Consider the following 241669-nt stretch of genomic DNA (forward strand, 5'->3'; position numbering starts at 1 on the left):
CTTGCAGACAACTTCATTGTCCAGAAAGTGGGAGAAGCAACAAGAGGATCAGCCATTTTAGATCTGGTCCTAACCAATAGTGATGACTTGGTTAGTGGGGTAGAAGTGGCAGGATCATTAGGTGGGAGTGACCATGCTCTTCTGGAGTTTATTATCCAGCGGAAAGGAGCAACCAAGCATACTAAGGTCCAAATTCTAGACTTTAAGAAAGCCGACTTCAGAAAACTTAGGGAAACGCTGGGTGAAATCCCATGGACAGTAATACTAAAAGGGAAGGGAGTTCATGATGGTTGGGAGTTTGTTAAAAGGGAGATATTAAAAGCACAACTTCAGGCAATACCAATGAGACGGAAACATGGAAGGTGCCTAAAGAAGCCAGGCTGGCTATCTAAAGAACTTTTGACTGAGTTAAGATTTAAAAGGGATATGTACAAAAAATGGAAAAGGGGGGAAATCTCCAGAGAGGAATTCAAACATATAGCCAGCACGTGTAGAGACAAAGTCAGAAAAGCTAAAGCACAGAATGAACTCAGGCTCGCCAGAGAGGTTAAAAGCAACAAAAAGGGCTTTTATGGGTATGTCCGTAGCAAAAGGAAAAACAAGGAAACAGTGGGGTCACTCAGAGGAGAAGATGGTGAAATGCAAACAGGGGACAGAGAAAGGGCAGAACTCCTCAATGCCTTCTTTGCCTCTGTCTTCTCCAAGAAAGAAAACAACGCCCGACCTGAAGAATATGGAGCAGATGATTCAGCAGGGGAAACACAGCCCAGAATAAGTAAGGAGGTAGTACAAGAATACTTGGCTAGTTTAGATGTATTCAAGTCTCCAGGGCCAGATGAACTACATCCAAGAGTATTAAAAGAACTGGCAGAGGTGATTTCAGAACCACTGGCAATAATCTTTGAAAATTCCTGGAGAACAGGCGAAGTTCCAGCAGACTGGAGGAGGGCAAATGTTGTCCCTATTTTCAAAAAGGGGAAAAGAGAGGACCCAAACAATTACCGCCCAGTCAGCCTGACATCAATACCAGGAAAGATTCTAGAGCAGATCATTAAGCAAACAGTCTGTGAGCACCTAGAAAGAAACTCTGTGATCACTAAAAGTCAGCATGGGTTCCTGAAAAATAAGTCATGTCAGACTAATCTGATCTCATTTTTTGACAGAATTACAAGCCTGGTAGATGAAGGGAACGCTGTGGATGTAGCCTATCTTGATTTCAGCAAGGCCTTTGACAAGGTGCCCCATGATATTCTTGTAAAGAAGCTGGTAAAATGTGGGCTAGACAATGCTACCATTCAGTGGATTTGTAGCTGGATTACTGACCGAACCCAAAGGGTGCTCATCAATGGCTCCTCCTCATCCTGGAGAGTAGTGACTAGTGGGGTGCCACAGGGTTCTGTCTTGGGCCCAGTCTTGTTCAACATCTTTATCAATGACTTGGATGATGGGCTTGAGGGAATCCTGAGCAAGTTTGCAGATGACACCAAGTTGGGAGGGGTGGCTAACACCCCAGAGGACAGGATCACACTTCAGAATGACCTTAACAGATTAGACAACTGGGCCAAAGCAAACAAGATGAATTTTAACAAGGAGAAATGTAAAGTACTACATTTGGGCAAAAAAAATGAAAGGCACAAATACAGGATGGGAGACACCTGGCTTGAGAGCAGTACATGTGAAAAGGATCTAGGAGTTTTGGTTGACCACAAACTTGACATGAGTCAGCAGTGTGATGCAGCAGCTAAAAAAGCCAATGCAATTCTGGGCTGCATCAATAGGAGTATAGCATCTAGATCAAGGGAAGTAATAGTACCACTGTATTCTGCTCTGGTCAGACCTCACCTGGAGTATTGTGTCCAGTTCTGGGCACCACAGTTCAAGAAGGATACTGATAAGCTGGAACGTGTCCAGAAGAGGGCAACCAAAATGGTCAAAGGCCTGGAAACGATGCCTTATGAGGAACGGCTTAGGGAGCTGGGTATGTTTAGCCTGGAGAAGAGAAGGTTAAGGGGTGATATGATAACCATGTTCAAATATATAAAAGGATGTCATATAAAGGAGGGAGAAAGGTTGTTTTCTGCTGCTCCAGAGAAGCGGACACGGAGCAACGGATTCAAACTACAAGAAAGAAGATTCCACCTAAACATTAGGAAGAACTTCCTGACAGTAAGAGCTGTTCGGCAGTGGAATTTGCTGCCAAGGAGTGTGGTGGAGTCTCCTTCTTTGGAGGTCTTTAAGCAGAAGCTTGACAGCCATCTGTCAGGAATGCTTTGATGGTGTTTCCTGCTTGGCAGGGGGTTGGACTGGATGGCCCTTGTGGTCTCTTCCAACTCTATGATTCTATGATTCTATGATTCTATGATTCTATCTTGTCCTCTGTCGTCCCCTTCTCCTTGTGCCCTCCATCTTTCCCAATGTCAGGGTCTTTTTCAGGGAGTCTTCTCTTCTCATGAGGTGGCCAAAGTATTGGAGCCTCAGCTTCAGGATCTGTCCTTCCAGTGAGCACTCAGGGCAGATTTCCTTCAGAATGGATAGGTTTGATCTTCTTGCAGTCCATGGGACTCTCAAGAGTCTCCTCCAGCACCATAATTCAAAAGCATCAATTCTTTGGCGATCAGCCTTCTTTATGGTCCAGCTCTCACTTCCATACATCACTACTGGGAAAACCATAGCTTTAACTATACTGTATGGACCTTTGTCGGCAAGGTGATGTCTCTGCTTTTTAAGATGCTGTCTTGGTTTGTCATTGCTTTTCTCCCAAGAAGCAGGCGTCTTTTAATTTCATGGCTGCTGTCACCATCTGCAGTGATCAAGGAGCCCAAGAAAGTAAAATCTCTCACTGCCTCCATTTCTTCCCCTTCTATTTTCCAGGAAGTGATGGGACCAGTGGCCATGATCTTAGTCTTTTTTGATGTTGAGCTTCAGACCATATTTTGTGCTCTCCTCTTTCACCCTCATTAAAAGGTTCTTTCAGACGGGTAGAGTATAAATAATAAAATTATCATCATCATCATCTAGTACATCCCTACTAGATTCTTAAAGAAGAGACAAGCCCATTTTTCAGTTTCACCCACTAGGGTATCTCAAGCCCATCCCCTGGGCATACCTCTTCTCGGGTGAATATAATTTGGGGGTAGTTTTAGTAATATTATTTTATCTAGACTAGAGAAAAGTCTGTCGTCTTCCCTCTGAAACACTTTTGCGTACCTCCTGGGGGTACTCCTGGCATGCCACACTGTGGGAAACAGTGCCCTAGGGGAACCCTTCAGACTCCTCATGGACTCATGAGGGAATTATATTCATTCATTCTAGTCTATAACTATTTAGAACTGCTAACTGGCCTTGCAAATGATTCTATGTACGTATATGTATTGCAAGGTCTTCTCTCAGTGCTATTCCCCCCCCCCCAGAATAAGAGGTGCCAGAACTCACCAGGAGCACCTCCCTCTCTTAGAATTCCAACGGTGCCCCCCTGAATGGTGCTGGAACTGAGTTCCAATGAGTTTTCTTCTCCTGAGGGGGGGGGAACACCTTTTTGAATCTGAAATTTATTTATTTGATGGTGACCCTCTAGGAGAGCTAACAGGCCCTCCAGCTGTTGCCTGTGGAAACGTTTCCCTGGCCCTTTAAACCTCGAGGGGACAGCATCAGCTCTCTAAAGAGAAATGTTTTTGATATTCTGGCACTTTAAAGTGAACAAGGTTTTCCCATCACATTTATACAGGGAAGAGAAGTTAGATATTATTATTGCTATTACAGTCATACCTCGGTTTAAGTACGCTTCGGTTTGATTACTTTCAGTTTAAGTACTCTGCGGACCCGCCTGGAACGGATTAATCCACTTTCCATTACTTTCAATGGGAAAGTTCGCTTCAGGTTAAGTACTCTTCAGTTTATGTACTCCTCAGACCATCTGGAACCGATTAATCCACTTTCCATTACTTTCAATGGGAAAGTTTGCTTCAGGTTAAGTACGCTTCAGTTTAAGAACTCCGTGGACCATCTGGAATGGATTAATCCACTTTCCATTACTTTCAATGGGAAAGTTAAGTACGTTTCAGGTTAAGTATAGACTTCCAGAACCAGTTGTGTACTTAAACTGAGGTACCACTGTACTATTATTATTGCTAGTTACAGGTAGGTAGTCGTGTTGGTCGAAACATAATTTTAAAAAATCCCTCCAGTAGCACCTTAGAGACCAACTAAGTTTGTTATTGGTTTGAGCTTTCATGTGCATGCATTGGTGTCTGAAGAAGTGTGCATACACACGAAAGCTCATACCAATAACAAACTTAGTAATAGTAATAATAATAGCACCTTAGAGACCAACTATCACCATTATTATTAGTTATATACTACTTAATGCCAACATAGGCTTCTAAGCGGTTTAAACATTCAGTTACCAGTTGACTTAAAAAAAAGTAGAGCTTTTCTTTCTAATTAACTCTACTCTCCTGAAAGAGTCTAGAGGACATGTGCCAGTTGGTTCTTCATGTAATGACAAAGTCCTCATGAGTCATCCCTTGCAGGGTTTTAGTCCCATCACAGAAGTAGGGGGAAATGGCCAAAAACGGTCCTAAAATTGCACAGAAAGGTTAAAAGAAAAAAGGCATGAAAACAGTCTCTAGCAATTCCACAAGCCTTTGGAAGTGCAATTCTAAGAGTCCTTGTAGGCCTGTGGAGAGTTGGCGTTTGAATAAGGAGGTTGGGAGCGAGCGATTGTGTTAAGAGTTTGTTTGGCAGTTTGGCATCTAGTAAGTGCTGCTGGTTTTTCAAGGGTTTCCAGAGGTTTAGAGGGTTTTTGCTGGCTTTCTCAATGGGCGTTTCAGTTATATGTGATTTCATGTATGCGTGCAGTACCTCAGAACGTAACCCCCCCACATAAATTGGAAGTTGCCTCTCTCTGAGTATAGATATAGATATAAGGGGCAGGGAGTGTCCATCTGCCTGAGTTTTTTTAGGAAGAAAAAAAATACAGTGTTCTTTAAACGGATAGTGTAATTTGTGAGTTTGGACCCATCAGGCCTAAATAACGGGTGAAATCATGCCAAAGTAACATTTCGGCTTGCCATCTTGATTCAAAATGGCGCCCAGCATCCAAACATTGGCAAAAATGCCCTCGCCCTCACCTCAGGAACCCTCATGCCAGGTCATGATTCATTCTTGAATCAAAATGGCACCAGTATCCAAACGTTCATGAAGACTGCCACCTCCGCCTCAGGAACCCTTGTGCTGAGTTTAGCAACAGCGTTTTGAGAGGTGTCTAAATGCACGGACCACAGACAGACGAGTTCCTGTAAAGAATCCTGAGAATAAAGGTAAAGGGACCCCTGACCATTAGGTCCAGTCGTGACCGACTCTGGGGTTGCGGTGCTCATCTCGCGTTTTTGGCCGAGGGAGCCGGCGTACAGCTTCCAGGTTATGTGGCCAGCATGACAAAGCTGCTTCTGGCGAACCAGAGCAGCACACGGAAATGCCGTTTACCTTCCTGCTAGAGCGGTACCTATTTATCTACTTGCACTTTGATGTCCTTTCGAACTGCTATCCTGGGAATTGTAGTTTGTTAAAGGGTGTTTGACGAAACTGCGGGAGGCAGTGCAAGACAGGAGTGCCTGGCGTGCTATGGTCCATGGGGTCACGAAGAGTCGGACACGACTAAACGACTAAACAACAACAACAAAAAGGGTGTTGGGAATACTAGCAAACTTTTGTTTTCAAATTATGTATCTTTAGGTCGCAGTAGCAAGGACCCTTTTCAAAGAAGTATTTCTGGTGACCTCTGAGAAAAGGCAAAAGGTATTCAACTGAAACTCCCCCCCCCCAAAAAAAACACCTGCTGCCACATTTTGGCTACCTTTTTAGTTGATTGAAAAGTTCTCTTTATTTAAAAAATGCAAAAAAGTAGCTGCAAAAGAATAGAATGTGTTTTCTATATATGTAAGCATGAAATATAAATAAAATATTATAATGTATTCATGTACAAAAAGCCAATTATGGTTCAAAGAGCTTTGCATAAATGTATTAGGTGACCTTGATTTCTATCACATTTTAAGCAAAATGTCAAATTTGATGAGTGAAAATACGGTAATCCATAAGACTGGTCGTTGTATTGGAATTGTCTTGACCAAATGCGGTTTTAAGCAATTAATCTAACCAGCCAATCAGTTAAATGTCACCACCCTCTTATTTATTCTGCTCTCTTTCTCTCTCCGTCTCCCTCATGGCTTCTTTAGGAATGAACGCACTGAATATTGATGTGTCCAGCTGTTCTTGGCGGCTGGGAGGAAAAAAAGGCTGATTAAGAAAAAAAGAAACGAAAGAAAGGTAAACAAACACACACAAGAGACAGTGTTGTGCAGTGGTTAGAGCTTTTGTGCTAGCAGGCATTGCACTCTCCACGCAGCTGCCACTCCGCTCGACCTGCCTTGCAGGGGTGTTGTGTGGAAAAACCCGGCCCCATCGCCCTTTTGAGGAAGCGGTAGCATTAAAACGCAAATAAACCTTTAAGAAATAGCTCGTAAAACCATTTAAAACGCTATAAATCTTTTAAAGGGAGAGACCTTTTAACCCGTCTTGCAGGGCTGGTGCAAAAGATTGGGTGGTTAGGTGGGCGGCAAAGCCACGTCCGCTGCCCTTTCGAAGAAAAAGGTAGCATAAAACAATGCAATACACTTTTAAAAGAAAAAGTGTGTGGAGGAGCAGGGGAAGAGAGAGAGAGGGAAATTCTAGAGCTGCCATTTCTGCCAACCCACCCAGAGGGGGCCCAAATCCAGTTGCAATTCGGAGGGAGAGGGGAAAGAGGGCAAGGCAGGGCGCGGGGCGCTTTAAGCGCTCCTTTGGCGAGCTGAACCAACTTCCCGCAGGCGGAAGGATATACAGGCAGAGGCCGCACTGCAACCTAGCTTGCATGTTTGCAAGGAGGAGGAGGAGGAGGAGGAGGGGTGTGTGTGTATAGAGATGTGCGTGTATGTATGCATATATATGTAATTTTGGGGCCTGGTTGGCCCCGCCCTTCCTTTCTCTGGGCCCTATGATTGGACCCCGGTCGCCATCTGCTTTGCTTCCTCTTAGCCCCCCCTCCTTTTCCAATACTTGGGTTGCACACACACACATACATGCATACACACAATCTCTCGCTGGCAACGTTGTAGCCTTTCCGCCCCCCCCCCCGGTTGTGCAATGTAGTTGCCTTGTTATTAATTTATTATTTTTTTAAAAAGAATTGTCGCTAGGAAGGAAGGGGAGAAAGAGAAGCGCGAGAAGAGGAGAGAGAGAGGCAGAGCGAAGAAAGAAAGAGGAAGAGGAGGAGGGGAAATAATATTAAAAAATCAAACAAGGACGCAGGATTGCAAAGAATCGGCGGCGGCTCCAAGGAGGACGAACTTTAAAGCTGAGGGGGACTGAGATTGGCATCTGGGCTGTACGCTGAGAATGTGCTTGTCCTCCTTTTAGGGGGAGGGAGGTTGCCTGGTTTTTCTCCCCCTCCCCGCCGCCTTTTTGTTGTTGTTGTTCGAGAGAGGCCCTTGAGCCAGCCAGCCTCTTCTTGGGAGATCAGCTGTCTTTGGAGGCGCTCCGAGGAGCCAAAGGCAGAGAGAGAAGAAGGTAAGTGAAACTCACACGCGTTGTGTCAGTTTTCTTGGGGGTGGTGGTGTTCTTGTGTCCTCCAACCCCACCCCCGTCTCCTTTCGGGGTGCAAAGCAGGATCTTTCTTGAATTGGGTGGGGGAGACTAGATCCCCCCCTTCCTGGGGCCTTGGGTTTTTTTTTTGGAGAGGAAGACGTCAGGAGGGTCAGCAGAAAAATAAGACACGGACTCCTCCAAGCTCATTTCCTCATGACATTTCTGTTTCCACCCCCCCCACCCCACCCCGCAAACAAACAAACAAACCAGCAAAATGGTACAGAACTGTAAAGCGAGGAAGCGGGGAGGAGATGTACCAAGGAGAGGCAGGGCAGAAGTGGTTGCTTTCGTAAGTGGGGGGAGATATGTGTGTGAGTGTTTTTAGGGGTCACCGATGGGGAGGGGAAGATGAGGGAGAAAGTGGACATGGACAGCTTCCAGTGGAAAAAGCTAGAGAATTGATCCGTGTGCGTTTGGGTGGGGGTGGCAGGGTGTAAAAAGAGAGGCAGAGAAGGGAGCAAGCACTTGAGATGGATGTGGAGAGTTGGGGTGTGAAATCTCATGTTGCTGGAAAATAGGAATAAAATGAGGTGAAAGGGAGAGCTGTGGGTGAAAGTGTGCAGGTAATGGGATGCATAGTGCTTGGCTGCCTCTTCAGAGGTGGGAGGGAGAGATACAGGGAACTTTAAAATAGAAGATGGATAGGGAAATTGTCCCAGTATAATGTATCTTGAGGTTATCCTGAAATGCAGGTTTCTTTATGGTGTGTGTAGTCAAAGGTTTGGGGCAAAAAGTGCATTGGAAGAAAAATTCTAAGTGTGAGTTGTGTTTTTTTTAAAGAGAATGATGAGAACTGAGGGAGAAATATTGGGGTGCCTAGATTCTGATGTTATGAGATGGCATTTGTAGAGAGGAGGGGAGGAATACACCCCCCCCGCCCCACTGACTTGGGAAGAGTGAATGGTTAGAAAGGAAAGAGGAAGGATAATAAGGAAATATGATGGGTACAAATGATGCAGTCTGGCTGAAGAATATAAGGGAAAGAATCATGCAAAACTGGAGGGATGGTTTCTTGAGATGTGGAAGGAACTGGTGGAAAGCAATTCTGCAGGAAGTGAAAGGGCTTGTGTGTGTGTGTGTGTAGGGGGGAGAGGGTTATAGGGAGAGCATCTTGGAGCAAAAAAGCCAACTATTATTTTATGTAACTGGTGCTCTTTAAAATGTGCTAGCCTCTCTAGATCTTGACATCCTGTCCAGTTAACAGTGTTCCCATTTGACAAATGGAGGACTGAGGCCCGGAGAGACCAGCAGTGCAGGCATATGTGCATACCCAGAAATAAACCCCATTTAGTTTGATGGCACTTACTCAGAATTAAGCACATAAAGTATTTCAGCCTAAGTTTGCTTAAAAGCCACCAATGAAGATGAGAGTCCACCACCTTCCAAGGAAGGCTGTTCCTAAGTCAGTATGCTTGATGTTTAGTAAAAAAACAACCCTGTCTTGTCATTTAAATCCATCGGTTCTAGAGCAACAGCAAAGAAATCTGCTCTATCATTCGTGGGACAGCCCTTCTCAGGACCTTTTATGTTGGTCCTCAGTTGCTGTCCCAAATTGAAAACTGTGTCTCTGTGTGCAGAGATTAATTGGCAGCTCGCTGTCCTTATCAACACCAGGACAAAACAACAGAGCAGCCCCGCAGCATTTGTGGGTTGTCCTGTGTGTTGTGTGTAGGACTGTGAGGAATTGCTTTATTCCCCTACGAGGTGTCCTTCGCAAGCCTAGGACTCTCCAGAAGTTTTGGGCTACAACTCTCAGTTGTGCTGCCTGGGCTTATGGGACTTGTAGTCTAAAACATCTGGAAGGGGGCAGGTTTGTGAAGGCTGGCTTGGAGGCTTAAGATTCACAGAGGCATTTTATTTTAAAGCATCACAAAGTCTCTGAGATGTTTGCTGTTGCTGGTTTAAGAGTATGAGCCAAGAATTCTCGGGTTCAGATATTACCTCTGCCATGACCTCCCCAGATACCCTTTGCCAAGTCCTCAGCACACACACCTTGCCCCAATATGTCCTGATCAAAGCAAATAATTATAACTACTAGCCATGGCGAGCCAAATAGAGCCTCCAAAATTGGAGACAGGCTACCTCTGACCGCTGGATTCTGAAGAAAGGGCTGTTGCCTCAGTGCCCTATATATGGCCTTCCTGGGAGCATTTGCTTGGCAACCTAGGTGGTCCCACCTTGACTTGACCCAGCAAGGCAATTACTGAGTTCATAATACTGGCCTTCTTGCCAGCCCCGTTGCAAGAATTACCATCACAGGGCATGTAAAGAGTTTTGAGAGCTTAAGGGAAAGAGATTTATGGCAGTAATATTAGATTTGCTATGCTACCCCAAACCTCCAAACAGACATTTATATGACAAACTATTTATGACCTCATTGGCCTCAGAAGTAATTCGGAGCTCGAATTAGGCCAAGTGCCATCTTCCAGTGGGACTGATTCTCTTGGAACACAGCTGTGCAAGCCTTTGTATTACACAGAATTCTCTGCTGGACAGAATGAAGAGCTGTGTGTAACCTGAAGCCTTCCAGATTCTCACACCAGTATGTGTTGTTTTTAAAACATTTCCCAATACTGTACCCTTTTATATGTGTGTCAATGTTAATAGCAGTTTTGTTTGGATATGCTATGTGGATGGGGCCTGGTAGTTATATTTAGCAAACTGTCTCTTCCCCAAATCCAGAATTGCAAATAGGCAAGGGTTATGGGAGTTGTAGTCCAGCAGCATCAGGTTCCCCCACCGCTGACCTACTTTGTTTCTGTTCTGATGGGTGATGATTCTGCTGCTGCTGGCATTTAGTGCAACCATTGCAAGCTGGTGTCCTCCACTCAGATGTTTTGGACTACAACTCCCATCAGCTGGCTGGGGCTGATGGGAGATGTAGTCCAAAACATCTGAGTGGAGGACACCAGCTTGCAAAGGCTGCACTAGTGAGATATTAGTGTGCGTATGTGTGCAAGCAATAGTTACACTGGTGCCTGTGTTTGGAGAGGGCAAACAGCTGAAGGAGTGAAGTGCATTGGACTAGCAAAGGCAGATGATCTTGATAAGCAGAAATTGTGGGCTTTGCTGACCTTCTACTTTTTGGAGGCTGCCAGCTCTGGTTGTTTGGATCCTGTTAAAATCCTAGAAAAAGCTGGTTGTGTGGACTTCTTCAGCCATTTCCCAGACAGGCTCCATGGGGGGAAAAGAGGAGAGATGATGGTGGCTCTCAGAGGGATGTCGGAAGAGGGCGCCGGGGCATCTGCAGCAGCTGTGCTAAGTGTCAAGTTGTTCTTGACATGTTTTTGGGTGTTTGCGTCTCTCCGGACACCCTTTTGGGAAGGGAAGGCTGTCACTTCTGGGCTGATCCACTGGAAGCTAGTACCTTTTCAGGCAGCAGGGAAGATGGGGTATTTTGAATTTTGCCAGGAGTGAAAGCAGAATCCTTGTGATGTGCCGGGTGATGGTGGGGACTGGATTTTTTATAAAAAGGATGAGCCATTGTCTAGATGGCTTGCCAGCCAAGGGGTGGAAACAAGTCACTTCTCCCAACCTGGCTTATAGCCAATCCATATTCATCTGCATACCACACACCCTCCGTTTCTTGCCCACCCCCTCTTTCTGTTTGCCGTCTTAGTTGTGCTCTTGCACAAACATTACACACACTTCAGCACTACCTTTGATGTACTTTGTTGTTCTTGTTTTCATAGATGTTTCCCTTGTGGTACAAGTGTGTTTGTCACTCGGTTGGACCCTTTCCTCCTTATATTGCTTGTCTGCTTGTGACTGACTCTTGTGTGCATTTACACACATTTTTCTCAGCTTGCCGAAGTCAGCCTCTGATATCCAGTGTTTGCATGGTGTTTATTCTCTTTTTCTCTGTCTTTGAAACAGAGGCCCATCTCTGTCTGCCCCTGCCTTCCAAAATGAGACGGGTAATGTCTACAGCGAGGGCCTTTTTGGTGATGGTGCCCTGCTTATGAAACACCCTTCCTCAGACCCACCACCCACACTTTGGAACTCCCTGCCTTTTGACACCAGGCAAGCACCTTCACTCTACTCTTTTCAGGGCCTGCTAAAAACTATGTGGTTTAGACAAGCCTTCCTAGATATAAAGAACGTGGATGTGTCCTTTAATCTTTTTTTTAGTTTATCATTCGGTTTAATTATTTTGAATGTTTTAAATAGCTGTTTTTAAACTGTTTTTACTAATAATTTCATTGTTTTATTCTTTTGTAAACTGCTTTGAGCTGTCTTGTTTTTTTTGTTTTTTTGTTTCAAGCAGTATATAGATTTTATGATGTGAATGAAATAAATAAAATAAATACACAGGTGCCAGTTCAGGGCCTGTGCTTGATCTGTTTGTTTGACATTCGAATGGCTAATTGGTTTAAAAAAATAATAATTCCTTGCATATCCCCATTTCAACACTTTGAGGTCTTTGCATGTATGATTTATCCTCATCCCTGTTGCAGAAGATTATAAATGGACAGAACAGGATCTGTATCTATCTGTGTCATATAAACCGTTGCTGGTGCTGCCTGTTTGAGCAGTTGAGGGGATGGCAGAATGGAGAGCCTGGGGCTTGAAGCCGTCAGCCCGTTGCCCCAGGATGTTAACTGGCTCACCTGCCCTTTAATCTAGGCCTGGCTGAGTTCAGCTCCAGAGGGATAATCTGTGGTAATGAAGCTGGCTGCTTTTCACCGGTTTGTGCGCACTCTTATTGCCTCCTGTTGTTTTTGCTGGTTTCTATGGTTATTGTTATAATTTGTCACTTTTATGAATGTTGTTGTTGAGCCGTTTTGCAGGCTGGGATGTGGCCCAGCAGCATAAACCAGCAGTGCTCACATTCACCCCACCCTCACTCAAGTAAATATAGGCTCACTTCTTTCTGTAAGGAGAGGTGCACGGTATTGGTTGCTGTTAAGAGTCCCTCTCTCCATATCCAAACTGTATGCAGGTGTGAGAAAGGGGAGCTCCACAACCTTCAGGAGCTCCATTTCTGCCCTGCCTCTCCTTGGTACATTGCACTCCATTTCTGCTTTGATGTGCCCTCTGCAGGGATGTTGGCCTCTGTTATTATGTAAAATTCATACCCCAAGTTTGGATGGCTAGATATAAAAATATCCTAGTTCTAGACATTCCTCTCCATAAATATGTATTAGGATACTTGTATTATTATTATTATTATTACTACTACTACTACTATTGCATTTATATCTTGTCTTTCCTCCAAGGAGCTCAAGATGGCAACATGGTTCTTCCTCTCCTCATTTTACCCTCACAACAACCTTGTGAGGTAGGTCAGGGTGAGAAGTAGTGACTGAGCTCAATGTCACCCTGTGAGCTTCATGTCTGAGTGGGGATTTGAACCCTGGTTCCCTAGGTCATTGTCTAGCACAGGCATTCCCAAACTTCGGCCTCCAGATGTTTTGGACTACAATTCCCATCTCCCCCAACCACTGGTCCTGTTAGCTAGGGATCATGGGAGTTGTAGGCCAAAACATCTGGAGGGCCGCAGTTTGGGGGTGCCTGGTCTAGCATCTGAACCACTATACCACACTTGCTCTCAGATTTCAGGTTTCTTCATGGCCTAGAAACTTCTTAAGTCAGCCTTCCCCAAATGTGGTGCCAGCTGGGGCTGAGGCCTGAGGGGGAACTGTAGTCCAAAACATCTGGATGTCAAGGCACCAGGTTGGGAAAGGCAGTATTAAGGTGGCGTGTTTATAGATGTCTTGGTGGACAGTGTTGCTTGTACAGTACAAGGTTTGTTGGGTTCCTCTTAGGACTAGTCCATCTGGCCTCTGTTCCTGATAGAGATGGACTTTACCAAGAGAGCACACTTTTATTTATATAGTAAGATAATTTATATCCTGTCTTTCACAACATGCTGTTGGGGCAGGTTACATTGCATCACAAATGCTACTCAGCAATGCAAACACTTTACACCTATGAAAATATTGTTGTGCAGTTCCTTTATTTGGTGGCACAATAAATAAATCCCTCCTGCCGGTCAGAGGAAGAATGAAAAAGCAGCATTTTTACCTGGTGTTGAAACGTGCCCGCCATGGGTACCTGTCTAATAAGAAAGCGGAGAGTCCTCTGGGTATGGGGTGCCATTCCCAAGAAGGCTCTGTTCTGTTTTTCTGGACAATCAGATCTTTGCTAATGGTGCTGCTACCAATAGAGCCTTGCTAGCTGGTTTCCACTTAGAGGCACTTTGGAGAGGGGCCCAAGCCGTTCAGGGCTTCATATTCCAGAATCAACACCTTGAATTGCTCATCTGTGTGGGCTGCCAAACTCATAGCCATTTTCAAGGGTCACCCACAAAACACCCAGATTTGGTTTTAACACATGACCTTAGGGGAAATGGGGTTCCTGAGTGTTTGAGTCTTGTTTGGCTGCCCAGTGTGTCTCTAGCAGGTGACTCTGTTTTTCTGCCTTCATTCTCAAGTTTTATTTTATTCCTCCCTCCCTCCCTTTTCTTCCTTCCTTCCACCAGCTGGTTCAACTGCCTGCCTGTGGCCATGTCTCTAACGCTGTGCGGTGGGGCTTATTGCTCTTTCCCCTTCCTGTTTCCTTCCTCCCCCCACTTTATCATCAGCATCAAAGAACCTGTTGTAAAAAAAAAAACAACATATTAAGATGATAGTTGACAGTCTTTGGGTTCTGTACCGCTGTCTGGAGCTGATAATGATAACTGATCTGAGACTGAATCCAGACAAGACAGAAGAGGGTCTTGGTTCCATAGGAACGGTCAATCTAGTGATAGGAGTTGGGTCCATGGGCACATTTGCAAATGGGAAAAATTGTGGTGGGCATCTCTCTCTCTCTCTCTCTGAGACACACACACACACACGGGTTGCCTGCTCAGACCCTGCGATTTCAGGGCCCAACCCTGAGATCTAGGGGTGATCTTATTAAGCGTGACACATTAAGCATTAACCACAGTCACTGAGAGCATGTCATTAGAATAAAAAAGTATTACAAGTGAGCCAATATGTTGCTGGTTGGAATTTAAGATCGAAATCTTAGCTAAAGCAGAAGTAAGGGGACCGTTCCTTCTCACCTGCTTAGGGAGCCTAGGTAGGGAATATTTAATCAAAAAGGAGAGAGTGAAGGAGGACAGAGGACTTCAGAGAGGCTATGCAGTAATTTGTAGTTGGCTCCTGCCAGGCTAAAGCTTGTGAACTGCATGCACAGTCTTCTTAATCGGCACCACCGATTACATCTCAACCTCTTACACTGGCTACAACAGGATGCTTCTTTCAAGCCTAATCGCAGTGTGGAGGAGACCCTGTGGGTGCCAGGAACAGACAGTCTCTGAAGGTGCATGTGCACCCATGGGTGCCATGTTGGCAACTCCTGATCTAGCGATGGGGTCCAGTTCTATTTGGATGAGTTTGCATTTCCCCTGAAAAATCATTAATTTTTTTTATTAAAAAAATGTGTGATGCCAACTTGACTACCTCATAGCCCATTCCTTGACCAGAGTCTGAGGTATGACCATTATCCTTAAAGCCCTAAATGACTTGGCAGTAGGAAGACACACAAAGGTTGGTTTCCTCCTGGCTACCAAGGTCACTGGAAATTGTCACCATCAGAGGTACAGTTGGTGAGCGTATGTGAAGATGCTTCATCAGTTGTACCCTCCAGGATCGAGGCTTCCTTGCCCCTGGGATGTCCCTTTCAGCCTTTTCTTGGAGTCTTTAGGCCTGACTCTTCTCTCCTCCTTGCAGCTTTCTTGTTGCATTTTGCTTTTCAAAATATTTTATTGAGCGTATTGTTCTTCATAGTGTTAGCTGCCTTGAGAGCTTTGTTCTGAAGGAGGAAGGTGGGATGAAAGTCTGATGGGGGGCATGCCCTGTGCAAACCATTGGAGATGGCAGTGCAGATAGCTGGCACTATTCTGCTAATCAGCTTTGTAATATGTCAGGCGGACATACACAGTTACCCTTACACCTACCCTGTGAGGTAGGTTATGTTGGGGGAGAGTAGCTCAATTCCGACATGGGGCTGTGCTATGGTTAAGGAAACTTAACTCTGAATTGTGACTTCTGGGATTGTAAACCTTGGTTATAATTCTGTTTCCATCACTAGGGACTGGTGCACCAGGGAGGCATGAGTGAAATTAAGAAGCATGGGTGTTAGAGGATACTGGCAGGCCGCTGTTTGAAAAATTAAACTATGGATTTGGCAGCATAAACGATCGGTTTGCGCAAAACATTATTTGACCGTCCTTCCCCTCCTCTACCATGCCATCTATTGCCAACTCATTGCACCCCAGAAGTTTTGGGTGACAACTCCCGCTGGTTTGTGTTTTGAAATGATTTCATATTTGATTGTTACTGTAATGATGTGTCAACGCGGCATTTTTGTTGTTTTGTGTGAGCTGCTTTGTGTGCATTTATATTGAAAAGCAGCATACAGCTTTTAAAAAATACAGCTCTGTGCTCGTGAGATGTGATGGGAGTTGTACAATGGTTTCGGTTTACAAACAGTCCCGTTTATGAACGCCTCCGTTTACGAACGCTGTGGACCTGGAAGTGTTTACACCCGGGTTCCACGGCATCGGATGCACAGACGCGATCTGCGCAGCACGTGCGTGCGCAGAAGCACTCTATCGGCACTATGCGCAGAAGTGTGCCTTCAGGGAGCAAATGCCTCCGTTTACGAAAGCCTCCGTGGAACGGATCGCGTTTGTAAACTGAGGTTCCACTGTATTCCAAAATGTCCAGAGGGCACCAGGTTGGCAAAGGGTTGTTCTGTTCAGCTATTGGCCAATGACACTGTTGAGAAATCTGTGGTGGAGGAGAAAATCTGCAAGTAATCTGGGGAAATTGGCCACGACAATAGCAAATTTGGGATGTGGTTTGATAAAACATCAGGAGGATTTGAAAACCCCCATAGTGTTCCCTTTTTGTCTTCTTTTGCAATATTTTTTTATTTAAAAAAAATTGGGATTACTAATTTTTATGTGTTGTCAACAGTTTAAGTATGCGTGAGGATCTGTTTTGATTTACATTGCGAAATAGGATTCAAAGGTTTTTAAAAAGATTGCAAAACCACAGTGAGGAAGCCCATCGGCTGGAATATCAAGCAGTTCATACCAGTTTTTTTGAGGGGGAAGGGAAGTTAATTTCCCCCCTCCTCCTCTTCCTTCTTGACAGTGAGTTGAAGAGTGGGACACATTGAGTGAAGGCTTGGGCCTACCACTATTGAGGGTTGCTGGGTCTTGGGGACACCCCAAACCCTCTTACAGAGTAGGACTTCCACCTGCTCAAACTACAGTCATACCTCGGTTTAAGTACGCCTCGGTTTGAGTATTTTCAGTTTAAGTACTCTGCGGACCTGTCTGGAACGGATTAATCCACTTTCCATTACTTTCAATGGGAAAGTTTGCCTCAGGTTAAGTACAGACTTCCAGAACCAATTGTGTTTGTAAACCGAGGTACCACTGTATTTTGCAATGGTTGTGACCTGGATTTTAGATACTGTACCTCATCCTTGATCAATGCCTGCCCTGATCTTCTCTCTCTCTCTATATATACTGCTTTTCAACACTGTTCCCACAGCCAATTAAAACCAATATCAACAATTAAAACGTCTTTAAAATATTAATATAAAAAGACTGCAGAGTACATAAAATCAAGTTTGTGTTTTTCTGAATAAGTGGGTCTTGTAATCTAAATAAATGAAACAATCTATTGATTCAATTATCAATAGGTGAATGAAATACAGTGGTGCCTCGCTTAACGAATGCCCTGCTTAACGAAATTTCCGCTTAACGAAAGGATTTTTCGAGCGGAGGTTGCCTCGCTAGACGAATTTGTTTTACGATAAATTCGTCTAGCGAATCACGGTTTCCCATAGGAATGCATTGAAATTCAATTAATGTGTTCCTATGGGCAAAAAAAAAAATTTCAATGCATTCCTATGGGATTCGCTAGACGAATTTTTTGTTATAAGAAAAGACCCGTGGAACGAATTGAATTCGTCTAGCGAGGCACCACTGTACTTGGTTAGTGTGTATTGCTAGATTTCCCCTTCTTTGTAACAGAAGAGCACCACTACTGGATCAGGCCTCCTAGTCCAGTATCCTGTTTCTATGCCCAAATCTCCAGGAAGTCAGCAGACAGGTGCCACAGGTGTCCTACTGTTGTTAAAGCTCTCATTATTTTAATCTGTATGCTATCTTTCTACAGTACACGAGTGTGTCCATTGGTTTCCAACACGAGGAATGCAAGAACAAGAGCAGCAATACATATCAAAGCATCATCACAACGGTCTATTGTTTAACCAATCAATTTCAAAACAGAATACAGCAGTCCAAATAAAACTGCACCTCATTTCAGTCATAATTGCAGCTTTGTAACATTTTAAATTCATTACAAATAGACAGTGTCAATCATTAAAGCACCGTATCAGTTCCTGTTCTTTATCCGTTGTTAAAATAAGCTGCAAGCCCCCTGGAGTCAAGTATGATAAAATGGTTCCAATTTTGATATTAATAAGACAGCCTTTGCTAACCTGGTGCCCTCCAGATGTTTTGGACTCCAACACCCATCAGCCCCAGCCAGCACAAGTTGTAGTCCAAAACATCTGAAGGCAACAATCTCAACCTGAAGGTTGAGAAAGGCTACAACAAAATTGGTTTCAAAAAAAGCAAGATCATGGCCACTGGTCCCATCACCTCCTGGCAAATAGAAGGGGAAGAAATGGAGGCAGTAAGAGATTTCACCTTCTTGGGCTCCTTGATCACTGCAGATGGTGACAGCAGTCACGAAATTAAAAGACGCCTGCTTCTTGGGAGAAAAGCAATGACAAACCTAGACAGCATCTTAAAAAGCAGAGACATCACCTTGCCGACAAAGGTCCGTATAGTTAAAGCTATGGTTTTCCCAGTAGTGATGTATGGAAGTGAGAGCTGGACCATAAAGAAGGCTGATCACCGAAGAATTGATGCTTTTGAATTGTGGTGCTGGAGGAGACTCTTGAGAGTCCCATGGACTGCAAGAAGATCAAACCTATCCATTCTTAAGGAAATCAGCCCTGAGTGCTCCCTGGAAGGACAGATCGTGAAGCTGAGGCTCCAGTACTTTGGCCACCTCATGAGAAGAGAAGAATCCTTGGAAAAGACCCTGATGTTGGGAAAGATTGAGGGCACTAGGAGAAGGGGACGTCAGAGGACAAGATGGTTGGACAGTGTTCTCGAAGCTACGAACATGAGTTTGACCAAACTGCGGGAGGCAGTGCAAGACAGGAGTGCCTGGCGTGCTATGGTCCATGGGGTCACGAAGAGTCGGACACGACTAAACGACTAAACAACAACAACAAAATTATGCCCGGCATAAGTATATACAGTACAACCATGCTAGCTAAGCAGAATATCAAGGTTCTGCTTAGCTAGCATGGTCAGTAGCCATCGGTAGGCCTATATAATATTGTGCAGGCAACTCCCCATTTATGCAGGGGTTACATTTGAAGGCACCACACATTTAAGTGAAATTGCGTATATTTGGGACACCATTGAAAAAGCCTGCAAACACCCTCCAAACCTCCTTGCTCAAACTCTAACTCTCCACAGGCCTCAAAGGTCGGTGCAAGGGCTCCTGGGATTGCATTTGCAAAGGCTTGTGTGAGATTGCTAGACACTGTTTATGTGCTATTTTTGCCGTTTTCACACTCTTTTAGGGCCATTTTTACCCCTTTGCGTGCTACTTCCAGGTTCATGGCGATGCGTGTGCTCATGTGTCTTAAATGTGTGTAAACTGGGAGTTGCCTATACTATGCTTGTGGGTTTGAAGTCCCAATGGAGATTGGCTGAGCTGTTGTGGTAGCACAGAATGTTTGGGACTTGTTTTGGAAACTGAGGGAAGGGACAGTTGTCAGCTTGCCTGGGATTGGAATGGCACATGAGGTTAAGAGGAGGATTGGTAAGTAGGGTAGGTAGATGACAGGGGGCCTAAAGGAAGAATACAGAGCATATTTCAAAAGGTAAAACCAGGACACCCCAAAAAGCTCATTTTGTTATGCAATTTTTCTATTGACTGGCCTAAGATCCAGGACAAAGGAAATCCCTGCCCCCCAGATGTCAATTCTGCCTTTGAAATCCCGTTAATGTCTGGGGAAAATCTGGACATATGGCAGCCCTATTTGTGGCTCCCAACTATGGAACTCCCTACCACCAGAGGCAAGTCTGTCGCCTTCACGAGGTGTTTCTGCCATCTGTTCAAGAAAAACTTACTCCGTTTGGCTGTTGGGGACTGACGAGATGGTCTCCTTTCTGTTCACTGTGAATGATGTAATTGGGGCTGATTTTTGAGTGTGATGATTGTATGGCTTTATTGTTGATTTTTTCTAGGTCTTTTACTATATTTCCTATGCACCATCTTGGGATGCTGAGATGAAGGGTGGTCTAAAAAATATCACCAGTAATAATAAAGTAACAATATTTAATTGAAAGGACAAATACTGTCTTTGCTTTTCAATCGGTTCAAAGCAATGAGGTCCAGCAAGACTTAATTTTTCTCTTGGCTGAGACTTCCTTAGGATGTAGAGCCTTAACTAAACATGTTGACAAGTTGAACTGCTCCAATTAATGGTTAGTCATTTACTTAGCACTTGTAGCGTTTGGTTTACAAGCCTGGTGCCATCCGTCTTTCCAGCCCTTGCAAAGTAGGCCATAATAATGTTCCCATTTTGTGGATGAGACACTGAAGTAAACTAGTCAGGGGGAGTGTGAGCTGGAATCTGCAGTCCACTCAAGGTGTATTTGGTGGGGTTTACTCCCAAGTAAGAGTAAATGGGATTGCAGTAATATTAAGGTCTTTTCAAGTCAACTGCTTCTCTCTGAAGTGTTTATGTTGAAGATGCTGCTGAAGAAGCTATAAAAGGAGGACCAGTCACACCTTTTATTACTGGCATACTGTAGATGATATAATTATTTTGGGATGAGGTTAATAGAAGGAGTTTGGGGGTCAAAGCAAATGCCTTAATGCTTAAGCCATTGTTGTAAGAACACCAGTGAGTGACCTTTCAGGCAGTCAATAGCAACTGCTTGGCTTTTTAAAAGAAATTGATTATAAATTGCCTCCTAAATGATTGATTTTAGCTCTTTCTATAAGCTGTAAAATACTCTTGGAACCCAGCATCTTGTGGCCACATCTCCAAGCAAATAAAATAAATTTGTACCATACAAAAGTGAGAGTTTTTTTTAAGGGAGGGCTTTGAATCCCAATCAAATCATATGCTTATTTTTTTATTACTAGACAGCCTTTGCCAACCTGGTACCCTTCTCCAGATGTTATAGGACTCCAACTCCTATCAGTCCCCAGCCAGCACAGCCATTTTGGACTCCCAACTGTGGCTGATGGGAGTTGTAGTCCAAATCATCTGCAGAGCACCAGTTTGGTTGAACGAACAGCAGAAGCACCCATTTGGGTCAGATCAGGCTGGGTCCATCTGGTCCAGTCTTCTGTTTCCAGCTGTGGCCAGGCAGGTGCCTTTGGAAAAGCCCTCAAGAGGAAGTAAGGCTGAGTAGGGATTTGAACCTAGGTCTTCCCCTGGTTCCCCCAGCAAGCCCTGGTCAACAACTAAGCTGCTATCAGGGCAATCAGTATTTGAATGCAGGTTCCAGGGCTGCCCCCGCCCCCCATGAGGCAAGGTGAGATAGCCACCTCAGGTGGCAGGATCCACTTTGCACAAAATCTGGGAGGGTGCAAGAAGTTTAGTGGTGGAATTGAGCATGTGTGTTGTGTGTGTGGGGGGGAACATCTGCCTTGTTTGGACTTTCAGCAGCTCTGCTGGTTATTTGAAAACAGAGGAAAGGGACAGAATCTGATGAGTAACTTGATTGGGATTAAGAAAATAAGTCTGTTTGGGGCCCTACCAGAGGTGGCCAGTGGCCACGGATGCTGGTGGGTAGTGGGCACTGAACACCTACTTCAGCTTCCTAAGAATCCTCATTTCTGTTTTGGCTTTTAAAAAGTAAGTCTCTAGTCCTTATGGTTATGAAGATATGCTTGGATTGTGCAGGGACAATTTCCATGGAAGAATTCAGGGGCTGAGCACCATCGCTGAAATACCTGTGTTCTACAGTCCCCTGCTCTCTCTGTGTGTCTAATCGACAGCGACATTGTTTCATTACTTTTGTTCCCTCTTGCTTTTGGTCAACTCTTGAAGCACCATGCATATTATTAAATTCTCTGTGCCAGTTCGACTCAAGATCTGGCCTCCAGCCGGGCAGTGAAACCCGCCTCCTGATTTCCTGGAAAATGTCTGGGACCTGTTTTATTCTTTTAAATACCAGTTGTTCCTGACTTGCTGAGATGCAAGGCAGAGGGAAATGAAATTTTATTTGGCAAGGAAGAGGGAGAGTTCCAAGGGGTAGGATGCATCTCTTATTTGCCAGTTCCCCCTTCCTTTCTCTCCTGTGAGAAAACGGGAATAACCTGGCCAGAAGTGGTCACGTTGGATCAGAGGTCTAGAATGAGTTGCAATTGCAGCCCAGGCTACTGTCCGAGAAACAGTTCCTTTGCGGGCCGAGTTTTGGCACAGCTTTTGCCTTTAAAATTATGACTTTGCTTATGATGTTGCTAAATTTGGGGCTGGCACACACAAAAAGATTTGCTGGCATTTGAGACACACACTGAGAATCTTGGTTTTCCCAAGGGTGGCGATTTCTCTGGTTATGTTTCAGAGGGCCAAATTTCATTGTTAAGTTTTCCCTGTAGGAGAGAGAGAGAGAGAGAGAGAAATTTTGGGTGGTGAGAGAAATCTCTTATGTCAAAGATGATTCTGAACAAGAAAGAAGCTTAAAAATTTGTGGTTTCTAAAGCTATCTCAGGAGTTTTATGAAAATCTGAGGCCAGCTCTTTCAGGATTAATTAGAAGAGCCAGTGTGGTGTAGTGGTTATAGAGTTTTGGGCTAGGTCCTGAGAGACAGGGGTCAAATCCCCACTTGGTAATGAAGCTCACTGGATGATCTTGGGTCAATCAATCACTCAGGCTAACCAACCTCACAGGTTTGTTGTGAGAATAAAATGAAGAGGGGGAGAGTTATGTACACCACCTTGAGGTCCTTGGAGGAAAAGGTGAGATAGAAATGCAATAAATAAAACTAATTTCCAAACTTAGATTTTTTTTTTTGCAGGACTGTGTGGTCAACAGTGATAACTTTGCACTCATAGATCTGATCACAGTGTGGATTATTGAACAGGCACTGAAAAATCCCCCAGTAATAATGATAGTTTTAAAGACAACAACAAAACAGTGCTGGGTGGGGCTTTGTAGTACCAAACATCTGGTGCCAGTAGGTTGGAGAAGTCTGGTCCAGAGAGATGTTCTTGCAACAGTGTTTTCCAGGTTGACCATGGCCTCTTCCGCTAATAATAAGGCATTTGTGCCTTCCTAGATCCAGCTAGATGGTATTCTTCCACTGGATGTTAAGAGCCAAGAGAGACAAGGCTTTGGCACTGGCACCCTAATGGCAACACTTCTCACATGTTGCGCTTGTTGGAGATCTTAGACTTCCATGTATATTAAAGTTGGCTTGTGTAGCTCTGCTGTATCGTAGCTATAAATGTTGCCTCTCGCCAACCCCGTTTACTGGAAATTGTGACGTATTCAGTCTCTAATTTACATTAAGAGCGGAATCCCCTGTAAATTCCCAGGCTGTCTTGAAGGGAGCAAAAGCAATAGGCCAGGAAGGTGTCAGCAAGTTCAGTGTCATGTCAGGAAACGGCAACCTTTGTCTCCTTTGAAAACCAGCACCTGCCCTCTTACGCAGCCAACCCCTGTCTCTTCTCCCCGCTGCCCCAATTTTCGATCAGTATGCAGACAAACATACATGAACCTCTGAAGCAATCTGTTTCAATTTCATTTTGTGTACCCTGATTTTAAATGTCTCCCCTTCTTTCCTGTTTTAAAATGCATAAACAGAGCCTCCTCCCCATGATGGTACAACCTTAATCTGACACATCTAGACAGCTGGGAAAAGCAAACTCACAATTGGATAGGAAGGACATGGGAGGGGGGTGGGGAGCAGAAATATTTCTGGCTCTGTCAAGGCCTGACGCTGCTGAGTCACTGGATCTAGGTGGGGACCCACCAGGGAGTATTTATTGGAGTGGGAGAGGGTGGATGTTGCTTGCTAGGCCTCTTCGCTGAGAGACTAAGCAACACAGAAGAATCTTGCTTCTGCGGTGAACCTGCTAGGTGGCTCTGAATGCTGTCATTTCTCTCTGCCTTGGCCTGTCTGTCTTCAGTCCCTTTGAGGGATCATTCTACCTTACAAAGCTGTTGTAAGGATTAGGAGAAGTGCTTTAAAGGCTCTAGAGCAGGCCCAAACTGCGGCCCTCCATATGTTTTGGCCTACAACTCCCATGATCCCTAGCTGACAGGACCAGTGGTCGGGGAAGATGGGAATTGTAGTCCAAAACATCTGGAGGGCCGAAGTTTGGGGATGCCTGCTCTAGAGCATTAGGCCAACAGGGTGCCCTGGTTGGAGCTGGTGGGAGACTGGGAGTTGCATCAAAAACATCTGGAGGGCTCCAGGTTGGAGGTAGCTGTGCTAGGTGGTGATCAGCTAGACAGCGGTCACTATTCCCCTGCCCCTCTCTGCAGTGTTATTTAATGTTTGTGTTTATATCTCACCTTTTTCTCCAAAGAGCTCAAGGTGGTGAATATGGTTTCATTCCCACAGCAACCCATTGAGTTTCATAGCAGAGTAGGGATTCAAACCCTGCCATAGGAGCCAACTCCTTGGGGACGAGGTCCCTTTCCCTCCCCCAATAAAATATTTGAGGTAGCTCGACCCCTCTAAAGTTAATGGGCAACGCCATTCAGATGGCATGTGGATGCTGCGTCATGTGATTGATTTATGTGGAGCGGAGCTAATTCCCCCCCCCCCCGAATATGTCATTCAAGTTGACACCCCTGAACCCTGATCTCCTGGGCCCTAGTTTGACGCTCTAACCACTACATGGCACTGGTTCTCATTTATACAATGTCACCAGTGTACAAAGTCAAAATGCTCTCAAGTAGGTCACAGTATCCTCAAAATCCATATGCAACCTTATATTTTATCAATGGGCTTTTTTCTGAGGTGTTGTGCAGTTTTAAATTCTGCCTTTCTGCTGCTTAGTGTAATTATTAAATGTATTTATTGTTTCATTCCTGTGCCATTTTTAATGATGCGTAGAGTTTGGTATTTCTTATTTTAGTTTAGTTTTATTAGTTTTAGTACTGTAAACCCCTCTGGAATTTTTTAAACGAAGAGCGAGCAGTAAATAAAAGGAGTACCGGTAATAATGCTTGTGGTCATGGTTTATTTATACATTGCTTTTTGGCCCAAAGGCCCCCAAAAGCAGCGAGCAGAATATTAATATGAAAGAAAAAATAAGAAAACAGTACAATAAAGAGTGGCAGTGTGCTATAGGGGTAGAGCAGGCATCCCCAAACTGCGGCCCTCCAGATGTTTTGGCCTACAACTCCCATGATCCCTAGCTAACAGGACCAGTGGTTGGGGAAGATGGGAATTGTAGTCCAAAACATCTGGAGGGCTGAAGTTTTGGGGTAGAGTATTGGGCTAGGAAGGGTTCTAGTACTCAATCATCCATGAAGCGCACTGGGTCACCCAGTTACTCTCTCAGCCTAACCTACACCACAGGGTTGTTGCAATGAGAAATTGGGGAGAAAGAGAACCATGTTTGCCACCCTGAGCTCTTTGGAGGAAAGGCAGGATAGGAACATAATAAATAAAAAAATAAAAAAATAAATTCAGTTACAGCAATAGAAATGGAGATGTTGGAGATGTTTTTCTGGAGATGTTGACAAAAAGAAAAGAAAAGAAGGCTCAACAACTTTGTCCAGATTTTCACCTTTGGGATTACGACAACCCTATCTTTTTTTTTTTTAAAGATATTTTATTAAAATTTTCTTAGTTTACAAAGGTATGCACAATGTTTCTTTTTTCAAGTTACATTTTCCATAGGTCAGTTTCATTTGTTGAGACATTAGGGTTACATTAGGAAGAAAAAGGGGGGGAAGAGGTGGAGGGGGCACAACCCTATCTAAAACATCTGGAGGGCATGAGGTTGATGGAGACTGGTGTAGGTGCTCAAAGAGTGAACTGCAAGGGAGAATGGGCTGAGGCATTAATGGGAATGGGAGACCTTTGGCTTCCTGTATGATCTTTGCTGAACACGCCGGGCAGTTTTCTTTGCAAGGGGTTTTTTGTGCGTATCTTCTTAATTTTCCCCCTGCCCTTTCACAGTTCAGGGGTGCATTTGGGATGATAGCCCAGCTGTGCTTGAATGGAACTGTACATGAGCATAGCTGCAAAGTCTCCCGCTGAAAAATGTGGGATCAGCAGCAGTGTGGCACCGGAAGTCACTTCGACGCATGCCTGGACATGCGTAGAAGCAACTTCCGGTGCCGGCGCCACCCGATTTCCGGTGCCCAGGCATGGGCGGAGTGGCACCGGAAGTCGCTTCTATGCATGTCCGGACATGCGTAGAAGCGACTTCCGGTGCCGCCCTACCCATGTCTGGGCACCGGGAATTGGCCGGCGCCGGCACCCAAAATGGAGCCTCCCTGGCAGGTAGGAAATCTGGGGGATTTACGGGATTTTTTCCAATCCGGGCTGCCAGCGGGAAACGGTTTAAAATACGGGGATTTCCCGCGAAAAACGGGAGACTTGGCAGCTATGTACATGAGTTGGAGGAGGGGGCTGTATTGTGGAACTCTGTCATAGTGTTTTCCAGTGTTCATGCAGCTCTTGGGTTTCTGAATGGATCTTGAAGGAAAAGCCTTTCTTATGCTCGAAGAGCTTTTGGGGTTTGGCATGAGGGCACCTAATGAGTTGTAACAGGGAATGTCTTCTTGGGGCAGACAATTTGGCTGCTAAGCCACCTACCTCTCATGTAGAAGGCCCCAGGTTCAAATCCCAGTGTCATTTCCAGGCCCCCTGCCTGAAACCCTGGAGAGCAGCTGCCAGTCAGTGTAGACAGTCTTGAGCTAAGGAACCACCAGTCTGACTTGGTATAAATTGGTTTTCTATGTTTCTAATTAAGAATCTAAGAAGCTGGAGTCAACAGGAATGTCTTTACTTGGTGCCGGAATGATGACGATGTACCTGCAAGGGGAGATTATTTCACAAACAGGTTTCCATTTAGTAAATTATGCCACTAACTTACTTCTCATGAGCATGGTAGCATATCTCCTTGGGGCAGGCAATTTAGATATTACAGCTTTGGAAAGTGTACATCCGACTTGCAGAGATTGTTTTTGAAAGTGACAAAACGCAGTAGACTTTGGTGCTGGTGTGTGTTGCTCCTAAATTGAAAGCCTTTGCCACTTACTCATTGATTATTAGATTTATATCCCTCATCTCCTCAGAAGAGCTCAAGGTGGGCTCCCTGTTGTATCCTCGCAACAAACCTGCGAGGTAGGTTTGGCTGAAAAAACGGTGACTGACTGAGCTCAAGGTCATCCACGGAGCTTCACTGCTGCATGTGGATTTGAATCCAGGTCTCTTAGGTGCTAGCCCAAAGCTAGAATTCCTGCACGAAACTTGGCCACCTCCACAGGTCTGGTAAAGAGCATGAGCAGCTACCCCCCTCCAATTTGAGCAAGGAGCTCCACTGTAGGACCCAGAGGGCATCCGGGGAGATCTGACCTCTTAAGATGAAGCAGAGCACTCTCTCCAAAGGGCCCTGGGGTGGTGTGGCTACCCTGGCCTGACCTTGCCTCCTTTCAGAGCTGCTTGCACCCTCAAGTATACATCATAAATAATAGGTAATGCTCGCTCGCTCACTCACTTACGTAAGGCTTTTTAGTCAAGGACCCCGGAGCACTTTAAGGAAAGAAGGTCAGTGCCATGATGATGGTGCATGTAGAGAGAGCTTGTAAACTGAGGCAGTGAGGAAGCAGCAGGTGACCTTGGCTAAGGTCACCCTTCAAATTGCTTTCCCCCAGCCTGGAGTCTGAATCCCAAGGAAGCTACAGCCGCGGCTTGCTGAAGCGAAGCCAGCCTTGCTTCAGAGATGAGAGCAGATGACTCTCCCTCCCCTCCCCTCCACCTTGCCAGCCCCTTTGCAAGCAGTCATACAGACTGCAATGGCGTTTCCCTGCCGTTTCAAAACCCGTAACAGCCGTTGACTTTCTCTTTTTGATACTTTGGTAATTTAATTTCCTTTTCCTTTTCCTAGATCCTCTACCCTGGTTCATCCTCCCTCCTCGTTCCCATCCTCTTCCTGCCCTAGAATAGCTGGTGCTGATTCTGTAGCATCCTGCTGGTTCCCATGGCAACCCTCTTTAAAGGCAGGCATCCAGACAAGTCATGGCATTATGTTTTCATTGTGGGGGGATCAGGCAGTAAAGGTGTGAAGAAGGGAGCTAGAGAATAGGATGGGTTTTCTCCCTTCTCTTGTCTTTCAGAATTCTAAATGCTGCACTTTGCAAACAGGCAGAAAATGCAAAGCGATATAGGGGTGAAAGTAATATTGCCTCATTGCATGCCAGGGACACTTTTAGATACTAAGAAATGGATTCTTCCGCCCAACAGCATGCCAGCCAGGAAGATGCTATGCCAGCCTTTGTCAACCTGGTTCCCTCCAGATGTTAAGCATAAGAAGAGCCTACTGGATCAGGCCAATGGCCCATCTAGTTCAACATCCTGTTCTTACAGTGGCCAACCAGATAGATGTCTGTGGGGAAAACTGCGAGCAGGGCCTGAGCACAAGAGAGAACCCTATCCCCTCCTGTGGTTTCCAGCAACTGGAAATGCTGGGGGTTGAACCTGGAACATTCTGTGACCAAAGCAGGTGTTCTGCTAGGGAGCTAAGACCCTTCCTCTAATTCAGAGGTAGCCATCGTGGGACCCTTTCAGATGTTCTTGGGTCTTGTTCTCGCTTGAAACTGGCACTGTAACATAGCACTGCCATGGTGGAAGTTGTGCTCCAAAACATTTGGAGGGTACCAGGTTGAAGAAGTGCTAATGTGCTGCACTTTTAGAGTGTTGGGCTAGATACAGGGGTCAGCAAACTTTTTCAGCAGGGGGCCGGTCCACTGTCCCTTGTGGGGGGCCGGACTCTATTTTGAAGAAAAAAAAAGAACAAACTCCTATGCCCCACAAATAACCCAGAGATGCATTTTAAATAAAAGCACACATTCTACTCATGTAAAAACACTGATTCCTGAACCGTCCGCAGGCCAGATTTAGAAGGGGATTGGGCTAGATCCGGCCCCCGGGCCTTAGTTTGCCTAGGACGTGGGAGAGACCAGGGTTCTAATCCCACTTGGCTATAAGACTCACTGGGTGACCTGGGGCCGGTCACTGCCACTCAGCCTCACCTACCTCACAGGGTGGTTGTGGGGATGAAATGAGGAGATTGGGGAGAACCATGTTTGCCACACCTTGAGCTCATTGGAGAAAAAGGTGGGATGTAAATGCAATCAGTCGATGATACTAAACTAGGTGAACATAGAGCTTTCTGCCTTCTGAAGTCCCAGAGTCCCTGGCATCACCTTGTATGTCTGAACAGACCCTTTTATATATTTGGAATCTATCTCTCTCTCTTCCCACTGCCAGCCCCCAGTGCAGCCTCGGTTCTGCTTTAGCACTGCATGTGTTAAGGCAGCATATTTTGGGTTGCCACTGTGGTTTAGGCACTGCTGTGTCCACCCCCCCTCCACCCCACAAATAAACACACTGTTGTTGTTTTTCTCCACACCCCCAGAGCTTCTGTTGTGGGTGGCAAAGTGCCCAACTCTCTTGCTCTCCTTCCCTTCCAAAAGTTACTCACAGCAGCTAGGTTTGGCCACAGGGGAAATAAAATGGGAGGGAAACTTTTTTGTTGGGCTTTTATTTATTTATTTAGGATATTTATTTTTAGAGGAATTTTTTCCTCCCCCTCCAGGAAATGGCTGGACAATCTAACCTCTGCAGTAGATTTCCATCCTATGTATATGCCATGGGTTGTTGGGTTGGTAACGTGAACGCTGGAATACTGTGGTTGGGGTTTGTTTTTGCAGATGCAGCACTCGTACAAGAACAAGCTGTGTACAAATGCTAAGTGCTCGGGGCCCTTCATGTATGTTCAGCACATAAGAGCCTTGTTGGATCAGGCCAGTGGCCTTTCTAGTCCAGCATCCTTTTCTCACGGGCCAACCAGATGCCACTGGGAAACTAGCTACCAGGAAATGGAGCACAATTTGTATTGAGAAGCATCTCTGCCTCTGACCATGGAGACAGAGCATAGCCATTGTGGTTGCATGGGAAAGGTCCCAGATTGAATCCCCGGCACCTCCAGGTGAGGCTGGGAAAGACTCCTGCCCGAAATCCTATAAAGCTGCTGCCAGTCAGTGTAAGCAAGGCAGAGCTGGATGCACCCCCATGGTCGGTGACAAAGGCAGCTTCCTGCATTCCTAATAAAAGTGTGGCTGGGCTGAGTTTTCAACTGGGAACCTTGTGCATCATGTTCTTAACTATGATGCTACACTGGGAGTGCTTGAAAAAAGAAAAGAGTGATGCTTGGTCTCTTAGTAATTGCCAGTGTATAAGCATGTCACGTAGCTAAGGAAAGTCTGCCAACCCAGCTAGGGTTCTGTTGGCCAGATCAGAAGTTTATCACGGTTCAGTTTCTGAGTTTGGAGGTTGTGGTTCTGCCAGTGTGGCCGTGCACCCCCTCTTCCGTTCTGTCTAATTCCCCCTTTTTGTTGTGAAAGGTTAGTCATTGGAATCTGGAAGCACAGCCCATAGACTTCCCCAGCCTGGTGCCCTCTAGATATTTTTGGCTACAACTTCCCACCAGCCTCTATGACCTAGTAACCAAATGGGACCTGCTAGTAGTCCTGCCGCCTGGGGTTGCCTGGTTGGTGCTGACTAATGGCATGCTGTGGTTCCCCTGTTGTGGAATGCCCTCCCTAGTGGAGCTGTATCCATCAATGCTTACTTTCAGAAGGAACTTGAACACATTCCACTTTCCTATTTATTCAGACGTTTGGTGGCTGAATAAAGCTGTTCTAGACAACCCAACGGCCATTGGATGGAAGAATGTTTTCATTTTTTTTAACGGCTTTTAGAATGTTTCGAACTGTAACTGGTTTCAGATGTTTCAAATTATAATTGTTTATTGAAAGTTTGCTTTGTTTTTCTTTCAAATGTCTGTTTGCTACCCTGGGCTCCTTGGGGAGGAAGGGCAGGATGTAAATAATAATAATAATAATAATAATAATAATAATAATAATAATAATAATACTGTACTACTACATTTGTGCTGTCTGGGGCTGATGGGTATTGTAGTCCAAATCACCAGGAGGGCTGGACTAAGGAAACCCAATTTCAAAGCTCCCACTCAGCCATGAAGCTTGCAGGATGGGCAATGGAAAAGCCAGTCACTCTGTCTCCCAGCCTAACCTACCTTGCAGGGTGGGTGTGAAGGTAAAATGGAGAGGGATCATGCATGAAGCCTTGAGATCCCTTGGATGAAGAATGGGATATTAACGTAGCATTGAAGCAAATGTTCTGTGTTTATAAGCACACTGAGGGTTGAGTTATTTTTGGCTTGGGGTTTTATATCCCGAATTACTTAAGGGCATGGGACAGCAAATAACAACAGTAAATCAAGCAGGACCCGAGCACAAGAGCCCTCTCCCCTCCTTTGGCTTCCAGCAACGTATTCAGAAGCATTACTGCCTCCAACTGTGGAAGGAAAGTGTAGCCATTGTGGCTCACGTTGGGCTGTGGATGGAAGGGCCGGTCCACAGCCTGTTCGGTCGAGGATGCTGGCAGGGATGGTGGCGGCAGCGGGGGGGCAGTAATTAGGTGTCCAAGTATGGAGCAGTGTGTCTGTTTGCCTGTGGTCACAGGGCCTGTTTTGTGCCCCCTAAGCCAGCTTACTGCCTTCAAGTAAGAGGGATGATGGTCCCATTGTGAGTTTGCTTGCCCATTGCAAAAAAGGAATAGGGTCTGCTTCCCCCCCCCCAAAGAGGATGCACATTTGCAAGTACTGATTTCTGCATATAGATGCAAATTTAAAACAAATTACTCTCACTTAAATAGAAATGTGTCTTGCCGCTGTGGAGAGGGCCTTGACATATGCTATACGTTTAAGGCCTGCCCCTTGTACATTTAAAGCACATGACTTCCCTCCAAGAGCAGTGGGAACGGTAGTTTCCCCATCACAGTTCCCAGCATCCTTATCAAACAGCAGTGCTCAGGATTTTGGGGTAGACGTTGTGTGCTTTAATCGTGGGTTGAATATTCTTTAAATGTGTGGGGTGGATCACCCAGCACCTTGCAGGCTGAGTCCAATGCAGCTTGTTTTTTTCAACATCGCAGTATATTGTCAGATTGCGATGTTTGGCTGGTGATATACCCCAATGTTGAAAAGCTGATATCTCCCAACCCTAGCACAGAGCGGTAGAATGCTGTAGCTTTCAAGAGAGCCCTTAAACTAGCTTTCTATCATGTGCAGGGGTCAAGGAGGTTGCTTGTTGTTGTTGTTGTTGTTTAGTCGTTTAGTCGTGTCCGACTCTTCGTGACCCCATGGACCATAGCACGCCAGGCACTCCTGTCTTGCACTGCCTCCCGCAGTTTGGTCAAACTCATGTTTGTAGCTTCGAGAACAGGAGGTTGGAGGTTGCTAAGGCCCCCAAATCTTTTTCTGGCTGCCCCAAGAGTTTTTGGGATGGTCATGAACCGGGGTGGGGGGGAGAGAGTTGAGAGGCTTATCCTGGTTACCGAGTAGGGTATCAATTTGGTGGTAGAGGGAAAAAACAACTTGAGATGATTTGAGAATAATGAAAGGTGGTCATTGAATGGAAAGTGAATTGATGTGGAGCAGAATTTGTTGAATGTATTGGGATAAATAGGAGCATGAAATGAGATGGGCCTGCTGGATCTGTCCACTCTGACCATCTAGCCCAGCCTGTGGTTCTCACAGTGGCCAAACAGATGCCTGTGGGAAAGCCACAATCAGGATTCAAACACAAGAGCACTCTCCACTCCTAAGATGTGGAAAAACCGAAGCATTTCTGCCTCTAAGGGTGAAAGCACAGCATAGCCAGGGGCAAAACTAGGCTTTATTTCACCAGGGTCAAGGACTCAGTTTGGCACACCTCCTCCCATGTGCTTTTGCTCAAGCGCACCCACCCACACAGAGGCTGGGAGCCTCAATGGTGCCTCTCTGGAGAACTCTCAGGCCATTTGGGTGGGAGATTAGTTGCCTTGCCTTCTGAGATGTTTAACATCTAAATGTGCTATCTACACATCTCAATTAGCGCTCGCAAATTTGCATCTCTGGATCAGTGCCTCAGCTCTTTTATCTACCTCACAACATCCCTTTGATGTGCGGAGCTGAGTTTGAACAGGTTTCTCTACTCAAGGCAGTGTGAGAATCCAGGTTTCCTGAGAATGCCTGATGGGTCATGGTGGCAACCAAGTCATTACTGTACTCTAGTAGCCATAAGGTTTTTATTGTTCCTGCCTAAGTTTAGGGCAAGCCAAGCTTAGACTGGCATTTATAGGCTTTCAGGGAAGCAATGAGTCTTCTTGTTTTCCTTTTCAGTGTAACGCCTTCATCTCCAGGGCCGACCCATCTTCCTCCTTCAGTATTCATGCCTTTTCCCCAACTGTAAAAACCCCCAAACAAAATATTTTTCTTTGTTCTGGTTGGCTACTCTTGAATAGCAACCTACTAAAAATGTGTATGAACGCGTGCACATTCTTGTGATATTGATATCCAATTGTAGTGTAGTGGTTAGAATGTCGGACTAGGACCTGGGTTCAAATACCCACTTGACCATGAAGCTAACTGGGTGACCTTGGGTCCGTCACTGCCTCTCAGCCTAACCTACCTCACAAGGTTGTTGTGAAGAGAAAACAGGGAGAAGGAGAAGCATGTATGCCAGCTTTTGCCCCTTGGAGATAAAGGTGGGATACCAATGCAATAAATATAGAAATTAAATTCTATCTTTATGTATTTTTGTGTGACACCCATATCTATCTATATTTTTGTTTGTGTGTGTCATGTATATGTTTACATATAATAATACAATAATACGTAGAAGGGAGGATAGGAGGAAGTTCTTAGAGATAAAGAATTGTATTTGATCAATATAGTATTATGCAAAGTTAAATCTGTTTTTTTTCCAAATAAATTTTATTCAATTTTCCAATTTAACAAATTAAAAAATAAAAAAACAATCTTTTATACAGAACATCTTATGTTTTCCTCTTACATCTTGCTCTGCCGAGCTGTGACTTCCCCCCCTCCCTTCATGCGGGTTTCTTGTTAACTCCATTTTTTGCAGTTCCTTTTTAACTTTTTTAGTCAGTTCGTAGGATTTATTTCAATCCTGCAAGTGTTTTTAAAGATCTACAGTTTTTCTCCATATAGTCCACATATTTACTCCAGTCCTTTTGAAATCTCGTCTCTCCTTGGTCTCGGATCTTGCAAGTCAGTCTAGCTAATTCAGCATAGTATGCAAAGTTAAATCTGGATGCTATTAATGTTCAAATGTGTTTATGATTTTGTATGCCTCTGTTTTTTCTGTTTTTATTATTGTTGTATTTTTTTCTTCTTTTTTCATTTTCTTTTTATTATATAAAATCAATAAAAAAATATTTTTTAAAATAATAATAATACAAGCTTGGCTGCTGCTCTCCCCCTACCTCTATGCCCCAATGATTTGGGTGTCTAAAATGGGGTGTAGGCCCACCAGCCAAAGACCTGGGTGCTGTTTCATGGAGGAAATCTGTTTTCTGAGCAAGGTGTAGCTTCTAAAGCCTTGGAGAGCCCTTCTGAGTCTGTTCTCAGGGTCAGATCCAGGAACAAAGTACACTAGGCTGCTGGTGTATGTTTGAGCTACGGTACTTATTACCACCCAAATCGCCCTTATGGAGAAATCCAGCCCAAATCTAGGGTTTCCCCCTCAGTTCTGAGAGAAGCTCAAATAATTAAATCAAGGCTAGTGAAATGACCTGAGAGAGGTCTTCTATTGCATCACTTGATTGCCGCTAGATTTAAACAACAACAACAACAACAACAACAACCACAACAGTTTTGATTAGGCATGGGGAATTTCTCAGACATGTCTTGCACATCTTTAAAACATCAGAAGGGAGAGAGAGACACTCTCCTAACAGTTGCAGTGAGGCATCTAAATATTTGCAGCTTTGAGCAGGGCCAGGAAGAAACCCAGTTTGCAAAGAGGGGTGTGTGTGTTCATGCTGGGTCAACGCAACCCTGTGCTAGAGAACCTTTCCTGAAAGGAGAGGGTCAACGGTCACACTTTGGCACCACTGTGAACATGTCACTTGTGGTTGTCGTCATATTTGCTGGATCCTGTGGCTACGTGGGGGCACTGCCCTTAACCTGCTGGTTCTTCCTCTCCTGCTGGATAGCTCTGTGGGCCGCAGGCCTCTCTCAGTTTGAAAGCTGGTGATGAGCATTTTGACGTGTATAGTGTGAGAGGTGGCTCCAGCTGCCCCAATTAACCGAGGGAAGTCTCCATTTTCTGGTTCCTGTCCTTGGGGGGGGGGAATCTATATTTTTGCCCTTTGGGGGAATACTTATTAATTTTTACTTGTTTATTTCATTTCAGAAAGTTTCTATGTGGCTTGTTAGTAAAAACAAACAAACCTCAAAGCAGGTTACAAAAAAAAGTGTAAAACAATAAATTCATCTGTAAAAACAGCTATTTAAGACATACAGATCATAATTAAAATCAGTGATAAGCTAAAAACTAATTAAAACACATGCCAACGTTCATTCTATTCCTCCACATTTGAAGACTGTACATGTAAATGCTTCTGAATATTGGTTGCTGGCAGGAGGGGAGAGTGCTCAAATGCTGCTTGTGGCTTTCCTAGAGGCCACTATGGGAACAGCATGCTGGGCTAGATGGGCCATTGGCCTGATCCAGCAGGCTTTTCTTATGTTTAGTGCAAAGAGGTCCCATCCTAATGGCCCCTGTCCTGTTTAGACGGGCGAGGAATACTGGAGCCTCTCAACAGACGCAGCCCACAACAGTGTGCTATTTCCCCGCTGTTTTATTCTCTCCTGTCCTCAGAGCAGTTATTGCTTTCGCCCCTTAATGCCTGTTGATTAATGAGATTAAAATCTTAAATTCCTAGTGATTGTATTTTGCATCTGGCTTTCTTAAGGTTTTTGTTTTGTTTTTGTTTTCAGTTGGTCAGTGGGAATGAGGGAGGAACAGCCTGTCCTGGATCCCGATTTGATAAGAAAGAAAAGGGTGGTTTTGCAGGGTGGGTGGGGAATTAATTCCTTCAAGATAATTGTTTCTACACCCATTTGCGTCACCAGTAAACAGCTGGACTGTCTTCAGACTTCTTCATGTCATTTGCTGCAGAGTTTTTTTGCAGCTTTTCAGTCTTCTTCCTCTCCCTTCTGTTTTGATTGCACCTGTTGTATTATGGAAACCATTGCCAACATGGTGCCCCTCAGATGTTTTGGAGGGTAACTCTTCTCAGCCCCAGCTTTGCTGGCTGATGGGAGTCCAAACTGGCAATGTGGGAGTTTGAGTCCAACACATTGGGGTGGGTGGGTTATGGACTTGAGAGTGGTGGTTTCGTGGGTTGTTTGTTTGTTTTTGCATAAGGCCACAGCTGTTAGAGATTGTGGGCATTTTTACACTCCAGTCCCATGATAGTTCTTTGTGGGTAGAAAATATATGTTACTTCAAAAGCCAAGATATTGAACTGGCCAACCTGTTTGGATTGTGTTGCATGGAAGGGATTGGAAATAAATATTCCTGCATTGCAGGGGGTTGGACTAGATGACCCCTGGTGTCCTTTCCAGTTCTACAATTCTATGATTCTATGTAGATTCTGTGAAACGATTATATACAAACCATTTGTTGTTGTTTAGTCGTTTAGTCGTGTCTGACTCTTCGTGACCCCATGGACCAGAGCACGCCAGGCACCCCTGTCTTCCACTGCCTCCTGCAGTTTGGCCAGACTCATGTTGGTAGCTTCGAGAACACTGTCCAACCATCTCATCCTCTGTCGTCCCCTTCTCCTAGTGCCCTCCATCTTTCCCAACATCAGGGTCTTTTCCAGAGAGTCTTTTCCTTTCATGACGTGGCCAAAGCATTGGAGCCTCAGTTTCAGGATCTGTCCTTCTAGTGAGCACTCAGGGCTGATTTCCTTCAGAATGGATAGGTTTGATCTTCCTGCAGTCCATGGGACTCTCAAGAGTCTCCTCCAGCACCATAATTCAAAAGCATCAATTCTTCGGCGACCAGCCTTCTTTGTGGTCCAGCTCTCACTTCCATACATCACTACTGGGAAAACCATAGCTTTAACTATACGGACCTTTGTCGGCAAGGTGATGTCTCTGCTTTTTACAAACCATACTTTAGGATAATAGGGTCTAGGTCTGCTCACCTCACCCCATCTCCAAAGAGGATCTTCTATCTAGCATTAGAGAGAGGCAGGTAGAATGATATGAAAAAGGCAGTGCAGTATAGTGGTGACACAGCTTGACCAGGACCACTGGGGGAATCTCCTCAAAGCAGAGGAGGGACCTCGCGGAGGGCAGCTTCTGGCAGAACGGGCGACCTCAAATAACCTGGTATTACACTAAGCCAGCAGCGGCAGCTCCCCCCTTTCACTGCAAGCCTCCTCAGGGTGCAGATGGTGTTATTTCAGGGACGGAGTACAGAGCTCATCTGACCACCAGGTGCCTTTATTCTTGGGGTCTACAAGGGAGCAGGGAGAAGCCAGGAGAGGACCCTGGGAGCCAGCAGGTGACCAGGAAGGGGGAGGAGCTGCCTGAGAAGATATCGTTATGATAACAGCTCCTTTTAGCACTCCTTAGGTGACTGTAGCTCACCTCTTCAAATCCTGATCTTGAATATTTCAGCTGTGAATGGAGACTCCATGATGAGACTTACTCTACCTTGAATTGCTGACTGTCAAGGGGCAAGCAGCAAGGCACAGCTATTAAATGCATTTTGTGGTTGGAAGGGGCACTGTTGCGTCCCCATTGGAATAAAATTGCCCCCTCCTCAGAGTTGAAGGCCTGGCTGCTTTTCATCTGGCTGGCTGTGTCAAAAGTGTTTGTGTCAAAAGCGTTTGGACGCAAATGGCCAGCCATTAATCTCTCCCCTGTGCTGTTTTGCTACGGTAATCCTTAATTAGCATCTTGTTGTAAGTTCGTTATCTAGTTATGAGTTCCATTTAGCAGGCGTTAGTGGAGTTGGCGGCAGGTTTTGTTCCAGGATCTAAAACCTGAGAGAGGTAATATTCCAGAAGGGAATCGAAAGGACTTCTGGTATTCTGACAGATGGAGGTAGAAACGAGTGACAGGCTCGCTTTTTCCAAAACCTGGCATTTGAGATTGGCATTATCGCGTTACACACATTTGTCTGCAACTGTTCAGTGTTTAAATGAAAAGGATAGCGCTGTGAGGCACTGTGGAGACCATCTTGTCTAACATTCTGCAGTGCGGTGGGATCTGTAATCAACTCCTGCTAAAGCAAGGGTGGAGAATTTCTGCCCGAGGGTGCAAAAGCAGCCCTCTGAAGTTCTCTTTCTGGCCCTTGCTAGGCTGGATTTTGTCTTTGAACTCTGAACATGCACCCTGCTTTCCTGAATGGAGAATAGAGAGGGGTGTATATATCTATATCTATATCTATACACACTACTGTACAAAAGGTAAGATTAACATTTGTTGCTTCGCCCGTTTTTGCCTCTGGTCCCAACTTCCACTGCAATGTGGCCCCTGGAAGCTTGCCCAGAAGGGAAGGTGGCCCTTATTCTGAAAAGGGTTCCCCATCTCTGTGCTATAGAATCTACCCAATTTACAGCTTTGCAGCTAAAGAAAGAAAAATGTTGCAATTCTCCAAAGATGTCTGTTGTGGACTGCAAAAAGGACCATCTGCAATAGTATATTGATGTTGTTACTCTCAATTTGTACTGAAAATTATTAGCTTTATATATTAGCGGTATTATTGGTGCTATGTTTTGTCCCTGCTTCCCTGGTGGTTGTCCCAGCAGGGGGGTTAGATTCAATGCAAATTTGCGATTGTAGGTCTTTGTACCATTCCCATTTTTTGTACAATAATTGCTATTGGGCCACAGACAAATAGAACCACTCACCTAATTTACATTTAACCACATGCCTCATTCAGAAACTTCCATTTTCCCCTTCTTTCCTTCTTCTAGATCTGCGGGTTTCATAGTGTTATCTATGCACTGTGTGAAGAAATACTTTTTGTGTCTGTCCTGATTCTTCCAGCATTCAGCTTCATTGGATGGCCCTGAGTTCAGGTGTTATAAGAGGGGGGGGGACCAGTGTTAGAAACTGAGGTATAAAAACTAGGTTCAAAATACCACCTTAAACCTAGGTTATGGGCGCAACAACGGAATGTTTAGGTGCACTTTTTTGTAACAAGAATACAAAGTTGGAAATGAAACAACTGCAGCTAAAATCTCATGTTCATTTTTCACATGGTCTAGTCCTTGCCTTGCCCACCCCCCTAATAGTCTTAAGAGGGTCTCTTCTTCAGTCTTAAGAGAGTACCTGGAAGTGGGGAGGCAGAAACAGGCCCTCCTTTCCTTCCACTCTGCAGTTTTAATCAGAAATCTTAGACGCTGTACTGTGCCCAGAAACTGTTCATGCTAATGAAATTCCCTGTCGCAAAATGTACAAAATGGGACTTACGAACACTGGAGAAAACCTTTTCTCCATCATTTCACACACCTCTGGATTAGTTGTATCTGACCAAGGTGGGCCTCTCTAGTCTCCCACAGGGGCCAACTGGATGTAGCTGGTAGGTCAGTCAGCAGGACAAGAAGACAACAGACACTCCCCCACTGTTGCTCCACAGCAGTTGGTATTCAGAGCTAACTCTTTCTTAGCATGGAGGTTTCACAGAACCACCTTGACTAGACAAATTCATAGAGGATAACTCAATTACAGTAGGTGTAATGGCATAATGCAACCTCCCCCAATCTAATAATAATAATAATAATAATAATAATAATAATAATAATATATTATTTATACCCCGCCCAACTGGCTGGGTTTCCCCAGCCACTCTGGGCGGCTTCCAACAAAATATAAAAATACAATCCTGTAGCGATCCCAAAAGAATGGAGTAAACACTGAAATAGCAGAAAAATTAAGAATCGTCCATAAAAATGCTTGCTAAACTCACGCAAAAAGCCACCCCCACCCCAATAAAGTAAGTTGGTCAACCTATGCTGCCCAAACAGAAATTGTTAATGGCCACAGAAGATGAAAAAAGTTACAGCGGTTCCATGGCCAGTTAAACTGCATGCCCTCAGGGGATATCTTGGTCAAAAGGGGCTTAGGAGAGACCAGGAAGCGTTTCTAGCAGACAACATGCCTGAGGGAGGTCAATGTCAGGTGGATTACCCAACCAGTACCATAAAGTTGCATTTGAAATTCTAAAGCAATAGCATTCATCTTGTGCCCTCCAGCTCCAACACCCTTGATCCCTGGCAGTTGGCCATGCTGGCTGATGGGAGCTGGGCACCCAACAGCTTCTGGAGGGCATCCGATTGTGGAAGGCTGCTCTAGGGCCACTGAAATCTATGTCCTGATTGAGCTGGAATCTGTAGCCAGAAAATCCATCACCCTGTTTACTATATATTTGAGAAGCATTGGTCACTCTTAGGATCTGGCATAATTTTGAACATTGTGAATAATAATAAGAATAATAAAATTAACCAGCTCCAGGTTTCATCCAGCAAGGCAAATACTGTGCCAGGTTGGGCATATAAATACACAAGGTGACAGCAAGTGTCATTCCCTTGTGTGATGCAGACCTGCCGGCTGGATTGAGTTTCCCAAGGGGATGGAGCTTCTCAGTTAACACATTTGGAGCTTTTAATTGTGCAAAGAGACTCCGGATTGTGGGGATGGGGGAAATATCTCTCTCCCTTCCTCTCTTCTTTGTATGCTTCTTCCTCTCCCTATAAAAGGAGCCTCATAAAAGCTGAGATCCACCACAGAAGGGTGGCAGGTAGCTTGTCAAAAGTCAGCAAATCTGAACAAAAGTATTGAGGGGGGTGTTCCCCCAAGCTGAAATGTTCTGTTTTTTTATTTTACAAATTGCTTATTTACTACTTCTTTTTTTCAAGCACATAGCTTGCTGGCCCTTTTAAAAATGAGATTATTTTCAAAGGTGCGTCTACTCTCCAATATTATAGATGAGTGTTGCAAATTGAGCCTATTTAGTTACAGGCTGGCATGCATAGTCTGGCAAGAGAGCAATGCGATTCTATTAATAGACCTTCACCTATGGCGAGAGAGAATCTTCTTGGGCGAACAGACAGGAACTTTCTGTAATTAAGGAAGAGAGTTGGTCCTTTCCCCCTCCTCATTCTTCCCTTCCCAGGCTGTTGTGGTGCAAATGATCAATATAGGTATGTATTGGCAGTTGTGCATGCATATGTTATTATTATTATTATTATTATTATTATTATTATTATCATTATCATCATCATCATCGTAGGCTAGTAAACTGGCACTGTTGGCCAGGCTGGGCTATTCTAAGATTCCTTTCAGATTGGCCTTTTCTTATAGTTTTTTTTTTAAGGGCACATATAATAATGTAAAGATTACTCCCCCACTCACCTCCTGCCAACTAGTGAGTAGAAAAGAGCAAAGGGAATGTATTTTGTTAAGGCAGGTGAGGTTGAGGATTTTGTCCCTGGGGTTTCTTATCTCGATGAAAAGCTCCACCGTGTTCTTTTCTTTCTGGCTGAGAAAGTTTTGCTACATTCCTAGGGCTGGAATGCACGCAGAAAGTCTGACCCCCTTTCCAAGACTGCAGAGTACAGAATGGCAAGGGGCCAAGTTTAATTATAGGAAAAAAGGAAGAGAGGGGTGTGTGTGTGTAAAAAATTGCCTTTGAAAGTTGTCATTGGGCACTGTGCAAAAATGCAAGTGGTACAGTTCACAGCAATTTTCCTTTCATATTGTGCCCAGTGTGCGACAGCTGTGTAAAAGGTGAATTCCATGTTAGGGATCGTTAGCAGAGTAATTGAAAATAAAACTGCCGGTGCCATAATGCCGTTATACAAATCTGTGGCTGCAGTTGGAATACTGTGTATGGTTTTGGTCACCTTACCTCAAAAAGGATATTGTAGGGTTGGAAAGGTTCAGCAAAGGGCAACTAAAATGATAAAAGAGGATGGAGCAGCTCACCTATGGAGAAAGGCTGCAGTGTTTGGGACTTTTTAGTTTAGAGAAAGGGCAAATGTGAGTTTTTTTCCTCCCTCTCTCATAACACTAGAACTGGCCAACATCCAGTGTAGCTGAATATTGGAAGACCCAGGAGAAATAAAAGGAAGCACTCCTTTATGCAACACATGGAACTCACCCTCACAGGAGGCATTGCTCGCCACCAACTCAGATGGCTTTAAAAGAAGATTAGAAAAACTTATGGAGGAGAAGGGTATTGATGGCTACTTGGCACAATCTCTGCGCTCTGCCTCCACAGTCGGAGTCATGCCTCTGAATACCAGTTGCTGGAAACCACAGGAGGGGAGAGTTGCTCTTGTGCTCAGGCCCTGCCTGCAGATTCCCACAGGCATCTGGTTTGCCACTGTGAGAACATGATGCTGGGGTAGCCGGGCCATGGCCGTGATCCAGTCCCAAACACCGCAGCTTCTCTTTATTGGCTCTTAGTTGGCTTGCAGCATTTTCATTCTCTTTCTTCTTGTGCTCTTAGAAGCCTCCATTCTGACATACACAAGCATCGACTCTAACCAAACCCCAGGATGGTGGGTAGGTGGGTGTAAACTACAGGTGGGGAAGGAGCCTGGTTGTGCAGATGGGGACTGGTTTGCTTCCTTTGAATTCTATGGGACAAAGTACGGCAGCCTGACAACTTGGGAAAGAGTTGAGAAGGGGCTTGTTCTGTTGACTCATAACGCAACTACTTTCTGGGGGAAAGCACTGGTGAGTTATAGGGTGGGGAATATATCTACCTCCTCCAAAGTTTCACCAGATGGCAACTAGCTCTTTCAGCAGAGCCCTGATGCTCATCTGAAGACCATCCCAGTTTCATCTGTGAAATTTTGGAGGGGGTGGAGGCAGGGCCGTCTTAAGCATATCCGGCACCATGGTGCAAAGATCCCTCCAGCACCCCCCCCCCCGTTTCCCAGACTTGCCGACCTTTTTTAAAGAGGACGCCGGCGACGCGCCCAGCTTTGCAGGGCTGGAGGAGACGGGCAGCGGCTGGAGGGCAGCTCCTCCGGCGGGGAAGAGGCGGAGGCTGGATGCGGTGGCTCCTGGCTCAGCTGGCCACTTTGTGTCGTGGTGGCCATGGCAGGCAGAGGCTCCGTGCGCGGCGCTGCTTCGGTGTGGCATGGTGGAGCCGGGCGAGGGCGGCGAGCTGATGCCCGGAGGCGCTGCGTCCAGCCTCCGCCTCTTCCCTGGCGCCCTCCAGAACGCCCTGGCGCCACTAGCCTCTATGGGTAAGATGCCCCGGATGGAGGCAATCCACCACCCCATCCACCTTTTCACAGGGATGGCAAACTAGTGGCCTTCCAGGTGTATGAGGGTGTTCACTCTGTTAGCTTGCTAGCAATGAGTGAACATATGAACCTGCCTTATCCGGAATCAGAATATCGGTGCATCTCTAGCCCTGTATTGCCTCTGGCTCTCTGAGGTCTCAAGGGGAGGCTGTTCCCACAAGCACATCCTAGCCTAACATTATTTTCTCTGAGAACGCTGTGGATTGGCACCTTCTGTATCCGTATAAGACTCAGGCTCTGCCACGGAGCTGTGCCCTCGCCCTTAAATGAGGCAAAATTTGTTTGCAAGCTTGATGTCATCCAGAATCTGGGGGAAATAGCTGTCCCACCTCCCTTGCAGGGCTTGAATGTGAGAAAACAGGGATAAATATAGTCATGTAGCAACAGCAGAAAAGACTGAAATAAATGACGTGGGTTGTAGTAGCTCCATTTAGGGCATTAAGAGCAATGTACATCATGGCTTGCCGATCAGAAGGTCGACGGTTCGAATCCCTGCGATGGGGTGAGCTCCCGTTGCTCGGTCCCAGCTCCTGCCAACCTAGCAGTTCGAAAGCACGTCAAAGTGCAAGTAGATAAATAGGTATAGCTACAGTGGGAAGGTAAACGGCATTTCCGTGTGCTGCTCTGGTTCGCCAGAAGCAGCTTTGTCATGCTGGCCACATGACCCGGAAGCTGTACGCTGGTTCCTTCGGCCAATAACGCAAGATGAGCGCCGCAACCCCAGAGTCGGTCACGACTGGACCTAATGGTCAGGGGTCCCTTTACCTTTACATCATGGGCATATAGGTTGATGTGATTATCATGGACTGAACAAATTGGGACTGATATACCAGCATGATGCGCTAAACTTCATTCACACCATGCCGAGATACAAGAATGAATGTCATTGGACAACATCGCTACTCCCACATCCTTTCTGCACATGCCTGCTTCTGTTCCCCCATGATTCCCCCTTGGAGATTTTAAAGCAGAGGTTGCATGGTCATCTGTCATGTTGAGATTCCTGCATTGTAGGGGGTTGGGCTAGATGACCCTTGGTGGTACCTTCAAACTCTACAATTCTCTGGAAACAGCAGGAAAGAACTATATGCTGTTGTACTGCCCCAAATTTTGCCATTTTACCCCTTCGATTTCCCAAGTTTAAGTGAGCTGCAAACAGATGCGCCCCCGCCCCCCCAGACCGAATAAACGTGCACTATATTCCATTAGTTTTCCAGAAGTGGCTTTTGTGTCATGTGAAAGCCCAAATATGGTGTGGAAATTAGCAGTTTGGGAAATGGAACAAACTGCAGTGTGAATGCAGCCCTGGAAAGTACCTGCACTTCTGAATGTAACTGCTGCACCCGGTGGTTAGGACACTTGATTTTTCCAGGCGCCAGTATATTGTGGAAGTACAGGTATGAATAGTAGGAACAGTGTTGGCACAGGTTTTGTACACAAATGGGGAGGAGGGAACCATTTAGAGTGGCCCCCGCAAATGCTAGTTGTACCAGTTCCCCCCCCCCCCATGCCAATTCCCCTCATTTCCTCCCCCTCAACTCATGACCAGCACCAAAAGACGGGGCAGGAGGTAAATGCCCCCCCCCCCCAGACAAGGAGTTTGCCCCCCATTGCTGGACTCATGGCATTAACATACAGGCGTTGACCATTTTGCGCGGGGATTCCGTTTCTGGCCCACACACGCGCCAGCAGTCACATGTTAGTTGAACGTATGCAAAATAATTGCAGTTTGTACTTGTATACTGTTACTTTAACACATGGTACACAACTCACCCACCTAGAAATATACTTTACCCTTTCTGTGCCTGCCCAAAAATTCTGGTGCCACTGTTTCAGCTCCATTTTGTGGCTTGAGCACAGCAGCAATTGCACGGCTTGGCAGGTGTGCCCTGGCAATGTGGATAGCCTGTGGTTAGAAAAGCTGTGAGGTGATTCAGAGCTGCCCAGCTCATGTTCACAGCTCCCCTCCCCAGGAATGCTAGCAGCTGCTGCCTCTCTCCTCCAAAGGCCTTTTCGCCTAACCTTTTGAAATCCTTCCTTTAAAACTAAAAGCAAATACCCCCCCCCCTCCTGGGTTAGGTGAAATGACCTCTGCATGGGGCATGTGAGGGGATGGCAGGCAGACACAAGAATGAACAACTTCACCCAGCGCATAGCTAACCTATGGAACTTCCACCCCCACGGGGCGGCTACCAACTTGGATAGTTTTACAAGGGGATTAGGCAAATTCATGGAGGAAGAGGCTATCTCTGGGTACCAGCCACATTTTCTGTGTCCTACCTCCATAGTCAAAGCCTTTGCATTTCATTTGCTGAGAATCACACCTTGGCCACATTCACACCATACATTTAAAGCACTGTGATTCCTCTGTAAACAGTACAGTAGTAGCTTCCCCCAAAGAATCCTGGGAGCTGTAGTTTGTTAAGTGTGCTGAGAGTCATTGGGAGGCCTCTAGCCCCCTCACGGAGCTATAATTCACAGAGTTCCCTTTGAAGAGGGATTGATAGTTTAAGCCACTCTAGCTCTGTATGGGGGGATAGAGAGCTCCTAGAGCAGGCATCTCCAAACTGCGGCCCTCCAGATGTTTTGGCCTACAACTCCCATGATCCCTAGCTAACAGGACCAGTGGTCGGGGAAGATGGGAATTGTAGTCCAAAACATCTGGAGGATGTTTGGGGATGCCTGTCCTAGACACCCTCAATACCTTTAATAAACTACAGTTCCCAGAATTCTTTGGGAGAAGGCATGACCGCTTCAAGTAGTATCCTAGTGCTTAAATGTAAAGTGTGTCTATAGTCCTTGGGAGAGTTGTTGTTTGGCTAATAATAATATAAATTTATATGCTGCCCATCTGACAGGGTAGCCCCAGCCACTCTGGTGCCTTTCAACAGCTATAAAACCACAGTAAAACATCAAACATAAAAAGACTTCCCTATTCAGAGCTGCCTTCTCAAAGTCAGATAGTTGTTTATTTCCTTGCCATCTGATGGGAGGGCATCCCACAGGGTGGGCGCAACTACCGAGAAGGCCCTCTATCTGGTTTCCTGTAACCACATTTTGCAAGAGGGAACTGTCAGAAGGCCCTCAGAGCTGGATCTCAGTCTCAGGGCTGAATGATGAGCTTCCCAGAAGAGGCATGTGGATTGGCTGCTGTGAGAAAAGGATGCTGTACTCAGTGGGCCTTTGGTCTGATTTAACAGGACACATTTTGTGGTCATATGATAAGTAAGCCACTTGGAGTGGCTTCCTTTTGGCTATGTCCACCCTCCTGCTGTCCCTCCAACCTCATCCAGCAGTTTGCCCCTCCTGGCAGTTTTCAAAGGCTTTGGAGGAGAGGGACGGACTTGAACTTGTGTGTTTTGCCCCCCAGGCAGGAGAGGTTCTGCTTCAAACAGTTTTTGGGGAGCTCTCTGTATGTGTGTGTTTGGTTTCCATGGGGATGATGACAGGCCCAGCTGTCACTCAACCTGGGAGCAGGGTGTTTGCGCAGGAGGCGTGGGGGCCTGCTGTCTGAAGTGTTTCTTTAAAGTTGCTGACTCATGTGAAGGGCAAGTGTTTGTGTGTAGGTGAGCAAGAGAAGGAAGGAAAGAGATGTAGCTTTATCTTTACTTCCTGGGCCCCTTTTGAGCGACTCTGGATGCTATCTCCAGTCTGCTGGGTTTCTCTCCGGCTTTGAAAGCAGCAGGGAGGGGGAGACCAGCGTCAATACAGTATACAGCTTTCCTTCCCAAAATAACATCTCCCATTTCTGGGTTTTTTTGTGGTGGTGGTGTTTGTCAGGTTTTGTTCAGTTTAACCTCTATTCCAGAGGTCCCCAAACTAAGGCCCGGGAGCCGGATGCGGCCCAATAGCCTTCTAAATCTGGCGCGTGGTCGGTCCAGGAATCAGCATGTTTTTACATTAGTAGAATGTGTCCTTTTATTTAAAATGCATCTCTGGGTTATTTGTTGGGCCTGCCTGGTGCTTTTACATGAATAGAATGTGTGCTTTTATTTAAAATGCATCTCTGGGTTATTTGTGGGGCATAGGAATTCATTCATATATTTTTTTTTTCAAAATATAGTCCAGCCCCCCACAAGGTCTGAGGGACAGTGGACCGGCCTCCTGCTGAAAAAGTTTGCTGACCCCTGCTCTATTCCTTTTATTGCAAAAGCTTCCCAGTTCAGCAGCTTGAGAATCATGCCTTTCATTTGAAAGAACCCAAGCAAGGTTCTAGCCCTCATGGATGCTGTTAGAAGTTTCAAAACCCATCTGAGCAGCACCTGCTGTGTTCTCTGAAGCCAAAGTAGGGACACTAGCATTGATAAAACGGGACGGGAGACATAATTCTTTGCTGGACCCCCTCCTATTATCAAACATGATACATGATGGAAGCTAAATAAATATCCGTAACTTGTAGTTTGCTAAATCCAACTTGTTGTGCAGAGTAAGTTAATTATTTCGATTTTGCAGCTCTGCTCTCGGGTATTTGGAAAACAAAACTTTACTTGAGGTTACCTGCTACCTCCCACACCCACCCTCTAAATGGGAGAGGGCTTCCTTCCCATGCCTTCAAACCTCCTGGGATATTTACACACACACACACACACACACACACACACACACACACACAGTTCTTGTCTGTTTGCTTGCAGTGTGTTCAGTGGCCTAAAGTGGGGGAAGAGGTTCACTCTGTGATATGTGAGAAGTGACACCTTCGCCTACGTGGGAATTGGCCATCTGTAAGGCAAGCCTGTTCCAGACCAGCAACCCAAGACCTGTAAATCCAGCGGGTGCTCAGCTCAGCTCAGCTCCCTCCTCCTAGGTGCCATTGCGTGGCAGATAACGGCAGTATTATATAACGCCGCAGCCTACCTTGGCATGCGCTTAGCCGGAGGCTTCTAAATCATTAATGCCGTTGCAATCTTTGCTGTTAAGTAGGTCAGAAATGAGATGAGAATTCGGGAGGGCAGCGCGGAGACTTGGCAGGCAGGAACGTGAGCGCAGTTGGCGAGTGAGCGAGGCTGCCTTTGCCACCTCTGATGCTGCCAGGGACAGGCTCGGGAGGTGGCAGTGGCAAGGGGGATGGTGACAACGACGTCTGTAACCAAATCTGGAGCTGGGGACGGGTGCCTTCCAGCCTAAGGTGCTTGCTGGGACTGCTGCCAGGGGACGTGAACTAGGCTTAGGTGTGATCTAGCACCTGAAGGTCAGAAGGTTGGCCTGGGAAGGGCAAAAGTGTCTGCTCCAAGTGGGGAACACACCCCAGGCCCCATCTGATGTTGCTGCTTCTGTACATGCAGGTCCTCTGTTGTTTACTAGGCTGAGGGGCGCCGCCTGCTCATCCTAAACCCAAGCCCTGGGTGAAAAAACATCCTTTTACGACCCAGTTTTCTTTCGCGGTGGGAGGTTGGGGGGGGGGGCAGAACTAGACAGTGAACTTCAGACAACAACTTTGCTGTGTGCGCCGATTTGATCAGGTATTCCCTTTTTCCAAAGGAAAGATCCCTGTTTGCCTCAGGCCTTGGTTTCTTCTTATGCTCTTCTCAGGAATGTAAAGTTGCTTGAGTTACAATCCAGGGAAGGTGGGTAGATAGCTCCTGTGTCCAGAAGATAGGCCAATGGCCTGTTCCAGGCAGGATAGCTCTACCTCTGAAGGAGGAGATATGTAGCTTGGGGGTTCTCCTGGATACATCTTTGTCTTTAGACTGTTGATGGGAGCGGACAACCGACAGCATATGACACCTCTGCAGAAATAACTGCCCATATGCTATGGGAGTAGGGACCCAGGTGGCGCTGTGGTTGAACCACTGAGCCAAGGGCTTGCTGATCAGAAGGTCGGCAGTTCGAATCCCTGTGACGGGGTGAGCTCCCGTTGCTTGGTCCCAGCTCCTGCCAACCTAGCAGTTCGAAAGCACGTCAAAATGCAAGTAGATAAATAGGAACCGCTACAGCGGGAAGGTAAACGGCGTTTCCATGTGCTGCTCTGGTTTGCCAGAAGCGGCTTTGTCATGCTGGCCACATGACCTGGAAGCTAAACGCCGGCTCCCTCGGCCAATAATGCGAGATGAGCGCGCAACCCCAGAGTCGGTCACGACTGGACCTAATGGTCAGGGGTCCCTTTACCTTTACCCTTTATGCTATGGGAGTAGGTTTGGGGTTTTTATAATGATGTAGAAAGCCACAAACAGATTGGACCTAATGGTCAGGGGTCCCTTTATCTTTTAAGTAAGCCCTTATATCCCAGCTTGATCACTGACGTCTCCTGGGGGAAGTGCTGGTAGTTGCCCCCCGCCCCATGTTTCAGGAACCCCACTAACTAGAAATTGGGCATTGAGTGTCGCCAGCCCTATGCAGAGAAAGACTCTCCTGCAGAGTTTGGGCAGGCATCTTGGCTACTAACCTGCTTCAGGTGTCTTGAAGATATTCTGTATACGCCACCCTGATATTTCACATGAGGGGCAATCCATAAATAAAAACATATTAACTACACAGGTGGTCAACTTTTGATGACCTGGGTCCAGGACTCTGACCTACAACAACAGAACGTGATTTGGTTCATTTTAACTTTTGACCAGGTCGCTTTAGTCTTTCTTGGCAAGTCCTTTCTGCCTGTGCCAGCACAGTGACCAGATGCTTCGTAGAGGATTGAGCTCCTATGCTTTTTTAATTGTGATACAGAAAGGAGGATTTTGGCTCCCCACCCCCCACATACAGTATTACAACAAGGCTCTTAAATCTATCAATAGCGCCCTGACCACTAATGTTTGTGCCACTCTGAGAGGTGTTCGTTCTCTTCAACCCACCCGCAAAGCACATACACACAAACATCGTTTTTACCTCTTGCCCTTCCAACATCCATCCATCTGTTGGTTTCACTTCTGTCTCTCCCTGTGCAAGAAGGAAGTTGATCAGTGAGACTGAAACTCGTGGTTCTAACAGTCACATTGCTCTGTGGATTGGCAGGCCTAGGGTGAGCCTGGATGCTCTTGCAACACACACACACACGAAAACACTGCTGCTGCTGCTGCTGCTGCTGCTGCGCTGTATCCTGTTCGTATTATTATGGTTGTTGCAACTACCTCTCTGCCCCTCCTGAGCTGACATCGCCTCCAAATAGGGCCACAGTTGTCCCATCCCACCCTCTTAGCATGGATTGCTGACTGAACCTTTCCGCGGCATTGCACATTGTGGAAGGCTCTCTACCACTTGCGGATCGCTACATTCATGTTTTTCTATAATTTCTTCTTCTATGGCATGTTTTTCTATAATTTCTTCTTCTATCCGGCCCAATCGCCTTCTAAATCTGGCCTGCGGACGGTTCAGAAATCAGTGTTTTTACATGAGGAGAATGCAGGGCTGCCTTAAGCATCCCTGGCGCTGTGGTGCGGCGGATCCCTCCGGCGGCCCCCCCGCCCCGTTTCACAGCGGGGCAGGCGGGCTCAGCGCGCAGCGCAGCTGCACAGGCCACTGCTGCGCGATGGACGGGTGGGCTCAGCGCGCAGCGTGGCTGCCAGGCGCTGCTATGTGGCTGCCGGGCGGGCGGGCTCAGCGTGCAACGTGGCTGCCGGGCGCTGCTGCGTGGTGGGCGGGCGGGCACAGCACGGCCGCCGGCTGTTGCTGCGTGGCAGGCGGGCGGGCTTAGCGCGCAGCACGGCTGCTGGACATGACTGCACAGCGCCCCCCCCCCCCGGCGCCCTGCGTCACCCAGCCTGGCTGTAGGGCCGGCCCTGGGAGAATGTGTCCTTCTATTTAAAATGCATCTCTGGGTTATTTGTGGGGCATAGGAATTTGTTCATTTTTTTCCCTTCAAAATATAGTCCGCCCCCCCCCCAAGGTCTGAGGAACAGTGGACCGGCCCCCTGCTGAAAAGGCTTGCTGACCCCTGTTCTATGGACTTGAAAACGAAAAGGGTGTCTTATTAAGAATGTCGTTACTATCGGCAGCATGCTTGACAGTGGCTCGAAGGTGGGAGGATTTAGGAGACAACTTGCTGTCGGAATGGTTCCTACAAACTGGGGCAATTCCATTGATGGAAAAACTGATGCAAAAGGTGAAATACAGGAACAATCTTTAAAAGAGAAAAGGAGAGTTTTGAGCGGCATGGGATCTCCTTATTAAATACGTGGCAGAAAAGGAACATCACTGGCAACCACCAGCCACTTGTGGCCTTCTGTGGAGTGACATAAGATGACACTGGAGAGAGAGAGAGAGAGAGAGAGAGAGAGAGAGAGAGAGAGAGAGAGAGAGAGAGAATGAATTCCGGTCATAAGTAAAGTAGAGCAAATGTTTTACAGTACAGTACAGTAGACTCACAACTCACATGTCATTTACTTACTTGATTGCAGCTTTGCGCTGGTGGCAAGAAAATAAATAAATGGAGGTGGGGGAGTCAGAAGGGGCAATCTGAGATCTCTTGTGACCATCCCAGAGCTCTGGATAGGTAGGGATGGTCGTGCAGGCAACAGTTCTGGGAACATCCTAGCTTTATGTGATTCTACCTTTGCATGTTAACCCTTGCATAAGTTGCAGGTCCACTCTGCATCAGAGATCTAACCGATGCTCATAACTGTATGCTGCTTATATGTTTATGAAGCTATACTTTGTTTTGTTTTTGTCACAAAAGCAACTAAAATCTATTATTTTTTAAAAAAAGAAGGAAATAGTAACTTTCAGGAAAGAGAAATGTGGTCCGTCTGGTGGTGCTAACATGATGGGTTTAGCAGCCTTTGCCCACCAGATATTTTGGCCTACAATATGTGTCACCTCACTGGAAGGACAGATCCTGAAGCTGAGGTTCCAATACTTTGGCCACCTCATGGGAAGAGAAGACTCCCTGGAAAAGACCCTGATGTTGGGAAAGATGGAGGGCACAAGGAGAAGGGGACGACAGAGGACGAGATGGTTGGACAGTGTTCTTGAAACTACAAACATGAATTTGACCAAACTGCAGGAGGCAGTGGAGGACAGGAGTGCCTGGCGTGCTCTGGTCCATGGGGTCACGAAGAGTCGGACACGACTAAACAACAACAACATGTGTCACCTCCAGTGAGCACAGCTGTCCTCCCAAAGGCCCCTAGCATCACACAGCTGTGCTGACTGGGGCTGATGGGAGTTGTAGGCTGTCACATCTAGAGGGGAGCCAGGTTGGTGAAGGCTGAGCTGTAGGACCCTCCATATCCACAGGCTTTATGCCACTGAGTGCCAGATGCTGGAGATAGCTGTTGCCTTAATGCCATGCTTGTGGGCTTCCAGGAGGCATGTGTTTGGTGGCTGTCACTGAGGAGAACAGGGTGAGGGACTAGATGGGCCTGCCTTGGTCTCATCCTAAGGAAAGAATGGCAAACTTTTGGAAAGTTCATAGAATCATAGAGTTGGAAGAGACCACAAGGGCCATCCAGTCCAACCCCCTGCCAAGCAGGAAGCACCATCAAAGCATTCCTGACATATGGCTGTCAAGCCTCTGCTTAAAGACCTCCAAAGAAGGAGACTCCACCACAAAGAAAAGTTGTCCCCTTTCTTTGTCCCTTGCACTTTTGCCAGCTTTGAATAAACATTACAGACCATGTCCCGGATCCAAAGAATTGTGAAAAACAATTTGTTGAATCCAGAAGGACTTCGGGCTTATTTTATTTGAGTGCTTCTGCTGTGTCACATAGCAAGCTGCATTTGAACCCGAGGGAGGTTGTTATAATGGTATTGTGGAGTGCAGGGGTGTCTTCCAGTTAGCCTTCCCTTCCCTTGGGCCACCACAGGCCCAGTGTGGTGTAGCAGTGAAACTGATGTGCTAGAGACCCAGGCGGAAATCTTAACAACTTTGGGTTAGCCAGTTATATATCTCAGCCTTAACCTACCTCACAGGGTTGTTGTGAGGATAAAACGGAGTGGAAGCAGGGCAGGGTGTAGGGTTGCCAGACTCAATAGAGGACAGGACTTCTGTGCCTTTAATTGCCCTGCTCTCTTTTGAGTCTGGAAACCTTAAAGAGAAACAAGCAGACCCTTTGTTTAATTTCCAAGCAAAGGGTCTGCTGGTTTCTCTTGGCTGAGAAGCCGTAAGCTCCTTGGAGGAGAGTCTGAATAGCAATGTAATCAATAAGTATTATTTGAACCCTGACGGTATATTTACAGAAATTAAATGAGACTCGTTTTTCTGTTCAGACTACTGGCTCTGAACAAAATTGCCTTTGGCTTGTAGCATCTGGCATGTTGAATTGGGGGGGGGGAGTGTCCTACTGAGGACAGTCCTCTCTTTGGAAGGGCTGAGTCTGTTCCACATTTGAATTAAATCCTAAGAAGGGAGATCGGGATGTTGAAATTGTCCATCAACAGTTTTTTTTAATGGATGTTTATATTTTTTGTGTCACACACACACACACTCACTTGTAAACCATTTGGCTCATTATGTGGCATATAAACAAATAATCATCATAATGAACACCTCCCGGACAGCAGACTGTAGTCCTGCATACAGCTCACCTGATCACTCTTTCTCCATACCATGAGATGTGTCTCTATTTAAACGAGAGCAATTATTTCTGAGGCTGCGTAGACACACTGTACTTTAAAGAGCGCATAATTTTTTGAGAGGAAAGAATGCGATTCGAATGTGCTCCAAAGGTACATTGTGTATGTACACAGCCTAAATCTGCAGCAGTGCATGATAAATTAGCCTGTGCATATTTTATGCAAATCTGTTGTGTTTGTTGGTGATGCGTGACCAGCCAAGTTAGTCCAGCATGGAAAGATGGGGATGCTGAGGAGTGGTGGTAGCGCAAGCTGCTGTCGCGGCACTGCTGCTTTAATTCACCTCCGTGCCACCCGTCGCCAGCCCTCTTCTATCCTCCACGAAGGGAACAGCTGACCTGGTGTGACCTTGGTTAGCTTGAGTGCCTTAGGCTGTGTGTGCGCACGCGTGTGTCTATTGTTTTTTTGGGGAAGGGAGAGCATACTTGTATGGTTTGCTGTTAGGCCTTTTCATTGGAACTGCTTGCTGCGAAAAGCAACCGTCTTCTCCCCACCCTAAGTTGTAAATAAAAAATAAAATAGAAGCCAAACGTGTCCTATAAACAAGGCGCACAAAAGGCCAGGCGGGGTTAATTCTTTGCCACCTTCTGTTTGACAAGTAAGATTAGGGCTGGCACTTCACCCTGGCCATGCCTTATCGATTAGCGCTAAGGAGATTACTTGGTTGTTCCAGAAGGGCCGGGGAAACTTTTGCAGCTCCTGTTGTCTGTAGGAATTGGGTGCCTCACGCTCCAGGCTCTGATGCAGGCTGATGGCAAAGGCATTTTCCATTGCTAATGCTTTCTCTTCTTTTTTGGTAATTACACACACACACACACACACACAGAGAGAGAGAGAGAGAGAGAGAGAGAGAGAGAGAGAGAGAGAGAGAGAGAGAGAGAGAGAGTTCTGCTCTGCTCAACGCCAGTTGGAAAGGGAACAAGGCAACAAAGGGTCTTCGGGCACCTGAAAGGCCAACTGATTTACTGCGCCAAGAACTTTTGCTGACAAGAGCCCACCCACTTGTGCCAGCTGCTCCCTTGCCCAAATAGAGCAGAAGCATGTCATTGACACCTTGTGGCATGCTCTACTCAGGCTGGGCCATGGTCCGGAGGCACCCACAAAGAACAGGCTTCAAAGGGAATCATCCCTTTGGAGATGGACTAAGGGTGAAGGACCAGTTCCTGGCCTGTATTTTTAGGTACGGACCTATTCCTCTTTTGAGAAGGGGCAGACGGACAAGGGACTGCAGACTGGTTCAAGTAAGGGCTGGCAAGCCCACGGGCCTCACAGAGGAGAACCATAGAACTCAAGAGGATGAGTGTCTTCATCCAGCCTTCACCAACCTGGTGCCCCCTAGCAGTTCTGAACTATAACTCTCATTGGCCTGAGGAGATCTATGCCATGAGAGAGGGAAAAGGTTTCTTGTGCTTTCACCCCCTTTTTGTAGGAGGGAAAGTTCCACCCGAGTTGTCAGCTTCTGGTTTTTCTGCAATTTAGCTCAAGCATCCAGAGCTGCCAATTCATTTTGCTAGCCCCGCTCCTATGCCGGGGTTGGGGAACTTTTATTTCAGCCCTAGGGCTGCATTCTCTTCTGGGCAACCTTCCAAGGGCCCCAGTGCGACAAAGCTGGTTGTCTTCCCCTAAATCTGCCTTTGCTAGCAGGCTAGTTTCTGCCTACATCTGCAGGCCCCTCCCTATCTTCCACCCAAGGAAGCAAGAGGCATTATCTGGAGTTCAGAGGCATGATGCAACAAGGGGGGGGGAACACTTGAGGAGGGGGTGAATCAGGTCCGGTGAGGGGTGTAGCATGGGGAAAGTTGTGAGGGCCAGATAAGGATACCTGGGGGGCACATTTGCCTCCCAAGTCTGTGCTTCCCCACTTCTGTCTTGTGCTGTTCCAGACAGCCGCTCCCCAAAATTAAGTGGGAGGAACTTGTTCTCATTGCTTCACCTCCATGCCAGGAAAAAGCCTCACCAATAGAGTCAGTGTGGGGTAGTGGTTAGAGTTTCAGGCTACGGTCAGAGAGACCAGGGTTCAAATACCCATTTGGCTGTGAAGCTCACTGGATGTGACTTGGGGCCAGTCACAGCCTCTCTGCCTAACCTACTTCACAGGGTTGGTGTGGGGATTAATTGAGGAGAGGGAGAACAATGTGTGCCACCTTGAACTCCATGTTGAAAAGGTGGGAAATAAGTGCAATAAATAAAGAAATAAAGAAACGGTGTCTCCACATCTGCTTGTTGTTACCACCACAGGAACTGAGGCAAAAGAGTGAAAGTTGGCAACCTTTTCAGTGTCTCTGGGCTTCTTTTGCTTTGCACAGAAAAGGAAAGGCAGGGTGGAGTTTGGGAGGTGGGAGGAATCTCTTTTCCCCTCCCGGTTGGGTATATAAGAGATTGTTGACCTGTTTTATTGCATATACTGCAACCCTGATGTTAATCTCGGCCTAAGCCACCCTGAGAATTTGGCTATTTGGCATACAGATGCCTGAAATAAAAATAAGAAAATTGTGCTTCCTTGGGTCAGGGGGGTGGTGAGAAGCTCCCAGGGAGCAGGACACAGGCATGGTCAGGATCTGAGGGAATTCATGTTCCCAGGCTTTTGGCCGTTAGTGGCTACTGGGAAATTCTCTCTGCCCCCTCCCTCCCTCCCACCCCACCCTCATGATCTGTCAGATACCATCACTGATGCTATCTGAGGTTCCCATCTCAGGAGACTGCCGGCCCACAACTTTAATGTTTCAGCTCCAAAACCTTGAAAATAAAGAGAATGAGACTGTTACTTCCCTGCCCAATGAGGACTGCTGATTTTGATTGTGGAAATATTGACCTCCCTGAGCAGAACCAGTGTGGGGAAAGAAGTGGCCCAGTCCAAGTAGGCAGCCTTGGTTTTTGGACCCCAGGGAAGCCCACTGGAATGTGATTTTACTGGTCAGACGGCTAACATAAACACCTTCTGAGGTAAAATAAAAAAATTCCTTCAGTAGCACCTTAAAGACCAACTAAGTTTTTATTTTGGTATGACCAACATGGCTACCTACCTGTAACCTTCTGAGGTAGGTTAGGCTGAGAGATTAATACTGGCCCATGGCTCACCCAGCAAGATTTGTGGCTGAGCTGGGAATTGGAACACTGGTCTCCAAAGTCCTGGCTCCACACTTTAACCCCTAACCCATGCTGGTTCAGCACTCCAGACTGATCCAGTCCTGATCCTGATAGGAATTGCCCATCGGCCTCTGCATGTACAGTGGTCCCTCGACTTACGAACTTAATCCGTTCCGAATGCACATTCACAGGTCGAAAAGCTCATAAGTCGAAACGCGGCTTCCCATAGGAAAAAAAATATTCGGAAAAATTCGTAAGTCGAGGAAACCACATTTAAAGCCACCAACGGTTTCTGTTCGGATGTAGAAAAATTCCTAAGCGTGCGGCCATTTGACCTGTTCATAAGTCGAAACCTATGAAAGTCGAGTCATTCGTAAGTTGAGGGGCCACTGTACTTGATTGGCTACCGTTCAGCATGGGGTGGGGGGTGCTTCCCCTTTCCCCTTTCCCCTTGCCTGATCTGATTTCTGAATCTGCCAGGTTTCTGTGATTCACTTTTATGATGACGTAAAACCCGCAAGAATCGAGCCTGCATGAATCCCACTCCTAATGTGACTTTTTGCACCATTTCCACTTTTGTATGAGAGAAATCCAGTGGTGATTTGAGAGCAAAACCCTACTGATTTTCTCCTCCTCCATGTCTCAGGGTTGCCATAAGTCCGGGGAAACCTGGACATGCCCTCTTTTGGGGGCCCACCTGGACAGATTTTTACATTTTAAAGGAAATGTCTGGGGGTTTTCAGCCTTGGGTGGCTCAGGCTGATCAGCACGCTGCAGCTACTGCCAGCCTGAGCTGGGGAAAGAGGCGTGTGGGCACGGCAGCAGCCCTGTGCACCCGCGTGCCTCTCTCCCTGGCTCGGGCTGGCAGCAGCTTGGGCTGTCCTCTCTTTTGCTCTTCAAGATATGGCAACCCTACCATATCTTATCCTCACAACAACCCTGTGAGGTAAGTCAGGCTCAGAGGCAGTGACTGTTCCCAGGTCACCCAGCAAGCTGCATAGCTGAATTGGGGCCAGGTCCTAGTCCAATACTCTAACCACTATACCATGCTGGCTCTCCAGGTTGTTCCTAAAGCTATCTTCATGACTTTCAAGAAAACTGAGGGAGTAAGGTAAAGGAGGGGCGGTGAAGTTAGAGAAATGTATGGGCACATTTTATATAAATATATATTTTCCTTCATGTTGTAATTTATATCCTTGTTTTAATGCCCTTACCGTAAATGCTAGCATCTTTTCCGTCTGTAATGAGATTTGTGGCATGCAGAGTACTGGGAAAACTATTTCTTTCTTTCTTTTTAATTTAATAAAGGTTTTTGGTTTTGTGTAATGTACATTCTGCTGTTCAGAAATCAATAGGAGGGAACATAAAATATATATACACATGAAAATGAACCCAGCGCTGCAAATGTGGGCATCTTAAGTTCATGATGGTTTTAAGACTGGGGTGGGGGGTGGGGTGTATGTGGAAGGTATTTGAGACTCGATGCATTTGAAATGCAAATTGTTCAACCAAGTCATTTTTTGTTAATGTTCGGCCTGCAAGGTCAGGAGCGAAAGCATTGATATTTTAATTTCTTGTACAATGGGGACGGTGGAACACCTGGGCTAATTTCATTCATTTTAATAACTTGTATGACGCTTAATATAACAAAATCTCTTTAAGTGGTTCGTATAATTCACAACCATAAAACCACAAGCAGAAAGTCATCGGAAAAACTGAAATTAAGCCTTCAGCCTGTAACGGCCCTTAGAACAAAAGACACAAGTGACCCATGCTCAAACCTTAAACGGTGGTTAATCTTAACCACTGTCTGCTTTAACAAGCCGACGTTTGAAGTTGGACTCCAAACTTCCATAATAACCCCCAACCATTGGCCATGCTGGCTGCTGGGAGCTGGAGTCCAGCAACATTTGGAGAACCAGAGGTTTCCCACCCCTGGAGGCAACTGGAGAGCTCTTCCTGCTCCAAGGAAATGAATGAGATGCAAATCATAGGAATGCCAGAAGCACTGAGATAACAGACATCTCTAGCCCCATTGGCTCCAGAATGGTCTGATTGGCTGGTTGTGGGTGGGGATTTTCCCAGCAGTAGCACCCGAGTTCCTTTAATGCAGGGATATGGAACTTGCTCAGCCCAAAGGCCACGTGCCAAAATATGGCTGGGGAAATGGATGTGATTCTTACCTTTACATTCCAGCCACATATAGGTCAGAGGCTTCTGCACCCACATAACATCTTTTCATCCTCCAGTGGCACCCTTTCAGGGCTGATGTGACGCATCTGATGCAGCCAGTCTCAAAGGCCTCACCACTACTTTTTGTTTTAACTTACAATTTCAGCATAGTCTTCAAGGGCAGTCCCACATTGGATATGTTGCAGTAGTCAAAGCATATTTCCAAGCATGGATACTATGGGAGGCTATCTTCATCTGGGATAGTCCATAGATGGCACACCAACCTAAGCTGCTGAAAGGTGCTTTGTGCCAACAAGGCTTGTTGTTGTTTAGTCGTTTAGTCGTGTCCGACTCTTCGTGACCCCATGGGCTACTGGGGTCTATAGAGAGAGAGTCTTAATAGCAAGTCTGGATGAAACACTTTTGAGAACATGCTGCACAGCTGTTTCCTAAATTGGACAAAGCACCTACCCACAGCATCTCCATCTTATCATGGCTGGGTTTCAGCTTATTGGCTGAGCATTGGTTCATAATTTCCAACAGCATCCCCTGAATTTGATGAAAAAGGGAACTAAGAGATGGGTGTCTTCAGTATACAGGGGTGGAGTATACAGCATTCAGTGTTGGAGGACAACACTGATCTGTGTGATATAGCCTAGCACAGACATCCTCAAACTTCGGCCCTCCAGATGTTTTGGACTACAATTCCCATCTTCCCCTACCACTGGTCCTGTTAGCTAGGGATCATGGGAGTTGTAGGCCAAAACATCTGGAGAGCCGCAGTTTGGGGGTGCCTGGCCTAACATAAATGTCATGAAGCAGAGCAATAATTCGCAAAGTACCACCACCTGGAATTTGCCAACGAGGGATGAATAGAAATGCCAAAACACAATAATGTCCCCGATCCCACATCCAATAGCCACCCCAAGAGGATTCCTTGATGTTTGGTAATGAAAGCTGCTCTCCCCCCCCCCCCGCTCCTCCATAGCCTCCCCTTTTAGATAATGGCACAGGTTATTTAAGAAAAAAACAATGCATATCCTTTTGACATACTGTGGTGTGTTTGGGTGGAATCGCAGCAGGTGTGTTGTTTAAGTGCAGCTCACCCCCCTTTCGTTTTCTGAGTGTGCATGGAGAAAGGGCATCCTTTTTTTGTAATTTCCCCCTCTCATGGCACTAGAACTGGTGGACGTCCAATGAAGCTGAATGGTGGAAGATGAAGTACAGATAAAAGAAAGAACTTCACTCAGCACATAGTTAAACTTTGGAACTCCTGCAGGAGGTGGTGATGGCCACCAACTTGAGTGGCTGTTATTAATAGATTGCTATTAATAGATAATTAATTAATAATTAATTAATTAATTAATTAATATTAACGGTTCTATTAATAGAGGTCTGGACTCATTCATTGAGGAGACGCTTCTGAATATTAGTTGCTGGAAGCCCCGCAAGCGGAGAGTGCGCTTGGTTCTGGGTCCCTGTTTGCCCCTGTGAGAACAGGATGTGAGAACAGGATGCTAGATGGACCCTTGGCCTGATCTAGCAGGGCACCCCTGATTTTGCAACGGGTTTTTCTGTGCGCTGGAATCGAAACATTCCGGCCAGGATCCATCTCTCCACGAGTCCGCCTCTCCCACCCCGCCCACCAAAATGTCAAGATCCCTTTCGGGGGGGGGGAGCCGTCCTGCCAAAGCCAGAGGGCGGCCAAATTTCCACCCGGCTCATGCACACGCGCGCGCCTTCCCTCCCTCCCTCCCCCTCCTCCTCTCGGCCACAAAGGAAGCGAGAGAGCCCCGGCTGGCTTCGGGCAGCTGCTCCAACACCCCCCCCCCCTCACGTCCTGCCCGCGTGCGCTCCTCGCCTCTCGCTCTGCGGCGCTGCAGCTGTCGCTGCCCTTCAGTCAGCCCCGGCCGGGCCATCATCCCGGGGCAGGGTCTGGGCCAAGGAAGGAGAGAGAGGCGAGGCTGGCCTTTGGAGGGAGGGCGAGAGCCGAGCGCGCCTGAGCCTTGCCCGAATTGCTCCCGCAATAGCCTCTCGGACCCGATCCAGGGCCGTCGAGGCGCAGACGTGGAAAGAAAGGCCGCCGCCACCCGCGCGTCTCCGCCCCGCGCCGTGAGTCCCGCTGCGCTTCAGTCTTTCCGCTGGAGAGCTAAAATTAGCCGCTCCTCCGCAGGGCCGGGAGGGAGGGAGGGATCCGGCGGGCTTGGCTTGAACCGCGAACCGCAGAGGTAGCCTCCCGGCCCCCCCCCCCGCCCCCTTTCCAAGCGAGGGGTAGCATTCGGGGGAAGTTCAGCCGGGACCCCCAAGCTCCCCTCTTGGCCCGGCTCTTGGGCGCGCACTCAAACCATTGTGCGCTTTTTCCTGTTCAGATCCACTTTTTCCGACGGATTTCTTTATTTATTTTTGGATCTTTTTTATTTTTGGCAATTCCCAAAATAGAGCCTGCCGAGGCGTGTGCTGCTCGTGGGGGAGGGCGCGTTCTCCTGCTGGCTGCGTGGCGGTTTGGAGACGGCTGTTTAAGGTGGTGCGGGGCCGGAGAGAACTCGGGGCCGCTTTTCTCGCAACTTTTTTGTTTTGTTTTGTTTTTGCCTGGGGTTTTTTCCTGTTGCTTCTAGGCCTAGCTGGTGGGGATCGCACACCGATCGTGTATTTTTCAGGGCGAAGGTTGATCTGGGTTTTGCTGGAAGGGTTCTGTGTGACTCCTAGGTTTCTGACTCGCAGACTGCTTGCTCTCTTTCCCCTTACTGTATTTGTTTGTATAAGAAGCAGGCTGCATATTGCATATTCATTCTGGTTTGTTTGTGGGGAGGTTATACAATGTCAAGCAAACTTCAACCCAACACTTTCAAGTGCATTTTGCCGGTGTGCAATTGAATCCTACTGGCAATTACAGCGGTGGTATGGAATTGTCTCCAGTTGTTGAGCACCCATCCTAAATTATACTGCTGAAATGAAGAAATTGGGGTAACCAGGAGTGGGTTTTCATATAGAACGACTGGAAGCTCATCTCAGTTCTTGTACACAAAACAAATTCCAGGGCTCAATATTCTATTATCATTATTATATTTGTAAGAGCACATCAAATTTCCTAAAGCACTGTACATCCTTTAAAGGCATGAGACAGCCCCTGTCCTCAGGCTCACAATCCAAAGGACATGATACAAAAGGAAAAAGTGGGGAGGGAAGAGGAAATCTTAAGTGTATGGTGTGTTGTTGGGTTTTTGCACCAGGGTGGTGGATCTCACATTTATAATATAATAATAAATCCCCCCCAAAACTGAAGTTTGCCTATCATGTAGAACTCTAAAATACTTTGCAGTTTCCATCAGAACTTTTATGGGGTTGTTTTCAACAAAGAACAGAACCCTGAGATCAAAGCTAGGCTGGGTAATGGCAACCCCAGTGGGACTCCAGCACCCTTCAACAATTTGCATTTCTTGCCACTTGGACCTGCTCTGCTTGAGGTTTTTCAAGTTGGAAGCAGAGAAGTAGGGAGTGAGGCAGAGCCCAGAACTGGGAGGCTAGTGTCTAGTTCACTGGGCAGTCCTGACTTTGCTTCATCGGTCATCTTTTTCTTCTCAAAACCTTCTGTAGCTTCGCTGAATCCTTCCAGATTTGTCCATGCCCTTTTATTGAACTGAGATGCCTGGAGCTGAACGCGGAACGCTAAATGCCTTTGGAAAAGTGTGTGTGTTTTTCGGGAATTGAATTGAAGAAAAAAATCAGCAGCATGGAGTGACTGATGTGAGCATATTCTAACTAATAGACTTAAACCGTTGCTCAGTAGAGCACCTGCAAAGGTCCCAGGTTCAGTCGCTGGCAGCATCTGAAGGGATGGAATAATAGCTGATGATGTATCAGAAAGACCCTTTCTCAGCTGGAGACATTGGAGACACGCTGCCAGTCAGAGGAGAGCAGCCTTCCCCAACCCTGGGTCCCTCCAGATGTTTGGAACTACAGCTCTCATCCCATCAGGTCCAGTCAGCACTGGCTGGGGCTGATGGCATTTGTAGTCCCGAACATCTGGATTGGAGGAGACTGGAGCTCAAAATATTAGGTTAGGTGGGTCAAAAGGCTGATTCATTGTAAGGGGGGGGGGCCAAACTAGACAATTTTGGAAGAGGAAGAAGAAGAAAAGTTGGTTGGGGGTTCTTGGTTCCTTATGTTTCTAATTTACAGTCTCCTGTTCTGCCCTTCTTGGGACAGCTTACAGGTATAACTATAACTCTCCTGATGGGACAAATACTAACCAACAATGTGTGTATTTAGATTATTGAGAGGGAGAACTGTGCAGGGAGAACGAGTTATTACCTCCTGCTCTCATACCCCTCCCGCACAGTGCTGTGTCCCTGATCCAATTCCTTCCCACCTGCATTTTGTTTCTTTTTAAAGGAAAGACCTGGAGAATTGGTCCTGGATCTCCCGTGTCTCACCTTGTTTAATCACTCATTTGCTGAAGCAGAGGCAACCAACTGCCCTGTGGCATTTGAAAGATGAACAGATTTATTGGGGTGTAAGCTGTGATGGGGCCGGAGCCAGGTTATTTTTACATGAGTAAAATAACCATTTACATGAGTAAAATAACCATTTACCAGGGACCCAGGTGGCGCTGTGGTTAAACCACTGAGCCTAGGGCTTGCCGATCAGAAGGTCGGCGGTTCGAATCCCTGTGACGGGGTGAGCTCCCGTTGCTTGGTCCCAGCTCCTGCCAACCTAGCAGTTCGAAAGCACGTCAGAATGCAAGTAGATAAATAGGAACCGCTACAGCGGGAAGGTAAACGGTGTTTCCATGTGCTGCTCTGGTTTGCCAGAAGCAGCTTTGTCATGCTGGCCACATGACCTGGAAGCTATACGCCGGCTCCCTCGGCCAATAATGCGAGATGAGCGCGCAACCCCAGAGTCGGTCACGACTGGACCTAATGGTCAGGGGTCCCTTTACCTTTACCTTAAGCTGTGATGGGGCCAGAGCCTGTTTTGTCAGATGAGTTCTATGGTAACTTTTAACAGCAAAAAGTACCTTGGGGAACCATTAACAAATTTGTTAGTTAGCCTTTAACAAATTTATTTGTTAGTCTTTAAGGTGCCACAAGACACTCTGTTGTTTTTGTTGCACAAAAGATGAGTGCAGCTACTCCCCTGGAAATAATATATTTGGTAGGTTAAAAGGTGCCACCAGATGCCTGGCAGTTTTCTCCCCCCACCCCAACTGGGAGAAGTAGCTTGTGAAGTTGCCAGATATCTGTAAATGGAGAACAACAGCACCTTTGCAAGACTAGAATTCCCAGGATTCTTTGGGCAAGGGGGACACACACACTATGCCTGCCTGACCAAAGTGGCATCAAACTAATTCAGTTTGTAGTGTGTGGACAGGGCCTTCCTACAAGAAACACCTTCTTACAAGAAACAGGGTCCGTTTTCTGGTCCCTGGCGTTATGTCAGCAAACCTTTTCAGCAGTCCACTGTCCCTCAGACCTTGTGGGGGGCCGAACTATTTTTTTGGGGGGAAATGAACGAATTCCTATGCCCCACAAATAACCCAGAGATGCATTTTAAATAAAAGCACACATTCCACTCATGTAAAAACACCAGGCAGGCCCCACAAATAACCCAGAGATGCATTTTAAATATAAGGACACATTGTACTCATGTAAAAACACGCTGATTCCCAGACCGTCTGCGGGCCGGATTTAGAAGGCGATTGGGCCGGATCCGGCCCCCGAGCCTTAGTTTGCCTACCCATGTGTTAAGCCTATAGAAGTTCAGTATATGAACTGTGGGGGGCGGAGGCAGCTTGTCTTGAGTGCATGTAGCACCTGCGTATCTCACACAGCCTGCCATTTTTCACACACTGGCAAAGTTCACCTGTGTAACTGCTAAAAGTAACTGTTGATAACAGATTGTAGAGAGTCTGTTTTCCAAATGTATCTTTAGCCAAAAGTCGTCGTCTTCTTCTTCTTCTTCTTCTTCTTCTTCTTCTTCTTCTTCTTCTTCTTCTTCTTCTTCTTCTTCTTCTTCTTCTTCTTCTTCTTGCTTTTGGAAATAGTGCTACTGCAAAGTAAATGGATACAAAAGCATATAGCAGTTGGAGCCTTCAGGAATATGAGATGATGGGGAAATTCCTTGCGGTGAGAATAAGGATGCCCAGTTTTTGGTCTGTGAAACGTTGGAAGTTATTTGTTCATTTTGCATGCGGCCTTTCTTCCACCGTGGAACCCAAAACAGTGCATGTTAATTAATTAATTAACTGATTTATTTATTTCATACATGGTTCCCAGACTGTCTCCCATCTAGGCTCCGATCAGACTGGGCCTGCTTAACTTTAGCAAAGCGGGAACCTCGTGCACCTTCAGACAATAACTTGGCCTCTTCATGTCCCTGTCAAGGGGTATGTAAGGAAGTAGCAACCTGAAAGCCCATGGTAGAGCATCTGCTTTCCACGAAGAAGGTTGCAGGTTAGGGTTGCCAGACTCAATAGAGGACAGGACTTCTGTGCCTTTAATTGCCCTGCTCTCTTTTGAGCCTGGAAACCTTAAAAGAGAAACCAGCAGACCCTTTGCTTGGAAATTAAACAAAGGGTCTGCTGGTTTCTCTCTAAGGTTTACAGACTCAAAAGAGAGCAGGGCAATTAAAGGCACAGAAGTCCTGTCCTCTATTGAGTCTGGCAACCCTATTGCAGGTTCGGTTCCTGACATCTCCAGATAAGCCTGGGAAGGTCCCCTGCCTGGAAACACTGGACAGTTGCTGTCAGTTAGCATGAGCAGCACTGAGCCAAATGGATTAGTGGTCCAGCTAAGTCTTTTCCCCATTTCCAATACTGTTGTCTAATCCGTCAGTCTTCAGCTGGGGGGGGGGATAGGAGTCCTAAACATCTGGTGTCAGGTGGGTGAAGTCTGATTTAGGTTGTCGACCATTTCTGAATGGATTCCTCTGCCCCCACACCTCACATACACCCTTAGACCCCCCCTCCTTCATTGCAACATTTGTGGCCACAGGCCTGAGATAATATGGGTGCTGCGTGCAAAACTGGGTGATGACCCTCCCCACATACATTGCAGTGTGACCCCTGCCAGTGCCTCTTCTTTGCTTGATGTGAAGTTTCACAAGCCTTGCATGTTATAAGTATTTTAGCCAGGGTTCCTTTGTGGTTCTCTCCTTGTCGTCGCCCCCCATGCCCCCCCCCAAATTGGCCTGTGTTTCATTTGTGTGGGTGGGGTGGGGTGGGGGTTGGAGAGAGGGAGCAGATGTAGAAGGAGGGCGGAGGACAGAGAACAAATATACGAACATAGTAAGATTCCTGTTGTATCAGGCCCATGGCCCATCTAGTCCAGCATCCTGTTCTCAAAGTGGCTAACCAGATACCTGTAGGAAACCCGCAAGCAGGACTCGAGCATGAGAGCCCTCTTCCTTCCTGTGGTTTACGGCAACTGATATTCAGAAGCATTTACTGCCTCCGAAAGTGGAGGCAGAGCATAGCTATTGGGGGCCAGTAGCCATTGATAGCCTTTAGCTTTCATGAATTTGTCCGGTCCTTTTTTAAATCCATGCAAGTTGATGACCATCACTGCCTCCTGTGGGAGAGAGTTCCACAGTCTACCTATGTGCTGCGTGAATAAGTAGATGACTTGATATAAGGCAGATCATGATGTTCTGAGGCTGTGTCGGGTCCCAGAAGGGTCAGGTTAAATACTTTGCCCTTCATGATTTTGTAAAGGAAAAGAGGGTCATGCTTGTAACACCCCCAGTTCTTGTACAGTGGATCACTGTCTGAGCTGCATTTATTTATGCTTTTATTACAATACAGAGGCACACACCCCTATACTGTAAATGTGTCCAAACCAGGGGTGGCACATTTTTAAGCCAACTGACCTAATTTGTACTTCCTGGACTGAGAAAAAGGACCATAATGTGATCCACTTTTCAATTTTGTGCATTTTGTATTGCAGTTCTTGTAGTAAAAGTCATAAAGTATGCATTTTATATTAAATATCTTTAGAAATGCATGTGTTGAGGTTAAAAGCATGCTTAGATGTGCATTTTGTGATGAAACACATATTTAAGTATGCATTTAAAGTATTGTGGGGAGTTTTTTAAATAAATAAATAAATAAAAAGCTATCAGATTCATGCTGCCATGGAACAGAATGGACTTATAAAATAAAGACTTGCAAAAATTGATAGAAAATTGTCTGACCCATCAATCCTTGGTCTAAAGCAGCTTACAGTAATTTAAGGGTGAGGAACATAAGTGTCCCCCAAATGTGGCCCTCCAGGCCTCTCTATTGGCCCCTTTAGATTCTCCTCAGACCATATCCCTCCATGCCTTTTGTTTTCCTGAATTGAAGATGGGGAAGTGTAGGGAGCTGACTCTTGCTTGTCAGGCTTCTGTCACATCTATTGCCACACCCACTTTTGCCTCTGGCCCCACCTACCACTGACATGTGGACCTCCAAAGCTTTGACAAGAGGGAATGAGGCCCTTGGGCTGAAAAAGGTTCCTCACCGTTACAGTAATTTTTCGTAAGATGTATTAAAACAGTACATTTGAACAATTCCTAACACCAGTTGAATTATAAGAAGAAGCACATCCACCCCAAACTGATCAGCCAAGTGGGATCTGAAGCAATGTTGGAGGCTCCTCTCCATCTTTGTCTGTTGCCTTTGTTGAATTAGCAACAGCCCAGTCAGTCTCTGCTGACAGAAAACAGTTTTCTGGGTTAAAGCTATGCAAGAAGAAACACAGTGCTCTTGAGATATGTTATCAACAGTTCAAAATATTCTCCCACCAGTTGCAGGGCGTGAAACAACAGGCTGTTTGGAACATATGCTGTAGGAGAGTGGATGCAGGATGGGGACTTTTAAGCTTCTGCATCCAGGATTGTATTGGGCATTTCCCCACCATGTGCTTGGTGCCAAGTCCAGAACTTTGAACAAGATGCCCACTGGGAAACCTGTCTTACCCTGCAAGGGGAGTGGGCAGGGGAATCATAGAATCATAGAGTTGGAAGAGACCACAAGGGCCATCCAGTCCAACCCCCTGCCAAGCAGGAAACACCATCAAAGCATTCCTGACAGATTGCCGTCAAGCCTCTGCTTAAAGACCTCCAAAGAAGGAGACTCTGCTTGGCAGCAAAATCCACAGTCGAACAGCTCTTACTGTCAGGAAGTTCTTCCTAATGTTTAGGTGGAATCTTCTTTCTTGTAGTTTGAATCCATTGCTCCGTGTCCGCTTCTCTGGAGCAGCAGAAAATAATCTTTCTCGCTCCTCTATATGGCATCCTTTAATATATTTGAACATGGCTATCATATCACCCCTTAACCATCTCTTCTCCAGGCTAAACATGCCCAGCTCCCCAAGCCGTTCCTCATAAGGCATTGTTTCCAGGCCTTTGATCATTTTGGTTGCCCTCTTCTGGACACGTTCCAGCTTGTCAGTATCCTTCTTCAACTGTGGTGCCCAGAACTGGACACAGTACTCCAGGTGAGGTCTGACCAGAGCAGAATGCAGTGGTACTATTACTTCCCTTGATCTAGATGCTATACTCCTTGTATACTCCATGCTGCAACTCATGAATCTCCTCCTGCTTTATTATTATATGCCACTTTATTATTATATGCCACTTTATTATTATATGCCACTTTTCATTTATAAATCTCAAGGAAGTTAACAAGAGCCAGTGTGGTGTAGTGATTAGGACCTGGGAGACCAGGGTTGAAACCCCCTACTTAGCCACGAAGCTTGCTGGTTAACCATGGGCCAGCCCCTGCCTCTCAGCCTAACTTACCCTGCATGGTTGTTGTGGGGGTTAAATGAGGAGGCGAAGATGCAGCACCTTGAGCTCCTAGGAGAAAAAGGTTGGGTATTAAATGAATAAATAAGAAAGAAAACCATTAAAACGAAAATATCCAGATAGCCACAACACACAATTCTAGCAACTGCAGCAGCCAGAACTATAAAAGAACTCATTAGCGATAACCAGGAAACACCAGGAAGAAAGAAAGGTCTTTAACCTTTGCAAAAGTCTTCCCTATCGTGAAAAGGTAAAGGGACCCCTGACCGTTAGGTCCAGTCGCTGACGACTCTGGGGTTGTGGCGTTCATCTCGCTTTATTGGCCAAGGGAGCTGGCGTTTGTCCGTAGACAACTTCCGGGTCATGTGGCCAGCATGACAAAGCCGCTTCTGGCGAACCAGCGCAGCGCACGGAAACTTCGTTTATCTTCCCGCCGGAGCGGTACCTATTTATCTACTTGCACTTTGATGTGCTTTCAAACTGCTAGGTTGGCAGGAGCTGGGACTGAGCAACGGGAGCTCACCCCGTCACAGGGATTCGAACCGCCGACCTTCTGATCGGCAAGCCCTAGGCTCTGTGGTTTAGCCCACAGCGCAACCTGCGTCCTTTCCCTATCGTTAGTGACAGCCTAATCTTATCAGGGAGCTCATTCCACAAAATGGAATTCCTTCCATTCCTGCTGCTTCTGATATTCTGTGCAAGGTGAGAGTGACGGGACTCTGGGTCTTTTTGCCCTCTAGGGTCAGCCCTGCTTGGACAGAAACGCCAGAGATGATTGGCTGTGCCTACACAGTATACATCAGGTCTTCCGAAGGAGGAAGTTGGAAGAGTGGCACTCTCTCCCACTTCCTCTTTCAGTTCTATTGCTTTTCAAAGCTCAGGTTAATTGCACTGGATCTGACTTTTGCCCAGACCCCTTGGAAAAGCAAAGTATGTGTGTGTGCACTTACTCCCCATCTGATTATCTTTATGGATTACGAATGAATTACAGGCTGGTGAGATGGATTTGAAGGCCCATAGCTTAGTGGCAGAGGAAAGAGGGCTGGGAATGGCCTCTACCTGAGGCCCTCCAAGCTACTGCCAGTCAGAACAGACAACACTGGCCTAGAGGGACAGAATCTGAGGCAGCTTCACATTTTTTTTTAGATTTGCTGCATATCCTTGTGTTCTAATACAAGAGAATAACTGAGGCAGGCTTGCTATATACACACAGCTTTTACTTTTTTAAAAAATGTGTTTTCGCCTGTGCAAAATCTGTTCCGTACGAGGGCTGCCACAGCTGATCAGCAGCTGTCCCGGATTATTGTGCATGTGTGTGTGTGTGTGTTTTGTTTCCAGTGAGTGACAGATTCCAGGGTATTTACAAAGAGCTTGCTTTTTCAACCCCTTCTGGTGGGGAGACATCACAGAGGACCCAAGCGTAATGCGGGAGGTAGCCTGGTTGGTGAGGGAATAATATGCTTGAATCCTGCTTGCTTCCTGCTTACCAGTTTTCCACAGGCATCTTGTTGGCCACTGTGAGAATAGGCTGCTGGACTGGATGGGCCATTGATCTGATCCAGCAGGCTCTTCTTGTGTTCTTATGTGCTCCTCGTTTTTGGTTTATTGGTTTGCTGATGAAAAACCTGGGGCTTCCGCGAAGGAGAAGACACCAGTCTATGTTTGGGACCTCTGAGATGATTGGAAGGGGGTTGCTCTTTGGAGTGTGATGCTGAGTGGTCACTCTCTGCCTTTCTGCCACGTTTGGGATGCAGCTGGGCTGGAGTGAGAGAATGGCAACAGATGGGAAGAGTTTTGGATATTGATGAATGATGTTCCCTGATTATCCAAGCCTGGTCGCCTTACAAATGTTTTGGATGATACGCTTCCTTCAGCCCAACCAACATACAGTAGCTATTTCCAACTCTCAACTCCCGTTGAACTCAAGCAGCACTGCCATTTTGGACCACAAACTCACATCATCTTGGCTGTTTTGAATGTCAGCTCCCATCATCCTTAGCCAGTACAGCTGCTTGTTGGGGTTGATGGGAATTGTAGTCCAAAACATCTGGAGGGCACTAAGCTGAGGAAGGCAGTGTTTCTGGTGGTAAATTGTGTAGCGATTTTAAAATGATGTGGTTTTTGCTATTTCTAAAGATTGACCTTGAAATCCATTGGTTTTATATACTGGCTCTTTTACAATGAACTTGAATGTCAATATAATAAAGCGGTTAGTAATAGTGTATGTGATTGTAATGTTGTGAAGTGAATTTGAGAGGAGACAGGTCCTTATGGTGTGCATTGATATGTATGTATTTTTGCAGTTATGAATTGCTGTAGAATTAACTTATTGGTTTGTTGCTCTAACAGCACATTCAACAGAATCATGGGCAGATCCACACCATCCATTTAGACTGAGCATCCAACTTCCCCCCAAAATCCTGGGAACTGTCGTTCCACCTACAATTGCCAGTAGCCTTAACAAACTACAATTCCCAGGATTCTTCTAGGGGAAGTCATGTGCTCTAAATAAGCATTGGATGTGCTTTTAAATATACAGTGTGGACCTCCCCTTTAAGTGTCAAGTCTGAAATATAATGCTGTCCATTTGCAGGTGGAGGATTGCACCTTTGACCGCTCACCCTTATTTAAAACTCCTTGCATGTGGGGGAGAAGGGGTTCCATCTTGCCCCCTTCCTGACGTGCTAGTTTTCTATCTGCTAGAAGATTATTTTTTATAATGTACACAAGCATGCATTCTCTTCCCCTCATACTGCTCACCATCTCAACATGTCCACCATCTCAACACAGTGTGAAGTGGCACAGCTCAGGAAAAAGGTTTGCCACCAGATCAGGCAGAATGTATTAACTGGCCCTTGGAGGGTCTAAGTCAGGGGTCAGCAAACTTTTTCAGCAGGGGGCCTGTCCACTGTCCCTCAGACCTTGTGGGGGGCCGGACTATATTTTGAAAAAAATATGAACGAATTCCTAGCCCCACAAATAACCCAGAGATGCATTTTAAATAAAAGGACACATTCTACTCATGTAAAAACATGCAGATTCCCAGGCCGTCCACGGGCCAGATTTAGAAGGCGATTGGGCCGCATCCGGCCCCCAGGCCTTAGTTTGGGAACCCCTGGTCTAAGTCTCGGGGACTGACCGCCGGGCGACACCTCTTGGGGAAAGATGTATAACCTAGTTGCCCTTGGTGGTGCTTCTTCTTTTGTAAAGAAGACCGTAAGCTTCTCCTACTTGGCTTATCTCTCTGATCTGCAATGCATAATTATTACAGTGTGTCCTCAAAACATGTTTGCTGGGGCAATCCTGATGACAAGTGAAAGGGTGTGTGTGGAGAGCGGCACACAGGGATGGGGAACTTCACTCCCAGGGGCTGAATGCCCTCCAAGACCCTCTTCCTGGCCCTTGGGACTCTCCCCAGGCCACACACACCCCATACCAGTTTAGCTCTGCATCCTGCTTGAGTGTTTTTGGCTGGATTAGAATGCGTACTTGAAATCTGATCATTTGTCTTGCTTGCCTGGGAGAGAGAGATGTTTGAGTGTGTATAGAGACGAGCTGCTTTTGTAGGAAGATAAAATTAACATGGGTTGCTCCGCCTACTTCCTTCTGACCCTGCGAACCCCTGGCAAGTGAGCCCTGGAGGTTTGCCTGGAAGTGAAGGGAGCTTAGATTAAAGTACGGTGAGGGAAGACTGGGTCTGGGAGGGAAGCAGCCCTGGCTCTGGAACACAAGAAGAACCTGCTGGATCAGGCCAGTGGCCCGTCTAGTCCATCATCCTGTTCTCACAGTGGCCAACCAAATGCCTGTAGGAAACCTGCAGGCATCTCTCCACCTTAGGGTTTCCAGCAACTGGTATTCAGAAGCATTGCTGCCTCTGACTTTGGAGGCAGAGCATAGCCTCCATGGCTCATAGCCTTGTCCTCCATGAATTTTTCTAATGCTCTTTTAAAGCCATGCAAGTGGTGGCCACCTCTGCCTCCTGTGAGAGTGAGGCTGACAGTCTAACTACGTGCTGCATGCAGAAGGACTTTCTTGTTCCTGTCATGAATATTCCACCATTCAACTTCACCGCAGGTCACTGAGTTCTAGTGCTAGGAAAGAGGGAGAAAACCCTTTTCTACATCCACTTTCTCCATGCCAGGCATAATTTTATTTATTTCTATATGCCACTTCTTCCTCGACTTTTCTCTAAACTAAAAGGTCCCAAGCACTGCAACCTTTCCTCATACGGGCGGTGCCTTGTCCTTGCTACCAGGCATTATGGCATTTCCATGGAGACCCAGAAGAAGAAGCGGAGGCGGCTAAGACCTTGCCTCTTTGTCCCTGAGGAGACCTGATCCAAAAAGGGAGAAAACATCACACAGCTGCCTAAAACATCATATTGTGTTTTTAGAGCAATCTGACCCGGCTGCTGCCTGCGCACCCAAACACTCTGGCTGAAAATACTTCCTGGCCTTGACCAGGTCATTTCCTGGGACACAACCAGCCTGGCCTTGCTTGTCTGGATCCTTCTAGCCGTCCCTTGTGGCCAGGGGTGCCTGGTCCATGGATCCAAGACTGGGAAGCAGGGGAGTGCGGGAGGAAAAGGGTGGTGACTGGCATATCAGAGTTTGTAGCCCAACACTCTACCCCAGGCACCCCCAAACTGCGGCCCTCCAGATGTTTTGGCCTACAACTCCCATGATCCCTAGCTTACAGGACCAGTGGTCAGGGATGATGGGAATTGTAGTCCAAAACATCTGGAGGGTTGAAGTTTGGGGGTGCCTGCTCCAACCCCTATGCCACACTGGCTCAGCCTTCCAGGATGAACCTAGGCCTGATCCTGATGGGAATTGTCCATTTTCCTCTCCATGCACTTCACTGGCTTCAGCTCGGGTTGGGGAGGGGGCTCCCCCTCTCCCCTGGCCCCTTCCAGATCTGATTTCTGCATCTGCCAGGTTCACAGAATTCACTTTCATGCTAGCCGAACACTTGTAAAAAATCCTGCTCCTGCCAATGCAACTTTTTGCACCATTTCCACTTTTGCAAAATCTGGTGGCGAATTGAGAGCAAAATCCTGCTGAGGATGATAAGGTAACCTGGAGGAGCAGAGGTTTTCATTTTTCTCTTTAGTAATTCTTTTAATGAGGACACTTCTCATCCTCCATGCTGAACCTCCTCATTATCAGGGATCTGAATTTCCACTGTGAGGCTAGTGACAGGGAGAAAATCTTTCAGCACCACCTTCTTGCAGAGAGAGATGGCAGTTGGTTATTTCATGCCCTGCAGGGTGCTGAAAGGCGTGTGGGTGGAGGCTGCAAGCTTAATGGCCCCTCGCTTCCCTCCATTTAGAGAGGAAGTTCTATTTAGTGCAGGTTGATTGAAGGACGCAAATCACCTGGCTTGTGGCTGGTACAGTGGTACCTCGGTTTATGAATACAATTGGTTCCGGAAGTCTGTTCATAAACTGAAGCGAACTTTCCCATTGAAAGTAATGGAAAGTGGATTAATCTGTTCTAGACGGGTCTGCGGAGTACTCAACCTGAAGCATACTTAACCCGAAGCATGGGTGTAATTGGTTCCGGAAGTCTGTTCATAAACTGAAGCGTTCATAAACTGAAGCGAACTTTCCCATTGAAAGTACTGTAATGGAAAATGAATTAATCCGTTCCAGATGGGTCTGCGGCGTTCATAAACCGAAAATCCGTAAACCGAGGTGTTCTTAAACCGAGGTTCCACTGTACCTTTGGACTGGTGGTGGAATGCTTCTTGGAGATGAAATACAGACATTCACCGGCAGTTGCCCAGTCTTATTTTCTTACATCGGGGTAGGCAATTTGGCACCCTCCAGATATTGTTGGACTACCAGTTGCATCATCTCTGACCATTGCCTGGGCTGCCTGGGGCTGATGGGGCATCCAATGAAGCTGAAAGTTGTTTTTTCTTTCTTACAATCTAGTGGTATATAAATTGCATGAAATTAAATAAGTATTGGACTATGTTTCAGATACACCAAAAGTGGCAGTAAGAAGGCCACAGGGTTATGGTACAAGAAATGGATCATACAAGAAATCCCTGGAAACTTTGGATTCTGTTTGAGTCAGCTGCTGCTGCTTATCCACCCTTTTTTGTTTGTCTTCAGGGCAGAAATGAAATATTTTCCCCTATTCCTTAATGTATGCTTCTATTGAGCTTTTCGGTTTTCATACCTCTTTCATCAAATGCAACAAAATGAGAAGAAGGGAAAGGAAAATGGAGAGCGGAGGAAAAGGCTTCAGCTCACAGGATAAACGAAGCAAGAATACCCATGTGGTTTGGCCCCTATCCAACTGAGTCGCACAAATATGTCCATGCAGACCAGGCTCCTTCAACTCCATATATTTTGGACTACAACTCCCATCAGCCCCAGCTAGCAGAGCCATGGTGGGAGCTGTAGCCCCAAGCGTGTGGAGAGCACCAGCATGGAGAAGGCAGATGTAGGCAGTTGTTTCAAGAGGTTTGCTGTAGGTTCAGATACAGACAGGGTGGTACAGTCTTCAGTCCACTGGTGGCTGACAATAGAAACTTCCCTTTGTTAAGTAGGAGTTGTTCTGCTACCTCCCCAATATCTGGTTTTTCTTTTTCTGAGGGAGAGCCCCCTAAGTGCAGGAATATGGTTCAGTAACCTGTGGACGTTAGGGAGTCTTGTTTAAATCTTGATTTTCTGTTGTACAAGCCGCACAAAGAGAAGAGGGCCTAAAAGTCTCAACTGTGCTGATGGTGTGGCTCTGCTTCCCTTCTTTAATTCCTTTCCCACTTGATGGGAAGGAGGGACCTGGGGCAGCTGGCTTCTCAGCAGACTTGATACAGGCCCCTTCTCTCCTTCTGTACAGGATAGTCTGTGGTTATGAACTTATCTTGGAGCTGAGAAGTTCATGGACAAGGAGAGGACTAACAGTTGGTAGACAGGATAGCTAAAGAGAACTTCCATATCCATATTCAGCAGCTGGATGCCTCTGAACAGTAGTTTCTGGGGGCCAGGGACAAGCAACAGTGAGTGCTGTTGCATTTTAGGGAGTTTCCAGAGATAGCAAAAATGTTTGAAGCAAAATGCTGGACTCGGTATGGTTTTGGACTGATCCAGCAGCTTCTCAGCTCCTTTATGGCTTAACCATGTTTTTTCCATATATTGAGTGGTGTTGTGTTGATTTGTCCCTTTTTATGTTGAAGCTGGAAAGAGGGATTGCATGGGCCAGCCATGCAATAATGCATCTTGAGCTGTTTCCTTGCTCTCTTTTTTTCCTGCTTGCCTGGGCCTGGGCCATCGCTTTGAAGACGTTTGATGATGGCCCCTGCTTCCTTGGGAAATTGCTTGTCATAATTGCTTCCAGGTCCTCCTTTGCCCTGAGACTATAAAAAAACCCTCTATTTCTCCTCCCCCCCTAACCTCTGTTCTCTCTATCCCACTCTACATTTTCCTGGGCTAATGCAGGGTGAGAAAACCGTCTCTGGCAAGCAGTCAGTAGCCTTCTTGCCAGCTGGCAGTTCCCCCTTCCACGGGGAGTGGAAGGGCAGGAATGGATGAGGAAAGGTTGCAGAACTTGGGACTTCTTAGTTTGGAGAAAAGGCGAGTAAGAGATGAGTTTATAAAATGATGCATACCACAGAGAAAGCGAATAGAACTTGTTGGAATGGAATTCAGGGCAGGTAAACGAAAGACAGCTCTTCTTCACTCAGAGGCATAGTTAACTATGGAACTCACTCCCACAGGAGGCAGTGATAGGGCCTCTCACATTTCATCAGAGAGGGCATTCTGCAGCATCACCACTGCCATCATCATTGTATTTGTACGCCGCCTTTCCGTAGCTGAAACCATGTCCGAGGTGGCTTGCAACATGAGAAGATGTACTGTACATAATTCAAACATTTCAAAAATGGTCAGAAACAATAAATAAAACGCATTAAAAAGTACACTACCAAACTGAACAATTTCCACGTCAGTCATAAGAAGATCTAAAGATAAAGATACAAAATTTAATATCAGTAACAGCAACACCCCCCCAAAATCCCACTAAACATTACCCCATCCCAAGACTGGTGCCAGCAGTGGGAAAGCCTTCGTCTGCGTTACCATCATGGCCAAAGTGTCTTGGTTCCGCTTGCTGATCTGAATGCCTTTACCTGGGCAGTAGAAGCAAAGATGGATAATCATAGAATCATAGAGTTGGAAGAGACCACAAGGGCCATCCAGTCCAACCCCCTGCCAAGCAGGAAACACCATCAAAGCATTCTTGACATATGCCTGTCAAGCCTCTGCTTAAAGACCTCCAAAGAAGGAGACTCCACCACACTCCTTGGTAGCAAATTCCACTGCCAAACAGCTCTTACTGTCAGGAAGTTCTTCCTAATGTTTAGGTGGAATCTTCTTTCTTGTAGTTTGAATCCATTGCTCCATGTCCGCTTCTCTGGAGCAGCAGAAAACAATCTTTCTCCCTCCTCTATATGACATCCTTTTATATACAGTGGTACCTCTACTTATGAATTTAATGCGTTCCGAACACACATTTGTAAGTCGAAAAAAATTGTAAGTTGAATCCCATAGGAATGCATTGGGAGAAAAAAATTCGTAAGTCGAAGCAACCCTATCTAAAAATTCGCAAGTAGAAAAAAATCCTATTTAAACCGCATCCAAGATGACGGACGGAGCTCCATTCGTAAGTAGAAACATTCGTAAGTAGAGTTATTCCTAAGTAGAGGTACCACTGTATTTGAACATGGCTATCATATCACCCCTTAACCTTCTCTTCTCCAGGCTAAACATACCCAGCTCCCTAAGCCGTTCCTCATAAGGCATCGTTTCCAGGCCTTTGACCATTTTGGTTGCCCTCCTCTGGACACGTTCCAGCTTGTCAGTATCCTTCTTGAACTGTGGTGCCCAGAACTGGACACAGTACTCCAGGTGAGGTCTGACCAGAGCAGAACCATGATGATGATGGGTTTTGTTTTATTTTCATGTTATTAGTATTATTAATTTAGTTTGCCCGAATGTATGCTGAAACAGGTGCCTGTTCTGTGTTCTGCAAAAACTTGGAAGTTCCATGGATAGACAGGCGCTTGGCTGCTGCTCTCAGCTTGTTGCTATGGTACCTGATTTCCCCCAAATATGCTTTAGTAAAATGTGCCATGATTAAACTCCCCTTCCTCCCTGCCATAAGGGCTAAGTACTGTAAATGATTAGTGATCACCTTCTTCCGTTTGAAAAAAAAAAGGGGATACAAAGACTTGCTGGCCTGTGTCTTGAGAGTGCACAGGTATACTGTGCTAGCAGTCTGAGAAACCTGGGGTCATTTCTGAACAGAGAAGAAGAAGAACCTGAGAGTTACATATTAGGAAACTCCCTGCTCCCCTCATAGAGCTATAAATTTCAGAGGGGATTAACAGTCAATCCCTCTTCCCAGGGAACCCTGGGAATTGTAGCTCTGTGAGGGAAATAGGGGGTCTCCTATTAACTCTCAGCACCCCTCACAAATTACAGCGCCCAGGATTCGGGGCGGGGGGAAGCCATGACTGTGATATTAAACTGTTTAAAATGTGTAGTGAGGATGGGGCCTAAGTGCTCGAGAAGGCTGTTACTGCAGCCTAGGTGTTTAGGGTTGCCAGACTCAATACAGGACGGGACTTTAATTTCCAAGCAAAGGGTCTGCTGGTTTCTCTTTAAGGTTTCCAGACTCAAAAGAGAGCAGGGCAATTAAATGCGCAGAAGTCCTGTCCTCTATTGAGTCTGGCAACCCTATAGGTGGTGCACTTGTAGATCTAGAGCTCAGTCTGCCAGGTTTGCAGCAGGAAAGTTCCAGGGCATGATCACCGAGTTGATCCTGAGTTGAGGCATGCACAGAACCTTCTGCATGTGCATTCCACATATGACCCAGACAGTCCAGAAGCATGTGCCATCTGCTGATTGCAGGAGTTGATGTTGCATCTCTTTTTCATTGTGCCTGGATTTTTTGCAGAGTGAGGACAGATAAAAGAAAGTGATAGTATTTTTTTCCAAAGTGAGGAAGTTCTTGTGAGAAATATGACCTGGGAGCGGGGGGGGGGGGAGAGGTGGGGGACATGCTGGGGAAAGAAGAGGGGAGCACACATTGCAGAAAAATTTCAGTGTGCAAATTATCTCTCTCCACACACACACATAGGCATAGAGGCACATTTAGAATTTAAATCTCAAAGAAGGGAAGGCAACTAATCTTCTCATCCAGTTCATCCTGCAATTAATTTGTACCCCCACCCAGATCAAATCAGTTGTGCTTTGATTCATTTACACACACCCCCAATAAATTTCCCAACTCCAAAACCTCTGAAGCCTGCGTCAGTTGCCTTTCGACCACCTTCCCATTATTTTAATGCCCCCCTAAATCATGTCTAGATGAAGTCATCTGAAATTAATGCAGTCTCGCAAATTAATACTCCACCCCCTAAATCCAGATCACCCTCCCAATTCAGTTGTCTTCTCCCTCCTCAATGTATTACCCACCTGGAAACACTTGGGGAAAATATTTTTTTGGGGGGGGGGCAATCTTCCTGTACCCACCCCTAGCCACTGCGTTTAGGGCAGAGCAGAATGAGCAGTGGCAGGAACAAAAGGGTTCTTCCTCTCGCCCCCAGCTGCCCAATTTCCCCCCTCTTGCCCCCCCTTTAAAGAGACATATTAAGGATTGCACTTCTCCCCTTCCTGCTCACCCCAACCTGCATAGTGTAGAATTTGGCAGGGGCTGTGAAGCCACAGCTGGTATCTGATATTCTCCAGGGAATGATTCAATCTGGGTCAGGAATATAACATATATATGTGTGTGTGTGTGTGTCCTCTCTCTCTCCTCTATTTCCCCTCCCTTGCTTAAATTCCTCGGGGGGGGGGGACCTGGTGGAATTTGTCCTATCATTTGAGCTTCCTGCAGGTAGAACTCGCCTGCTGGTGTTGAGTGAGGGGACTCTGGCTGTTTATCCCAGGTGGAAGGGCCTGGCTGGCAAAAAGCTTGCCCCTTGTTTCTTTTGAGCGTTCCTGTTTCTTAAGCAGAAAGGGAAACGGGATCAGCTGGGCAAGGGCTGGTCACAAAAGGATCTGGACAGGGCAGTGGAAACATGTCGATGTTCCCCTTGGGACATGTCTGGATTGTGCTCCTGGCTCAAGGTCTGGATGATGACAGGAATTGAGCTGGTGAAGGAATTTTCTCTCCTCCCTCCCTCTCTCCCTCCCCACTCCCAGTTCAGATTTCCCGGGTTGGATTCACATGGTTCCTCATGGTTAATGCTGCAATTAAAAAAAAATTCTCTCTCTCTCTCTCTCTCTCTCTCTCTCTCTCTCTCTCTCTCTCTCTCTCTCTCACACACACACACACACACACACACACACACACCAAGCACTTCTGTTGCTCACACCCTTTTTACTTTTGCAAAAGTGTATTCCAAAAGAGGGTGGGTTTTTACACACACACACAGTGGCTTCATTTAATTTTCACTCGCTTTCCACCTGCCCCCCCCCCCCGTCACTGCAGAAAGCAAACTCTTCTCCCCCTCTTCAATTTGAGGCAATTTATTGGGAGTCGGGTATGAATTACAAGGCACAGTGCTAACGAGCACCTGCTTGTATGTAATTGACTTGACTGCTAATTGCTGGGATAATCATACTTTGTGCATAATGGTTTTCACAGAGAAGGTTTGTGGTGCCGTGCACCAGGCGGCAGCTTGCTTGGCTCAGGCGCGGGTTGCTGGGGGGGGGGGCAAACCAGGCTAGTTCTTCCATTTTTGAAGCCTGCAAAAAAAAAAAAAAAACCAAACCATCTCAACCATTTCACCAGCCTTGGCAAACGTGTTGCCTGCTAAATGTTTTGGACTGCAACTCCTCTCCCTCCCCACCCCAAAACTGAGTGATTCGGCAAACTCCAGATTCTTTCAGGTTCGACCCATAACAATACCAGGTAGCACCATTTTGGGTTCAGCTCTTGATCCATGAGAGGTTCTGGCCCCCCACCCCTGGTTCATCAGATTAGCACAAGAATCCAGGAAGAGCTTTAGAGGTGGATCAGGCCTAAGGGGCCCCCATCTAATCCAGCATCCTCACAGTGGCAAACCAGGTGTCTCTTCTGGGAAGCTCACAAGTAGGATACAAATGCAACAGCCACTCTCCCCATTTGTACTTCTCAGCAACTGGGTATTCAGAGGCAGACGGAGGCTGAGACTGGAGGAAGTACACAGCCATGATGAGTAATAAGCTTTGATAGCCTCCTCCTCCGTGAATTTGTCTAACCTCCTTTCAAAGCCGTCTATGCTGGTGGCCATCACTACCTCCTGTGAAAGTGAGTCCCACAGTTTTACTTACACGCTGTGTGAAAGACTGCTTTTGTCTCGAATTTTCCAACATTCAGATTCGTTGGACATCTGTGAATTCTAATGTTACAAGAGAGGGAGAAAAACCTTTCTCTATCCACTTTCTCCACTAAATGTATAAACTTCTAGTCTGAAGTCCCTGCCTGCTTTCTTGGTTGAATTTATATCCAACAACAGCAACAGCCACCCTGGGTGGCTTCCAACAAACGATAAAAACACAATGAGATCTCAACCATTAAAAGCTTCCCTCTACAGGGCTCTTCTTCAGATGTCTTCTAAAAGTCGTATAAACATCTCCATGACATTGGAGGGGAGGGCGTACCACAAGGTGGGTGCCACTACCGAGAAGGCCCTTTCTTCCAAGGAGTTCCAGGGTGGTATACATGGTTCTCCCCTCCCCATTTAATCCCCACAACAACCCTGGGAGGTACGGTAGGTTAGGCTGAGAGTGAGTGATTCAGTGAGCTTTACGGCTGAGTGGGGATTTAAGCCCTTGTCTTTCAGGTCCTATTCCAGTGATGGGCAACCTTTTGAGCTTGGTGTGTCAGAATTCGCCAAAAAACCGAGCATAACTCAGGTGGTGTGTCACTTTGAGAGAAAAACCATAATTTCGTGATATTTATAGTTTAAATAACAAAATGTATAATTGTAATATATAACTGTATTTAATAAACCCAAAACTAATTATTTAACCAAACCAAACCAAAAACCCCTTATTTATCACAAAGTGCTCAGAGTTGTTGAGCTTTTTGGGGGGAGCCGCTGACCAAAGTTTTGGAGGTTTTTTTTGGGGGGGGGGCAAAGCTGCTGTGCTTTTTTGGGGGGAAAGAGAACAGAAATAAATGACGAATAATACCTTCGCTGGAACTAACACGCAGCACCGACATAGTCTGCCAAAGTGCCAAAAACCCCAGCACAGAATGGGTTAAAAAACGAACGCTGTTACACCCAACCATCGTCTGCCAAAGCGCAAGAAAAACAGCACAGAAAGGGTTAAAAAACCAATCTCTGGCTACCAGCAGCAACAACAACAAAAAACAGTTTTAACAGAGGAGACAAGCTACAGCATGAGGAGGAGTGGGAGAACAAATGGGGGGGAAACAACAACAACAGCGCGAATGGGCCAGTGAGGGCTCTGCGTGTCATGTCTGACACGCGTGCCATAGGTTCGCCATCACTGTCCTAGTCTAACTAACCTCTGCACCACCCTGGCTGCCCCAGTGGCCTCTTTTTGGACTCCCTCCCAACCCAAAATCAAAATACATAGTAGCAAGTTCCTGTCCTTCCAGAATCTGAGCCTGAAAGACAAGGTTGCAGTTTTGCGCTTGACTGCTTGCTCCAGTTCCTTCAAAGAATGAGTTGAGGTGGTGAAGACTCACTGACCTGTTCATGACAGAGCAATATGGCCATTGCTAACATTTGTTGCTAACACACATTGCTGCGTGCTTTAAAATTTTGCAGAGAGGTGCTACATTCTGTGTGATGTATTTATTAATGACATGCTTCGTAAGCTTTCTCTCCAGTGATCTCAAGGTGGCATACCAGGTTCTACCCTCCACCCCCTTAATCCTCACGACAACCCTGTGAGGTAGGTTAGGCAGTGACTGGCATAAAGACACCCAGTGATCTTCATTATTTACTTAATTACCCGCCCTTCACCCTAAGGTCATGGCTGAACATGGGTCTCCACAGTCCTAGTCCATCATTCTGTCCACTAGGCCACATCTACACTGCAGTAAATTTTGAGGTTGCTGTATTTTGTGGATTCCCTGATTCTTGCATTAATTTGGTGGTCTTGTTGGGTCTGACGGGCAAAATAGTTTATGAAGGGCAATGAGAAAGATTTGTGCATCTTACACAGTTTTCTGCTTGCATTGTTCAGTTACTTGGTGGTCATATCTTCTGCCTCATTGAAAGTCTTGTAATGAAGTGGCTTTTAGCCCACCCCCTCAAAAACTTGGTGCTGCCAAATCTCTGTGTTATTACCAGTACTATTATTTATTGTATTTATAACCTACCTATTCTACGAAGCAGTCCCAAGATGGCATGCATGGTTGTCCCCTTCCTCATTTAATCCCCACAACAACCCTGTGAGGGAGGTTAGGCTGAAAGGCAATGACTGGCCCATGGCGAGTGTCATGGCTGAGTGGGGATTTGAACCCTGGTCTCTCCCAGGTTCCTAATCCGATGCTCTAACCACTACACCATGCTAGTTCTATGTAGTGTGCAGAGAGGTAAGGGAATGCAGGAGGCTGAGAAAGATACCTCTAGTTACGAGCTTAATTCGTTCCGGAGGTCCGTTCTTAACCTGAAACTGTTCTTAACTAGAGGCGTGCTTTTGCTAATGGGGCCTCTTGCTGCCACTGCGCCAGCGGCACACAATTTCCATTCTTATCCTGGGGCAAAGTTCTCAACTTGAGGTAACTCTTCCAGGTTAGTGGAGTTTGTAACCTGAAGCATTTGTAACCTGAGGCGTTTGTAACTTGAGGTACCACTGTATACAGTCATACCTCGGGTTAAGTACACTTCAGGTTGAGTACTTTCAAGTTAAGTACTCCGCGGACCCGTCTGGAACGGATCAATCCACTTTCCATTACTTTCAATGGGAAAGTTCGCTTCAGGTTAAGTACGCTTCAGGTTAAGTACGGACTAACAGAACCAATTAAGTACTTAACCTGAGGTACCACTGTATATGAGAGAGAAGAATTGCTCCATGGTAATGGTTACCATGGTGACCTCTCTATCTATATCCATGCATCCCAGCTGCCTACATCTTTATTTCTCTGTTTTGCCCCTTACGTCTTTCAGCAATTTAGGGAGAGAGAGAGAGAGAGAGAGAGAGAGAGAGAAAGAGAGAGAGAGAAAGAGAGAGAGAGAGAGAGAGAAAGAAAGAAAGAAAGAAAGAAAGAAAGAAAGAAAGAAAGAAAGAAAGAAAGAAAGAAAGAGGCATTCTCCCCTGGCAGGGGTACCAGAGACTAATTGCTGGAGAAAGCCCTGCCTCCCCTCAGGTAAAGCCATGTGTGGCTCCAGATAGCATTAAGCAATTTGTTGTTGTTGTTGATGTTGTTATTTACCTGCCCTTCACCCTTAGGCTAGGTTGCAACAATTGAAACACAATGTTAAAAACAGTTTGAAGCAACTTGAAACCACAGATAGGAAATCCAGATCTCAGAGTCCAATCCTCCGCCTCTCCAGTCATCTGTAAATTTGGCTGTCTCATTGTTCATCCTTCTCTCCAGGTTGTTTTAGGGCGACTGAAAGGCACCACCAGTCCCAATACTGATCTTTAGAGTGTGAGAATTGTCCATATTTCACTGGGTGGCCTCAGGATCTAGTTTCCAGCAACTAGGAGGGCATGGATTAATGATGCTCCTGAGCTGTTTGGGCTTCTAAAAGCCACATCTTCATCCAGCCTTTCTCCTTTGGATTGCTGTGCCAATGCTTGGCATCACCAATGCCACAAAGGTGCTTAAAAAAGCAAACAAACAACTAAAAGCTTCTAGTCCTCAAGACAGCAAAGGCAGGCGCCAAGGTGTGGGCAGCAACACCATGCTGGTGAAATTTCAGAAGACGGCTGGGCCAGGGAAGGAAGCGGGGTCAGGAAGTGGAAAATCAGCATAGGAATGTGGGGGGAGAAGCAAAAAAACCATGTTTTCTGACTTTGCTTTAAAATGTATGTAGACTTGCAATAGTCTGGTGGTGGTGGTTAATAACAGTAAGTAAGTAAGTGATTTCTTCCCATCAAAAATTCATTCTTGCTAGTAGGGGGTGCGTTGGACCCTTTTAGAGGGTACCATTTTCCTGCTACAGTTTACACACTTGCACATGTTCCTTCCCACCTTCCAAAAAGCTGCCAGTTTGTGTTGTGTTGAGCCATCAATCCTGGGAAGTTGCAGAATTGTTTCATCGCAGTGCAAAGGTCCCAGTGACCGTGGTTTATCGCCAGCAAATATAAGGAAGGCTCACAGCTGCAGCGTAGAAATTATAGGCTTTGAACTCCCTGGTCAACTTCTCTTCTCTTCCCTACCCCACCCCCAACACATTGATTGAGTTGTTATGGGGCATGATCAGAGGGAAATGAAAGGCAGAGAAGTTTACAGAGATAATTATGTACTTCTTCTTTGCAGTGGTAAATCACCCAGCAGTTTTTGATGACACACCCTGTCCTGGCATCAGTAAGCCAGTTAACACATACAGTACGCTAAAAATCCTTTGTCCCAGTTCGATCCACAAGTGATAGCATCGGAACTCTTCGGCATGCTTTTCATAAAAGAAAGCCCTTCTTCACAAAGCACAGTGTTAAACTATAGAACTCACTCCCACGAGAGGCAGTGATGGCCACCAACTTGTATGGCTTTAAAAGAGGACTGGACAAATTCATGGGGGGGGGGAGGCTATCAAAGGCTACAAACCATGATGGCTCTGCTCTGCCTCCATGGCCAGAGGCAGCAACGCTTCTGAATATCAGTTGCTGGAAGGCGCAGGAGATCTCTTGACTTGGGTCCTGCTTCTGGGTTTTCCACATGCATCTGAGTGGCCACTGTGAGAACAGGGTGCTGGACTAGATGGGCCCTTGGCCGATCCAAAACATTCTTAAGTTCTTACATTTTAAAAACTTGTTTCCCTCTGGCTTACAACCCTGTCCCCCAACGATGTAGACATATACCTGAATACAGGATAATACTTCCTACACCTGATGAAGTAGACTGTAGTCTTTAAGGTGCCACAAGAGTCTTTGCTAGTTTTCATGCAAAGTGACATGTAAAAACTAGATGCCCCCCTGGAAATCCCTTGAAGTAGTTTAGGCTTAGGGGGGGTCCATGCTTAACCAGTGGGTTTTAGGGCCAAGTAGGATTTGAACTCTGATCTCCATTGTAATAACCACCATACCACATTGAGCCCACATTCACAGCATACATTTAAAGCAGCATTCTACTACTTTAAACAACCATGGCTCTCCCCCTCCCCCCCAAGGATTTGTGGGAGCCATAATTAAGGGGGCTGAATCAGGAGACACTCTCTCCCAGAGCTACAATCCCCAGATTTTCTTGGGAAGAGGGGATGGATTGTTAACCAGTCTGTGAGTTGAAGCTCTGGGAGGGGTCTCCTAACAACTCTCAATGCCTTTAGCAAACTACAGCTCCCAGAATTCTTTGGGGGAAGCAATGGCTGTTTAAAGTAGTATCATAAGGCTTTAAATGTATGCTATGAATGTGGAGTCAGGCACTGATGCTTCCCCCCTTCTTTATTTTTCTTTAAAAGAGCTGCTTTTCTCGAAGTTGCAAAAGGGGAAAATGATTCAGTTGTTTGTTATGTCTCTTTTGTCCCTGGGTCTTCCAGGTGTACAATGAGTGCTTCCTGTTTATGGCCTTGACACTTTCGGGACTTGTTCTAAGACAAAGTGTTGTGTGGAAACTTTTCCATAAGGTGTTCCCTGGGGGTGGGGAAGGGGGAGGGCTCCAGAAAAATGTGTTCCAGAACTGAGCTGTTGGGTTCTTCTGAGTTCAGTTGCTTTTAGGGCAGAACAGATTGGTGCCATTTTGCTGCCTTAAATGGTGCTGTTTTGCCATTTTTATATACATTTTAATAGTTTCTCATTTTTACGCATCGTTGTACATTTTTATGAATGTGAAATATAATTTTTTGAACTACCATACTACTGTCATGGTCAAATGGGGGTTGAAGTGGCTTTCAAATTCTACAGGTTCCTGAAGCGTTGCTGACCTTGTCTGTTGCAGCTAAATTATGCCATAATATATTATTCTTTAAAATACTACTGGTAATGTCATGGGAACACAAGGTATGTGGGGCTTTATGAAGGTACTAATCTCATTTCTAGAGAAGACCACCTGACTTCCAAGCAGCTGTTCCAACATTCCTCATAAAGCACATCCAGATGTGTTAACACTTACCCCTGTAGGTAGAAAGGCAGCATCTCAGGTTGCAGGGTTCTGATACGCTCTTCTGTCTGGCACATGCAGACCTTTGAGCCAATGTGGTGTGGTGGTAAAGAGCAGTAGACTCATAATCTGGGGAACTGGGTTCATGTCTCCGCTCCTCCACATGCAGCTGCTGGGTGACCTTGGGCTAGTCACACTTCTCTGAAGTCTCTCGGCCCCACTCACCTCACAGAGTGTTTGTTGTGGGGGAGGAGGGGAAAGGAGAATGTTAGCAGCTTTGAGACTCCTTCGGGTAGTGATAAAGCAGGATATCAAATCCAAACTCTTCTTCTTTGAACCCCTACCTTTCATTTAAAATCAGGGTCCACTGAACCCTGAAGTGTGTCTGTGATGTATGCAGATTAATCACCCCACCCCATTTTCTCAATGTAAATCTGTCCTGCAAGCTGCTGCTGACCCCAATATACTTCTGAATGTACCACATAACAAGAGAAAAAAGCAATAGTGTTAATTCTTTTTCTCCCCCTCTTTTTTTGGTAGGCTTCTTTTATTAAACCTCATCACAAATTCCCAACGCATCTGGATTTGCACAGACGAGTGGAATACCATGAACTAAAAAGCGGCAACAAACCTTTTTTTGTGCTTAGATTTTTTATTTTGTGATTTTCTACTTTTTTTGTTTTTTTAAAACGATTTTTTGGATGACAGCACTTTGAAAAACAAGGTGTTTTCCTTTTTTTTTTAATTTTTGGAAATTAAAAAATTACACCGTGAGGATCTCAGGAGAAGATGGGGAGAAAAAAGATCCAGATCCAGAGGATTACGGACGAGAGGAACCGGCAGGTCAGTTTGCATTAAATGGATAGAAATTGTACATCATAATTTTTCTCTATTTAGGTATGGGTGGTGGAGAGAATTTGCAATTTCTGCAGAGTCCCAAAGGGGATGTCACTTTCCCCTTGCTTTGAAATTGACTCTGAAATTGAACCTGTGCTTTTCAGTAGCACAGACTCTTGTGAGTGGTGCATCAATTACGGTAAGTGGTTTGGAGCTGCTTGGGATCCAGGCTGGGTTTTCAAGTCTCTTTCCTGAGCCTGGGGTGGAACAGAGGAAGGTGACTTATGTTGAGTTGGACTGTTGGCCCATCTAGCTCAGTATTGTCTACACTGATTGGGAGCAGCTCTTCAGGGTCTTCCAGGCTGGAGGCAGGGTCTTTCTCAAGCCTCCTTGAAGGCACCATTGGGATGGAACCTGGGGCCTCATACCAAGCAGATGCTCTGGATCTGAGCAGCTGTAATGGTGGATGAAGCATAGGAACTATAGAGTGTGGTCTTATAAGCCAGGGAGCAAAGGGTGGACGTTTATGTGCGCATCTGGGGAGCAGTTCACACCACAGTTTGTTGTCCCCCACAGCAAAGCAAGTTGATGCTTTCCATAGATTTCCATAGACTCTGGCTTCTCCTCAGATCGTATAAATCTTTCGCCTTTTTTCCACAGATTTCAATATGCCACAAAATTGTCTTTGGAAAGATGTGGGGTGGCCTCAAATCAGGGGCCTTGTGCGTTCTGGGATGGAACTTCCTGCCAGAAATCACTGAGGTCGCATTCACACTACACGTTTTCAGCACCCTGATTCCACTTTAAACCATCATGGCTTCCCCCAAAGAACACTGGGAGCTGTAGTTTGCTAAGGGCACTGGGAGTTGTTAGAAGACCCCCCAGTTCCCCTCCCAGAGCTTCAATTCCCAGAGTGGTTTAACGATCAATCCCTCTTCACAGGGAATTCTGGGAATGTGGCTCCGTGAGGGAGAAAGGTGTCTCCTAGCAACTCTCAGCACACTTAACAAACTACAGCTCCCAGGTTTCTTGGGGGGAAGCCATGACGGTATAAAGTGGTATCATAGTGCTTTATGTGTGTATTGCCAATGTGGCCACTATCTCCCCCGAAAAACACTCATCAGTACGTTGCCAGGTCTAGCTTCAAGCCTCAAAGCTTTATTTTTCCTTGTCAAGGTCACTGGGACATAGCTGCCAAGTCTCCCGTATTCCCCGGGAAACCCCCGTTTTTCCAGCTGTCCCCAGCCGAAAAAACAGATTTTTTTGTTTTTCCCCGGTTTATTCTGGTGCGGCGGCCATTTTGGAACTGGGCGGATCATGCTCAGAAGCGACTTTTGATGCTGCTTTGCCCAGTTCCAAAATGGCTGCAGCGCGACTTCTGGTGCGGCGGCCATTTTGGAACAGGGCAGAGCAGCATCAAAAGTCGCTTCTGAGCATGCTCCGCCCAGTTCCAAAATGGCGGCAACGCTACTTCCGGTCTGCTACTTCCGGTCCAGTCCCTTATTTCTCAGGCCGGAACTTGGCAGGTATGCACTGGGAAAGGACAGACATCTCAGAGTCATGGCCCAGAATCAAAGGTTTGTGGTGGTAGGCATGCTTGGCTTGAGGGGTTTTGCTTTCTACACCATCTCTGTCAAGCGCTGAAATAAACCATCCAGGCTCTTTCAGCCGCTTCTTCATAACCTGCACTTCTAAAATATTAGGAATGAACCCAGTAGCCAGCAATATGGCTACCACAAGTCGCAGTGGCAGCCAGCAACTAAGATGGCTTTAAAGGGGGTTGGACAGATTCATGGAGGATAAGGCCACCGGTGGCCACTAGCCTTGGTGGCTAGTGTTGTTTATCTATTTGTTTCATTTATAAATTACTTCCCTTAAAACATGTCATAGTGTTTTAGACCCCCTCCTGATGGTAAATTGTTTTAACTGATTTTAATGTCCTGCTTGTGTAGTGTGGTGCAGTGGTAAGAGTGTCGGACTACCGGTAGTACCTGGCAGGGACCAGGGTTTGAATCCCCACTTGTTGGCCATGACACGCACGGGGGGGGGGGGGGTGACCTTGGGCCAGTCAATGCCTCTCAGCCTAACCTTCCTCACAGGCTTGTTGTGGGGATTAAATAAGTGGGAGCTACTTGGTGCTCTTTAGAGGAAAGGGTAGGTTAAAAATGCTGTTAATAATAATAAGAATAGTAGTAGTAGTAGTAGTAGTAGTAGTAGTAGTAATTGTTGTTGTTGCCTTGGGGCCTTCTGCTGAAGACTGGGTAAAATATCTAATGCATAAAAACATTGGTAACGGAAACCATTTCAAGTCCAATGCAGATACAGACTGGGATAAAAACAACCTTCATTTAAAAGGCTTGCTGAAAAAAAGTGGGGAAAGAAAGGCCTACAACAGGCACTGTAAAGACAATGCAGTACAGGCTGCTCCTGTAATGACACGGCGTGCCTCTCAACACCCGTTGCTAGGATACATGAGTGGGGAGAGTACCATAGTTGTTCATGTCCTGCTTGCTGGCTTCCCAGTGGAGCATCTGGTTGGCCCCAGTGAGAACAAGATGCTGGACTAGATGGGCCCCCTTCTCCTCACAGAGCTAAAATCCCCAAAGTTCTTTAGGAAGAGGGATTGATTGTTAAAAGACTCTATGAATTGTAGCCATTAACAAATTGCAGTTCCCAGGATTCTTTGGGGGAAGCCATGACAATTTAAACTGGCAACATAGCGTTTTAAATATATGGTGTTAATGTGCCCCCACCCCCTGCGCGCGTGCCTAGGGTGGAGTCCTTGGCTACTTAAACCCTACAATTTCCTTACCTTGGAGGTCCTCCTAAGCCCCACCTTCCAGAATCAGAGCTCAGTTGATTATATATTTATTCAAGGTGGCTTTTGAGTGCCAATACAATTGCCCTAATTGGGTTTTTGTGCTTCTTAGCTCACCCTCTGTCCTTGGGGTGGAGCAGGCTATACACCAGGAGGTACAATAAAACACTGTGTCTTTATGAACTTGACATTTAGGCAATTTCTAATCTGCTTCCCACTGGCCAGGGTGGCTTGGCCTCCATCAACTCCCTTGTTTGTTAACTCTGCACCATGAGGACTTGTAACTTGCATACTTAAAAGCAAGGATAAAATCGACTACACCTAAGCAAGCAGATTCGGGGTTTTCAGAGGTGACCTGGAAATCCTGAAGGCTTTTTTAAAAAAACCAATTTCTTCTTAGCACCAAAACTCCGCACCCTGCCTCACCAGTGTCCTGCACTATGCTTGTTGAAGTGGGGTAGAGGATTGTTAACAACAACAACAACAACAACAACAACAACAACAACAACAACAAGGAATGAGGTACCTGCTGTTCCATTGCTAGCAGAGGGATTGTTCTGGCAGGCAGCAAATTTGCTGCGGCAAATACTTTCCTACCCTTCAGGGAACCACCCTCAAGGTTGTGAGGTCTTAAAATTAACCCATCGTGACAGATGGCCTAGTTCGATTTCCAGCTCCCCAGCAGGTCTGTTCTCTTGGCAACGGCCCCTTGATGCAGACTGAGGTTGTTTCAATAAACACCTGAGAGCTAGCTATGAATCCCATTTCAAGAAATTAAAACACCAGCCCTCCTTCCCCTCGACTCCACTGTTGACAAAGCCCAAGGGCAGGAGAGAGTGGTTAGCGATAAGGCTACATTCACATGTACAAAGGCAAACTCTAGTGTTAAGGACTTCTCTCGAGCTGCTTTGGGAGGGTGTAGATGAATTGTTTGAGGCCTCTTCCTTGCAGTTTCAACTCCCACCCCACAAGGCACTTGTGCAAGGTTAGGAACCACTTAGGCCTCATTCACATCAAACATTTAAAGCTCTATGATTTAACTTCAAACACTCATGGGTTCCCTCAAACTATTCTGGGAGCTGTAGTTTCTTAGCGGTGCTGAGAGCTGTTAGAAGGCCCCTGTTCCCCTCACCGAGCTATAATTCCCAGAGTGTTTTAGCAATTGATCCCTCTGTGTAGCTCTGTGTGACAGAAATGAAATACAATTAAAGCACCTCTATGATAGCAACATTCTACAGTATATGAAAATGCAAAGTCAATTAAAGGCTGACGTTAAGTTACATGTGGTTTCTAACAGCTTTGGAACACAGTTTCCAAGGGTTCTTCACCATGCATCAGAAACCTTTTAGTTTTGTAGCCATTCACGCCTGTAAGGGGAGAAAATTCCACTCATGGGGCACTACCACAGAGAAGGCCCTGCTACAGGTTCCCCATGATGGGCAGCATCAGCTACTTGGGCTGGAAGCAGCCCCCACCTCTTGATTTTTAGGCCCAACCTGGCTGATGTGGAAAGAGGTGCTCTGACTAATATCAAGGTCACAAGTTATTGAGGGCTTTATAAGTTAATGTTAGCACTTTGATGTGGGCCTGGTAACATATAGGCACCAACAGTAGATTCCATAGAATATGTGTCACATAATAAAATAAATTCTTGTGGCTGCATTCTGCACTAACTGCAGAATGGAAGAAGGAACTGAGCTGAAGGAATTGGAAACTCTGCAGCAAACTTGGCACTCTTTCAATTCCAGATTTTCATTACAGAAAAGTTTAACCAAAACTCAGAGCTGAGCAAGCCTACTGAAGAATCAAGGGAAGGAGCAGAATAAATCTCCTGGGTGGAAACCTTGCCTCCTGTGCTGGTGTCTGTCTTTTTGCTGATAATTAGGGGTGTTACTTGATAAATCAACATAGCGTGATTTTTAAAAATTTAAATAAGGTGCTACCAAACTAATCAGATAGACATTTTCCAAATTAAATTGTTTATTACTTTTAATGAAAGGACTGGCAAACCCATGATGGGCGCCCATCTTGAATGAGGCATTGTCTCCTTGCCCTCTGTTTCCCCCTTCTCTCACATACAGGAGGGAAACTGTCTTGCCTGCTGCCACAAGTGCATGTACTATCAAAAGTAAAGCTTTTTAAAAAATAAAAAATAAAATGGAGCTTTCTTCATTTGCAGCAAGGAAGCATTTTGTTCATTTGCAAGTTTATTATTGAATAAATTAATTAAAACTCACGTGATTCTTCCATTAAGATTTGTTTCAGTTGAATGGCAACCGTAATAACGATCCCATGTGGCATTCATGCAGCACTTGAGAGTGTTCAAGGAATTTTGCATGATCTAGTTCTGAGTACAACTACGCTGTGCGGTAGGGCAATGGTGTTAGGGACAAATGTAAGGTTCTGCACTTATACACAAATATAAGAAACAGATACACAAATATAAGATGGGGGACACCTGGCTTACTAGCAGTACATGTGAAAAGGATCTAGAGGTCTTGGTGGACCGCAAGCTTAATATGAGTAAATATGTGATGCAGCAGCAAAAAAAAAAGCTAATGCTATTCTAGGCTGCATCAACAGAAGTATAGTGTCCAGATCAAGGGAACTAATAGTACCACTGTATTCTGCCTTAGTCAGACCACACTTTGAATACTGTGTCCAATTCTGGGCACCACAATTTAAGAAGGATGCCGACAAACTGGAATGTGTGCAGAGGTCCAGATCAGGGATCTGGAAACCAAGCCTTACGAGGAGCGCTTGAAGGAGCTGGGTATGTTTAGCTTGGAAAAGAGGAGACTGAGAGGAGATATGATAGCCATCTTCAAATATCTTAAGGGCTGTCACATGGAGGATGAAACATGCTTGCTTTCTCCTGCTCTGGGGGGGGGGGGGTAGAACTCGAACCAATGGCTTCAAGTTGCAAGAAAGGAGATTCCGACTAAACATTTGGGAAAACTTTCTGACAGTAAGAGCTGTTCAACCATGGAACAGACTCCCCTGAGAGGTGGTGGACTCTCCTTCCTTGGAAGTTTTTAAACAGAGGTTGGAGGGCCATCTGTCACGAATGCTTTAGCTGAAATTCCTGCATTGCAGGGGGTTGGACTAGATGACCCTTGGAGTTCCTTCCAACTCTAAGATTCTGTGATTCTATTATTCCTGTCTGCCATGAGTATGAGGTTAAGGGGAAGAGGGGGCTTCCGTAGTGAGTTCCTGGCAGGGGCAAGAATGGAACTGCAGGCTTCTAGATCCCCTGCCTTAGTCCTGCATCATATTCTAGCTGTCTTCTTGGTGGGGAGTTTTGGTTTTTTTACACACCCATTTCAGTGCACTTAATTCCAAACAGAACTTTATGCTGCCCATAACAAACGATGGCAGGCAAATTCGGTTGGAGTGGTTTTCCTGTTCCCTTTGGAGCAATGGGTCTTTTGAGTTTTACTTCTTAAAAGTTTGGGGGAGCCATTTTGCCTGTAACAGTAACGTGTCACTCTGAATATGACTGACTTGTTTGAAGGATACTATGGCTTGAAAACAGAGACTCTGTATGTACTGTTGTTACCCAAGAAAATATTTTAATAAAAGTGTATTTAAAAACAAAACAAAAAAATGGTGGAGGAAGGGGTGATTGAGGAGGAGAAGAAATTGTGAAAGCATCCCAGTTGTTCAAAGCATTTTGTTTGGTTTGGTTCTTGTAAGGCTAGCAGGAAACTTCCTATTAGCAATTATTAAGAAAGCTGCTGGAACTTTTTATTGGAGTGGTCATGCTTTGCAACAGAGGGAAGGCCAGCGCTAGGTGCCAAGGACAAGCTGGATGTATGTCTTTCCATGGTTATTTGAAGCAGTAAAAGTGAATGGAAAATACTTTCCAGTTCTTTGGGGGCTTTGATTGAGTCCAGGTTCCACAATCCCGTCAGAAAGGAGGGGAAGCATCCTGTGTCAGAGTGCAGGGCCAAATCGATTGCCTGTTTCTCATCTCTTTCCATTGAGCTGCTGTTTGTGCAGCTAAGCTTTGCGGGAGAGAGCTGTTGAATGAAAATGTGTTAGAGAGGCTTCTTCAGGTTAGCAGGTTAAAGGGCCTGGCTTATTATTTATTTTGTTACATTCGTCTGCAGCTGTTCTTCAGTCACGGAACCCAAAGTGGTGTGCATGTGATCCCCAAGCGGTCACCCATTCAGGCACTGGCCAGACCTGCTTAATTTCCGCAAGGTGCTCGACTCGCATACCTGGTGGCCTGCTTTTACTGCAGTGTCTTCAGAGCCAGAAATGCTCCCATGGGAGACATTGCATGTGGCTGGTTCTCAGTGAGTACTGAAAGCATTCTAAAGGTTGCTGGAAAACCTCATAACAGCCACCTTGCAGTGTGTTTTCACTCACACAAACCATCAGAATCTGAGGTTGGGCAGGTATATTTATGTGCCTTCAATGTACTCCTTTATTCTGCCGTAGCCCATTTTGCACAGATGTAGGACAATGGTGCAGAACCAGCACAAACTCCACAAAGTGTACTGAAAGCATGCAGATTTTTTCCTAGTGTACCTTACCAGTGGCACAAAATGAACCATGAAAATAATGGACAGGGCTAACTTAGTTCTACTCTGAGTTTAACTTTATTGGATCCAACCCTGTGCCTTAGATCTCCTATATGTGGGTTACCCTGGGCCTGGGGTATCTGCACATCTGTCAAGAGATTTAACTTCTAGAGCAGGCATCCCCAAGCTTCGGCCCTCCAGATGTTTTGGACTACAATTCCCATCTTCCCTGACCACTGGTCCTGTTAGCGAGGGATCATGGGAGTTGTAGACCAAAATATCTGGAGGGCCGCCGTTTGGGGATGCCTGTTCTACAGACTTGGGGATGGCAGGGGGACAAGTTAAGGCAGAAGGACAGAGGCTTTCGGAGTCTGTGTTTTCTAAAAGCATCCACATCATCTCCACAAATCAAGATATAAGACAGTGGTGCTTATCTGCAAGAGATCCCAGAAATTCAGGGCTGTCCCTGGTCAAGAGGGGTCATTTAGATGATGTCCTGTTCCAGCACTGGATTTGCCCCTCCTGCACGGGACATGAGCGGGTGGTTTTTCACCGGGCTGGGAGAGTTGGCAGAAGCCAAAGGCAAGGATGCCGAGCCTGTAATAGCCCCTAATGACATTACAGGGATTTGCAGAGGGGATTTGCCATTGCAGATCAGTCCACTGGTCCTCAGGGCCTGGCCGACCGGCTGGAGAAGCGGCTGGTACCTTGATGCGCTGGGAGGGAGACAGAAATCCTCCTTCAGTTATGCCAGCCTGGACGGTCCAGTAATTCCTTCCACAGTCCTTGGTGCACACGGCTTACACCCTGGAGAAGGAGATTTGATTACCCTCTTCATCTTAAAAGGTTAATGCCGCCAGATGAGGGTGAAGAGGCCTGACTAAATCCTATCTTAGCCCCAAACTGAGTGAAAGCCTTTTATCATTGTTCTGCCTTGCCCTCCCCTCTTCCTTTCCCTCCCACCCCTTAAGAGTTGGCTGTGTTGCTGCAGATGTGAGGTTAGTGCAGCCTTGGCCAACCTGGTGGCTTCCAGGTGTTTTGACAGGCTGTTTTGGACTCCAATCACCAGCTAGCACAGCCCTTTTGAACCACAGATCCCATCAGCCCTAGTCAAGACAGCTCTCATCAGCCCCAGCCATTGCTTCTGCATATCGATCAGCCCCTAACTTCACCACTACTGAAAAAACAGTGAAGAAAGAAGTTGCTGGTTGGGGAAGTCTGTTCAGCAGCAAACTAATATATGAATGTGACGTATGCATAGATAGGATGGACCTCCATTGCACTATTCTAGCTGTTAAGAACATACTTTTTATTTTATTTATGGTGTTTATCTTTCTCCTTTTTCTACAAGGAGCTGAATATGGTATACAATTGGTCGTCGTCGTCCCCCCCTTTAATCCCCACAACAAACCTGTGAGGCACATTAGACTGTGGCTGACCTAAATTTACACCTGGAGAGCTTCCTGACTGAGTGGGGAATTGAATCCTGGTCTCTCCCAGGTCCTAGCATGACACTCTAACCACTACACCACCACTTGTTCTCTGCAGCTTAGCAAGAGCCTGGTTGCCCCATCAGACCAAGGTGGCTTCATTGAGTTCAGCATCCTGTTTCCTGCAGTGGCCAACCAAGCCATTGTTTTATTTGGGGGGGAAGGGCCATAGCTCAGTGGTGGAGCATCCTCTCTGCATGGAGAAGTTCCCAGGTTCAAACCCTGGGATCTTCAAGTACCGCTAGGGCTGGAAAAGACTCTGTCTGAAATGTTAGGAAATGCTGCCAGTCTGTGTGCACAATACTAAGTCAGATTGACCCAATGGCCTGACTTGAATTAAGACAGCATCCTAGGTTCCTAGCTGTTATCTGGAGACATGCTGCCTCTAAAAGTGGAAGGTCTGCTTAGGGGTGATGTTGGCATGGTAATGAGATCCCCTAAACTAGTGGCTTTGGAGGAGTTCAGTATCTGTTCTAAGGTTGCACTCTCAGAAGAATAGATCAGGATTTCATGACATCTGTGGCAAATGATGAGTCTATTTCAGGCCCTGCCTGGTATCAGGACCTGTGCTGGATCTGTGTGTGTTTGTTCTGGATGGAAAGATGGTGATCTGGGTAGACACTTTGCTACCTGGTGAGGTTTAGGCTTATTGAAGTTCTTAATCTCTTCTGGGGTAGGTGAGGAAGGTGTCTGTCTTTGGATGTGATGGATCTAGAAAACACTCTAGAGAGGTCCGATCTGGCCACAGTGATGTCTCAAATGGGATCAGGCATCTTTTTCCAATCTTGTACCCCCCTGGTGTTGTTGGATTACAACTCCCACCATTCTTGATCACTGGCCCTTCTTGGCACCCAGCTGTGAAAGGTTGGATTACTGCAATGTGCTCTCTGTAAAAGATAAAGGACCTCTGGACCTGGACCGTTAAGTGACTATGGGGTGCGGCACTCATCTTGGCATTTGTCCACAGACAGCTTTTCTGCATCATGTGGCCAGCATGACTAAACTGCTACTGGCGCATGGAGGATCATAACGAGTGCCAGAGCGCACGGAAACACTGTTTATCTTCCCACCGCAGCAGTGCCTATTTATCTACTTGCACCGGTATGCCTTCGAACTGCTAGGTTGGCAGAAGCTGGGACAGAGCAACGGGAGCTCACCACCGTTGTGCGGATTTGAACCACCAACCTAACGATTGGCAAGCCCAAGAGCAGGGGTCAGCAACCTTTTTCAGCCGTGGGCCGGTCCACCGTCCCTCAGACCATGTGGTGGGCCAGACTATATTTTGAGGGGAGAAATGGAACGAATTCCTACGCCCCACAAATAACCCAGAGATGCATTTTAAATAAAAGCACACATTCTACTCATGTAAAAACACGCTGATTCCCGAACCGTCTCTGGGCCGGATTGAGAAGCCCTTAGGTTGCCTACCCCTGCCCAAGAGGTTTAGACCACAGCACCACCTGTGTTTTACCTGCTTGCTGTAGGGCTGCCCCTGAAAAGTGTCTGGAAACTTTGGCTGGTCCAGAATGCAGCAACTAGAAGTGTTCCGGGGCCAGCAATGCTTTAGAATACCGGAATGCTGGAAACGGCAGGTCCTGCTTGCCAGTGTCCCACAGGCATCTCGTTGGCCACTGTGAGGACAGGCTGCTGGACTAGATGGGCCATTGGCCTTATCCTCTTAGTGAATGTGCAGTCAATAGCTGGTGCCACCTAACCTCCTTAGCGAACACGTTTGGATGAATGCTCAATAAACATGTTGTCTAGAAGTGACAAGGGCTTGAATTACTTCTTATAATAAATTTCATAATGAATGACAGGAGAAAAGGGCTCTTTGGGTTAGGAGTTCCACACTGCCAACTGGAGACCCCCTTTTCTTTCTCCCTGTCTTCAAGAGGGAGTGTGCGGTTGCTTGTGGTCTGAACAGGTGAAGGGGTTGTGTGCCAGCTGCCTTTTGACAGCTGAAGAAATGAAACTGGAGGAAGCCTGTGGTTAATGGGGGAAGGGAGAGATGAACCCTAGGAGGGGCGGGGGGGCGGGGTGCAGAATAGAAAAGAACCATAATTACCTCTGTGCCAAGAAACTTCGCAAACAATGGCAGCATAAGGAGTTTGGAAGCCTGACAAGCTCGGTGTTTCCATAGCATCCTGGCAGTGAAGAGGCTGAGTTGTGAATCAGGAGGTCCCTGTTTCAAATCTTGCCTCTGCCAGGAACTTGCATGGAGGGTGGCTTTGTTAAGCCGTTCTCCCTCAGCGCTCCCCTGCCCACAATATGGGAGACTGACACACCCCTATTTCATGGGGTTGTTGTGAGGATGTCAAAAATTCATCACTGAGTTTTTTATTTATTTTCTATTGCTTCTGACAAGGTTTTAGTCTTCTGGGTGGCCAGCCTGTAGCAATCTTGCTTGGGGGGGGGGGAATTAGCCAGTAGTTTTCACATTCCTTTGGTGGAGTCAAATGTGCCTCTGCTGTGCCGAGTTAATATAATAGCTATTGTTTTTTTTTATTAAAATATTTATATACCACTGTATCATAAAAATATATCACAGCAGTTTACAAAAATATAAAAGCAAACAAATAGCAACATAAAAAGTTAAAAAACAAGTTAAAGGCAAAAAGAAATTTAAAAGGCCCTTGCGGGGGGGGGGGTGTACTCCTAAGCACCTGCAAAAGCCCGGAGGAATAGAAAACTTTTCAGCAGGCATTTAAAAGTTGGCATTTAAAAGTTTGTTATTTTTGGAAAATTAATAAAATATTATTAAAAAATAATTTTAAAAAGTTGGTGCCGTGAGTGTTCCACAGCACTGGGCCAGTAACATTAAAGGCTCATTGTTGTCCAATGAGCCCCACCAACACAGGAAGAGCCTGCTGGATCAGGTCAATGGCTCTTCTAGTCCTGCATCCTGTTCTCACAGTGGCCAACCAGGTGCCCGTGGGAAACCCGCAAGCAGGACCTGAGCACAAGAGCCACCTCTCCTCCTGTGGTTTCCAGCAAATGGAAGCATTCTTGCCTCTGACCCAGGAAGCAGAGCATAGCAATCATGGCTAGTAGCCATTGATATTCTCTTCCATAAGCTTGTCCAGTCCTTTCACAAAGCCATCCAAGTCTGTGACTATCACTGCTTCCTGTGGGAGCAAGTTCCATGCGCTGCATGAAGAAATATGTTCCGTTATCTGTCCTGAATCCCGAGTTGCAGGGAGGGGAGGAGAGAACTCCTCTATCCATTCCCTTCTGCTCTTGCAGTGATGGAGAGTTTTGAGATATTCCTGGTTGGGATGGTTTTTTCAGGGTTTATCTGTGCAAATGTGTGCACATGAACCCTGCAGAAGAAGGCGGGAATGAACTGAAAGAAAAGAAGGCTGTGTTGAAAAGCTCCCAAGTGGTGCTCAGGGCAAATATGGGGAAGGGAGAACACAATTGATTTTTTTAAATTAAATTTATTCAAATAAACAGCACAGTACCATGTGTGTATGAAATATTGATACAAATACTGTATTAAATATTGATAGAAATACATAGATGTATAAATTGCATGAATAAATACACCATCATTAAATATTGATAGAAATGAAAAGCTGTTGGGTTGTATCCAGCTCAGACAGACTCAGAGGTGACCTATTGAAATCAATGGACTTGAGTTATTCATGATTGACTTAAGTCCATTGGATGTCAACAGGCCTGCTCTTAACACTCCCCATTATTTATAACAAGGATAAACTACTCTATTGAGCAGTATCTAAATTATTTCTAAAATATCAAAGGATTTTGGGGCACCTTAAAAAAAGGCTAGAAAATTTTATCGTGGCCAAAGCCAGCCTTCACCATCCTGGCACCCTCTAGATATTTGGACTACAACTCCCAACATCTGGGGCTGGAAGGGACTTGTAGTCCAAAATATCTGGAGGGCACCAGGTTGCCTAAGGCTGGCATAAGATTTTGTAGATTAGAGTGGACTAGTGCCTTAATAAAATCTTACATATGGCGCAAGATCCTTTGCAGCAACAAACCAAACAGTACGCTGCCTCTTTAGAATGTATAGAAGTCTGGGTGTAGTCTTCAGAACAACAATAAATGGAAGTCAGTCATTCTTAACCTTTTTGTTTGCTTTTGCCTTCAGTCTCTCAGCTGTATAAATGCTGTCCCGTCCCCCCCATCTGAGCCAACTACTCTCAGTTTAAGTAGGGCTGGAGAGAGACCCGTCTACTTCCAAGCCACCAGAGTACCGTAGTTTTAACAGGCAATCCCTCATCACCGGGAACTCTGGGCATTGTGGCTCTGAGGGGGGGAATAAGGGGTCTCAGCTCCTTTGACAAACTACAACTCCCAGGATTCTTTGGGGGAAGTCACGACTGTTTAAAATGGTATGAAACTGCTTTAAACGTGTAGTGCAGATGGGGCCTAAAGCAGCTGCTTTGTACGAAAGGGTTGGGTGGGCCCCCATGAGTGAATGAGAACGCTACCAATTTGCCTTAAGGTGAATGCTGCCAAGGCATGTGCAGATCTACAGACAGCAACTCGGATTGGTCATGGAGAGAAACCAGAACACAGGAACAGTTGGAGCCTATGGAGAAGATAGTTGATTTTGCATGCAGATAAGACCCTGAGTAATGGAGAATCGCCATCTCTTGTTTTTAAAATATTTCTCTCATGCTGGTCAAAGTACTTCTCCAAAGGGAGATGTGAGTTTTTGTTTTCTAGCAAAAGGTCTTCAGAGCAATGCAGACTACGTCGTCCAGCTCCTCTCTGTTGGAAGGGGTGGCGACAGACTGACGGACGGAGTGCCTCTGAGCATGTATAAAGTGCCCCTTCCTTACCATTAGGCAGTGAGGTGCTTTCTTGTGAGGAGGGGGTAGAATAATTTTTATTTCATTTTATAACATATATAAAACATAGACAGCAGTTACAGCAGCAGTTGAAAATTAAAAGATGAAAAACAAAACTATAAAATAATCACATGGAATACATACAGTTAGTTGCACATGGGTTAAAAATAACAAAGTCCAAGTAAAGAATATCAGCGTTATCTGATCATCAAGTATAGTTCCAGATTTGCCAGGCTTGTGACGAGGGTTGCATTGAAAATGATGGTTCCATTGTATATATGACAGTGAGGCCATGAAAGGGCAGCAAATTGTTGTTTATGTAATTTATTGCATTTTTACTCCTGGGGAGAGGCACTTGTGGGAGTTTCTGCCCTGAGTGCCAAGATATATTGGCCAGCCTTGAGTATTACGCACCTTGACTTGGCAGGGGCGGGGAGACGGCACACGGGATATTTGGTTGGGGGCACCAAATATCTTGCTCTAGTCTTGCCCCTGTCTGAAGGAGCAGCAACTTTTAGCCAAGATAAATGAATAGTACTTCCATGTACTGAAGAAGTATATCCTGAATACCAGGCATGGAGGTAAGCAGAGAAATGGCATTCAGAGGTTCACAAAGGACTGAACAGATTTTAGGTCAGGGAGGTCTCTCTCCATGGCAGTTTGCTCCCTTTAAGTGGAACATCCAGAATTAGGACCAGTGTACCTCAAGATGTCAGGGACAAACACAAGGGATTCTCACTTCCCTGTCCTCCTGGAAGTACCTGTGTGGAGTGGGTTGCTAGAAAAGATGAACCTGTCCCAACATAACAGAGGCTTTGTACAGAGACAGGCCATTGGTCCATCTAGCTCAGTATTGTTTACACTGACTGGCAGTGTCTCTCCAGGGTTTCAGACAGAGAGTCTTTCCCAGCCTCACTTGGACATGCCAAGAATTGAACCTGGGACCTGGTGCATGCAAAGCACATGCTCTAATACTCAGCTACAGCTCTTCTCCAGAGGCTGCTCTTATTAAGGGTTCAATGTTTTGCATTAACCAAACTCCTAAAGAGAGGATTTCCCAAAAAGTTCATTTTTATTTTCCATTCTTTTTTGCTAGTAACTGCTAGGAAAGATGGGCTGGTAACATTCCAGCAGTTTGGCATCTCTGAAGCAGGCAGCTTATAGATGGACAGGAAAGGTCCAGAAGGGAGAGACAGGAAAAGGCAGGCAAGAGAGATTTGATGTGCGGCATTAACTAGTCTGCAGCAAAGCCTTCCAGATGTTTTGGGCTACAACTCCCATTGCCCGCAGCTTAAAGGGAGTTGTTGTCCAAAACATCTGGAGGAGCATTAGGTTATATAAGAGCACAAGAAGAGCCAGCTGGGTCAGGCCAATGACCTATCTAGTCCAGCATCCTTTTCTCACGGTGGCCACCTAGATGATGCCCACGGGAGACCCCAAGCAGGACCCAAACACATCAGCCCTATCCCATGTGCTTTCCAGCAACTGGTGTTCAGAAGCATTGCTGCCTCCTACTGTGGAGGCAGAGCATAGCCATTGTGGCTGGTAGTCACTGACAGCCTCCATGAGTCAGGCTCTTCTGATGTTGGATGAGATAAGCAAGAGAGACATAAGCAAGGCAGGTGAAGTAGTGCGTGTCACTCTGGTGCCCTTTGGACTGAGAAGCACCTCACCTCCACCCCCTGGTTCTCTGTGGAACCACTTGGCAACTACAGTGGAACCTCTCTTGCCAGGGAGCCAGATGGGCAAATAGCAAGAGGCCACTCGGCTTAACGGGCAGCCTACAGTCTGCAGCCGAAACCTCCTTCATAACGCCGCCTGCCTAAGCAGCCTTGCCTGTCTGTCGGCACAGGCTGGCGAAAGAGGAGGAGGAGGTCAGAGCCGGCCGCTGACCCTTGCCTTGATTCTGAAATGAAGTGATTCGCTTGACGCGGAGCAGGCCAGAGACCCTGGCAACGTGACTGCTGCTGGCTCTGAGGCAGCGAGCCCAGAAGACAAAGTATGGGGCGGCTTAGCCACCTCACGTGGCGGGGAACAGCTGTGTCGTGTGCCATCTTTGCGCTCTGAAGGGGTGAGGCGATTAGAGCCCAATCTTGTTAGGAGAGAGAAGGGAGGGAGGTGGGGCCTGGGCTGCTTCTGGCAGAATGCAGAAAGAGAAGCATTCGCAGACCTGGGCCCTGCTTTCCTAGCTTGCCCCCTCCCTTGCAAAAAAACCAACAAACCAACAACCAGCCTGTTATTTTTGCCCGTGGGATTGTGGTGAACCTCCTAAGGGCTCGGCCTCTTTTGCAAAGCTGCTTCATGCTCCAGCTTTAATAGCATCTCTGAAAAACAATGTACACCACCTTGAGCTCCTTGGAGAAAATGGCAGGGTATCCAGCATTAGAAACTCAGATACAGTATATAAGCTAGGCGACAAATGGCTCCTCAAACCAGGGTTACAGTCAGCAAAACGGGATGCCATTTTTGCATCAGACGGCTTGGAAGTCGCATTTTTCAATACGACTTTTTGACTCCCTGAAATTCATTCTGATTGTGCAGATAAAATGTAACGGGTAGAATTCTACAGGATGTGTTGCTAGTGTGTGAAAACAGTCAAGATCCAAGGATCCCCAGGCATGCACCTCCATATGGCAGAGACGTCAGGCACTATCTTGGCGCCCGGGTGTCTTCACTAGGTCGCAAGCAGCCGATAGCCAGGTGCAAAATGTGCCTGGCGAATTTCAAACGCTGGGTATACCTGTAATAAATAAAATAAGAGGATCCAGGCTGGTGGACCAGACAAAAGACCCATCTAGCCCAGAATCTGGTTCTTGCAAAGGTCAACCAAGGTGTCCTAGTAGGAAACCAGCAAGCAGGACATGAGTGCAACTGTGCTGTTCTCAGCTGCAGGCCCCAGCAGCTCATATTCAGAAGCAGACCACCTGCAATAATGGAGGGAGAACATAGCCATTGTGACGAGGAGGGGGGGGGGGAGTAGTCGTTTGGATTTGATATCCCACTTTATCACTACCCTAAGGAGTCTCAAAGCAGCTAACATTCTCCTTTCCCTTCCTCTCCCACAACAAACACTCTGTGAGGTGAGTGGGGCTGAGAGACTTCAGAGAAATGTGACTAGCCTTATCCTCCATTAATTTCCTCTGGGAATCCCTCCAAGTTGGTGGTCGTTGCTACCTCTTGTGGCAGTGAATCCCAGGGTTTAACTACAGGCTCCATGAAGGACCTCTGTTGTCTGTCCAGAATATTTGGGTACACAGTCGCTTTAGAGCACTACACTGGATTCTAGTACTATGCGAGAGTGAGGAAACCTCTTCCTCCACTCCATGTCTAATTTTATACACCTCTGCTATATCCCCGCTTCAACCCACTTTTTTTCTGTAGCAGGGTATTTTTTTTAATAAAAAATTATTGTATCCTATATAATAAAGTGCAAGTGTCTCTGCATCCAGATTCCCTGTGTCCCGTTTTCTGTGCTACTGAGCATGTGCCCCAGGGACACAGGGATTGGACGCAGAGACTGCACGCACACACACACACACACACACACACACACACACACTCCCCAGCCCACCCCCCACCCCTCTGCCCTGCACTGGCTCAATAAGCAGTTAAAACAGTGGCCACCAGGTAGAAGGCAGGAGCAGGCAGCAAGGCTCCTAAGCAGGGCAGGCCCTCTCTCAACGTGCCCAAGGGCCTGAGGAGGAAGCCGGGATGACCCAAAAATCGAGGCCCCGGCTTCTCCTCACTAACAGGCCCGAAATTGAGGCCCAAACAGCGCAAGCAACCGGGAGACCCCCGCTGGGTCAAAAGTAGCGGGAGCCACCCCCACCCCCACCCCTCCTGAAAAACTGGGCGTACACCCCGGAGCAGCCGCCCGGGCCGTCCAGGAGCCAGAATTCGGCCACTGGGCCCTGGCAGCAGCAGCGCTATTGACGGGGGAAAATTAGGAACCAAACGGCAGGCGTAAAAAGCGTGCGAAAACAGGGTGGGGAGGGATCCGCACTCCAAACACAAGCTTCGGAGGGGGTAAAGGAAGAAATACCCCCGCACCTCCCAGCCGAGCCCGGGCTGTAAAGGTAAAAAAAAGGGGGGGACTTTGGCTTGGGGTTTGGGAACAGGGGGGGGGGAATTAGGGATAAATTAAGGATCAAAGGGAGGGGAGAAGGAATAATCAATTAGACAAGGAATAAAAGCCCCCCCACGCCGCTGCCACCGAAAAAGGCCGAATGTTCTAGCGCCCATTTATTAAATGGGCTGAATGACACTAGTAATGTATATAAAATAGAGAGAACAGTAGATGAAAATTAAAAGACGAAAAGCAAAACTTTAAAATAGGCATTTTAAAATAAGTACAGTTGCAGATGGTTTAAAGTAACAAAAAAAAATATCTAAGTCATAGAAGAAAGAAGCAACAATAAATGTCTTCACAAAAAGAAAGAGCATTTGATTATCAAGTACAGATTTGCCAGACTTGTGACAAGGGTTGTCCCGCTTTATACGTAGTAAAGAAATGCCAAATCATATGAAAAGTTTCTGGAGGTTCTCGTCCTTGTCAACATCTCAAATTATGTGCCATTTTCTCCATTATAGCTGTATTCCAGAGTAAGTGGTACCAAAAAGTTCAGTGTAAGATTTTTTGGGCTGTTTCCCATTGAGTTGCAAAGTGCCACGGTCATATACAAGACCAATTCTTTGGACAAGATGTCTACAACAGCATTGTCAAGCAGGGAATTAATTCCTTGGACCTTTTGGTTGCTTTCTCTGCTTCTCCCTTTACTTCTCCTATCCCTCCGCCCCACCTTGACACACAGGCAGAGCCTGGTAAGGAGTGAATCCTCTGAGGCGTCTCAGGTTTCAGCTTGCCTGCCCTCTGCAGTGGCGTGTTCAGGGGCACCCTGTCATGGATCAAGTGGCTTCATCAGGAGAGAAGGGCAGCCAAGCCTGTCTCCATTTTTTCAGGAGCCAAAGCAGGAGGCAGGATCCGTCTAGCTGAAAATGGGTGGGGAGGTGACATTGCCAAAGGACAGTGAAGGGAAGGGTGCCCCCCCCCCCGCATGTGATGGGCAATAAGGAAAAATTCACAGGCAGGGTAAGAAGTGGCTGGGATGTAGCTTTAATCTGTCTGTTTAACCTAGGGGTCAGCAAACTTTTCCAGCAGGGGGCCGGTCCACTGTCCCTCAGACTCTGTTTTTTTTGGGGGGGTGGGGGTGGGAATGAACAAATTCCTATGCCCCACAAATAACCCAGAGATGCATTTTAAATAAAAGCACACATTCTACTCATGTAAAAACACACTGGTTCCCGGACCGTCTGCGGGCCGGATTTAGAAGACAATTGGGCCAGATCCGGCCCCTGGGCCTTAGTTTGCCTACCCATGGTTTAACCACTCTCAGGGGGAGTGGGAGGCTCTGGGTGGGTCTTGCCAGGCACTCGAGGGGTTCACCAGGACAGCTTCTTGCCAGTTCAGCCCAGAATGCTCCTGGACATGGGATCAGGTAACCCAAGACAACCAGTCTTGTTCTGCTGCTTAGAATGAACAAATCTTGTCAATTTCAGTTTCTCTAATTTTTCCATTTCCGAAATCAACTACCTTTTTTTTTTAAGGCCTCAGCATTTTTGTGTGCATTTCACCTAATATACACAATTGTGCATGCAATTTTGCCTAGAATGCACATTTTATGCAAGTAATTCCCACTATTATAATGTCTCTCAGTCTAACCTTCCGCACGTTGTTGTTGTTGTTGTTGTTGTTGTTGTTGTTGTGAATATAAGAAGAGCCTGCTGTGTCTCTACCTCATAGGTCCTGCGGGTGCAAAGAGCATTAAAGGAGGTTTGTCTATAACTGTCACAGTACTGCCACAAGCACAAATAATCAAGAATGCACAATTAAAAGATTTTGGAAGACAGGGGTGCCCAGTGTTTTCAGTCATTGTATTAGGTAAAGCAAAATAAAAAAAATCCTTCAGTAGCACCTTAAAGACCAACTAAGTTTATATTTTGGTATGAGCTTTCGTGTGCATGCACACTTCTTCAGATACCTATTAGGTAAAGTTATTGAATCTGAGCTGCATGGCTGTTCATGAACTGTTCCACTTTTACCTGCAAGCTGGGGATTAGGCATAAGAATCTCCCCCCCCCCAAAAAAAGAAACCCTCAAAACAAAACCTTCTCTGCATGGTGCGAACTAGCATATCAGGGTAAAGTGTTCATCTGAGCCTTCTTCCTTGATAGTGCATGTTAATGGTTCCCAAACCTTTTGGGGCCTCCTCCTCCTCCTTGGTTCCATAAACTCATCCCCAGTGCCCCCCCTTACCCTATTAAAAACATCCAGTATAACGGCTTGCATGGTCCCCTAAGGAAGATAACACCACAATAAAATTCAAAACAGTAACAATTCATTGCACATTTATTCAAAATCCAATTAAAACTATTTAGTTTAATTAATTCAACACAATTGACGAACTTGAGCCAGTGATACCAGCTCTTTAAAAGTCTCTTAGCACCCCCTTAGGGAATCCCAGCCCCCAGCCCCCCCCCCCCCCGGTTACCACCCAGTTTGGGAGACTCTGGTCTTTGTGAGAAGAGGAGCCTGTATGTCTGTGAGCATACCATCTCTGCTGCCTCCCATCCTGAAGTGGGACTGCCTGGCTTTAACACTTGATTTGCTGCTAGTTTGGTTTCAGCCTCTGCAATGTGAAGCAGCAGGAGACTGGCCCACCTGCTTTCTCTGGTTGCTCGCGCATGCTGTATCTCTCACTCTTCTCCTATCAACCAAATTCTTTGAGATCCTCAGCAGGCAGATGCTACGAAAACACACAGGCTGTTCTCGCTATTGGAAGCCACGTAGCCCAGAATCAAAGGGAAAATAAATTTCACCCGAGTCCCCAGCTGAGCTTCCATCTGTTTCCTCCTCAGCACTACAGAATCTCTCCCCTCCTCTCTTCCTCCCCCTCCGCCAGTCTGCAGACTCCATTGCCTTGGCGAGTTCACACAGAAATACGAGGGTCTCTCTTTTACACCCCAAGCAGCATCTACATACAGCAGACAGCTGGGCCCACAGGACTGAAAGAAATCCAGTATGCTGCATCCTGCCTTTTGGGGGTGGGGGTTTGGGTGTCAGGAATCAAGCTGCCCTTGCTGCCCTATTGAATCCCAAATTAATCCCTGCAGCAAGTTATGGTGCTGGTTTTCCACAATCATCTGTTTGACCACTGAGAACAGGAGGCTGGATCAGATGGGTGGGCCATTGGCCTGATCCAGCAAGCTCTTCTTATGTTCCAGACATTCAGGATGTGAATGCAGCAAGGTTACTTGAGCAGGGCTTACGAAGAGTGAAGCGAGGCTGTGCTCTGGATCCCACTCTTTTTAACTTTTATATTGATGATTTGGCACCATATTTAGCCAATGCAATCTCCCCCTCTCCAGTAATTAGGAACAGAAATATTTCAATCTTTATGTATGATTTAGTGCTTCTCTTTCTTTCCTGATTAGGCCTCAAAAATCTCTTAGAAGTGTTCAGCACATTCTGTAAACAGGAAAGCCTATCTATAGATTATTCTAAGACTAAGATTGAGAATTTTGGCAGACCCAGACCTAGGTGTATGGTGCTTGAATCAACAGGCTATTGAAGAAACTCACTGGCGCTGTGGGGTAAACCACAGAGCCTAGCCCTAGGGCTTGCCGATCAGAAGGTTGGCAGTTCGAATCCCCGCAACAGGGTGAGCTCCTGTTGCTCAGTCCCAGCTCCTGCCAACCTAGCAGTTCGAAAGCATGTCAGAGTGCAAGTAGATAAATAGGTACCGCTACAGCGGGAAAGTAAATGGCATTTCCGTGTGCTGCTTTGGTTTGCCAGAAGCGGCTTTGTCATGCTGGCCACATGACCTGGAAGCTGTACGCCGGCTCCCTCGGCCAATAACACGAGATGAGTGCCGCAACCCCAGAGTCGTCAGCGACTGGACCTAATGGTCAGGGGTCCCTTTACCTTTACTTGGGTATACTTTTTAATGCAGAGCTTTCCAAACTTTTCCTGTTGGTGACACACTTTTAAACATGCATCATTTTGCAACACAGTACTGTAATTCAGATTTACTAGCAAACTGGTGGTTAAACTAACCCCTTTCTAGCCCCCAGAGGAGCACAGGGAGCGTTCACACGACACACCTACACACTGCAGCCAACATACTAACATGTCGTGACACATAGTTTGGAAAGTTCTGCTTTAATGAAACACTCTCTTGGAAGTGTCCTATGGAGGCAGTGAAAGTCAAAGCATAGGAAACCATAGGGGCACTGATGAAGTTCTATTACAGTAGGGGAGGGCAGCAGGTTGAACCTGCCCTAAAAATATTTGGTAGCAGAGTGCTTTTCCAAATGCTATATGTTGTTGAAATATGGGACTCTGATTGAAATTCCATTCAAATTTTGGAAACTGCAGAATACCTTGTTTTTTTCAGAAGCTATCATCTCTACCATCAAGAATTTCAGTAGCTCTTCTTTGTACAGAATCCAGGTGGCCAACAACTGAGACAAGAGTGGGCTGTGCTCAGTTAAAGTATACAGTATTTTAAAATTTGCTGTGATGCCTATTGAGCATTTTCCTGCTCTGTGCTATATGGAATTGGATGAAAACCAACTCTGGAAAGCAGCTTGTCAAGATGTTTTAGCCTATTATTATTTTCCAGAAATGAGCTCTGCTTTGACCTTGAATAAGTGTCAACTAAGGGATTGGCTCTTCTGTATAGAATCCAGAAAGGACCTGCAGCTAATTAAAAACACCAGATTTCCCCCTTTGAATCCACTCTTGAGAACATAGTATTTTAGAGCTAGTTATCTGACCTAACTCTCACCAGCTTCCTTAAGAAACGCCTTTATTGAGCTGCGTTTCCAAGTGATGGTTTGGTTTCTTTTGAATGACAATAATAGTTTCGTAACACAGAGTGGCCATGCTGCAAAAATAAAAATAAAAAATCAGGAAAAATGAGTTAGATAAAATCACTATAGTTTTTTGTGGTGATTTGGAAGCTTAATTTGAAATCGAGCTAGATTTGAGTTTGTTGGTGTCTCTGGTAACCTCTTACATCATGGAAGTTGGCTCATATTATGAATGCATTTTTTATTGGTATTGTTGCTGCAGGTTTGTCATGGCCTTTGGCTAGAATGATAAACTGATTGGTTGATTGGTTGATTGATTGATACTTGAGCAGGGTTTGAAGATAGGGGTGGAAAGACTTCCTGTGATTGGGGGGGGGCATTTTCAATCTAAATTTTTACCCCCAACTTGGTGTCTGTGTGGGCCTTAACATTGCATTACCTTAAAAACACACAGAAAGATTTTGGCACAGGAGCAGACCCCCAGTGTTCATGGCTGTGTATGAGTAACGCTCCTGCTGATTAGTAGGTTTGTGTGTTGCCTCTGGATTGGCTTTCCCTAACCTGGTGTGCTTCAAAGCTTTGCACTACCACACCCAGGCACCACAGCTGTAGGATGGTGCAGTTGTTGAGAGCATGATTCTGCTGGCTGGGGCTAATGCGAGTGCTGATCCAAAATGTCTAAGGGCAGCAGTTTGGGGAAGGCTTTTCTAGAGACTAAAGTTGCCACCTCTTTTTTTTTGGTAGTTCTGTTTTCAACAGCTGTATACCAGGCAGGGATTCAACTGGTATAGATTTCCCAGGCTTGAAAGCTCAGTGGTGGGTACATCTCCATATGTACTTCTGACCATCAGGGCAGCTGCTCCAAAGCATTATGGCCCCTCAGAGGAAGGCAGTGTGGCAATGTAGGGGACACCCTCAGGGGCTAGTGTCCTTTGGAACAGTGTTTCTCAACCTTTTTTGGGCCACGGCACACTTGTTCCGTGAAAAAAAATCACGAGGCACACCACCATTAAAAAAGTTAACTCTGTGCCGCCCTATATTGACTATAATTATGACTGTAAGAAACACTTGCCAATTGCTGTGTTGGTTGCAATCTCCTGTAATAAGGCTTCACAAGCCGTCCGGCGGGTCAGTGCTGTGTATTGGCGCCCGCCAGGCTCGTTTGCACTGAGCTTTGGGAAAGAGGAGGAGAAATATTGCTTTCCGGTGGGTTAGTGCCAGGCACGTGACAACGCAAATCGCCCTTCTCGTCGCCGCACGTCGCGGCACACCAGCCAGCGTCTCGCGGCACAGCGGTTGAGAAACGCTGCTTTGGAACTCCCTGCCTATTGACACCAGACAGGTGTCGTCACTGTACTCTTTTTGGCACCTGCTGAAAACACGTAGCCCACCCAAATATGTGGAATGTTGACAGCTGTTTAAATCCTGTTTTAATTATTCAGAATAATTATTAAAATAATTAACTGGTTTATTCTTTTTTGTAAACCACATTGAGTACCCCCCCTTATAATCAGGCAGTATATAGATTTTATGAAATGAAATAAGTCGTGCCCCAGTTACAGGAAATGTAAGCGTTCTTTAAAGAACTCCCCAATGAGGGCAGGGTTGCAAGTGCAGCGAAGTCTGAACAAGCCAACATCTAAAGTCGAAAATCAGTCTAGGTCCAAGCAGGGAGTTAAGGTTAAGTACAGCCTAGCAAGACAGTGGAATTAAAATTGGAAACTAGGCACCAGAGAACAAGAAGCCAGAGAGACCTGTGTTGCTTCCAGCATCCGGAAGCCTCAGGAGGGAGGCCTTATTTACTCTGACTACCTAACCCAGACCCTTGCCACAGTTGCTGATAATGAAGGAGTATCAGGGATTGGTTGCTTGTGGATGGCCCCTTGCTTGCGAGTAGACCAACAACTTGGGTCTTTATTTTATTTATTATTGCATTGATATCCAACCTTTTCTCCAAAGAGCTCAAGGCGGCATACAAACTTAGCCCCCTCACCATTTTATCCTTGGAACAACCCCTCAGGTAGGCTAGGTTGAGAGTAGGGTTGCCAGACTCAATAGAGGACAGGACTTCTGTGCCTTTAATTGCCCTGCTCCCTTTTGAGTCTGGAAACCTTAAAGAGAAACCAGCAGACCCTTTGTTTAATATCCAAGCAAAGGGTCTGCTGGTTTCTCTTTAAGGTTTCCAGACTCAAAAGAGAGCAGGGCAATTAAAGGCACAGAAGTCCTGTCCTCTATTGAGTCTGGCAACCCTAGTTGAGAGGCAGTGACTGGCCGAAAGCCACCCAGTGGACTTCATGACTGAGTGGAGATTTGAGCGCTGGACTCCTAGTACTAGTCCAGCAATCTACCCACGACTCCATCCATACTGGCATACTGTGTCGTTGCTCTTTGGCCTGGATCCGAATTTTTTGGTGCTCTCAAGGACTGGAAGACAGGCAGGCCATTCCACCTCCCCCTGCTGATCACTTTCTGCTGGAGCTCGTCCACAAGGATCTTGCCTTCCAGATCACAGATCCCATGGTACCAGCATTGGATTCAGGATCCGTAGTCAGTGGGGTGTCTGGGTCGTCTTCTGAGGACTCCCTGCCTGGGACGAGGTCAGGTGTGACAGTCCTTTTCATTGTCCCGGCAGCAGTAAAACGAAACAAAACAGGGAGCCTTGATGGGGTTTCCTAAATGCAATTTCTAGGCTTTATTGAAGTGAGATTCATTTGCATAAAGCTTTTGCAATGAACTTTAGTCAAACACCTTTGAAAAATTCCTGATACGACTACTTGTACAGTACAGGTATGTGCATTGATAAAGATCACACTGAAACAATCTTGATGCAGCCGGCCTACCACATATAAAAAGATTGCTTCCCCCGCCCTTTTCGTAGTGTTCTTCAGTGCGTTGTTAATGTGGAGATGAAAAGACTTGAAAGAATTCAAAGCTGCAGCAAGCTGCCCACGCACCACACCTCAGGAAGGGGGAGTGGAAGTCAGAAATATAGGTATGAAACAGAGAATTCCTAATGCATCAGTTCCGCTTCCGAATCACCTAGGGTGTAAGTGGGGAATATTGCATATGTCTTCTTGATTATAATGCTAGTGCTCCCGTCCAGTTTTCTAATGTCACTTTTGCATGGTTGTACCTGCTGTTTGACGGAACTGTGGCTGTTTGACCGATAAACCAGCATGTCACGCTAAATTTCATTCACACCATTGGGTGTGAAGTGACACAAGAACCAACATCAGTGGACAGTGTCATCGCTCCCCCACCTGTTCCGCACATGCCTGATTCTGTTCCCCCATGAAAACAACACGACAGAAATATGTACCCTGTTTCTCATATTTTAAGACATACCCATAAAATAAGCCATAGCAGGATTTTTAAGCATTCAAGGAATATAAGACATACCCCAAAAATAAGACATAGTGATAGGCACAGCAGCAATGCCGGCCGCGGCAGGAGGAGAAGGAAAAAAATAAGACATCCCTTGAAAATAAGCCATAGTGTGTTTTTTTGAGGAAAAAATAAATATAAGACATGTCTTATAATATGAGAAACACGGTATGCTTGTATACTTCGCTCCTGCTATTTTCTAGGTCAGGGGGACTGCAAATGGACATTTTCTAGAATCACATGACACTGAAATGAGCACTAAACATGAACTATACTCTGGAAGCGGCTTTTACACTGTGGGAAAGCTCAAATATAATCTGGAAATTACCAGATAGGGAAATGTCAGGGAACTGGAATAAATTGCCGTGTGAATGTCGTGTGCCAGTGTGGTGTAGTGGTTAGAGTGTTGGGTTAGGACCTGGAAGACAAGGGTTCAAATCCCCACTCAGCCATGAAGCTCACCCAAGGGTGACCTTGGGCCAGTAACTGCCTCTCAGCCTCAACTACTTCACAGGGTTGTTGTGGGGATTAAACAGGCAGTGGGAGAGCCATGTACGCCACCTTGAAGAAAAGGTGAGATATAGATGCAAATAATAGTAATAATACATAAATGCAGCCCTGGGCTTGCTTTTGACACCAAAACTTTGGTGTCAAATTTGGCTGATGGAAATTGTGGAAGTATCTCTATGGCTACCCCCACCCCACCCCAAATAATTTGTGGTATCTGCCATTCAGTTATGTTGAGCTATCTGTTGCTGTCTCCCGATTTGACCCTCCTTGCTTTCATGACTTGCTTCCCGCAGGTGACATTCACCAAGCGGAAGTTTGGGCTGATGAAGAAGGCCTATGAACTGAGCGTCCTCTGCGACTGCGAGATTGCCCTGATCATCTTCAACCACTCAAACAAGCTGTTCCAGTATGCCAGCACCGACATGGACAAGGTCCTCCTCAAATACACAGAGTATAACGAACCTCACGAGAGCCGGACCAACGCAGATATCATTGAGGTACGACGTGCTGCCCGCAACCTGTGGGTTCCCAGCCTTGTTGAGCTAGCAAAGCATTTGCCAGTGCAATACCCCAATCTGTTGGGATGGCCTGTCTTTGCTGTTGACAGCTCAGTGTTCTAGCTTTTGGTGGTGTGGTGCCTTCCAGGTGTTTTGCGCAGTTGGAATCCAAAATGGCCACAGTTGTAAGGGCTGGTGGGAGTTGCGTTCCACAATGGCCCCGCTGGCTGGGGGCTGATGGGAGTTGGAGTCTAACAACATCTGGAGGACACCAGGCTGGGGAAGGTATCTCAAAGCAGCTGGCACTACCAAGGCACAAAAGATGAAGACAATATAGGAAACTCCCAATTTACAGGGGGGTTAACGTTCCGAGGCATCACACGCATCAGTGAAATTCTGTACATTTGAAACACCCTCTAAACCACTGGAAACAATTGGAAAACCCTTTTAAAAACCAGCAGCACTTTCCAGACGCCAAACTCTGCCAAACTCCCACCACCTCCTTACTCAAACTCAAAACTCTCCACAGGCCTCAACCGTTGGTGCAAGGGCTCTTAGAATTGCACTTGCAAAGGCTCGTGGGATTCCTAGGCGCTGTTTTCGTGCCTTTTTTGCACTTTCTGGGCTCTTAGGGCCTTTTGCCATTTTAAAAGTCATTCCTGGGTTTGGCGGTCATGCGTCAGTTGAGAGTTGCCTGTATCACATAGCATAATGAACTATTATAGTACTAATATTGTACAGACCATGTTGTTTTATGGATAATCTTAGCTGCCAAGCATCCCCTTTTTTGCGGGAAACCCCCGGATTTTAACCCATTTCCCACTGTTCTCCCAAATGGAGAAAAATCCTGGAAATCCCCCGGAATTCCTACCTGCCAGGGAGCCTCCATTTTGGGTGCCGCTCTTCCCATGTGTGGGCACCGGAAATCGGGCAGAGCGGCCCCGGAAGTCGCTTCTATGCATGTCCGGCGGCCATCTTGGTGGTGGCCGCATGGCGGTGGCCGTCACCAAGATGGCCGCCGCCATGCTGCCACCACCAAGATGGCCGCCGCCATGTGGCCACCACCAAGATGGCCATCGGGCATGCGTAGAAGCGACTTCTGGTGCTGATCCCGCATTTTTCAGCGGGAGACTTGGCAGGTATGTGGAAAATATCTGGTTCCTGTGGATATAGGAAGGGGAAAGCTGTAGCGTCTCAAGACAAGTGTTGTAGGTCGAGCACTTGCTTTGTACACAAAAGATCCCAGTTCAATCCCCAGCATCTCCAGGAAGGACTGGTAGCAAAACTATACAGTGGTACCTTGGTTTAAGAACAGCTTAGTTTATGAACAACTTGGATTAAGAATGCTGCAAACCCAGAAGTAGGTGTTTTGGTTTGCGAACTATGCCTTGGAATAAGAACATGTTTCACTTCCTGTTGAGTGTGTTCCATTTGTAAATTGAGTCCCCTGCTGCTATGGGAAAGCACACCTTGGTTTAAGAACGGACTTCCGGAATGGATTAAGTTCGTAAACCAAGATACCACTCTACTTGAAACACAAGGGTCTGGCTAAGGCCACATTAACACTACATTTTAGGCAGTATACTACCAGTTTAAACAGTCATGCTTTCCCCCAATGAATTATGGGAGCTGTAGTCTGTTAAGGGAGCTGAGAGTTGTTAGCAGACTTCTATCGCCCCCATAGAGCTACAATTTCCAGAGTGGTGGAACAATCTCTCTTCGTAGAGAAGTCTGGGTATTGTAGCTTTGTGAGGGGAATAGGGGCCTCCTAACTGCTGTTTAATAAATTGCAGCTCCCAGGATTCTTTGGGGGAAGCCATGACTGATTAAAGTGGTATCATAGATCTTTAAAAGTATACAGTAGTGTGAATGTGACCTAAGTATAAGGCAGCTTCCTGTGTCTGGGGCAGAAACACTTCCAGGGTAATTGAAGCAGTAGGCCAGAGGTAAAATGTGAGTCTGAAGTGAGAGCACCCTGCGGCAGAGACTGGCAGGGTCTTAGTCCTCAGCCTCCCAGGTGGTCGCCTTCCTGCCCCCTTCCTGCTGCTTCTCCCCCTCTTTTTTCTCTAATGGATTTGCAAGCACAAAAGGTTTCGTTCCTGCGCTACGTTCCAGAGAGTGGGACAGAGCTGAGATTGGAGCAGTTGCTTTGTCACCTTTCAATGAAAAACTGTGTGTGGGCAGCTCCCTTTTATGCTTGGCAAGATTTAGACAAATGAACGGTTTGGCTGGGTAATTATTGACATTACAAGTGAGCAGAAATTAAGGCACGCAAAACCTTTAGTCATTCAATTTATCTGCTCGAGACGGCATGGAATAGGACAGCGGTGGAGAGTGTGTATGTGCGGGGGGGCGGGGGTAGACATTCCAGGGAGGGTCTCCTTTTGGGGGGCACGAGGGACACTTTTATTACCAGCTTTGTGCATATTTTTGCAGTAAATACATTGTTTGTAATATATGTGTGCGTGTGTGCGCGCATGCGTTCCTATATCTATATATTGCGTTAACATTGATTTGCAGCAGATGGAATATATGAAGACACAAAAAAATGGACATCAATTCAGCATGCTGTTTTTAAACTGATGTTCTTTTGTCATACTTTGTGAACAATGAGGCCTCCTTCTCTGGCAATTGTCCAGCTGCATGACTGAGCGGGGTTCTGAACCTGGGTTTCCTCAGCCCTGATGTCTAACCACTGCACCATACTGCCTATGCCTTTGTCAGTAGGGAGTGTTGCCCCATCCCCTGTAGTCAGCTGGAGTCAGGGCAGATGCCAACTGCTACGGCAGGGTGGGCCTCTTTAGACCACTGAGTCTGCTGTTCAGTTCCACTGCTGGGCACCTAGGATAGAAGAGATGGGAGGGAGCAAATGATACTTGAATGTCCCAGAGCCCAGCCATTGCGTCTCAGGGTCTGCTTTGCATGGGGAAGATTCTGTGTTTAACCCACGGTGCCTTCAGTTCAAAAGATCTTGGTTAGCAGGGCTGGGCTGGGCAAGATCTGAGACTCTCAAAACTAAAGCATACATTTTCAGGCTGGATGGACCACAGCTTTGTAGGTGAGGAGCTAGGATCCCCTTTCATCCTGAGAAAAGCAGTATGGGCAGTCTTCCGGGAACTACATGGCACTGGTGGGTGGGACCAGAGGTGAAAGTGGGTGGAGCAATGGATTTATTAATTTATGAATTGCCTTTTACATGCCTGCTTCAAGGCGATTTATAGAGAATTAAAAAATGGTTTTAAAAGTTTTTAAAGCAGTAAAAAAACAACAACAGCAACTGGAAACAGGTTTTAAAACAGTTCCACCCAGCTGGAAAAGGTTGTTGAAACAAAAATGCTTTCATTTGCCTCTGGTAAGTACAGAGAGTGTGTATCTACCATATCTCAAGAAGAATGCTTTTTCACAGAACAAGGGCAGCTGCACCAAAAGCCCTGCTCCAAGGTGCTGTGTAGTGAGTGGGCTTCTGAGATTTCGGACATGACTCTTCCCTTGGTACAATAGGTTGCATTCCAGCCATGGCAAAGTTAAGAGGTTTTTGCACATGTATACACCTACCCCTTTCCTTCATTCAAGCAGCTTAGAGGCATTATCACAGCTTATGTGCACATACAAGCCATGCAAAGCAGAAGAACATCAGACAAGCCCTGCTGGATCAGGCCAGTGGCCCATCTAGTCCAACATCCTGTTCTCACAGTGACCAGCCAGATGCCTGTGGGAAACACTCAAATCAGGATCCAGGCGCAAGAGCACTGTCCCCTCCTGTGGCTTCCAGCAACTGGTATTTGGAAGCATTATTCCCTCCACCTGTGCACCTAAGGAAGGAGTGGAGCAGGGTTGGTGCAGGGACATGGCCTGGTAGAGGACCACATTCAGCCCCCAGGTCTGAGATTCCCAACCTTTGATGTATTCCTTTGCCCGACGGTATTCACTTTTCTTAGTGCACCATACTGAACACATTTGTCTTGGCCCCAAAGCATCACCAGCCCTTGGAATGGTGTTTCCCTGTCCTCATGGTACGAACTCTCCAAAAGCTTTGAGTCCTTAGCACTGGGAGGAACCCTCTTGTGGTGTCCCATGTGAGGCTGCCTTCAAATATGTTAACTGAGCACAGGCTTCTGGGCTGTGATTTTTCATGTCAGTTCTTGCACCCTTTGTGAGCCTGACACATGTGTTTATTCTCAGTGAGTCTCACTGGAGTCTGCAGAGCTGAATCCCACACCTTGGACCTTTCATGCAAATGAAGCACATTTGCTTTTATCTTCATCCAATGAAGCTGAATGTAGGAAAATTCAGGCTAGATAAAAGAAAGCGCTTACTCAGCTCAGCTATCGAACCTGCTCCCACCGGAGGTAGTGATGGCCACCAACCTGGATGGATTAGACAAATTCATGGAGGATTAGGCTACCAGTGGCTACTAGCCATGATGGCTATGCTCTGCCTCCAGGGTCAGAAGTGGCAATGCTTCTGAATACCAGTTGCTGGAAGCCACAGGAGGGGAGAGTGCTGTTGTGCTCAGGTCCTGCTTGCAGGTTTCCCCACAGAGGTATCTGGGTGGCCAGGGAACAGGATGCTGGACTAGCTCGGTCATTGGGTAGATCCAACAGGCTTTTCTTATGTTTCTGTTTTCAGGTTCAAGGAGCCAAAGACTTGTGTTGTTTCCAATAACTGGGAGTCTAAAACGGAAGGCCTTACATGGTGTGGCCTCCCAGACCACACTCTAACCATACTTCCTCAAGAGGATACTCAATGCTGGTTCTGGGGGACCTTGCCTGCTCCCCAAGGTCCTTGGTTGTGTGTTGGGTTCATCCTCTGAGGATTCCATCTCCCGTGCTGGGTCAGGGCTAGGCCTGCCATGAGCAGGCCTCTGGTTCTGTGGTTCTCTTCCCCAAAATATCTGACCTACTTTGTCTCCTGTGATCGTTTTGCCCTTTGCTTCTTACACTGTTCCCTATTGCGACCTCCATCGCTGTTTGCCAGCCAAAGGAGGCTCTCGTCTGCCTCACACGCGAGAGGTTGCAGCTGCCGTGCTGTTACACGTAGCTAATTCTCGGGGCTTTGCTCTTGCCTATTATTTTTCCGTTCTGAGATGTAGGGCCAGTGGAAGGAGGAGGAGAGGGAAGTCCACTGACAATTAGGGCATGTGCTCTTCGCACAAAGTGCTAAGCAAATAGAAGACCGATTTAAAAATAAAATAAAACAAATGCCCTGTCCGGAACATGGGAGATTATTGTCTTATTTCAACTTTTGGTAAAATGAGAGCATTGGCTGTTGAAATACGAGGTGGGGTGGGGGGGTGCACTTAGGTGATTCTAGAGCCACTGTAATTGTTTACAGTAGCCCTCCCCAGCCTAGTGTAGTTCAGATGTTTTGGACTACAACTCCCATCAGCCCCAGCCATGGAGTTGCCATGGAGTTTGAATCCAAAGTGGTTATGCTTTCTAGGGCTGATGGGAGTTGATTTGCTTGTATATTGGGTTACTTACAATCATTAGACAAGTATAACAATTACAAGTATAAAACAAGAAAAGTGTAAAAACAAAGTGTTGTTGTTGTTGTTGTTGTTGTTGTTGTTGTTGTTGTTGTTGTTTTGTTGTTATGTATACCCGCCTTTCCTCCCAAAGGAGGCCAGGGAGGCAATATAAAAATAATGCAAACCTATAGAACCAGTTAAGAATAGTTCCAATACAGCTGCAGCCTTGGATGAAGATCTCCCCCGAAAAGGCTTTTCAAAGGTCTTCATCAGGCACTGAAAAGATAACGGAGGAATTGCAAAGGGTCAGTGCCACCATTCTAAAAGCCAAAATTGCACTTCGAACCATCTGGAGGGCACCAGGTGGGGGGAAGCTGGTTTAGGTGATTGTTTCTTGGGTTTCTTTTTTACACGGCTAATTATCTCAAGACTTAATGAGTCCTTTCCTGGCTTCAGCCTCTAATTTGATTACACCAGTGTTTCTTGACCTTTTCTCAGATTGCATATCCTTCCTCCACTTCAGAGATCTTTCACAGCCCCTTGAGAGGCTGGGGGCCTCCTTGGCTATACCCACTTGACTCTTCTACCCTTGTGCCACCACTGATTCCACTATCTGGACACTAAAGGCAAGACCATCCAATGATGACTTGCCCAAAGTGCCTACAGGAACCCTTTCTACAACCCTGTAAGGGAAGCCAGAACAGAAACATAAAAAGAGCTTTGTTGGAGCAGAGCAGAGTTCCAGTCTAGTCCAGCACCCTCTTTCTCAGAGAGTCAGACAGAGGATTCTAGGGTTCTCCCAAAAGCAGGGGGTTATGGCCATCCCTTGTGGCTTGTTCCCCAGCACCTGGTATTCAGTGGCAGTCTGCAATGGGACGGGGAAGTTAGCTATCACGAATAATTCTGTCAGCTTATATAACCCCTTTCCGTCAAAGACCCAAGATTCTGCTGCTGGGTCAGACCATCTAAGGCCAGCAAACCCTTTGCCAAAGTGGCTGGCAGATACCTCTTCCAGGAAGCCCACACACAGGGCAAGAAAGCAACCGCAGTCTTCCCCCACCCCACATCCCTCTGTCATCATCCCCTTATCACAGATGAGGATCGTGGCTGGGAGATTTATTTAATCCATTTATATCCTACTTCTCCACAAGATTTGAGATGGTTTGTTTAAGGTCACCCAGTGGATTCATGCCTGAGGGGATTTGACTTCAGCAGCCCAGGTCAGGCCCTGGCCCAAGGCCCCAGTGGCCCAGAAGGGGCTCCTCAGTGGCCTGGCCTGGCTGTGCCGCCACATCCTACCCTCTCTGGGTGCCCCGGACGGCTGTTTTAGCCACATACTGCAGTGTGGTGTGAATCGAGTCATGGAATGCCAAGGACCCCAGGGGTGCCAAAGCAGTTGCGAGTGCTCAAAAAGCCTGACTATGCAAGTGCTAGAACATTCTTCAGCCCCTGTTTGCCTAGGAGCTGTTTCCGGCCTGAGGGCCATGTTTCCTCATGAGCAACCTCCTAGAGGCTCCATAGGAGTGCTTGGCGTGGCCAAAAGTGGATGGAATCACAAATGTTGCCTTTGTAAAATAGGCAACGCTTAAGCCACACACAACTCGGAGAATCCTGCATACCCATCTCTCCATCCAGGCACGTTCAGAGGCAACTTCGCAGTGCAAGGACACATTCCAGCCTGGCAAAAAGCACTTAAGGAAGGGGTCGAACAGCATCAGGTTAGGGGTGTGGCCTGCGAAGAGGCTTGACCTTGGGGAGACTCCCAAGGGCCACATAGAGATGCCTGGGATGCACCACATTTGGCCAATAGACATGAAGTTCACCAACCATGGCTTAGAGCAGGGTTTCTCAAACCTGATCTCTTTTTGGACTACAATTCCCATCATCACTGATCACTGGTTCTGCTAGTTGGGAATGATGGGAGTTGTAGTCCAAAAACCGCTGGAGACCCAAGTTTGGGGAATCCCTGTTTAGAGAGATCCTCATTTCACTTCCTCTCTGTGAGGGAGGATTGACTGAAAGGTAGAGATTTGCTAGCTCAAGGCTGGGCAGGAATTTGCATTTGGGCCTTCTCCATGCACTGCACTGGCTATGTAGAGATGGAAAAAGTTCAGAAGAGGACAACAACCAGAATGACCAAAAGAATGGAGCAACTCCCCTATGAGAAAAGGTTGTAGCGTTTGGGACTTCTTAGTTTAGAGAAAAGGTGAGGTAGAGGCGACATGGTTGGTGCTTGTAAAATGATGCCTGGCATGGAGAAAACTTATGGACATCCAATGAAGCTGAATTTTGGGAAATTCTGAACAGAGAAAAGAAAGTACTTCTTCACACAGCACGTTGTTAAACTGTGGAACTCCCAGGCATAGGAGGCAGCGATGGCCACCAACTTGGATGGCTTTAAGAGAGGAATGGACAAAGTGGAATGGACATGGGAATTTGGGGGGCTCAGGGGCTTTTGTTAAAGCAGCAACAAATATAAGACCATATGGACACCAGAAGAATCCTGCTGGGTCAGGTCAATGGCTCATCTAGTCCAGCATCCTGTTCCCACAGCGGCCAAACTTGTAAGCAGGACCCGAGTAGAAGAACTCTCTCCCCTCTTGTGCATCCAGCAACTAGTATACAGAAGTATTACTGCCCCTGATTGTAGAAGCAGATAATAGGCATTGTGGCTAGTAGCCCCTGAGCCCCCCCCCAAATTCCCATGTGGTGAGATCTAGGAAATGGCAGTCTGCCCCTTCTTTTGCTTGTGTTGACACTCTGCTCAGGTTACTGACATAAAAGTACTTTGCGTCTTTCTGTATCAGAGCATGTTGCTTGTAGTGGCTGCCAGCTGGAACGGGCTGGATCAGCCCGGCCTGAGCTCCCTCCTTCCGACTCCAAGCCAGCTGCCCAGAAACCCGGCCGGTGGCAGGCCCCATTAGCAGGGCCTAAGGAATCTGCAGTCTGCGCTGCACATGGCTGAGCCCTTATCTGCTGCCCCAGGCTGAGCTACCAAACACTGGCTGTCCCCTGTGCCCAGAGAAAGAAAGACAGCTGCGAAAGTTGGACGGTTAACTGGCTCTCATACAGTCCTCTGTGGTGCTTTGCAAAGTAACAGGACCAATTTAAAACACTGGTAGTGGGGAGAGAGAGAGGGAGAGATTATTCTGATGAGGAGCCTACAAACTGAATTTCTATGCTGAAGATTCGTAAGAACATAAGAGCCTGCTGGATCAGGCCAATGGATCCATCCTATCCAGCCTCCTGTTCTCACAGTGGCTGACCAGATAGCTGGGAAACCCACAAGCAGGACCAGGTCAGACTGAAGGGCAAAGACCTTCATATGTGGGAATGAACCCAGAGTCAGGTAGCAGCTTTGGTTGGGGTGTGGTCTCTGGTAGCTAGAAACAGCACAAGTCTCTGGCTCCTTGAACCTGAACATAAAAATATAAGAAGAGCCTGTTGGATCAGGCCAGTGGCCCATCTAGTCAAATGTCCTGTTCTCACTGTAGCCAACCAAATGCCCGTGGGGAAATCTGCAAGCAGAATCCGAACACAATAGTCCTCCCCCCCCCCCCGTGGCTTCCAGCAACTGATATTCAGAAGCATTGGTGCCTCCGAACATGGAGGCAGAGCAGTGGCTCGTAGTCACTGGTAGCCTTATACTCCATGAAGTTTTTTAATGCTTTATAAAAAACCATCAGTGTCTCCAAGAGTGAGTTCCACTGTCTTAACCATGTCCTGTGCCTTGTGAAGAAGTCCCTTCTCTTATCTGTTCTTTATCCATGCATCATTTTATAAACTTCTATAAATCCATTGCTTTCCACGTCTCTTCTCAGAGTACCGTATTAGGACCTTTCCGCGCTATACATTTAAAGCTGTATCATGCAACTTTTAACAGTCATGGCTTCCCCCAAAGGATCCAGGGAGCTGTGGTTTGTAAAGGGTGCTGAGTGTTGTTAGGAGCCCCCGGTTCCCTTCACAGAGCTACAAGTCCCAAGAGTTCCCTGGGAAGAGGAACTGAATGTTGAACCACTCTTGAGGACTGGAGCCCCATGAGGGCTTCATCTCCTTTGAAATCAATGGGTTCTGTGCATGGAGAAGCACCATCATGCCCATTCATTTCAAACGGGCCCTGAGATTTCCCGCTGGGATGAAAGCAGTCAGGGTTCCCATTTCTAAAAATGATTCCTAGCCCTATTTCTGAAACTGCTGAGCGAAAGAGGAAATAGGGATAGGGATTGATTAATAACATTCATTAATTTCAGTGGGTCCACTCTGAGGATGACTAATGTTGAATATAACCCATTATTTCCAAATCTTTGGCTATACAGATATATTAGCATATGCAGTTTTCATGCATTTCTTTTTCTTTGGTGAGGTGCAAGTGGCTGGCCTGGTCACAGAGACTACTCACTTGGGTTTTGAGGTAAAATGGTTACCGTAGTTCGGAAAGTCAGGGGCGGGGAAGAACTTTTTATTTTCTCTTTTACTCATGCCCCTTTCAGTTTCTTATTGGCATGGAAAGAGCCCAAGACTTCCAGGAAACATTGCAGCGTTGACTTTTTAAAAGAAATTGGCAAGGGATGATCCCATAATATGGGCTAATTGCTTCTGGTATTTTGAAAATACAATGATTAAGTGTGGCTGAGGAAAGCAATCTTCAAATTGGCTGCCACGCGTGGAACCAAAACTTCTTAGACACGGTATTTGATGGAGGTTTTCTGCCCCAACTCCCCGAGCCCGGTCTTAATGATGCCGATCCAGCGTGCATATGAAATGTATAATTGCTCTTCTTCATAGTGGTAGGTGACCCTTGAGAGAGAAAAGTGCAATCCTCTCTCACAGTTCATTAGTACTTGAGTAATTCTGGAAATCTAAGATCACTGCAAATCCCCAGTATCAGCGTCTTAAGTCTCCAGTTAATTCCACCTCTGGAGATTTATGGTCCCTGGTTCAAACTAGCTCTCCTATTAGCTGCTCCGGAAGCCAGTGGTGACCTCAGAGCTAGAATCGCTGCAGTTTGGGGTTGCAAAACATCTGAAGCGGCTCAGTTTGGCTCTCCTCATTCCAAACCCTGATGTAGGATGCTTACAAACCATGGCTCAGCAAACTGGAATAAAATATAGCGTTGTGAAGGGAATTTGCAAACAGTGGTTTTATGTGAACCCTAGTTTGGCACCACGTGTGAACTGACAAACCAGAGTTACTGTTGTCACACTTTCCCTCCACAGTTGCTGCACATAAATATGAGAGTGCCAAGTAGATGGGAAATGAAAGAAGGCAAGCCATGGTACCTGTTTTGCCTGTTGTTTGTTTGGAAGTTGAGCCTGTGACCCGGAGTTCTAAAACCTGTAGTTACTACAAGCCATGGTCAAGGTGGCATCTGAACTGATCCATTTACATGGTGGCTTCCACTCCTTCCTGCCATCAACATACTTGGCCAATCATAACAGCAGGACTTGTCATCATACCAACCATCCTAGCCTGATTCACACATAATGCTAAGCCTTGGTTTCTTAAACCATGGTTTGTTTGATCATCTGAACCCTGTCTAATAGCTTAAAGGTAAAGTTACCCCTGACTGTTAAGTCCAGTCATGGACAACTCTGGGGTTGCCTCACTCATCTCGCTTTATTGGCCGAGGGAGCCGGCGTTTGTCTGCAGACAGCTTCCGGGTCATGTGGCCAGCATGACAAAACCGCTTCTGGCGAACCAGAGCAGTGCACGGAAACGCCGTTTACCTTCTCACCGGAGCAGTACCTATTTATCTACTTGCACTTTGATGTGCTTTCAAACTGCTAGGTTGGCAGGAGCTGGGACCAAACAATGGGAGCTCACCCCATTGCGGGGATTCGAACCGGCAGCCTTCTGATCGGCAAGCCCTAGGCTCTGTGGTGTAGACCACAGTGCCACCTGCGTCCCGTCTAACAGCTTAACTAGGGTTTATTTGCTGCTCGCAAACTACAATCTGAAGCCATTGCTCATTTTGGCCTTACAAACCTTTGTTTTATTTGAACTGTGGCTTGGTGTTACATGAGAACTCAGCAGCCTTCCTTTACCGTGGTTTATTTTGCAAGAAAAAAAACTGATTGTTGGAGAAATGAGCCATGGTTCAATTGATCACCCGTTGGACAGCTTGAGGTTGCTTTTTAACAAACCATGGTTTAGTGGTCTGTGCGAACCAGACCACTATCTCTTCATCACTCTCCACCTCTTGGTTTCATCTCTGGGCCTAAACTTCTCCTGGTTGTGCTTTCAGACATTAAGAAAGAAAGGTTTTAATGGTTGCGACAGTCCAGAACCCGACGGGGAAGACTCCATTGACCAGAGCCCTCTGATGGAAGACAAATACCGTAAAGCCAGCGAGGATCTTGACATCCTGTTCAAGCGCTATGGTGTAAGTAGCTCGCCACCCCAGGCAAAAAATTCTTCATTGTCTCTCTTTTTTTCCTTTTTTTTTTGTTCGTTCGTTTGTTGGATTTATCCCTCCCCTCCCAACCCAAACTACCTTCTCCCCCCCACCCTCCCTCCACCTTCCCCCACCCGGCCACATAACAGGCGCTGAACAAGAAGCATAGAGAGTGTGAGAGCCCTGACGGGGACGACGTGTTTACGTTGACGCCTCAGACGGAAGAGAAATATAAAAAGATTGATGAGGAGTTTGATAAAATGATGCAGACTTACAGGCTCACAGTGAGTAACAGCTGGTGGCCTGCCAACGCCTCCCCCTCCCACCCGCCCCATGGATAGGGCTGCCAACCTGCCCGATTTTTCTTAATAATAACAAATAACAGTCCTGTTGAAGTGGCCTAAGCGCTGGTCAAGCCACTTGTCCTGAATGCTGATGGCCTGGCCTGGATTTCTTACTCGGCTTTAGAACACAAGGAAGCAAACCGAGGAAGATGGAGGTTAGGAGAATTTTGAGATTACAGTATTTCCCTTCTTCATATAGTTAACAAAAGAAAGCATTCTTGCAGGAGCAGCAAAAAAGAGGTGGCACCCTTCCAGGGAAATGGTTCTGCACATCTTCGGAGGCATGCTGTCCTGCCATTCAAATGCTGGGAAAAAAACCCTGCTTGCTGTCTTAATGGTGAGGCGCTCTGCACATGCTCAGAGGTACCAGGACCGTAAGCCGATGTAGTTGTGGCAATTTTAGCCAGTTCCCTTCATGAAGGAATTGCACTCAGAACATGCCCAGATGCCAGGATTTTTTGTTTGTTAAGCAAAAGTTGGCTGCCCTAACCCATGAAGGGGGGGAAAGAATCTTACGGAGGGGGGAATCTTGCATGGTTTGGCTTTCACAGAGCCTCAGCTAATTTGCACCCCTAAAGCAAAGGAGATGGTTAGGAGAAAGTCCCTCTGGCATCCAGAAGTCAATGTGTACCTGGTTGCTAAGGTACTGGACAGCGAGGGATGCTTAGTTACGCCGAGGCCTTGCTAGGCAGCACTGTGAGTTTGTTTGGAAATGGGCTCTTGGAAAATACTTCTGAAGGACAGGCCTTAGTATAAACCTCTGAAATACAAACCTCTCTCCCACCCCCTCAGCATAGGAGTGGGATGAGGATGTTTATTTTATTTTATTTTAAACATTTCTGTGTATCTGCCCCCCCCCATCTTCCACTAGAGCAGCCTTCCTCAAGCTGGTGCTCTGCAAATGTATTGGACTCCAGCTCCCAGCAGCCCTGGCCATTAACCATGCTGGCTGGGGCTGAGGGGAACTGTAGTCCAAAATGGCTGTGCCGGCAGGAGATGTAGTCTTAACAATACCTGGAGGGCACCGGGTTGGGGAAAGGATCTCATTAACAGGATTTCAAAGCAGCAAGCACCAGTGAGGCACAAAGGATCAAGACAATATCAAATAGTGTGATGAATTATTATAGGGAAAAGCTGGAGCTTTATTTGCTCCCTGCACCACCAGCAGACTAGCTACTAGATTCAAACTGGTCCAGTGCCAATAGCTGGACAGTGCTAGCATCTATAAAAGGTGCACAGAAGATTTATTAATCTATTAATCTCATTGTTTATGGTTTGATGGCTCCATTCTTCAGGGGAGGCGGTGGAGAATAACCCTAATACAATCCTTATTTCAGAAGTGTCATATGAAGCTACCAACACACACACATGTCAAATAATCACCCTGTAAAAAGCAAGAACAGAGCACCAATAATGATTCAGTCCCAACAAGGCAGCATTTTTTTTAAAAAAGGGAAGGAAGAGGGTGCAATCCGTTTGATGTTAAATCCACACGCTTCAGACCCTTTGGGTTCAGCATGTGCTTCTCATGAGAACTAACCCCAAACCCTTGGCCAAACTAACCTGTAATCCAAGAACAGCTCCTGCATTCTCGGGATTTTAATTTGCCTTGTTGGTGTGGCTAAATTTGTACCTGGCTGACTAAATAAATCCCCAAGCACTTCTGAGAGACGGACCGGGCCCCGCCCCGCCCAGGTCTGGGACTTTCTTGAGCAAGTCAAATGTGGCTTCTGAGCAGTTCCAGAAAGACTCGGGGGATTCTCTGGTTGCCGTTCCATAAGAGAGCGATCCCTCAACATGAACACATTAAGCTGCCTAATGCAGGGTGAGACCTTTGGTCCATCCATGCAAGGCACTGTTTATTACAGTCTTCACCGCACTGGCGCCCTTCCAGATGTTTTGGACTACAACTGTGCTCAAGGGTGCTGTAGTCCACCAACATCTGGATGTAACCAGGGTGGCTATAGTCTGGTCTTCTCTGATGGCAGGACCTCTCCAAGGTCTTTCCCCCACTTTGCAACCTGAGATTTTTTTTTAATACTTTGCTGATGAGTTATGGCCTTAACCCAGAGACTTGTGTCTGAAATTTCCTGGAACACCTTGCCCGCTAAGCCAGGAGTTGTGATCTCGAGGTAATGATCCCAAAACAGTTGCTTCTGAATCCTCATTGTTTGGCACACTTTTCTGACATTGTGCTCTGAAATAAAACCCTCCTTCCCTTTCTCTCATCTTCCCTTTCCTTCGACTTCTGTAGTATCTGGCTCGGATACAAATAGGTAGGCAATCTTTTTCACCCCAAGGGCCACAGCCCGTCATGGGCAACCTTTTGGGGGCCGCATACCAGTGGTGGGCATGGGCAGAAGCAAAAAGTGGGTGGCCAGAGGCAAAAGATGGGCTGTGTTATGGATGCAACTCTCATCTTTCCACAGTAGGCTATAGTCATGCAAAAGTCAGAGGTTTCCACACAGACCAATTTCTCCATCCCCTGTCCACGCCAGCAAGACACATTTTCACAGTTCAAGGACATACTCTGGCAAGGCAAAAGCACTTGGGGAGGGCGTGACGCAGGGGTGGAGAGACTGTGTATCCTGGGGAGAGTCTCGTGAGCCCAGTGGGGATGCCTGGACTACCGCCATCATCCCATAAGGCTGATGTTCCCCACCCCTGAGCTAGGAATCCTATTCCTGTTCCTTTCAATGACACTAAGCATCTTTTCAACTCCCCTATGGACAGGTGGGGAAAGGGGCAGGCAAGAATTGGGCACATTGGTTTCAGTGCACCCTGCCCTCAAGTGGCAATCTGATATTGTGGGGAGATCTGGGAGCTTGTGCTCGAGTCCTGCTTGTGAGTTTCCCATAAGCATCTGGTTGGTCGCTGTGAGAACAGGATGCTTGACTAGCTGGGCCATTGGCCTGATCCAGCAGGCTCTTTTTACGTTATTAAACACATGTTCCTTCAGTCAACACGTTTTGGTTACCATCTTTGTCAGGTAAACAAATGATAATTTACTATAACATACAGCACCCCCTATGGTGCTCTTAAGGGCAACATTTACACCATACATTTAAAGCACCATGAAACATGTCTTCCCCCAAAGAATCCTGAGAACTGCAGTTTGTTAAGGGTGAGTTGTTAGGGGACTACACTTCTCCCCCCAGAACTACAATTCCCAGGGTTGGTGTGGTGTGGTGTGGTGGTTAGCACGTTGGACTAGGACCTGGCAGAACAATCAATCCCTCTTCATAGGGAACTCTAGGAATTGTCATTCTGTGAAGCAAATTAGGGTCTCCAATAACTCTCAGGACCCTTAACAAACTACAACTCCCAGAATTTTTTTTGGGGGGGAGCCATTACGTTTTAAATTGTTATCATGGTGCTTTAAATGTATGGTGTGAATGTGACCCCAACTGCTTTGGACTACATCTCCCATCAGCCCTGGGTGGGGCTGATGGGAGATGTCATCCATTACACCTGGCAGGCATCCAGTTGGTGAAGCCTGCCTTTGGAGGTTCTCTGTTCTTGTTCCTGGAACAGTCCAGGGATAGTGGCTGATAACAGAAAGCATCCAGCTGGAAGCCTTGGCTCCAATATGCACTTGTGGTCTTGTGAATGCTGCTTGCCAAACCTAACACCAAAACCCCTTCTTATCAGCTTCCAATTTTAAACATGCTTCCTCTCTCTCTCTCTTCTCAGTCTGCAGTTCCGGCTCCGAATTTTGCCATGCCTGTTACGGTTCCAGTGACCAACCAGAACACGCTGCAGTTCAGTAACCCAGGAGGCACCTTAGTGACCCAGTCCCTCGTGACCTCCTCCTTGACTGACCCGCGCCTCCTCTCACCACAGCAACCAACCCTCCAGCGAAACACAGTCTCTCCTGGCCTCCCGCAGAGGCCAGCCAGCGCAGGTTCGACTTGTTGCTCTTTCTTTATTTAGTTTTATTTACAAAAGTTTCTGCACCGTGAACTGTTTGGCGGCGGCGGCAAGCGGGGGGGGGGGGATATCATGGTGGTGAACATCAATTGGTGGTGGGCATCAATTAAATTGCATTCAGAAAACAAGTACAAGATATTTCACAAATCATCATCATTATTATTTATTGGATTTATAGCCTGCCCTTCCTCCCCAAGAAACCCAGGGCAGCAAAGAAGATGGACCATTTAAAACAAAAACAAAGCAAACCTTTTAAAACAGATAAAAACATTCTAAAAGCAGTTATAATTAAGAACATCGAAAATCAATTACCGTTAGATCAGCTTAAGACATCAACATTGCATGCGACAACTGAGATGTGTGTTTTCTCGCCCTGCACTCTTTTCGTGAATATACTATGTTTTAACTGTTTTTAAATCTGAATTTTAAATTGTATCTCGCCCTGGGACCTCTTGGTGAATTATTATTATTATTATTATTATTATTATTATTATTATTATTATTAAATTCACCAAGAGGTCCCAGGGCAGTTTACAACATTTTAAAATTCAGAATTTAAAACAGTTAAAACATATTATATAATATTTCGATTATTATTTTTCAGCATTTTGTTAATGTTGTTGGGTCAACATGTTTTGTGTTTTAATTTGATACTTCTTCCATATATATATATGTGACCATAGTAAATGACCAAAAAGTTTATTCATATTTGGTTTCACAAACAGATGAGAACATCAGAAGAGCCTGGCTGCTGGATCAGACAAAAGGACTCCCTAGTCCAGCATCCATCCTGTTTCTCATAAGTAGGACATGAGGGCAATGTCCCTCTCCTGCTTGTGATTTCTAGCAACTGTATTCTGTGACATGGGTACCGAAAAGTTTATAAAATTATGCCTGGCATGTAGAAAGTCTCTAGAGAAAAGCTCTTCCCCCCTCTCTCATAACACTTGAACTCATGAACTTCCAATGAAGCTGAATGCTGGAAGATTCAGGACAAGGAAGTCTTTCTTCACGCAGCGCATAGGGAACCAGGCAGAGGGCCTTCTTGGTACTGGTGCCCACCATGTGGATTGCCTTCCCATCAGATGTCAAGGAGATAAATAACTATACAGCTGTTAGAAGACATCTGAAGGCAGCCCTGTATAGGGAAGTTTTTAGTGTTTGATTTTTAAAAAATGTTTTTATATCTGTTGGAAGTCGCCCAAAGTGGCTGGGGCAACCCAGTCAGATGGGCAGGGTACAAATAAGGTGTTGTTGTTGTTGTAAGGTGGTGGTGGTGGTTGTTAAACTATGGAACTCACTCTCACAGGATGCAGTGATGGCCACCAACCTGGATGGCTTCAAAAGAGGATTGGACAAATTAAGAGAAGGCTATCAATGGCTGCTATCAATATTATGCTCTGCCTATACAGTTGGCGGCAGTAATGATTCTTAATACCAGTTGCTGGAAACCACAGGAGGGGAGGGTTCTCTTGTTCTTGAATCTTGCTTGTGGGTTTTCAAAAAGCCATCTGGGTGGCCACTGTGTGAACAGGATGCTGGTTTAGATGAGCCCTTGGCCTGATCCAGCAGGCTCTTCTTCTATTCCTCTGGATCAGCATGTTGGAATGTGGTGGAATGTCAAGTCTAACTCTATTTGGACACATTCTTCTTCTTAGGGGCAATGCTTGGAGGCGACCTCAACAACACAAATGGAGCCTGCCCGAGCCCAGTAGGTGAGTAGAGGCGAAGTGGGAGCTTGTTGTTCCAACAGCCAGATGTCAGGAAAGGGGTTCTGGAGAGCCTTCCCTTGGATGAATTGTGGTGGGAAGGTTGTTGGCCTTGGGTCCAAGCCATTCCATGCACAGGGACAAGAAAGGGGATGACTGGGAATGGGGGTCCCACGTAGATAAGGCCCACGCAGCAATCTCAACCCAGGGTCAGTGCGCAAGCTGCATCCTGGACGAGCTGTGCGCTGTGACTATAAGGGAGCAGCAGAGCTTTCCGCCCTTGCGACAGAGGAAGGAGCTCCAAGCTGAAAGAGCTGAAGCAGAACTTAATGCAGTTTGGGGTGTAATGACTCATAAGGTCACATGTTGATCTAAGGGGTGGGTGACACAGAGCAGCTTGAGAAATTTCACATCGCAAGCGGGTAGATGGCAGTGGAGTCAAGGAGGCCACTTGATGGTTTTCTCCCAGGGCTGGTCATGTGGAGATGCGAATCAGTGTCAGCACCTAGGAGCCAGCTGCTTATGCTCCCCAAAGTGGGCCTTGAGAAAGCTTGGCCTGGTGAGCCCCAACCTCAGGCCCTCCAGACCTCTCTCACTGGCCCCCAGAACTCTCTCCAGGTCACATCCCTCCACAGCCCTGCTTTGTACCTTCCTTGAGTGTTTTTTGTCTGGCTGGAATGGATGCTTGCTTGGTCAGAGGAACGTAACAGAGAGCTGTGTGTGTATAAATTAGACACACTACAGAGGTAACCTTCACATTAGTGGCTCCATCCACTTTAGCCTCTGGTCCTGCCCAGCACTGACTTGTGGCATCTGTAAGGTTGCCCAGAAAAGAGTCCCCACCCTCACCCCAAAATCAGGTGATTATGCCAGTTAATTAAACAAAATAAATCACACAATATATTCTCACTTAAAAACTATAAAATAACAGTTTTAAAATATGGCAAAGCAACAATGGTTAGGAAACACTTTCTGAAAAACTTATCTGCAAGGCTGACATAATTACCCACTACAGAAATCTGCCCTTAGAGGAGGGAAAGGGGTGGAACCCCCATTATAGGGCCAAACCAGGCCGAGTCCAGACAAGCAAGTCTTTCCGCGCCAGTTTTAATTAGAGACTGCGCTGCACTTGGGATCCCTTTATTTGACCTTGTCAGTTTCAAAACCAGCCCTTGTTTTAAAACTCCTGTTGAAATGACAAGCCTTCTGGGTGGCTTCAGAAACCATGCCTGAATCCCTTTTAAACGACTCTTTGTTTGGTTTAATTGTCGCATGGCAATGGGCAGGGATGGCTCTAATTGGACATTGAGACATCCTGGCCTTGAGATGAAATATATCAAGGTGTCCTGCCTCTCGTGGCTTTAATAATTGTGCAGCAGAGAGAATTTCTGAAGGTGCGGCTTTTCCCACCTTGGTAGCACTGGGAGGCGAGGAAGCGGCACCCTCCCAAGGGCTGTTTCTTCCCGCTGCTGTTAAAAGGCAAGTCTGGCAACAATCCCCTTTGTTGCACCTTGGTGCCTCACTTAGGATCCAGTGGGGGAGGCAGTTTGGAAGGTGGATATATAAATGTGTGTTTATATGGATACACATGTCATGCATACATAATGGGGCTTCCACCCCTGCTCAGCTTGCTCCCCAACCCCATCCTGACTTCATCCCAATCCAGGATCGTGATGTGGCACTACAGATCCTCCATTGGGGGTTGTGTGATGACAATATTACACATCCTCGTGAAACGCATATAAATATATGCCTGGTCTGCCTAAGGCGGTAGCGAGAAGGGATGACAGTAAGGGCTGATGAGAAGCTCAGGCTGTGAGTGGATGGAAGGCCTCAAACCTCAAACACAGATCCCATGGTGGAGAGGCACTTATTAGAATTGCAGTGTTTAATTGGGTGTTGTTTTTTTTAAAGTGTGTTGACTATTCGGAACCCAGGCTCATGGGAAAATTTAAAAAAAAATATTTTTTGGGGAAAAAACCAATAAATATCAGCAGCATCTTAAAAGAGGTATCCCCTTTTCTTTCTTACACAGGAGGGAATGCCTCTTAGGCCCCAGTCACACCACACAGTTAAAGCACTATGACACCATTTTAAACAATCGAGGCTCTCCCCCACCCCCCCAAAAAAGTGTTATGGGAGCTGCAGTTTGCTAAGGACGTTGAGAGTTGCGAGGAGACAACCTCCCCCCCCCCCCATTCTCCTCAAAGAACTGCAGTTTCCAGAGTGGTGTAACAAACTGCCCCGCTTTGCAGGGAACTCTGGGAATTGTAGTTCTACGAGGGGAATTGGGGTCTCCTCGCAACTCTCAGCACTCTTAACAAACTGCAGCAGATTTTGGTGCCAAGGGGAGGCGGATACTGCTTTAACTTCACCTGAGATCCCTGAGTGCCGAGCCTTGGCCCTTCCCAAGACTCCTAGGCACGCTTGCTGTCCCTGTCAATCTTCTGCACACACAACGTCCTGCCTCTCCCCTCATCTCCCCCCCCCTCCCCAAGCATCTCTCCTGTCTCCAAAGCAGCCCCCATGTCAGCTGCCGTGCGCGGCTGTTCCGGCTTGTAACTTGGCAGGCCCCGTGAATGTCATCATTGACGTCACCCAAACATTCCCCTCATTCCAGGAAACAGGAGCAGGGAAGCAGGAGAGCCCAGGGGGGAGGCCCTCAGAGAGACCTCGCCAAGCCCTGGGACTTTCTCAGGACCTGTGGGGTGTGGGGAGACTTGACACCCCCCCACCCCACCCCCACCTGCCCTCTCCTAGCCTCTTGTTCCTCCTCTCACAAAGCTAGGAGGCGGGTTGGTGACCTGAGGCCTGCCTTGATTTCTCCTGCTAGCCTTATTGTGACATTGAAACACAGAAGCCAGATCATTGGCTAGGGTTCCATTTTGATCTCACATAATCCGTGTTTTAAAACAGCTGCAATGGTTGCCAGTTTGTTTCTGGGCCCAATTCAAGGTGTTCACATTAGTGTTTAAAGCACTGTACAACTGGACCCAGGTGGCACTGTGGGTTAAACCACTGAGCCTAGGGCTTGCTGATCAGAAGGTCGGCGGTTCAAATCCCTGTGACGGGGTGAGCTCCCGTTGCTTGGTCCCAGCTCCTGCCAACCTAGCAGTTCGAAAGCACGTCAAAAATGCAAGTAGATAAATAGGAACCGCTACAGCGGGAAGGTAAACGGCGTTTCCATGTGCTGCTCTGGTTTGCCAGAAGCGGCTTTGTCATGCTGGCCACATGACCTGGAAGCTATACGCCGGCTCCCTCGGCCAATAATGCGAGATGAGCGTGCAACCCCAGAGTCGGTCACGACTGGACCTAATGGTCAAGGGGTCCCTTTACTTTTACCTTTACAAACCAAACACCCAAAAGACCCCCTCCTTCCTGCAGACCCTCTTGGGTGCTAAGATCGGCAGAGGGGGCCCTCTCGCTAGTTCCACTTCCTTCAGAAGCTCGATGGTGGTGGCAACCTTAGACAGGGCCTTCTCTGTGGCAGCCCCTAAGTTGCAGAACTCTTCCCCACCCCCTTCATTATACAGAATCTGACAAATTCTGAAGACACATCTCTTTACCCTGGTTTTTGACACTTGAGTTGTATGTTTTTGGGACCCACCTTATTTCTGTGTTCGTAAATTGTTTTAAACTTTTTTAATATTGTGTTTTAATATTGCAACCCACATTGTGACCTTAGGGTGAAGGACATGTAATAAATTATCATCATCAACCCTGGCAGCTCCAGGAAGAGCTGGCCATGTCCCCAGCCTAAAACTCTGGAGGGCCACTGCCAGTCAGTGTAGACTACACTGAACTAAATGGACCAAGAGTCTGACTTGGGAAAGGGAAGCTTCCTGTGTAAGCCAGGAGAAAATAGAGATTACTTGAGGCACACTTACTTTGACTTACTGATGTTTGGGCATGGGGACAAGTTTAAGATATTTCCCAACGTTGTCCATACTTTGAAAAACAATATCTGTTTCCCTCCCCTCTCTCCTTTTTCTCCAGGGAATGGTTACGTCAGCGCCAGAGCCTCCCCGGGTCTCCTTCCCGTGTCCAATGGCAACAGCCTAGGCAAGGTCATCCCGGCAAAATCGCCGCCGCCACCCTCTCATGGCACTCAGCTGGCTGCCAACAACCGCAAACCAGACTTGCGCGTCATCACCTCACAGAGCGGAAAGGGTCTCATGCACCATTTGGTGAGTCCAACTTAGGGCAGAGAAATCCAGTGTGTTTCCAACTTCAGCAGGCTCCTGGGCCTGATCCACCACCCTCCATTTTACTGAAAGGCTGAGCCAAGGAAGAGATACCAGCCCTGGCTTTGGTCTGCATGGAAACAATCCTCAGGATATCTTTTTGTCAGTGTTTTGCAAGAACGCACGGCGTTTTCGACCATGCTACACTCTTGAGAGTGGTGATGATTGTAACAGCTGTTTAGACTGGTGCTGCAAAAATTCCATAGCTGTGCTTGCAGATAAGTGTATCGAGCAGGGCTGTTATGGCACAATTTTTAAGCATGTTTATGCAGAAGCCATTCCCTGTGAGTTCAATGGGAGTTACTGCCTAACAAGCAGAATTCCACCCCTGGTTGGTGGAATAAGTGTGTGTATCAGAAAGGAAAACTGCCTACCTGGTGTAGAGGTGATGAATCTGCCCCTTCTTCTCTCACACACACTTGGAATGCCACTTCTAAAATAAATAAAACTTCTGAAATAATAAAACACACAGCTTAGATATTTTTTGAATACATATTGAGTTGTCTATACATGGATTAAAAAAATTAAGAGCCTGTTTCTAATTTAAAAAAAAACACACCTGGTGGCCAATTAGTTGGTGACAAGCAGTGTAAGGTTTATTATCTATTAATCTAAGCAATGAATTGATAAAACGTTGCAGCGAGAATTCCAAATATACGACACCAGCATGTGTGAAACTGAAAATACCTTTCCGCTCTCCACACTTGTGACTCTCAGCAACTTGCATTCAGAGGCATACCGCCTCTGACATTGGAGCTGTATCATAGCCATCCTGGCTAGTAGCCATTTCCACCTTGGATATTATCTGGCACTCCCAAGCACAGCCTGTTCGTTCTGTGGTGTTCTCCCTGCCCCCCCCGCATGTTTTCAACCAATATCACACAGCAGACCCTTGAACTTCTGGTCTGCCCTGCGTAATAGAGAACAGGATACTCAATTAGTCTTGAAAGTGGCATCAAAATTAAGCATTAAACGTAACAATTTCATTTTGGTTTCATTTTTATTCCGCACCCCAGACAGAGGATCACTTGGATCTGGTGAGTTTCCATGCTTGCAAGTGTTCTCTGTGTGTGTGTGTATGTGTGTCTTTGGGTTCTGTTCCCTTTTTAAAAAAGAATAATTGTCTTGAAATTGTGACAGGTAGGTAGTCATGTTGGTCTGACGTAGTCGAAACAAAAAATAAAAAATTCCTTCCAGTAGCACCTTAGAGACCAACTAAGTTTGTCATTGGTATGAGCTTTCGTGTGCATGCACACATAATTGTGAGACAGGGGAATGTAGGGACTTACTAGAGGAAACTCAGTCTGCTTTCAGGCCTCTTCTAGGGTGCCTTGATTGGTCCAGGAAGGTGGCTTGGCAGCTTGCCCTCCCAACAGCTGGCACGACTTTAGCAGCTGCATTGAATGGGTATGTGTGCCTGGACGTTGCCTCTTCTGTGTCCTGGAGTGGTGGAATTGCAACTCTAAACCAGGCAAGAATGGAAAGTGCCCCCCTCCCATGCTGCCAGTGGGCCTGCTTAAGCAAGTCCCCCTTTGTCCATCCCATCTGGCTTTAGACATGGGTCTCTTCTGCCTCATTCCTTCAGCTGTCTGTACAACAGCCTTTTCTGTGTGGGGTACTCTGAACCATCTTTTCTGCTGCTGAGGGGCTACCTTCAAACAGCCCTCCTCCCACCCCGGTTCAGCGTTGTCACTGCATGTGATGTGTTTCCCTGCAGATTGTGGGAGTTCCCACCAGGTTGGCTAAAGCTAATCTGGGGTGGTGGTGGGGAACGGTGAGCCCGCTGAGGGAGGTAGGGTGCCACAACAGAGAAGGCCCTCTCACCCCACACATCACCCTCCTCACCTTGGACAATAGCAGCACCCAGAGAACAGTGCGAAGTTGCCTGTTTGGCTCTCAAGTGAGTCCCTGTGGTGAGATACTGCAGTGGGGCTGGCCTCTTCATGAGCCACTTTAATTTGTTCTCTCTCACATTCTGCCTCAAACAGCCACCCAGCTATCCCTGGGGATCAGGCTGACCCCATTTGTTTACTCGTCCAGTGGGATTTATATTCTGCTGAATAAAAGCAAGCCAACTCCTGAAGCAGTTTCCATAAAACGATAAAAGTACCCCCAAAAGATTAAAAACAAGCGGGCATAATAAAATCTTATCAACACAGAGATAACAATCAAAGAGTTGAAAAAGGAAAACACCCCAAAGATGCATCATAGAAATGCAATAAAATTAGGATTTGCTTTATAAATGAGCCTTGGATGGAAGCACAGTCCCCTGATCAATACTTAAACTACCCAGATTGCAAAGGGAGTGCCTTGCCTTTGTGTTCATCTGCATGCTCACTCTGGCTGCTGCTCTGCCCCCCACTTTCCTCTTTCCCCCTATCCAAGTTTCTTTTCCCACCTGAATTACATCCTGCTTGTGTTCATGACTGCGTGGCTTCTTGTGTTTTTCAACCAAAAGTGGACTCTGAAATCTAGAGCTCAACAACTTATAGCGGGGAATTGGGGGGATGCATTGCCGACTGAGCAAGTCCATAAAGCTTATTCTTATTCTTTTAAAGAAGTGTATGTGTGCATGTTGCATGTGAGGTAGAGAATGTATAGAAATAAAACACATACAAACAATACAGGTCCTAAAAGCAGTATTAAAACATAAAAATCTAGAAGAATGCAGAAAAATAAACCTGCAGCAGAAATAAAATAGACTAATTTGGGAAGGAGCGGGCAAAGAGAAAGATCTTTTGACAAATGCCGAAAACTATGCTGGCGCTTGCTCTGCTTCTAAAGAGGGAGCATTTCAGCCATGCTGGAAGCACATGGCTTGAGCCACAGCATGCCTTACCCCAGGGGCAGGTCTACATGCAGTAGGAGAGACAGCTTTTCAGATACCCAGGTTCATAATCCTAAGGGGCTAGTAGCAGACTGGCAGCCACTGCAATTCTTTCTACAGACGTGTCACATGTTGGTGATAGTTTGCTCCAGAGAGCAACTGTGCAGCCGTGTTCTGCCCTAGCTTCATCTTCTGGACCAAATTCAAGGGCAGCCCCATGTAAAGCACATTGCAGTAATCAAGTCCTGAGGTTACCGGTCCGTGGAACGTGTGTTGCCAAGCTATCCCTGCCCAGGAATGGTTGTAACTGGTCCACCAGCAGAAGCTGGTGAAAAGCACTCTGGGGCACAACTTCAGTGACCACTAGGATCAAGAAGGACCCCAAGACTACACACTTGTTCTTCTAGAGGGAGTGCAACCCAGTCCAGAACAGGCAACTCACTGCTCACCCTCTACTTTGCCGAGATTCGATTTCAACTTTATTGGTTTTCATACAGCCCAGGCACTGGTTCAGGACTGGCTCAGCACCTCCTGGTTCAAGTGTTACAGAGCAATAGAGCTGTGTGTCATCAGCTTACTCACGATGCTGTGCTCCAGATCTCTTAATGACCGATCCCAGAGGCCTCGTGTGGATGTTGAATAGCATTGGGGATGCAGTACAAAACAACTCCCAGGGGGGCTGAAAGGAGTTGGCCCTGTAGGAATTCCTATTGTTATAATTGTAGAGTTGGAAGGTACCTGAGGGTCATCTAGTCCAACCCCCTGCAATGCAGGAATATTTCGCCCAATATGGGGCTCAAACCCCAAACCCTGAAATTAAGAGTCTTATGCTCTACCGACCGAGCTGCCCCAGGTTATTATTATTATATTTATTGTTCCTAATATTGTTATTAATTGTACTTCCTACTCACGAAGTGGCCAAGGTGGTGGGAGAAACTGCCTCTTGTTCCGGTTCTTCCTTTGTTGACATTCAGGGGTATCCCTTAGGAAACGTGGTAGTTCCTAGGTTGAGGCTCTCGTGGAGGCCTGGTGGGGACTCCTACCCTTCAGTGCCCTTTGGGGAGGGTGGTGTTCCTTGCAACTTGGCTTGTGGGCTTCTTGGGCAAATCCACCTGGCCACCTCAGGAAAGAGGATGCTGGTCTAGGTAGGCCTTTGGCAGGAGTGGCCACAAGGCCAGCAGATTCCAGCTAGATAATTTCTGGCCATATTACAACCACTTTCAAGAAAGTTGCACCTGTTTCGGAGCAAATCATGATAAGGCCTGGTTTTTGAACAGTGAGCAGGTCATTCCCATCCCAGAACTTTGTAAGCAAGGTTCTGTTTCATTGCCTGGGTTTGTTTGTTTTCCTCTTCCCTCCTCATCACCCCCCCTTTTTTGTGTGGTGTCTTATTAGATTGTAAGCCTGAGAGGGAGGCACTGTGTTTATTGTTGTTGATATGTAAGCTGCAGAGCCAGATAGAAATGCTTCGACTCCTTCAGCCGTGGTAGCCAGTCTCTCCCTATGCTCTGCTATGAATCTTAAAAAGAGCCTGCCTGCGGTCTCCCCATTCCTCCCCACCTCTGCCTCCCACTTGAAGGACCTGAGACGACCTTCTGAGCGAAGAAGAGGGCAGGGGAAATCCCCACAGCTGCACCACGAGGGAATTTGTTCTAAATACCCCTAAGCCTGTTGGGTCAGTGATCACATCCCAGGCTATTGTAAGCTGCAGGTGCCTTTGCCAGGCTCCTCCAAGCTCAGGGGCTTAATGCTTATCTTCAGCGTCGTCTTGACTCTGTAATTGGGAGTCAAGGGGTGATTCAGGGTGGCACAAGCACTGCCAGCACCTTCTTCCTTCATCTTGAAAGCCCCAGCAGTAAAAGGGCTATTGCTCAGTGGCAGAGTTTCTGCCTGGCACGCAGAATGCCCCAGGTTCAATTCCGGCATTTCCAGGTAGGGCTGAGAAAGACCCCTGCCTGAAACTTGCCACTGCCAGTGGACAATAGTGAGCTAGATGGAGCAGTGGGTCTGACTCAGGATAAGGCAGCTTCCTGTGTCAGTTCTGTGGGGTAATGGTTAGAGCAGGGGTCCCCAAACTTACCCGGCTTCAGACTGGTTCCTCCAGCGCCGATCGCACTGTGGGCCGGTGGGCAGGGGGACGCTCTCCCATGCGCGCACTCGCTTTTTCTGGCGTGGTGCAGCACCGGAAATGGCTTCTGTGCATGTGCAGACATCATTTCCGGTGCACTTCTGGGTCGGCACGGCACCAGAAATAGCTTGTGTGTGTGCGCGTTCCCCCGTCCTCTGGCCCGCGTGCGCGCACAAACTATTTCTGGTGCTGCACCGATCCTGAGATGGGCAACTGCACCACGGTGCGCCAGTAAGAGCGGGCAGCGGCGGGAGTCGTCGGGGCCTGCACAATCGGCTCACGCAGTCCGCATGTGGCCCCCGGGCCGTAGTTTGGGGACCCTGGGTTAGTGTTGGACTAGAACCTGGTAGAGATCAGGGTTCGAATCTCCCACTTAGCCATGAAGCTCACTGGGGGACCTTGGGCCAGGGTCTCTCAGCCTAGCTTACCTCACAGGGTTGTCGTGAGGACAAAATAGGGAGGAAGAGAACCATGTACTCCTCCTTGAGCTCCTTGGAGGGAAAGGTGGGATATAAATGTAATGAAATAATAACAAAATTAAAAGCAGGGCTGGCAAACCTGCAGCCCTCAGGCCATGTAAGGCCCCCAGTGAGCTTTTCTGTGGCCCCCAGAGAGACCCCATCAGCTCCACCACCCAGTTTATTCAAATTGATTGAATAAAGCAAAAGGGTTTCATAGGCCTGGCTTGTTATACCCTTTTCAAACACTTCCTTAAAGTGGCTGTGTCGCTTTGCCTCCAAGCGTATGTTGCCTCCTTCCATATATTTTGACCTTTCCCTTTCTTTCTCTCTCCCTCTCTTTCCCTCTTCTTCCTTTTCCCAGCAGAACACGCAGAGGCTGATGGTCTCCCAAGCGACTCATTCTCTGACCACACCGGTTGTTTCGGTGGCGACTCCAAGCCTCCTGACCCAAGGCTTGCCCTTCTCAGCGATGCCGACAGCGTACAACACAGGTGAGCCCGCCGCATATGCCCGCAAGTGAAACACAGCGGGGGGGGGGACTCTCCTGCACAACCTTCTGCTTCCAAAGCAGTCCTGTGGAAAGCAGGTGGCAACCCACTTAACAAGGGGCTAGCTGCATGTTGCGTTCACAGTGTGCAAGCCAGACTGTGTGATGAACATCTGGAGATCCTGCCACCCTTGGGGCAGACAGAGCAAGCTGGAAGGGGCGGCAGCCGAGCACAGGAAGCCCGTAGCCACTAGCTGCCTCTCTCTGGTCCTTGGTTATTGATCTATGCCACCAACCTGATGCTTTCCAGATGTTCTGGACTACAAACCCCTTCAGCCCCAGCCAGCAAATTGATGGGAGCACAGTTGTGCTCGCTGAGGCTGATGGGAGTTGTAGTCCAAAAATATATAGGCCAGGGACCAGGTTGGCAAAGGCTGGTTTAATTTGACCTATTTTCTTTACAAGTGAAAAGCAGTGGGGCAGGAAAAGTAACTGTTCATTGGAGAGAACTATGTGGACGATAACCCTGTTGTATTTTGGACCATAGCTCAGTGGCAGGGCAGGTGTTTTGCATGCAAAAGATCCCAGCTTCAGTCCCTGGGATCTCCGGGCAGGACTGGGAGAGAGAGAGAGAGACTCGTACCTGAGACCCCTGAAGAGCCACTGTCAGTCAGCGCAGACAGTCATGATCTAGGTGGACCCAATTAGCTGACTCAGTACAATCGGGCAGCTTCCTATATTCCAACATTCTTGCATGATTGTGGGGTTAGAGGGGATGGTTTCAGAAACCAGGACTAGAAGCCTGAAGCTGACGCAGAAAATGAGAGGGAGCCGGTCTTAAGGAGCAGCTCTGATGCTGAGGAATGGAATGAGGTGCGAGGTCAAACACACCCATCTTAATTAGCAGACGGGGATGACACCTGTCTGCTCAGAAGCTATGCCTTTCTCGGGGTGACGGCAAATCATCCTGAGGTGTGTGAGAGCAGTTGGGCCGTGGGGCTCGGTAGATTGCAAATAGAGACTCCCCTTTGAAACATTATAATTATGGGGCTGAAGCTCAGCGTTGGCCATGGCCTGCTAGCCAAAACGGGTGCCTACAAGAGCCCAAGCCCAAGAGCTACTTTCTCCAAAGTGGCTGCTGTTTCTAATATGGTACTGCAGCCTTCACCAACTTGGAGCTCTCCAGTTGATTCGGACTACAACTCCCATTAGCCTCAGCCAGCAGCCCAGAGCTGCCATGCTGCCTTGGGGCTGATGGGAGTTGTAGTCCAAAGCAGCTGGGCTGCCTGAGTGTTTGTCATCCCAAACATCTGGAGAACAGCGTGCTGGTGAATACTGCCATTTTCTCTGGCTGTTGCTTCAAGCCTTTCTCCCTCTCTCTTTCCCTGCATGGCTGATGGCGTTCATATCACATGTGTGCACTGGTTATAGTTTGCAATGCAGGGTGTTTGCTGTAATACTGTCGGCTGTTCTCTCTCTCTCTGTCGCCCACACTGGCCCTTCTCCTCTGATGGGCTGGCAGGCAGAGGTGGATAAGATGCCTAGCGTGATGCAGAGCATCGAAACCCAACCCTCAGGGCAACTAGAAACCATCCACAGCCACCTCTCTGCCTTCTGAGACATAAGCAGCCCTTGTTTGCTCAGGCACTGATGAGCATACCTTCAAAAACCTGATTTTGAAAAACAGAAGGCAGCTGAGATTCTTCAGAAGTAAATTCGGATGGCCCCCTTTCCTGTCTTTGACACACTAACTCAGGCATCCCCAAACTGCGGCCCTCCAGATGTTTTGGCCTACAACTCCCATGATCCCTAGCTAAGAGGACCAGTGGTCAGAGATGATGGGAATTGTAGTCCAAAACATCTGGAGGGCTGAAGTTTGGGGGTGCCTGCACTAACTCCTGCTTTGCTTCTGAGGCCTTTTCAAGCACAGACGGTGCTCCCTCCTGTCTTGCTGATCCTTGCTGCGGAAGAGAATCTTGCAGGTCCCATCCACCCTATTGCACCCTATTGTCCGGGTGGGGTGGGTGGCAGGCAGGTTGCCTCAGAATTTCCCAGCAAAAGGCTTTGGCAGCTCTTCACGCTTTCCTCTCAAGCAGTTTTGACAGCTGAGGAGGGGAGGGGTGACAGAAACTGCAGACACCCTAAGCAAGAATGGGACGGTGCAGCCAAGCAGGCTGGTGGGGGGGGGATGGACGGACAGACAGAACAGGACGGGACACCCGACATTCAGGTTGCACTGTGTTCACATCACACCCCGAAAGGCATCTCAGCAGAACTGCCTCCAGGGAATCCTGAAGGGAGCTTGACAGCTCCTTGAGAGGCAAGTGAATTTCCCCCTTGTTCAAATATTTGAGGCACTGTCTCTTGGGGTTTGATTGCAACCCCAAGAGGGTTCCCCTCCTCTCCTTGTCATGGGAGTTTCACACAAGACAGAGACCCGTTTTTCACAGCACAAAAAGCTTTTTTTAATTTCAAGAAACTTTGGGTGTTGAAACCAACATGAAGCAGAATGACAACAGCAGGTCTAAGAAGCACTGGTGCCTCTTCCCACCCCAAAGCACTTGAGGGGGGTGGTGGCATTTAGTGTGAAAAATAAATCATGCAGAAAAACAGGCCCAAACCTTATTATTTCCACAGCCCTGAGCACTGCAGTTTTCTGTTTACTGTCTTGGCGATTCAGGATGGCGTATTCTCGGGCAACCTTGGCCTGTTCAGCCTTGATAACTCTCCTTGATTTTCATGTGAGATAGTTAGCACACTTTTCAGTCCTGTCGTGCTGAACTGTGTGGGTTGTGCCATTTGCTGGGCAGTGGCTGCCCATGGTTTGGCCAGCCCCACCTGGAGATGCCAGCGGTGATGCTGCTGAGGAGTATGATCATTCATTGCCTGCCCTTCACCCTAAAGCCCCAGGATGGGTTACAATATTAAAACACAATGTAAAAAAAGCAAGTGTAAAGCTACTTACAGCCACAGAAATAAGGCGGGGTCTAGAAATAACACCTCTCAGGTACCAAAGCATAAAGAGGGGCGTCTTCAGCATTCAACGGAAGCTGTTAAGTGAAGGTGCCAGGCTCACCCCGGTGGGGAGTTCCAGATCTTAGGTGCTGCTACAGAGACGGCCATCTCCCAGGTCATCTCCACCCTGAACATCTAAGGGCAGTGGTACAACCAAGGCCCCCCACCCACTGACCTTAGCATCCTAGAGGATCTGGAGAGAAGGAGGAGGTTTCGCTGATATTTAGGGTCTGAGTCATTTAGGGCTTTAAACACTTACATGAGCGTCTTGAATTGGCCCCCGGAAAGGAGCCAGGAACCTGGGTTATTATACATAGTCCATGGTGAGAGAAGTGCACACTTTATTTAAAATAAATAACCCACTGTATCAGCCAGTTTTCCCCCAGCATCTACCTAATTCTGTAACTAAGCTCCCCACCTTCATCCTTTCTTACCTTTATCCCTCACCTGTTGTCCAAGTTGCCTTGTCAACCTGCTAGTCACTTTGGACCAGGACACTCCCATCAACTCCAGTCGGCACAGCTGCTTTGAACGCCCGACTCTCATTAGTCCCAGCCATATGATGCTGCCACTGGATGGGAGCCTGGCCGTGATGACTGGGGCTGATGGGAGTTGTAGTGCAAAACACCTGGAGGGGACCCAGGTCGGGGCAGTTGTTCTTGCACTTCCCTCTTTATCTCTTTTTGTTCTTGTAAAATTTCTGCAGGCTACTGCTGCACACTCTGCTACTTAACACGACCACCAACAGAACTTTCTAATTTGCGTATTGTTTGTAGCTATAGATCAGTATCCTCCAAGTGTATCTGTTTAGTAGACAAAGTATCCATTCTTCCTCTGTGTTTAAGCAACTGATTAATGGCAGAGGTTCAACTGCATCTCATAACCAAACCAACCTGCCAACTCTCACTCTTTATGCCAAGTGAGCAGGGCCGTCTTAAGCCCATCCAGCGCCCTGGCGCTAGGTCCCTCCAGCGCCCCCCTCCAGAGCCTCTCCAAGGGCCCGGGAGTGCCAAGTAGACCGCGGCAGCAGCGGGAGGCCACCTCCGAGGACTCCGCGCTGCGCCTCCTTCTCGTTTCCCCAGCGCTAGGTTCCGCTCAGTCAAGCTTCGCCACCAGCGCACGCACCGCGGGACCAGCAAGAGGTGCTTGGGCGCTGTGCGCGCGCTGGTGGCGAAGCTCGACTGAGCGGAACCCAGCGCTGGGGAAACGAGAAGGAGGCGCAGCGCGGAGTCCTCGAAGAAGGAGCGCAGTCCTGGCCAGATCGCCGGAACCCTGCGCTCACTTGGCGCCCTTCCAGCGCCCGGCGCCGTGGTTTTCCGCACCACTAGCCTCTATGGCTAGGACGGGCCTGCAAGTGAGGTGTGGCTGGTTATATATAAATGCAATGAACGAATTTGCAATTTAAAATACACTTCCTGTGCTGCATAATCTTGCAGTTAATACTTCCCATGTTTTGTTTGATGGGAGCCATGTCACTACTAGACCTCAAGGAACATTTTGACTCATTGGGCTTGTTTGTGGTCACAGGTGGCTGTGACAAAATGCTCATAGAGTGCACACGGTGTGCTGCTCTTCAGCCCATGGTGATCCAGCTGTGTTGCTTTTAGAGCAGGTTGGGAAATGCAATTGCTAATACGCCTAAACGTTCCCCGAAAATGGATTCCTGCACATACTCTGCTTGTGAAGCTGCCAGGGGCAGTTGGCTGCTCACAGAAGACAAACGCTGGACTCGAGGAAGCCTTGATCTGGACCAACAGCAGGGCAGCTTCCTACCTTGCTCACGGATTCGTCCTCCTCTGCACATGATCCCCCTCATCATCACAGCTGGAGGGGGGAACTGTGATATGCAAGCTTCTTTGGCAGCAATCCTGCATCCAGGTGGTCACATGACCAGGTCCTCAGCAGCCCACCTCCCTCCCCACTCAACCTTAAGCAATGTGTGTCTATTTTTCCATTCTAATGTTAGCAATGGGTATGTGCATAGGGCGCCATCTTGTGGTAGGTAATTTTATAAACCTTGCTCGTGCCTTCCCTTCAGTAGTGTGTGTATTTGCACTTGCTAGATCTGATGAACTGGGTTTCTGGTACACTTAACAGGCTCTCTGTCAGTACAATGTGTTTTTTGGCGTGGGGTTTGGGACAACCTTGCCTTCCAAGGGGCCCCTTTTCCAAATGCCGGTGTGTCTGAGGCTGGTCCGGAGGGATCAGAGACTTGCTCCATTGGCATTTTAATGAGAGCCTACCAAATTTCCCCTTATTGAAACAACTCACCAACAGAAATGCCGCTGTCCTTTGAAATTTGCACTCTGAATCTTGCAGTGCAGTTTTGTAAATGGAAAAAGTGTACAAAAATGTGTTCTTGTGGGGAAGGCATGCACAAAAATGTATAGAGTGGGACCTTGACTTATGAACTACTCGACATCCAATGTTTTCAACTTACGAGCAGAAAAAGTGGCCGTGCGCTTACGATTTTGTCGACATCCAAACGGAAAACCCGTTCGCGGCTAGATGCGGTTTCCTCGACTTTTTCCGTTTCCAATGCATTCCTATGGGAAACCGCTTTTCCTATGGGAAACTTGACTTACAAAGTTTTCGACCTACGAGTGTGCATTCAGAACGGATTAAATTCGTAAGTCGAGGTCCCACTGTATTCGTGAAAATAACATGAAATAAAACATTGCGATCCCTGCATTTAGGGGGTTGGACTGATCCTTGGGTCCCTTCCAACTCTGTGATTTTATGATTCTAAAGGAATACATCATACTAGGGGAAATTGCTTGCAAAGGCCCTACTGGCGTGCCTTCAGCTTCTGAAACCTTGTCCCCCTTTTCTTTTCAGATTACCAGTTGACCAGCGCGGATCTCTCATCCCTCTCATCATTCAGTTCTGGTCTGTCTCTGAGCAACATTTCTGCTTGGCAGCAGCAGCAGCAGCAGCAGCAGCAGCAACAGCAGCAGCAGCAACAACAACAACAGCAACAACAACAACAGCAGCAACAGCAACAGCAACAGCAACAGCAACAGCAACAGCAACAGCATCTGGTTCCTGTATCATTAAGTAACTTAATGTAAGTGCATTGCAATAATCCACCCCTGTTGCAAAATAGGGCAAAATAGTGGCATGGCCAATGTGTATATGTTACATGTGTGCAAACAGACAACATAGTATGCATATAGGCTATGCACAATCACCATACATGCACATTCAGCACACATCCTCACCAAACATACAGGCACAAAGGACTCAATGTCTCTCTTTCTCTCCCTTGGAGAGTCTGAAGGGTTGGAGTGACAAGACCAGGAAGGCTGCATTTGACCCCTAGGCCTGAGGTTCCCCACCCTTGAGATAAACCATCCTCTCTGCCCCTTTGAGATTTTCCTTTGAGACCTTGCTTTCTTCATGCATGCTTTTGCTGCCGTCTCATCTCCTCCCTGCCTTTCCACTGCGGGCACTGATGTAAATTTTTACAGCAGCAATAACAGTCGTAGAATCTATAGCATCTTGTCCTGAGATATGTGAGGACACGGGTAAGGAAAGTCACTGGAGGAGGAGGAAGGATGCTAAATTATTCCAGTGAATTGCAAACAGCATGTGGAAACAGATAACTTTTTAACAGGACGTCCCCAACCTGGTGCCCTCTGTGTTTTGGACTACAATTCCCCTCAGCCACAGCATTCTCCAGCCATACTGGCTGGGGCTGATGGGAGCTGTGATCCAAAACATATGGAGTATGCCTCAAGAGGGACATAGCAGATAAGTTTGGGGCAAAGCTTCAGCCCTCTTACAACACATTTTGCCATTCTAGCATAAGTGATGCACAAATAGAGGCAAATTGCCACAATTCAGGCAGGTCGGCAGAATTCAGAATATAGAATTCTGTCTTGCCTTTTAAGTGCATATACAGCTCTGCCCTCAAAGCTCCCCACTTACCATAAAACCTCTGAATTTCTCCCCAGTGTGCAGTGTTTGAGTCAAACAAGTAGATTGGTGTGTGCCATGTCAGCAAATTGGATGGGGTGTGTATGTGTAGAGGGTGGTTGAGCCCAAGCAATACTACCAGGAGGTGGAACGTGGGTCAGAACATTCCTGCCACTTGCATGACTTTGATCCAAAGTTATGTGATCTAATTGAACATAGATTTTGCAATTGCTTGCTGCAAGAACTGGGCTTTTTTGTGGGGCATGGTAGAAACTACATCCTGGCCTACAGTTACCAAAAAATGTTGGTGCTGAGCTCTGCTTTCTGTCCCAGAGCACCCTTCAGCCATGATTTCTCCTCAGTCACATGTTGTGCTGCTGGCAGAAATTTCTTGGGGGAGCTGACACGAATCTGTCACTGGAGCAAAAAACCCAACCGGTCACCGTCTCAACTTCCGACCTGCGAGAGGCCAAGGGCTAGTTTGTTACATAAGCAAGGTCAGCTAAATGACTCTGTGTTGACTGAATCTGGTGGAAGAGGCACCTCTTTTGCCCCAGGACCTCTGCAGCTCATTTGCAAAGCCCAGAGCTCAGCAGCAGAGGACAGTCTCTGCCTGCAGAAGGTCCCAGGTTCCCTTGCTGATATCTCCCAACAAAAGGGACCTCAGTTCTAGGCAAAGGACCCCTTGGAGAGCCCCCAAAATCCAGAGCTAGATGGACCCAGGGCCTGATGCCATTGAAGTCAACTCTCTGAATGCTGACATTTTCAAGGCCACAGCTCAATGCTAGACCACCTGCTTTGCATTTTGTTTCTCCTTGCAAATTTATAGAGAGAGTACGCCAAACATGTAAAATAACCTGCAGCTGAACAGATCATAAGAAAGCCAAATTAAAAAGTATATACGCTAAGACATTGAGAGTCCCTTGTTGGCTCCAGGAAATTCATGTGGACATCTCTGGTCTCACTCGCAGGTCTCGCTATCCAAACACAACACATTCTCAGGACATTGTTTGTTAAGCGAGCATTTGCATTACGACAGTTTCCATTGATTCCTATAGGGAGATTTCTAATGCGTTCCCAACCACGGAATTTCGACCCCCCAGAATAATGGAAAAACTTGGGGAAACCCTCCCAAAACCTTGCAAAAGGGCAAACAAGGAATGAAAAAAAAATTGCTCTCTCCTCCTTCCTCTCCCCCTCCCTTCCACCATGGTTTCTGGCAAAATGACTGCCGCGGACAAGCAACCCACAAAAAACAAGAGTTGTTTAAGGCTGCTTATTTGTTTACAGTCCTACATGCAGGTCCAGCTGTTTGGCTGTCTGAATCTGCGGTGTGTATAGCGAGGTTTGGGTGCTAATTCCTCATGTTTGGATAGCGGGACCTGCGTGTAACACTAAACCAAAGCATAGCGTTACATGTTAGTGTTCACCACACCTGGTAGTAGGCAGGGCATGGGGAATTCTAAAAGATGTCCAAAAGAAGAAAATACGTTTTTTCATGTGCTTTTCTTCTGCTGCTGTGTGCCCCTCCACCAAATAATTTCTCAGTCAGCCTCTAGCTCAGGCATCCCCAAACTTCGGCCCTCCAGATGTTTTGGACTACAATTCCCATCATCCCTGACCACTGGTCCTCTTAGCTAGGGATCATGGGAGTTGTAGGCCAAAACATCTGGAGGACCGCAGTTTGGGGATGCCTGCTCTAGCTCTTTCTATACTCAGGCTTGCAGTTCTCACTCAGTTGCTCTTTCTTCCCTTCACGCTCTCCTTTTTAAACTCACTTCTCTGTAAACTGCTCGCTGTGGGTTTCCCACCCTATCTCTTCTTTTTTGAAGCTGCCCCTTGCAAATCAACCCCAAAGGCCCACACTCCCCCTGTAGGTGGTCCCAGCCTTGGGGCATGCAGAAAAAGGTGTGAAATCGAACTAGGAGATCTCAGGTCCTGGCTTCCCAGGTCTCTTATTTCCAAATCTGTGAAGTTTGGAATGGTTTGTTCTGCCATCTTGATTCAAAATGGCGCCCATAGATGAAAACTACCTCCTCCGTCTCAGGAACTTTCAACTTTTTGAAGTGTGTGTATGATGTTGTATTGTGTTTTACTATTTTTTGTTGGGAGCCGCCAACAGAGAACGGACAGTCCCGTTTCCAAAACAATATGCTGGATAAATAAATGAGCCCCTGTGTGCCTGTGTCTCCTCCCCCCCTTGCAGACAAGGAACCCACCTGTCCCACGCCAGCACCTTGACCGTCAACACCAATCCCAACATCAGTATCAAGTCGGAGCCTGTTTCACCCAACCGGGAACGCAACACGGCCACCCCGCTCTCCTCCTTCCCTCACCAGGCCCGGCATGAGCCTACGGGACGATCACCCGTCGACAGCCTCAGCAGCAACGCCAGCTCCTATGAGGGCAACGAGCGGGAAGATCAGTCCCGGGGCGACTTTGGCTCCTCTCTCGGCCTCCTGAGACCCACTGCCGAGGCCGAGGGGGAGAACCCGTCCGTGAAGCGCATGCGGTTGGACGCTTGGGTGACATAACTGCCTCCCCCGGCGGCCCAGCGCCCTCCGTCAGAGCTGGTTTCCGCTCTCCTGCGTGTGTGTCTGGGGGGGCGGGGGAGGCAGTGGTTGGGGAAGTGGGGGGGAACGAGGAGGGGAGGTGTGGGAGGGGGGAGGCACAGGGTGGGCCGGGCGGGCGGGAGGGGGGCTTATTATAAACTGCCTGAGAAATAGCTTTAGGATTTTGTAGGCGTCCGTTCTAGCGACATTATGCAGTACATTTATATATTTAAAAAAAGGCTCTTGAGGACCGTTTTGAGAGCCACTCAAAAGTCTGACTATATAACCCCCCTTACTAGTCACCAAACTCTCTCCCGGCCCTGGGTCCCACCTGACACAGCCCCTGGTGCGAATGCCAGCCCTGGGCTAGGCCGAGGCTGGTGTAAGGAAACGTCTAGGGTGGGAGGGGGTGGGAAGGGTGGGGTATCTTGGGTGGCAGATGGGGCGAGGCTTGGCAGACTGCCATTTATTTGTCTATGGCTGGTCCTAATGTAGAGACGAGAGAGAGAAGAGTGCCTTTGGAAAGTCAGAGTTGTTACAAAGAGCTAGGAGGAAGAGTGTCTGTTTGCAGGCTTTGGGTGGTAGGGGCAATAGGCAGCTCAAGGAACATTAGCTTTAAAGGTGGGGGGCAGTTTGTAGTTCGGCACAACTTGGCAGAAGGATGGTGGAGATTGGAGACACCTGCTTCGAATCTCGCCTGACGGTGTCTTGTACGGAGACATGGTTGTGTGTTTCGTTTTGCTTTGTTTTTTTTTTTTTTTTAAAAAAGAAATTAGTTTATCCAGGTAAACGAAGGCTGGAGAAATGCAATAGCTTTAAGAGAGCTGAATCTCTAATCCGGTGTTTCCCAAACTTTTGATAATCTGGGATGCAGGGTTTTTTTTCTGGAGGGAAAACAAAGAGGCACACTTTGTCCATAGCACTCCAAAAAGGGATATCTCCGAGGAAAAGGGGCAGGAACTCCTTGTCCAGTCCATTTGGCCCCCTGGCACACCACCCGCCCACAGGATTGGACCTCTTTGTGGCTACCCAGGCGTCCGTAGGGATCTTCACTCTTTTGCGTTGATGTCGCTGCCCTTGCATTGATTGATGGATGCATCCAACATGATGGCTTAATGCTCCCAGGCATGCTGGGCACCTTTTCTCTTTGGCAACTGGGAATTGTCCCTCTGGCAGGGACAACGGAACAGTGGAAGTGGGTAAACCGGGGCAGCCACTGAACTGGGGTGCGTGAACATCCACAGATGTGGAACAGTCAGGGAAGGTGGTCCTTCCATTCTAGAAAGCTTTCCCTGAGTTGACGTGGTCACGACTTTGCATTATCGCTTCAGGGTGTGCCGATGGCGTGTGCTGTCTCCTCTGCGAGGCAGTACACCCTGAGAAGTCCTGAGAGGGTCAGGTTAAAAATGGGGCACCTTGCAATCTAGAGGGTGGTGATGCCAGGCGTGGGCCATCCGCTGTCCTTCATCACAGGGAGCTCTGCTTCAGGGGGGCTTGCTGGAGCCTCTTCACACTTGCCACCACATGTTCACTCGCAACCACAGTTCCCATCAGGGTGCTTGCTTCCCCCCCCCAAACACCTACTTACCTTCAGTGCATCCTTCCCCCTTGTTACTAGGCTGAAATCTTAGGCAATTACTTGAACAGGTTTTGGCTGATCCAGTCATCGAGTAAATCTGCATAAATTGGAGTAGGAGAGAAAACAATCATTTTGGAGGAAAGAAAAAAACAACCCTTGGCCTCACTTGGACTGACTCTGCAGCCTCCGAGAACTCCCATGGGCAGATTTTTTATTTTTGCTTTTGTTTAATATGTATTTATTTAAATAATCGGTGCCCAGGCAATGGAGGAGGGGGCGAGGTTTTTTATAAAGTCAATTAAAATGTTTTTTTGAATGGGTTAACTTAACCTATTACCTGACTTAAGGCTGCAATCCTCACCTCACTTACCTGGGAACAAGCCTCACTGAATTCAACAGGGCTCACATCTGAGTAGACGTGGTTGGGACTGTGCTATGAATCGGGTAGCCCTGATTTTTATGGGTTGTGTTTTTTTGTGGTTTTTTTTAAAGAACCTGCTGGGTGAAAAGGCTCTTAAGAAGATGTCCCTGGCTGTGTTGATTAGGAAGCACATTGAAGGGCCCCACTTCAATTCATAAGGGAATCAAACACTTGTGGGGTTCCCCTTTCTCTTTGGTCTGAGTAACTGTGCGGAAAAAGTCCATGGCCATCTTTCCAGCAGCAATCCTGGGAGCAAATCTAATTGGACTCTGTGGACATCTAGGATCGCATGGTTGTCCTCCTACGAGGAGGAGGGGGTAGTCAACCTGCTGCCTTCTGGATGCTTTGGACTACAGCTCCCATTGACCCCAGTCCCCACAGCCAATAGTGATGGGAACTGTAGTACGCAACATCTAGAGGGCACCATGTTAACTATACATGACCCAGAGCATTCCAGTTTTTCCAAACTCACTTTACTAGTCCCTGTCTTGGCTCCTGACTCCAGGAGCAGACAGGCATCCCTCATCAAGTGGAGCCTTGAGAGTCCAGGGCAGGTGGGTCAGATGATTTGGCACCAGCAAAAAGCCTGTGGGCAGGGTGATTTGCCTCCTCCCTTTCCCACGGAAAAACCCTGTGTCCCTCCACGGGGAATTTAACTACGAAAGGAGGGCAGTCGTGTTGTTAGCTCAGGAATCTTGTATCGAAGGGCTGTCTGGGAGCTCCTGGAGGGGAATGGTGGGGCGCATTCCTCCGCTTGAGAGCTGCCAAGTGGGGCAGGGGGTATCAGGGCTCAGTGTGTCGTTTTTTTTAATATTTGGGAAGGTAGGGGGTTAGGCTTTGTTTACGTTCATTCTTGTCCAGAGTTGGGCTTCCAAGCCCCGCACGACCTGCAGGCTGGCTTCCTTGGCCGTCTCAACACGCAGGGCGTCCTTTGGCACGGAATCGGTTCTGGCTCTGCCCCTCTTGCAGGGAGGGCAGCTGTTGCTCCTGCAGTAGCCCCCCGAAAAGCTTGCATAGTGGTTGGGGAGAGAGGCAGAGAGGCATGCAACTCTGGGCAGGCCGAAAGGGGGGGGGGGGCTTGGTGCATGGAGAGAGCAGGATTGCTCTGCTGCTCCCCTGGCATAGCTCAGAGTGTGTGTGCATCCAGTCGTTGCACATATCCCCCCCACCCTGCCACCGTTGCAGTGGGACGTTGCAAGCCGCTGCTGCTGGTTTTGTCTTTTGTGCATCCACAAATCCACTGCGAATCTTCCACGTCGACTTCCCTTGGCCCACCCCACCCTCTTCCTGCACAGCTTTGCATATTCCCCCAGCTAGCCTGCAAATAAATGTTTTTTCCCTCCTCTTGTCAGGAGACTTACGGCAGGAATCGCGGACATTTCACGAGAAAACCACCCCCATCGGCTAATAAGCCTACCTGAACACCAAAGTTGACGTAAACTTTGGGTGGAGAAACATAGGTGTTTTCAAACTTTCTTTTTGAGGGGCTGTTTTGCTCTCTGACGCCCCTCGTGTGGCTTACAACTTGGGAGCCCTGCTTTGTAGTGGGGGGGGGGTTGAGAGAGAGAGAGAGAGAAATGGACCCATGGCTTATGGGGCAGTGATGTACAGAGGAAGGAAGGACCAAGAGCCAGCTGGCCAAAAGTCAGCAGTGGGTTCATTGGGGATCTGGGGTAGAAAAAACACAACTTTCTTAAGGCAGATCAGGCTTGCAATATGGCAACTCTTATCATTTGTGGGAGGGCACTGCAGAGGGAACTGGCATTTGCACTCTTGGTTTTTTTTAGAAAGAAGGCCTTTGTGGTGTTTCCATCCATCTGGGTTAATTCATTGTTTCACACCTGGGACTGTGTAATTCTACCCGTCCTCCTCCTCCACCTTCTCATTTTTTGAAAGATGAGCAGAAGAATGACAATCTGAAATCAACACCCTTGTTTGTATTTCTATAAATATATTTCTCAAGATCTTTTAATTTTATTTCTTGTGTTCATCCGTACTGTTGACAGTTACATTGTGTATATTTTTTTTTAATTTGGAAAAAAATAATAATTTTTTTTGGCGTTTGTATAGGGTTTTAGTTTTAAAAAGTTATATATAAATATAAATATATATATATATTATATATATTTTCCATTTTTAAAAAGGGGTGTTGCAAAGAAACACAAAATTGCACGATTTAAATATGACTTTAGTTGAAAATGCTGCAGTTTTTAGAGATGTGGGGGGGAAATGGAGCTTATTTATTCTCAAAGGCTACAAAAAAGTGTACAATGCATGAAGAGAAAACATTTACAAGAAAAAAGACAAAAAAAGACAAAAAAGTGTAACCTGAACAAAGTGTAGCGTTTTGAAAAACACACAAAAAAATTTAAACAACAAAAATGGCTAATATATTGTGTTTGGCTGGTTCGCTTTTGGTTTTTAAATGTTTCCTTTTTTTTCTTTGAGAATGAAATACAATAGTGTATATTTTCATATAAGAAGTATGCACTGATATGTTTAAAAAATGATATATTACTTTCTAAAAGCGTGGTTACTTAACCAAAGTCTGTTTCTGCTCTTTTCCTTTTTTAAAAAAAACATAAGAATCTCTTCATGGTTCCTCAAACATTCTAATGTTGGGGTTTAAATATAGGTGATGTTGTCCATAGGTTCTTATACACTGCCCTGGAATTATAGGTAAAGGTAAAGGGACCCCTGACCATTAGGTCCAGTCGTGACCGACTCTGGGGTTGCAGCGCTCATCTCGTATTATTGGCCGAGGGAGCCAGCGTACAGCTTCCAGGTCATGCGGCCAGCCTGACAAAGCCGCTTCTGGCGAACCAGAGCAGCACACGGAAATGCCGTTTACCTTCCCACTGGAGCGGTACCTATTTATCTACTTGCCCTTTGACGTGCTTTCGAACTGCTAGGTTGACAGGAGCTGGGACCGAGCAATGGGAGCTCACCCCGTCACAGGGATTCGAACCACTGACCTTCTGATCAGCAAGCCCTAGGCTCAGTGGTTTAACCACAGCGCCACCTGGGTCCCTGCCCTGGAATTATGGTGGGGCCTAAAAAACAAAATGTGTATATTAATAGCCCTAGTGGTGAACGAAAGCTTGAAAATGTAGCTGCAGCATCCTCTTGAGAGAAGCTGGGGGACCTTCAGGGTTCAGGGCCATACTCCTTCAAAGGCAACCTGTCAGGGGCCGCATGCCAGGAGTGGGTGGGACCATAAGCAAAAGTGGGCCGAGCAACAGATGCGACTCTCACCCTTGTGCATTCCAGCTTCACAAAAGCCGCAGGTTTATACACCAATGTCTCTCTATTCACCCATCATGCAAGAGGTGCAATCACAATTCAGGGATGCAGGACCAGTGTATGGCCTTGAGAGAGGCTTGGAGGGCTGCAATTGCCCCCCCCCTGGCCTGAGATGCCCTACCCCTGCCCTAGAGGTATAGCTTTAAAAACCAAAGGACACCCCTACATAACAAATTTGCTACAGACACGGGGCTGGTTACCATGTGAAGCTCCTTGATGAGGGATTGCGTGAAATCCAGCCCCCTTCTGTATTTCAGCATCCCTCCACCCCTCTTCCATTGAGATTCGGGGCTGAGACACAAGTGGGCAGCCCCTTCCAAAGCCCTTTTCCTCCTCCAGTGTAAAAACACCAGGCTTCAACACCATGCTAGGAGTTGGGATGGTGGCAGCTGCGAAAGGCCTCTGGGTTACTCCAGATGTGGTGAAGAGAGGTCTCTGAATTCACACTTCTTGATATTGGCAGCAGAGTTTGCTTCTGTGTTAAAGGTGCTAAGTTATAGCCATCGTTTGCCGTACTCAGAGTAAATCTATCAGTTGATGGCCCATAAATTTCAACACCATAGCTGCCAAGTTATCCCTTTTTTTAAGGGAAATTCTCTTATGCTGAATAGGCTTCCTCGTGAGAAAAGGGAAAACTTGGCAGCTATGTTCAACACACATTTGGAGAATCGCTGTGTTGGTGATAACCCACTGTTTTGAAACAGAGATCTAAAAACAATTCCCCAACCTGAAAACTATTCATGAGGGGTTTAGTATCATTAACTATATTTTATCAGTCTGTGGGTCCCCTTTTCATTCTCACAACAACAACCTAGCAAGGTAGGCTAGGTTGAAAGCAGGCTTGAGCAACCCAAGGTCTCCCTGTGAGCCAAATTGCTGAGTGCGGATTTGAACCCAGGTCACACCACTGTGCCACATCTAGTCCAACTCCTTGCAATGCAGGAATCTTTTCTCCAATGTGAGGCTCAAATCCACATCCCTAAGCTTGAGGGTCTCATCCTCTACCAACTGAGCCATCTTAGTCCACAAGGCTTGTGCTGTCTGGGGCTGATAGCTGTGCTCCCAAATGGCATTCCTGGCTAATGGGAGTCGGAGTCCTAGGTGGCTGGAGGAATCCATTCATAGTGCCATGTTCCACATTGAACCATCCCTCGATATTCTTTCTGCTTGGGAAGGCAATACTAGTGAAGTCTTGCTTACGCTCCTTTATGCTACTAAAATAATATCCTGTTTACAACTGCCAAAGAACCCTAAAAACACAGGAGAGCCTCACTTTACAGCCCTTTCATGAATTAAGAGGGCTATTGGTTGATGCACTGGGAGAAACCAGCAACCTCTTTAGGTAGCCTTTGTGTGAGCTGTCACTCCTTGGTTTATTTCCAAAGAACAGGCACCCCCAAACTTTGGCCCTCCAGATGTTTTGGACTACAATTCCCATCTTCCCTGACCACTGGTCCTGTTAGCTAGGGATCATGGGAGTTGTAGGCCAAAGCATCTGGAGGGCCGCAGTTTGGGGATGCCTGCCAAAGAAGGTCTGGTGGGAAACAGAGATTGAACATCCCTGAATTTTTCTGTCACTTTTTAACTTTTATTTATTGCATTTATCTCCTACCTTTTTCTCCAAGGAGTGCAAGGTGGCATACATGGTTCTTTTCTCCTCATTTAATCCCCACAACAACCCTTTGAGGTTGAACTTACACTGAAAGGCAGTGATTGGCACAAGCTCACCCAGGGAGCTTCATTGCCAAGTGGGGATTTGAACCCTGGTCTCCCAGGCCGTGGTCTGACACTCTAGCTCAGAGCTTTCCAAACTTTTCATGTTGGTGACACACTTTTTAGACGTGCATCATTTCACGACAGTAATTCAGTTTTACTATCAAAACAGTCAGTGCTTTTTTTTCCTAAAGAAATGTTTGGGGATACTCTCATTTTCCTACTCATATTGAAATACTGCCCCTCAATGAGGCCAAACTTAGATTCACAAAATGTTTAGGGGTAGGCGTATCCCGGCATACCCCCAGGAAAAAAAGCACTGAAACCAGGGGGCAATGCAAACTTTCCAGCCCTGGGAGGAGCGTGGGGTGCATTTGCACAACACACCTACACACTGCAGCCCCACATTTGATCCCTTTGTGTAGAGTAGCATCAGCCTGTAGGAACAGGAGGATCAGCCAGTTTCAATTTCTGTTTCTCCTTTTTCTAATCTTATGTTCAATTCTCTATGTTCCCACATCGGTTTGTGGTTTAAAAATATTTTAAAGTCCTCAAGGAAAGTTCATCAGCATTTTAGTGCCAATTTCTTCACAAATACACACATTTTTGTCTACAGGTTTGCCAAATCAACAACTGCTGTTGCCAGCCAGCTGGAAATAAGCAGGGTCATAAAGCTAAAGGTATCCTTGACCATTAGGGCCAGTCGCGGACGACTCTAGGGTTGCGCACTCATCTCGCTCTATAGGCCGAGGGAGCCGGTATTTGTCCGCAGACAGCTTCCAGTTCATGTGGCCAGCATGACTAAGCCGCTTCTGGCGAACCAGAGCAGCGCACGGAAACGCCATTTACCTTCCTGCTGGAGTGGTACCTATTTATCTACTTGCACTTTGATGTGCTTTCGAACTGCTAGGTTGGCAGGAGCAGGGACCGAACAACGGGAGCTCACCCCATCGTGGGGATTCGAAACCGCAGACCTGATAGGCAAGCCCTAGGCTCTGGTTTAGACCACAGTGCCACCCGCGTCCCTTAAGCAGGGTCATAGAATCATATAATTGCTCCCAGAAGCATCCATGGGGCCTGGAGTCTTGCAGAGGAGATGGGCAGAGGCAGGAGGGAGGTGGAGTTAAACCAAACCCTGATAGTGAAAATCTGGGGAAAGCAACTGCTGGTGCTACTTTAGCAATATCAAAAGCAATATTTTTGCAACATGGATGCTATCTTAGCAGCAGATTTTTGAAAACCTTTCTGCCTTACTACCACTTAAGAGAGGAGGTAGATTTTAAATAAGAAAAACCGGCAAGTCATCCTTCCAGCTGGAACATCAGTAGGTACTTGCAAACTAATGACAGAGCAAGTGGGGGCTAAACAGAATTAAGTGAAGGTTCGGATGGGCCCTGAAGGTATCACGTTAGCCAAAGCCATGAAAGAGAAGTTTACAAAGGAAATTTATCCACAATAAAATAGCTGCTCCTCCATTGCAGGGCTTGCATCTGCAACACAGACATATTAGTTGTAAACACCTGAAACTAGAAAGGCTTGGCTCACGTGCTACTTGTGAGTGTGGGGAAAAAAAAAAGACAATAATTCAGTGCTGATGGAAAGATCCTGCAGTTTTCTTCTCCATTCATTTCAATGGGGACATTGGATTGGCAGTTCTTCCCCCACTGAGACCTGGACATGCTCAGCTTGCTCTGGGCTGTGCCCTTAGTGCTTTTTTTTGCGGTCGACTGACACTTCTCGTCCATCTGCCTTCCCTAACCTGATGCCCTCCAGATGTTTTGGACTGCAACTCCCGCCAGCCCCAGCATCATGCATCTCCACTGGCTGCGACGGAGGGGAGATGGTGCCCAAAACATGTGGAGAGTGCCAGGCTGGTTCACCCCAATCTCCAAGCAGCGAGAGGTTCCTGCACTTACCCAGGGTTCAGGTTCCTTGTAATGACAGTTGATGGAGACTGGGGAGTCTTTAGGACAGTGGTGGCCAAACGTGGCCCTCCAACTGTTATTGGGACTACAATTCCCATCATCCCTGACCACTGTTCCTGTTAGCTAGGGGTGATTGGAGTTGTGGTCCAAAAACAGCTGGAGGGCCAAGTTTGGCCACCACTGCTTTAGGATATGTGGTTTTATTTGCACATATATATACAACCTGAGCATAGGATGGAGGGGCTCAAGAGCATCACTACCCTAACAGATCTTGCTTCCCCCATTAGTTTCCAGGGGGTGCGGAAGGAACAGCTGTTGGGTTCACATTTCTCTGTCTCCAGCTTGCAGTATGAGGCAAACTAAAATGCACAATTCTCCCCTTTGTCCTGCTGTACTCCATCCTGAGGTGACATCTAGCCAGGTGAGGTGGGGAAAGGCCTATCCACCAAGATGGAAAGGATGGGTACTTAGCCGATTACATGGATTTGCCCACTAGGTGGCAGCAGAGGTCGCTAATATTTCCCCTCAGGTACTGTATAGGGACTAGGTTTTCTGTCACTCTCTCTCCCCAATGAGCCTCACCTGAACTGTCTCCAGAAGAGTGCTGCTGTGCACCTGCAGCTGAGAGGAGGAGGAGGAGGAAAGTGGAACCTCAGAGCCATTTCACTCACTTTTAAAACCTATGCACCCTTCAGCTTTGCTTTGCTCCCCAAGCTACTTTCAATCAGTCCCTGTCTTCCTGGCCTGGGTTTTGTCACCAGCTCTGCTCTTGGATATGAATCTGGAGGGGGAAGAGTGCTTCAGGGGAGGGACTACTCTTTACTGAGGGGAGAAGCACCAACAGCATCGGCTAGACCTGTGGTTCCCATTTAGGGGTTCAGGGACCCCTGGGGGGTCCACGGAATGCACCCAGGGGGTCCGCGGCCCCATCCCTTGCCTCCCCCCCCCAACTAAATTTTTGCATGGTATTGTCACAAATTGTATGGTCTGTTTTAGCGCTGTGCGATTTTTCAATATACCGCCCAAAATCGGTTTTGAAATCGCGACAACGGTTTTGACCTGGCAATACGCAGCGATATATTGCTCCTCGTGTGAGGGAGAGCAGGGCAGCCAATTTCAAGGCACCACCGATATCGCATGATGATCTCAGCCGATAACACTGCTTCTTCGTTGGCTGGCTTGATGCACCCCCCCCCCATCCTCTCTCACTCAAACCATGCAGCCACCCATCTGATCTCTGCAGCTGCTTCTTCCCTCATCGCCACACAGGAGTGCCAACTTGGCCCCACAACTGTAGGTACCCACGACCACCGTGGGTGCCATGCTGCACCCACATGGCTCTGGCAGCAAAATTTGTTGGTGCCTGCCCCCTTCATGGGGAATTTTGTGGGTGCTCTGGCACCCAGGGCTCCAGGAAGTTGGCAACTATGTCCCCACGCCTCATCTGCACACACCCCACTCACCAGATCTCTCTGACTGCCCCTTCCCTGGAGGTGGAAGAAGGTGCCAGATGCACCTCTGTGCAGAGGGAATTCTACAACTTAGGGGCTGCCACAAAGAAGGCCACCCCTGAGCTTCCCACCCAGATGCAGCAGGTGAAGTTTAACCTCGGGTTAAGAACTAATTCGTTCTGGAGGTCCGTTCTTTACTTGAAACTGTTCTTAACCTGGGGTACCACTTCAGCTAATGGGGCCTCCCGCTGCCGCTGCCCAATTTCTGTTCTCATCCTGAAACAAAGTTCTTAACCCGAGATAGGCCTACTATTTCTGGGTTAGCGGCGTCTGTAACCTGAAGCGTCTGTACCCAAAGGTACCACTGTACATTAAAAATGACATCCAAATAGGATAATAAATTCCTATCCCAGGCAACAATCTGTAAAGAAGGAAATGTATAGAATTCATGCTAACCAATTATAATTAATTATTGTGAAGGGGGCCATCTGCTTTCATTCATAAAAAGCTAAACCAACCAATCTGGGGAACCGGGTTTGCATCTCCGCTCCTCCACATGCAGCTGCTGGGTGACCTTGGGCTAGTCACACTTCTCTGAAGTCTCTCAGCCCCACTCACCTCACAGAGTGTTTGTTGTGGGGGAGGAAGGGAAAGGAGAATGTTAACTGCTTTGAGACTCCTTCGGGTAGTGACAAAGTGGGATATCAAATCCAAACTCTTCTTCTTCTTCTTCTTCAAACTCTTCTATTGCAAAGGAGTGTGTTTTATGTTTTATGTTTATTTTATTTTATGAGTCCATTTTCCCCACAACTGCTATTTGCCATACTTTATTGTACCACATTCACAGAACGGATGGTTATGGAACTCCCTGCCACAGGAGGCAGTGATGGCCACCAACTTGGATGCCTTTAAAGGGAGATTGGACTAATTTGTGGAAGAGGCAATCAATGGCTACAAGTCATGATGCTTCTGCTCTGCTTCCAAGGTCAGAGGCAGCAATGTCTCTAAATACCAGTTGCTGGAAACTACAGGAGGACAGAGGGCCTTCTAGAAATTCAAGCACCACAAAGTTTTGCTGCCTTCTTCCTGTTTCCCTTAAGCTACCACCCCAACCCCAACCCCCACTCTTAAATTCACTTGAAACATTTCTTTAGCTAAAGTTAGTCTTGAAACAAAAGCTGGTTTATTCTCAGATTCTGCTCTGTCTCATTCCTTACTCAGTCGGTACCTTGGGACTTCCAGTTCTGTAAAATGTGATTTTTTGCTTCTAGGACATTTACAACATGTGGTCACAAGGTGGCGATAGATGGCAATTAAGACATGTTTGAATGGTAAGACTGGCCACAACCCAAGAAATCTTGGAGCGCACCTTTCTGGGGCCAGTTTGCAGTCACCCCACCTGGGGCACTGATCTGCCCTGTCTAAAATGTTTTCTAAAATCAGACCCTTTTAATTTATGGCACAGCAACTTCCGTTAAGAGAACAGAGCTTGTTTTCTGGAACAAGACTTTAGGACCTTCCCAACCCTCTTCTTTCCCAAAGGCTGTTCCCGACTTGGGCTTTCCAAGATCGCACTTCCTTATTTAAGGAAGATGTTTGTTTGAAGTAAATAGGCGTAGATAAATCTCTCATTTTATTTCAAAACAGACCCCATGAAAATTCATTTTACTGCATGTTTTCCCTAATACACACAATGCAAGGGCAATTTTGTCACACACACACACGCACTATATGCATTTTCGTATGTTTTGTTCACTGATATATGCACTTCCCCTGATATATGTATTTTGTTGTTGTTGCATCACAAAATTTTGCATTTTGCTTGGGAACACTAAGAAACGCTGGAGGATGGGTGATAAATTAGTGTAGTTTTGAAATCTGTGGTTAAAATCAGAAAGGCTTTGAAAGGTTCAGTTCACCGTCTCGATTCAAAATGGCGTCCAGCTGTATCCAAACATAAATGAAAACCTGCCCCATGATCTCAGGAACCATCATGTCAAATTTGGTCATGATGGCTGCATATATGCTATGCCTACCTTTGAGGCACATTCAGAACACATCCTTTCCCTGAAAGAATTCTGGGCAGTGTAGTTCGTCTCTCGTAAAACTACTATTCCCAGCAACCCTTGACAAACAACAGCGCCCAGAATTCTTTGAGGGAAAGGATGTGCTTCGAATGTGCTTTAAAGTTATAGTGTGTACACAGGTGACCCCTTAATAGGTGTCCGAATGTATTGGGAATGGTGCTTTTTTCCAGGGGGTATTCAAGGCTACGCAGTGCCGGAACCTCTTTTTTGTTGTTGTTAAAAAAATATGGCACTTACTGTAACAACTTTACCACTCCCATCAGCCCATCTCCCATTCCCACCTACCCCCACCACCCTCTGTATATATATAGGGTCTGACACTTCTGTTTCTAGTGTATCTGAAGAAGTGTGCATGCACACGAAAGCTCATACCAAAATATAAACTTAGTTGGTCTTTAAGGTGCTACTGAAGGAATTTTTTTATTTAACTTCATGGTGAGTAAGAGCACCTGCTTTTCTGGGGTTGGGGAAAGCACTGATTGGAAACAAGCAGATAATATTACTAAATAACATCACTCATGGTGCTTTGCTGTGCTTCCTGAAAGAAGCAGAGGAAAATGTGGGGTCTCTTGCCCTGCAGTACTGTATTTTGAGCTAATGCTGCTGCTCATTTTGACTTTGCTTTGCCATCTGTTATTGCTTTAATTGTTGCTCTGTGTGTGATTTCACTGGGATATTTGATAATTTTCAGAGAAAGGTAAAGCCCCATTTTTAGCGAAAAGGGTTTCACGGGCAAGAGGCAAAGGAAGGCCTCCTCCCTTCTCAAAAGCTGCTGCCAGTCAGAATAAATAGTGTTAAGTCTAGCTCAGTGGTGAGGAACCTTTTATCAGCATTACCTTATAAGCATCCAGTGGTAGGCGGGGCTATGATCTACAGTGGGCGGTGCCTGAGGCACAAAGTGGGCTCTTCCCTTTATACATCGGCTGCATTCCAGCCATGCAAAAATTTGAAGCTCCTTCACACCTACAGGCCTGCCCACTCCCTATCCAGGCATGGAAATGCATTATTTGCAATCCAAGGACACATTCCAGCCAGGGAAATGCAATTGAGAAGGGTGCAGAGTCAGGCCAGTGAGGGATGTGGCTGTAAATCAGTATGAATAAGAGCAGGGGTCAGCAACCTTTTTCAGCCTTGGGCCAGTCCACCGTCCCTCAGACCATGTGGTGGGCCAGACTATATTTTGAAAAATAAAATGAACGAATTCCTATGCCCCACAAATAACCCAGAAATGCATTTTAAATAAAAGCACACATTCTGCTCATGTAAAAACACCAGGCAGGCCCCACAAATAACCCAGAGGGGCATTTTAAATAAAAGGACACATTCTACTCATGTAAAAACACACTGATTCCCAGACCGTCCGCGGGCCGGATTGAGAAGGCGATTGGGCCGCATCCGGCCCACGGGCCTTAGGTTGCCTACCCCTGAAGAAGAGGCAGGAAATCAATATTTTAAATTAATAAATTGGGGCATGGTGAGGCCTAGACTGTTCTGAAACAAAGGGTGCATTCAGACATGGGGAATATTGTGTTTGTTTTCATGATTATGATGCTAGCACTTTTGTTTTCTAATGTTCCTTTCAAACTGCAGTGCCTGTTGAGTTATGGAAATGTGGCTTTTTGACTGATATACCGCCAGGTTGTGTTCAAATTCATTCACACCAGTGGGCATGGACCTACACAACGATGAACAACATTGCTACTCCCCCACCCATTCTGCACACATCTTGAAAACAGCAGGAAAGGACGGCATGCCAGTATCCTGCCCCAGATTTCGTCACTTTACTTCTACCATCTTCTGGGCTAACGGGGCTGCAAGCAGATATTTATTTATTTAATGAAATAACATGGAAATGAGCGCCAAACATGAGCTATATCCCATCACTTTTCTGGAAACTATGCAAAAGTTCAAATATAATGCAGAAATTCACAGTTAGGAAAACATTGGAGATACGGAATAAACTGCTATGCAACCCAATTTGGACTCTGGTAGACATCTGTAAAGCAACTCCTATATAATTAAATTAATCACACCTCAGGACAAGCAAGAAAAATGTACACCTCAAATCCGGCGTGGCCCCTCAGGGACTAAAAGATCCCGCCTGATCACTTGGTAAATCTGGAGATAGGGCAATGAGTCCCCCCCTCCTGCCCCCTATTTATTTTTAATGTTTTACACACCCAGAGAGAGGCACACATTAAGAGGAATGCACCAAGCCATGTGGAAAAGAACCGCCATGTTTCTAATCAAAAGACACTGAGCCCCATAAGCAGGTGCTGGTCTGCCAAAGAAGGCCTGCAATTTGCAAGCAACAGCTGAAGAATTTTTGTCGCCCCCTCCCCTCCCCTCCCTACTTCCCCTTCGGGCACAGAGGAAGGGGCAGAGTAGTGGGAGGGGGGGAGAGAAGGGGGCTAATTAGCAATTAGCCTCCCATCCCAGCTGAAGGAGCCCTCTTAATGCGGAGAATGGGTTTTTGAGCCTGTAATCGTGAGAGACTCGAACAATGGCAGCCAGAAATAATGTTGGCAGATGTCCCGTGGCATATTCTCACCCCCCACCCCCCCAACTTCCCTCCCTCCCACCCCCTCCAGCCCCTCTGCTCCTCTCACCTGATTCTCACTGTACACTCAGGGAAGAAACATGCCAACAGCGGCCGCCTCTTCCAACAGCTGGGGCCCTTATTTCTTATTATATCATACTTTACTGCTTTGCCAATACATCGCTGCTGAGATAACCGGAAGGTTGTTCTTCATCCGCCTGCTCTTATACAGAGCTCTCAGGTCCCGAGGACAATTCCTATACATGTGAGAACTTAGGAAGAGGCTGCTGGATCAGACCAGTGGCCCAACTAATCAAGCATTTTGTTCTCACAGAGGCAAACCGGAAGCCTCTTCTGCAGGACCAGAGCAGAAGAGCACTTCCCCCTCCTGCTGGTATTCAGAAGCATTCTTCTTCTTCCTCTTCTTCTTCTTCTTCTTCTTCTTCTTCTTCTTCTTCTTCTTCTTCTTCTTCTTCTTCTTCTATCACTTGTAGCCGAGTAAGATTGTCTTCCATAAACACAGTTTTAACAATGGGTCCGTAAGTGACTGTGGAGGCCAATTCTGGATCCACACGTCCTTCCACAGTGGGGACTTTGGTTTCCAGGCAAAAGAGACTCCACCACACTCCTTGGCAGCAAATTCCACTGCCGTACAGCTCTTACTGTCAGGAAGCTCTTCCTAATGTTCTTTCTTGTAGTTTGAATCCATTGCTCCGTGTCCGCTTCTCTGGAGCAGCAGAAAACAACCTTTCTCCCTCCTCTATATGGCATCCTTTAATATATTTGAACATGGCTATCATATCACCCCTTAACCTTCTCTTCTCCAGGCTAAACATGCCCAGCTCCCTAAGCCAGGGGTTCCCAACAAAATTTTCTCGAGGACCCCTCATTGAGCCGCTATTGTGACAAGGACCCCCATTAATTCCTAATCCTAAAATTAAAAAGTGAGGGCCAAATTAAGAGTCTTTTTATATTTATACGTTTTTTTACAGTTACAACAGAGTACTCCATCAGTATACAGTTAGTTTTAATTTTCAGTTCTTAATGAGATGAACCACTTTTTAACCAACGGTCTATTTTTAACTACGCGAACTGTAGCTTCCGCAAAAAACGCTTTGTTTACAAACACTACTGTTTTGCAAAGAGGCAGCACGCGCCAGGGAGGAGGGAGGGGAATGGAGAAGACAGGGTACCTGCGCAGTAGCGCACAAATAAAGCCGACGCGCGCAAAGCATCTTGGGGAGGTGAGCGTTAGTAGAATGCGCGCGCTGCCTCTTTGCAAAACAGTAGTGTTTGTAAAGCGCCACCTAACGGCATACAGCAGAACTACTGCCTCTATCTAATTCTAGTTTTGCGCTAGACTCTGCTCATGCAGGAAGCGGCCAAAACAAAAAATCTGTTATCATACGAAATATATTTAATATATTTTTTATTCTAATAGCATCTTGCGGACCCCTCTGGCTTAGCTCACGGACCCCTGGGGGTCCCCGGACCACCTGTTGGGAACCACTGCCCTAAGCCATTCCTCAGTCCAAAGTCTGGATTTTTCTTGGGGCAGGGGTCCCAGTACAATCCTCCCAGTACAATCCACTGGGGCTCCTTCCCATTCCCCCCCCCAGTTCTCTCCTGCCCCTGTTCATAACCTCTTTTCTGTTACAGAACAAATCCCTCCGGCCTTCCTTCCTTTGCTATTTGACTATTGGACACCTAGCTCAGCATTCCCTACACTGACCGCCAGCGGCTCTCCAGGGTTTCAGCTGGGGGAGATGCTGGAGGTTGAATTGGGGCTCTTCCGAGTGCAAAGCAGGCGCTCCACTGCAACTCTTCCCCAAAAGGTGAACACAGGAAGTGGCATTGCACTTCCTGCCCGTTGGTTTACTTAGCACAATACAGTACTGTCTGCACTGGCGGCAAGCGACTCTGGGGAAGCTTTTTGAGCAGGGGGGAAGAGCTACTTTAGACCTCATTTCGCTTGTCTGTGGCAATCCTCTTAACGTGTGTGTGCGCGCGCGCACCCATTACGCACCCGTTATAATGTGTATGTGCATATATAAAATTTCAACTCAATGCGCCACGCTTTAGGAGAAAGGAAGGAAGGGTTCTTTTTAAAAAATGAAATAAAATGAAAAGTTGAAAGGCACGGAAGGAAGGGCGAAGGCAACGTGTAGGTGAAGAAAATGATAAGGGAAAGTGTGGGCAGAGGAAGAAACGACTGGAAAGCAAACGAAAAGGAGCAAATAATTTTGGAGAGAGATTGCCTCCTTGCCAGGGCTAAGATTTTTTTTTAAAGGATATTTTCCCCCACCCACCCCCTATGACAAAATGCAGACCGATCCTAAAACAAGGTTCTCGGAAAGGGAGTGCCAAGTAACGGCCCCGCAACTGTGCGTTCCCGCGGCGGTGGGTGCCATGCAGCGTGCATGGCCGTGGCACCGAAATTTGTGGGAACCCTGGCCACTTCATGGGAATTTTGTGAGTGCTCGGGCACCCTGGGAGTTGGCAGCTATGCACCCGCCCATCCTCGGAGTCAGAGAGACTCAGAGTCCCTGAACTCCGTGGGGCGGAGGGCGCGGTGTCCCGCCAGCGAAAGGGGCTCGCCGTTTCCAGCCCTCGCCCTTGGCGCAGACTAGGGCGGCGGAAGCGCCGAGGACGCCTCCTCCGGCCCTGCTGGGCTCTTGCGCGGGGCTTGGACAAAGGGCCAATCTCAAGGAGTGCCTTGCAAATTTAGCGTTGCTTCAGACTCACGGGCGTCCACGGAGGAAATCGTCCCTCCCTGAACCCCAATCCCAAGCTCTCCCCTAATAAATAAAATAATAATAAAATAAAGTTTCTTGCATTCGTGGGACCTGAGCTACGAGGCCAAATGGACAGACAGGCAGGATCCATCTCTTTTTTTGGTGAGAAACGAGCAGGCTCCCACATTTTCAGCGTGGGAAAAATCCTGCAGGACTTAAGTCAATGTCAAGGCCTACTCAGAGTAGACCCATTGGGGGGGGGGAAATGGGCACAGCTAGCAGAGATCTAGTCCTTCCTACTCTTGAGTAGGCTGGATTCATTTGCTGCTCTCAAGTCACACTTTGCTACTTCTTCTAAGACCTAACAAAAAAAAGCAAAGGCGTGATTTCTGGAGAACGGGAGACACTTTCCCTTTCTCAGAGACTCCAGTCCCTCGTGGAACTCGAGGGAGCCTACTTCTGAGTAGTCATGTAGAGCAGGTTGCCCTGAGAAGCTATCCTTGGTCCTTGGCCCCCCCCCGCTCCTGTTGTGCACCTAGACATCCCAAGGCAAGTCTGTGTCCTCAGAATATTTTATACCCAGAGGGTCTTTCCCTGAACTCTGTTGTCGGGTCGGGTTTGGACCATTACTTTAGCTGAAAAATTAACCTGTCAACTTCGAAGAGCACAAAGACCCTCAAAAAACACAGGCAGATTTCTGTTCACTTGGTTTTATTCCATTCATCAATTCCTCGGAACAGAGGCAGGCATCCCTCTCTGAGCCACACTCGGTCACACGTGGAGAGGAGAGATACTTGGTCAATGATCTGCGCTCCGGAAGATACTCTGATGTTGCAGGCTCGTTCCAGTGAAAGGTCTCTCACTTCCAGTTGCTTGCAATGTTTTTCTGTTCTTGCTGGAAAATGACAACATATTTTATAACACCTCCCCCCAATGTTGTATAAATTGCATTTTTAATATTGAGCATATTTTGAAAACGGGTTCATCGCTACCTGTTTTTGTTAAACTGTAGGAAAATAAAAACAATCCTCGAAAGTGGCAATTTACGCGGTAGCACAATCCTACGCGCTTCATTCAGGAGTCAAATCCCACGGAGTCCAATGAGGCTTAATCTTTCTTAGTAAAGCGTGCCCTGGGCAGGCTTACATGAGAGTAAATCCAATCCAATTCACTAGAACCGATTTACAAGTAAACACTCTTGGATTAAGATTTTATGTTTGTTTTGTTTTTATAACTATTTGTTTACAAATGTTTGGGATACGGAGCGTGCAGGGAGAGAAAGGTGTTTGGAACTTTTTCACCTTTTTTTAACCCCTCTTCTTTCCTGTGCCTTTCCCGTCATGTCAATTCCCCGCCCCCAATATATAAACCCTCCCAGATGCGTTTCTCCATATTCTGTTAGCGTAGGTGGGTTGGCGTACCTGCGTCCCAGGGGCATGATCCAAGCACCCTAAGCAAAATTCCCTGCCCTTCTAATATCCCCTCCTTTTGATTTTGACTGCGGCAGCAAAAAAAAAAAAAAAGTCAAAGAAAAATGAAAGTCGACAGAGCGCTGGGGAGGGCAGAGAGATTTCTCCATTTGGCTAGCTTAGATCGCCCTGATAGGCGTGCAAGTCATCAGATGACCATTTGATGAGCAAAGAGAACAAGGTACAACGCCCGCTCCCGCTCATCTGTGTGTGCCCCCCCCCAGAGCCACCCACCACCTGCAAAGGTAGAAAAAGACCCGTCCCCTAGTATACAGCTTGTTCCCACTTATCCAAGATATAATTTAATTTAAAACATTTATGCTTGCCTTTTCCAGCTCAACAGGTCGCTCACGCGGCTAGCTGACGAATAATAATAAAGTAGCCAAAATGGAATTCTAAAAAATACTTTTTTGGGGGGGTCTTTGCTTTCGAGGTTTCTGGTTTAGAAAGGCTTAAAAGTTGCTGCTGAGATGACATGACATTCATTCCTGCTGCGTCATCGGTGTGCCTTTGCTTTCTACAGAAGAAGCAAACCGCAGGTCCCGTCCCCAAGGCGCTTACAATCACAGTTTGACTGCTGTGGGGAGAGGGAGACAAAGAGGAACCCGGAACAAAGGAAGGCACAGCGCGAGTGGGGAGTGTACCTGGGTAGGTAAAGGACATGATGCCGCCAGAACGAAGCAGATTATTTTAGAAAACCAGGCAGTGGTCTGTTTCAGTTGGAGAGGTTTACGAACATGTTTATATCTCTCTCAATGAGATTTTTTAAAGTGATGCTTTGTAGGCAGTGCCCCTCCCAACTGTGGAAACCCTACCATTATCCCTCAATTTCCCTTATGGCGGTGCAAAAGCAAATGGCGAGCAGATACCGTAGTGGCACCCTCCGACGCGCATCAGCGGCGCTATTTCTCCAAGCGCCCTCCTGAGAAGTAGTCCGCATAGCTGCCAAGTTTTCCCTTTTCTCACGAGGAAGCCTATTCAGCATAAGGGAATTTCCCTTAAAAAAATGGATAACTTGGCAGCTATGGTAGTCCGTTCCACTGCGCATGAGAGGCTCACCTACCGGTACCTCACAGGGTTGTTGTGAGGATAGAATGGGGGAGAGGAGGACCGTGTGCAACGCCTTGAGCTCCTTGGAGGAAAAGGAGGGATATAAATGTAAGAAATAAAATAAACAAACAAATAATAATGGATAGCTTTCAGCTGATGGCGACGGGGAGGGAGGCGCCCCGATGCCAACCACAGGCGCTTTACGCAGCCACGTTCAGAGCCACGTCTGCAGAGAAGCCCCAAGCCTCATGTGCTCCTACTTCCCAGGGAACACAGACAACTAACTACCTTACACCGAGACTATGGGCTGGGCCCATTGAGTTCAGTGTTGCCTACACTGGGTTGCAGCTGCCAGTGGTACTTTCTCCGCGGCACTTTCAGAGAAGCGGGGCGGAGGTCTCCCTCAGCCCCAGAGGGAGATTGAATTTGAACCTGCAGGCAAAGCAGACGCTCAGCCAAGGCCCTTTCCTTCCAAGACTAGGTGGGCTGGTTCGCCTGCTCCAGCAGTGCTCTTCTGGCGACGTAAAGCCCATTCAATGCTTCAGCGCGAGAATGCCCGCGGGTCTAGGGTGTTGGAGCTTGTACTCGGGTAATATTTTTGAAAATGCAAAAAAATGAAGATTATGCAATGAATCTCTTCCCCAACCCACGACCGATTCAATTTCAAAGATCCCCCAAGGAATAATAATAGGATCGTGCACCTAATATATAATAGAAAATAATTATCACGACGTCTCCCATCTTTCCTCTAACGACCTGGTGGGTGGCGTTATACCCGTGGGTCCTGCTCCCCCAGTTTTTCGTCTCTTTTTGTCCACCTCTTCAAGAGTAAAGGAACCTTCTGGGCAGCTGAAACCATGGCGACACCGCACGGCGGGGGGGGGGCACCCTAATTTTAAGGCACAGAGCTGGTGGGATTCCTCCCCCATACACATTGGTGTATCAGCGCGTAAAGAAGTGCGGGGCTACGGCCCCTTCATTGGCTCAAGAGCCACGTTCCTTTCTTTTCCCCATCTTGCCGGGGCCATATTCAAAATAAAAATGCATGTAAGTTTTCCCTTTTGGTGGCTTCTACACTGGCGCCTCGCTCTAGCTCCCTCGGGCAGTAAAGCGAGATGAGCGCCGCAACCCCAGAGTCGTCCGCGACTGGACCTAATGGTCAGGGGTCCCGTTATCTTTACACTGGCGCCTCGCTCTAGCCTCCCTCCTGGGAAGCAAGAGGCACGTTCCTGCCATGCAAAAGAGCTCAAGGGAGAGCGCGAAGTAAGGCTGGTGGGTGTGACTGGGGAAGGAATGTCTCGAGGGTCAGACAAAGGGGTTGCGAGGGCCACATCTGGCCCACAGACCTGAACTTCCCCGATTCTGGCTTAAAGATTTAGCCAAACATGACCAGCCTGGAGAACATAGTTTTTGACGCTCCCAGTAACTAATGAAGTCGCGGATGAGCAAAGCATATACTGTACAAATTAATATAGAGCTTCTTTCTTTCTTTCTTTCTTTCTTTCTTTCTTTCTTTCTTTCTTTCTTTCTTTCTTTCTTTCTTTCTTTCTTTCTTTCTTTCTTTCTTTCTTTCTTTCTTTCTTTCTTTCTTTCTCCAAAGCTAGCGGGCTTAGGGATACAGAGCGATCCCTTCCATTCCTTCCTTCCATCATCAGGGAGATTTCACTCGAAGAGGAAACTGCAATGGGGTAGGAATCCTCGTGCGCAATGGGGCAGGGGAGGGGTGCCAACCTGAATAGAATATTGGGGGGGGTAAGCCCCGCCCTGCATAATCAGATATTTTATTGGGGAGGCTAAGGCCCCTCGCCCCTGGGAGTTGGAATGCAATGTGGAATTTGGGGGGAAAATATTTAAAGATTTCTCCGAAGAACCCCTTTGTATCCATCCTATGACAGAAGTAAATGAAACTGAGCCTATTAACTTGGCCTGAAGCAAACCTTCTCTCTCTCTCTCTCATCCATGTTTGGGAAAATCTAGATCTTGTCTCAAGGCCGTGGCGACTGAGAGAAGGGAGGGGGCTTGGGCAACGCGATGTGCTCCCCGCACCCCACAAGTTATTTACACCAGAGCGCCTTCTGTGCCTTGGCGCAAAGGCGGTATGCAAAGCGCGTTCGACAAATCGGTGGATTAAACAACTTTCCCCCGCAGGTAGGGAGAGCGAGAATGCAATCCATGCCATTTCATCACAACAATAAAGTTGCGGAAGCCGACTGCGCTGCTGCCCCGGTCGCGGGCTTTACTTCTTGTCTAAGCAGGGGTGTGGGGGTGTGGGAGGTTCAGGTTGCCTTGCGCTGGTTGATGCAAGGCGGTTTGCGTAACCGGATTTCGCCACAGCTTGCTCCGAAGGCAATTTAATGGGACTTAGTCTAAATAAAATGTCCATTCACATCGTTGCTGGTGCGGACCCAGCTTGGTACAATGTCAAGGGATTGTCACTGATTTCATTCGGCCTGGTATACCTGAAGGAGCGTCTCCAGACCCCATCGTTCAGCCGGGACAGTGAGGTTCCCTCACTGCGAGAAGTGAGGTTACAGGGAACCAGGCAGAGGGCCTTCTCGGTGGTGGCGCCCACCCTGTGGAAAGCGCTCTCATCAGATGTCAAGGAAATAAACAACTACCGGTATCTGACTTTTAGAAGACATCTGAAGGCAGCCCTGTTTAGGGAAGTTTTTAATGTTTGATGTTTTATTGTATTTTTAATATTTTGTTGGGAGCCGCCCAGAGTGGCTGGGGAAACCTAGCCAGATGGGCGGGGTATTAATATTTATTATTATTATTATTATTATTGTTGTTGTTGTTGTTGTTTAGTCGTTTAGTCGTGTCCGACTCTTCGTGACCCCATGGACCAGAGCACGCCAGGCACTCCTGTCTTCCACTGCCTCCCGCAGTTTGGTCAAACTCATGTTCGTAGCTTCGAGAACACTGTCCAATATTATTATTATTGTTGTTGTTATTATTATTATTAGGCTGGAGGAGAGCACAAGGCAGCTCTGCCTTTCCCTGGACCAGGCCTTACCTGGTATGGGGGGTGGAGGGGCTTTCTTTATTTTCGTTTCCCCCTCTAATAATTTTTAATGACTTCAAGAAAACAAAATAGGGCAGACCTAAGAGAATCCAGTTACAGGGACATGTTGCAGAATACCTAGTCTGGAATAGGACCAGATCACAGCAAATTATTACATTGTCTTAGAAGAGTGGTTTCCAGTTATGTGTGATGATTGAATCAGTATAGCTCCTCCAAAGCAAGTTGTGGGGGCTGAGAATTTTGAGTTCCCATTAATAGGGGGGGGGGCTGAAGAAGAAGGCGTGATATTGGGGGGGGAAGAGAGATTCACACTCCCTGGAGCGCTCAGACAGAGCAGACATGGTTGAAATCTGCCTCTTTAAGGGAACAATATGACGTCCACTGTTGAGCAACTACCACCAGTAAGAGAAGCGAGACTTGTTTTCTGTGTTGCCTCTCTAAGGCTCCTGAACCGGACTCTGCCTCAGGTGGAGAATGTCCGACGTAATCTGGGATGACACGGGACTTTCCTCCAAGTCCAAAACGCGCGGTATGTTGTGAACCGCCCTGGGATTTTAGGATGAAAGGCGGTATACAAAGTTAATACATAATAATATAAATAACATCTATAGCTATCTCTCTTGGAACAAAAACAGGACATATAGCTACATCACATACGCCTCTCCACCCCCTACTGTCCTTGTTCCAGGAGATGGGGCTTCTTTGTGGCTGCTGCGACTGTTGTAGAAAAGAATTAGCAGGAAGGGAGAGAAAATGAAGATTAAACTGACAATGACGTAGTGTTTTTAACAATCAACATTTCCCTCCTCCAGGTCGCCCCCCCCTTCCTGCTTCACTTGACAGTCTTGGGCTAGAATGGAACGAAACGCCATCCCCGCCTGCTAATTTTTGGATTTAACCAAAAATTACCCGTGCGTGTGACTCCATGGACGTGTGCCCGGCATTATCATTATTAGTAGTGGGAGTAGCATTTATTATTTTTTGTGTCCCGCCCTTTATCCGTAGATCTCAGGGAGGATCGCGCAGCCTTACAGCGCAGTCCTAGGCATGTCTATTCAGAAGTAAAACCTCGGGAGTTCGACGGGGCTTGCTCCTAGGGAAGTGGGTCAGCAAGCTTTCCCTTGCGGAAAGAAAGTAGTATCCTTTAACCCTCTCGGCGCAAACCAAGCCGCCAGGTTCAATACATTTGAAACAAATGAATAATTTCACTCAGTGGGGCGACGTCTAATCCTGAACACGCACACAGCACTTAACAGTAAAAGTCCCGTTGCCTTGCATAAAATCCGGAAAGGATTCTGGGACACCCATGCCTCCAAAGGGTTAAATACTCGCAACCCCTCCATCATATAGCCCCCACCCCGCTGCATACAAAATGGCTCTGTTTTAGTCAGTCTCTACGCACATGGGTAGGCAAACTAAGGCCTAGGGACCAGATCCTGCCCAATCGCCTTCTAAATCCGGATTTTTACATGAGTAGAATGTGTCCTTTTATTTAAAATGCATCTCTGGGCTATTTGTGGGGCATAGGAATTCGTTCTTCTTCTTTCTTTCTTTCCAAAATATAGTCTGGCCCCCCACAAGGTCTGAGGGACAGTGCTGAAAAACTTTGCTGACCCCTGCTCTTCACCTTTGGTTTGTTTTCATCTCTCTGACTTTTTGGTTGACGTGTTAATTTCTTCGCGTCAATTTCTGCTCCAAGATTCTAGTCCCTTGGGTTCTTCCGGACTTTGCTACTGGATCTCTCTCTCTCTCTCTCTCTCTCTCTCTCTCTCTCTCTCTCCCTCTCTCTCTCTCTCTCTCTCTCTGTGTGTGTGTGTGTGTGTGAGAGAGAGAGAGAGAGAGAGAGAGAGAAATAGAGAGAGAGAGAGAGAGAGAGAGAGTATCATTCTTCGTACATGCTAAACTTGACCATTGAAGAATTCCTACTGGCAGAATGACCCAATGATACCTGCACCATCTCCCAGCCGCTGCCGTGGCTCGCGGTTGCCTCATTTTGCATACATGGTAAAGAGACTCTAATTGAGCGGCCGAGAAGATGTTTTCTCACGGAGCTGTCCAAACCATCTCCAGCCGCCTTTGGCCCAAGATATCTCCGCTCCCCTGTGTATATGCACCAGGAGGACCTGACAGCTATTTACACCTCGAAAATACAGGTGCAACACGCCTATTTTGGGGGGGTGGGGTTGGGGTTGAGGGGACAGAAGATCTACTGGTGGATCTGTAGCAGATTACCAAGGAGCCGGATTCCCGGTTGTCTAATAAGCACTACTCCACCCCACCCCACAAGCGGCTGCTGAAATGAAAAAAATCTGGTGGGGGGGGGAGAGGCAAAAGTGAATTTTTCGTGTGACAGGACTCGTGAGCTCCGTTCTGCTCCAGGAAAAAAGGAAAAAGAAATTCCTGACCGAGGTTGAGCATATGCTCAGCGGCACCCTGGCCTTTAAGTCTGTGCTGCACTGTTTTGCATCTGGCTCCATTGAGAAGCGGGGAACTTGGTTTTGGGGGGACACGCACGCGCAGAGAATAGATCTCCCAAGCTCGCGCCGGATGCCAGCTTCCTCCGAAGGCTTCTGCGGGGTCTTCCGCTTACACTTATCCTGCCAGAATAAGCGGGGAGCCCCCTCCCCCCACGATGCCATCTTCAAATCCGTCTCCGTTTATAAAATAAAAATAAAAATAAAGGATTGCTTTCTCGTTAGAGGATCAAAGAGGCAGGGGAGAACCAGGAGGGAGCGACTGAATTAATTAAAAAAGGAAATATATTTTAAAGCTAGAGACGTGCCCCACTGAAAATGACTCCTAAAAATCTCCCCGCCAACCTTACAGAGTCGTAGAGTCGTACAGGGGTAAAGAAGGGATCCTGGTCTTTTGGTAAGCTGTGGGAAAGGCTGGAGGCCACAAGAATATGAGAAAAATATATTTAAAACAACAGCAGGCGAGGCAAAGCTGAATTTTGCTGGGGTGTGTGTGTGTGTATACAGAATAAAGCCCCTCTTTCGGATTTTAATATCCCCCCTATGCTATTTTAGTCATTCATTTGTTTTAAAGGGGGGGTGAACTGGGAGGGTCTTTTTTTGCCTATTGCGTAAAATGGATGGCGTTTGTTGCCACACACACACACACACACGAAATTATCTTTACCAATCGGGAGAAAAGACAATAGATGTATAATCAGAATAATGAGCAGGAAGGCGGAGATGGGATGGATGCTTGCGAATTTATTTGGGGGGGGAGGAAGAAGGAAGTGTGTGTGTGTGTGTGTGTGTGAGAGAGAGAGAGAGAGAGAGAGAGGCAATCAGGAGGTGTCTAATTATAATTGCCCCCCTCTCTTAGATTCTTTTCTGCTAATGAGCATTTTCCTAGGGGGGGGAGGGGGAGGAGGAGAGCAGGGCGACCCACGTGGTGGCGGCTGCCAACGCCGCGTTTAAATCAAGCCCTGTGGAGGGATTGAACAAAAGGTAACGCGCCTTGGTTTGCTGGACACGTATGAGGCCAGACAAGAAAGCCCAATTTATTGGGGTTGGTGAGAACATCATCGTCATCATAATTCTTTTTTTAAAAAAAATCATGCTCAAGGAAAGACTGGAGAGAGAAAATAAGGTGGGGGCATCAACATTTGTCTCCCCCAAAACATGGAGAGGTCCAGAATCCGATGTGTGTCTCCCAACTAGTCACTGGCTGATGCTCAATCAATAAAACTTTGGGGTATATATTTTTTGGAGGGGGAGGGGAATCCCCTACAACTTTAAACGCGGGCTCATTTTTAATATGGGGATTTAACCCACTCCGGGACCTTAGGGTGAATAGCGGGTAATTCATACAAATAATAATAACAATAACGTAAAACCAGCGTTTTTATAAGTAAGTAAGTAAAGAAAGAAAGAAAGAAAGAAAGAAAGAAAGAAAGAAAGAAAGAAAGAAAGAAAGAAAGCAATCTAAAATACAATTTTGATTTTAGTAATAATTCCCAGAGCAGGAAGTGAAACGATAGGCTTGTTAGCACGGACTACACCAGAGAGAGAGAGAGAGAGAGAGAGAGAGAGAGAGAGAGAGAGAGAGAATATATAGAAAGTGGGGGAGAGAAATGAAGAGAGAACTCGATAGAACTGCCATGGCCAGAGGCAGTCTACCCATGTGTCCCAGCTGCCGGGGATTCACGCCCTGCTTACGGGCTCCCCCGTTGGCATCCAGTCTCCTGTCGAAATGTGGGGAAGGCGTTGCAATTGCGCTGTCCGTGGCCTGATGCGCCAGGCAGGTGGTGCTGCGTCCCTATGGGGAGCGTGTTTGGAGGGGGGGGCGCAGAGGATTCTCAGGTCACGTGCAGAGTTTTCTCGGAAGCCAGCTTCAATAACTGCAGTGGGATCTGCTCTCGAGGAAGCCTGCAGAAGATGGCAAGCTGGCTTGGAAAGATGCCCCATGAAACTGAGAACAGGGCTGACTTAAGAATAAAACGTTGACTAGGACCAGGCAGAATGTTTTGGCCTTGGGAACCCCGCCCCGCCCCGCCCCGCCCCGCCCCTCCACACACATACACACACATACCCCAAACACACACTTCCTCCTCGCGAGTAAGTCCCCTTGAGCCTGAATACAACAAGCAGATGACCTGGGCTCTGTGTTTGTGCGTTGTTTCTGTGTGTAATGTAAAAACAAGAGACAGAGATCAGGTTGACATGATTCTATGACATGTTGGTTCGCCCCCAGGCACCCACCCACCCCAAAACACTTAGTTTAATGGGGCTTAATAGCAAGCAAAGTTGCAACCCTGCGCACAATTTCTGAAGCGTAAACCCACCCTGTCCTTATCAGGCCACCTCCAACGGAGTCCTGCTCAGAGTAGACACTTTGCAACCAATGGCATCGTCTCTTGGTTTCGTGGAGTCTGCTCTGAATGGGACTTCGTTGGATTCTTACTTCGTCAAGTAATTTTAAAAGCAAAACTCCTCGCTGAGGAGCGTGCAGAGCAGGGCGGTGTGTGTGGTGTGGTCGGAGATTGCTTGTTGTCCCCCAGAGTGTGTGTGTGTGATGCAAAAAAGTATTAGACTTTGGGAATTGGGGGCCGGGGGCTGTCTGATCTGTGGCTGACAATGAACTTGAGACAGCCTGCTCGCCCATTCTCAAGTTCAGCTCTTATTTTCGGTTCCCAGGCATTGTGAGGTTTAGGACGTGCCGGGGGTGGGGGGAAACGGGGAGGAGGGAATGAATTAATTGCCCATTTTCTACGGGCCGTTAGATTCTGCTGTTTTGTGGCGAAATCTGCCTTGGAAACCAGACTGCCTAAGAAAACGCACCATCTATTCTGTGAAGTTGATATTCTCCCCCCACACCAACACCACAAACACCCCAGAGAAGGAGGGGGGCATTGAAATCTCAGCTCATTGGCTCCTTGGAACAGGGGAGGGGGCAGAGATTTGCAACCCCCCAGGGGCATCTCTCCTCACCCCTCTCTTCCAGTCTAGACGTTCAGTCTTATGTGTTTTCCTAACGCCTCTATTCAGAGCGAGGCGTTGGAGATGATATTATGATGGAAATTTCGGTGTGTGCTACCCTCTCTCCCCAGCCCCAGTCTGGAAAACTCCACTTGGGAAGGAGAGAGGAGGGACAGAGGGACAATTGAGCCGCCACATTTCCACGGTCTTGGATCTGACCCAGACACATTCCTAGACTTAAAGAGCGGGGGAAGGGAGAGCTTTGCAAATACGTGTTTATTTTTATTTATCTTTTTAGTTTAACTGCTCACACATCTCCGTTTCCATTAAAATGTTTCATCTGTCTATCTAGCTATCTGTCTTCATCGCAAACAAGCTCCCTGACTCTCCTTTCCTTGGAGGCAGATGGCCACCTGTCAGGGATTCCTGAGTTGTGGGATTCCTGCATTGCAGGGGGCTGGTTTGGATGACCCTTGGGGGGTCCCATCCTACCTTTCTATGATTCCATGTCCCAAAACAGCCCGTCAAGGGGAATGCAATGGAAAGATTTATGGTTCCTGGAATAAGCAGTTTTTATGCTGGAAATGACTCTAGAACAGCATTTCTCATAAGGACATAACAACAGCGTACTGATTTAGGCCAATGGCCCACCTAGTTCAGCATTCTGTTATCCAAGCGGTTAAACCCAGGCCAGTGGGAAACTCGCAAGAGGTCCCGAGCACAAGAGCACTTTCCCTTTCTTTGGCTTCCAGCTTCCGGTATTCAGAACCTACACACAGCCTCCATCCGTGGAGGCAGCAGAGCCTAGAGATCATGGCCAGTAGTCCCTGACGCGCCCTCTCCTCCATGGACCTGTCCAATTCTCTTTGAAATCCATCCAAGTTGGTTACTATCACTACCTCCTGCGGCAGCGAGTTCCATAGTTTAGGCGCTGCGTGAAGGAGGGCTTCCTTTCACCTCTCCCCGACTCTTATCTGATTTTCGAACCAGAAAATCCAGCGAAGTCCAAGGGTACTCAATTGCTCCGTTCAGAGTGAAGAAAAATTTGAAACTGGAGATGTCACCATTAACTGATGGGTATAGGAGTAAACCCAGTACTTTCTGGGAATAAGCATTCCGTGAAATCAGTAGGGCTTAAACTCTTGGTAGAAAGGGGCGGAGGGGTTAGGACTCTGCTTACTTTCTGGCGCCTCTGAAGTAAAGGAAGCAGGATCTCTAAAGCAGGATGCAATGGCCTATGTACCGTATGTATGTATGTATGTATGTATGTATGTATGTATGTATGTGTATATGGATGGATGGATTAAATTTGTATACCGCCCTTCATCCGAAGATTCCAGGGCGGTTCACAACAGAAAAATACAAAATGAGAATACAAAATACATAAGATCCGAAGTCGGTCAATATTAATGAACATTTGTGCCACCCAGTTAGAGACAAGCACTTCAGACTGCATGATTGAAATTGGAGAGATTTTGGGGGAAGGGCTTGAGCGCTGTGCTATACCTGCAAAACTGCTTCCACTGGCTGACTGGACCAGTTATTTATTTGAAACACAGTATAGATCCCCCCGCCTTTCCGCTAAATGCTCCCCAAGTCGGTGAGATGGGGGTCAGACCTCCTAAGTATGGACATTCCTCGGGCAGAGAGTGGTTTCATGAGCTTATGTACTACATTCGAATCAAGAATTTACGTTTTTGGGGAAGCAGATCACACACACACACACACACACACACACACACACACACGCAGACGCCGATTTAACGGGACTTATTCTCAGGTCAATGTCCCTAGGATGGCAAGTTTCATGCTGGCGATCCTATATGCAGACTAACTTGGGAATGAGGCCCATCAGGCGCACAGAAAGACTCGCATCTTAGGAAACGTGCACAGATTTGGGCTGTTCAGAGAAAAAAACGCCATATGAGCTGATGACATTCTAATAAATAACATCAACAATAAGGTCATATCATATGATCATCATCTGCAGCGTGTGTGTGCATAAATTCATCTGGGAGAGTCTTCTTCGTACGCGCAAAAAGATCAAGGTATCTCTAGTTTCCTTCCCTCCATCCACCCACCCAGTCTAGGCATGCAGAGAGAAAAAAGTGGGGACAATGAGCTAAAGGAGGCCCTTGTGTTTGTGTGTTAGAGGGGGGGGGGAGGTCTGAAGCCTCCTGAATAGACGCTCCTCCGCGACGTCATCCCGCCTGCCCCCACCATCCCTCCACAAGAGCGAAGGGAACGCGAAGAAAACGCTCATTCCAAGGTCCGCCTGGCAGGCTGCGAAATCCCCTCCCAGGGAAAGGCAGCCTCTTCGTCTTCGTCTTCTTCTTCTTCCTCCCCCCCCCCACCTCCACCCCACACACCCGGCACGCTGCAAGCCCAGGAAAGGGTAAGGAGAACTCTCGTCCCCTTCGCGATCCGCAGGGCGAGGCTTGGAGGTGGGTGGAAAGCGCTCGGATCCTGAAGCGCCTAGGCAAGGGAGAGTCTCGCTGCTCGCTCCTCTTCCCCCTCTTGCTGCAGAGATGGAGCGGCTGCTCATTGCCCTCCGAGGCCGGAGGGGCTTTCTCTCGGGGCTGAGTGATTCCTCGGCTGCGGCAGCTCGCGGTGGAATTATTTAACCCCCGTAAAAATAAGGGCAGGATTTGGGTTTATTTATTTATTAATTTTTTTAAGGAGAGGAGGACTTGAAAGGCAAAATGGAGTGGCTCCTTTTTGCAGTCAGAATCAGATTCCTCATCTACTTCTTCGCCGCCTTCTTTTTGAAAGCAGGTAGAGCTGGGCAGGTATAGAGCTGGTAACACACACACACACACACACACACACACACACACACACACCCCATTTCTGGATTATTGGTCCTGGCCCCAGAAGCATATCTGAAGTTTTTGAAGAGTGGGTAGGAGGGATCTTTCCCCCTTGTTCAGAAGCAAGCAAGGCCTTTGCAGATTTCAGAAACTAGGTGGGTTTGGGTGCTGTCCGATTAAATTTCTCCTCCGGGTATGTGTTTTAAATCCCTCTTTCCTTTAAAATGTGGGGTTCAGGGCGACTTTGACGTGCAATTTAAAATGTTTGGATAAATCCATCATTTAAATCTCCCTCATATATTACCTTGCGAGAGAGGTGAGGGACAACACCTTCTCCATTTTTTGGCAGGGTGCTTGGACTACCCCCTTGCCCCCCCCAACTACAACAACAACATCCCAAACCCTTGAGATATTTAAAAACGATTTCCCCCCTACCCAATGTCTTCTTTCTGTTTGGGTATAGTGGGATTTATTTCTGTGTGTCTAGGATCAGGTTCCCAGTTTATTTCAAATACACTGAATTTTCAGCCTGGTGGCATTGAAACGGAAAGGGCGAAAATGGGAGATAGGGAGGGACCCCCATCCTGCAGCCTCATTGATTTCCGAATGATGTTGTGGGCAGAGTGAGGTGTTGGTCAGGTGAATTGGAGTGCAGTCTACCAGGGCTGCCGTTGGACCACTCACTCTTTTTGGCCAGATACAGGAATGTGGTCAGCATCAAATGGGGCAGACCCAAGGATACCCCCACAAGCACCTTGGAAGGATTGCAATTCATTGATAAATACAAGCAACCAAAAGGGGTTTTTTGGGGTGTGTGTGTGTGGCGGTAGCAATTAAGTCTCTCCAGTTCAAACTAATAGGATATAACAGTGCTCAGTTTGGGCTGTAACCCTCACATTTGGGAATAAACCACATTCATTTAGTAGGGTTTGCTTCTATGCAAATATGTGTAGGATCAGGCTGAAACCCTTTCCCAGATCTCCAGTTTCTGTTTTATTTTCATTTTGACTTCGCATACCAGCAGCACAGTCCTGTATGTCTTGTCTACTCATTTGAGATTTTCTCCCAGGTAAGTGTCAGCTCATGCACTTGGAAGTAAGCCCCATTTAATTCAATGGGATTTACTTCCAAGTGGACCTGCCTTTGAGCAATGCTATGAGGCTGCAGCCCTCAGCACAGCTACAAAGGAGTATGTCTTTTAAGAACTCGCTTGGATGTATTTCAGAGTAGGTGTGCTTAGAAAACTGCATTCGCAGGTTTTTGATACCTGTTTGTTTGGGAATAAGCACTTCCGACCACAGTGAGATTTACCTGTGAGTAAACACGCACTGGATTGAGCTGGGAAAGGGATTAAATGGACATTATTCTTGAGGAATGGGCGTGTGGAGAGAGCATTGTTCAGTGGCAGAGAAAGGGCTTTACATGTGGAGATCAATCTCAGATCAACCCCAGACATCACCAGTTAAAAAGATGTCATGTAGCAGATGGTGGGAAAGGGGACTCTGAGAAGATTGGGCTGGCAGGACAAATATATCTACCAGTAGTCTGGCATAAAAGGAGCTTCTTGGGCATCTAAATATCTTAAGTAGGATGAGGAAAACCTGCCCATTTCACTTTCATCTTATTCTCCCAATCTGCAATTAACTTCAGCACATTTCCATAACAGTTTGTGATTTTTTAAAAAGAAAACTCACATTTTTGTCTAATATGACCTTTTTTTTGCAAAGCAGTTTTGACCACCATAATGCATTTTGCATGTTATTTTCTCCAATATATTTGCATCTTAATGCACACTTCCTTGTAGCATATCTGTAAACGTTACTGCATTGCAAAATTCGGAACTGCATTGCAAAATTCAGAAAAGTGCAAATTTTGAAAGGTAGTTTTGTTTCAGGCAGGTCATGTATTGTTTCAGAAAGTGTGAATTGACGTAGGTTTGAATTGACGTAGGTTTAAATACGGTGTCTTGCATCCCCCTTAACTGCAAAATACCAAACTGTAAAAAAGAAGTACTTTACTTATATCTTGGAATAACCCTCACTGAACACAGTGGGGTGTTTGTAACAGTGTTTCTCTGAAAATAAGACACCATCTTATATTTATTTTTCCTAAAAAAGCAACCACTATAGCTTATTTTAAGGGGATGTCTTATTTCCCCCCCCTCCTGCCGCGGCCGGCATTGCTGGCCTATCACTATGGCTTATTTTCGAGATATGGTTTATATTCCTTGAATGCTTAAAAATCCTGCGTCTTAAAATAGGGCAAACAGGGAAGTAAAGATAGGCAGAGTTGCACTGCCCAAGTCTAATTCATCAGCTTCTGCAGCTGCAGGGCTTGGAACTTTTCATTGGGAGATGAGACACCCTCTTGGATACATTGGGCTTGAGTAAACATGCATATTTGACCCCAGAATTAAAGATCAGACTGTGAACATGGTGGTTTAATTCTTTTTAGATAATTACTAGAAAAGAAAGATAAATAAAAGATTACAGATATTGGAAGGCTACATATGTTTTCTGGAAGGTAAAACCATCCCATTTTTTCCGGCGGCTCCTAATGTGGCGTGATTTGAGTTTCCACCCAATGGGTGCTCATGACCTAGAGGCCTCCTCAAAAATGCATTTATTTCATTTAATTTCATTTACAGCATTTGTGTGCCACCCCATGATGCAAATAATTATTAAAAACAATTATTTAGGTGTGGAATAAGTCATTGCTCATTTAGCCAATGGATCTGTTTTTAAAAAAAATAAAAATATTACACCGTGTGTGTCTGAGGGGGCGAGAGAGAGAATGTTTGGATGCGAATGCAGCAGACAAAATGGCTATGAGGCAGCCCATCTGAAGTCCTGGCGTGGGGTAAAAGCCTTGGCTTTCTTTTTCGCAAAATGGACATTTCCAGTTGTCCTGAATGCTTCCCTCACACTGAATGGGGGACTGGATCGCAGCGGGCATCAACTCTGCCCACACAGCCAACCTAACGACGGTTCTGGGCGAAATAGTTTCACAGGGCTCAGAAGACCTATAAGTAGAAAAAATGGTGGCGAGTCTGCCTTAAGGATGATGTTTGTGTGCGTGTGAATCACAGCGGAACAGTCGGTCTTAAGCAGAAGACGCCTGGTGTGATTCCTTTCATTAGGTACTGATATGTGGTGGATTCCCCCCCCCTGTTTTACTTTTTAAAAAACTAATGTTTTGGTATTTAAATCTTAAAGCTAAGCATCAAGTGCATGTTGGTTATTTCGGTGCTTTTGGAAACATTGGATGGCATATATGCCATAGCTGCCAAGTTTTTCCTTTTCTCACGAGGAAGCCTATTCAGCATAAGGGAATTTCCCTTTAAAAAAGGGGTAACTTGGCAGCTATGGTATATGCCGAGAGGAGTGGGAGGGGAAATGCTTAGCGATCAGTTGGCTAGCTTTTCCTTCCATGTTTTCCCTTCACTGTCCTCAAATAGACTTGCTGGTGTTTCTATCCCCCCCAATGATGGAAGTTGAACATTCAGGAAAAGGGACCTGGAATATCCCTATGAAGGCTGGACTATGTATGGCCTTAGCTGCCAGATTCAGGCTTTCATTTTCCCACTCCCCCAACTCTGATGATAGTGACCCAGAGGCTCTTTTTCTGTAACACAAAAAACAATATGCAAAATGACTCTCATAAATACTCTCTCTCTCTCTCTCTGTGTGTGTGTGTGTGTGTGTGTGTTTAATAATAGACTACAGTAGAAATCAGCTTACTGGTGGCGTGGCACCTTCAGACTTTTAAATTTATTGTTGCTTCAGCTTTCTCAAACTACAGCCCCACTGGGCTTAAAAGCCAGCGCCGTAATAAATCAGTCCGTTTTGTTTTCTGCACAAGACAGGCAATGCGATCCTGCGTGTGATTATTCCAAAAGTAAACACTGCTGCGGAATTGGTCTTAGTCAGGGGTAGGCAACCTCAGGCCCGTGGGCCAGATGCAGCCCAATCGCCTTCTCAATCCGGCCCACGGACGGTCTGGGAATCAGCGTGTTTTTACATGAGTAGAATGTGTGCTTTTATTTAAAATGCATATCTGGGTTATTTGTGTGGGCTGCCTGGTGTTTTTACATGAGTAGAATGTGTGCTTTTATTTAAAATGCATCTCTGGGTTATTTGTGGGGCATAGGAATTCGTTCATTCCCCCTCCCCAAAATATAGTCCGGCCCAGGGCTGGCCCTACGGCAAGGGTGGGTGGCGCAGGGCGCCAGGCCGCTGGGCTGCCAGGGGGACACGGCGCTGCTGAGCCCACGGCAGCCGCGCCGCGCCCGCCAGACAGCCGTGCTGGGAAACGGGGCAAGCGGGGGCGCCGGAGGGATCTTCGCACCACAGCGCCAGGGCACCAGATATGCTTAAGATGGCCCTGGTCCGGCCCCCCACATAGTCTGAGGGATGGTAAAGCCCATGGCTGAAAAAAGTTTGCTGATCCCTGGTCTTAGTAATACTGGGCCTACCATACAGGATTGTTGCCCAGGTTGCCGAAACAAATGTCTGGGATGGAAAATGGTTTGAACATTTGGCAGGGGGAGGATGGTAAAAACACACACTCAATTCTAACATGGTAATTTCTCTGATAGTGTAGAACTATCTGTCTGTCTGCAATTTGCTAGCAAACTCTTGTCTGGTGCCAATTGCAATAACCTCCACTTATCATAGCTACAGCTTAATTTTTGATGAGTAGCTTATAACAGAAATATGCCAGCAATCTGGTCTGCCCATGTGTTATATAAAAATATTGTATATGCACAGAAAGAGAATATGCTGGCAATTCTGATGTAAATGTCTATGCTATCTAAAAAATATTGTGTGGATTAATAGTGTGCATTTAATAGTGTATTATTAAAATAAGAAAGTAAGTGTATATTACATCTACAGCACAGTCCTATACATGATTACTCAGAGTTACGGTAAGTCTCATTGTTTAGAATGAAACTAATTCACAAGTATGTTTGTATAGAACTGCCGGCTAAGAGGCAAGAGGGTCATGGTTTCTAATGGAAATAATTTATGGATTACTAATAAAAAATACAAAAACAGTAAACACAATAAAATGAATCATGTTTCCCCTTCAAAACTATTTTATTTTGAAGGTGAATTAAAAAAAACCTATTGTCACGCTATGGCATTTTTAAAAAAATATGGCTTCCTGATCAGTTTGTCTTTGACCTGGATTGATTATCGATTCTTTAAGATGGTAAAGAAAGGGAGGGAAGAGAGGAAATAATAATAAAAAAAACCAACAGGATGGCCTGTTTAAAATCAACTCATTGCTGCCTTGATCTCTGACTTTGACTCCAGTGATGGGGAAATAAAGGACAAAATTTTTACCTTTTGTGAGGAAGTCACATGATCATGGGGTAGGGGCGTCGGATTTTCACAGGTGACTATAATGGCTGTGATTGGATGTAGAGGAGTATCTGTTTGCAAATAATTTGAAACCATGACTGCAATCCATTTTTAACGTTGAGTGACGGCTTGCTGAGTGATATGGTGGGGGGGCGGCGGCTCCAGTTTGAGAAATGCAAGGCCAAAACCAGAATTGGTAAAGTAGTTCTTTCGATTCTGCCTTCTGTAGGCCTATGTGCCATTCATACATATTGTGTATCGTGTGTGTGTCAGCATACCTACATTTGTTTCATATAGGGAGATATGCAGGTGGCAACGGTGGTTAAGGTGAGCCCTTTCCCAGCTCCGATTGGCCTGCCTTCTTGACATGGCCATTCAGATTCTGGTGACCTCCAGGGCTGATTCCTGCAAGGCACTACAGTCATACCTCGGTTTAAGTACGCCTCGGTTTGAGTATTTTCAATTTAAGTACTCCACGGACCGTCTGGAACGGATTAATCCACTTTCCATTACTTTCAGTGGGAAAGTTCGCTTCAGGTTAAGTACGTTTCAGGTTAAGTACGGACTTCCGGAACCAATTACACTCATACCTCGGGTTAAGTACGCTTCAGGTTGAGTACTCCACAGACCGTCTGGAACGGATTAATCCACTTTCCATTACTTTCAGTGGGAAAGTTTGCTTCAGGTTAAGTACGCTTCATGTTAAGTACAATTGTGTTTGTAAACCGAGGTACCACTGTATTCGAAAAGCAGCTGGAAACTCTTACTAATGCAAAATGCTGCAGCCGAGATGCTGATGGGCGTGAGGCATTTTGATGAATGCAAAGCAGCTTGCCAATGAAATGCAGATCCGGCACTTGAAATAAAATTTTATAAAAACAGTTTCATAGCCAAATGGCCAGTGGACTTTCAAGATACCGTATTATCCAACAGGTGTGTGTGTGGACATTGAGGGGAAGTGAATTCCATAAGGCTGATGTCTGCTGAAGCCCGTGTCTGAGGCAGACATGTTTTGACCATAGAAGCTTCTTCAGTAGCTGATAGACATCAATCTAAGCATGAGCCGAGAGGGCAAGGTCATTCTTAATAATGCAAAGAAAAATCCTTTACGGACTGGAAAATGTAGACCCTAAAGTCTGCACAAATGCAGCACCAAAATAATTTTTCTTCAAACAACGACTACCATCACAGAGACAAGTTGCTCCTCTACCTTCTTGAAACCCCCCCCCCAATTATAAATGTGTGTGCACAAACACACACTCACACACCTGCTTGACAATGTCATGGATCAGGAAATTCCACTAGTCGTTTGGCTGTGAGCTTGCCTTCATTTCAAGTTGCCTGATTTGCTATAGATTTGTGTTTTATTTACAGGCTGTTGCATCGAGTAGGACTCACCAGGGGACATATTCACTTCTTTGTTTTCGCTGGGTGCTTCAATCCCTTCACACCAGTCTTGGGTGATCTGTGCTGGTTACTGGTTTCCAGGCACAATGTGAATGGCATGCGCTAACCTTTGAAACCGTAAATAACTTGAGACCTGGGTACCTTAAGAACCCCCTTTTCCATAGGTGCTTTCCAGCGAGCTCTAGAGGTCATCTGAGGCCTGCTCCAGATCCTACAATACCCAGAAAGCAGACTTAGCAGTGACCAAGGCTAGTGACCCTTTCCTTTAGGCTGGGACACACAGGCACCTATCCTGTGGCATTCTTTGCCTTCCAAGCTGCATCATATTGTTTTTAGAGGGGCATTAAAACAGGCTTTTGGCTTTGTGGTGATTTTGCTGGCTGCTTTGGAATTGCTGTTGGTTGGGCTATGCAAAATTTTTCATTTATGATTTGATTTGAAACCATGGACTGGTTTACATCTGACTCTTGTTATGATTTTAATGTGTTAGCTGCTTTCAGTTTCTTTTGAATATTTGGGGTGGGAGAAATTGACTTGGCTTGTCATTTACTTCAAATGGGGAGTAGGACAGGATAGAACTGCATTGCAGTATATATTGTATATTATTGTCAACCAATCAAAGAATGTTTGGGTTGCAATTCATTTTCTGCAAGTCACATTTTGTTCAGTTGCAAGCTATTCCCAAGGTAGTGCGCATAGAACTGCACAGTTAATCGTTTAACTACCTGTCTTTTAACTGATTCATTAAATTTACATAAACGTTCATTTTAACAAAACTTCACTTTGAAGCATTAGGGGTGAAAGGACCTGTCTCCACATTTCTGTAGCAATAGGAATATTCTTTCATTTATCTATCTATATCTATCTCTCTCTCTATCTATCTATCTATCTATCTATCTATCATCTATCTATCTATCTAATCTATCTGGAAAAAAACCCCAGCATTTTACTCAGAATTTCTCCAAATAAGCAAATTTTTGCTTACGGTTTTGGTGTACGTATTTTTGCAAGTAATTTTCTTAATGTAATGCAGTTTTGTAGGCTATTTTAATTAATGTACAGTATATTTTTAATGCATACTTTCCCCAGCATATGCATTTATTTATTTTTTGTAAATCATGGCTGGTTGGAGAACTGTACCACAATATTTGATAAATGTGGAAATTTCAGTGGATGGCTGTATTTTGGTTCTTCACAAAAGTGTGAATTTCGTAGATCCACCTTTAAATGCAGACTGAATCAAATTTCTCCTCCATCCCTATGAAGAGCTGTTGGTGTGCGCACGCACGCATGCACACGCACGCACACACACACACAAACCTGCAACCTCATAAAAAATCAGCCTGAATTAATATTTTCCCCTTTTCAGTTTCCTTTGTGGTAACACAGTGGAATCCAAGCCACCTTTAAAAAGTACGACTCAACTCTAGCACCTGAAATTTACTTATTGAAACTGGGTCCCCTCAGTCAACAAAAGTTGTAGTTGTTTCATTTGCTGATTTTTAAAGGTTGAGATGTGTTGCATGAATTTAATTAAAATATTAGACTGGAAAGTCCCTCAGAGTCTCCCAAGCCCTTCTTCCCCCCTCCTTTAAGGCAGGGCTATCCAACCCCTGCCTTAGTGAGAAAGGCAGGACTCTTAGTACTAAATTTATATTATCCATCAAAGGGCAGCATAAACGCACATAAACCATGGAAAGGAAATAATCTAGCTTGTTAACAGAGGATCTGGGTGTATCAGGCCAGGTCTCGCCTGAAGACTTAAGGAAGCTTGGATAGCCCAGTCATTAGAACACGAGACTCCTAATCTCGGGGTTGTGGGTTCGAGCCCCATGCAGGGCAAAAGATTCCTACATTGCAGGCGGTTGGACTCGACGACCCTTGTGGTCCTTTCCAATTCTATGATTCGAAGATACTTAAAGATGCAAATGGACTGAGAAAGAGAGGAGTGCTGTTTCGGAGTTCATTTAGGGTTGCCTGCCTTTTTTGTAGCTGTTCCCTAGATGCCGAGAACTGCAATTTCACATAAATTTACCAGGGGAAAGGTTTCTCCTGTACGGAGAGAAAAAATGATTCCCGGTGGAGGCTTATTATGGAATGGGTGCATGTTTGTCTCAGTGTCCACACAACACAGTCGGCTTCATGTTACATATTCTCTTCCCCAACTGCACACATTTGATATGGATTTACCCTGTCTGGGATAGGCACCCTGGCCCCTTCCACCTGTTGTTAGACTACAGCTCCCATCAGCCTCAACCAGCATGGCCAGTGGGCAGGGGGTGATGGGAGATGTAGTCCAACACACCTGCCTAACCCCACCTGATCATACCTGCCTCCCCCCCAAAAAAAATCCTTTTGGAATAAGCTTTCCTTACTGGTTTCCCTTCACAAGTTTTAGCAGACCTTCTCAGTTTCCCAACTGAGTCCTGTAAGCCACCAGTGAGACGTGTATTTATGTATTAATGGCTGGACAGAATACTATTATTATCATTACTGTATTATGAATAATAATATTATTCCATTTATGAATAGCTTCCCCCGAGGCATCTCAAAGCAATCTCATGGCATATGTAAAATAGTTCCATACATAAAAACAGTTTAAAACAATTGCATATGAAAACAATTTTTAAAAAAAATTATAAATATAAAACTCATTTTAAAAAACAACTATAGAAATAAAAACATTTTGGGGAAACACATACGTTAAATCAATTCAGATCCAGGAGAGATAGAAACTGGGATGAAGAGAAAGTACTTTTATTCAAATAGCACATTTACTAAAAAATCAATTCATGTAGAGTTGAATGAGGCTTTACCCCATGTTATGTTATGTTCAGAGTCCCAATAGCATCTATGGATTTATTTATTTTACAGCTACAATAAACATATTTGGGGTTGAGGTGTCAATAGGCCCAACTACTGACCTCACAGACTGATTTTTTAAATTTTATTTTTAGGATTTGTTTTCACAAGGGCTGGGTGGGATCCATTTCATTCAGTGAGCGTGGCCTTTGAGTGAGTAATGACCCGCATAAAGACAACAGAGTTTTGCCTGCGTGACATTCATGAAAGAGAGGTTTTATGATCTTTGTGATTCTGCAACTAATTTTTTCTGTGTTAAATAAAATTAAAAAGGAAACAAAGCACTTCGATGGCACAAAAACAGCTTTTGTGGTGAAGGTCAGGGCAGAGTGAGAATGCATGAACTTATTTTATTCCACGGTTATTGAATATTCACCTCTCCACAGACGCTCCATGTGTCCCTATTTTCAAGTGTTCCTGATTTAGAGAAGCCGTCCCGGTTTCTGATTTGATCCCAGAATGTCGCACCTTTCCTTAGGATGTCCCTATTTTCATTGGAGAAATGTTGCGAGATATGGAGTTATCCGTCCCCCAAGCCGCCTGAAGGCAATCCTTTATAGGGAAGTTTTTTAAAAAAAATGTTTTATGTTTTTATATGTGTTGGAAGCTGCCCAGAGTGGCTGGGGCAACCCAGCAAGATGTGTGGGCTATAAATAGTAAAATTATTATTATTATGGAATGGGAGAAATGTTGGAGGGTGGGTATGCAATCACAATTTCAGGTTATTCACAATCATACCTGAAAGTGACAGGAAAATGCACCTGAAAGTGTGGGATAAACTTCCTTGAGGTGACGTCGTCTAACCACCCCGCACACCAGTCAGAATTAATGCTCAGCAAACAACTAACAGCCCAGCAAACTTTGTGCAGAGAACTCAGCCTGAACATTCAATACGTAGATCATCTGGAATGACCACAGGCAATATTTTCTTACGGTTCAAGGGGGCTCAATATGAGAACTCCCCATACTCTTCACTGTGTCCACACAACATTGTTGTCATCAAAATGTCAGCCGCCATTCCTGCCCCACGTTTAATCCAAATTTACTGTGTCCATTCACTCTACTGGGCCCACATCTGTGTGACGCCCTCCTGACTGAGATTAGAAGACCTCCTTGCCAAATTTCAGGTGCTTGACTAAAACCTCCTTGTTCCAGCAGGCATTCTAAGGTAGTGTTCGATGATAATGTTTGTACTGTCCCATTTTCTATGGGTTGCTTTTTCATACGCGACTTAGAAATGCAAAAAATCAGTCAGTGTAAGAATGCCATATAAATGAACTAAATAAAACAGCTATCATTTCCATGGAAAATACAGTGTTTTAAAAATAACTTTTGCCAAAGAACCATTTGCAATATTAAGTCCCTATCAGGGAAGCACCATTGCTCCCTAGTAAATGTGCATAGCATTGTAGCCATTGAAACTAAGGTGTGTATGCGTAATCTTGCCCAGCAATGTAACGTAACATAAAATACTTTTATTTTTTATATTTTCAATGTCAACCAGTGTGTGTATGTATGTGTGTGTGTACACACACGCACACTGCTTGATTATAACACCCCACAAAGCAGTTTACAAAGAATATATGTATATGCACATATCTTTGCTGACAGTGGAGCTTATTTACATCAGCACAAGTTGAGCTGGTTCCTATCGCTGTCTGTCTTCGTGCAAACCCCATCAGCCTTTATGCAAGCTGAGTTGCACTTAAGTTGCACTTCCGATCTCTCTCTCTCTCCCATCTACTATCTATCTATCATCTATCTATCTATCTATCTATCTATCTATCTATCTATCTATCTATCCATCCATATCTATCTAATCTATCATCTCTATCTCTATCTATCATCTATCTATCTATCATCATCTATCTATCTATCATAATGCATTTACATATGAACCACAATATACTCTATACTGCAAATTACCCACATGCTAAGGCAACTGAGAGAGGTTCTCTTCACCCCTGCCCCCATTTGGACATCCTTAGATTAGAAACAGCATGCACACAAAGACACAACCGCCACCTCATCTTGAATGTGGTGACTTACGAGCGTAACCCTAAACCCACTTTTTCCATTGCACCCAGCGAGTTGCCTTCAAGTCTGTCCTACGCCTTTAAAAAACCGATGGGCTTATGTTAGTTGTGGCAAACAGGACCCGCGTGCAGCATGGCGCTCCCATTCATGACCTGGCACAGGGATGTCTCCTCCTCCAATGAGGTCATAGAGCCAGGCCAACCAGGAGCCACAGACAGCCTTGTCTGCAAGTTTATCTGATTCTGTTTTGAAGTCGCTCACATTGGTGGCCATTGCGAATGCCCTGGTTTACCCATGTGCAGTGTGAACAAGTCCTTCCCTTTGTCTGCCCCGAATCTTCTACCCTGCAGCTTCACACCCATCCACCAGGGCTGAACAAAGGAAGCTGCCTTATACTGAGTCAGACCATCAGCCCATCTTGCTCAGAATTGTCAACACTGACTGGCAGAGCCTCTACAAGGTTTCTGGCCAGGTTCTCTCTCAGCCCTAGCTGGAAATGAGACCTTCTGCATGCAAGGCAGATGCACTACCGCTGAGCCACAGCTCTTGCCCATATGCCATGATCAGCGAGGGAGGAAAGCTTCTCTCTGCCCATTTCTCCACCCTATGGGAAGGCGAGGTGCACATCTCAGAAGGAAATTCCATGGTGTTCAGTGGGGCTGTGGGCTGGATTTCTTGGGGCCATGATTGTAGCCTTAGTGCTTATTAACAGGAAAGCCCATGTTCACAGGCCACCATCATGAAATTCAGGCATTGGGGGCAAACCAGAGGGAAATCACAGAATCATAGAATCGTAGGGTCGGGAGGGGTTACAATGACGAGTGTGTGTTGTGGCACCTTGAGGTCTAACAAATATGTTGTAACGCAAGCTTTCGTGGACTAGAGCAGGGGTCAGCAAACTTTTTCAGTGGGGTCCACTGTCCCTCAGACCTTGTGGGAGGCCAGACTATATTTTGAAAAATAATAATGAATGAATTCCTATGCCCCACAAATAACCCAGAGATGCATCTTAAATAAAAGCACACATTCTACTCATGTAAAAACACCAGGCAGGCCCCACAAATAACCCAGAGGTGCATTTTAAATAAAAGGACACGTTCTACTCATGTAAAAACACCTGATTCCCGGACCGTCCTCAGGCCGGATTTAGAAGGCGATTGAGCCGGATCCGGCCCCCAGGCCTTAGTTTGCCTACCCATGGACTGCAGCCCACAACTTCAGTATTCTACTCATTTGGAGAGCAGGTGGGCTAGGATCCACACAAACACAAAACACACACACGGGGGGGGGGAGGATGCAGATGTTGTGGCCAAATGGCCATGACATGCAAGATGTTCAGTCTCAGATGCATCTTCTTGAAGCTTCAGGTGTATCCAAGGCGGGCCCAGCATCCATTCACAACAGCACTGAATGGATGACAATGCAATCTTCCTAGCTTAGCTATGCTAATTCAACACCTGTGTTTATAAGTAATATGAATTATATGTGTGTAGGAGGAGGGAGGGTGTCGATAGGCAGGCAGATATCTATAACAGAGGAAAGGGTGCAGCAATCTGAGAAATCCTGGCGAAGGTGGACCCATTCTGTGTGGTCCCCTCCTCCATCACGTCCTCAGAAGGGGCTGGGCGAGAGGAGCCAGCGCAGTTGTTTTCCAGCAAAAGAAACAAGCTCGTTACAAGGAGATCTCTTCAGAGACAAAGTCGTTAACACTGTACATTTTATGGACTTGTTTATATGGATAAGGCACTAAATAAAATCCTCTAGTCAGCCTCTGCCAGCCTCCAGGAGGTGGGCCAAAGGATAGCAGGAAAAGGCTCCTATTATATTCCCTGCTTTCTCTCGCACTGTTGAAGATGGATATTTCTGGGGCTTTTGCCAGCTTCATTTTTCCCCCTTTGTTTTTTTGTAAAGTGTGTTGGCAAGGATGCCAAGTGGAAATGAGAAAGAAAGGCTGTTTAGAATGGAGAGCTCAAACAGGAACAGAGGACTTATTCCGAGGCTAGAATCCTGCATTGGGGAGGAAGCCCTATTGAATTCAGGGGACTAACTTCCAAGTAAAAAAAATCAGGCGACAGTGATGCAATTCAATGTAGGGTAGATTTTAGCATATAGGCAGACCTCAATGGCTGGACTAGGAGGAGAAATTTTTCAATGCACACTTGGCAATGATAGGGGGCTGCAGGTAAGCAAGGGTGGGGGGTGATAAGATTCTCACTTAGGAATTCCAAAGCCCCCCTCCTTGGTAGATTCAAAATTATCATTTAAAAAAAAATCAGTGTCTGAAACAAAAAAGGTCACCCTGCGTATTAACATGTTTTTCAGTGCCAGGTGAAGATATTCAATATGTCCAGGCATTTTGCAGTTGAGATTATTTTTGAAATTTTGCCCTATTTCTCTTTGCATTTACCTTTAATCTAATTTGTTTACTTGCTGTTTTTAAACTGGTTTTATAGGTTGCATGAATTCACATGAGTCATACTTCTGGCATATTTTGATGAGGGGCTATTGAAAAACATTTTAAATCAATAAAATGAAATGTATGCTTTGTGATAGCTCTAGCCATGTTATTATCAACACGTAATTCTCTCTCTCTCTCTCTCTCTCTCTCTCTCTCTCTCTCTCTCTCTCTCTCTCTCTCTCTCTCTCTCACACACACACACACACACACACACACACACACACACTTTTAAAGGAATATGTGCCTTTGGGTCACACTGCTACAGAAGCTCCTTGGAGTCTCCCTAAGGTTGGGTTGATGCCTGTCATGGTAGCAAGCCATCATTGGATGTGGAGAGCCATCAAATGACGAACTACCTATAGGCAAACAGTCCCCAGGTCCAGGCCTGTTGAAGCTGGGATTTGGCCAGCCAAGTTCAGCCCCACAACAACATCTTCCTGCATTGCAGGGAGTTGGACTAGATGACCCTCACGGTCCCTTCCAGGTCTATTCTTCTATCCTGAAGCAACTCTTTCTGTTTTTCAGTTTGAGGCAGGCAGGAAAATACAAGGTCTGTTGAGTCACCCCTTACAGGCTGTTGAGTCACAACCTTACAGGCTGCAGGCATGACTGGTGTAGCATGTACAGCAGGCTGTGCAAACTAGTCAGCTTTGATGATGCCCGCTGCTACCATATTATTTAGAGAAAACTACTAGGTGGCGACGGCAGGATAGGTAAACTTTTATTTAGACTCCCAGTTGCCACCTTCTTAGCTCTGAAAGCTCCTCCAGTTCTCCAGTTCCATGGGGGTGTAGATTTAGTAGGGTTGCCATATTTCATAAAGTAAAAACCAGGACACCCAAAAGTTGTTTTTTAAAAGGAAGACCCCCAAAATGTGATCCCCCCATTACACACTCTCTACATCACAAACTAAGGGACGCGGGTGGCGCTGTGGTCTAAACCACAGAGCCTAGGGCTTGCCGATCAGAAGGTCGGTGGTTCGAATCCCCGTGACGGGGTGAGCTCCCATTGTTCAGTCCCAGCTCCTGCTAACCAAGTGGTTCGAAAGCACGTCAAAGTGCAAGTAGATAAATAGGAACCGCTCCGGCAGGAAGGTAAATGGCGTTTCCGTGTGCTGCTCTGGTTCACCAGAAGCAGCTTAGTCATGCTGGCCACATGACCCGGAAGCTGTCTGTGGAAAAACGCCGTCTCCCTAGGCCTATAGAGTGAGATGAGCGTGCAACCCCAGAGTCATTCGCGACTGGACCTAACAGTCAGGGGTACCTTTACCTTTACCTATATCACAAACTACTTCAGAAAGTGCTTTTCCATGTAGGATTGTGAAATGCAACCCTATAATCAGGGCTGGCTCTAGGTAGACCCCCGGTGGCGCGGTGTGCCAGGGTGCCGGGCCGATAGGCTGGGCGCCGCACGGCAAAGCCGCACGGAAACCATGCTACACCCCGCGAGGATGGGGGCGCCGGAGCGATCTCCGCCCCTCAGCGCCAGGGCGGCTAACCTGCTTGAGACTGCCCTGCCTAGAATCATGGAATCTTAGAGTTGGAAGGGACCCCAAGCATCATTTAGTCCAACCCTCTGCAGTGCAGGAATCTCACCTGAAGCATCCATGGCAGATGACCACCTAACCTCCCTAAATAGTTAGTGTGTGTATCTAACCAGATGGGGAGTTCTTTGCATGCTGGCTTTGTTAAACACCCACAAACATGCACCCACTCTGCGTCCACCATTAGCCCATAAATAATGCAAGCCCATCAAGATATCATTCTGAGCAGTAAGACGTGCAAAAGGCATACCTGTGGGTAGAGGGTGGATGAAGGGTGGTATACAAATGTAATTATTATTAATAAGATTTTGCATGTGGTGTTTGCCTGTGGTGGGAGCAGAGTTGTGGAAAGGCTCCTTGCAGTCAGGAGTTTCATCCAGGTCTTGATGGCTTTTGCTGGCACCTGAACGCTTGAATTGCCTCACTGGAAAACAGTATATGACAGGGGTTCCCAACAAAATTTTCTCGAGGACCCCTCATCGAGCTGCTATTGTGACAAGGACCCCCATTAATTCCTAATCCTAAAATTAAAAAGTGAGAGCCAAATTAAGAGTCTTTTTATATTTTATATTTATACGTTTTTTACAGTTACAACAGAGTACTCCATCAGTATACAGTTAGTTTTAATTTTCAGTTCTTAATGAGATGAACCACTTTTTAACCAACGGTCCATTTTTAACTACGCGAACTGTAGCTTCCGCGAAAAACAACGCTTTGTTTACAAACACTACTGTTTTGCAAAGAGGCAGTGCGCGCCAGGGAGGAGGGAGGGGAATGGAGAAGACAGGGTACCTGCGCAGTAGCGCACAAATGAAGCCGACGCGCGCAAAGCATCTTGGGGAGGTGAGCGTTAGTAGTGTTTGTAAAGCGCCACCTAACGGCATACAGCAGAACTACTGCCTCTATCTAATTCTAGTTTTGCGCTAGACTCTGCTCATTCAGGAAGCGGCCAAAACAAAAAATCTGTTATCATACGAAATATATTTAATATATTTTTTATTCTAATAGCATCTTGCGGACCCCTCTGGCATAGCTCGCGGACCCCTGGGGGTCCGCGGACCACCTGTTGGGAACCACTGGTATATGAGGTCATACGAAGGTGCTGGTGTGTGTTTGTGAACATCACCCTCACTGCTGCCATCTGGTGCTGCTGCCACAGCCATTAAATGGTGAGCCTGCATTTCCGCTAAAAGGATGAATGCAGCTCGAGTGCCAGGGCTGATTGACACATGCCTTGCACATGCGGATGTTGTATTGTTGGATAATTCAGGCTGAACATGTGAACTGTCTCCTTTAGAAGGTCGTTCTTGAGGGTGTAGGAAATAAGTGGGGGGGAACCATGCAAAGCACATTAGAGCTCCTTGGAGGGAAAAAGTGGGAAATAATAATATAAATGATAATATCAGCTGCTGGTGTCAGGTTAAGAACTCCAGCTCCTGTATGCCTAGCAAACAAAGAGTGAGCTAATAGAGGAAGGAAGTTACCAGTATAGAATTTTCCTCCTAGATGTGCTAGTTTTTATTATTATTTTCCTTTCTTTTTACACTGGGAAGCTTTCAAAAGGGGTATCCTACCCCAACTGTGGTCCATCACCTCGACACCATCATATGTGCAGAACCAGTCTATGTTGCAGCAGAGGCTGAACATGCAGTTAGGTTTCTCTGGATCAGGGCCACTATAGTACCGGTAATTCAAGCGGAAGTGGTCTTTCCAGCAATCCAAATTATGGTTGGTGTTTGATGGATGGGAAAGGGGAGGAGAGAAACACTTGTAAGTCCCATTGAAATAAATGGGGCTTAAAAGTGTTTCACGTCTGTCTGGAATGTGCTCAAGATGTTTTAACGTGTTGCTAAGTTAAGATGACTGCCTTAAATTCACCAGTCTAGACTCATTTTTAAAAAACGTTTCCAAATATTAGTACCAACGATCCACTTGCTTTTAATAAATTGAATTGGGGTTGTGGAGGGGAAACAACAGCTTTGAATATTTCAGCAAAAGTGTCCCCCTTTAATAAACTAAAACAATCTAACACCCACCAGTGAAGACTGTTGATTTGAAAGTGGAGTATGCAGGCAGGATCCTGTTAGGATCCCCTTGAGTTTCAATAGAAGGCATAGGCACTTGCTAAAATCTCTCCCACTGAAATTAACCGGGACTTCCAGTATTCCATGTTGGCAGGATTGTACCACCGTGGGTCTTACTGTTATTTTAAAAACAAAAAACTTTGAGAATACATATATAGTTATCTTCATTGGCATTTTCTTATTTTGCAAATAATAGTATAGAATAACGATTAATAAGTGTAATCATTAATTTAAAAAAGCACAAGTAAACTGGGAGTAAGTTCGAGTAAACATAAGGTGTTGTAAAAAATGTAAGCTTCATTTCTCTACATTCCAAATTGTGAGAGATAAATGCTTTTGGGGAAGGGAATCAAAATTCGGATTGTGCAGAATTCATTTTTGGCCCTGAAATAGACACCGGAGTGCTACTCAGCTCGAAATACGTCCGGAGAGAATTGAAGGGACGCGCCACAATTCCCGCCCCCGGAATTGTAACTCCTTCGGGTAGAACAGAGATATCTAGCACCGTCAGATTAAATCCGAGCACGTTATGCTTTCTAGAACCGCGGGTCGAGTCCATTGAAAAAAGCCCAATTCTATTTGTATCATCGCTTGTGGCGGGAGAAGTGATCACAAACCAGCAGTCCTTCCCCAATTTACTGAAAGCAAGGAGGTCTTTCGTTTTAAGCTCCTAGTGGTTTATTTTTTTTTTAAGACTCTGTTCTTCTTTAGACCTCAGATGTGAATAAAGGCGAGGGGAAAATGCAGACTTCACGGTCTTACTTTGCAAGGGGCTTCTGTCCCCCGCAATGAATCCATCGCGTCGCGTTTCTTGATTCATCGGAAACGCGTTTTGAAAATAATTTTGTTAGTTTTTTAAGGTGGGCTCCGAGGCTCTCTGTGGATGCAACAGACAGACGAGCGCAGCTGGGAATCTTGAGATCTGTTTTCATCCGGTCCCACGCAGGATATGTGGCTGTTCCCACTGCTTGCGGATCAATACTCTGTTCACAAGCGAATTAAACAGAGAGCACTTGGGCTGCAGCCGGTTTAAATCGGTTCAAACCGCAAGGCAGACAGTCCGGATTAAAACAGAATTGGATTGCAACTTCAGCGGAGTTTCATTTTCTTTTCTTTTTTATTAAAATCTCCGGAAGAAAGAGGTATATTGGATTAAAATTCCGGCCCGAATGCGGGTCTGAGTTGCAGTCAAATACCCGCTTGCTCGAAAGGCTGACCACAGTGGGATTTGCTTCCGAGTAAACAGCCATAGGATCGGTCTGCGAGGCTGCAGTTCTATACGCTTCCGAATAGGCTGAACCTTTGCATGTTTGCAGGAAAGTGAACCACACATACGTCAGTAGGGCTTACTCGCAGGTAAATGTGCATTTAAAAAATGCCCTGTACTTGGCAAAAAAGACTGCAATCCAATACATACTTACCTAAGGGTAAGTCCCATTGAACTTAGTGGGACTGACTTCTGCGTAACAGAACCACGCTGTTAAATCCCTTTGAACCCAGTGGATCTTTCCTACTGGGTCACAACTGCAGAGGATTAGTTGTAAATTGGAAATGAATTCGTCCTGGTTTGAATGAAATTTCCCTTCATAATTCATCAGTTCATAATTCATTAGGTTTGGGATATAAGGGCTAGGGGGGGAAACAAGAAGCAGATCTAAAGTTGTTTGTGTGTTTTAAAACAGGACTTTGAAATATTCATATACTGTACACACATATACATACCGGTATCCGTGTGTGTGTTGTGTGTGTGTTGTTGTTGTTGTTGTTATAAATATTAGCATAAAATGGCAGATATTCAGGATCCCTTTCCTCTTCGTTTTCAGCTTCCTTGCTCCTTTGGCCTGGGCAGGGAAGCGGAGATCCTCGGATGCAAACGCCCCGGCCGCCGGTTGCGCGGAACTGGAGGAAACATCCGAGGATGCGGGATAGAATTCCGCAAGGGAGAGCTGGAACTGGGCGCGCCCAGGTGCTGGGTGGATCCTTTCCTTGTTCTTCCGTGCAGCCCGATCCTTAGGCGCATAGCTGCCAAGTTATCCCTTTTTTTAAGGGAAATTCCCTTATGCTGAATAGGCTTCCTCGTGAGAAAAGGGAAAACTTGGCAGCTATGCTTAGGCGTCGTTACTCGCCAGCAAAGCTCCTCTCAGTTCAGAGGGAAAGGACCCTCAAGTTGTGTAATTTTTTTTAAAAAAATGGATAGGATTGCGGGCAGGGCCAAATCCTCTTCCGTCGTGGGCGTCTTTTGGGAGAGAAGTTCTCCCGGGCTGGGGGCTAAGCAGGTTATGCACAGTTGTTAGGATCACAGATTTGCACGGGGTGGGTGGGTTCAAGAGAGTTTAGGTGGAAGCAAATTAAGACGGGTTTGAATGGAGGGATTTTTGAAAATCCTGCTCCAGAGAAATGATCGGGAGTCGGGGGATATTCTTCCCAACACAAACCGTGAGATTTGTTCTGCGTGGGTATGTAGACCGGGAAGGAAAGGCCACCGTGCAACGGAACCTCCTCCCAAGTAGCACATCTATCTATCTATCTATCTATCTATCTATCTATCTATCTATCTATCTATCTATCTATCTATCTATCTATCTGAAAAATTCGAGCCAGTGGGGGCCATACAATAACCACCTTATAAAATACTGAAAGTCTGTATGGCTACTATCTGCAATACGTATATTAGTGTAGTTACTATAATAAACATCTCTCTCTCGATCGCTACCTCAATAGTGGGGGTGGCATCTGAAATGTCGACACTCTGAGCGGTCGGAGGTCGGAAGAAGCCTCTCGGTGAGTGGGGAAAGAAGCCTTTGCATCTTAAATCCAGGCCAATCATTTAGGGACCCAATCCACCGGCAAGAGGCTCCTGCTGACACCGGTGGATGAGCCCTCACCCCCGGCGGATCGTGCCCTTGGAGAGGTGTACAAGATCTCCCTCATCTTTCCTTAGACGCAGCATCCCTCCCGCCCGCACCCACTTCCATATCACATAAGCTGCAACTTTCAAAGGCAAGGAGGCGCTTTATTAAAGCTAGGTTGGGGAGCGCGCGAGGGGCGAGGACTCCGGTGAGGCCCAGAAGGCTGCGCGAGTCCTGACTCCTGGGCAACGCAGCCCCTTTGGGATGGAGGTGTGCATGTTAGCTATGGGGCCAGGAGGCCATGGCTTTTAAGAAGCGAGTCTCTCCCCCTCCCCTCATCCAGTTTCTGCGCGATTCCTTCCACTGATGACGCACGAGGGCTGCGGCCTGTGTCCGCCGGATTCCATAAGGCTCCTCGCTGTTGCCTCGCCGGGGCAGACTCAAGGCCACGGCATTTACTCAAGAGTATTTACTGGAATTAAAAGGGAAGGGGGTGGTGGCTTGTGTTCGCGCCTGCGCAGCCGGACCTATGCATGCTTTCCTGGTTGAATTCAGTGAGTTTGCTCCCAGATAAAGGCGCGTAGAGGTGCAAGCTAAAAGCTCTCCTCCTCCTTTCTCTTCGCTTTGATTTTCGACGGGCAACAACAGGAAGCAAAGGCTGCCCTGCACCAGGGGGAGATGTACCCACCCCAGTTTTCTGTATCCTTGTTAAGGAAGTAGGAAGAGCAGCAGCTCGGTGGCTCAACCTGCGATTTGCCTGAAAAGGTCCCAGGTTCAATCCCCGCATTTATGATGGAGCAGCTCAGTCGGTAGAGTAGGAGACTTCTAATCTCAGGGTCCTGGGTTCGAGCCCCACGTTGGGCAAAAAGATTCCTGCATAGCATGGGATTGATTGAACTAGATGACCCTCGTGGTCCCTTCCAACTGGACAATTCTGTGATTTGCTTATGTAAATATTTGTTAAATTTATATGCCACCTTTAGGCACAGCAGGGCTTTTATTTATTAATTACATTTATACCCCACCTTTTTGTCCCAAGGAGTGGAGCAAATGTTTCCCCGCTCTCTTTAATTAATCCCCACAGCATCCCTGTGAGGTAGGTTAGGCTGAGAGACAGGGTTAGCCAAAGGTCAAACCCAGGGAGCTTCATGGCCGTGTGGGAATTTGAACCCTGGTCTGCTAAGTCCTAGTAGCCTGGCATTACACCACGCTGGCTCTCACCACGTTTCGTCAGGTGGACCAACAGTCTGACGCAGAATAGGGCAGATTCCTATTTAAATTTGCCTTTTGGTCAGAAACATGTGTACTAGAGCGCCTGCTTTGTCCGGAAAAGTTCCCAGGTCCGACCTCCAATTAAAAGTAATTCATTGAATCTGTACCCCGCATTTTCTCTGCAAAGAGCCCAGGGCGGCAGAAAGCAACAAAAATATATTCCAAACAATTCCCAGTGCTGGTTGAGAAAGCTCTAGATTTAAACGGCATGTTAAAGAGGAAGGTTTTCAGGAGGCGCTGGAAATACAACGGAGATGGCGCCTGTCTAATATAGTTTCTAGAGACGCGGATGGCGCTGTGGGTTAAACCCAGAGCCTAGGGCTTGCAGATCAGAAGGTCGGCGGTTCAAATCCCCGCGACGGGGTGAGCTCCCGTTGCTTAGTCCCTGCTCCTGCCAACCTAGCAGGTTGAAAGCACCTCAAAGTGCAAGTAGATAAATAGGTACCGCTCCGGCGGGAAGGTAAACGGCGTTTCCGTGTGCTGCTCTGGTTCCCCAGAAGCGGCTTAGTTAAACGCGAGATTAGCGCCGCAACCCCAGAGTCGGTCACGACTGGACCTAATGGTCAGCGGTCCCTTTACCTAATATAGTTGAAAAGGGTTAGGAAACCACCATCACCAAGGCCCGGTTCCTACATCATGCAGAGAGCAGATTCTGCAAGAGGCTCACCGGCTCAGGAGAGTATATATAAGGGTTGAGGCGATCTCTCGGGCATCCTGGGGTCCCAAACCGTATGTGGCGTTATGCGCCCAAATCAGCACATTGAACCTAGCCAATCGGCAGCCAGTGATGGCAAAGGGTTTTCCTGAAGGCTGCTTGTGGCAAAGTGTTTAGGATTAGTGTTAGGACCTGGGAGACTAGGGTCAAACCCTCGCTCCTTAGCCCAATAACTCCCTCTCAGCCTAACCTACCTCTCAGGGTTGTTGTGGGGATTAAATGAGGAGGTGGGGCAGAATCATGTGCTCGATGGAGAAAAAGGCGAGATACAGAAATGCAATAGTAAGCAAACGAAAGCCTTGCCGTGGTCTGACGCGGTATATAAGAATGGACTCCTATTTAGACGCTCGACAATGCACTTCCTTTCGGATGTTGCGCTCTACTCTAATATTTACGGCCCTCGCTCGCTCCATTGAGGAACTGGCGGGGCAGCTGCGGAGGGAGAGAGAGCGAGAGATTGCGGAGCTGGGGGGGGCGGGGGCGACGAGAGAATCAGGACGGGTGACGTCAGCCGCAGGGAGCCAATCGGCAGCGGGCGAGTGGGGCGCGAGTGTGAAAGAATGAATGGGTCGTTCGCTCCTCCGCCTCCTGCTTTTCTCTCTCAACGGAGGAGCTGCGGGCAGCAGGGAAAGTGCTTGCCAGAGGCCGGAGCTGCGCTGGTCCCTCTCCCGCTCCGCAGGGCGCGCAGAATTCGCGCTCTCGCTCGGCCGCAGCCTTGCTCTTCGGGGGATCGTGCCTTCCTGGGCGGAGGAGGAGAAAGGAAAAGGAGGGCGGGGGTCGTGGTGCCTGGGACCCCCAGGCGCAGCGGGATCCAACGCCCATCTTAATCGGAGCGAAGGCTGCGCGCGGCTTTCCCTCCGTCCGCGTAAGTTCAAGAAGCGAGTTTCTTGCTGGGACCCGGGCGGCGGCGGGTTTCGTTTCATTTCATTTCATTGCGGTGGCGGATCTGCGAATTTTGTAGCTAAGCCTGCCTCCGTTTGGGCCGCGAAAGTGATCCTATAGCCCCGTTGAATTTTATTCGATTTACTTCGGAGCAAGCGTGGCGAGGATCGCGCTGCAGCGCCAGGAAGAGGGAGCTTCCCTCCTGCCCAGTCCACATCTTCATACCCTGCAACGTTTTGACAGTTCAGTCTGTTAGAGGCTCTATTAATTGTTTGGAAATCTATTTTTGCACGATTTTAAGAAACAAAATTTCTTTTTGCTATGGCTCATGCCTCCTCTCCCCACCGCCCTGGGGTCCGTAAAGGATGGAGAGCGGCTTGAGAATATATGGTATATAAATATAAATTATATATTGTAGTCTCACAGGCGAAAAGAGGGCTGCCCTTGCGCGCTCGGGAAACGGCTTCTCTGCCTTCATCCCGCTCCTCCCAAGAGAAGCCTGAATCCTGCACAAGGTTCATGATTTAACCGATGGGTTCCTCTGGTCCCGGTTCTGGTGGTCCTTGGTTCAAAAGACCTGGCAGAGCTTTCCCGTACCTGGATAGGCAGCGCTTGAGAAAGGAGCCTTTTGCGAAGGATCAAGGCTGCTCGGTCTGCGATTTTAGCTTCTAGAAACCTCAGGAAGTAGGTAACGACTAGCTGGTTGAAGACATGCACCCTGAGATAGGGACCCCAGGAAACGGGGACTGTCTCCTACAGAGGGATAGCGAAGCTTAAGAAAGACAGGAATCTGCTGTTAAGTTTTCCCCATCCTTCCTTCCTTCTAAAAGTAAACGCAAGTAGTGCGTGCCTCTGAGAAAGCGGGGAAGTGTTTTTAAAGTGTTTTTAAAATTTAAAGAGGGGAATCTCCCACTTTTTTTTTAAAAAAAGCACCCCGTTAAAGACTGAGCTTGTTCGGTAACTGCAGGGTGTAAAACGAAGCGGGGGGTGGGGATAAAATGGAATATTGGCAAGGAGACAACCTTCTTCCTCTTGGGCCCGACCTTTTTCTGTGGGGCTTCGTAGATGAAGGTTCCTATTTGAGAGGGAGCATTTTTGGCTGAAGCCCTGGCAACATTTTGAAAAGATGAGATTTGGGTGGTACTGTATATACATCTGGAGGGAGGAGTAGTTCTAGGCTTGTTTGCTTTTTAACCTAACCGTTTTCCTGAGTGGTGTGAATTGTTTTGCAAAAGCAGCCAGCGAATTGAACAAAAAGAAAAAAAACCAACCCTCGACCTTTTTTTTCTTTTCCTTCCCCCCTGGGCTCTTTTTCTCCCCTCTGTGCAGGGGCAGAGTCAAAGATGGGGCATGATCTTTGGGTTTGTAAATGTAGCCGTGGGGATGTGTTGATGGCTCTTGCAAAGCTAAAGCAGTTAGACTAGATAACCTCTGGATTCTGTCGGCGTGTTTGATGCTGCACGTTTGCAGCTACGCGTGCTTCACCAGCAGAATCGACAAGCCTCCGATTTTCATTTTGGCTAAATAGGCTGCAATCCTATGCACCCCTTTGCATAACGTTCTAGGGCACATTGCAGCATACAGATGTAAAAAACAGGCGAAACCAAGTTTTAAAGCAAATATACTCACGAGTAGACATGTGTAGGATGATGCCTTCAGACTGCAGTCCTATCACCACTTACCTGGGAGCACATTCAATAGGATTTCCCTCTGCATTGAAATGGTTAGGTTTGCACTGTTAATTTTATTTCCTTCCTACGGTATGTGTTCTTATGTGTGATGTACATTTAAATGGGGGAAAGGAGGCCAAACCATGATGTTTATAATACAACCTGCATGAAAAAATATAGAAGTTTAAATGAGAAGTTTTAATCAGATCCTCAATTTAAATTTTCCGGGGGGGGGGGTGTGCACATTAATGTGCTGAAGTTTTTATTTTATTTAAACTGTATTTTTATTTAGCGCTCTCTCTCTCTCTCTCTCTCTATATATATATATACATATTTCATTTCCCCCTACTTCACTTTTTATATGCCCTCTCCCAACCATATGTTTGCATATAACCCAAGAGAACCCTTCTTGCGTCTAACAGTGAACAGTGTTTTGCAAAGGTTTTGCCGTAATAAATGTGTCCATCTTTACGGGGCCACAGGACTTTAGCTAAAAAAGAAAGAAGGAAAAGAAACCCTCAGCGTTGTAGACAAAATCCAGCACACACCCTCACAATAATTCATATTTTCTGGGGCGCTGTCCTTTGGGGTTGAGAAAAATGAAATGGTGGCAAATGGATGGGTTTGTGTGATAATACATTCATTCCCTTCCTTTTTTCCCCCCAACCAAGAGACCCCAAAATGAAAGACCTGGAGAAGAAAGGGAGGTCTGTTCCTCCTCCTGGCGCTGCTGCCCTTGCTGGCGAAGTAGATAAGCCGGGGTTGGTTGTTATCTTTGGTTATCTAGCTGTATGAGTGGGGTCAAGTCTTCATAAAGCTAGATAACCGAAAGTAAAAATAACCCCATTACACGCCTGAGGAGGAGAAGAGAGAAGACTTTTAGAAAAGGAAAAGGGAAGCTCTCTAAGAAAACAGAGACGGAAACAAAAGCCCTCTTGATGCTCATGCAGTGAATCGAAGATGTGGAAACGGAGAGAAAGAGAAAGTCTCATTTCTGTATGCTAGAAGCTGGAGGTAAGCATTTTGAAGTCCCAAACCCATTTCATTTTCATCCTTGGAGTAGCTGTGGTTAGATGCAGCTGTGGAGTAACAGCCACATGAGGCCTGATGTTTGATGATGTTGTGTGGCTAGATCTTGCTTTGCCGTTGTGATTCAGACTGCTGTGGCCAGGGGGAAGGAGGGAGCTCCCTGACCCTGGCTTCCTCCCCCACTGACAGGCCCCTTTTGCTGACTTTTCATGTTCCATGGAAGCTACATTGCAAAGGTTTAAAGGGTAGCACATCTGTAGGGAGCACACACAGCATAGCAATTACTCGGATACCACGTATCATGGGGAATTCCAAAGTGGGGCATGGAATAAAACCCGCAAAACGGCAATAAAACATCATAACACATTGATGTGAATGAGCAATGAGAGAGGCATCATAGAAAGGCTGTGCGAACCAAGTCTTAAGTAAGTGCCAAAAACTTTGCAGTGCACATGCCTATCTAGTACCACTATAGACATGTGTGAGATTCTTTAGATGTGATTTCTGCATTGCAGGGAGTTAAGACTAGACCAGTAATGGCGAACCTATGACACGCGTGTCAGCACTGACACGCATAGCCATTTTCGGTGACACGCAGCCGCATGCTGAAAAGGGCGTTTCATCCTCGGCTACTGCACGGATCTTCAACCTCACTTCCTGTTGCCCCGCCGCCACGCAAGCATAGCTGAGTGAGGGGAGAGGTGGGCTGAAGAGGGCCACAAGGAGGCACAGGCCTAACCCGAGCCCACCTCCCCAGCGGCAGACCCGTTGGAGGAAGGCCTGAGCCCAGAGTCCCACTGGGAAAGATCTCTGGGTTTTGCCTTATTTTTTCCCCTTTCTAAATATTTTTTGATTTTTTTTAAAAAAAATAAGTTAAAAAATTAGCTTTTGGTTTATTAAATACAGTTATATATTACAATTATACATTTTTGTTATTTGAACTATAAATATCGTGAAATCATGGTTTTTTTCCTCCAAGTGACACACCACCCGAGTTATGTTCGGGTTTTTGGCAAATTTTGACACACCAAGCTTAAAAGGTTGCCCATCACTGGACTAGACTCTACAATTCTATGAGATTGCACTGGAAGTAAATGCTAAAACATAGAATATGATGGGTTTAGTATACAGTATATTTGCTTTTTGGGCTCTTCTCCTTAGCTACCACAACAATGAGCACATTTCTGGTAACAGGCCTGTTAGTGATCATTGCCACTGTGGCACAATTCTCTCCCATAGATTTTGGAGTTGAGAAATGAGCTGGCTTGATTGGCTTCCATTAGTCGGCTTTAACCAGAGACCCCATTGGGGAAAGTGCTTCTGCCATAGGCAGCTTGGCCCCGTATACCTGAAGGAGCGTCTCCACCCCCATTGTTCAGTCCGGACACAGGTCCACCTCTGGTGGTTCCCTCCCTCTGAGAAGTGAAGTTACAGGGAACCAGGCAGAGGGCCTTCTCAGTAGTGGCGCCTGCCCTGTGGAACGCCCTCCTGTCAGATGTCAAGGAGATAGATCATTATACAACTTTTAGAAGGCATCTGAAGGCAGCCCTGTATTGGGAAGTTTTTTAAAAAGTAAATAAATGATTTTAAAAAATAATAATACACAAAACAATAAGAATCAAACTATTCTACAGAACAAGAATATTAAAAAAGAGAGAAAAGAGAGAGAAAAAGTAAGGAGAGAAAAGGGGGGGGAATACCTATAAGTCCCTTTACCATTCATTTGTACCTTGGATCTTGAACGCCTTGCGAGTCGAATGTTTTGGCTCCTGAACGACGCAAACCCAGAAGTGAGTGTTCCGGTTTGCGAACGTTCTTTGGAACCCGAACGTCCAACATGACTTCTGCGCTTCCTGCAGCCAATCAGAAGCTGCGCCTTGGTTTCCGAATGTTTTGGAAGTCGAACAGACTTCCGGAACGGATTCCATTCAACATCCGAGGTACTACTGTATTTATATCATATATCATATATTTATCCACATGCAGATAGGAAGCGCCTCCCATCTGCCAGCTTTTAGAAGACACCTAGGGATCTAGGGCTGTTTTAAATATTTGATGCTTTACTGTGCTTTAATATTTTTCTGGAAGCCTCCCAGTGGGAGGGGCAAGCCAGTCAGATGGGTGGATGATGATGGTGATGATGCTTTTTAGACAAATGGTCTATTGGTCCATATAGCTTGGTGCATGGTCCCAGCCTAATACCTGCTTGGAAGTGGCATCTGGAACCATCACCACGGGAAGAAGTTACTCTCTGCCTTCCTTCCTGCCAGCTTTTCACCAGCCTGAAGGAAAGAGCCTCTGCTTTTCAGGGACACTTGAAGTATGTCAGGATGAGAAGACAAGGAGATCCTGGAGGAACTAGTTAGCAAGTGGAATAATAATAAAAATATAATAATAAATAAAATTTTATTTATACCCTGCCCACCCCAGCCAAGGCCGGGCTCAGAGCGGCTAACACCAAATATAAAACAACTAGTTAAAATACAACTCAACAATACTAAATACATTAAAATAAATAAAAATGCAGCCTCATACAAAAGGGAAAAAGAAAGGGAAAATGGGGAAGGGATCAGGTTGGCTCCAGGCCAAATGCCAGGTGGAACAACTCTGTTTTACAGGCCCTGCGGAAAGAAATCAGGTCCCGCAGGGCCCTGGTCTCAGGAGACAGAGTGTTCCACCAGGTCGGGGCCAGTATTGAGAAGGCCCTGGTTCTAGTTGAGGCTAATCTGATTTCCTTCGGGCCCGGGACCTCTAAGGTGTTACTCTTTATGGACCTTAAGGTCCTCTGCGGGGCAGATGGTCCCATAAGTATGAGGGTCCTAGGCCATAAAGGGCTTTAAATGCTTAATGCGGGGAAGGCATGCCCTCAGGGCTGGCATCAGACAAAGGCACATGCCAACAGAGTGGGCGCCCACTCTGGCAGGGGCACCACTGCTGACCCCTGAACGCCTCCGGCACTCTTGCTTTTCTGCCTTGCTTGCTGTCACTGCCTCAGAGGAAGGGCCATAGCTCAGTGCTTTGTATGCAGAAGGCAGGTGCTGCCTGTCAATGTAGACAATACAGAGCTAGATGGTCAGACCTATATATAAGGCAGTTTCCTATGTCCCTAAAATTTTTACGAGGCTCTTCTAATTCTCTCTTGGTCTTTTCTTTCTCGCTGACCTGGATTATCCCAAGAAGTTGCTCCTACGGGGAACCTCGTATCACGTCTGCATTCTTCTGACTCTCTTCTAGAAGGAAATTTTGGACTTCCAGCTGTCATCTGAATTCCCTGGAATTACGGTCAGTGTGGTTTCCCCAATTATTTGGAAATATATTGTAGAGCTTTGGTGGAGCAGAATTGGGAAAGAATAATAATTATTACTGGTGCACTTTTACAGGGAATCTTGCCACCCTTATACAACAGAGGAGTGAGTTTTCTTAATTTTAAAGGAAGTATTAAATTGAGTAGTAGTTCACACAAAATAGGCAGAAGAGGGAATAATTCTCCATGGTGTACGTGTGTGTGTGTGTAAAAATACGTATGTGGAATTAATTATTTAATCCTAGAATTACTGTTAGTTCTTCCTTGCAATAATGAACACATTAAAAACTAAGAAATCCTAGAATATTTTGTAGTGCAGGGATCTGAATGCTGTACCTCCTGCCCCTTGATTTAGATTCCAAATTCCTTCCCCATTATATGCCTATTCAATAGCTTCAATCTGCAGAACTGGCAGTGCTACAGATGACACGTAATACCAATTCCATATTTATAAGAACAGTTTTGTTTAGACAAGTACACCCAGAGAACAGAATGTTTAGATCTGCTTTTAGTTTATCAGTGTTTTTAATTTTTTAAACGTTTTAAATAGCTGTTTTTAACTGTTTTTACTGTTAATTTTATTGTCTTATTCTTTTTGTAAACTGCTTTGAGGTGCCACCCAAATCTGTTTGGATCAACATTTCCCCCTCCAGAGATTTCGGACCACAACTCCCATCAACCCCCAGCCCACATGGTTGTGCTGGCTGGAACCATGGGGGCAACATGACTGTGCTGCGAGAGGCTGATGGGAGTTGCAGTCCAAAACACCTGGAGGGCACAGGTTGTGGGGAGGAGGCTAAGCTAGTGGGTGTAGGCACATAGAAGTGAAATTTTAGATGGTAAACTCCATCCTCAGGACTTGGGGGCGGGGAATCATGCCAGGATCAGAGGCTGCAACATATGGCCTTTCCTCTCCCACCTCCTGCAAAAAGGCCTTGTGTTTCTTTCTAAAGCTGTTGTCCCAAGCATGTTTTAGGGAGGGGGGGAACACTACTGAAAACAGTGGGGTGGTTGCAGTTGACATTTGGCTCATACCTGCCAAGTTGCTGTCAGAGAAATAAGGGAACCGGGTCGGAAATAGCAGACCGCCAGAAGTCGCACTGCAGCCATTTTGGAACTGGGCAGAGCAGCATCAAAAGTCGCTTCTGAGCATGCTCCGCCCAGTTCCAAAATGGCCACCACGCCAGAATAAACCGGGGGAAAACAAAAAAAATTGTTTTTTCAGCTAGGAACAGCTGGAAAAATGGGGATTTCCCGGGGAAAACGGGAGACTTGGCAGCTATGATTTGCCTAGGATTGGAGTGGGTAGCGGTGGTGGGTGTAATAAATCCTACGCAGGAGTCGATCTGGGGTTGCACACCAGAGGCTGTTGCATGATTCGTAGCACAGTCCACAGTTTGCTGATGCTCAAGAGCAGGCACCCCCAAACTGCGGCCCTCCAGATGTTTTGGCCTACAACTCCCATGATCCCTAGCTAAGAGGACCAGTGGTCAGGGATGATGGGAATTGTAGTCCAAAACATCTGGAGGGCCGAAGTTTGGGGGTGCCTGCTCAAGAGTCACAGGTCGAAGTCCCTTTGCTTCGGATGGGAGGAGCTCTTTATGCTAAAGAACCCAGCTGAACCCCAACCCAAGGAGGCAGTGCAGCCCGGGGTTCTGGGGTGGGGCTCAGGAAAACCCGAGGGCAAAATTTCCAGGATCATCAGGAAAAGCTCCCAAGGCAGGGGTGGGGAACAGGGTCTGAATGCGGCCCTCCAGGACTCTCTGCCTGGCCCCTGGAACTCTTCCTAGACCACACTCCTTGCTGGTCCCATTGCACACAATTTTTGGGTGCTTCTGCCTGGCTGGTATGTGTTTCCTCGGTCCAGTATGAAGGAGCTGAAGGAGCGTCTCCTCCCCCATCGTTCTGCCCGGACACTGAGGTCCAGTACTGAGGGCCTTCTGACGGTTCCCTCGTTGCGAGAAGCCAAGTTGCAGGGAACCAGGCAGAGGGCCTTCTCGGTGGTGGTGCCTGCCCTGTGGAACGCCCTCCCATCAGATGTCAAAGAGAAAAACAGCTACCAGATTTTTAGAAGACATCTGAAGGCAGCCCTGTTTAGGGAGGCTTTTAATGTTTAATTGTTTTATTTCATTTTTCTGTTGTAAGCCGCCCAGAGTGGCTGGGGAAACCCAGCCAGATGGGCGGGGTATAAATAAATAAATTATTATTATTATTATTATTTATTATTTTTATTATTATTTTATTATTATTTCCAAGCTGTGATGATGTCTCTTGCTTGCCTGAATGGACAGTAGAGGAGTGTGTGTAGAAACCTCTGGTTTTTGCATGGCGTCTGGGATGGAGCCTTCTGCAGAAAAGACAAGAATCTCCTCCCTTGCTCTGCCCATGTTTGCTTCTGACGCTACCCCTAGAAGGTTGCCTGCAAAGGACTAGGGGTTCCCCAACTCATATTCCCCCACCCCACTCAGATGCATACTTGGGTCTGAGGTACAGGAGCAATGATATGAGTCTCTCTCCAGTTTCCCTGATGGTGCCCCTCTTCCAGATGGCTTCATGCAATGAAAACCAAGGGCTGTCCACATCTCGGCTTAATGTGGATTGTGAGCCCTTGTGCCTCTCTTAAATGCCCCTCCTCCCTGAAGGGGTTTAATTCCAAGTACTGCTGTGCCACACTTTCTTCTCCCTAGAGCCAGAGATTCCCCATACTTTGGAGATCTGAACGGGAGAGCAACTTCAACTGTGCAGGGAATAGGAGGGGGAAGGGCAGCAGTTGGGGGAAACCTTCAAAGAGGAAACACAAAATCTCCCCTGAAAAGGAGATGTGAATAATTTCTCCCTTGGGCGGCAGAATACTTCGAGCCCTCCCTGTCATTGCTCCTCCTGTTCCAGAGCACGTGCTGCTCCTGGATTCAGCAAGCAGTGACAAGTTGGCCCATTGCCGAACTTGGGCTGCACTGGGCTGGCACAGGCCCCAACTGTCCCAGTGCAGCTCGCCTGAAGCCGTTCCGCTTCCGTGGTCCCTGCCCCTGGTAAATCAGTGCACCAATTGTGTCTCAGTTTGGCCCTTGGGGGAGATTTGAGGCTGGAAATTGCCTTTCACTAGGACTTGCTGTTCTTGAGGTTCAGCCCATCACCCCTTCTCTCTAAAAGGGGGCGGGCACCTATCTAGATAGTAAATGTTGCTGCGTATTTTCAACTTGCAGCTGCAGTCTAGAATGATCGCCTTCAAGGTGCATTCCAGAAAAGCAGCCATCTTAATCTCTTGAGACAATGCAAAAGAAAAGTGACCAGTTGTACTCGGAAGCTGATGCTGTCGTAAATTTGTCAGCCTCCAGGGTGCCACAAGACTCTCTGTTGCTGTGGCAAGACAAACCATTTCTAAAGCTTCCTTTTTAAGAGTGCAGTTATAGCTAAGCTTACTAGCACAATGTTCAAGGCAGGGAAGTGAAATAGGGGGTGGGTAGCATTCCTTGTACAAGGACAGTGTTTTCAGTTTCATCTGTGAACTGCTGGTGGTGGGGAGTGAGTTTTGCAGGGGAGGGAGTCCGAAATAACAGGAAACAAAGACAAAGAACAGGGACCTCCGGTGTTAGCTCTCTGTCCTCGGTGCTGAATCTATTTCCTTAAAGCAATATGCCACTGAATGCTGGTTGGTGGGAACCACAAGTTTGGAGAGCATCGTAGCTCTCAGGTCCTCCTTGCAAGCTTCCCATTGGGGCAGCAGGTTGACGACTGTAGAAACAGGATGCTGCTCTAGATTGACCCCCTTTGGCCTGATCCAGCAGGGCTTTTAAAGCAGTGGTTGGATGACCACCTGTCATGTATGCTGTAGTTGAGATTCCTGCCTTGCAGGGGGTTGGGCTAGATGACCTACGGGGTCCCTTCCAACTCTACCCTTCTATGATTCTATGATTCTTGCCAGTAACAGTGAGAGAGGGCCCTTGCTTCCATGCCCTGCCTATGGGCTTCCTTGAGAAATCTGATTGGCCACTGTAAGAATAGGATGCTGGGCTAGATAGATGGGCTTCTCGTCTGACCCAGCAGCCTGGCTCTTATGTCCTGATAAGCTATCAGAAGAGTGCATTTGTTTTGTAAACACTGACAATGCCTCTCCCCCAAATTCTGAATAAGGAACCCCAAATCTGGTCAATGGGAGGAATGAAGCAAGGTGAACAAAATCACGCAGAGTTTATTCTGCTTCCCAGATCCAGGTTTTCAAACAATTTGGGGAAGATACAAGCATGGGAATTCGGAGGAGAGGCAGGCAACTCCCCCACCCAGCTTCAGCAGCAAAGTAGGTCAGTTTGGTGATGAAAAATTGGCTTAGAAGCCCACTTTACAGGGGGGGGGAAGTATAGAGACAGTCCCAGACAAACATGAGATGGTTTGTCTCCAAGATACTTCTGTAGCCTTAGAAGGAGAGGCCCTTTCTCTGCACGAGGTATGGACAATGTCGTTTTCCCTTCTTGTCCTTTGTCACAGGAGTTGATGATCCATATGCCGCCCCTCATAAAGAATCTGTGGGAGTCAACATATATTTAGATTTTCCAGGTCTGGGCTTTTGACTTGGGAGACCATGCTCAGGTCTTCAAGAGGGAAACTTGAGAGCTGCCTCCAAGTTTCAAGAGAGCGATGTGGCACACGTGGAAATAATTGATGTTTAGATCAGGACTGCGTTGGCATTGGAAGCTGGTTTGATCATTCCAATGGCCAGAGCTCAGCCCAACCACTTTGGAGTTATTCATCCTGACTCTAACAGGCAGTGTTCAAAATGTACAGGCCTTGTGGAGTTAGTTTGGGGTACCCAAACACAAATCTTTCCTCTGTTGCTGGGCAAGCTGCGTCTTCGGAAAGCTCAAGTGATTCCAGTTTTGTCACTAGGAAAATGCAGTGCTCCCCACAATGAAACAGAGAGAAACTTCATGTTCTGAAGGCACTGACTAGACTTAAGGTTAAGCCCTCCCATTGTTTCTGGACTCTAAGTACCTTAAAGACATTCTTGGACAAACAAGCTGTGTGTGTGTGTGTGTGTGTGTTTGCACGTGTGCCAGTATGAGGCACAAACACAGCTTGGAAGAGGGGAGCCCTTGCAGGCATTGCAGGGATTTCAGGATTGCTGGCGCACAACCCCATTTCATTCCCCTGATCAGCAGCTGGGCAGTTGCGTTCTGCACCCACTACAACTTCCAGTCCATTTTCAAGCAGAGGCACATTTTCAAGCAATAGTCCAGCAGTGAGGGTTACCAGCCAGGGCATGGATCACTGAGGCTAGGCAACCCCCCCCCCCTGTGTTGCATAGTAAGCTCTCCTCTACTTATATTTGATCTGCCTGTGCAGAGAAGGGGTGGGAGGAGAACAATGTGACCCCAGATTCAGAGCCGAGGGGAATTAAGGCACCGAATCATCTGGTGCAATGGTGGCTTAGTGGTCTAAGCACTGGCTTTGGGCATTCCTGCATTCCTTAGACCCGTCAACTCAAATTCTTCTGGATCTGCTGCCTCCCTTTAAATTTTAAGCCCATGAGATCAGCCCCAGCACACAAGGGCAACGGAGCAGCTTTGGATGTTACGTGAAAGACCACCAGTTGGATGTGTGAGCAACTCCCAGCAACTGGTATTTCAAGGTTTCCTGTCTCCAACAGGGGAGATAGGACATAGTCATTGTGACTTTCCAAGTTGGCCAAAGGTTGCAGTGATGTGCTTCAGCATGACATGCCAAGTGGAGAAGAGGCCCTTGGTCAGCTCTGTGGATTTAGAGATAGCTTTTGATGAACACGGAGCTGAGAAATGTAATCAACTATAGTTTTAGTTGATTATTTGAGTCAATTTTTAAGAAACTAGGTCAGCATTAGTAGCTTGTATTGGAGCAAGCTCCAAGGACAGGACATTTTGGGATCTGCACATGGCATTGAATGGAAATGCTTTCCTCAACATTTGAGGGGTGGGGGGATGTTTTGTGCGCACGGTGTGAGTTAAGAGCAGGCATATTTATTCACCTGAAACTAGTTTTCCCCCTCTTCTCCCTTTGCTCTAGTAATGTGGGAGGGGAAAATAAAAATTTGGGTAGCCGGCTACCTAAATTCATGTCCCTCTGCAAATGATCAGCAGTTTGCAGTTAAATCACACATGTACAGTTAAGAAGAGGCGAAGCAGTCTTCCACAACCTTTTGCCTTCCGGATGTTTTGAACTATTACTCCCATCAGCCCCAGGGGCTGTGCTCTCAACAACCCCGGCATCTTGGTGGCTTGGGCTGATGGGAATTGTGGTGCAAAATATCTGGGAGGAGCCAGATTAGGGCGAGGCTGGTGTAGTGGCATGGCTGCAAGTGGAGTCTACTACAGCTCAGTTGTTTTCACACATTCAAGGCCCCAGACGGACATGTGTGAGATTCATTCCCAAAAAAGGTGGAGAAGGCCACCAATTTAGGATGGCTTTGCAAGCAGGTTAGACAAATTCATGGAGGGATGCTATGATGGCTATATGCTCCCTCAACTGCTGGCATTCAGAGGCTTAGCACCCCCAACTTCAGGGAGGAAGCACAAGTGGGGAGCAGGCTCTTAAGATCAGGTCCTGCTTGCGGGCTCCCCATTGGGCAGCTGGCTGGCCACTGTGAGAGCAGAGATACTGGGTCCCCTTTGGCCTGATCCAGTACCCAGGCTCTTCTGATGTTCCTATACTCAAATTCGACCTTGTGACCTGCCTGAGGCACCGTCCTGATTCATTATGGCCGTCTCAGCCTGAAGTGGCAAATATTGTGGCTTTGGGCGATCTTAGAGATACAGTTCTGTTGCCAGACATGTCGCCCTGATTACACCCCGACTGTTATTAGATGAGATGTGGGCAGAGCACCTGACATTGGCCTGGGGGTGTTTTCTGGGGGCCTTAAGCCTGCCTCGATCCTCCTGGTGATGAAAATTCAAGTTGTAGCATGTCCAGAAACCAGGACTCAGCAACATCCCCAGATCACCCACAAAACTGCATGTGTTCAGCTTGTAAAGCAAGCAGTTGCAAACAATATTTGTTTGCAGAGGGGTAGGAAATAAGGTGGCTTGTGTAAGCAACTATTCCATTGAAATTCAGAGTGGGGGTGGGCAGGAACATTAAATTAGTTGCTGGCCTCTGAATCCAGAGATTTCTATGAATCTCAAGCTTAATTTTTCTCTGCCATACAAAAGCACATTTGAAATTACATGTAGAATAATGCATAATATAGCCTTATCTATAATCTGAAGTACTTCTGGAGTGATAAAGAATATGGTATATTGGATTTTATGTTAGGTTTAGTGAGATCCTGAGGGCAGCAGGATAAGACAGGTCAGATATTTGTATAATTTATTATTACTTTTATAGCCCAGCCTTCACCAAATGGTCCCAGGGTGGGTTTCAAACAGTCCCCCCCATAAGCTTATTTTATTGATTTTTTCACAAAAAAGCATTAAATTGTTGTCCAGTATCATAACTTGGGATGCGGGTGGCGCTATGGGTTAAACCACAGAGCCTAGGGCTTGCCGATCAGAAGGTTGGCGGTTCGAATCCCTGCGACGGGGTGAGCTCCCGTTGCTTGGTCCCAGCTGCTGCCAACCTAGCAGTTCAAAAGCACATCCAAGTAAAAGTAGATAAATAGGTAAACAGTGGGAAGGTAAACAGCGTTTCTGTGTGCTGCTCTGGTTTGCCAGAAGCGGCTTTGTCATGCTGGCCACATGACCTGGAAGCTGTACGCCGGCTCCCTCGGCCAATAATGCGAGATGAGCGCGCAACCCCAGAGTCAGTCACGTCTGGACCTAATGGTCAGGGGTCCCTTTACCTTTACCTTTATCATAACTTGCATTACCTAAGCAATACAAGAGTGCCCTTAATTGGGCTTTGGACAAATCAGTTACTTAAATAACCTTTCCAAAGATTTTTTTCTGAGTAGTGGGCAATGGGAAATTGCTTTCATATTCAGTGACATAAGAAATAAATGGATGCTACGCCATGTCAAACTTGTCTCTTCTAGAACCCTTCTGTGGCCGGTGAAACTTTCTGATAAGGCTACATTCCACACAACATTAACCCAATAGATCAGGCATCCCCAAATTTCGGCCCTCCAGATGTTTTGGACTACAATTCCCATCTTCCCCGACCACTGGTCCTGTTAGCTAGGGATCATGGGAGTTGTAGGCCAAAACATCTGGAGGGCCACAGTTTGGGGATGCCTGCATTAGATCTTTGGGTATTTCTGATTGATTTTTCCACTGCTGGGCTATCACCAGGCATGCTGCAGTCAGAAGGAAACCAATTAGTTCTTTATGGCCCTTAACACTACTTGAGCTAAGGTCCAGGGCGGGGAATGCAAGTGCTGGGTTAGGCTGCAAGGGTTGCTTAGGGACAATAGAAATAACCGTGAAAACATGGACCCAGAATTTTGGTTCAATAGTACATTCCTGCTGTACATGCACATCATATCCAGGCTTCCCATGGACAGGGAAGAATGGAGAAGCTAGAAGAATGGAGAAGCTAGGCCTTTCCTTGCACAGATAGACCAGTTGGGTCCCCAAATATCTGGGGATGCTGCCACCACACACCCTATTAACCCTGGGTGAATTTTGGGAGATGGTCTTCTGCCCCCTCCAGAGCCAGTGTGGTGCAGTGGTTAGAGTGTCGGACTAGGACCTGGGAGATGATGGTTCAAATCCCCACTTGGCCATGAAGCTCACAGGGTGACCTTGGGCCGGTCACAGCCTCTCAGCCTTATGTACCCTCATGGGGTCATTGTGAGGATAAAATGGAGCTTTGTACATCATCTTGGGCTCCTTGGAGGAAAAGTGGAGCATAAGAGTTGTTGTTATTATTGCTTTTATCTCCAGTAGTGTCTACATTGAAAGGTCTTCCTGCCTGCGGTGATATCAGTGAGGGGCTGGCAGAAAAAAGGCCCCCTTCTTCCCCTTGTCTTCTCCAGCTAGCCGCTGGCCTCTCTCGGAAGTGTGTGGGTGTGCTTGGCTCATTGAGCTGAAGCACTTGCATCTGGAAAACCTTGAAAGACACTTTTGTTGAGACTGCAGGGTTTGGAGAAAGACATGCGGATTGCGCTTTGCTAAGGAGCGTGGGTCTTGGGTAAACGCAGCGACTCTCCTCCCATTTCAGCATTCTGCCTTCGGAAATGTTATTGTCTTCCTGCTCTCCCTCCCTTGCTTTCCAAGAGGGCAATTTAAACATTCCGTTTCTTTTCTTTTCCTTTTCTCCTCTTTCTTGGTGTGACTCTGCAGACGGATTTCTGCAGAAGTTAAATTTTAAAACAGCAGCGACAACAACCAGGCTAGTGTATTAATTGAGAAGGTGGGCTCTTCTTTTCCGCAAGTCTTGGAAATTTTAAAGCTCCGGGGAAACACCTTTTCTTTGTTGTAAAATGCCCTGTGTTTATTGAAAAGTGTGCATAATATGAAGTGCAAACTTTAGAAACTGCAAAAGGGCAAAAGCAGCAGCCATGCAGCAGAACAGTAAAAACCATAACATGCATGGAATGAAAACATTAAAAGTCCTTGCCGCCAAAATGGCAACAGGCAAGCATCGCTGTAGAGTCACAGACTTGGACTAGTACCTTGAAGGGCAACTAGTCTAAACTCCGCTTTCTCAATGTGGGGAATTCTCAAGAGACACCCCACTCAGCCTTAGCTCAGAGGCCTCTAGCCAGTGAGAGCCTGCCCAGCCACCCCCTCTGGCTGGGGGGGCAACATGGGGGTCGGGGCTCCAGTGTTCTTCTGTCTTCCAAAACCACGAGGCACCACGGCTTACCAAGAGGCAGGGGTGCCAACTTGAATAAAATATTGTGGGAGGGGGCAGGTAAGCCCCACCCTGCATAACTGATCACATGGTGTGGAGCACGCACACCATTTGAATGACAATGCCTATCAACTTTTTTGGGGGATGGGCCCCATCAAATATTTTATGGGAGGGGGGGGCAAAGATCCCTCAGCCCCTAGGAGTTGGCTTCTATGCCAAGAGGGGAGGGCTGAAGAGGTGCCTAAACAGGAATGTTTTTAGCAGGTGCTGAAAAGGGTACAGTGAAGAGCGCCAGCTTGATCTCAGAAGGCAGGGAGTTCCAAATTTAGGCGCTGCCACACTAAACAACTTATTTTATTTTATTTTCATTTTTTTCTATACCGCCCTATACCTGAAGGTCTTACCAGTGCGGAATGAGTATTATGTGGCACCTGTAGCAGTGCCAGTTTCACAGATCAAAGTGTTCGAGTGGAAACATGTAGTAGGGGAAAATACAGAATGGAGTCTTATTGGCTGGTTTCGCTTCCTTATGCATGAAGGCATTGTGAAACCATCACTGTCTCACAGTGGAACCCTCTTTGTGGGTATTCAGGTGTACGTTCCACTGTATTTGACGGGGGCTTGCTCCCAAGTCCATGCTCATAGGCACCTGACCCAATTTTCTATGTGGCATCCGATTGGCCGCGTAGACCTGCACAGTCTTATTTGCAGAAGTCGTTGCCAAAAACGGGAGGAGGGGGGGGGGAGAAACATTTCAAAGAGGGATTGCAATTGATTGAGGGTACTTTTAGCTTGAGCTCCATCCTAAGATTTCAGGGGTGTGTGTGTGTGCAACAGTTTTAAAGCCGACAACTGCAATTAGAAATGGCAATAAACAAAAATAGAATAAAAAGCCATTTGAGCCACCACCTCTGCAGGAGTAGCATGCTGGCATCTCACAAAACCTCTTGCAAATAGTTAGGTCTTTACTGTTACTTTTTGGCAACGGTTGGCTGTGCTGTGCAACCCCAGTTGGACTACAGTTTTGGTATTGTCGAGCTGGGAAAGGGCAACCAGAATGATCAAGGGGATGGAGCGACTCCTGTGAGGAAAGGTGACGACAATTGCAGCTTATTTGATTAGGAGGAAGAAAGGTGAATAACATGACAGTGGTTATTCTCATAGTGAGGGGTGTGTGTGTGTGAATCTGCCATTTGGGGTTTTCCCTCTGTTTTCTATTCAGAATTTCAGCTCTTCACATTTCCACATCAGTTTGTGAATATGTTTTTTTTTAAGTCATATTGAAAATTCATGAGCATTTTGGTGTGGATTTCTTCTAAGAGACACAGGTTTGTGTGCAGTTTTGCCCAATGTACACACAGTTTTGTAAATACATTTTCCCCAATATAATGCATGTTATGTTAAAATGTGTGTTATTTACACCAACATATGCATTTTTATGCACACCTTACCCCCAGTAAGTGAGTTTATGTACTGGAGAACTGCACTATAAAATTCAGAGAAGTGCAAATTTCAAAGGACGGCTGTTTTCTGGTTCTCTTTATCATTCAGGAGAGCATGAATTACGTAGGTTCGCCTTTAAATGTGAACCAAATTAACTTTCTCTCTCATCCCTCCTCATAATATTGTAACCCAGCAGGGTCATCCAATGAAGCTGAAAATTGGGAGATTCGGGGTAGACAAAACAAAGAACTTCTTTTTTGCACAGCACATAGTTAAACTATGGAATTTGCTTCCTTTGGATGTAGAGCTAGACATCAATTTGGGTTAGTTTAGAAGGGGTTTAGACAAATTCATAGAGGATAAGGCTATCAATGACTATTAGCTGCAGTGGCTGTGCTTACTACCCCCAGAATAAGAGGGTGACATCTTTGTTTGTATTTTATAATGATGTTTTTAAATGTAGGAATCCCAACTTGGGAGAAAGGTGGGATAATAATAATAATAATAATAATAATAATAATAATAATAATAACAATTTATTATTTATACCCCGCCCATCTGGCTGGGTTTCCCATCTGGCTGGGATATAAATACATTAAATAAACATACATACATACATAGTAATAAAATGAAACTAGTTGGGGGGGGGAAACAGTTAAAAAACCAAAACACATTTAGAACAAGCAATTAAAATACAGTTTGCCCTGGCAGCAGCCCAGTGAATAGCATCTTTTGCACCTTGGTTTCCAAAGGCCTTCATGAATAAAAAGGTATTGGTCTGCCAACAGAAGGATAACAAAGAGGGAACCCCACAATATGGGAGCAGCCACAGCCCTTCTCTCTCTCTCTCTCTCTCTCTCTCTCTCTCTCTCTCTCTCTCTCTCTCTCTCTCTCTCTCGTATCACTACCAACTGTTGCCCTTAGGAAGCTGGACTAGATAGGCCTTTGGTCTTACGGATTTTGGAGCCTCTTTTAAGCAATTTGGTTTGCCCACTGATAAAGGCTGGTCCAAGAAAAGATGCTAGTTGACCATTCCCACTTGATGGTGTTTGCCTTTGCCAATTTCCTGCTGAACATCTCTTTGTCATGGCGGGACTCGCATTTGAATCATCAATAGCTGGGTGCAAAATGGACATGGGAAGAACCAGCCGTAATTTCAAGCACTCCAGGTAAACCTGGAGGCAGTGATGGTCACCTTCCTGATATATGGATCTCTTGCAGATTTCATCTCAGTGCCCCTAAAGAGACTGGAGAAATGATGTAAAGAGCAGAAGGAGGGGGGGAGAGAGCAAGGGAGCTTGGGAACCTGCAAGGATGAGGGGACTCATTCGTCATTTGTTATTTCTCAAGGCCTTGGGAAAGGCAGACAAATTCATGGAGGATTGCGCTATCAACAGCTACTCCCCATGATGACTATGCTTTGCCTCCATGGCTGGAAGTAGCAATGCTAGCTGCTAGAAGCCACAGACGGGGAGAGGGTTCTTGTGTTTAGGTCCTGCTTGTGGGTTTCCCATCAGGGCATCTGCTTGGCCCCTGTGAGAACAGGATGCTGGACTAGATGGGCCATTGCCCCGATCCAGCAAACTGCTCTTATGTTCTTATTATCCTGGAGTGGGAACAATATATACTTGCCTTTCCTTATGGGCAGAAACGTTTGTGGCTACGTTTGCCACCCTACCCTCTGTTCAAGGGGATTCTTTATTTGACGTAAAGAACTGCGGGTGGGTTATTAGTTATTTTTGTCCTCCTGGTGAGGAGGATGAGAGACTATGCCCCCCTACCCCCGCAATTGGAAGAGGCTTGAAATCCCCTCCAGGTGGCAAAGCGAACGCAGCCGCCAATTCCCCAGCAAGGGAGCACATCACTCATTCACTTGCGCGGTCTGTAAATCCACCCACTGCACCATTAATCCAGGCAGTGCTGCACAGGCCGTTTCTGGAATCCTTAATCCAGCAGGTGACTGGTGGGGATAACGGATTAGCGATGGCGTTCCATCCAAGGCTTCATCCTGCCGGGCTCTTGAGCCCTCCATGGGTCCTGGGCAGCTGCCTGTCTCTACAAAATGTGGATACCAGCCATGAGATGAAGAGCGGTGGCCAAGAAGAAATCGCACAAGATGTGCAGGGTATAAACAGGGTGCTTTATATGAGCATGAGAAGAGGCTGCTAGATCAAGCCAAGGGCCCATCTAATCCAGCCTCCTGTTGCCACAGTGGCCAACCAGGTGCCCCCAAGGGAAAACCAGTGGTGGGTGGTTCCACTGGGTGTGGAATAAGCTGTCATGTGAACAAACCCTAAATCATCTAATCTGTTTTTAAAAAAAGATTTTGATCAAATGAAAAGGTGGCCGCAGTGAACTGGGCAGCAGATTTTAGAGGTTTTTTTTTTTTAATGCAGCTATTTGTGTTCTCGAGTGCCACCTCGAGAAGCATTCCTTTTGTGTTTGAGAGGATGGGCAATGCTTCTCATCTACAGCAACTACCAGTTCCATGTCAGGCTGGATCCTGGAGCTAATGTTGAGTTATAGGCCAAAACACCTGGAAGGAAGCAGGTTGGCTAAAGCAAGGACATCTCAAGAGATGGCTAGGATCCTGGTCTACCTTATCCCCAATGCCTTGGGAATTGTGCTTAGCCTAGAGCAGGCATCCCCAAACTGCAGCCCTCCAGATGTTTTGGCCTACAACTCCCATGATCCCTAGCTAACAGGACCAGTGGTCGGGGATGATGGGAATTGTAGTCCAAAACATCTGGGGGGCCGAAGTTTGGGGATGCCTGGCCTAGAGGCTGCCATGCCAGACCCTTCATCATTCCAAAGAAAAATCATATTGCTTCTGAAAAGATTGTCAGGCTCAGATCCCGAAGAGGAGGGGGGAAAATGTAGGAGAAGGACGGTAACAAAATAGTGTTGCTCTATGTAGAATCATAGAATTGTAGAGTTGGAAAGGGACCCCATGGATAAACAAGTCCAACCAACCAACCACCACCCCCAGCTAAAGAATCACAGCTAAGAAATCCCTGACAGATGGCCATCCAACCTCCGCTGGAAAAAGTCCAGTGAAGGAGAGCCCCCCCCCCACTTTCTGAGGTCATCCATTCCACTGTCAAACAGCTCTTGCCCTCAGAAAGTTCTTCCCTAATATATGGTCAGAGCCTCTTTTTTTTGTCACTGGAATCCATCGGTTTCAGGTTCTGTCCTCTGGAGCAGCAGAAAACAAGTTTTCTCCATCTTCCATGTGACAGCCGTTTGGCTGCTTTTTTGAGGATCATCAACATCTTGGGTTTTAAATCAGTGGTGGGCAAGCAACTGCAGAACCCATGAAAGCAGGCAGGGAGGCGCAGAAAGAATTGGGGGGCGTCGAGGATGGAGGAATCTGGTCTGAACCCTGGAGTGTTTCCAAACAGATCCAGATTTCCATTTGCAGAGATGTTGGAGGTCCTGAGACTCTAGCCTAGTTTAGACAGGACCAATTAGGCCTCCCATCACAATTGTTTGTTCATGTGCAGATTTTAACAGTTAAACTGACATGGTCAACGTTTGACCGCCAAGCCATTCTGTCTTCTTTTGGTTGTGGCTACCATTTGAATCCGAGGCTTAATTTGGCTTTGTCTCCCTTTCTCTCTCTCTCCTCCGCAGACGCATTTTAATTACAGAACTAGCCAATCCCAGGCCATCATTTTGTTTTCCTTGCCACTGCCCGGGTCCGTTATCATGTTCCACCTATGCGCTTGCGCACGAGTCTCCCTTGGCAAAGCAGACTGCGGTGGGGGGGGGGGCTTGAGAAAGAGGCGCTACTGCCTGCCTGGTGTGCCTTCCTAATGACCAGTCTGTTCCAGATTGGGAGTGGCAGGAGGAAGGGAGGGTACCTTGTGAGAGGCAAGCAGTGGTGGGAATGGTTTGCTCAGGACTTGGGGGGGGATTAGATAATTCATTACAAGAGCGGCGGCAGCAGAACTCACGCCAAAGGCAGACACAGGCTCCTTTCACCACGATCATGGTGGAGAGCAAAGGCATTAACCCCCCCCTCTCATTAGGCATTCCAAACCCATCTCTTCTCCTTTTCTTTTAATAGTTAAACCTGATTTGCATGCATTTGCATAATGAACATCATTTGCATTCCCGGTTTGTTGGCTACCTCTGTGGGAAAAGTCAAAGCGGGCGATGTGGGGAGAGGGATTTCAGCAAAGACAAAAGGGAAGATTTCAGTTACCCCCCTTCGCTTGCCACCCCCCCAACAGCGAAGAATTTAACACACAACCAGTTCCCCCCTGCCTCTTTGTGGAAGACAGAGAGGCCTGTCAGGATCAGTGTGTATCCTAGCATTTGTTACTGTCTCCCCCAACCACTTCCTGCAATCCTTCATCTCCTCCTGAGCTCTTTCTCCCTTCCTTTTGGTTCCTTCTGAGGGTGTGAGGTGAGAGAAAACAAACTGTGAGAGAGAGAAAGAAAGAAAGAAAGAGAAAGAGAGAGAACGAACCACCATTTTAGGTAGCTGGCATCTATAAAATGGCGGATCCCTCACACAGGTCTTGAGCAACGTAGCTAGTGATGTGTCTCAGATTTTTGGCAGATTTGCACAGTTCAGAACTTACCTCATGAATTGTCCAGTGTGGGCCTCCATACGAGCAACGCTACATGCACACACCAACTCAATCTGCTTTTAAAAAGAAGATTATTTTGGTGTGGGTTGTTGTGGCTGGACACTATACCAATTGTTTGATTACACAAGGCAGAGTCACACAAGGTGCTAGCATGAGCATTCTCGTCTATTTGCTACACACACACACACACAAACTTTCTTTTTTTATGTTGGTCTGTACGTTGCACCTTTTACAAAAGCAGAGTATTTCTGGAGTTGGAGCTCCAGAGGAGCGTTTGAAGCTGCCTCATGCCAGGTCATACCTTTGGTCCATCTCCCTCCGTACAACTTGACACTGACTGGCAGTGGCTCTCTCTAGACCTGCCTGAAGGTGCTAGAGATTGAATCTGGGACCTTCTGCGGACAAAGTAGATGTTCTAACCAATGAGCCCTGGCTTTCCCCCAGGTGTTTCTGAAAACAGTGTTTTGTTATGGGGAATAATGGAGTCTCCCTACAGACAAAGAACAATATTTAGTTTCTGAGTAGAAGAGGGCATGTGCTCCCTCCTTCACCCCTAGCTCACACAGGGGGAATGGTTGGAAAGCAGTGCCTATGAAATTTCTAGTGATGGGTGTGGTAACATTTCTTCTCCCTTGAAAAAGTTTTGGGTCTTATGCAACTAAGTCCCACTCAGAACAGACCAACTAAAATAGATGGACTTAAGGTAGTTATGGTCCTTGATTTCAGTGCTTCTGTCCTGAGTTATTTAAATGCATTATTATTATTAGCACAGCTTGTCATCATTGTCATAGTGCTCCAAGAATGAGATGTCGTGCCTCCTAAAATTCATTTTCCTACATAATTCTTAAGGGAATTATGTCTTCATCCTTCTCAGCATGATGTTCCTAGTTTTAATGACACAGTAGCACCTTGTATTATGTAGCTGATGTGAAAGACTTTTGTGTGATGAGGTTGTCTATCTCCAAAGCTCTTCTATTCTGTCCCCCCGCCACTTATATAATCTGACAATGACAAGCCAGTGGACCACCATAAAGCCAAACAATAGCAAAATTCTGAAAAGTTTAGGACTTCAGGGAAGCTTTCACTCCTCGATTTCTTCAAGTGAAGAAACTAGCCAGCCTAGGATGTCTATAAGTTTGCCACTCTATGGTATAACCTTCAAGTAAAAAATGCCTAAAGCTTCCAAATTCAGCAATTCACCTGAGAACTGGCCTGTTGAATCAGGGCAGTGATACATCTCTGCTGCCATTCTGGTTCTGGCAGTGGCCAACCAGATCCATCTGAGAAGCCCACAAACCAGTCATGAACGCGGCTTCCCCTTCTTTCTTCCCAGCAGCTGTAAACTGGTGGTTCCATTCAACTCTTGTGACTAGTACAGGCAAGAACCAGCCACTCCCAAAGCTACCCTAGAAGAGTTGCCTCACTCTTAACTTCAGTCATTACCTAAGATAGAATGATAGATGATAGATAGACAGATGATAGATACTTTATTGTCATTGTACACAGTACAACGAAATTGAATGTCTGTAGTTAACTAAAACTTCAGTCATTAGTTGATTTTTTCACACACTAATGCGAGTCTGACTGATGGACCACAGGAGCACTCAGGGTCTCTGAGGGAGACAGAATTCACAGCTTGGCTCATGAAACAGCAAGCTGCAGAGCAAAAGAGACAATAGAAGAAGCATTGTTGCATCAGGTTTTATAGGATTAGACATATTCGTGAAGGTCAGATCTCTCAGTTATTCACATGCTATTTTATTTAATGCATTTCATATCTCGCCATTTTCTCCAAGATCAAGGTGACGTACATGGTGGTCCCCTTCCTAAATTAACCACCACCACAACCCTGTGAGGTAGGTTAGGCTAAGAGGTGGTGACTGGCCTGAGGTCGCTCAGTGAGCTCCATGGCTGAGTGGGGATCTGAACCCTGGTCTCCCTAGTCTGACACACTAACCACTATAGCACACCGGCGCTCAGTGTGCTTGTTACAAGGCCTTCCTCCATTACTAGAGGTGAACAGGAAATGCTGCAGCTGAGACCTTAATCTAAACATTATCCAGGCTGGAAGCCATTTACTGTTTCAGCTGTGCTGGTATGATGCCCTTTCCCTCAGAAGACTGCGTTGGCCATGGTGGCATCTTCTGCAGCAGGGCTAGGCAACCCTTTTTTCTGTTGAGGGGTTCATCCTCTCCGGGATTATCTAGTTGAGGGCCACAAACCAGGAACAGAAGATTTCTGGATTAACTAATCTGGAATAAAGATCACCTGCTTTACTTTTCATTATATCTTACTCAGACTTGAATTCCCAGTCCTATGCAAATCTATTCAAAATAAGCCCCCAGCTGGCCAGGAGGGAGGTACACACAAACCAGGCCAATAGAGCTACTAATCTAGAAAGCAAGTGAATGTAACTCCTTTCTAACTTTAGTGTGGTGAGGGGGGGGTGAACACACGCGCACACACACACACACGCACACACATTAGGAAAGGAGGAGAAATTTGAATCAGTTCGCATTAAATGGAGAGACGACTTCATCTGCATTTTCCAAAATAATGCATGAGCTGAAACCCAACCATCCTTCAAAATGTGCACTTTGCTGGATTTTACAGTGCAATTTTTCAGCTAAGTAATGGTTACAAAAATGCAGTTACTGGGGTAAAGTATGCGTATATAAGCATACGCTGTTGAAAATAATATAAAATTACTATGAGGAAATTGCTTTGCAAAAATGTGTATATTACAATAAATTTGCACTAAAATGCTGATGAATTTTTGCAGGGACCCTTCTCTCTCTCTCTCTCTCTCTCTCTCTCTCTCTCTCTCTATATATATATATATATATATATATATATAGCAAGCAGATGTGGAACTGAGGAGAAGTGAATTTAAGAATGGCAAAATGGGGAACTGAAAGAAACCAGCAGTGGCAGATTTGCCCATCCCTAACACACACACACACACACACACACACACACACACACACAGAGAGAGAGAGAGAGAGAGAGAGAGAGAGAGAGAGAGAGAGAGAGAGAGAAGGCTATCAACTTGTTCTTTATTTTTTAAAATCTATTCCTTTTATCAAATAAAATAACTATGCTCTTCCAAATGTCCTGAAACTACAGGGTGGGGGGAAGGCTTAGCTCAGTGGCAGAGCATCTGCCTTGAATGCAGAAGCCCCCAAATTCAACCCCTGGCATCTCTACGTAGGGCTGTGAGAGATTCCTGCCTGAAGCCATGGAGAGGTGCTGCCAGTCAGTGCAGGGCATGAGTCAGGAAAGAAGGACCTTCTGGAGCGGCTTCGGGAGACATCTGAGTCCACTTGTGTCCTAAGCATCTTCACACGGGAGAGATATTTATATTAGTCAGAGCACTTGCATCTCACTCTTCAGCCAAAAAGGCCCCCACAGCTGCTTACATACGAACAAAACAAGACCACCCCTACAATTAAAAGAACAACAACCCTACATGACACACAAGGGAAAAGGGACAAGGAGGGAAGAGGAAGATCAAAATCACAACTTGGGCATCAATTTCTAAACGGCTGGTCCAGAAATGACCAGCTGGTCCAGGAGGTGCCTGATGGAGCTGGGCTATCAGAAAGATGATGGAAGGACCCCTCTGCTTCCCATCTCTCCCATAGAGGCAACCCTGATGCGTCTGGCCTACCATAGCAGAGTCGATGGAGTGAGTCCTGCTTTCTGTATTCTTCTTCACTCCCTAAGCAAGTCCCCTCTGTGTGCTCATGCTCAGACCCCCTTCCTAACAAGAGGTATTTTCCCCCTCTGTGGTGCTGGTAGGCTTGTCAAAGACTGACCTGAGCAAAAGGTTAGTTAGCTGAGTGGAGGCCAAAGGGTTGGTGGGTGAAGGGAATTGCAGGGCTGGGGTAGCGGGGGGAGGAATCATGAAAGGACCGGGCTGCGGCGTAGACGGCACATTGATTAACGAAGCCCCACCAAAGCAGTTCCATTGCCAGCGACCTGCTTAATTCACAAAACTCTTAATTGTTCCAGAGTTGGTTCAGTATTCCTTCTCCCCACAACTCCTCATACAAAGATGCCATTGTGTGTCGTGGTGATGACAGCGTTGTTTTTTGGGCCAGAGAGAGAGAGCGCGAAGAAAGAAAACTCTTGCGGAGGGGGGGGGGACGTCTCCCAACAGGGTGAAGAGGTTTAAATCAGCTTAGCCCAAATGCCAATTAATAAGGAAGAGGATTAGCCTCTGAGATCTATGGAATAGAGCATCATTGTATTCCTGGGAGGCTGTGGAATTTTATTTCCCTTTCCTACAACTTGGCTGCGCTCGTGTTTTCCTCCCCAACAACAACCAAACGCTTTTCTTGACCTCATGTAGCTTATGGAGCCACGATGTGCCTCTGTGCATGGTCCAGTCTAACCATTTATATGGATCTGCAGTCGTTTACCTGGGGCTGATGGGAGCTGTAGTCCAGCACACCTGGAGGGCACCAGGAAGGTGAATGCAGATTCATCTGGATAGAGATAAAACTTCTTCACACGGGACTTAGTTGAACTATGGGAGTGATGGCCAGCAAATTGGATAGCTTTAAAAGAAGGCTATTCTCTGACTTGGCAGTTAGAGGAAGCAATGCTTCCGAATCCCATTTGCTGGAAACTCCAGGAGGGCAGAGGGCATCTGGTTGGCCACTGTGAGACCAGGATGCTGGACTAGATGGGCCATTGGCCTGATCCAGCAAGCTCTTCTTCTGTCCTTAACCGTATTTTTAAAAGAACTTTATGCTAGAGATCTGTGAATATAGGTGTGCATTTTGTCCTCAGAGAAGGATCCAAATATTGCATGTCAGAGAGCCATACTGTGTGCAGAATGCCATTATGAGAGTGAATGATATTTTCTGTTATGTGGCATAGATTTATTTGACTTCTGGGAGACCGCAGAGAGGCTTTGCAAGCTGGACAGCTCCAAGCATGTCTCTTAATATTTGTTGCTACAGCACAGTGACCCTAAGGCTCATATTCCATCCCTCTCTTTACAATGGATGACTGACGAAGCTGCTAAACTCCACTGGCTAGTCTACCATTGCCTCCCCTCGCTGTTAGCAGGCCTGGCTGAACTCTTAAAAAGAGCCACCATCCAAGATTCACTGGGGATTAAACCTTCAGCATGTGCTCTGTGGACTGATCTATGAAGCTGACACATTCTGAGTCAGGCAGTTGGCAGCTGCTTTGAGGCAGAGAGAGAGATAGAGAGAGAAACAGGGCCTGACCGCTCGTGAGACAGTGGCCTCAGAAAAGCAGGCTCCACACAGTTGGGAGAGCAGCAGATCTGCCTCTTGCACTTGCTGGCCTATTCTTCCTCTACGGAGGTGCCCCACCCCCAGCATTTTTTGCTTTGCCTCTAGCAGGAAAATTTCCTGGGCTGACCCTGACAGGAGACTTCAGAGAGACAGCCTGGGACTTCCCACTGAACTATGGGTTCTGACATACAATGCTGGCTTTGACCTGGTCTACACATACTGAAGTATGAGAGAGCATAGTTTTCAACGTTCCCGTGAGAGGAAAACCTGCTCAGCAGGAAGCAGGCTAGGTTCCCTCTCCCTGGTGTGCTAGTACTCTACTTGCAGGGGTTTTGTATGGGGGAAATGGCACCTCAGCCTTTCCCCACTCCTGCATGTGTGCACGGTGCCTTGTACAGTACTGAGTCAAGGACTGCTAGCTGAAGAGATGCTAGGAATTGTATGAGAAGCATACACTAAGGTCACTAAGTTATGCCCCCCGTCCCTTCAGAACAAGTCCCATTGCATGTGGCTTAAAAGTAACGCAAAAGATTTGGGCTCCATTCTGTTAGAGCAGATCCAGCTTGGTGGTGTTATGGGAAGGTTGTGTGTGCGCTGAAACAGCACATCTAAGGGCTTATCCACACTTCTGCTTGTGCATTGCCTAGAAAGCATGGGTCCAAGCAGTTTTCCTCTTGCCCCCTTCCTTTCCAAGGAAAAACCTGCTCTTTAGCAATAGATCAGAACAAATGACAATGGGGGGCGGGGAAAGGCGAATTGCTGTTTGCTCCAACTGTGTGTTAAAGAGCGGTTTTCCCAGGGGGGAGCAGCAGGAGAAGAGGAAGTGTGGATAAGCCCTAAGATTTGGAACGCTGCATCTGCATCACATATTTGGGATGATTTCAAAGTGGCATGAGTGTCATGGCTTCCGCTGCCCGCCAAATCGATGTGACATCATTGTGTAAGTCTGCGTGGGGCTGGGAAATAAGAGCATAGGAAGACCTGGCTACCAGCCCAAAGGCTCATCTAGTCCAGCATCCAGCTTCCCACACTGGCCAACCAGCTGCCCGTGGGAAGCCCACAGGCAGGACCTGAGTGCAATAGCAGCGCCCTCTCCACTTGTGATCCTCAACAACTTGTCTAAGGAGGTAACCATGAACCCTTGGCAGAATTACCCTCCACCCATTTGTCTAATCCCCTTGTAAAGCTGTCTGAGTTGCTTTACAACTACATCCTGTGCCACTGAATCCCACAGATTAACTGTAGAAGCTCTTCCTGTTTTTGTGTGTGTGTCCTGAACCTTCCCACGTCCAACTTTATTTGGATGTCCCCATTGGGTTTTAGTATTACAAGAGAAGGAGAGAGAAAGAGAAGGGGGGAAGAGCGTCGAGCGCATGAATGGCCAAAACATCTTTGCCCAAGATGTTGGAGAAGATGGCTCGGCTGTTGTAGCCGCCGTGTAATTTATGACGGGGGTTTGCGCCATTGTCTGGGTCCCTCCTGTATTTTCGTGAGGGCTCTGCCTCTCTTCCCAGACCCCTGCTGCGCCCTGGCTACTGTACGGTTGCTAAGGGACATGTCATGTTGTCTATCACTATGCAGGGAGGTGGGGACGGCCTTCAGTGGGCCCATCTGGAGCCTGAGGCCTACATCCCCACAGGCGGGACTGATCGTGGCCCCAAGAAGTACAGAGGGCCTGGGAATGGGACGTTTAGATTTCCCTCAAGTTCATGGCCACCGGAGGCCTTTGGTTCTCAAGGGTGGGTGAGGAGGGGTGAAGAGTGGATTGTTGGCTGTTCTGCTCAGGGTTTTCTGGGCCTTTTTTTCTCCCACCCCCCATTCCGTCTGTATCCTCGCCTGCATACTGATCCCCCCGGCCTATTCTCCTCCCGACATGTGCCCACATAAATAAATTACCCCCACTGCTTGCATTTTGCGGAACAATTGGCCCCCTAAACTCTATTCATCTCCAGACAGCGCCTATTATCCCCCCGATTAAAGCCGACAGAATGGTTTGCAAGGGATACTGTTAACTCTGTCAAACTGTAAATAAGATGCTAATATAAAAATAAATAAGGGAGAGAGAGAGAGGGAGGGAGTTGGTTAGCACGGAGGGCTTGCGAGGTGGGGAGAAAACGGAGAAGGGACAAAGAGAGGGAGACTTCTGCGCCTGCTGCCTTGGGAAAGCAAATGAATCTGTAATGACCACTGTGTACAAACTGCAGGAGATAATATAATGGCAGCCCTTGCGAGCACTTGGGGTTGTTTTCACCAAGGCCTGTTTATTATGAAAGCCTCATTGAGACCTTGGTTGTATAAATGGCAACGTTGCCAGTGGGGACCTTCTCCCTATCCACTCTTCCTCAGCCTGATTTGCCACCTCTCCCGCCTGGCAAAGGCTAGGGTTTGAAAGGATTGGGGAATTGTTTCCTTTTTTCATTTTGAGTCCATGCACCTGATTTATATCATTTAATACCACATGATACACTGGAATGAAGAATTATAGGCATATGATTGATCAGTTGAACATCATGGGGCTCATCCTGCTTGCTTCCACCCTTTGGGCCTCCCACTTCTGCTCAGGGATGGGAGGAGAAACCCAGTTCAGTTTACATTCAAGGGCAATCCTACAAAAATTGCGCTTTCTGAATGAATGCATTAAAAACCAGAAATGCAGCCAACCCTCCAAAAATTCGCACTTCTATGAATTTTGCAACAAAGCCCTCCATCCCAAGTAATTTGTTGCTTTGTGTATTAACTAAAGTTATTTGTTTATTGTCACCCAAGTGATTTACACTGCATAAGATCTAAAACAAAAAAGGGAAGTATTATATTGCATGCAACATATTCAGAAAACAGAAACAAAATACCAGCCCCCTCCCAAAAACGTAATAAAAAAAAATAGCAACAATGAACACAGCAATACTCCCTCCCACTTACCAGCAGAGAAACATAACATCTAAGAATTAACACCCTGCTCCCTAGCCCCCAGACCATTCACATTAACCCATCTCCCCCTCCTCATCTCCCCACCACCCAACCCAGAAGTCCAGTGCCAAGGCCAGCTGCTGTAAAACAGTGGTGGGTGGGTCTTCCAGGGATTGTCTGGCACCTCTCCTTTCAGTGGAATTGGAGGTTTTTAAACAGAGGTTGGGTGGCCTTTTATAAGGGATTTGTTAGCTGTGGTTTCTGCATTTGCTGGGGCTTGGACTAGAGGACCCTTGAAGTCCCTTCCAACCCCAATTCAGGGAGAGTAGCAGCAAAAGCCAACCAGGAAGGTGGTCAAACGTTTTCCTGCTCTTCAGTTTCTCCAGTTGTAACGTACAAAGACGCATTATATTTGGGGGAATTGCTTTGCACTTGTGTGTGTATATTAGGAGGAATCTCCACTGCTGATGAATTTTGGTGGTGTCTTGTTTTAAGAAAGCAAACACTTGCAGACCAATATAGAAATGTTGGCGAAAGGGATTGCAAAAATGAGAAACTGGAATGGATGGATTTGCCACCCCTACTTCTGTTCTTACGTCCACATTAATCTAAAGCACCTTGACAGGCACATACGAAAAATGGTCAGAGCTATGCTCATCAAGCATTTAATTAATTAATACACATACCCCCACCCTTTCCCCAAAGAGCTCAAGGTGGCATATACAGTTCTTCCCCTTCTCCATTTTATCCTCACAACAATCCTGTGAGGTAGGTTAGGTCGAGAGGGCTAGCAGCCACTGACACCCTTCTCCTGCATGAAGTTGTCTAATCCTTTTTTTAAGCCAGCCAAGTTGATGGCCACCACTGCTTCCTGTGGGAGCAAGTTCCATACTTTCAATTATACACTGTGTGAAGGATTTCCATTCATATGTCCTGTTCGGATGAAGGTAGGATTTTGCCCGGTGGTCGATGGCTCCCCATTCAGTAGTGAGGGACCAAGACTGCAATCTGGGAGAACTGACAGTGGGCAAAACCTGCTCTTTGTCCCGGAAACCAAAGGCAGGTTTAGAAACTTTGAGGAACACTGGTATACTTTTCCTGTATCAGTAAAGGTAAAGGTAAATGGACCCCTGACTATTAGGTCCAGTCGTGACCGACTCTGGGGTTGCGGTGCTCATCTTGCTCTATTGGCCGAGGGAGCCGGCGTACAGCTTCCAGGTCATGTGGCCAGCATGACAAAGCCGCTTCTGGCGAACCAGAGCAGCACATGGAAACGCCGTTTACCTTCCCGCTGGAGCGGTACCTATTTATCTACTTGCACTTTGACGTGCTTTTGAACTGCTAGGTTGGCAGGAGCAGGGACCGAGCAACGGGAGCTCACCCCGTCGCAGGGATTCAAACCGCTGACCTTCTGATCGGCAAGCCCTAGGCTCTGTGGTTTAACCCACAGCGCCACCCGTGTCCCTCCTGTATCAGTAGCATCTCCTTAACTCCTGGGAAGGAAAGCGTTGCCACATAGTGGGGGGTGAATGTGCCTTTGCAAACCTGCAGAGGGGGAGAATCTATGGTCCTCCAGCTGCTCTTGAACTCCTTACCCCCTTCAGCCCCAACCAGCTTTGCCTGTGGCCAGGAACAGAGGCAGTTTTAGCCCAACAATATCTCGGTGGCCACCCCACTTTACAGGCACTTTCCCTCCCCGTAAAGACAGGCACATCACCAGCTGATAGAGAAACAGACATCACAATTATATTCAGGTTGTCCATGAAAGGGAATTATTAAGTGTTGCTCGTTCCAATGACTGCAGCCAGAAGGAGTCTGAGAAATAAGCCCCTTCATTATAATTATTCGGATTTGCCCTCCATCAAAGGCTGGGGGGGGGAATTGATCCTTTTAATCTGACCACATGCTTCTGCTTTGGGGATCTCGACTGGTTTGTACCACCTGCTTCCAACCCTGTGTGCCTTGGCAATTTTATAAGAGAGGCATGGTGTGTGTGTGTGTTCCCCTGTTTGTTTTTTAAATAAGAAAATAACATCAATTAATTTGAAAAAAGTAATAAGTAAGGCTAGGATGTGGCTAGTTAGGCGCTAATGCATTTGCTCCAGAGAGAGGACACAGTTCTGTCAATGCCAACCATACCCTTTGCCACCTTAGCACCCTCCAGATGTTTTGGAATTCAGCTCCCATAAGACCCTGCATCCAAAAGCCATGCTGGCTGGGCTGATGGGAGTTGTAGTTCAAAATGGCTGTGCTGGCTTTGGGCTGATGGGAGTTGTGGTCTAAAACCATCTGGAGGACACCAGAATGGCAGACATAGGTCAGTCTTTGCCATTCTGCTTTCCTCCAGATAGAAATATCAATCGTAGATGTTTACAGTTGGGCTGGGCTTTTAGTGTGGGATACAGGTGTGCAATTGTGGAAACTCTAGATGGGATCAAAGTACCATCTGGATCATTTGTGGCCTGCCAGATACTTCTGATTCAAGCCTGGAGGCCTTCATATGAGGACTGAGAGGGTTTCACCCATTCATATAACTTCATTGTTCCAATATGTATGTTCTCGTTTGCATTCTACCCCCTGGGATTCCACATTAACTTGGAGAAATTCTAAAATTGATTCTTGGCATGGATTCTTGAATACCTGTTGCTGGGGAGCCACAGGAGGGGAGAGGGCTCTTGTGCTCAAATTCTGCTTGCTGGATTCCCACAGGAATCTGGTTGGCCATTATGAGAACAGGATCCTGGACTAGATGGGCCACTGGCCTGATCGCCAGCAGACTCTCCCCAAATGTTACCTTGGTATGGTAGTTTCTAAACTCGCTCACACATCCCTCTCTGTCCTCCCATCAAGACTAGCAAGTTGCATCATCAGAGTTCACAGGCAAAAACTTTGAAGGAAGACAAATGAACAGGGGAAAACTTTGAGGGTTTGAAGCAAAACTAGTGAACAAGGCCTGGGGAAAGGGTATGTGGGCTTGGACATGTCACAAGTGCCAAACTAAGAGTCCTGGATGGCCGCATTTGGCCTGAGGTTCCCAACCCCATTTGATAAATGGTTCACTGGCTCCATCCAGCATGATACACAATCAAGTGGTGTGAGGGCTTAACCTCCCTCAGTGTTGTTACCTGAAACAAAAGTGGTATGGCCTAGAAATGGCTTTGAATTTGGTGGCAGGGGCGCCAAACCGAAATGAACAGTCCGTTACACTGATTTGCTTTTAAATCTCTTTCTCTTGTCTCCCCCCTTCCTCCTTGTCTTCCTCAGGTGGATGATGCAGTACAGAAGGACAAAAGCGATTCTGCAGCAGATTCTTGCAGCGCAGCTGCTGAAAACTATTCCTGTGATGTCCTTGCATGTGCTTCATGGTGGCCAAGCCTGTTTCTTTCCTCTCCTTTTTTAATGGGACCAGGACTATGACGACTTCAAAAATGCAGCGCTATTTTTGAGACTTAAGAGTGTCATTATTTTTGTAGACCTTGCCTTCATTATTGGTGGGGTGTGTGGTTTTAAAAGGGGGGGGATGTACCGAATTATTTTTATATGAATAATAAATGCAATTCAAATGACTGGAAATGTTTGTCGTGACTTTACTGAAAGAAAACAAAGCTGGCAAGTTGACGGGGTCAACTCACAGGAGGGTTCTTCGGGCAAATCTGGAAGGCTCAGGTGTTTCCTGAGCAAATACAAGACCAAAACAATGTATTTGTGTGGGGGTGTCCTGGTCTCAGCCGAGCAATCCATCCTCTCTATCCAGATTAAGGCCTGAAAGACCAAGGAAGTGGGGTCAGTGTGGGCACATGGAGCGCAAGTTGCACGAAAGCCTAATATATGACATTGCACCACATCCATAACTAATCATGGGGCACCTCTGGCAGTTTAAGCATCAGCCTTACCTTCTGATTTTACCAGCTTTGCAGAGAGAGCCTTAACTCCATTCTGAAACCAGCAGCTTTTTCTTTTAATTACTGGGTTTCCCTTGGTCTTTGAAAAGGAAATGTACTAAAATTCAACTTTATTTATCGATTCATTTGCATTTATAGTCCACCTATCCTCTAGGAGCTCAAGGCAGCACACATGGTTTTTCAGCCCCAATCAGGCAGCAAGTTAGTGCTGTGGAAGGAAGCGATTAAAACAGTCCAAGTCTTTAGAAACAACTCTGCATATAAGCACAGTTTAAAATGATTCCAGGAATAGACTAAAGGCGCTTAAAGGGATTGTTGGAAGAAGAAGAACTGTGGCTCAGTGGCAGAGCATCTGCTTTGCTTGCAGAAGGTCCCTAGTTCAATCCCCAAAGGCACCTCCTGGTAGGCCTGGGAAATACTCCTGCGGTGAAGACAATACAGAGCAAGATAGACCAATGTTCTGACTTGGTATGAGGCAGCTCCCTGTCTTCCTAACATTGAAAAGGCATGCAGAGCCGCTGTCAGTCTAAATGTCTAGTGG

The 241669-nt window shown here is 46.7% G+C and overlaps 1 protein-coding gene and 1 long non-coding RNA gene across 14 annotated transcripts; both read left to right on the top strand.

Moving 5' to 3' along the window:
* Positions 1-7022: 7022 nt before the first annotated feature.
* MEF2D (myocyte enhancer factor 2D) lies at positions 7023-152313 on the top strand. Of its 13 annotated transcripts, none has more exons than XM_088659088.1 (12): positions 7023-7602; positions 11557-11703; positions 87535-87837; positions 114550-114753; positions 126767-126901; positions 130655-130865; positions 132550-132606; positions 136597-136787; positions 137861-137881; positions 142622-142751; positions 148601-148829; positions 151887-152313. In XM_088659088.1, exons 3-12 carry the CDS (start codon positions 87784-87786, stop codon positions 152212-152214), a joined length of 1560 nt encoding a protein of 519 aa, XP_088515214.1. In that variant the 5' UTR covers positions 7023-7602; positions 11557-11703; positions 87535-87783; the 3' UTR covers positions 152215-152313. The 13 variants fall into 13 exon arrangements, with proteins under 13 accessions (XP_088515214.1, XP_088515213.1, XP_088515216.1 ...); XM_088659087.1 differs by lacking the exon at positions 126767-126901 and adding an exon at positions 126468-126605 and having other exon boundaries at positions 151887-152308; XM_088659090.1 differs by lacking the exons at positions 126767-126901; positions 137861-137881 and adding an exon at positions 126468-126605 and having other exon boundaries at positions 142625-142751; positions 151887-152305.
* A 57271-nt stretch (positions 152314-209584) lies between these two features.
* On the top strand, positions 209585-240796 carry LOC118076600 (uncharacterized). The gene is made up of 3 exons (XR_004691515.3): positions 209585-209927; positions 213120-213224; positions 240491-240796. It is a non-coding gene; the product is annotated as an uncharacterized LOC118076600 (long non-coding RNA).
* The last annotated feature ends 873 nt before the right edge of the window (positions 240797-241669 follow it).

The sequence above is a fragment of the Zootoca vivipara genome, chromosome 16 (genome assembly GCF_965207765.1).
Source record: "Zootoca vivipara chromosome 16, rZooViv2.hap1.1, whole genome shotgun sequence".
NCBI classification, from domain to species: Eukaryota; Metazoa; Chordata; class Lepidosauria; order Squamata; family Lacertidae; genus Zootoca; species Zootoca vivipara.

Coding starts and splice junctions, on each gene's coding strand:
- MEF2D (XM_088659087.1), top strand. CDS start 87,784: ATGGGGAGAAAAAAGATCCAGATCCAGAGGATTACGGACGAGAGGAAC. Junction 87,838..114,549: donor CGGACGAGAGGAACCGGCAG/GTCAGTTTGCAT, acceptor TGCTTCCCGCAG/GTGACATTCACCAAGCGGAA. Junction 148,830..151,886: donor GTATCATTAAGTAACTTAAT/GTAAGTGCATTG, acceptor CCCCCCTTGCAG/ACAAGGAACCCACCTGTCCC.